Genomic DNA, 241,208 nt, shown 5'->3' on the forward strand with positions numbered 1-241,208 from the left:
TGGATGTGCACTGAAAGGACCCTTCTGGCCACTGCTGTGTGTTTGGGGGAGGCAAACTTAGGGCTGAATCTTCTGCTGAAGCTGTTAAAATCCTCCACTTGGGAATCTCTGATTGTGAACCATTTATCCCTTTATGTGGCTAAGAGCAGAGAGGAAAAACAAATTACCCTAAAGCTCATCACTGAGCTGCTGCCACGGGACAGGAATTAGAATCTGGCATCTGGAGCTCACCTCCTTTTTGGGGATCTCAGGGGTGTTAGTTCCCAGGCATCTCCCTGGGATCCTTCAGCAATCCCTTCTGTCCCCAGGTTCCACAGGCAGCCTGAACTGTCCTTGCACCGTGCCTGCCCCTCACTGGGCAGACCAGAAGTTCATCCCACTGCTGCCTCAGCAGGGAAGCAGAAGAAAACACTAAAATCCCTCACAGGAGGGTGGGAGAGCCAAGCAGATCCCACTTCAACAGAGAAACACCAAGCATGAGGCAGGGGATGGTGGATCCCACTGGTTCCACCTGGAAATAAACAGGGAATAAATTCCTGCCTGGCACAGCCAACCCCTTCATAGGCTTCGGGATTCAAGCAGGGAAAACATTGACAAAAGCCTTAAAAATCTTCCAGGGAAAAAAAAGTGGTTTATTCCTAGGGGGAGAAAATGGGACAACTAAGGGAGAGTGAAGCAGAAGGGTGCCAGGGTGGCAGGAAGGCTTTGGGGACAGGATGGGAGGGGACAGGGACACCACATGGGGCAGTGGCAGGGCTGGACACTGAGCTGGAAGCCACATGTGCTGGTCCCGGCAATGACTGCAGCTGCCAGCCAGGGGAAGGTGGAGCTGCGGCCCTCACTGGGGTCTGGAGTGTTTATTGTCCCCACTCTGCTCCTGCAGGACTGTGTTGGTCACCTGAGCCCTTTAATCCTCCATAATCTGCTCTGGAAGATGGGCTCTGAGGAATGCTTCACCCCATCCACACCTTCCCAGGTGATAGAGGACTGTCTCAGAAAGGTCCCCTTCAATTATTGTCAGGTATTAGATATTCTGCAGCAGGAGCTGAGATGGTCCATGACCTCTGAGACATCTGAGTGAGAAATGATGGTGATGCTCCATTTCAATGAGGCAAATATTCAGCCTGTCTGGAAGCTTCCTGAAAATGAAGTGAGCTGGACAGTTAACAACTTTTAAAGTGTCATAATGATGAAAGGATTAAAAAATCCTGAAGGTGGAAGCAGGTCTTGACCCTTGTCTTGGGTTAATTGTCTTCTGTGGGGGCAGTCCAGGACCTGGTGCTTTTCAAAGGGTTGTTCCAAGGGTTTACATTGGAGCAAAAGGAGGAAAACTTCTGATGTGCCACTTGGACCAGGGCTGGGAGTTCTCTGACAAGCTCTAATTTGAAATCTCTGAAGTCTAGGAGAGAGCAGTCCTTTTAAAGCCTCAAACTGGTGGCAGCTCCAAGCTGGGACATCATGTGCAGACAGGGAATGGAAATTCAGTCATGCAAAACAGCTGAACATAACAACAGCGGAGAGAGAGCCTGCTCTGTGGGGGAAAACAGGGAGGCTCAGCCTAGAAATTCATTCTCTCATGTCCTGCATGGGGATTTTGGAAATTCCCCTTTAAACAAAGCAAAGGTTAACCCCTGGTTGGGAGAATCCCTAAAACCCTGCCCTTCTCCAGGTCTTGCCAATGCCTCTGTGTGGTCAAGGGTTAAATCCTGAAACCCACCTCTCTGTCAAGTGTCTCAACCACCTCTAAATCAGGTGAATTGGACTTGGAATCTGTCTTTGGCTCTTCATCAGACAACAGCTTCCATCTGATTTCAGAGAATTTCTGCTAAAATAAAAAAAAAATTAAGCAGAAAATTTGTATGACTGAAAATCAAATTTGGAAAATTTGTATTACTGAAAATCTGAAAGGATGATTTCCCCCCAGTTTGGCTGACAGAAAATAACAAAATATCATGTGCCCTTGTTACCACACACATAATTGATAGGGTAAACAAGGGAAGTTTATCTCACATCTGACTTACCAGGGGTTGTGGTGACCTACCCACAAGGTTTGTTTGAGCATTTTGCTTTTCACATGTTGTAATTTTGTTTTTTTTTTCCTTGAAAAGCCATATCTACACTTGAGAAAACAAAAGGACAGAGGCACAAATGCGAGTGTACCACAGAACCCGTCAGCAATTTGTGGTTCCCAGCTTCATGGAGATCTTTAAATTCTGCTCATTTTCAGTCCTGCATGGGGTTTCCATGGGGTTTCCCACCTCTCTACAGAGGAAAGGGGAATTTTCCTCCTCATAACAAATATTTGTTATTTTAGCTTCTGGTCACCACAAACATTTATTCAATTTTTTAAAATGAATTTTGAATTTCATTTTTTTTTTTGTGCCAGACCTCCTCATTTCTTTCCCTTGTGCTGATTTTCATGCCTACATATGATTCATTTAATCTTTCCCAAAAGAGTGTAGCAAATTAGATTAACGAGGCAAATTAATAAACCAGTGTAGCTGTGAGACCTCAAACACTTTACTTACCAAGTGCAGCACATCATCCTTCACTCAGAGGCCCAGCACAAGTTATTAATGAACAGATTTTGCCATCCTTGGTGCTGTGTGGCTACTGCTGATGCCTTGGGAATGCTGATGCTGCCCTAGGACAGAGGCTGGACAGAGCTCCAGAATAAAGCAGGGATTTATTCAAAGCATCTCCTCCATGGATCCACCTTGGGCAGCACCAGAGCCCAGCCAGGGCTGCACCCAAGATGAACCAAAATGGCCCCAAAATGCACGGCCGGGCACGGGCTCTGTCCCTGGGATCAGTTCTGCTCCATTTGCACCTTGCAGTTCATTGTCCCATCCCAGCTTTAGCCCCTGCAGTCCCACCCTGCTTGTTTTTCTCTCTCCAGCCCACGGGGTTTGTGCTCTTGGGCTGAGATTTGGATCATTTGTCCTTGGTGCCCAGCTGGAGCAGGAATTGTTTTGTCTCCCTGCTCTGTGCACAGAGCTCAGCATCCCTGATGTGAGCCCAGACCCACACACTAAAGCAGCACAGAATGGGAAAATAGAAAAGCTGAACGTGAGGCATCACTGCCAACCTGGCAATGCCACAGGAATTTGGTGGCTGTGCCCTGGATGCTGATGAGCACTGCCACAGCTGGAACCGAGGTGTGCTGGCTGCTCTGAGTCCCTGCCAAGAAAGGCTCGGTAGAGCTGGAGATTTTATCACAGCCCATTGTAACCCGACAACAATGAAGCCATTAGAGCTTGGACCTGAGCCCACAGCACTTGGAAATGTGATAAACTCACCTTTATGGGGACTAGCAGCACGGTTTGTGGCTTTATCCATCAGCCCCAAAGTGACTGCACCTCCCACAGCCTCGCTGGGCTGAGTTTGGGGCCCTGCGCCCTTCTCTGAGCTTTGAGGTCTTTCCCATCATCAGGCACATGGAGATCTCAGGGTTTTCCCACCTGTTTCCCTGCTGAGGTCAGGAAAAAGCAGCCCAGGCTTTGCAGAGGGTCAGTTTAGGAGCAGTAACTCTCTGTACTCGGCTGGGGAAGGTGGAGAATGACCAGCAGGATCTGCCTCGGGTCCCTGAAGCCCTGAGGGTGCTCAGCCCAGCTGTGGGGGATGCTGTGAGCTCTGGACAAGCTCACGCTCCAAGCCAGGCCTGGAGCTCATGATCCTGATATTGATCTTTGTTTAATACAATATATTAAGCAATTTAAACAGCCAGCACCTGGCAGGGCTCCTTGGCAGGCAGCCCATGCTCTGGGGAGCATCACTGCTGCCTCTGCTCAGCCTCCCCCAGCAGCAGCTTTGGGAGAGACCAGGAGGGCAGGCAGCAGGGACCTGGCTGAGCACAGCCCCAGGCAGCTTTTCTCTGAGCAGAGGGACTGGAAGATTTCTCTTTTCTCTTTCTAGAGACTGGAAGTTTATTTTCTTTAATAATATTGCCTTTTCTGGTGAGTTTTTTCCTGTGGGGTGGCTCAGGGGACACCAGGGAAGGCCACATTCTGACAGGCTGCTTTTGCTGTCCAAGGCAAGGAATGCTGAGAGACAAGGAGGTGCACAAATCCAGATGAGATTTGGCTTTTCTTGCAGAGTGCACCTGTGTCTGTCTGAACAGTTTTAAAAGACACAGTTCCTGAGCACAGGGAGGTGGGACAGAGCAGGGGCTGCTGTGTGCCCTGTTCCAGGTGGTCTCTGCAAACTCAGAGGTGCCCAAGCATGGGAATGATGCTGTCCTGATCCCCCCAGTTCTCTGGATGTGGAGACAGGCTCCTTGGGAACCTGGGGATGCACGGACTGCCATGGAGCACCTGCTGGGAACTGGGGACCTTGCCTTTGGTTTAGTCAGACCCTAAAGCTTCACCCATCCAGGCTGGAGACAGAAACATTTATCTCATCAGGGAGAGTAATTTCTGTCTTTTTCATCCTTTAGTCTGGGAGCACCACCATCATCAGGGAGAATGGATCCAAGCACCCAAAATCATCCTGGAAAGAGACTGGGACACTGTCTGGAGCTCTGGCAGGTTTGGGATGAATGTCTTCCCAAGTTCCTTTATAAGCAGAGTTTCCTACTTGTTTATGTCAATTTTGCCCTGTGTAATCTGTTTGGTTTACCTGGGGGACCAGCAGGACACTAATTAATTAATGATGACAAGAATGACTCACTTTCCTTGTGCCCTCCTGTGGCACCTTGTTTGTCACAGGAGGAAGCAGGAGCACAGATCCTGCCCCAGGCTGCTCTGGCCTGTCTCCTGGGGAAGGAGGGCAGCAAAATATGGATTTGTAGTGACTGTGCAGCATTTGTCTCTTGCCCAGTGTCACCACAGAAGAGCCTGCTCCATGAGCAGCCACTCAGTGCTCCTGAGGGAAGCTGGAAATGTTGGGATTTTAATAGCACTGGGATTAACTGCCTGCTTAAATGAGGAAAGCAATAGCTCTGTAATTAGTGTGACTTCCTGGACAAAAATGGGAATGCTGCTTGCCCTGCTGCTCAGGGAAGGGGCTCAGCCTGGCCCCAGGGCAGGAAAGCTCCTCCTGCAGGGCTGGTACATCCCCACTGCTTCCCCAAAATCCCACAGCCTGTGGCAGCCCCAACGCTTGCACAAAGGCTGCTGCAATCTCCAGCTGGGAATCTGCAAGGGTGGGAAATCTCACCAGGATTAAAATTCTCCCCCACAAGCTGTGGTCTAGTGAGAACACAGAACTAACATAGTGCTTAGGACAAAATAAAACAAACCCAGAACTGACCACCTGTTCTGGAACAGGAGAGAGACAGGAGGCTGGACAGGGGATGGAAGCTGGGAACATCATGTGGGGGGGTCATTTTTATTTGTGAGTGGGCAAAAAGTTCTTTGTTGTGGGCAGGTGCCTTCCCTGAGGCCATCCTGGCTGTCACCAGACAGGGCTGAGTTCTCCATTCCCAAACAAGGCTTGGTCATATCCTCTTATGACAGCTTAGAGTCTGTCATTACTGTTCATTACCAGATTGACAGAGCACAGCCTGTCCTTGCTGCCCTGCCTGCAGCTAAAATCGGGCATGCAGGAGTCAGGAATCCCTGCTGCCATTAGAAATCATTAGAAATCCTAGAGGGAAAAAAAGCCTCTAAACCCCAAACTCGCAATCCCTCAAGGTCACCGTGTTAAAATAAAACATATATACATATATTTGTATTTTTTTAATGGAAGGGAAATATTTCCATGTTAAAGTATTGAAAAGCAGCCTCAGGGGTTGAGGTGGCTGATTGAGCCCCTTAGAGCTCCCCTGTACATTTATTTTTCATGCCACACCATATGAATGTAAGATTGAACATCACACAGCTTCCTTTGGCCCCCGGCCAGACAGAGGTTGGAAAATAATTCCCTTTTTTACAGATGTCTCTATCCATGTAGAATGTATCAGTTTAGACAGGAAGGATGTGAGCACTTCAGAGAAATTGATGTCCAGTAAAAGAAAAGCCCCACAAGGTACTTGCCTCTTTTCCTACGGATATTATGGAGAATCTTCAGGTGAGCTGGAGCCAGCAATGCACTGAGGTGAGAGCTAAACTGGATGTTTACTTTCCTCCCACTTCCATTTGTGATCTGTAGCTAGGAACTGTTCAGTTCCCTATTTATTTAGTGGGAGATGATAGAATATTTCAGGATACAGCAGCCCATGTTCTGCCAATTCATAGGATAAACAGACAAAATGTTTCCTGGGGTTGATTTGTCAGGAACAGCTGTTCTTTAGGACATTGTAGGTATCTTTTCTCTCAGACTAATTTGATCAGGACTTAGGAAGACCTCCACAAAATAAATACTCCACAGTTCAAGCAGACACTGCAGTTGCTCGGTGGGGAAGGTTTAAGCTATGGAAATAGGGAAATTGCTGCTCCACAGGAAGATGGGAGCTAAATATTCCCTCTGGTGTGGGAAGAGTTGTCAGGGCCATGGAAAAAAACAGAGCACCCAAGGGCAATTAGTGACTGGCAGATCAACATCATTTTCCTGTCTAAGCACCTGGTATTAACACTTGAGGACAAACAGGGTCAGGACTCACCTTTAAAATATTTTCTACACAAGGAGAGAGAGAGAATGTGTCCAAACAGCAAAATATCTTCCTTTAACATTGTTTTACCTTTTCTTTCTTCATCTTCTCTTAGCCATCATCATTTTTGTGGCTGAATGTTTTAATTTATCACCAAATACAGGTTTCCCTCCATACCATGTAAGCTCCCTTGTCTGTTCACTTTTAAAAGTGTACAGTGTTTTTGAGACCATTTATTTAAAAAGAGCTTTTAAAATGAAGGTGGTTCATTGCACAGAACCCCTGAGACAACTGCCAGGAGTGCTGCATAAATTACAGCCTCTTCTAGTGACCATTTAAAGCAAGGAAGATGGAAAAAACCAGCATGCAGATGATGATGAAAGGCAAGAGCATTTTTCAAAACTCAAGGTCTTCACGCTAATAATGAAAAATTCCTTGTCTCTGCTGGGGCTGACCTTGTGAAAAGCAGCTTGCATGTGCATCTCAAAACATCAGCACTAAATCAGGTCTCCATAATGTGAGTGCAGTCTGGACGAGGATGTTTGTACTCCCCAGAAGGGTCAGGGTGCCTGGGAGGTAACTCGTTTGGCCTAGTTCAGATGCAGTGAACTGCTCTGGGACGTGCTCAGGTGCGCTGAGCTGCAGGTGCTGCTTTCTCCCTGCCTCCAGAAGAAAGGACAGCTCAGAGCAGCTCCCAGGCAAGGGCTGTTGGAGAGGTGGATGCTGGGTGAGAAGTGAAACTCTTCCTTGCAGATGGGAAATGCTGCTGCCTGCAAGCTTCCAAAACCAGAGAGGCTGTGGTAAATGCTGGTGTGTTGAATCCAGGCTGGTTTGCACGAGCTCAGGAGCTCCAGCAGGATTCTGAGCTACCCCAAAAGCGCTGCCAGGATGACCAGGAGGTGATGGAGCTGATGGAGTGTGTTTCTGGGGACGCTCCCATTTCTGGAGGCACCCCCATCACCTCAGGGTCCACCTCCAGCTTTGCTCCCTGGCTTGGACACCAGAGGCTTTAGGAGATCCCACAGAGCTTTGGAGAGCAAGTTTCAGAGTTCCTGGATAAATTACAAAAGCTCCAAATTCTGTGATAATTTTTGTTTTAAGTAACATTTTTTTCTTTTTCTGGCAAGTTTTCCTTATGTAGTTGTCATTATTTTCATTACCTCTTTTGTAGAATTAAGTATTTTAGAACTTTGAAAATTGAAGCAGGAAAGAAACAGAGGCTTTTAATCAGCTCTAGCTATAAACTTGGACGAGAAATATCAATTAAATGATTTTTTTTCGTGGCCCTTCCAGTATTTGGCTGGCAGAAAAAGAAGCCAAAACTGTTCTTGGTGTTCTAGGTTAATGGTTTGTGTTTCTAATCCATAATCTCTTTTGTTTCACACACTCTCACTACATTTGGGACTTCATGCTCTCCAGTCACATTATCTCTCAAGGAAAACCAGCTCAATTAAACTTCATTTGGGTTTGAAAAGAGGCAGAGTGTGCATGTTTTGAGACAATTAGTGCAAGCTCAGACTGCTTATCAGGAAAAGAATAATCAGTGTCAGTCAGACCCTGGAACAAGGCTCAGAGAAGCCATCAGTGGGATCTCCACCCTTGGAGGGTTCACATCCAAAGGTACAAGGCCCTGATCTGACCAGATTTTGTCTAGACTGCGCTTTGGCCAAGAAAAGCTGGACCAGAGGGTCCTTGAGGTCCCTTCCTGCCTGCTCCTCTGGGATTCTGTGGCATTCTCTGATACACACCTAACTCCAAAGCCCTGTAAATCTGCAGGCAACACCTGCAAGTACAGAAAAATATTGTACAGGAGCTTCTGGGATGGGCTACAGCAGCCAGGAATCCCAGTGCAGTGCCTGAGGGTATGGAAAGAAAAGGATTATGTGGGTATTCTGTTGGATGAGGAAAACCAGCTAAACAGGGCATACCTACCCAAAATGTCAGCCAGAACACAGATGCTAATATTCCTTATTTTTCCTGGAGTGTTTCAGGAAGCCCATGATCAGTATTAGATGTAAGGACTCAGCCTGAGTGAGCTGCTGGTGAGAGCAAATCTACTCATCCCTCTGCACTGAGCTGGGATATTGATCCAGCACTGGATCAACAGAAATGCCTTCTGCACTCTGGAACTGGCAGTCAAAAACTGCAGGGAAAAACCTAACCACCTGGTTTGTTTTGTTCCAAAACACTGGAATTATATTTTTAACTAATGAGTTTGAGGAACTGATATTTGTGGTTCTCTTTTGGTCTCTGCTTTTAGTTTCTGACCCCTTTGTTTACACTTAGTCCATATTTTATGCTTTTCTGTGCTGCACTGAGGATTAGAAATCTACTTTGAAAATAAACCCTCAGATTCTAACTCAACCACTTGACTCTAGAGGCAGAAGGTCTAGGACAGGAAGCAAACATTCCAAGAAAAACATGAAAATACTGACAGCTGACAGAAGTGTGATGTAACAGTGTTTAACTGAGAAGATCTAACAGGACCATATGCTGAGGCAGTCAGCAGCTCTGAGGGGAAGCCAAAGTCCAAGGGACTTTTCTCCAGGGGTTATCAAACCTAAATAAGAAGCAGCTATTTTGATTCTGAGCAACACCAGCGAGGCCTTATTTGGAATATTCTCTGATGTGAGAGGAAGACAGCCAAGAAATGAACACAGCTCAGCTTTGGAGCTGTGTGCTCTGGGGGAAGCCCAGTTCACTTGGCCTCTTCCCTGAGTGCCTGAGGACACTGGGAAAACTCTTGAAGATGGAGCAAATCAGGCAAGGTGTGTGCTTGGAATAAGAGAGTGAAAATTCAAAGCCAGGATGGCAGGATAAGAGAAACAGCAACCAAATGAAATGGCAGAACTTCTGTTTCTTCAGCACAGCGGTTGGAAAGCTCCAATCCAAACAGGTCTGGGCTCCATTTGAGAAAAGAGCTCCCTAATTTGATGCAGGGGATCAGCCCCATTCATCTGGACAGCCTCTGCTTCTGACATGGGTAGCCTGGACTCTCATCTACATCAGGCTGGATGGGGCTTGGAGCATCCTGGTCCAGTGGAAGGTGTCCCTGCCCATGGCAGGGGGGTGGAACAAATGAGCTTTAAAGTGCCTTCCAACCCAAACCATTCTGTGATTCTATGATCAGCTGAGTAATCAATATTCCTGATATAACCAATGTAATGTGATGTTTCTATACCAGTGAAATGTGGCTTGTGGGCAATGGGCCAAATCTGGACTTTCTCCCCAGGCCTTGGGTGCTTGCCCAGGCCTCTTGACTGTAAAAGTTGACTTGGCAGAGGGAGGAACCATGGGAAGACTTGGAGAAACTGGGATATGTGAGAGCCACGTCCAGGAAAAAAGGACATGAATCCCTTCTGGCCAAGGATTTCAAAGATTCCACAGCCAGTGAAGGAATGTGACCTTCCTGAGACCGAGCAGCTTCACCAATTTCCAATTATTCCAGCAGCAGCTCAACATTTTGCATAATTTTGTAAAATTGGTTTTATTGATTAAGCTGAATTGCATTGTGCAAAGCTCAGTCAGTGTGCGGCTGTGGTGTTTGGGCAGCAATGAGATGGACAGAGAATGATTGCACATGGAGCTGGCTGGCTCAGGGCAGCAGTGGTTTGCTCCTCAGGTAAATATCCTCCCAAACTCTCTGACCTCGCTCCTCACTCTGATTTTTGTGGGAGGTCCAAGTCCTTGTGATATTTAGGCAATTTCAGCTGTACACACCCCCAGAGATGCTCTAAATTGTCCTTTGGTGTTAGAGCCCTGTAAATTTACAGCTGTGCCTGGACATGGGCAGCTCCAGAGCTGCTGTCTCATACAAGTGGGAGCTTTTGAAGCTTAAACTTTCTTCAAAGGGCTTAGGCAAGAGAAACGCAGATGCAGCTGAGACATGTGGCTGGAAAACTGAAGCAACACGTTCCTGAAACACAAAATCTGTAATGTCTCAGGGTGGCAAGGATTATTTGGGAGACAGCAAACATACTTTCCATATGAAAGCAGCAATGTGTGCTACAAAAAGCCTGTTTATAATGCAGCTTACCTACCAGACAGCCATGTCAAGCTGTCAATGGAGAGAGGACTGACAACAAGCTAATGACCTCCTGCTGCTCAATAAATGTCTCAGCTTTGCTCCAGCATCTCTTTGTGCAGTGGGAGGGAGACAGGGATGCCAGGCAACATTCTCTTACAATTATTTTATTCTGTTTCTACCCATTCTTTTGACAAAACATACAAGAAAGGCAGGCACAGCAGCTTTTGTGAGGCCTGATACAAGTAAACAATAGTTGCTCAAGCTATAATTACTAATTTTTTTTTTTTTTTACATTTAGGAATAAAAGCAATCAAAGAACTGTCCCTCCAGAAAAGTAATCTGCTTTGAAAATGATTTATTTTTCTGTTCCCCTCATTGTATCTGTAAATAAGGCAAAGCATTATGAGGTACCCTGCTAGACAGCTTTCTGCAAGATTAAATTAGCAATAAGATGGAAAGCTACTTTTTATGCAGTTTTTGAAACTGCCTATTAGTGAAGAAGAAGGCTAAGAGAAGGTACAAATTTTTACAGAACATACCTCTAAAATATATTAAATCACGTTAATGTGATAAGAATTTATGGATCAGGCTAGGTCTAATTTAAATAAAAATCTCATCCAACATTTCACGGTGTTCCAGAAAAAATGTCTTTTCCCCATTTTAATTCCAGACTTGTGTATTCTTTATCTTCCTCAGTTACCATCCAAGGTCTCCACTAATGGCTCTAAAGTATCCCTGATATTCTTTCACCATCCTGCTGAGCCAGTAGTGTGGTAATTGGCACTGCTCTGTTGGAATCTCACTCTTACTGGTTTGTGTTCTGGTTTCAATTTGAGCTGTCTGTGTTTAATCCTAGATTTGCTCATAAAAAGGATAAGTTTCAATAAATAGGTAAGAGAAAGGCTTCTGAGAGCCAGAATGAAAATATCCAGAATCCTTAAGCAGTCTATTGGTGGATTACGTCAACTCAAAGAAAGATTTTGCTCCCTCTGGCTCATCAAATAATCTGATTAGCTGGTGCTGATTATGCTGGGCATGATGCACTGTGTTCTGCAAACCAGACACAGAATGTCCCTTCTCTGCTGCCTCGTGTGCTCCTGGACAGCCTTATTTATGATAAATCCCATTTTCACTTTTGCCAACCTCTAACAGCTTTGGCTCAACTTTGGGCCATGTTAAAGCCACCTGATAACACTGCCTTGCTGCACAGGAGAAGGGCTGGCCTCTCCTAAAGCAGAAAAATGTCTGAGATTCTGCCTCTCAGCTCCACTGCCACTGGGTTTAGCATCTCTGGCTTTTATACAATGTTTGGGGAGGGCTGGTGCCATCAGGGGGCTCACAAAAGCCAGGAGTCAGAGGAGGGGGGTGCCTAACCCAGTATCAAGACCTGTGGCAGCATAATGTGGTATTTTCATCTCCTCCAGCCCCAGCTGGCAGTGTTGGAGGAGTCAGTGTTATGCTGAACCCACACCTCATTTTCTGCTGCCAGAAGCATTTTGGAGGGGTCTGGGGTTTGTGGTAATTAAATGTGTCAGTGGTGATGGTGAGAGAAACAGTGGCCATTGTGCAGAGCCATCCAGGCTCTTTAGGCCTGACATTTCTGTACAGCAGTAAGTTTGTGCATTTCAGTCCATTTTTAAAATGGATTTTTGTCTCAAGTCCTCACAAATGTCTTACATGCCCCTGAAGGGACTCAGCCTGCTGCATCCTTTCAGAGTTGTGACTTGTCACTGCAGTCCCTGATGGCTTTCAGAGCGCATCCAAAGAGCTCTTTGCATTTTCCTGTTCTATTTTTCTTTCCCCTTTCCCACCCTGTCTCACATTTTTCTCGGTCCCTCTCTCTTTTCCTCCTGTGTGTCCTCCCCCTGCATTCCTGAGCTGTGCCAGCCCTGCTGATGGTGCTGGGAGCAGGAGCAGCCACGCTGTGCTCACCATCTGGGCCAGGCAGCTCCTGCAGCCTCCTGGAGTCTCCAGATCCTCCCTGGGGGCTGGAGCACGGCCACCATCCCAGCTTCCCGCTGCTCTCCACGTGAGCTGCCTCTCTGTTGGCCAGACCCCTTCACCTACACAAGGTCTGCCCAGCTGAGGAAAGCTTCCAAGGTTCCTCCATCACAGGGCTCAAAGCATTCAGCTGGACAGCCCCATCCCAATGGATTTACTCCTTCATCCCCTTCCTCTGCTCCACGTGGAACTAGAGAGGAAACAAGAAAAATCTGAGAACGTGGAAGCTTTCAATGTAAGTGCTCACTACTTGGAACATTTTTCTTTTTGCTACTGAAGTACATTTCAGGGTGCAGACTGCAGAGACATTTCTGGCCAGTTTTTCCAAGCTAGGTTTATTTGTTCTCTATCTTTGCTGGCTGTTTTGTCCCTGAAACAATCACCCCCACACTTGGAGAGCTGTGAGGGGCCTCTTGCTGGCTCCATAGAGGTTCTTTCACATCTCTTCCAACCCAAGGCATTCTATGGTTCTGTGATTGAGCCTCCTCTGACTTCATCCTTGCCTGGATAGGGGGGGATCGTGATCTAGCTAGAGTTGAATACTTTTGATTCAAATGGAATTGAGAAAAGCAGCCCAAAGATGGGATTTACTGGATGTAAAGGCTCAGGCTGACTCAGAGGATGGAAAACTGGTAACAAATCAGTGAACCATTGAAAACATCCTGTTCTCAATCCAAAACCTGTGCTTCCTTTGGATTTTTGTGCGTTTCTATTCCTTGCCCTTTATCTAAGTGTTGCTAATCTTCCTTGCTCCTGAAAACACAGGATAAAGCAACAGCAAGAGCAGGATCTGAGGAGCTGGTTGAGTAGGGAGCTCTGCATATCCAAGGTTCAGCTAGTGAGGAATAACAATCTGGTGAGCACGTACTGCTGGAGAAGCTGAGGATGAATCTCCTGATGGGAGCCGGCACCCTGCCTGAGAGCAAGGAGTTACCAGGGTAAAGAGAATTACATAAGAGCAAGATCTGCACTTAGACATCACTAACTAGATGTAATCTTTGCACTCAAGCTGAGGTAATTCTGCTGCAGCACAAAAACACTCCATGCCAGCAGAAAATAATTAGGTTTTTGTCTTTTTTTTTTTTTTTGCTTACCTGAAGCACAATTTTGTGTCGCTGAGGCTCCCCTGCTACTACACGCAACAAATGTGCTCCTGTGGAATGTTTCAAAGCTTGCCTTCTAATTATAGCTTTGGGTATCATTTGCTCTGGTATAAACAGGGTGAATCAGAACAGAAACGTCAGGCAGGGTTGAGGGAAAGGCCTTTTACTAACAGCGAGCATCGGGACTGAAAAAAATCAGGGCATCTTGTAAGGCATAGCTCTCAAAGGGTTTCACGGGAGACAGCGGCAAACTGCAACTCAGGGTTGTGCCAAAAAAAAAATCCTAAATTTATAAATTGTTTGTGGGAAAGGAAGGGAAGTTCCCAGCCATCTGCCTCGCTGGCTGCCTGCAAGGCTCACACCTCGCAGGCACAAAGGGTTCCAGGCTGCTGGGGCAGCTCCAGGCTGGCAAGGATGGCAACCAGCGGGGCTCTGAGCTAGATAATCAGGCAAAATCACAGCATTTGTGCTCACTGCTCGGGTTTTACCAAATCTGTGGGCTCTGACAAGGAGATTTACTACCAGTTCTGGTTCTGGAGGAACAAGGAGAAAGGAGATTGGAGCTAGGATGGCTAAGGAAGGTGGGGAGTTACGAGAACAGGGATTTATGATGTTTGAAAAGTGGGGGAAAGAGAAAGCTGGAACACATATATGTGCAAATGATATTTTCATCTCATGGTTCTGCTGTGGGTTTGTTGTGAGGCACAAGGGGCAGTTGTACAACTCTGTGTGAAGGCACACGAGCTGCAAGGCCTGAGCAAATCCAGCTCTGCAAAGGAAGGTTCCCAAAATAACAGCTTCAGCTGTCAAATGAGTATGACTGTTCCAAATTCCTTCCTAGGGAGTTGAAATTTCTCCTTAAACTGGTGAAAGAAAATGAAAATTTTGGGTGGGATATAGAAAATTAGTACTTGCTTACAACTTCTGCTACCTCTAACAAAAATAGAATTATCTTCCTGACATTTAAAAAAAGAAAAGATGATCAAATACCAAATCTATTGAGGACTGGACTATCAAGTCATGTAGATTTTGATGTGTCTCCAAATTAGAAGTCTGAAAGCTCTTCTTGGATAAATTATATGTGTAAATATCAATGTTCTAAACTGCTGAAAGGTCATTCCTCTTGTATTTTATTGTTTAAGTCTAGAACAAATGGCAAACTCCTGCAAGGTAAACCTGGAAGGAGACACCAGCAGCTTTTTGAGCTAAAGCCAAAGACACGGCCTGACAATAAAGTCACCAGCATCAAAAACCTCAGGTAATTGGGAGATGCAGCCCAGGATTTGTTTTTGCTCTGGTAAATATTTTCAAATTCAATTTGACCACATGTTCTCCTTTGAATATTATCCAGGGACTTCTTTTACAACTCAGAATGCTTCTGTTCTGCAGACCAACTGTGCAGAGATTAAAATCTCCTAGAATCATAGAATTCTTTGAAATTATTCTTTTTTCAGTTGGTCAGAACTTTTTTCCAATCCAAGCCCCTCTGTGAGTCAATAGTTCTAAGATATTTCTTGTATTTTCATATTTTTTATGCAGTCTAAGCTATAAGAATTATTTCTGGAAATTTCCATTGTTGCACATTGGGGGCAGCATTCAGAATTTACCCCAACAGCTCTTCCATCATCTTGCCTAGATGCCAAGAGCAAGGGATACATTTTCATTTTCTGGATTATTTCTAAGCACAGAGATGGTAAAATTCCTTAAGACAAGGAATATTTATTTTACATGACTTATCCAAGTCTTATTAAAAAAAAAAAAAAAGGAAGTTGTCCCCCTTTTTTAAACAGTTTTGAGAAATGCACCAACTTGTTCAGTGTAGTCAGAAAGAGAATTTAGTAAATAATTAGTCTGGGAGAGAGAAATCACATTACCCTCCCCCTGCAAGAGTTCTCAATGTTTATAGGGAACTAATTTAATTGCAAATGAAGACAAATTTCTATTTCAGTCTCCATAAGTAATTACATTTTACTTGTCCTGACTCCAGTCCTGGTTGTTTGCTTGCTGGACAAAGGGATTTTCTCTAGCACTGCTCTGCTGGAACATCTCAGGTGCTTTTCTTTTGTGCTGACTGAGGGAGAAGGGATGGATCCAGCTGGTCCAGGATGAGTTTCTCAATGCAACACCAAGCCTGAGGCATTGTCTAACAGAGTCTGGGAATGGGGAATGAAACCATGGAAATAAGAAAGCGCTAAAACATCTGAGGAAGCCTGAAATAAAAAGTAGTAACTGCAGTGGGGGGAAAAAAATCATGTATCAAATGATGTAAAACCCATGAGGGAAAAGCAAGGATGTGGAGAAATACACATTTTCTGTCAGTGAGCCTACAAGGGCAGCTTAAGGAAGATGCAGTCTCACAATTTTTGAGCGGAAAGCAAAAAAAAATATTGCACAGCCAGCACAAGGACTGAACCCAAGGGCTGGCAGAGCTGTTGTTGCTGGTCTTTTCTTCTCAGAAGATAAATGGGCTTTGCTCTGCGGGGCTGCTGAGTCCTTTTGGGCAGGGTGACACCCTGAACTCCAATCCCACACATTTGCTTCTCCAGTCAGGAACAGCTGGAATCAACATGCAGAGGAAATGTTTAAATTTTATTTCACAGAATCAATTTAGATTGAAAAAAAAACCTTTGAGACCTTTGGGACCTATGACCCAACACCACCATATCAACCTGACCATGACACCTGGTGGATTCTGGATTCCCATTAATTCCTTCAGTTGTTCCATAGCAAAATATTTCCCAAGTGCTGATAAGAAACAGAGGGCAGGGCCTTAAGCTGCAGCCAGGGGAGGTTCAGGTTGGACATTAGGAGGAATTTCTTCACAGAAGGGGTGGTTAGACGTTGAAGGGGCTGCCCAGGGAGGTTTGGAGTGCCCATCCCTGGAGGTGTGCAAGGAAGGGCTGGATGTGGCACTCAGGGCTCTGCGCTGGGGACAAGGCTGGACTGGATGTTCTGAGAGGGCTTTTCCAACCTCAGTGACTCAGTGATCCACAAACCGCTTCTGCCTGGCCATGTGCCATCACAAGGAGGTTTTTTTGAGGGATTACTCCCTCAGGAACCTGCGATGTCCACACACCCCGTACCACGGCGGAGAATGCTCTCGTCTCCACAACGCTCTGCGCGTCACCTCCGGCAATCCAGGCGCATGTTTGGCTCGGGGAAGGTGGCAGAGTGCCGGGGGGCCCGGGAGCCGGGCAGGGACAGCCCGGAATAGCCGGGAACAGCCCGGAACAGCCCCGAGGGTCCCGAGGGTCCCGCCCTGAGGGGCCGGCACGGGAGGCGCCCCCTGGCGTCCGCCCTGCGCGCGGCACCCCGCGGCACCGATGACATCACCGCTCTGCGCAAAGAGCCGCCCGCCGATTGGCGGAAGGCAGGAGCGGGCCCAGCCAATGGGCGACGCGCTGGGCGGCAGGCCGCGCTGACGTGCTGCTCGGCCGTGCGGGGGTTTATTTTGCTTTGGGCCGCTCCGGCCGCCGCCATTAGAGGAGCGCGGGCAGAGCCTCCCCCCCCCCGCCGCGCCGAGTGGGAGCGCCCGCGGCCGCGGCAGCCCCGGCGCCTCGGGAGAGACCATGTCGTGAGCGGGGGGGGAGCGCGGGAGGGGGGGGGGGGCGGCGCGGGGCGCAGGCGGCTCCCAGTGCTCCGAGCGTGTTCCTGAGGGACTGAGGGACGGATCCCGGCGGAGAGGTAAAGCCCCTGTGCTCTCACTGCCCTCCTCGGGCAGCGCTGCAGGACGGGGGGGCGCGGGGGGAACGGGGGCGAGCTGAGCCGGAGCCGAGCGGGGACCCGCTGCGGGGTCGGGGGGGCTGTGAGGAGGCGCCTCTGGCGCGGCCCCGGATCCCGCTGCGGTCGGTGTCCCGCGTGGAACGGCTTGCTGAGGGCAGGCAGGCTGGCACAGCCTCCGTACAAAGGCAGGAAACTCGGATTTTTTTCTCCCGTGGCTGCTGCTCCGGACCCCGGGCTGTGGTGCCTTAGTGTGCCTGGTGAGATCATGCCTGTGCTGCCTCCCTCTCACTTCTTCCCACCCTCCTGCTTTGATTCTGTTGGTGGTCGGATGTGCCTGTGTGGATCTGCACGCGGTGCTGGAGTAGGTGATGGGAGTGATGGGTTGTGTCTGCGGATTTTGGGTAGCAGAACTTCCATGGTATTAGCCTATCCCATCCTTGGAAGTGTCCCAAGACCAGGTTGGACAGGGCTTGGAGCCTGGGATAGTGGAAGGTGTCCCTGCCCATGGCAGGGGGTTGGAACAAGATGATCTTTAAGGGTCCCTTCCAGCCCAGACCACTCCGTGATTCATTCTGTGATCACCTATTGTCGATGCTTTATCAGAAGTAAAGTACAGCGAGAGAAGTATTTCAGAATCGAGCTCGTTCTTTGGGAACTGAAGTCCAAACAAAAATTAGGAAAGTTGGATAAAGGAGTGAGGCAGACCTTGGTAATATCCACGCTGCCAGCGCCTCCCTGTCTGCCTTCACCGTCCCAGACTGCAGCAGCTTCCTGGCAGGATAAGATAAACTTGTCTGCGGAGGTCATGGATGTGTCTGTGAGTCCTTCGGATGTGTCTGTGAGTCCTTCCTTGGGAGTGACGGGATCAGCCTGTCCCCACGGCAGTCTCCGCTCCCTCGGGAGCAGCGGGTGGCAGAAATGATGGGGAAGATGGATCCGGGTGTCCTGCACGGCTGGCACAGCCTGGCTGCTGAGAACTTTCTGCTGCCACGGTGACTTTCAGCCATGGCAATAATGACAACTTTTTCTGGAATTCTTGGGGGTTGGTGTAGTAAACAAACGTTGTTTGACGGGCTTTGTGCTGTGCTTGAACAGTCTCTGCTCACCAGCTGCCTGCGGTGTCACAAGTGGTGGAGCTGGCATGTGAGTTTAGTGCTTTGATGCGTTTGTTGGGGAAAAAATTGAAAGGTGAGATGTCTTCTGTGTAGTAACTCCCTCTTTCTCTTCTTAGAGCTCGCTCTGTTGTGAGCAGAACCTTTTAACAGTAGTTCAGGAGAGATCTGTTGTAATCAGTTTTGTTTTTCCATCTGCTTATCGGTCTCACAGAAGAGGTTTGTGAGGCTTATTTATTTTTCCCCCCCTTTTTCAGTTGTTACTCAGGCAGGGGAGACAGGTGAGGTGTTCAGGAGGTGAACAGCTCAGCAGGAGGTGTTCTGGAACTCTTTTGCTGGCCTCCCTCCGAAGGCCAGGCTGAGTTGGTGTTTCAGCATGTGGAGGCTGGCATGTCATATGTGAAGGATCACCTCTGGTTTAAGTCTGTCACGGCGTTCAAAGAGAATAAAGCCTTGGGATGCGTTGCATTTCGTGGGCTTTGTGAAACTCTAATTATGTGCTGTAGTTCTTTTGAAGGAAAAAGAAATTGCTACCTTTACTTTCCTTCTGCAGCTTAAGCAAGGGCAGGCAGGTGGGGGTGACACTGTCATCTGTTCCTCAGGAGCTGTGTCTATTAGCATTCTCTCAGAAGTATAATTACAAATATTAATGTAATTGGAATGCTGAGTGGCACAAAAGCATCAACGGGGTTCATCACAGGAGCGTGACTTTAATTGGGGACTAATTCCAGCTCAGAATGGGTCAAGGGGACATTTTTAGCTTTGTGTGTGGCCGTTCTCATTGTATGTTGTTTGACCTGTAAATTCCTCGGGGACAGGAGTTCCCACCCATCTTTGCTGCCCTTTGCAAGAAGGATCTGTAAATAAGCCAGAAGTGTAAGTAGGAAATACTTTACTGATTGAATGGGAGGTTATTTTTAATACAGTCAATCAAATAATCAAATGTTCTCTCAGGCTCTTTAAAGTGAGATTTACTGGCTCCTTCATGTGGCCTTAACTTGGGTGTTGATGTTTCTCTTTCCAGCTTCTCTTTGCCATATCAGTTCTAGCACAGATCAATACATTCCTTGTCGTGATGTGCTCTCTGCTAATCACAGCAAAGCATTTAAACTGCTACTGCCAGTTCTCTTCATAATCTCATGCCCTTTCCTCCCCCCAAAATTTGAAGACTGGGTTATTTTGGGCTGTTCAAAATTGATGTCAACAAGTAATCCTCAGTTTAACTAGATGAATTATGATCCACAGTCTCCTGGTACTAAAATGGAACTAAACTTTAGTTTGGCAGCTGAAAATGGCTGGCTTAGCTGTAAGAGAGTTCTTAATTTTTTTTTAAAAATAGTACTGTGTGTGAGGAGGGAAACAAGGCAGAGTTGAAAAGATAATTTTTTTCAACACAGCTGATGGAGAGTTTGCCATTTCCCTTGTCAGATGGAATAGCTTGGTAAAATCAGTTTAGTAACATAGATAATTGTAACTTTGTCATGTCATTTGAATGGAATTTATTACACCTTAAAACTTTTGTCTTCAAATTAAGATTTCAAGCATTTGGGATCCAGACACTTTGCTGGTACTTTTCATAGCATTTCTTGCATAGCTGTCATTGCTTCATCTTGCATGGGATTGTGACTGTGCTAATTTTTACATCATTGGTGGCTGGAGCACAGCTGCTCTGTGTAATTAATTTTTTTTGGAGCTTTCTTGATGTGCAAGATTAATAATTACCACTTTGGGGTCTACCAGTCAGCATGCTTTAAAAGAACAACTGTCATACTAAGAGTGTGTTAATCTATAATAATATTTAGGATTTTGTATTTCCTTCTTTCGTGGCATAGGCAGGTGCTCAGGAGCTCTGTACTCAAACTGGAGTTGTGTCCACCTGGCATTTTTCAAAACAACTTTCTTTCCTCTCCTGACGTCCCATTGATGCAGGAACTCACTTTGGTGTAGACCAGGGAGAGGGGAGGTATGGAGCAGGGAATGAGGGCAGTGAAGTCTGAGGAGGGAACTGTCTTCAAGAGGGGCTGATATGGAGTCCCTGGTTCAAGAAAGCAGAAGGAAGAGTAGATTTTTTTACAAGGAACATGGGCAGGTAATACAGTGGAAGCATTGGTGGTGACTGCTATGTGCAGAGCATCTTGCCTAGGAAGCAGCCACATTTGCAGCCCTTTTGCATTTTCTACTGTACAGGAGATGTACTGAAGTTGGCATTTTTCCCTTTGGTTATTTGGGTTTGTCTTGATGTAATCTGTTCTGCTTGTTCTTAAGACAAGGATACTACTGCGTGGTTTGTTGTTGTTGTTTTTTGTTTGTTTATTTTTTATTATGGTCTTCTAAGTTGGATTTTTTTTTTCTGAGAATGGCTTGCAAATTTTAAATTAAGGACTGTTTTTACTACTAAGAAAAATACTGGAGATGACCCAGGATTTAAGATCTTTTCAGTTCAGAACTGAGCTGAAAATACCTGAAGTGCTGAGAACAAGGCGCAAAGTGAAAATGGACGTGTAACCTGCTGTGCAGGGAAAGTGGGGCTGGAAGGATGGACTTGTGTCTGCTTTGGCACGTGGAAATGGGGCTGTGTAAGTAGGACTTGTGTCTGGAGCTGGGACTGGTGAGCAAGGAGGCTGCAGCCTCCTCTTGGCCTCCCTCCTGCCGTGCCAGGAGCCAAGGCACGGTGCTGTTTTATTTGGGTTCTGTTTGCCGTGACTTTTAAGGTTTCAAAATCCTCCATGTGGTTCTTTGACTTCGGTTTGATTTAGCATCCGGTCCTGAGAAGCTGTTTTTAATAAAACACAGAAAGTTGGGGTTACTGAGGAGTTTGTGGGCATTAAGAAACTTTGGTAAGGTACGTTTGTTTTCTTGGGAACTTCTACATATTCAGGAGTTGGGGTTCCCGAGCTAAAGAAAACTGTTAGAGCCATGATTTCTTTGACTCTGGAAGGAAAAAGAAACTTGAGTGCTGTTTTTTGTTTGTTTGGGTTTTTTTTTTGTGTGTGTGTAGGTTGTTTTCTGTTTTTCAGTGTATTAGAACTGTTTTGATCAGTAATCTTTTTGTGACTTTGAATTTACACACACTTTTATAGGTCCACTCATTTAAAAACTCTGTGGTTCTTGGTGCAGTCAGTTGATTATCTGGAAAGAAAAATGTCTGCCATAAATCTCATAGATGTGTATAATTCCAGCAAAAATAGGAAGTTTGTTTGGTGATGGTTGGTTTATGAGAGGTTCTTTTTTTGTGGTTGTTGGGACTATAAGTGCACTGTGAGAGCTTGACTTGTGGCTAATGGGCTTGAAAGTATTCCTTGAGTCTCCAATCATCTTCCCAGTATCTGAGCAGGGATATGTAGAGACAGCTGGCATGTTTATTCCTTGCTGTTATTTCAGTACTCCCCTGGAACAGCCTCAGTCTACAGGTCCTGGGTTCAAGAAGTGTTGATGATCTACTTTTGGTTTTCCTGGTTCTCAGTGCCCTGGTAAGTCAGGAGTGTTCTGTCCTGGGCTTTGCTTGTCACTGACACCGTCTGACAGATGGGCCAGTGGCTTCAGGTTTTACCTGCAGAGGCTTCCCCTTCCTGGGTGCCTGCTGAGCTCATTTTTGTCTTGCTGAAGGGCTCAGATGGGCTGCTGGACGAGGTACTTTTTTATTTTTGACCTCCCCATTACTATTTAGCTGTGCAGGGATAGAAAGAAATGTCACCTCATGGCTTTTAAAAGGCTTATTTAAAGAAGGTTGTTCAGTGTTGCCTTTAGTAGAAACTTACTCCCACTCCAGAACCTGTTATTACTGTTTTAGAACTGCTACTCTGTGAAACTTTCAAGGAGTGCAGAGTACCCTGCAGTAATTAACTCAGAGATGTAAAACAGGTTACTAATGTAATGTAATGTAAAACAGATTACTAATCATATGGTTAAAAAAAGGTGATTAAAAAAAACCAAACAGCTGATAATCAGTGTCTTTAGAAGGAGTTTGGGTTTGTTTTCCCTGTGGTTTTTAACACTAGTTCTTTGCATTGTGTTAAGCAGCAGCATCCACACCAGTGGACTTTGTGTGCTGTGATAATAGCATTTTTGCTACTATTTTTTTCTTTTTCCCTCTTTCTGATACTTTGCTGCCTCACCAGCATCTTAGGAAGAGCTGGATAAAATGAGTGTAGTTTGTTTGGCTCACTGGAGCTGGGACTTGCCTGAAGTGTATTCCAATAGCAAATGCTTTTAGCAAAGACAGTCCTTGGCTGTGTCTGAATGTGGCTGTCATTAATTAGGAGCCAAGTGCCCCTCGGTGGGTGCTGAGCGTGTGTTTCCATGTTTCCTTTGGAGGCAGGTGGTTTTCCTCCTCCCAATGCTGACTGCCTGTGTAGCCCTGCTGTAATTTATGGTCAGCCAGTAACGAGGAGGTCCAGGGGATAATTACAAGAAAATGTACAAGTCTTGGTGTAGTGTTCCTGCCGTTGGACAGGTTTATGTGTTTCAGGGTTTTGATGTCTGACTGCACAGTGTGTTTTCAGTCAGAGCGTGACATCTGCTTTTCCTTCTTGTGTGTGAGGATGGCTGAGAGCTAAACAAAAATGGGTCTGGTGTTTGAGGCACAGTCTAAACACAGATAAACTGTTTTTGTGTTTGACCTCACTTTTTATAAAGAAACATCTTGTTCAACTTCTGTACTTTGTCCAAGGCTAATGTCTTTTTAAAAAGAAGTTTTAACAGTTCTGTTGTTTTGTTGTGTATGTTTGTGTGTTTTTTACTGTGGATCTTAAGTCAGTATTCATCTGTTGCTGTTCGTGGTCAAATTCATTAAACGCTGCTAGCTGTATTTATGCAAATTTTCTATCACAGCTCATTATTTTAAGTAATTTTGCTTGGGTTTTGATTAGTATTGTGTGGGAGATGCTGTGCATTATGTAACTGTTAAACTGCTTACCCTTGTTTGCCCAAATGGTGTTGGTTTCTAAGCAGTCGTATTTAGTCCATCCTAATGTGTAGTAACATCTCATCTGGACAGTCATTCACTTTTAATTGAGCTTAAAACAAAACAAAAGAACAACCCTGACAAAGAAAGAGAACTGAACTGCAAGCTGCTGCTACTGGGTTTTTATAGGTTGTTTTCAGCAGCTAAGGCTTTCCTGTCTTTTAGTCACCAATGTAATAGAGCTAGATGGAGTTTGACCCATTTGAGATGAGTAATGACTAAAATGCAAACTTGCACCATGCACATTACACAAGAGGGTTAACTGTAGTGGCTAAGAGCACAGAAATGCTTCAAGAGATAAACATTAAAATAAAAATAAAGACAGCAGAAAGAGAAAATGTTTACTATTATCAAATATCTGTTAATTCTGTAATGAGTTTCCAGCTTTTGCAGACATGTCCGTTTACATTAAGTTGTAGACCTAAAGTTCATTGTCAGTCTTGTATTTCAGATGTCTCCAAAGATCAGAAACTTCCCAGATGTTTTCATTCTTGGTGCATGGAGCATTAGCAAAATTGGACATCCTTTTGCATTAAAGCTGCATATAAATTCTTCTGCTTATGAAAAGTCAGCAGTTGGGTTGGAAGTGTGAATAGAATATTGAAAAGAAAGCTGAAGCAAAATCAGCGTAATTTTTCTGAATACCATAAATACCTAATAAAGTAGATTTAAGAAGCTTTGAAATGAGATATGAATCCATAAAGCAGAATGAAAACAATTTTTTATTAATTTTATGTAAATGAAACCCATCTGAATTCAGCCAATGAACAGACTTCTGAATGTGTTCAGAAGTTAATTCTTACTTTCTTGCTTTTTTTGGTTATGAGAACTGTGTTTCGTGCACTTTGTTTCTTTGTGAGTGCTGAAGTCTCCTGGATTTTAACTCATTCCTCACTTATAAAAGTTTTAGGTAGTGAGGCAGGTCATACCTAAAAATCTGCAGTAAAGGAGTATTTTTGGTGATCTGGACTATCAAAACTGAAGAAAATGTTAGAAGTCACTTAACATGCTAGATTGAAAATATTTTCATTGGAACTGTGTGACTATTTACAGTTTTTTTTTTTCTCTCATGCACCATTACTGCTGTAGTTTATAAATTGAGTTGTGATGTGATTGGGTGTTCAATGGAATTCAGATTTGTGCCAGTCTGAGCTGGATGATGCTTCTCTTGAGACAGCAGCCTCACCCCTGCTGCTGCTGGGGTGAGCAGAGGGGATCCAGGTGTGTTTGGAGCAGCCCTGAGGATGGGAGGATGATGCAGGCAGAGCCTCCCAACCCTGCTTGTGTCTGTTTCATGAGAAGGGTTCTGGGTTTCTGCACTCTGGGTCCAGTTCCTGTTGTCGGCCCTGCACAGCCAGCTGCTGTTCTGTAAGGAAATCAGCATTTCCTATGTAAAACCCCACCTCGTAGAGCAGCTTGCAGAAAATTATTCCAGTGCTCTTTTGCTGAGATGAGAGTGTGTTTTCTCCTTTTTGCTGCTCCCTTTGGGACTGAATCGTTGCCTTTTTAAAGAACTGTCCTAACAACCAAAGCAAACTGTGCTTGTTTGTTAAATTCCTTGCTTCAGTGTGTTTGGGCTAATGCAGAAAATGCTTCTATGTTTGTGGCTTCACAATAATCTTTCCATTCTTTGTTATAATACATAGATACTACTGCAAAGCTTCCAGATTAAGTGCTGATCTGATCTGTTTGTTCCATTGACAGGGTCAGGGTTCTTAATTTTATTAAAATTAATTTGAGGAGATGACAATGGAGCTTATTGTTAGTTCCCATCAAACTACAGAAGCCCAGGTTCAAGCTTTCTGCTTTTAATATACTGATCTGTGGAGGGCTATACTGAGTTATTGAGAAAGAAGAGCAAATAGCTGAAGGTAGAGTAAGTTTGGGAAGGTAGGAGAAGAAAGTCAATAAATGTCCACCTTGGAACATAAGGCCAGGATTTGTGAAAGGTTTTACTTCTATACTCCTGAAGTGCTGAATAAATAGATTGAGCGATCCCTTTCTTTCAGAAAAAGGTTCTTCTGCTTATTGTATTCATCTGAAAAGTTGCTTTAGTGTTTTTAAAATAAAGAAACCAGCCTGCCTTTCTTTTTGGAGCAGCCTGTGAGAGGCAGCTGCAGGGGGGGAAGGAGGGTGGTTCTTGATTCGCCTTCCAAGTCTTGCTGAAGGCTGAAGCTGGCACCTTGGGCTCCCTTTTTCCCTGGAAACACAAAGCAGTTTTATTTGAAAATCCATAGACATGAACCAAATGAGTTGGAGGTGGGAGCACTGATTTGATGAGTGTAATTATGTAAGGTTTCAGCCAGCACAGATGCCAGCACCATCCCAGCAAAAATCTGTGGTGTGGACTGGTCTAAATCAGCATCTGGCCTGTTTGCAGGGAGGGCTTGATGGTTTCATGAAGTGGAGCTCCATGATGTTCCTTGTTTGAGCCAAAGGAAAAACAACTTCTGGACACAGTGAATAATTAAATTGAGGGAGCATAATGTATCCTGTCATAAAAATGGTATTTGAGAACTTTGTTTCTTCTCAATTTGTGTGAGCTGTTTGGTGTTTTCCTGTGCACTCATAAAGAAGAATGTTCTTAAAAATTGAAGCAAAGCAAAAAAAAAAAAAAATCTGGTTATTCTAGGTCACCTTTTACAACTGACTTCATGTAGTAAAAGGGTGATCTGATAAGGTTTTGATTTGTTTTTCTGTTCTTTATACAGAACTTAATGTATTTTTCTCTTCAGTGTAGTGAGTTACTCTACAAGTATGTCCAGAAGATACTCAGCACACTGTCTAAACTGATGAGCTGGAATTTGTTTGAAGTTTTGTGGGTTTTAATTTCTTGTCTGCTCGTGCTTTTTGGACGTAAAGGCATGCACCTGCACTTCACAGTCACTGTGTTGCTATTTCTCTGTCAGAGGAGGCGCTCTGTGATTCAGCTTCTCCTCTGTGAGGAATCTAAAATAACAAGTTGACTTGAAAACAGAGTCAAAGAAGTAATTGGGGAAAAAATGTAATAAGCTTCAAACTGCTGTGGCTGGATGGTGATGCTGTATCATCAGTAAATCACAGAGTGGTCTGAGTTGGATGGGACCTTAAAGCTCATCTTGTTCCAATCCCCTGCCATGGCTAGGGACACCTCCCACTATCCCTGTTGCTCCAATCCCCTTGGCCACTTTCAGGGATCCAGGGGCAGCCTGGATTCCACAGATTGCCAGGGCCTCCCCACCCTCACAGGAACAAGTTATTCTTAATACCTAATCTAAACCTGCTCCCTTTCAATGTGGAGCCATTTCCCCTTGTCCTGTCACTGCAGTTCCTGATGTGAACAAATTGGATGGGTCTGGTGTCTGTGACCTCCAGCTCTGCTCCCACCAGACCCATCTATGGGAGCTACTGTGGTGGGTAGAATTGGAGGTCAGATCAAGTAAAAAGCAATAAAAAACCCCCAATGGTGAATTTCCTCCCTGTACTTGGTGTTGGCAGAGCTGTCAAGGAAGAGAAATTGTGTTGCTCTATTGAGCCTTTTTATATTCTTTACTTCATAATAACCTGAGGCCTTGTGTTCAGAGGTGGTGAGCTCATATCTCAGAGGCTTTCAAAGCTGCACATACTCATCCTCTGGAAGAATTATGTCTGAGAGCACCTGCTTTTTAAGTGGCACAGAAGATAATTGCAGCTAAAAAGCTGATCTTGTGATATGTATGAAAGCTTTCCTGTAAGGTGGGATGTCCTGAGCTATTTTGTTTCCTGAGTAGTATCTCAGTACTTGTTTAGATTGTTTTTGCAGCCAGCTGCTTTCCAACTTGAGCTGCAATCTCCTTTCCCAGTCCCAATATCACTAAAACAGATGATGTCTTGTTTTCATGCCCCATCCCAAATGTGGGTTGAGATTTGTCTGCAGTGGGAGCTGCTTTGTTTAAGGCCTTACAAACCAGGGCAGGGAAAGAAACCATGCACAGTTACACATACCCATCACAGACTGTTTATGGATTTGATGGGAAGCATCACCTACTCCAACCAAACCAACTTCTGCCCCAGTAGGAATTATTCTCAAGCACTGGAGTATTGGGACAGCCACTTTTGGTGGTCCTTGGTGGCACAGCCTGTTGGTGGCAGTCGGCAGGTGCCTGGGCAGTGTGCTCCTGCCTTCTCTGTTCTGAAAACCCTGTTCAACCCTATGTTTCTAACTACAAAACATTAATTCCTAAAAAACCTCTACTGTTTCTAGAGAGAAGAAGCTTATTAAGAAAGTAATTAAAAACCTTATTTTGGGAATTGGGAGAAAAGCTTTCACCAAATGGAATAGATAAATCTAGTGTCTAGTGTACTCATATAGGAGGTGCTTTGCAAAGTAGAGAAACTTTTTTTTCCTTAAAATTCCCAAAAAGTCTTCCTTGCAAAGTCACCTTTAGTAAAATCAAATTAACTTTGTATTCTCCTGTATATATGCATTTTTCACTTCTTTGTCACAGATATGAGGCACCTGGTATGATCCAACTCCTTTTTTCCCCATTATAAATGGGCATGGACATCTGTCAGGAATGGTGGAGGGGAAGCAGCAGGAAATGTGATTGCCTTTTCAGCACATTCCTCAGTGTGACACAGTTTTATAATGTAGAGGTGGGAGTGAAGTGCTCTGCAGGCTGTTCAGTACTGTGGAACCCGAGCTTTGAGAGAGCTTTCTGTGTTCCTGATTGCTCCTGAGCTTCCATGCAGCATAAATATGGATTGCTCTGGAGAAGGATCGTGCTGCCCTCTCCTCTGTGCCAGCCATGCGATAGCCCCTCATTCATGCAGCCACCTGATCTGCTGAATAGATCACTTGAGCTCTTGGAAAAAAACCATGTTCAGTGCTGGAGTCCTCAGGAGCAGATAGTAGGAGGAAGGCTGGCAAATTTAAGTAGAAGTTTCAGCTATGCCTTGATAGAGCAAGGTGTGTCTGAAGGTATTCTAGTGGAGAATGTACTAACTCATAAAACACTGGCTAATTGGGGAACAGGTATTAACTAATTTTTGGGTTGATGTGTCTAGTTTTGAATTTAATCCTGTTGTGTAGCTTGTGAGTTTTAGTTTCCTGGGCTCTGAGTGGTTTTGTTAGCTGAGAGAGTAGCAATATGATAAATAAGAAGTGTCAGTCAAGTGATGTGACAAGTTTGTATTTATTCAGTTTTGCCTTGTTAAAAGCAGCACTTTGGTGAGTTTTACACACTGGGTAACTATTCTGGGGTAAGGGAGGAAATGCTGTGTACGTTTGTCTGTTTGTCCTTTATCTACCTGCCTCACCCTTTCCCTCTATTATGCTTTCTACACAAAGCTTTTTCTGCCTTCCCCATCCAAAGTTTCAGATTGCAGTGAGAGTGTTCATGGATGTTTTGGTGTGGACTTGTTGCTTGGATCTACTTCTTTTACTTCAGCAGATTGACCACTAGTGTGGCCACTGGTTTTTTATAAATATTGGTTTATTTTTACCAGTCTCTCGTGGCCTCAACAGGTCATGACTGGGTTTAACTGAGTAAATTGGGATTAGAATAGGTGTGGCATTTAATAATTAACTTTCTGGTTACTCAGGTCCAGTAGGAAACCTGTAATGAGTCTGTTTTCATTTTGTTTACAGGAATAGTTATCTGCTTAGTCTCATCCTTCAAATTCGGCAATCTGAAGAAAAGGTCTGAGCCAGCATGAAGACAGAATCCCCTCTTCATTAGAGAAAAAGTGAGTTGGAATGGGGTTGAAATCTGAATTTGTAGCATGAAAATACGGTCTTAGCCTGCCAACACACACAGCTTGTGCTTGCTTTCAAGTGACATTTTCACCATGTAACCCTATTGATACGGGTGATGTCCAGTCAAGACCTAGTCTTGGTTAAGCACATTTCTAAACTTTTCACATTGAAAGTATTTTATGTAAATTCCACCACCCTCCTTTTCTGAAAGAACTGCTTACTCACTGTGTAACTGCCCACCTGATACACTCTGTCCTTCTGTGAGGTCTGTTACAGGACCTAGACTTTGTGTTCCTTTTCTTGTACTGCTGGATTCATACTGAGTTTTATTTTAATAATTTAATATTTATAACTTGCTTCTGTAGCTGTACTGGTCATTTCTCCAGTATTCTCAGTGCTTAATGGCTATTCTGAATTTGCTGGGAATTGCAAATTTGAAGAGTTTCAGAAATGTAGGACTCATTTTTGCACTAGTAAATTGTGAAATCTGCACGTAAAATGCTGGTAGGTCAAGTCTTACCCTTTTCATAGTGATTTTACTCCCCTTAGATGTTGTAATAATATCAAATAAAAAAGACTGCCTGTTAGGCCAGCCTGATTTTTACATCCACGGGGTTAAATCTCATTCATTTGTTGTTTTGAACAGCTCTTTTACTGGCTCTGTGTACTGATGGTGTGTTCTGACCCCTCAGCTTTCTGCTCGCCGCAGTTCATTTCAAGGAGTGCACGATGACAGAGCGTGGAATTAAATGGGCCTGTGAGTATTGTACATATGAGAATTGGCCTTCTGCAATCAAGTGCACCATGTGTCGTGCCCAGAGACCCAGTGGAACAATTATCACAGAAGATCCTTTCAAAAGTGGCTCCAGTGATATCGGGAGGGACTGGGATCCTACGAGCACTGAAGGAGGGAGCAGTCCTTTGATCTGCCCGGATTCCAGCGCAAGACCAAGGGTTAAATCGTCCTACAGTATGGAAAGTGCAAATAAATGGTCGTGCCACATGTGCACGTACTTGAACTGGCCAAGAGCTATAAGGTGCACCCAGTGCTTGTCTCAGCGCAGGACCAGGAGCCCCACGGAGTCCCCTCAGTCCTCGGGCTCCGGGTCCAGGCCGGTCCCTTTTTCCGTGGATCCGTGTGAGGAATACAATGACAGAAATAAACTGAACACAAGGGCTCAGCACTGGACTTGTTCTGTTTGTACATATGAAAACTGGGCCAAGGCCAGAAAATGTGTTGTGTGTGACCACCCCAGACCCAACAACATTGAAGCAATAGAACTGGCAGACACAGAAGAGGCTTCTTCCATCATAAACGAGCAAGACAGGGCTCGGTGGAGAGGCAGCTCCAGTAGTGGTAATAGCCAAAGAAGATCTCCACCAACAACCAAACGTGAATCTGATGTGAAAATGGACTTCCAAAGAATTGAATTGGCTGGAGCTGTTGGCAGCAAGGAGGAGCTTGAAGTTGACTTCAAAAAACTAAAGCAAATAAAAAATAGAATGAAAAAGACTGACTGGCTGTTCCTAAATGCTTGTGTGGGTAAGTTGTTTACTGCTACCTTCTGCTCTTGTGCTGGCGGTTAAATATTTTGGGAGAATGAAGAATTAAAACAGAAACTTGGCATTTGATTTCAAACCAGCTTTTTTTATCTCTGCATTTCCATTTTAAAAAGTAAGCCAAATGTAGAGGTTCCTGAAATAGCACCTGCTGAGAGAGGCTGTGAAGTTCATCCATAATCTGAACAGGGTTAGAGGTGTCTCAAGTGTACTTGGACTTTTTTGACCTTTTGTCGAAATGGATATTCTTGTAACCAAATCCTGTTGTTCCATGTAATTGTCAAAAGGTGGAAAAATCATAAAGCCAATCTACAGAACACGAGTGCATATAGTACTGTAAAAAATGCCATTAATGGATAATTAAAATTACTTTTCTTTTTGCTATGGCAAGACATGCTCTGTAGAGTCAGCAGCTGCAGCTTGGGAGTATTTGTAAACAGTGTAGAGCTTGCAACAGTACAAGATGCTCTGTCAGATGTTAAAAATAACACCAAAATATGTAGCTCCAAGAAACTGCATGTGTAATACTGACCTTGAAAGTAATAATGTTGTATTAATACACATACTGTGTTGTAAATGTTTACAGGCTTTCTGAAAGTATTTTTGAAGTCAGCTGCTTCGAAAAACATTCAAATACCAATTTTGTTTTGTATTTTAGTGCTTTCCTAAGGAAATGCTGGATAATTCTCGCGGTGCTGTTAAAGAACAGAGCCATGTGAGAGCAGGGTTTTCTTCAGTTATTGACCTTGTGAGTTAACTCCTGTGCTGTAGCTTCCCAGAAGCAGATATCGCGTGCCCCAGCATACGAGCAGGTTCAACACTTGAAATATGCAACTATTTTTAGAGTAAAACACTTCATTTGAAACTCTGGCTCCACTAGTATGTCTCATGCTGTTCCTTAATGTTTCACAAAGTCACTTCATGGTTGTTGTAATCAAAAAGCTAATTAGTGGAGCTGCTTTGTTTAACATATTTGATCAGGTGTAAATGTTTTTGTGGGTATGCCGTGTTTGGTTTCTCTGAGCTAATAAATATTCTAGTTTATTTTTGTGTTGTGTGAGTAGTTAGACATGCACACTTCCTTTTGGAAAGAGATGCCTCAGTATTTCCTGATACCTCCAGTTCCTTACAACCTTTTTTCCTTCTGAAATGAAGCAGCTGAAATTCTGCATGGTATTTTTTAAGTTATTGAGTACCACAGGTCAATTGTTGGAGGTTGTTCCTGTGCCTTACAAGGGTATTTATCTTGGATCCTGATAACTATTGTATTAAATATTTGGCTATTTTTCCCTTTGGTTTTTCAAAAGTGATTTTTTTTTTTTGAGTATTCTAATGTTACTTGAAATATTTCACACCTTCTGATTTAACCTGTGTGGGAAGGGTTGTATTTATATTTAAGAACGTGGGTTTACAAGTATTTAATGTTGTTTGTGACTGTATAGTTGTACATAAAACCCAAAACCATGTTCATGGAAGTTTTGTAATGCAATAATGATTTGGTCTGAAGGGATCTTGGTGAGAAAAGCAGAATGCAGGTGGAGTTGTGTGCTGATTGTTACTGCTGCCTGCTGAAAGCTTTCATGGATTTCTCTCTCTAACTTAAACACCTCCTGTACTCCTGGGGGAGAGAGATGAGGGGGGCACAGGAACCAGCAAACAAAGCTGGTAATTATCTGTCCTTTAGCTCAGAATTTCATTTTATATATTGCAGATATAATTTATTTCCCCAAATACTCCTTGTAATAGGAATAACCTTAGGAAGATTGATGAAAGTTGCATGGATTCTTTTGTGCTTGTCTCTGGTTGTTGTGTAGTGTATCTGTGCTACAAAAGTGCACCAGTTCAGCCAGTAATCATTAAAGCAATAAGCTGAATTTCTGCTTGTGATCTTCGTGTGACATACTTAAACCAGTTTAACTGTCAATTGAATAATTTTGCCTAAAGCATCTGTTTTTACCATTGCAATCAAGTGGGTCACTGTTACTAAGTGAGTTCTGTTTGTTTGCCAGCTGGAACTCTTGGGAAGTTTTAGCTGAGCTGAACATTTGTCAGTCCTTAGCCAAGCAAAATTATAAAATAGGACAAGTTCATGTTAAATACCAAGTAAATTTGTGAACATTGATGACCAAGAATTTGTGTGTTACCCTGCTCCATCTGACAGATGGTGCCTAACAAGGATTGGGGGCTTCAGACTGAAACCTCCAAGTTTAAGATCAGTCAGTTGTGGAGGGTCCATTTGCTTTGAATCCATCTTTTGTAGGAGAGATGTTAAAATGTTAACTTTTAAAGTTAGCCCTGAAGTTAAAAATAACGATTAAAGGAGTAGGAGGAATTCTTGGCAGAATGGTTATTTTCTTTTCTCTTAGAAGATATTATCTGTCAGAAGGTACCAAGGAAAATGTCTGATACTTCAGGACAGCTGTTTGGTTGAACTCCCTCTTCGCATCTCTACTCCAGTACAAAATTCTTTTTACTAGATTTTAAATTTAATGTCAAATTTCATTAAAAACCATGTATCAGACTACTCTTTTCCACATCTGTTCTTTTTAGCTAAAACATGGAAAGATGTGTATAAAGCAGATTTAAGAAGAGGTGTGTGTTAGTATTTTTTTGTTTTGTTTTGTTGGAGGCATCCATTAATGCTTTTCCCACCTCGGTAAGTAAACGTGTCATCAAGGCTTCTGTTCCTTGCAAATCCAGGCTGGACAAAATGTGATGAGTGCAGCTCTTGCCTTTCAGCATGAATAGTTTCCTTGATGGAGGGTATTCCTTCCAAATCACAAGGATTAGTGGTATTCCCCCATTCAAACTCTGCCAGCAAATGTACTGAATGTTGCCTTTTTTTAATTGACTTGTTTTTTTCAGAGTGAGTGTATCTGTTGGGTGATTCTCTCTCAGAAAAATGAGATTTTAAACTGATTCATGTGGTTGAAATGGATTAAAATCCTAGCAGAAACTGGAGTAAGTGTGTCTTGCTGGCTTCCTCCAAATGCCAATTTAAATTACAAATGGTTTCTGCAATGACACCAATGTTTGCTACCACAGTGGCCTAGAACAAGATTAATGTTGAGTCCAAGGTGACTCATTTCTTAGGGGAGGGAACTGATGTGCACTTAAATTAAACTTTATTACCTTTTCTATAACTTATGGTACCTGTGGCAGAGGTTGTCAGGCAGTCCTGGTGGCCTGTGGGAATGACAGAATGTGATGTACAGCCATCAGGAGTTCCTGTGGGGCCTGCTGAAGCTGCTTCCAGCTGGCTGTGGATTCAAGGAGTACAAATGGATGAGGATGGCTGTGCCTGTAAAGCCTCTCTGGCATCCAGAGTTTGCTTGGGTGTTACCCTGGAGCTTCCCATCTCCTGGCACTTCAGGGCTGGGTTGGACAGTGGTGCTGGCAGAGTGTGTTTGCTGCAGGGCACTGCTGGGGATTCTTGAGTTCTGAGTACACTCCTTAGCGTGAGCTGCTAGATTTAAAAGTAAACTGCATTTCTTCCCCTTTTCCTTTCTCCTCCCCCTGCTTGTCACCTGCTGCAAGAGTGTGTTCTTCTCTTGGGTCAGGTCAGTAAGGTGGGTATTGCTGTCAGAGCTCCCTGTGGGGATGGTGCACACATTCTTCTCAGCTCTGTGAAAGAAACCACTAAGAGCGTGTTTCTTAAACAAATCCAAAGTATTTAGAGCAATCTGTGATGAATCTTGTTTTGCAGTACATCCTTAAAAGGACTGTAACTTCATTCCTAGTATTCCTATTTATGTCTGCTTAGTTTTTCCTTTGTCAACTGTTTTATCTCTCCATTAGATTTTTGAATTAGTGCCAGATATGTTACCCAGGCCTTCAGAAACCCTGTGGGCAAGGAGAGTCTCCCTGGCCAGACATTGGTATGGAGTTGGCTGGGCTGTGTCCCACGCTGCCCTGCAGCTCTGGGAGACACAGGGGCACCTCCTGCTCTGTGTCCTGCACAGCCTCTGGCTCTTCTCTGAGTGTTCTAAAGGCAGCTTGAAGGAGCTGACATGAACAAGGTGCTTTCAGCTGGCACTGCCCCCCAGAGTCATCCCAGGTGCCCCTTGCTGTCCTCCTGGCTATTTGAAAAGAAGCTGACTTAAGGGATGTTTTTGTGGGAGATGTGGGGGTTTTGTTTCTCTTTGCTGGTGTAGTGAATTCAGACTGACTTCCTCATCACATCCAGGGTACAGCTGAACCTTGATGCTTCTGTTCATGCTGTGCAGTGGGAGTGGGGAGTGCCTGGGTGGGAACAGGCTGGGCACCTGTCCTTGCTGCTGTCAGTCTGGGCTGGAACTGTTCAGGGAGGTGCAGCATGGATCACTCACTGCCAGGGTGTGCCTGGGGACTCATCCAGTCCCTGGTGGGAGTGGTACAGCCCAGCCTCCTTCCCTGTTCCCCAGGACAGGGGCAAGCATGACTTTGCTGCTGGGCCAGTGATGTAAGATCACAACTCTCACTGGGCTGGGAGAGCTCTGTGTAATGTCATCTGTGCCTTGGACAGCTGTCCTGTCACAAATGCTTTACATTTGTGTGTGTACATCTTTGAGACTGAGGAGAACTCTGCCTGCCTTACTCCCTGGCAGAAAATCATAACTCCTTTTACTTTGGTCTCTTGACTACTTGTCTTAAACACTGTGATATTTTATGCTACAAATAATTGAATAAATGATCAAGTTAAAACCACTTATTTCAATTTCCCTTAGAAGCACTGATGGTTAACTTTAATAATTAACTTTAATGATTTTCCACTGTCCAGCCTCCCTTTGGAGTACAACCCTGCAAGTAACAAGGGGTGTGGATGCCTCTGACAGATTGGAGAGGGATAAGGACATCTTTAAACAGTTGTTCTTACATCTGTGCTGCTTTGTCTTGTAATGATACATTCAAAATGTACTACATGGATTGTGAGTAGGGAGAAGAGCTGTTTGCCTGGAACAAAGAGTAACCAATATTCATGCTCTTCTGCATTGAATGGCTTCAGGTTTTAGGTACATGTCTTCTTGGAACTATTTACTTCTTTTTTTAGCTAATGCAAGGTGCTGAGCTTGAAGAATCAAAAAAACCTTAATATACAGAAGTCTCTGTGTCATTACCTAGAGAGTGACCTGCTGTTGGTTGTGTACTCATACTGACAGAGGAGGCTCTGGAAATCCAAAAAGAGAAGGAACAGAAGGGTGTGTAAAAGGCCCATAAAGGTTTTTCAGACAACCCTTCTTTTTTATAAATTGATGTGTCACATTTGCTTACAAAGCAATCTGTCCTTCAGGACAAATTCTTCCTTGGATGAAATTGTGAGTCAGTTACTATCAATAAAACTTCATTTATGGCCACCTGATGTGCCCCTGGTGGAGCTGGAAGAGCCTGAGGGCTGACTCAGCTCCAGAAAATGCCACAGGTCCTCAGCAGTCTGTGTTAGAGGAGAAGAGATTCTTAACAGGTGTCAGAATTAGGTTTTAGTGGGTCAGTTGATCAGCCTCTCACTTGCTGGCACTTAAACCAATCTTAGGATTAGTCCTTAGATGAGTAAATGAGAGAGAGCATATATGTGACAGACCACTTGCAGTTGTATCTGTGGCAGAAGAGAAGCAGCACAGGGCTCTGTCTCTGATCTCTTTTATCTTACAGCAGGAGCTGTCTCCACTTCTGACTTCTAAAATGTAGAACTTGGTTGTTTGAGCAATTTGCCTTCTCTTGCCAGGCAGTTGAAGGCATTGTCCCACACGGGAGGCCCAGTGACCTCTTTAAGATGAAATGTTTCCTTTTGCAGTCTGCTCAGATGGAAGATGGTTATTGGAGGCATTGCTGCCTTCTTGAACCCCAGAAATCCCTAATCCCAGGTTGTTCTTTGGATACTCACAACTGCAGCAGTCTGCTGAAAGAATTTCATTACTGCATTTGCAGCTTGTGCCAGCCAGTGCCCCACAGCTATCAGAAAGGTACTGAAGTAAATAAAGGCTGTGCTGTGGTATTTTCCTTGGGGATTTTTCTATCTGGCTGTTCTGAAGCCACTGGAAAAGTGCTGTAAGGGAAAAGAGGACTTGGTTTTCTAGAAATGCTTGTAAGCCTATCTTGCATATTTTCCAAGTTTCTATAACTGCACTAAACCCAATAAATATTTACATGTTCTAAAGAATAAACTTAATAGCACCTTAAGCTGAAATAGTTTGGTTTTAGCAGCTAATTCTTATTTAATATGAGGATAATATTGACATCTAATAAAGAAGAGGTTGTAAAAGTTGTAGGAGGATCAAGATGATAAGAGTTATAATTGGGTGATTAATATATATTTAAATTTAGTCTTTTGAAATACCCTTCTTAATTTCTATCATCTAATATATACTAAGATTGCAAATGTCTGATCTGTGCTGTTTTTAAGAGGCAGAGCTTTGCTAGAAGAAGAAAAAAACCTTGGCTCCTGATGCTGTGCAAGTCTTCCAATAAGAGGAAATGCCTGAATTGTAAAACGGGAGCACAGTTCAATCTGTAAATGCACAATTCTGACTTGCACTTGTATTTTCTCATGGCATTCTGTCTTCTCCCTTAGGATGTCAGACCATAGTCAGACATTTTACATTGGGCCAAGCAGAATTTCAGGGGTACACACAAAGACTGGTGCACTCAGGGGCAACAGCACAGGGACATTTCTGGAGTCCCCTTTAAAGGAAAGCTGTGGTTGTGTGGATCAGGAGCAGGCACTGAGTCACTGGGATGTGTTTGCATTTGTGCTGCTCTTGAAGCCAATCAGGGCTGTGCCCTCACAAGGGTTTGAGCTCCTGGAGGCTCCTGGCTGTTCTGGGAACCATCTTAAGGCAAATGCCACTCTTCCTTTTGACATTTTACCAGTCTGGGGAATGCAGTGGGTGTCAGTGGGGAATAATCCAACTGGCACAGGACACAATTCAGGCTGCTTGTGTAAGTAATGAGGCACTTCTGTGTTGTGAAATGCTGGGAATTATAACATCAGTAAATATTTCTGTAGTATTTCTCATAAACAGTGAGGGTTTTGAGCTCTATTTAAATAGACTTAATGAATTGGAGGCTCTGGCTCATCCCACAGAAATCAAAGCCTTTGTAGGAATGTGCCTCCTATTGTCAATACAAGCATATTCAGGTCTCATTTTAGTATGGTGATACTGAATTTCAGAATTGCAGGCGTGGTACATGTAGACAAATTCACCTTATAGTTTTGGGGCAAGATTTGTGTTTTCTGGTTCATGTTTCTAACAGTCAGCCTGTTATCAGTCACTGTTACATTTTGTGTTCACTGCTGCCTTGGGTTGTATGGACTGGCACTGTAAGCAGGGTGCCGTGTGATTTTGGTGCTGTCAGGAATTTTCCCTGTTCTTCTGAAGTGGCTACATGGAGTAGATATTTGGTAGAACAAGTAAAGAAAATGTTAACTTCTTGCTGTGTCTCAGAGGGGCCAAGGAGGCTTGTAATGCCCAAGGAGTATCAGCCCTCTGAGTTGGACTAGACAAACAGAAACTTCCTGATGCTTCCCCCTGCTATAAAGAATAATTTAAACCTGTTTGGATTAAAAAACAGAGGATGACCAGATAGTATCCATGCCCACAGTCACATTGCCATCTCTCCATGAGCTGTAGCTGTGCTGGTTTGTATCATAAAGCACACCAATCCTATACCTAAAATACTACTAAAAATACATATCTTTATTTTTTTTAAATAAGGCCTAGAAAGCATACTCAGTTTGCCTGGTTTGGATGTATTACTTGATCTTGAGCTTAAGCTTCATCAGCAAAGTTTAGAAATGTACTTTTTAACTGACAGCTTATATAACAATTTTAGTAATTCTAGGACATGGGGCTTTGAGGAACGTCAAGTATTGCAAGACGTGGGAATAAACTTCCAGAACTGGCAGTGCTGCATGGAGCACATGTCACTGATCTGGATCCTTATTGCAGCTTGTAGTAGTTGGTGCTTGAAAAAGGCATTGCCAAACCTCATGTGACCACCCCAGCATCAGCCTTGGATCTCAGTTGTTGCTGAGGTTTGATGAAGAGTGGGATGATAATAAGTAGCTGAGGGTGGGGGACTGGAAGAACAATTAAAATGATGAATTTCCCAGTAGTAGGCTGTAGTAAAATGTACTGCTTGACAGGCTGGCTGGAATGTGATTTGGGTCTGATCATCTGTCACCAAAAGATCATTTTAGGGATATTTGTGTGAATTTTGAAATCAGTTGTGGGTATTTGGATTCTCAGAGTGGCCACCTGCCAGTCTTGGGTGGTCTTTGGTGTGTTTGTCTTGGGGAATGTGGTGGGAGGGCAGATGTGGTACCAGGAGTCTCCCCTGTGTAGTAGGAGTAGTTAAAATTCAAAAAGGGCTGATGTGCCTATTGGCCTTTAACAAGGTGCTTCTCCTAAATTAATGTAACAATAAAAAATAAGGATATCATAAGATAGCAGAGAACTCGCTGTTCTATCAAGTTTCTTCTTTCCTCTGATTCTTGGGTTTGCCAGAGCTGTGGTATAACTTGTTTTAAGAGGGCAGGTCATGAGAAATTTGATTTGTTATCTGGATACACATACACGTCTACACACACACACAAAATACCAGTTTGGAGTAGTTGCTTGGAATGATCATTGCAACAGCCATGAGGAATTGCCTTATCAGTGGCAGAAATGTTGCTTGCATGGAAATAAAGTTCTACACTTGGCACTTCTGACTCCTACAGAGCAAGAACTAAAATGGGACAGACAAAACTCATCTGGGGAGAACACACAGGCAGGCACTGAATGAGAGAGTAGTGCTGGAGAGGAACAGGAATGTCTTCTTTACAGGAGACAGACACATGCAGCACAAAACTAAAAAATACTGTCTGTGTGGTTTTCCTTCTGCCCTGGCCTGTTAGGACTTTGGAATGAGCGGGTAGATACTGTATGACTAAAATTTGCAGTTGAATTGTTGTTCTGGAACTTCTCTGCTTCAGACCACTGTTGAATAATCAAACTGTTATCTGTGGAAGCTTACACAGCTCAGCTGATAACTTCGTAGAGAAATGTCTTGCGCTGATAATCCATTTTCCTCGTGTTTCTTCTTCTTTATAATCTCAGCATTCAAAATGATAGTTTTTGGCTGAGCTAAGAATGCTTTTCTAAATCCTGGATTAACCAGCAAGCCAGTGGTTAGTGTGCTTCTCTGCTAGCAGCCATTTCAATTTGTTGTGTTGGAGTTTTTTTAATTTTGGTAGGGGATTTTTACTTGTTTGGGATGAGGGGGTGAGAAGTGTTGTGGTTTTTTCCTTTTTTTATTTTAATTTCATGTCCTGAGTGGGAGTGATTGTCCTGACTGGGTTTGATGACCTTTCCTGTTCATCAGCTTTTCTGTCTTGGTGAGCAAATGAAGTGAAGGATGGAGTTGGGTCTCAGTCTCCAGCCTCCGCTCAGCTGCTGACTCTCAGGAGCTGGGAAGGAGGTTTAGCTGCAGAAAACAGGGCCAGGGTTTTCTCATTTGTCACCTGTGCTCTTCTCTGCTTGAGCTGCTGCAACAAGGGCTGCTTCTCAGGAGTGAGATTCTATTTACTGCTCCAGTAAAGATGGCTTTAGGGACACTGTTCTGTTTCCTCAGTTCAGCACTGCACTGTTCTCTCGTGGACCACGTACCTAAAATAGAATATATTTGAAGGAATTTCTAAATTTAGGAAGTCTTATATTGGAACAGATCCTGTTAGCAGCTCCACATCTTACTGATGGTGTATTCTGATAATTGCAGCTAAAGAATACATTCAGCATCATTGGTCTTGATAGGAAGCATGGTACATAAATCAAGATTTCCAGGGACTTTAGAAGATGTTGGGTCATTTATTGTTCCTCTCATCTTGCTCTAGAAGGTACACACAGTGTATTTAATTTTTCTTTAATTCAGTTTTAATAGAGTATCCTGAGTGAAACTCTCAGGCTCCATTAGTAGCAGAGATGATGAGCTGAAGAGAAAAAATTATGCTTTGTACCATTTGTACTGTTTGGAAAAAAAAAACTTTCAGTCCAAAAACCTTTTAATAGATCCTATTTCTATGATCTGGTAATTGGTGATAAAATAATCAAACTAATCTCTTTACTATGAAAAATTACTTTCTCTCTGGTCAAATGAAATGCTCATGTCTGTGTTACTGCTGGTGTTTCATCATGGATGCACTTCTGAGCTGCCTTTTGATCTCTTACATTTTGTACCTAGTGTGGGTAGTAGAAATGGTCTGAGAGATGAGGTAAGTGTAAATATTTTGTAGCCTTCTGCCTAAAATAATAAAAATTTGGCAAGTTTCTTGCTATGCAGCTGATGATCGTCTGTTTGGCCTATAACAGCACAGCTACAGGTGAGCTGTGAGATGAGGTGGCTTGTTCCAGAATGGCTCCCTGGTGTCTGAAATGGGCCGTGTGTTGTTTCTCTGCCCTCAGGAGTTGTGGAAGGTGATTTGGCTGCTGTGGAAGCCTACAAGTCATCCGGAGGGGACATTGCCCGGCAGCTGACAGCGGACGAGGTGCGGCTGCTGAACCGCCCGTCCGCCTTCGACGTGGGCTACACCCTCGTGCACCTGGCCATCCGCTTCCAGAGGCAGGACATGCTGGCCATCCTCCTCACTGAGGTGAGCTCCCCTGGCCCTGGCAGCCATGGAGCAGCACTGTAGGGAACTGCACCCCTGTGTGCAGCCAGTGGCACGCAGCTCTGCTTTGTGCTGGGGGTGGAATTCACGTGAATTGCTGCCTTGTGCCTTGGATTTCTCCTCAAGGAGTGAGTTTGCTTTAAGAGACTCCCTTGTGATGGTCCTGAGGATGTTCAGTTTTCTCATTAATGAACAGTCTTGGCACGTGTTGGGACTTTACTGGCAGTGGAAGTGAGCTATTGTGAGGCTTCCTGTGCTCTGGGTGAGGGAGAGGAAATGCTCTCAAAGCAAAGCACTGACATCAATGACAGTGCAGTTTAGTCTGAGTTTGTTAATGAGTAAGTCTACCTGGGCTGGCTTTCCTGGCTTTTGTGGCAGCTTCTCTTCCAGAGAGGCAAATTTCTTGCTTTGCAAAATTGCTGCATTTTTTCCTATTCCTTTCCCATTTCCAACCAGACTGACTAGTTCCTCTGTTTTGCTCTTCCATGTTCCATTGTGTCACCTCACTTCTGGTGACCTCTGCTGTTCTCCATCTTTGCCCTGTAAATAATTCTGTTACTTCTTTTGTCTGTTTCCCTAAACTCAGACTTTTGGTTCCTCACCTGATTAAGGCCAGATTTTTATTCTGCCTCCTTCCCTGATGCTTAGTGCAATTCTGAAAGCTGCTGTTTGCCTACAAAGCACATAAAGATGATGGAATGCTCAATGTTGAATAATTAAAAAGAGTAGACGAAGCAAGACAAATGTAGCTAAAGCCTTGAGTATATATTTATATATGACTAATATCAGCAGCTTTGTGCTGCTTACATAACTGTGTGTGGATGGAGTTACATGTTTTAAAACAAGTTAATTTACTGAAATACTGTCTTAGAGATTTTTGTGTTTGGTTTTGTTTCAGTGCCTAGGAATACTGACTCATCTTGTAATTTCTGGAAATGCTTAGTAGTGTTTGAGCCCCAGTGATAATTTCTAGGATATGAATGAGTGAAAATGCAGGTCTTAAAGGTGCTTTTTTTTATATGCATCTGGTGTCATCCCTGTGCCACTTATCCTTCATCATTGATTTGGTTTCTGCTGCCAGTGATGACTAGAACTGGAGAAATTTAACTGTCTTAGCTTCATAGTTTTTGGGAATATTGTAGGAAACTGTCTTGTGCAGTGCTAATAAAGTTTTGTTGAATCTAGACTTGACTCATGCATGAGATTCGAGATTGTGATTATGAGCTCTTACCTATTGTTTTCCTCTTTTTCAGCTGGGAGTGGTCACCTTTTAATTCACTTCTTCAATTTAAAGATGTTTTTAACCAGATCCATGTTATCATTTCCATGACAAATGAGACATTTCATTAAGAGTCACTAAACTTCAGATTTTCCAGGGTGCCAGCTCTCTTGCATTCCTTGCTAACCAAATACTCTCTGCTGGTGGTCATCCCTCCCAAATCTTCATATTGAATGGGATGATCCTGAGTGCAGGAACTATGTTGTTTTACAGGTGTCCCAGCATGCAGCCAAGTGCATTCCTGCCATGGTGTGTCCAGAGGTCACGGAGCAGATCCGCCGTGAAATTGCTGCATCTCTGCATCAGCGCAAGGGAGACTTTGCTTGCTATTTTCTGACTGACCTTGTGACGTTTACCTTGCCTGCAGGTAGCTACAAAACCCTTCTTCCTGCTGGAAGATTTTATTGCTTGGCCACTAGTTGAAAGTTAGGTATCTTGACTTTTTGGAGGTGATGTGTGTGTAGGTTTTATTCATTGAGAGCCTTATTAATTTATTTATTAAGAGTTTTATTTATTAAGACCTATTTTATTAGGTCAGATTTAGCAGTTGAATTTGGTTACTCAGTATTTGCACACTTCAGTCCATACATTGTTCCTGTGAACTGAGCATCCGTTGTCCTACTTAAGACATGAAGAAATAGAAGAAAAGTGGTGTGTTCTAAGAAAAAGCTGTGTTTAAAGTGAAGATTGGAGCCCAGACATTTCTGGTCCATGATGTGACTTTTCACATGGCTATTTTAGCTTCCAGTCCTTGCTGTTGAGGCCCAGAGCTATTCTTTTTACCTAGTTGTAGCAATAGCACTTTTTGAATACTTTTGAGGTGCTCTGAGATCAAGAGAATGTTTACCTATTAACAAGGAGCTATTAGAAGACTTTTAATCTTCAAAAGCTGTTTCCTTTAATAGAAGTGCTACCACTAGTCAGAAAACGTGCAGCTGCAAACTGTGCCAATCAGCAGGTCTGTTTGTCTTTTTTATAAAACATTGCAAGAATTCTATTTGGAACCCCTTTGGTCGAGTGTTACCTCATCTCCTCTACAAAATTCTGGATAATATTTACCGCTTGTGCACCTGACTGAGGTGCTGTATTCAGTTGCACTCTGTGGGTTGTGTGTGAGAGGCACATGAGGTGTCTGGGAGAGTAAAATTTCATTGCTTTTTAGGGGAGAGAGGGGAAAGAGGCAACAAGGATTTCTTAACATGTGAGAAATGTTCTCTCCAGAGCTTAAGAATTTGTTTAGTATTTTCAAGAGAGACATCTTAAAGCACTGTGCAGATTTTTGACTCATGTAATAGCTGGTTAGTAATTAAAAAATAAAGCCGTTCAAAAGCTTTTATGCATCAAGATTTTCCACTTTCCTCACACTTTGCCAACTGCACATCTTTTGCAGTTTGGCTCCAGAGAGCATTTCCAAGCATAGAAATATAAATCACACAATCCTGCTCAAATATTACCTGAACAATGTAGTTTAGGAATCAGTTTCCACTCGACCTTTCAGATTAACAGACTGGATCCTCCTAAAAAGCAAATGCCTGGATATTAGAGAGCCAAGCTTTTACATTGATTACTGGTCACTGCAAGCAGTTTTAGCTTAAAAAGCCCCAATCAATCATTAAAAAAAAAAAAAGACCACCCCACATCACCCTGCCTGCACCAGGCATTAATGTGCTTCAGTAGCAACTCATGTGCCTAAATGTGGGCTTAAAAGCCCTGGGGTTTGGACATCTGAGCAGGACTGGCAGCTCCCACACTGCAATTAAAAGAGATCTTTGTGTCCTTGAAATACCACTTGGGCCCCGGTCCTTATCCCCTAAAGTGCCTAAAGGGATGCTGGATGTTCCTGTTCCTATTTTATTACTCCCTTAACTTTCACATGTTGAAGTTTCATGATTGTGCTGAAACCAGCGAAGTTTCTCTGGTTGCTGCTCTGCCTGGCAACCCTTTCCTGCTTATCCTCTGTTGGAATGCAGGCCAGGAGCAAATATTTACTGTGTGGCACATGCTGAGTTTTAGAATGTGTGACAGTGTTTGTTGCTTCAAATGATACAGCGGTCACAAAACAGTTCTGCCCATGGTACAGTTTTCCACCTTTTTTTTCCCCTTCTTTTTTATGAGGCAGTTGCAAATTCTGTCTGTAATGCTCTTGGAGCAGTTGTCAGTACTGGCATTTTCTATGGCATAGCTCAATAGTTTTCCCATTTCTTGTTTTTTAACTTGCTGCAGACTGTTGAGGTTCTCAGAACTGTTTCATTGAAGCCTGAATGAGATCACAAAGGAGGGGAATGTTCTGGAGAAGAACACATCCCTTGGCAAACTGTACCTGTCCATTGGGATAGACTGCAGAGGAGAAGCCATTCCAGATGGGTGCAAAAGCATTGCTTAGGGTTGAAGCTGTGCTAACATATAATAGGGTTGAAAGTAAAAACACTATTTTGTTAAATTTCTCACCTCAAAGTAGTTCTCCTCTTTCTCCTTCAGAGAAATCCAGTCTTACCCTATGCCTGCTGTGATGATCCTTTCTGCATCAGAGGTGTGACAGTGAGGCTGAGATGCAAACCTGCCTCAGCAGCTCTGCAAAGCCTTGGGTCACACATGACAACAGCTTTCCAGAGGAGGTGTTAGTGCTGATAGGGCTAAAGCTGTTCTGTGAGCTCTCCTGAGCAGCAGCTGCTGATGCCTCTTTTACAGTAACATTTAGTGACTCTTGTATTTGCATTCTATTTTTTCAGATATTGAAGATTTACCGCCCACAGTCCAGGAAAAATTATTTGATGAAGTACTTGACAGAGATGTTCAGAAAGGTAAATGCTCTGAGAACAGCTGGGATCACTCCTGGCTTTTCATTAGAGAATGTGTCTCTTACTAAAAATAGACTACATATGTCTGTATATACGTGGCTCTGTCCATGAACATGTTTTAAATAGAGATTGGATGTTTTCAACTGCATCTGCACCCTGGAATTCATAAAGTCACAGAATGGTTTGGGCTGGAAGGGACCTTGAAGACCTTCTAGACCAGGTTGCTCCAAACCAGCAACTTCCAGAATGGGGCAGCCACAGCTTCTCTGGGCAGCCTGTGCCAGGGCTCACCACTCTCACAGGGAGCAATTTCTTCCCAACATCCCATGTAACCCTGCTCTGTGGTAGTGGGATGCCATCCCCCTTGTCCTGTCACTACATGCCCATGTAAAATTATTTTAATTTTAACATTTCCAGTCTATTTATGAGGCAGAGGGAGAATGGAGTCTGTAGAAATCATGTTTGTAGAGCTTTTAAAAAATCTTTAAAAGTCAGTTTTGAGTCACAAGCTTTTTAAGGAAAACTGAAAAAAATCTTTTCATTTCAGTAACAATTCTCAAACAAATGATGTGGGACCTGTGGTTTGGTTTTGGTTTATTTTATTGACAGTAGAAGAAATTTCCACAGCCAGTGCAGTTGACCTGTTCATGTTGATGCCTTGTGAAGGCTGCCCTAGAACAGAGGCTGGACAGAATTCCAGAATAAAGCAGGGATTTATTCAAAGCATCTCCTCCATGGATCCACCTTGGGCAGCACCAGAGCCCAGCCAGGGCTGCACCCAAGATGAACCAAAATGGCCCCAAAATGCACGGCCGGGCACGGGCTCTGTCCCTGGGATCAGTTCTGCTCCATTTGCACCTTGCAGTTCATTGTCCCATTCCAGCTTTAGCCCCTGCAGTCCCACCCTGCTTGTTTTTCTCTCTCCAGCCCACGGGGTTTGTGCTCTTGGGCTGAGATTTGGATCATTTGTCCTTGGTGCCCAGCTGGAGCAGGAATTGTTTTGTCTCCCTGCTCTGGGCACAAAGCTCACCATCTCGTAATAGGAGGCTCAGAAGCACACTGAAGCAGCACAGAACCTGAAACATAGAAAAGCTAAACCTGAGGCATCAACTGTAGTATGAAGACAGAGTGTAAAACAGAGTTTTATTCATGCAAAGGGGGAGATCATTGAGACTATGCCATTATTGTGCTGTCTGAATTCCCTGAGATAAATAAGAGCTTGTTTAAGAGCTGGCTGTGCCGTTGCAGAGCTGGAGGAGGAGTCTCCCATCATCAACTGGTCCCTGGAGCTGGGGACACGCCTGGACAGCAGGCTGTACGCACTTTGGAACCGCACGGCCGGGGACTGCCTGCTGGACTCTGTGCTCCAGGCCACCTGGGGCATCTACGACAAGGACTCCGTGCTGCGCAAGGCTCTGCACGACAGTTTACACGACTGCTCCCACTGGTGAGTCTGGGCAGCTTCTGCACGTGCTGCAGCAGCACAACCCCACTGCCACCCCTAAACCAGCCTTGGTTTGAAGAGACAGGTGTCTGCTGAGGAAGGAAGGAGCCTCCCCTGAAATGGAAAATGCAAACCCCCTCCCTCTGAATTATTATAATTTTGAAATTAAGGGGCTCTCAGGCAAAGATATTGGAATAGGAATAACAGTTCTTTATTAGGAAAATTAAAAATACAAATGCAAGAGTACAAAAAAAACCAACAAACCACCGAGAGAGTCAGAATAGGAGCTGACCCCCTGTGTGTCAGGGGGGTGGCACAGCCCCATCCCATGGGGGCTCAGCCCTCCTGCAGTGCCAGCTGTGGCTCTGCTGGAGCAGGGATCCTGCACAAGGGGGGAGTTTTCCTCTGCAGCTCCAGGGCTGCTGGAGATGGGCCTGGGCTCCCTCTGGCCATGCAGGGCAGCAGAAGCTGCTCCTCTGGCAATGCACTGGGCAAAGGCTGCTGGGGTGTCCCAAACCTCAGATTGTACCCAGGCAGGAATGCTTGGCTCCTCCCCTGGGTGGAGCATCTCCCCATGGGATGATGGAATTGGATCAGCCAGGCAGGGACACTCATGGATGGGACACTCACTGGCCATGGACAGAAGAGGGAGGATTGGTTGTGGAAGAGACAAAGAAAACTGCCCAATGAACAGAGATAACTGCCCCATCTCTAACAGATGGCAATAGAATACACACCCCCAGCCACATACTGCATTGCAGCCCAAGACGCCTGTGGGTTGTGCTCCTCAAAGCTGTCCAGTCCCCATGGTCCCAGCTGGGATCTTCATCTCATGTTTTAAATAGGAGCACTGGAAATTTGGATGCTGTGAACTCAGGGATGGTGTGTGATGCTCAGCAAATGGCGTTTCAAACACTAAAATGCTTTATACTTGTCAGGCATGCACTAACCACAGATACTGCAGCTGCAGTTTGTGTCCTGGCAATGTAAATCATGCACATGCCATGCCTTGCTGCTTGGTGGGAGCTGTGCAGAAGATTGTTAGTAGGAGATAGCCTTTTATTCTTTATAAACTTTTCAGTGTTTTCATTCCATCTGCTCAGTTACACCTTTACTCAGGATTGCACTTTTTATCCCTCTTCTGTCTTCTAAATAATGCCAGTAAAGCCGAGAGTGTTGACATTTAACTGGTTCTGTCATTTGGCCATAAAATTGATTTATCATTCTGTAAAACAACTTCTCTTGCTTTGCACTGACCTTCTTTAGTTGGATACTGTGGTTGTTTCCTTCTGCTAGAGGGACAATCTTAGTTGTTCTCCCAGTGGTGTCCAGCAGCTCTCCAGGGTATCCTGGACTAAGGGATGAGCTGATAAAGACTCATAATCCAGTCACAGATGATCATTTCTTTGATGTTCTTGTAGTCAAGGACAGGAGAAACACTGTCAGCACATACTGCAGAAAGAGCCTGTCCGTGTCCTCTTGCTGTACAGGAGGTCAACAAGAAGATGAATTTAGGGGTACCTGTAAGTAAATTCTGTGCTGTTGAGGGAGAACTCCCCAAATTAGCATCCAGAGCTGGGTTCCAGAAAGTTGTGCTCCAGAAGCAATTCTCCCAAGAACCAGTGTCTGAGAGGATCTGTCACTGCTTTGGAGTTGTTCAGCACGGAGTGTGCATCTCAACCATGCAGGAATGTCCCTGGCATCACAGGCAGCTCCCATGAGGCCAGAACAGAAATTTAGGATAGGCCAGGTTTTGTTCTTTATGGTAACAAAACTAAACATGGTATCTGAAAAAATGCTGCAAACTACTGAGATTTGGGCCAAATTTCCTAAAATGTTGGTGTTAATTGTGGTTGACTTACTGCTCTATCTTAACATAACTCTCACTTAGAGGCTACTCAATCTTGTTAAGCTTTTTAGTTTATGTCTAGACAGAATTTTCATTTTACTCTGAATTTGTGTAATCCTTATCCTTATTAGAAGTATAATTTTTAACTGATTGATGTGCTCCTTCAAGGGAACAGGTCTTCAGACTAGAAAGAACAAGTCTTCAAGGAACAAGTCATGTTCTTGTTAGGAACAAGTCTTTAGAATAAATCTTTTAGCCAGATTTTGTTGTGAATTGATCATTCTGTACATCCTATAAGTGCTGTATAGATTCCTTTTGAGAAGATACATTTATTTTTGTGGGCTAGGACATGTGGCTGATAGGAAGTGATGTCATCACTGGAACAGGCTTTTAAATGCAATCCCTGCTTAAACTTTTATCTAGTGGAATTATTTTTCAAAGCCTCCACAAAGACACTTAAAAATGGGTATTTTTATAGTCAGACAGAAAACACTCATGTAACTCATTTGACCTCATTTTGTTGTGTTTGTTTAGATGCTGAACAAAGAAAAATCTATTTACCAGAGACAGTCTTGTGTCTGGTACTCAGAAAAACCTCCACAGTGAAGTTCCCAGAGGCTCTGGCCTGTGGAGTCTTTTCCACTCACCTTTCAATAACTCCACTTTTTTAGTTTACACAAAAGTGTGTTTTGAAGTGCTTGTTTTTGTATTCCACCATTAGCTTTTGCTAGAGAATAGGCACATGCCCTAAGTTGACTTTCAGAATTTTATTCTTTAATGGATGCATTCAGTTCTCTTGTGTTAACCTGAAAAGTTTGCTTTAAATGAGATCAAAATCTTGTCTGATCAACTCAGGGAAGAAACTTCTTTAGGAGAACACTTTCACAATCCAGCTTTTAGGGAGTAGTTTGGTGTTCTCCTTTTTTTCTTTTTTCCCTTGAATTTTCTGGGCTTTCTCTCTGATTCTGGTGGTGTGGGAGTTTTTGTTGTTCTTTTTTTTTTCTTCTCTTTCCCCCAGAATTGGATTAAATTTCTTTCAGGAGACCTGGGAATGAATTAATTTAATACAAAGTACTGTTAGAAATTTATGAGAGAAAACAGGCAAAATGTTTATCAGGTTCAAAGGTGGAATTGTTGGTGTGTTTGGATAAAAAGTGGAATACAGATCCAGAAGATTCCCTGTAGATATTACTGTCAATTAGCTCAGACCTATCCAAATATCTTAATAATAGGAATTTAAACCATGCAAAGATTTTAGCTGGACTCAGGAAACCCAGCCGGGCTGGTGGCTGCTGTCCTACACATCAAGATTTTAGGGTGATTCCACCTTCACTGAAAGCATAGGAAAGATCTTATCCACACACACTCACTGCCTGCTGATATTCTCATGTTTTAATTAAATGAGTTCATTTCAGTGACATTTTTAATAAGCTGAAACTTCAGAATGGTTTCTTTGTCTTCACAGTAAAGGCCATTGTTTAAAAATTGGGCTTAGCACTGTTCCCTAAATCCTGGTTCCTAATACGAAGTTATGGCTTTTCCATAGTGTGGTGAGTTGGACAGAGTTAAAAATTTTAAAAAGCAAACACCTTCCTTTTAATGTGTCCTTTTTCTTGGTAAATGGTTAAATAAAATATCATGACTAAACTAAATCCCACTTTGCACATTTGATTCTTATCCACACTGCTTTACAACTCCATATAATGTAGAATTACCACCCCTTTGCTCCAAAATCTGGTATAAAACAGATTCTGCCTCTTAACCATGGGCTGTTGGAAATTGATATGCAAGCACTTTGAAGTTAATTGACTCATGATGTGGTTAAAAATAGAAAATACCTATTTTCTTTTTTTGTGTGAGAAGAATGAGAACTCCTCCTGTATGAAATGGAATGTCTTACTTATGCTCCCTGTATATCAACACTTAAATAAGCCTAAATAAGACTTAAAAAAAACCCACAAACCTGTTGCAAGAAGTATCAAACTAGGCAGGAGCCTGGTAGGAACTTGACTCATGTTTGCTGTAGGCATTGCCTTTTATTTTTAAGTGGTTCTTAAATGAAGATTGATAAATGGAGTCTCCTGAAGATAAAAAAACAAAACAAAATCCAGTTTTCCTGCTACATTCTCTCTTTCTTCCCCCTTCTTGGGATGAAGGTTAAGTACTACTGTCAGGATTATGCTGGTTGAGTAAATATTTTTGCCTTTACCACTGTTTTTCTCTCTCTCTCTCTAACATTTTAGGTTCTACACACGCTGGAAAGAGTGGGAATCGTGGTATTCCCAAAGCTTCGGTTTACATTTCTCCTTGCGAGAGGAACAGTGGCAGGAAGATTGGGCATTCATTCTCTCTCTTGCAAGCCAGGTAACAAAACTCCTTTGTCAGAGGGCTTTTGGAAAAGATAGTTTGATATCTGGAAAGAAGTTTCAGAACTAGAAGAGTTTTTTTGGGAATAAGAATATTCCTGTATGAAGGAAGAATATTCCTCTTAAGACAATGATCTTAAAATCTTACTGGGTAAGCTCTGCTGCTGGTATGGAAAGGTTAATTTGAAATGATAATTTTTGAGCTTCCTGCTAAGCAGTGCAACACAAAAAAAGAATTGTGGTATTAGAGTGAAGTCTGTAGAACAAACTCATAGGCAATCATATGTTTAATATCCAGCTTCTGCTGCACTTTGACCTCCCAAACACACCTCCAAATCTGTCAGCTTACACTGCTCCAACTCCAGCAAGCTGAGATTTTATAACTCCCCTCCAAAATGAGATTTACATTCCTATAAGCTTCCAGCTATGGCAGTATTTTTAGCTCCTCTTTTAAAGTATAAACATGATTTTGGTGCTATTTTTTCAAGATTTGTTTTGTATGTGCCCTTTTCCTATCATCAAAAGGTATTTGCCTTAAAGTGCCCTCAGATGAAGGAATTATTTTTAGACCTAACATTATGTAGAGTTTCACTTCTAAGTGGGGAATGAAATCCATTACATTGAATCTGGGCAATAGGACAGAGAATTATTACTGACAGCTGACAGCTGAAATGTTTTTCCTTATTTCCAATAATTTTCCAGTCTTTTGTTTTTCCTGTCAAAGCTTTATCACTCTTAAAAGCATTTTCTCTCTCAATTTGAAAACTTTTTCAAATTTTAAAGTAGAGGATGGTAAGTTCTGTTTCAAGTGATGTTTTTCTTTGTGTTTGGTTCAGCCTGGAGCGAGTTTGGAGCAGACACACATTTTTGTACTTGCACATATTCTTAGAAGACCAATTATAGTTTATGGAGTAAAATATTACAAGAGTTTTCGGGGAGAAACATTAGGATATACCCGCTTCCAAGGTAAGCCTTTCATTTTTTTAATTCACTTTTCAACAGGGGTGGGCTGTAAATCACTAGGGACATGAAGTGACTGTCTGGAAAAGGAGGGAATACTATTGTAGATAAATTTTCATTTGCTATTAAAAAGAACAAAATAATCCTCTCCAAACCTGAAGTTTTTCATTTTATAGTGTGCATGGTGCCTGTAAAAGTGAATTGCATGATACTTTAAATGGGAATTTAAAAAATTTATCTGTGTTTTAGTGATTCACACTTTACAGCAAGTGTGAATACTGACTAATTTCTCATGAATACTACAATTTTGCATAGGTTGATCAGGTTCTTTCTGAATTTTTTTTTCCTCCTTGGCTTCAGAACAGCCTGACTGTCCTTAAGATAAATATGAAGATGATTCAGTCTAGTTTTGCTTAGACTTAACATCTGTAGATTTCTAAAGATGCATTTTCTGCTTTGCAAGCCAAATCTGTGTTTGGGCAACTTTCCCCTCTGTGACATGCCAATACTTTATTATTCAAATAATAAAACATGAGAGGGAATTGGGAGCATCTGCACAAACTGAGCTGTAAACAGAACCATGGGGAAGGAGCTGTGTGTGTTCCAGGGGGTTGGGACATTTGTTTTGCCCACAGTTCATGTTCCTGGCTTCAAGTACATCTGCTTGGTGATGACCTACTCCTTATTTATAGCTTAGCTGAGGACTTCCCAAAACGTCTTTGTGTTTTGACAGAAAAAAATGTGGTGACTTTGGAAGGAGGCAAGGCCATGATCTGTATAAAACACTAAGGCCATAATGTGTAGAAAACACTAAACAATAATTTATAACTATTTAGAGTCTTGGTTTCTAAGTTTGGGGCAATAACAAAACTTCATGTAGGAAAATTGATTACCTTTTTGAAGAGTCTAAAAGTTTAGTAGTCATTGTAGTTAGATGTTAACTTTTGTTTTGTTTATGAAAGACTGGGAAGGAACAGTTACTTGTGTCACTTAAATCTGACACTCCAGCTTTCTGTTGCTTTTAACTCCCAAGGCTTAAGGTTTGCAAAGGTTTTATTTCCTAGATTGGGCATCAAGGCAGACAAGTGTTACATGGCCTAAATGTGCTGAAATTTTCTTGTTCTGTGAACCAGAAGGAAACTGGTTGCCTGGAACTCTCTTTTACTGCACACAGGTTGTCAGGAATTCAGGCAGCCAAATAGTTCCAGCTTGAGATTTGCTTGCCACAAGCCCCATCCATGCATGCATGGAAACAGCCCTGGGAACAGGTGAACTTGGAGTCCTGTGTCCCAGCAGCTGCAATTGCTCCTCTCCCTGGCCAGCCACATTTTTGTGGTCAATGTGTGCTCATCCAGTGCCATTGGCACAGCTGAAACCCAGCTGATGGCCTGGCATGGGGTGGGCTGCCAGGAGGACTCTCCTGCCCTGGGCCTGTGTGTGGGCTCTGCTCAGCACCTGGAGCTCTGGGGAGTGCTGGGGTGTCCCTGCCTCTGTTTAACATCACATCCACCAGAAAAGTCCCTGGAAGTGTCCAAGGCCAGGTTGGACCGGGCTTGGAACCACCTGGGAAGGTGGAAGGTTGGGCAGGGGGTGGAACTGGATGGGCTTTAAGGTCCCTTCCAACCCAAACCACTCTGTAATGGAAATGGGGAATTGAATTTTTTTAATGCTTGTTCAACATGATGGTTCAGTTTGTAGCACCCTCTTAGCCACCCCTAAAATACTCTCCCTGACAGGAATTTTTTTTTCCCAGGGATTCTTTGTTCCAGCTTGTCATCTTTGCTGTAGCTGCTGTGAATCCCATAATTGCCAGCCTCCTTGTTCCCCAGATTCCAGCTGACTGTTAATTCTTTAAATCTTAAAGCTTCAGTGGTGGAAGATCTGTTTTCTCAAGCCCTAGCTATGACCCTCCTGGTCTAGCCACGTGTATTTAGTGGCACAAATGTACAGCTTTTAAAATTGAACAGGAAAAGCAATGATTGACTGAAGTGATCATCAGGTCAGGCTGCAGAAACTAAATCCTATCTGGGTGGCTTCAGGATAGGTGTCAGCCCATACTCTTTATTTTCTGTGGCTTGTGTTCATGTCAACTGTTGTTACATGACCTTCTGGCTTTATATCAGAGTGACTTTTATAACTCTGAAGAGCACTAGATAGTCTCCCTGGCAATGTTTGAAATTCTTTTCTTGTGGAGCTCATCACGGTGTTGAGGAGGAATGGAAAGTGCAGTGCAGCCTTCTGTCTTGGGGAAATGATTAGTGTGGAATTTTCACCAGGATGAAACAATGGTGAAAGAAGATTTCCAAACACTTGCTGAATTTCAGTGTAGAGATGGAGGCAAACAGATGAGTTTCAGTCCTGAAAGGTGACAAAGCTGTGCTCCCAGGAATTGAGGGACTGTCTTCCTTACATTTGACTGGATGTCATTTCAGTGTAAATTTTAATTTTGAGTGGATGTTTGGTTCTTTCCCTTAATGCAGAGGTTTGAAACTTTCTGGTGAACACTTATCCTGTGTTCTTCACTTTTTGTGTTTAACATTGCTTTAGAGTGAGACTTAATAATGGGGACAAGAAGGAGGGCTAAGAAGGTATTGAAAGGATCTGTCTTTAAATTGAGATGTTGTAAAAACTTGTATGACTCTTAACTTTAAACAAATGGCAAGACTTTCAGGTAGCTCTTGATTGCTAATTCAAAAACAAGGAGGGGAGAAAAAAAGGCACAATAATTTACTGGTAGCCCCCATTTATTTTTACTGCAGTACAAAAAGATGAGCTCAACATTTCAGCAGAGCCTCCAAAGCCAGCCCTGCCTCAGATTCCCATTTTAGCGTTGCCCTTCCCTCTCCATGGCTGTGGAAGAGCTGTTTGCAGCAGCAGCTGTACTAGGAGGGGTTGCTATGCTACATGTGCACTTGAGTTTATGTGGGGCTATTTTTAACCTGTCACAAGGTGAGCTGTGCTTTTGCTTAAGTTGTCTTGCAGCAGTACACACCAAGAATTATTTATGTTCCTGGAAGAAAGGAGTTCCAGTTTTATTTTGAGACCTCGAGCAAATTGCTGTCTTTATTGCTAAAAATGGTGATGAGAAAAAGTGCAGTTCTCAGAAACTGTGACATCAGGTGTTAGTTGTAGCTGAGCAAAGTAGTATCAGCTTTTTGGTGCTTTTTCCTTTTTTTTTTTTTTTTTAATTGATGTGTGTTAATTTAATCTGTGAGTACTGTATATGAGCAGTCCCATTCTCTGGGATGGGTTACATCAGTGCTGAGTAACATTTTGTGCAGTGAGTTCTTTTAATGATAAGTTTTGTGAGCAGATGGTGGAATTTTTGCTCTGGTAAAAATAGACATCTGACTGTAACCTTTATTTCTGTCATGCAGAATCTTTTTTTTCTTCAGTTTTAAGAAGAATTATCAAACATGAAAGGCAGCTTTTCTAATCTTGTTTTTTGTTCATCACTGCACTATAGACCATAAATTTTAGGGCTGTGGTAATGTAGTGGTTGACTGTAATCTCCTGTGTTTAAACTTGTATTGCAAAGATTGACTTGTGTTAATTAACAACAATTAGCTCTACTGCACAGTGTGGCCTGTGTCAGTGCAGACCAAACCATGCAGGTTTTAAATGTGATGTGCTTCTCTTTGGCCCAAACCACAAGGTTTGTATCAAAATCCTTCCTTGTTGAGCAGCGGTTCTGAGCCTTCCCCTGTGCTTTCCTTGCCCACAGGTGTGTATTTGCCTTTGTTATGGGAACAGAGTTTTTGTTGGAAAAGTCCCATAGCTCTGGGCTACACGAGGGGCCATTTCTCCGCCCTGGTTGCCATGGAGAATGACGGCTATGGCAATCGAGGCGCTGGTGCTAATTTGAACACTGACGATGATGTTACTGTTACTTTTCTACCCTTGGTGGACAGCGAGAGGAAATTATTGCACATTCACTTCCTTTCTGCTCAAGAGGTAAGAAAGAAACACCTGGTGTGTGCTGGGGACTTTGTCACAGCTGCTCCCTGAAGCTCAGCAATATTTGTAGCCTCCTGAATTTTTAGTGTCCACAGAATTCCTGGGACTGTGCTATTCTGGTTAATTATTGCTGCTCCCTTCCCCATCATTGCAGGTGATTTTGGAAGGTATTTTCCCACAAATTTGATGCTTATTTACAGCTCAGTGGTCAATCAGCTGTAAATAACTGATTGACCATTGACAACGTAACTTCATTGACCATGTAAATCACAGAATCATAGAATCACAGGATATCCTGAGCTGGAAGGGACCCACAAGGATCATTCAGTCCAACTCCTGGTGCTGCACAGGACACCCCAACAATCCCACCCTGTGCCTGAGAGCACTGAATATCAGCATGCCTAGAAAAGGACACAAAAATAAGGGTTCTGTCACTAAGGCAAGACTGAAATCTGCCTTTTGGGGTTTTTTTTCCTAGAAGATGAAACACAAATATTGGCCTACAGTTGCAGCATTTTCCACCTTCTATTCTAATGAAACTCAACTCATTTTTGCTTTAATAACTATGATAAAAATGTGGAATTACTTCCCTGAAGGGTGTGCATGGGTGAGGGGAGGGCTGGAAAACTGAAGTAATTGCAGAAATTGGGCATTCTGTAAATAAAAGGAGAAAAATACGAGCTTCATGTCTAGAAAGTGATGTTTCCTTAGCAAGCCATGACATTTGTTATATTTTACAAGAGAAAATATTTCATGTTGAGAACTTATAAAAATGTGTTTGTAAAGCCAGAAAGCTCTGTTAGGACTTCCCTCTTTATATATGATGCCTACTTTAGATAAATAGATGCTTAAAAATAACTGAAGGCCGTACTGGAAATAAACATGTGAAAAATGGAGAAAGAAACTAAAATGGAGGAGAAGAGTTGGAGAGTACTTCCAGAGCCTTTGGTTAAAAATGCAGTGGGCATCAGTTTTCCGTTTGTGGGTGTGATGCTTTGGAGTGAGTGCCTAGAAGAGAGGCAAGATTGGGAGAATCCTAGACGAGATTAAGAGGATCCAGCGGGGCGTGCTTGGAGCAGGGCCGGCGCTGGGCGTTTGGGAGAAAGGGATGTTTCCTTAGCAAGCCATGATATTTGTTATATTTTACAAGAGAAAATATTTCATGTTGAGAACTTATAAAAATGTGTTTGTAAAGCCAGAAAGCTCTGTTAGGACTTCCCTCTTTATATATGATGCCTACTGTAGATAAATAGCTGCTTAAAAATAACTGAAGGCCGTACTGGAAATAGACATGTGAAAAATGGAGAAAGAAACTAAAATGGAGGAGAAGAGTTGGAGAGTACTTCCAGAGCCTTTGGTTAAAAATGCAGCGGGCATCAGTTTTCCCTTTGTGGGTGTGATGCTTTGGAGTGAGTGCCTAGAAGAGAGCCGAGATGGGGAGAATCCTAGACAAGATGAGAGGATGCAGTGGGGCGCAAGGGCCGGCGCTGGGCGTTCGGGAAGCCTCACTGCTGGTGTTTTGTGTGCCCCAAAGATAGGCAACGAGGAGCAGCAGGAGAAGCTGCTGCGGGAGTGGCTGGACTGCTGCGTGACCGAGGGAGGCGTCCTGGTGGCCATGCAGAAGAGCTCCCGCCGGCGCAACCACCCGCTGGTCACCCAGATGGTGGAGAAGTGGCTGGACCGCTACCGCCAGATCCGGCCCTGCACGTCCCTGTCCGACGGCGAGGAGGACGAGGATGACGACGATGAGTGAGGGGGAATAAAGTGCAAATGAGCAGCGCAGAGTGTGCGCCCCCGAGTGAGCGTTGTGCTGTAGCAGTTGGGTGTGGAGCGACCCAGGTCTAGGGGATACATGCTGGGAAGGATTCTCCGACGGCACGGGGAGAGGATGGAACGCTCATCCTGCTGCCCGCAGAGAGCCGAGTGGGCTGGACTGCAGTTTGTATAAAAACACGAAAAAGAAACAAAAAACAGCTAATTTTATTATCAAGATGGTAAAAAAAAAAAACAAAACCAAACCAAACCGACCCCATTTTTCTTTCTGACTGTAAATCTGTCTATAAATGTACCGCATGTGGTTGTGTAAGAGGTTGTGTAATAGGAAACGTATACCAGCATCTTAATTATTGCAGAGAAATTCTTCAACTAAGGGCACTTCTGAAAGCACATGTGAGCTGGATGGATATCTCCTCCCTCTGAGATTCTTTTACAGTAAAACCTGGTCTTCTCCATCACCTTTTAGATACTCTGACACATTTCCCTGAAAGGCCTTTTCCTGTGAAATCTCACTAGTGCCCAGGTCAGATTGCGAGAGGTTTTTTTTGTTTGCACAGATATCCACAGCAAGTCATAAGCAAAAATGCGTTCATTATTTTACTAATATTTTAGTTATTGCTGTGCCCACATAATAAAGTCTAAACTCTACGGAACAAACTGGAAGAGAAGCTAAATTTACATTGAGTGAAATGATTTGTTTCCTGAAAAAGCTTTTTTGGGGTTTTTTTTGCCTTTTATTTTTTCTTCTAATAGTTAATAGATTCCTTTCAGTATACATAAGGATATTTATTCAGAGAAGTGACCTAAAAGATTTTATTCCTGTGAGCATACACTAAACAAAATTGTGTGAAATCTGAGAACTTGAACACAATTGAGAATTTAATCTTGTCAAAACTCAGTCTTGCTGTGTTACAAATTACATCATTTTTATCATTTATTCTTTGATCACTCAAACTTTGCTGCAAATGAAAAAACACCTTTTTAAAGGTTACTCCTCGGTCACTGAATCTAGTGAGAATCCACTTGGCAGTTCTAATTAAAAAGAAAGAATCTATGCTCAAGTTGTTTAAAAGCACTGTTATGTATTTCTCAGTATGTAAACCTGGGAATTTCTTGCATGTTGATTGATGTGGCCATACTTAAACTTATGTAAGTTCCTAAGACTGTAAGTTCAGAGTATATTCTCCAGTAGAAATTTTTATTATATTTGATAACTTTAGCCATGTAACCTGTAATGGATAAAGTTTATCTAAAAATCTCACTGAAACACTAAAGGTTAATGCCAGTTTTTACATATACAGTGCAATTCAGGTTGTCTTGAAAAGCACTTTTGTTGGTGTGGTGGTTAAATAAGAAATTTTGCAGTAGATGAAATTGTTTTAATTAGAATTTGGAAAGAAGCCCCATAGCACCTATTTTTTATGTAGTTCAGAGCTATGGAAACCCTGAGGAAGTTGCTGCTTTTTCTTCCAAATGCTGCTTAGATGGTGTTGAAACGTGCACAACTCCTACAGAAACTTGGTGATGACACCAAAAGTAAAGAAATAATGAAGTACTGTATTAATTTTGCAATTCTCCCGTCCCAGATTCCACTGAGGTTTATTATGTCTTCACCTTTTTTGGCCATTAGATTTCCTCTGCTTGGTGCATGCCCAGATTTCCAGGTGAAGGATGAATGCTGCTCTGCCATGTGTGAGTGACCCAAATTCACCACCCAACCCCAGATACTACAGGGGTTCTTCATGAGCACACGGTCCTGCTTCAAGTTCCCTTTCTAAATCAGGGGTTTTTTTAACCTTACCTTGCAGTGAAATCCTTTTATACCTCGTCTAGCTGAGGATGTGAAGCTTTTCTGTCAGGGGAGCTGAATGCAGGGTAAGCTGGGATGAGGATTTCTGTGCCCTGAGCTGGTGTGCAGCCTGTGCTGCAGTGGTTTATGTGTCTGCTGTGACCACGGGGGTCCTAACTCAGCCAGCTTGAGGAGCTCTCAGTGGCCAGACCTGTAACTTCAGATCCCAGCCTGCCCCTGAGCAGCTGCCCTGTGGGCAGAAGGAAAAGCCCCTGATTCCATGGGCTGCTCAAGGATGCTGTGGAGTTTTCACCTCGCACCCACGTTCTTTTGGCAGTGCTGTTTGTTCGGGGAAGCAAAGCTTGTCCCAAGGGGAGAATTACCAATGTGAAAGTCTACCTTGAGCCACAGTGGCCCAGCTGTCCTGCCCTGCTCTCCTGGTGCCCATGGGCAGCCTGCACTGTGCCCCTGTCCCCCAGCCCTCCCCAGGCAGTGGAGTCCCCGTGCTCAGTTCAGCTCTTCTCACACGCATGCACCGACGAATTCCTCACTGCTCCGGCAGGACAGTCCTGGTACTTTGGATCACTTGGATTCCTTGATCATTGTTGTTTTGTTCTGATGTGCTGTTCAATGGTCTGTTCAGGTTCACATGCTTCACAGGCCCTTTGGGAGCTTTTCCAGAATCTTTTCCAGAATCAGAGTAATCCAAACCTCCTGTACTGGTAGATTGAAGAGCTGCAACCCCCGGCTTTGTGCTCGCACTGCAGTCAGTGTATGTCTGTGGCTCCTCAGTCACACACCTGAAAGTTTACAGGCACTGAGGTTAATCTGCACACACTCCCTTGCAGCTTGTCAGCAAGTTCTGCACTTTCAGCCATGAAAATACATACAAAAAATTGGGTTTCTCAATGTTATTTTCCTCATATATTGCTTGCAGCAGCACATGCTTTCCTAGCACAGAACTTAGCTTTTCATTGCTACCTCCTTTACAGCTGGTCAAGATTTTTTTTTTTCTGGTTTTATTTATGACCTCCTCAGTGAAAATCCCTGTATTTCTTTTGTTTTTAATATATTAAAATTTAGTAATTCTGGATTCTTCCAAAGTTCTGCTGCATGGCTTATGGCAAATACCCCTGAGTTGCATTTCCTCCATTACCCAGGGTGGTTTGTGTGTGTGGAGACTTTAATTTCTGCTTTTCCTTTTTCCCCCTTTTATTCAGTAACTTCCCTAATAACTTTTTAAAAGGTTTTATTCAGTGTTTGTCACCTTGGAGCTGCTTGTTTTGACAGCTACTTTGACATCTCTGGAGTTCTCCCTAGAGAAAAAGATGATTATCCTAGGAGAGCCTTCCTGTCTGCTTTCCCTGAGTGGGACAACAGCAGCATGGCTCTGTCAGCCACAAACCTTCAGCAGCAACTGTTCATTTCCAATTTCTTTGCCCAGTAATTTTCCATTTGAGAGCTGCAGCTCCTGGTGCTTTGGCATCTCCCAGCTGTGATGATATCTTCCCCTTCCATGGCTCCAATCTTTGCATGTTTTTCTGGTGTTCTCCCTGCAGGCACTTGTAACCTTTGGGATGGCTTAACCTCTGCTCCTGTTGAGCTTGTGGCACTTCTGACCTTGGTTTTGGCTGAAAGGGAAGTTGGGTGTTGGATGCAAACTCCAGCATTTTGTGAGCTTGGAGTCAGTGCTGGCACACGGATCCTGCGGCGCAGGGAGGGACCAGATTATCGAGAGACAAAGTACCAGGGCTTGTTTATTTTTAAAACAATTCTAAACCTTAACATCAATTCAGTGTTTTCCTCTTGGTTTTGATGGTCATTTTGGTGTCTCCCAAACGCTACCTGTATCTGACCTGTTTTATTTATCCCAGTTTCTCACAGAGGTCACGGATAATTCACTGCTGGGCTGTGCTGAGCACTGACAAGGAGCAATCATTCTGTAACAGGTGACCTCTTGTTTGGATGTTTGAAGCTGGTAACCAAGTTTTCAGTTTAAGCAAACAAAATACAGAGTTTTGTAACTTGGACACTTTGGTTTCAGCTTATTTTAGTCCCCATCTAACTCCATGTGTGTGGCACTTGGACACAGTGGTAAAGAAGGGTGGAAACAAGGACAGACAGGCCTTTTGCCCAGTGAGGCTCAAAGCCAGCAGCACCTCTTGAGCACTTTTTTGGCTTTATTTTCCAATGGTTTGATAATGCTTCAGCTCTTGAGAATGTACAGAAAACGTTGTTTGAGTTGTAGCTGCCTTTGTACTTAGTGGAAACCCACAGTGATCTCTTCATCACAGAATGGTCTGAGTTGGAAGGGACCTTCCCCTCCCACTGGACTGTAAACATGCACCAAGTATGACCAGAATTATGTTTCTGTACCTTATGGTTACCTCTCAGTGTCTCCAAGCCCCAGACTGCAGCGAGAGCTCTTGCCTTTCAGAAATTATAGAAATTTTATCACTTTTTATTGAAAACTGCACTGAACGCTAAATGTCCACCTTTACAATAAACAAATACAGTAACGGTAACACACTAAACCAAAACATACTGATAGCCATTGGTTTCTTTTTTGTCTGTTTGGGACAGCTCAAGATTTCTTTTTTTTTTTTTTTTTTTTGTCACAGAAACAGGAATGTACCCATACAAAGGCTCAAAACAGGCCATCTTTAAAAACAAAAGGCGGTGATTCACAAAAGACTATGAATATAACATGTAACTAGTTGATACAAATCTAATAGGATTTGTTAAAATCAGTCACATCTAATAACACATCTTGAAGTGTTCTTGTATAAAATATCACGTGAAGAAAAGAGGACTTTTATCAATGTCTAAAAAAGTGGATTTTGTTCATAGACAGTCTGACAAGTTACCATAAAAAGTGTTTCCTGAGACATAAGGAAATGCAACATTATTCTTGAACCCTTTCCAGCTCAAGACTTTTTCCACTTGATAAAATAGCTGCAGATTTAAAACTGAGAAAATATATCTGAGTACAAATAGTGTGTGAAACTTAATACTTTCTTCTTTTTTTTTTCCTTTTTTTTTCTTTTTTTTTTCTTTTATTTTTTCTTGCATCATTGCAGGGCGTAGGTGGATGCACAGCTACTTTATTCAGTGTATTGGGCAGAGAAGAGACTGGCAGTTTGGTTTTCCTTAGCCTGGGAGGGCAGTAGTCACTGCCAGGAGCCCTTCCTGCCCTTCCCATCCCACAGATCCCAGCTGGAATGGCTGGAACTTAGACCTGGCAGGAGAAATCCTGTTACACGGCACTGGCCACTGCAAAAAGGAGGAGGAGGAGCATTTTCTTTTTTTTTTCTTCCACTTCTAAGCCAGGACTGCTGCCCCCTGTTAGGAGAGGTCACCAGATGCAAGAGAAAGGAAAGGGCTGAAGCCACACAATGGTTTCTTGTTAGCTCTGTAAAGATGGCTTAATTCAGTGGCCTGGACACAGTGCAGGAGCCCTGTCCTTCCCAAGGAATTGAGGGGGGAAAAGAAATTCATTTTTATTCATGTGATTGATGCACAGATGAAGGAAACTCAACACACAATAACAGAAGTTGCTCATTAATGTATCACATCCTAGTTTTCAGCACTGCAGGGAGCAGGTGACTTCTCCAGGGCTTCTCCCCAGTCTTGGTTGCTGTCACTTTGTTGGGAACACTGGAACATCAATGATGCCTCTGTCCAAAATCAACATTACAAATTTCGTATCAAATTCTTCTCTTTTAGTTCATGTATAACTTCTTTTCCAATGTCTCTTGGTCCTAAGTTTATTGAATGGTTTTTAAATTATCTGCTATTGCTCGTTGGGGTGTTCCCTGTTGTCGCCGTGTTTCGTGGGCTGGTTGGGCGATGGAGCTTGGGAAGGATGTGCCACTGTGGGAAGGTTGTGGGTGACAGGGATGCCTCCGGGAATGATGCCCTCCATAGCTGCTGGGATTCCTCCTGGTGCCACACTGACCATCCCGGGGGGATACCTGGCCCAGGGGACACAGAGAGGCAGGTTTGTCACAGCACAGCTCATCACACGCCCCTCAGCCCACCACCACTGCAGAAAACACAGCAGAGAGATCCCACCTCCCTCCTGCAGCCAGGTTTGCTTTTCCTTTGAAGTTACAAGGGAGAGCTCAGAGTTAAACATCAACTGCTGTGCCTTGGGTAAGTGTCCTCTGCTTCACCACCGGGCCTGCAGCTTGTTCTGTGCCTTCTCACAGCCTCCTGCACCATGGGGAAGCCCTTCTCCTTTGGAAATTTGGGTAAGGAACCCTCTGGAATGTTCTCTGAAAGCCCAGATGCTGGTGTGCTGTCCCCATCATCCCTGTGTGTGGATACCTTGAACACCTACACCTGGTTTGTAAGTTTTCTCTGGAGCTGCATCTTCCTTGTGGAACAGCACAGCTCAAAGATGGGCTCAGATCTAATCTAGCTTTTCCAAGAGCAAGAGGAATTGCACACATTCCAAGAAGCAACAGTGAGTTTGAAAAAGGAGAGTAATATTTCTTCAGCTGTGATGTGGGGGCAATGAGGACAAAACCATGTGGAGCTCTGTGGCCATGTGAGGCCTGAGATGGCTCCCACTTCCCTGCAGCTGCACTGCCTTGAGGCAAGGTGGATTGGGAAGCTGGGAGGGGAAGGGAATTCCACCTGCCTGTGAAGGTGGTGAGCTGAGCCAGCTCACAGGGGCTCCAGGGCTGCAGCTCCCTGCAGAGCCAGGTTAAGCTGGGGAGCCAAGGCCTGTCCTTGGGTGCTGGCACTGCCCACGTGTTTGGGAACAAGAGTGGGAACAGGGGAGGCTTTCTCCAGGTCAGAGGGAGCCTTCCCTGCCTGGGGCCTGCATGGCCCAGGAGCTGCCAGGAGCTGTCTTGGGGCTCTGCTGCTGGGTAACTCTGGCCTGGCTCTGCCTGACATGACCTGATGTGCCCTGCAGGGTATTTTGTAGCTCAGAGTATTTTTGGCAGTGGTGATACCCCGAATGAGCCCATGCTCCAGCTCCTTGAGCCTAATGTCTCGTACCAGCACACTTGGAGCCATCTAAACAGAGCAGTAAGTAGCCCTTAATCTCGGATTAAGTGGAAATTGGGTCACCTGACTACAGCCCTATCTTTGGAGCTTTTCCCCTGGCTCATTAACCTACCTGTGAGCTGGGCCTGGCTCACAGAGGTTGCTCATGGACAGGAGCACCGAGCTGCTGCTGCAGTTCAGAACTCACATCCAGCATCTGGGGGGGTCCTGCCACTTCCAGAGACGCTGCCCAGCGACTCCCAGCCCGCAGGGATGCAGCTCTGGGAAGGGAGGGATCACCCAGCCTTTGGGGTTGGCTCAGCCCCCTCAGGAACCCCTGGGCTGTGAGTGCTGGTCCCCGGGGAGGGGGTGAAGCAGCCGGGGTACCCGGGTGCCCACCCTGGCTGTGCCACTGGCCGCGGGTGCTCCCGGCGTTCCCGGTGTCCCTGTGTGTTCCCGGTGTCCCTGTGTGTTCCCGTTCCCCCGCTCACCTGTACGTGGCACCATTGAGCTCGGGATGAATCGCCTGCTGGTCTATTACTGACCACGGGGCCGTCGTGACAAAGAATTCCTTATTCACGCAGTTCCTTAGGCTCTCCGGGATGCGCCCTGGAGTTGGAGAGAAAGGTGAGTCTGTGTCGGGCAGGGCCCGGCTTCATCACCCTCCAGCGAGCTGCAATGCTTGTAATTCCACTATGTCTGTCAGTGTCAAGGGTGGGAGGAAAAAATATCCACATTCCTTGTTTCAGGAGGGTGTTTGGGCTGTCCTGAGGGGCAGGGTTGGAGACCCACCCTCACTCCCAACACTTGGCTTTCAGAGGAGCTGCTCCCTTGAGGATGACTTTTAGGGGAAGAGAAGCACTCTTCTGCTGGAGTGCTGTGCCCACCACCTTGGGATTTGGTTTTGGAATGCAGTGCTGTGTCTGTGGGTCAGCACCAGGAACAGGAGCAGCTTCCTTATCCTGTTCTCCCCAGTCACAGACACCAGTATCTGCCCATCCATCAAAAAAATAAAACTAACACAAAACCCATCACCCAGTCACAACAAAACAGGGAACTTTGGGTTCTCAGCTCTTTTCCTGGGAAGCAAACTGGGGTTAGATCCCTTTCCCCTGGGCAGGGTGAATCCTGTCTCTGCTCCTCCTGGCTCCTGTTCCAGGCAGCCAGGGAGCCAAGCCCAGCATCCCCAGGGCTGGTACCTGTGATCGCACGTCGGATTTCGGTGGCAGCAGCTTCTCTCATCTCTAGGGACGCCTGCTCACTGTACCAGGCTGTGTGTGGGGTGCAGATCAGGTTGGGAGCATCTTTCAAGGGGCCTTGAGCAAAACTGGGAGCAGAGGAAAACAAACAAACAGATTAATCAATGTTTGAACAAAGAATGAAAGATGAACAGCAAAAGGCTTGTGGCCTGCCCTCTGCATATACAACACTCTTTCCAAGGCCAGCCTGGATGGGGCTTGATGAACCTGCTCTAGTTGAAGATGTCCCTGCCCATGGCAAAGAATTGGAACTAGATGAGTTTTAGGGTGCCTTCCAGCCCAAATCATTCTGTGATTCCCTGGCCTTACAGTCCTGCCAGCCCAAAATGGCCACAGAAGTGCTGGGGAGGAAGCACAGCTTCTGTGCAGGGCTCAGAAAATGCAGCCTTCTGAAAATGCATGAAAAAAGGGCTGAAACACCAACCCATGTGGTGGTTGGGCTAAATGCTCCCATGGGAATAATGTTTGGGGGTGTCTGCAGCAGTGTGGGGATAAAGGGACAGGCTGTGGGTGATCCTAGGATGGGAGGGGTGGACACTGGGGTTCCCCTTGTGTAGGAGCAAACTTTTTGTTCTTTAAATATTTCTGTGGTGAGAAAAACTGCACCCTCAGTTACAATCCAGCCCTTCCCAGGCTGCAGACAAAAATGCCCAGCACTGAGTGCAGTGAATTTGTACTCTAGGGCTAGTGAATGTTTTGGGGTTTTTGCTAAACACAGGCTGGGTTCTTGTCCCAAGCTCCCAGTGTCCCTTTGAGCACACACAGCCCCAGTGCTGGACTAAACTGATGGCTGCTGCAGGGTGACAGCAGCAGGACTGTCCCCTGGGGCTGGGCTGTGTGCCCAGGGGCTCTCAGTGGATGCTGGGTACCCCTGGCCGTGCCAGGACGCACGGTGACACCGATGGCACCCCGCGAGCCGCGGCGTTACCTGAACGGTTCCGACTCGTGCACGTCGAGCGCGGCCCCTCGTATCCGTCCCTCCTTCAGGGCTTGGGTTAAGGCCTTCTCATCCACCAGCCCCCCGCGGGCCGTGTTCACCAGGAACGCCCCCTGCCTCATCTGCCACGGCCCAGACAGGGGTGGGGTCAGCTGGGTGCACCCACCCTCCTGTCCTCACCCCCACCCAGGGATGCTGCCCCAGCTGCAGCAGCATCCTGCTTTTCCTGCTCCAGCCCCAGAGCAACCCCACCCCGCTGCACATGGGTTTTCCATCTCTGGTTGGAGTTGGCAAACAAAACCCACCATTGCCATCACCTCTGCACCAGAGGGATGGGGATCACTTACCTGGCAGGACACTGCTCCCCCTAAGCACCGTGGGGAGACACACCTGGGTGCAAGCAGCTCTTCTGGAGCTGCTGGGGAAGCTGAGGGATCTGTGCCCAGCTCCTGCACTCAGGCCCTGCCACCTCCCAAGCTCTCCTTGGCCATGCACGCACGTGAGGGTGAATTAATTACCTGCTTAATCGTGAAGTCGTTGATCAGGTGGTGGTTGTGCTCGTTGAGGTTGCAGTGCAGGGAGACGCAGTCGCTCTGGTAGAGCAGGTCCTGCAGGGTGTAGACCCGCTGGACGCCCAGGGAGCGCTCGATGCCGTCCTGCAGGTACGGGTCATAGAAGATCACGTTGAAGCCAAAGGCCTTGGCTCGGACCGCCACCGCCTGCGCAGTGCGACCTGTGCCGAAGGGAAGGGACAGGGCGAGTTAACTGAGCCAAATCGCCTGTGTCCATGAGGCTGAGATCCCAGCAGGACCTGAGGATTGTCCCATGGGGGCTGCTGGGCTTCCCAGGCATTCCCTTGCCTCAGTTTCCCCATTTAAACAAGCTTTTGCATTTAATTAGCCGATCCCACCTCTAACGCTGAAACTCTCTACAGCTGTGGCTGAACTTAAGCTCTGTTTTACACAGCCCTGCCACTGTGCAGGCCAGAGCGGCTCAGAAGGCCAGGCTGGTGTAGCTCTGGCTCAGGGATGGGGTATTTTTGGGAGAGGACAGCAGCACTACCTCTGTGGTCCCTCTAAAACCCCACTGTGTTTCACCAGTGCTCCTCCAGGGACTCAACCAGAGCTCACAAACAGCTCCCTCCCCAAAAACCCACGAGATATCCTCCCCATTTCACACCCTCCCACTGTGGTGGCTCTGGGTTTGGAAATGCTCCATTTGGGTCCTTCCCAGGGCTGTGCGGAGCCTCTGAGCCCCTCAGGAGCAGCCCGCCCCCGTGCGTGGCACGCACCGAAGCCGATGAGGCCGAGCGTCTCCCCGCGGATGCGCGCGGCCCCCGAGGCCACCTCGCGGATCTGCTCCACGCTCTGCACGCGCGTGCCCTCGCGCAGCGCCTGGTACAGCCACGTGTTCCGCCGGTACAGGTTCAGCACGTGGCACACCGTGGAGTCGGCCGTCTCCTCCACCGCCGCCGACGGGATGTTGCACACGGCGATCCCTGCGGAGGCCACGCACATCACAGATCACGGATCCCACATCACAGATCACAGATCCCACTCACAGATCACAGATCCCACATCACAGATCATGGATCCCACATCACAGATCCCACTCACAGATCACAGATCCCAGATCCCACATCACAGATCACGGATCCCAGATCCCAGATCACGGATCCCACATCACAGATCACGGATCCCACATCAGAGATCGCAGATCCCACATCGCAGATCCCACATCCCACATACAAATCACAGATCACACATCACAGATCCCACACACCCCACATCACAGATCCCACATCACAGATCCCAGATCATGGATCTCACAGATCCCACATCACAGATCACAGATCCCACACACAGATCACAGATCCCACATCACAGATCCCAAATCACAGATCCCACATCACACCCACACATCACAGATCCCACACACACATCACAGATCACAGCCCTGCCCAATGCCAGCCCTGCCAGCTCCTGTCCCTTGGCTAAGGGACCCATTTGTGGAATGGGGTGACTCCCAGCTGCCCTGCCCACAAGCTCCTTACACTGCTATTTACTCTGTGTCACCATGATATTTTCTGAAAAATCCTCTTTGCCCAGGATTTTCTCCTGGGAAGCTGAGAAGCCTCAGGCTCTTCAAATTGAGAAGCCTCAATTTGAATTCAATAACAATTCAAATTGAATTGTTATTGAAAACAATAACAAAATTATTGTTTTCAGGAATGAAAACAATAATTATCTGATTTGTTTCTCCTGTGTTTTGCTGCTTTGGAATGGGGCTTGGACATTGTTTACCAACAGGTGAATGTTTGATTGGTTCCATGTGAATTGTTTTTAATCAATGACCAATCACAGCCAGCTGTGTCAGACTCTGAGTCAGTCACGAGTTTTTATTATTCATTCTTGTTAAGCCTTCTGATGTACCTCTTTCTTTAGTATAGTTTTAGTATAGCGTAATATAATATAATATAATATAATGTAATGTAATAGTATAGTATATAATAGTATAATATATACAATATAATTTATATTATATTGTATTATATTATATTCAATATAAATAATATAATATAATATAATAATAAATCAGCCTTCTAAGAACATGGAATCAAATTCTCATCTCTCACCTTGTTCTGGGGACCTCACAAACACCACATTCTGTGCCCCTTAAACACCCATGAATGATGGTTCAACCCCATCATCCCAGTCTGGGGGTGCCTTTTAATGGGTTCAAACTGGTGCCCAGCCCAGCCCAGGCCAGGCACCGTTGTTTAGGCACTGGTCATTGATTGACTGCACAGTTTAAAGACCACCTTATGGAAAGCAATACCAATTAAACTTTATGCTACATTTGTGGGGAGTCATTACATTTTCTACTCGGAACCACATCATTTGGCCACCCAATTTGCCAAGTAAAAAAAGAAGGATTATGCTGCAGTATCCCATTACTTTATTCGTTATATCTTTCCTTTCCTGATGTTCAAAGCCTCAGAACGTTGTTATAATGCATAATAACAATAAGAGTTAAAAACATGAAGAAACCATTACACTGAGGAGACACTGTTCTGCTCTTGAAAAAAGAAAACAATTCACTGTATTGAGAATTGCTTTTTTTAGGAATGACTATTTGCGACTCTCTTATCGCAATTATCTCTGTAAAACAGCTCAGGTGGAATGGCTGTTATTCTTCACTTCCCCAGAGATAACCTTTAATACAACACATCCCAAACACCACTGCAGGGCTGCTCCACAGACTGAATCTTGGGATCAGATGAGTAAAGCCTGTTTTAACTCAGCTGCTGAAACCAGGGATACAACTAAGCTCCTGGAGCTGGGGGTGTGCAGCCAAAAGTCCCTGTGACCACCCAAACCAGTTTGGAAACTGGGTGGCCCCAGCACTGTCTTACAACATGACCCTCCCTATTTTTGGCAATCCACACTAAAAGCCCTTCTCAAGTTCCTGAGGCACCTTTGATGAGATGGCAAAGGAGGTGGCAACAACCCAACACACAATTCCTGCTCCACCATCCAACCCAGCGCCTCCCAGCGCAGCGGGCATGACTCAGAGAACCAGCTCAGATCAAGAGACTGATCTTGCTTTTCAAAACATAATAAAACACCCTTCCTCCAATTTTTCTAAAGCTGTATCAACTCTCCTGTGCCAAAAACAGAACAACCATACAAATATCCAGTGGTATGAGGGGTCACCTGGAACTCGGAACAGTGCAGGAATGAGGGATTCAGACAGAGCAAATTTAACATGATATGAACTCAAAAGCTGCCTTCTAAAACTGCACAGTTCTGTTCACTTCATGGTCATGTTTTCTTGTCATAATATTCTCCGTGTGCAAAAAATGTGAACTGCACTTGTAACTTTAGGGGCTGAACGGAGGTTCTGCCTGGAACTGTGCTGTGCCAGCATGGTCCCATGGAAGCAGCAGATCCCTGTGCTGATTTTAAAGGGTTGGAAGGGCAGGGGAAGGAGTCAGGGTGCAGAGCTGGGACCTACCGAGCTCCCCAGCAGCTTTGATGTCGATGTTGTCGTAGCCGCTGCCTATTCGGACAATGACCCGCAAGGCCTTGAACTTCTCCAGGTCCTCCCGGGTCAGGGTGATGGTGTGGTACATCATGGCCCCCACAGCTTCATTCAACACCTGCAACACACACAGCAGTCAGGGCAGGGAGATGGTGTGGTACATCATGGCCCCCACAGCTTCATTCAACACCTGCAACAGAACACAGCAGTCAGGAGCCACCAGCACACCTGGGAAGACACCTGCAGCTCAAGAATCAGGAATGTGACCCAGGGAGTTGGACATTTTCACTGCTGACCTGCTGTTTGAGCCAGGTGTCACCAAACCCTGCAGGGGTGTGACCCACCAACAGCTTTGGGAATGGACTTGGTGAATGTCTGAAAATTATGATGTTACATCTGAGCAGACCAGGCAGATGAAAACCACGTTTGTCTCTCACCTGGACCCTTTTCCAGGTGGTTATCTGCAAACCCCTCTGCTTCCAAGCAGCAGTAATTCTGCTTTTGGAAAGGAATGAGGTGTTGCAGCAGGGTCTGTTGGCTTGAACAGGACTGTGTGACACTCCTGATGCCTCCACCTCCTTGTGCCTGTGAAACCCTGGCCTCACCAGTCCCACCCACCTTCCCTGGCTCTTCTCAAGGGGGCCTGAGAAGCTCTGCAGAGGCTGCACAGTCACACAGGGCTGGGGTTTGAATCCTTCAATGAAGATCCAGACCTTCATCTGTCCTCACCATAACTTACCTCAGAGCTCCAAAAACCCAAAACCCATCCAAACCCCCCAAAGCCTGGCTCACCTATTAATGTCTCACCAAAAACTCCCATTCTCCTTCCCCCAAATTTAGAATCTGCAAAGACCAGCACTGATGCTATTTGTATTCCTCTTTCCCAGATCTTGGAAGTGATTTCTGATCACTTCAAACCTCATTTGAGGTATCTAATATAATCTTTTAACTTTACTTTTAGGGGAAGTATTTACATGCAGTTGAGCTTCCAAGCAGAAACAGTCATGCACACTGCATGGATCTGCCTGAATGATTCCCAAACCTCCTCCACTCCCCCTGGAGAGGGAGGAGCTGCTGGAGGTGCACGAGCACCTGTGAAGTCCCACCAGCTGCAGCTGGGGTGGTGTCAGCAAAGCCACAGCAGCAGCACCACAGGCTTCAAAAAACATGAGAAACGTTAATAACATTGATGTGAAAAACCTGATGCAAAGAGATAACGAGACTTTTTTATTTCCAAAATAACATGTGGCTCCTGAAACAGCCTGAATGAATTTTAATCTGCAGTGGCTTCTGTTGATGTTATCTGCTGATTGACTCAAAGTGCAGCTTTGTACACTTTGTGCTCAAAAATCAAACAATCACAGACTGGTTTGGGTTGGAAGAGAGCTCATTTTTCCAAACCCTTGCTATGGGCAAGGACACCTTCTACTATCCCTGTCCAACCTGGCCTTGGGCACTTCCAGGGATGTAGGGGAAGCAACAGCTTTTCTCTGGGCACCCTGTGCCAGGGCCTGCCCACCCTGCCAGGGAACAATTCCTAATTCCCAATATCCCATCCGGCCCTGCCCTCTGGCAGTGGGAGCCATTCCCTGTGTGCTGTCTCTCCATCCCTTGTCCCATTCCCTCTGCAGCTCTCCTGGAGCCCCTTCAGGCCCTGGAAGGTGCTTCACAGACATGGAAGAGCCCAGCCCCCGGTGCCCCCAGCCCACCCCAGCTGTCCCAGTACCTTCTCGTGGATCTCCTGAGTTGATTGTGCGTCACAGAAGGCCACGGTGGCCAGGTCCTTGAGGATGGGCATCTCCACGGTGCAGTCCCTGCCGTCCAGCAGTGCCACCAGGGGCCGCGGGTGCATGGGGCCGTTCATGATCTGCGGGCGGATACCTGCGGGCACAGAGGCGTTCCAACCTCAGCAGGGGCACTGCCAGGGACTGCAGGGGACCTGGTGACATCCTGGTGACACAGCAGGGGCAGGGGTGACAGCAGCAGGGGCTGAAGCCTGGCCAAGGGACGGGAGCACTCCCTGGGAACGCAGCTGTGGGTTTGCCCCTGGTTTGTTAGGGAATGGCTTTACCATTCTGATCATCACCTCAGAAAAACAAGTCCAGAGAGAATCACTCAAAAAATAGGATTATTGGAAAATCACAGAAGAGCAGGACACTGAAGAGCTCTTTAGCACAGAACGTTATACTCTGATGTATTACCAGCTACCAAAGGCTTCATGGGAACAGCAAAGTTCATCTTTGTAAACCCAACATTCTCCTCTGAGATGAGGAAGGAATTGATCACCAAGGGCCACAGAAGGCTGAATTTTATATCCTATTTATTGCTCTGTTGGAGATTAACTGGTTCATTTTGGGACAAGTTACTTAGAAATCTCTACACCTCCCTTTCAGTAAAGGTGTTTATTATATTAGGACACTATGAAATATCTCAGGTACCTTTCTCAGCTGCCCAGGCAGTTTCTGGGCAGAGCACAGGTGAGGGGACCAGGTGCTCAGGGTACAATGTGATCCTTTATTTCTGCTGCACCATGAGGTGGCTGGAGCTGGAGGGTCTGGGTTTGAGTCCCCAAACCCTCACAGAAGCAGCCCCAGCAGAGCCTCTCCTTACCAAACCCCACATCTGCACAAGAACCTGCCAGGGCTACCAGCCAACACCTCTCTGGCCTTCAAATGCAGTGGTTGTGCTGCGCAGGGGAACAAGCCCAGGGCTTGGCTGAGGGAACTCCAGGGGCTGTTTTGGGGTATTTTGTGGGAGAATCTCCCCCAGCTGATGTGGGTGTTACAGACATGGGCAGTGCTGGCCACAGTGATGAACCCCAGACCTGTGGGCACCAAGAGCATGGTCCCAGGGAGGGACCCTGCACTGCTGCCACACTCACACAGCTACACTCATTTTACATGGGAAAAAATAACTCCATGGAAACAGGCAGGTTAAATGGAGTGGGTTTAGTGGCTTTCCATTCCTTTTCTACTGAATGTGCTTAAAGAAATGAAGAACCAACTAACCCAGCAGACCCGACTGAAGGTTTTCAGCATTACAGGTGGGCGCTTTTGGAACCTGTCCTTCCCTCCCCCTTCCCCACTAGGTCTCCATTAGTGGAAGTAATCCATTATGTTTGCCTGCATTTCATCCAGATGGGAGTGCAAGTGTGTCAGTAGGCAGGGTAGAGTGCCAAGACGATCTGGATAAGGGAAAGAAGCTTGTGATAAGCAGATAAGCAAGAATAAAAACATGGCCAAATCTCCGAGCGCTTACACAATCCCTCTGGGCAGCACTGCACCCCAGCTAGATTATTTTCTCAGGTTAACAAGCAAGTGAATTATAACACTGACTTAAATGCTTTCTAATGTGTATGATCTCCAAGGCTTAGAGCATCACCTGCCAGCCTCACACCACAACTGCAAACTAAAAGGAATCTGGTGCAGGGCCAAGGTGGCTGTGGCTGTCCCAGTGGCCATCAGCCCTGTGCCCAGCTTGGAGCCCAGTGCCCACCAGGGACCAGGACCATCCTCAAGGCAGAGCAGTGGGCACACAGAGGCTGAGTGGCTTCCTGTGAGCATGGCAGGTGGAAGATGAAACCACAGGTTATCTGAAACTTTGACATTTAATCCAAGCCCCAAAATAACAGGTTTATTATGCTGCCCTTACATAAGCTTCTTTGAAAGTCAAACGAAACACAGCTTTTTTTTCTTCCTTTTTTTTTTTTTTGAAGCAGCATCTGTGTCTTTGCTTGGGATTAGGGATGTAATTGTGCATGATGACACAGGCTTCTTAGGCACGTCACCCTTGCCCACACACTCAAGTGCAGTCACTGAGGATGAATGTGGCTGGAACCCGTGAGGTACTCACAGGAACTGCTCTTGTTTCTCCTACCTCAAGAATGAAATTTATTTCAGCGCGACAAGGAAAGTTCTGAAGCAACTCAGTACAGGATGAAGTGCATAATGTATGGAAATTACGTTTAAATGAAAACCATGGGCAGGTTTGTAGCTTAAACCCTGCTCTGTTTCCCTTGCCCACCTCTCCCACTGCCTTTCCACCACCCTGCATCCAGGAACCATCCTAGTTCCCACCTCTGCACAAACACATCCAAACCAACACATTTGGGCTGGCAAAACCAAACCACCCGGCTCATACAGCATGTTTGTTCTGCAGGCGACTGCTTCATTGAGAACGAGGTATGCCAGGGATCAGAAAGTAATTAAACAGCAGCCACTCCTCCCGAAATTGTGCTAAAACATCGCAGCCATTAACCCTTTCACTCTGCCAAACCGAGGGTACAACGCCGTGTAAACCACGAGCATCACCACCCCTGTGGAGCTGGGTACCAGCTCTCCTTGGGGCTGGGGTGGGATCAGCTCTGCCTCCCAGTTTCGGTGCCTCCCAATTTTGGTGCCTCCCAATTTTGGTGCCTCCCACGCCATCTGAAGCTGATTTTTGCTGAGAATCCCCCCAGCTGTTCCTGCAAAGTTGGGGCAAGTATTGTTCAATACGTTTTGGTTTTTTTAAGGCGTTTTCAGCAGCCTGCGGAGCCTGGCCAGCAGTGTGGGGAGAGCTTGGTAAGAAAGAGGGAGAGGAGGAATGGTTTACTGGGGGGAAAAAAAAAAAAAGAAAAAGAAAAAAAAGAAGAGGCAAAAAAAGCAAGGTTTTTCAGCCACAGAGAACTCAAACTCCCCCCCGGCTCACAGGCAGCGCCGCTTGTTGCACGCAGCCCCGCGTATAAAGTGCTTTTGTTTCATTTTTAATACACAAAGCCTGCTTGTCCTTTCCTGCTGCTCCTCCCCTTTGCCACCCACTTGTATCCGATCCCAATGGCACCCCTGCCAAGAGAATTAGGGAGTGCTCCCTGCTAAATGGCAGCCTTTGTGTGACCGCAAGACGGCTGGTACTATCTCACCGAAACAAAAGCAGAAGCCATTTGCCTAATTCTTATTAATCTCAGTTGCCTGCGCCATGCAGCATTAAAATTAAAAAAAAAAAAAGGAAAACAGAAAAAAAGGCTTTAAACATGGTGCCCCTGTAGTATATAAAAGTGCATCAAGAAGCGATCCTGACACTCGCCTGAATTACCCGCTCACAACCAAGTAGCTACAGTTTTACAGTCAACTACACACTTTATTAAACAAACAGAAAAGAAAACAGGAAATTTCCCCTTGCCTGGAAAATGTTGCCTCCACATTCTTCTTCTTATTAAAAACCACACATGGCAGTGGAGGAGTAGGGAGGGAGGAGGAAGGGGGGACCCACACACGATAAAATACTACCACTTCTCAGTGCGTTGCCTCTCCTTTCGTCTACGAGGGGGTATCTTCAAACAAGCGATCCCGCGGCCCACAGCTGCAACATCTCAAGACAAATGTCTCTTTGAACACGCAGGGAAAAGAAAAGGCTTTTGTCCTGAGCCCCAGAAGAATGGTCTGAAATTGCGAGAGGAGTTTCAGTCACCTCTGCGCGGCTCCCAACTCTTCAGAGCACTCCCTCCAGACTTTGCCGAAGCTTTTAACTAATCATAGTTCTTTCCCAGCCCTTGAATAAAATCATGTGAGTGCCAGCCAAAAAATCTTATGCTATGCACACTAAAGGGTTTGTATATGTCACAGTTGCTTTTCCCCCTTCCACTCCCCTCCTCCTATTGACTTGCACATATGACGGGGTTTTTTTTCGAGTTGTCTCAAATGGATTTAATCTGTGCCACACTGCGTTTTATGTTTGTTTGGGGTTTTTTTGTGTGCGTGGCTTTTTTTTTTTTTTTTTCCCCAACTTAAAAATGAAACATGCCTTTCTTTCCATGCAGAGCGTGGCTCCAGAAAAAGGCTGATAGCCTTGAGCAGCAGCACCTCGAAAACAAACACAGAGCACTGAGGAAAGCAAGGGCTGTGCTGATTGATCTCAGCTGCACCCAGAAACCAAGGGCCCAATTCTTTCTTGATGTGTGAATCAACCGAGTTTTCAGCATCAGAAATGACACTCGACTGCTGGCAGGATTCACATCTTCTTGGACATGTCCATCTCCTGGTCCTGCCCAGTTTGTCCCAAACAGGTAAAAGCATCCCCACGTCATTGTTTGAGGGAATGGCTGGAGTGTTGTGAGGGGCACTTAGGTTGGATATCAGGAAAGGTTCTTCCCCCAGAGGGTGCCCAGGCTCCCCAGGGAATGGTGACAGCCCTGAGGCTGCCAGAGCTCCAGGAGTTTGGACAGCACTTCCAGGGATGCCCAGGGTGGGATTGCTGGGGTGTCTGTGCAGGGACAGGAGCTGGACTCAATGATCCCTCTGGGTCCCTTCCAACTCAGGATATTTTATGACTTTATAATTGTCATCCCAATCCCCCACTCTGTCAGGAGTATGTGGGACACTGCTGCTGTGCACTGAGAATGAGGGCAGGCTGTCCCTGTGCAGTGCCCCATCTCCAGAGCATGGCTTGGAGCAGTTGTTGGAGCAGTTGTTTTTCCCTCTTTCCAGTTGCCACTGCCAGCGGCACCATCAGCTACAGACAATCCCCGTCCAAGAAATAACAAAAATATCTGCACCTCAGTCCTTTTCCACACCATCAGCACTGCCTCTCTACAGTGTTACTGTGCCCCCATTTCATCACCATCCTGCTGGTTCCAGCAGCATCATCCTGAGCACACACAGCCCGCTGCAGATGGGTCCTTCCCACCCTGCAGGAGCTTTGGGACCCCCAGGGCAGTCCTAGAACTGGAGGAGGGGCAGGAATAAGGAGAACAAAGGTTCATTACCTGGTACTGACAGTAACACTGACATCAAAAGACCTGTCAGTCTCCCTAAAATCCAGTCTCTGACTACAGGACAAGGGGATTTAGGTACAGCTTTCTCTTGAGCATAAACCATTGCTAAAACACTTGAAGTTCCTAGAAGCTCTGCACATACAGCTGCAAGGACATGAACTGATGTTAATGCAATGAGAGAATAATAGAAGAGTAGTGCATGGCCTCTGCTGTATATCAAAATGTGGGTATTTGGGTTATTCCCACATTGCCAGGTTGGTAAATCCGTGTCTGTGAACACCAAACACCAAGGAGGGACTTCAAGAGGAGCTAAACAGGGTCCAACATCAAACTCCTAATGGTCACACAAGGGGATGGGAGACAAGGGGTGCCTGAGGGATGTGCTGGCCCAAGGGCCATGCAGAGACCCTGAGAGGAGGAGAATGTGTGAGCAGGGCATGGATAGAGGGGATGGCAAATCCAGGGAGGCCGTGGGAGCTGCCAGGGCATGGGAGAGGCAGAGCAGATGGGAGAGGCCATATGGGGTGGGGAGGGAGGGATGCTACCAAGAAAGCTAAAAGAAGCACCTGGGAGAGAAACTGCTTGCTCAGAGCAGCTCCGATTTCTGTATTCTTTTTCTTTGGGGTTTCTTTTTTCTTTTGTTTTCGTTTTTTGTGGGGGTTTTTGTTTTGTTTTTGGTTTGGTTTTTTTGGGTTTTTTGGGGTTTTTTTTGTAAGAGAGGGATGGGAGAAAGAGGAGAAAAGCTCAAGTTAGTGTTTGTTTGGTGGTTATGATTCAGACACCGTACGGACCCTCAAACTGTTCCACTGCCCAGGGCTGAGCTTTGCAGCTTATATTATAAAAAAAGCCATGGAGAAAGTAGCAAAAAACCCCAATAAATTCTCTTTGAGTATGCTCCATTACTAAGCCCAGTGTGGGGAACAAATTGTACTCCTGGTGCTCAGTGGGCAGCTTTCCTGATATTATCCAGCACTCCCTCCTGTGCTGCACTTCAGCTGCAGGATAGATCCTTTATTGTTCAAGGGTGGGATGTTCACCTCTGAGCCACACATTCCAGCCATATGGAATGATGCACCAGGGACAACATCCCATTCCAGCTCTCCTCTGGGTCCCTCCCTGTCCTCTTTATCCATTTACCTTTCTCCCTTCCATCCAAACAGAAACAAACTACAGCAGTAAAAAAACCAATGAGCTGCTCCAGGAAACGAACAGCTTTCATTGTTTTGGTTTTTGGTTGGATTTTTAGTTTTTTGATTGAAAAGATAAAATAAATAAACCCAAGGAGAAGGATGCTGTTGCCAGGGGAGAGCTGCTGATATCGGCCATCTGGGCAGGAGGCTGCTCAAACTTCACATTGCCCCGAGGGATTCAGAGGCTGTAAAGACATTTTGGAATATGAGCTACTGAAATCAAGGCTAACTAAAGATGAGTCTGTCGACTTGCAGTGACAGCCCTGGCATGGGGACAGCCTGAATTCTGCTGCCTGAGACCCCCACCAGGGCAGCAGCCAGGCTGTCCACAACACACCAGCACTGAGGGGTGCAAACCTGCCTTCAGCACAGACTGACCACTGACAGCCCTATGGTTTAGACCAGAAATTCCCTCAAAATAAAGAAAATGTGAAGTATTAAAGCAAGCACTTGGATCCAGTTTTGGGAAGTGGAAAGGATTCAATCCCACCAGCTGTCTGTGTGCCAGCAGCACCTATGGAACTTGTATTTGCACATTGATAATGAGAGATTCTGAGTGGAAAACAAAGAAAAGGCAATACTGAGAGCTAGTTGTAGGAATTAAATGATGCTGCTAACCACTGACATCAGTCCTTCCTACTATGCTGGACAGAAAGTGCTCTTGATCTTTTAAGCAACAGGGCTTCCTCTGAGCATCTCTGTTTTGCTGCTGGAATTCCTGAGATCTGCTGGAGGTTTAGATCCCAGAAGAGGCTTGAGACAGCATGGTAGGAGTTTCTGTCTCTGGAGAGAAGGATGGAAGGATGGAAGGATGCACCAGGGACAACATCTCCAGGCTCCCACCCCAACATATGCTGGGGTGGAAGCCTGGAGAGCCTTTTGGAAGATAAATCCTCACTTCCATGTCCACCTGTAGCTGTTGTCATCTCAAGTCACTCATTTACAGCCAGAAGGGACAACAACCCCCCAAGGATCCAGCCCAGGCTTTACCACACACTTTTTCCATAAGGGCAAAGGGGGACCCTTCAGTGGGAGCCCAGCTTGACTTTAGGAGCCTCCCCAAAGCAATTTCTGGCCAAACCCAGAGTGCTAAGAACAGCTGCAGCTGCCTCAGCTCCTGCTGCACTGCTGTGGATGGGCCAGGGAGCACCTGGGGCAAGGGATGACTCCAACCCTTCAAGGGATGACTCCAACTCTTCAAGGGAAGAGTGCAAACCCCTCAAGGGATGAGTGCAAACCCTTCAAGGGATGAATGAAACCCCTCAAGAGATGAGTGCCACCCTTCAAGGGATGAGTGCAAACCCTTCAAGGGATGAGTGCCACCCTTCAAGGGTTGACTACCACCCTTCAAATCCACCTGCACATCTCCAGCACTTTGCTCAAAGGGTTAAAAACCATGAGCAGGGAGTGCAGTGCCAGGCAGCCAGGGGCACAGAGGCTGTCCCTGTGCCCTGTGAGCCCCACCATGGGCACAGAGGCTGTCCCTGGGCCCTGTGTGCTCCCAGGGGCACATGGACTGTCCCTGGGCTGTCCCTGAGCCCTGTGAGCCACACCAGGGGCACAGAGGCTGTCCCTGAGCCCTGTGTGCTCCCAGGGGCACAGAGGCTGTCCCTGGGCTGTCCCTGGGCCCTGTGAGCCCCACCATGGGCACAGAGGCTGTCCCTGGGCCCTGTGAGCCCCGCCATGGGCACAGAGGCTGTCCCTGGGCCCTGTGAGCCCCGCCATGGGCACAGAGGCTGTCCCTGGGCCCTGTGAGCCCCGCCATGGGCACAGAGGCTGTCCCTGTGCCCTGTGAGCCCCACCATGGGCACAGAGGCTGTCCCTGGGCTGTCCCTGGGCCCTGTGAGCCCCACCATGGGCACAGAGGCTGTCCCTGGGCCCTGTGAGCCCCGCCATGGGCACAGAGGCTGTCCCTGGGCCCTGTGAGCCCCGCCATGGGCACAGAGGCTGTCCCTGTGCCCTGTGAGCCCCACCATGGGCACAGAGGCTGTCCCTGGGCTGTCCCTGGGCCCTGTGAGCCCCACCATGGGCACAGAGGCTGTCCCTGGGCCCTGTGAGCCCCACCATGGGCACAGAGGCTGTCCCTGGGCCCTGTGTGCTCCTCCACAGCTTGCTCCATGATGCCTGCTGGCCCCTGCAGGGAGAGCCCAGAGCTCACTGCAAAGCCACAGGTCCTGCCAAGGCCTTGTCCCTTCTAAGCCCTCCCAAAATAGCTGCTGGGCTCTGGCCAAGAGCACAGGGCCAGCTGGAACCGTGTGTTCAGTGACCCTGCTGCAAGGTCACCCCCAGAGCCAGGGCTCAGCCACAAGGGGAATGCTGCAGCTGAGGCCACCGGACCTTTGGCAACTTTCTCCTGTCTCACATCCCCACCCCTGTTCCATGGCAAAGAGCCAGTGGAGGAGCCCTCAGCACGGCCAGGAAGGCCAAGTATTGCCATGTTCCCACTGCTCCTGCTTTTTTCTGTCCCAGTTTCTTGCTTCGCTTTTTTTTCCCCATTTTTTTCCCCATCCCAGCCTGCACCCACAGCTCCTCTGTGCTCTCCTCTCTTTGAGGGGTTTGAGAGCAGCTCCTCCAAGTGCAGAAAGGATGGTGAAGTATGGAATAACCCTGGGAGGTGCTGAATGGCTGCAAATCCCACTCATTTCCCTGAGATAAACACCCTCACTTCCCTGCAGCACCGGATTACAACCAAGTGAGGAAAACCCCCTAAATACCAACATTCAAAAGCACTTAACTACAACCTACTTGCTGTTAAAGTTGATTTATTTTCACAACAAAAGCTTTATGGGTCTATCACAGGATTTTATCATGGTTGCACTTTAAAAAACAAACAGGGCACACTTTACATTCCTGTTGACACTTAAAGCAGCCCAGAACCATAAAAACAGAGCAAACAAAGCTGGGGCTCAGCAGTGACCACCAAACCCCAGCTGCTGTCCTTTGTATCCCCCAAGCAACAGGGTAAGGGGGAGCCTGATCACCTTGTGGGGCTCAGAGCCACCTGGCCTGGCTGAAGGTGTCCTGCTCATGGCAGGGGATTGACGAAATGATCTTTTTAAAGGTCCCTTCCAGCCCAAACCATTCAGTGATTCCATGAACTCCAGGATTTTCTGGTTCAACTAATATTGAAAATCTCTGGTTGCACCTCAGGCAGGACTTCCCAAGCATGAAGAAGACAGAGCTCTAAGTGTGATACCCTAGAAAAAAATATTGAAGAGAAAATCACTCCTGCTTCACTCCCATGTTCCCTAACTAATATATTTGATTATTTTCAATATTGCTGTAAAGCTGCCTCCCGAGATCCATCAGAAAAATGATGAAGGATCCCACACTGTGCTTGCAGCCACCTTCCCAGAGCAGCATTTTCTGCTGGACAGTTTAACAGGAATGGGGTGACACAGGGTCCAGCAGCATCTCCTGGCCTGACATCTCCTCTCTGAGCTACCTGCAAGGCTGCTCACTCAGCTGGGGAAAAAAAAAACATCCCAACCCCCCCGAGAAACCTCAATCTCTTTATCCAACTTCTCAGAAAAAAAGATTTTAGAGATGCCACACAATACAGCCCTTTTTAGCTATCTGTGCCCTCGAGCCATGCATTAATGCAGCTGAGACTAAGCTGGATTGAGGGAATTTTAAATTGGTCTGCTGGATGATGTAGAAGGCTATCAAAAATTAAAAAAAAAACAAAACAAAAAAAAAAACCAAACCAAAAACCCACTCAAAAATGAAAAAAAGAAAACAACACAAAACTGAATTGTAGGCTGGAGATTTCATGAGGTCAGGGTGAGCACACAAAACCTCTCGCTGGAAAGCTCATTAGTAATAATGTCTTATCTCTTGCAACAGAGAAATTACCTTAATTAATAACAATACACTGATTATTTACAAACTCAGGCATCTTAGAATATTATCATTTAATCAGTTTTTTAGACTGAGGACAAAGAAGTGCTATTCAGAGCAGGGAACTCTGTATATGAAACTCACCCTTCTGACTTTGCAGAGCCCCCCTCATCAATAACTCCTGTGCTGGGGGCACCCTCAAGGTGCCAAGGGCCTTGTGGCCATTTCAGGAAGAAATGAGAGTGTTACCAAGGGTATGGAGATTTTGCACAAAATGAGGTTAAATGCAGAAATTTTCTAGAATTTCATTGAATCATGGAGTCAATTAGGTTAGAAAAGACCCTGAAAATCATCGAGTCCAACATTTCCCAGAACTGCCAAGGCCACCACTAATCCATGTCCCCAAGTGCCACATCCACATGGCTCTTAAACCCCCCCAGGGCTGGGGACTCCACCACTGCCCTTTGGTACACAGATGTCATGTTCCTATGAGTAAAATTCAAGCCAGAAAAAAAAGTCTTTTGTAATTCAGGGCTATTAAATCTTTCTTGAAATGTTCAAATCAAATTAAACCAAAAGAGATTTTTTGTTTTGTAAGTTGCTTTCAAATTCAGTTCTTTCAAATATCTGCTGAACCTGTTGAAAATTAAATTTATTTTATTTTTAATGCAATGTGCAGTTGTGGAGATCTGAGGAAAAGCATGTGATCCCAGAAGCACGTGGGGTTTTTCCTAACTACAGAAGTTGCTCTAATAAAGGATATTATCTCCCCCTGGAAAGCTTCAGTTTTCCAAGCTGAATAAAGATAACAAAAAGTTCAATGATTAACTTTCCCATTCACTACTTTCCCTCTTTATCAGCCTTTTCCTGGCCACTAGCATTCCTGCTTGGCTGCAAAACATGGGCTGCAGCTCTGGACAAGAGCCTGAGGACCCAAAAGGGCTGGAACCGGCCAAAACTCTCCCAAAAATTCTCAAATGGCATCTGGGATGTGATTTCTCTTGGTACAGTAAGGAGTAAGGACCCAGGAGGAAGCTGAGGTGCTTCTGCCACCCCACCTCACCTTCTCAGTGTTCCCAAAGTTTGGGAGGTTGAAGCAAACCCCTCCAGATCTGCCAGCCAGGCTGTCCTGGGATCTGCATGCACTGGCAATGGCTGAGAACATACCAAACATTTTTCCTTCTCCCTGACCCTAAAACGTTCTGTGGATTAGTGATAATCCCCAGCCACACATTTCACATCTTAAATTAAAATGGGGGAACTTGGGCAATGCTGACTGGAAACCGTCACCAACGTTGTGACACCGAAGTGCCCCTTCACCCTGTGACCTTCCCTGTGGCAGCACAAGTGATGCTCACCCCACCAAGGGCTTTCCTCTGCACCCAGGGTGGGCTGGAGTCAAAGCAAGGTTAAACTCTCACCATTTTGTAAATCCTGCCCCTGAAGCTGCTCCATCTCCTCCTCTCCCAGCCCAGCCACAGGGCTCTCAGCCCGGTCAGCTGCACATCACTGCCTTCTGGTTTATGGAAAACCATGCTCAATGTCCAAATATTGCACAGATCCTTGAGTAATAGAGCTTATAACCTCCCTAATTTATCATCAGTGTTTAAAATAGCATCACTAATAAGTCATTGTAGTTGAAACATTTGTCTTAAACCAGAGCTATTTAAACGATGATAATCTAGAAAAATCTTTGCTAATCTGCTCCATCTTTGAGCAAAAGAAACACACACTCCCTGGCTTTCATACTAAAACAAAAATGAGCATTGGCAGAGCAAGCAAAATCATCTACAAACACAAATCAACCTTTTCTCCTTGTGAGCCAGAGTAGCCCAAGGGATAACGGCACGATCACGCTCCTGATGGATTTATACAGCACATTTCATCTTCATTAATCCAGATAACTCACTGGCACATTCTTATTTTTCAATTCCAAAGAATGATGAGCTACTCCTGTGCTACAGCAGCTCAACACCCACCTCTCCCCAAGCACTTGGGGCTGACCACCACCCTCCTGGAGCTCCAGGGGTGTCTCCTGCCCTCCCACTCCCTTGGGAAGTTTGTCCCAGCTCCAGGCTGTGGCCCAGGAGCCCTCAAAGCCCACCACGCTCCTCTAGGCACAGAAAGGGGCTTTAAGGACCTCCTGAAGCAGCCCTGCCCTTGCCCCCATGGCTTTTCTCATGGGGGTAACCTCAGCAACGCATCAAGAGTCAAAGGAGACAGATCAGGATGCTCCACAAAGAATTCCTGCACAGATCAGTATTTTCTCTCTGTTTTTCATGAGCTGGTGTTTTGGCCGACAACATTCATATTTAAGGGGGCTGATTTTCTTGTGCATGCCAAGGATTGCTACAGTGCAGCTCCCACAGCTGCTGGGAGGCATTTCCTGCAGGCATCCTCAGCGCACTGAGAGACAAATAAAATCCAAACTGTAGAGAAACTGACTGCTCTTGAAACCACGTTAACTCTAATGGGCTGAAAATGTCTTCATTTTTATGTCTCTTCACTATCACAGTGCTGATGCAGGTAAGCACAGGATATAGGTTTATCTAATAATGTATACCCAAGACAGTGAAAAATATTTCACATTTGCCTACAGTTATAAAACTGTAAATCACACTGAACAATATCACTGCAGTAAGCTCTTTTCCTCCAACCATTTTCTATATTTTATTGATTCAATAAAACCCATCACCTATCAACCCAAGAGCTGTAGTTATTCACCGTATGGTGAGTCTCAATTAATTTATTCAGTCTTAAAACTGTGCCATGAACCCACCACAGTGAGGTATGGCAAAATGAACTGATCAGGTTTAATTTCTTTGTTGGGAATAAGATTGGGGAAGGTAGGGAAAGGGGTCTTGCACTGAAATTTCAAAAAGTTGACAAAATTTCCTGCCTTTCAGCAGAAGGCAGTTGGCAAAGAAGGATTCTGATGCATCCCACCCCTGTCTAGAAGTTTATACACTTGATTAGATCATACAGATTACAAAACAAACCAAATCAAACTGAGTGTGTTGAGAAAACTCCCGTGATCTTGAAACAAGAGGCTCCTGCAGCAACAACAATCCTGCATTGTGCCTCTGTGTGAGGGGGACCCAAAGCCCCCCCAAGGCTGCCACTGACACACAACCACCCTGCTGGCTGTAATCAACAGGTTCAGGAGACGTGGCAAAGAGGGGAAGTAAGACATGGTGCTCATCAAGACACCCAGCCAAATGAGCATTTTACAGTTTCACACAGTTTGCACCGTTCATTCCACAAATACCCAAGAGATAATTGTACAGCACTCAGTGTAATCTATTCCTCTAATTAATACCTTTGGTAATACAAAGAAAAACCCAGTATTGTGAAAAAACCCCAGAGCACGTGGCCAGCTGACTTTCCCAAGCATACTTAGGAATACAGTGCTGGCCTTTTAATTACCATCAAACCTCTTTCTATTTGGTAGCATTACTTTTAGCAAGGGTTTTCCCACATCTCTCCCTGATTCTCAGCCCAACATGAGTCACCTTCCTTGACCTGCTGTCCTCTCTGCAATCAGGTAACATTTGTCTGCCCGAAGCCCTCATCCTTCGGAAGGAAAAAGGAAGGGGATTCTTGTGCAGAAACTTACTAGAAGTTGCTCTCAACGTAAAATCAGGATTCTAGAATGGTTTAGGTTGGAAGGTCCATCCCCTTAAAGTCCATCTTCCACTGTCCCAGGGGCTCCAAGCCCCAACCTGGCCTTGGGCACTGCCAGGGATCCAGGGGCAGTGGATCTGCTCTGGGCACCTGTGCCAGGGCCTGCCCACCCTCACAGGGAACAATTTCTTCCCAATACCTAATCAAAACTGACTTCACTTCACTTTAAAAACCAACAGAGAGATCCCCCATAAAAAGAGACTTAGATTTGACACAGGGTGTGGAAATGACTCCCTGAGTTTACCAAAATAAGCTATTTTGCTGCTCCTCAGAAGCAGCAGACTTTGAGAGAGGTCCAGCTCCATCTCAGAGCCTTGCTCAAGGTCTTGCCAACTGACATTGAAGGGTTTCATGACTTCTTTTTTGTTTTGTATGTAATGTAGGGGCCACAATCCTTGAAGAACTCCTCTTCCAGCTCTCACAGAATGAACAGGATGGATCAGCACCAAGTGCAGCCATGCTGTCCTCTCTGGGGCCCTGCAGGAGCTGTGGGTGAGGATGCAGCACAGACACCCAGGCAGCAACACATCTCACCCTCCTCTGCCTGATTTCAAGCAATCAACTTGTGCCTGTTCTGCTGTTTCTGCCCCTGTCAGGCACAAAAACAAAATCCCAGTTGCTGCTTCCTTGAGATTCACATGAGGAGTGCCTGGACTCAATGGGTTCAGTGTGGGGATCATTCAAACCAGCTGCAGCCACTAAAAGAATCCACTCTTCATTCCTGTGACCAGGCTTGCTAGAAAGTAGGGAGCAAATGTTCCACCCTAAATACTTTTGGTCTGAGCACAGAGAAGCTATTGGCAACAACAACATTGAGAGAAAGAATGTCTCAGCATCAGGTTCAGATGCCTTGCAAATGTATTTTGTATCCTCTACCCCAAACTGTATTTCTTTCTGCCTGTAACAGACTACAAGCTTTAATCGGCTCTGGCAGATTGCTGAGTGTCTTTATTTTGGCTAGTAGAGAGCTCCCTTCCATAAGGGACCTATCTGGGATGGAAAGCACACTGACTGGGATGGAGAGCCCAACCCCAGCTGAGCACCAGGCCACCGTGGCCTCCACTGTGAAGCCAAGTTGTGCAGGAGCCACAGAATCACAAAATGGCTTGGACTGGAAGGGACTTGATTGCTCATCCAGCTCCAACACCCCGAGGGACACCTTCCTCTAGCTCCAAGCCTTGTCCAGCCTGGCTTTGAACACTTACAAGGATGGAGCAGCCACAACTTCCTCACCATCCTCACAGTAATGAATTTCTCCCCAGTATTTAACCTAAACCCAGCATCTTTCAGTTCAGCAGTTCCCTCTGAGTTACCAACCAGGCCAGATCTGAGCATTTTCTCTGGGCTCACTGGAAAGAGCAGCCCTGACATGGTGCATATGTTCTGAATTTGATGCACTTCACAAACAAAATGAGAAAAGAAGTTATTGTGCTGCACTGTGAAATACCAAAAGCACTGAACTGTGCTGCATTAACGTGGCATTGTCTCCAGGACCCTTGTCCAACTCCAGGCTGACAGGAGGAGCTGGCACACAGACACTGAGAAGTGCCCAAATCCTCTCCTCACACCCCCAGGTAGTTTTGCACAGCACAAGAACACACAGGGATGTGGGCACATGAATCCTCTCCATCCAGTTATCAGCACAGCCTGAACAGGAGACAATGCTCATTAACAAAAGATACAAGGGAGGATAACAACTAGAAGATAAAGATTTGCATTTATTAATGTCACAATATAAAGGAAATGATAAACCCCTGCAAGCCAATTTTCTAATTTGGTCCTAATCCCACTGGGCGTGGCTGTCAGCCCTGGCTGCCTCTCTGTCTGTCCCACTCTCCTTTCCATCAGTCAGGACAAGCCTTTTCCCAAATCACAACAGCTGGCTGGAGCAACCCTCCACATCCTCCTTCTCACTACAACTTTCCCTTGGAGCATGATGACTTTTAAATCCTTTTAGGCTCAAAGCCCAGTAAGCAGTAAAGCCCAGCACAAAGTGATATTTATTTCTTGTAACTATGTTTTTATATATGAATCCAATAGAAAAATAACCCCAGCAGAATTTGTCGTAGTCAGAGGTGGATTTGAAGCTCTTATGAAGTGAACGTGCTGCCCATGAGGCGCTTGATGCCTGGTTCTTACAGAGTTAAGGGGAGGAGCCTGCCCTGAGCCACAACTTCTGACCTCCTCCAGCTGTAGTAAGGAGTGACTTCAAATCTTTTGGGGACCTGGAAACTTTGGTATGGACAAAGAACTCAAATGAACAGCGACAATGGCTGCAGAGTGATTTCCTTAATTAGAAAATTGGCTGTGGTCCTAAGGAGGAGGAAAACAATGCTACAGACTGCCAAGGCAAAGAGCAAGTAAAAACTGTAGCACATGTAGCTCTGGAGGAAACACAAACGGGCTCTATCAGCCCCCCAGATCCTCCAAAACCATTTGTATTTATTAGGCTGAAAATCAAGCACAGTCCTGCTTGAATCAGACCAACACAGGCTTGTGATTATCACTTGGTCTTAATTAATTCATTTTGACACGGCTCAAAACACTCTCCAGGCGATTTAAGACACTGTAAAAAATAAAGAACTGACAGTTTTTGACCTCAAGATGTCAAATACAGAACTGCTGTCTAGTTGTGACGAGCTGTCACTCTATCCCCTGGACATCCCCACTGTGGCTCTGCATTTCACAGGGTGGGCTGCAACCACCCAGCGTGGTCCATGAGAGGACTGGCACGTTCTGAGAGCATCAGGCAGCCCATCCTCAACAGCATCTGAGAATCCCTGTCAGCACAGCAGCAGTGCTGGGTGGTCTCCTCAGCCTCTGCCCTGCTTGGTGATGGAAAAAAATAACCAGGAAGGCTGTGTAGCTTTTTTAAACAGCAGACAAAGCACAACAAACTCTCTAAGAATAGACATTTCAGAGTGTGTGTGTCTCTCAAATCAGGGACAGAAAGACTGCACAGAAAAGGGAAGAAAGCCACAGGTAGAGAAACTGCAGCTTTTCCCCGTGCTGGTCACATGTGATCTGTCAATCTGACCTGTGCACCTGACACCTGTGATCAGAAAGAAGCTGATACCTGTGGTGCTGAGACAACTGAACATCCCTCAATGGAAATTCCAATGCCTGGTGCCAAAGCAGCTCCCGGGGAAGAGGCAGCATCTGGGGAGACTGGGAAGGCAAAGGGAGAAGAAAAGACTCCTTGGCTGCAGCAGGAAACCACCATGCTGATGCCTCTCCTCAGCACAGGACTCTGGCTCAAGTGAGCGTGGGGGGTTTGGGTTTTCCTGCTCCAAACCAGCCACAGAATGAAACAAAACATGAGTGTCAGATGTGAGGAAGGCTGAGGAGCTGCAGAGAGGTGACCACAGAGCAATGGCTGCAGTAAGGATGAGTTTTCTGAGTATGGCTCCAAAAGGAAGCCTCAGCACACCCTCGCTGTGCACTTCCAGGCAGGAAATGAAAAAGAGTCATCCCAAACTTGACAGGAGACTGGATATCACTCCAGGAGAACTCCATAATTGCCTTACACTGACACCCAGGAGCTCCATGTGGCTTAATGCAAAGCATCAAAGCACAGGTCACACAGTGTTAACAAGAAAATGAATCTTAAAGCGAAATCTTGGAATTGAGAGGTTTTTAGAAAAGAATTTTTACTTGCTCGTTTGCCAAATTCTGATTAAAACTCTTTGCTCAGACCCCAAGGGCTCATGACCCACTTACCAAGCATGGCACTGCTGTATTTGGATGGACTTGAATCAGAGTATTTCTAACTCCACAAAGGGTAGGAGCTGGAGGCAAACAAACAAAGCATGTAACCGTGCCAGCTTGAGAGGGGAAGTGTACCAAAAACTTGGATCACAAACATTTTGTGACTGTTACCAGCACCATTCTTCCCAAGCATGGAATACTTTCCTAGAAACTGGCTACCTTTAGGGCACCCTCTGTCCTGCTGCAGTATTTTGGTTGGATTACTGTTGCTGATTCCAGTATTCTCCTCTTTGTTCTCCTCCCCTACCTTCTTCCTTCCCCTCCCACTTCTCCAGAGGTGTTTGTGCTGGAGGAAAGCTGCTCCCCTTGACTCAGTGGGGCAGTTTCCAGCCCTGCCTACTCTCAGCACTGTGTGCAGCCTGGGTTTTCCAGCATCCCTCAGTATGTGCTTCTTCAAAGAGCAGTGGGGCTCCAAGTGCCTTATGAACACATTAAACAAATAGGTAAGAGACATATTAAGCCAGTGTACCTAAGAACTTCCCAGAGTGGAAGTAAAGGAAATGGTCCAGAGTAAGGCCAGGTTCTCCCAGGCAGCATCACATGGAGGAATCCTGTCCTCTTGGCACCTGGCATAGGAGATCAATGATCAAACCAAAACCACCAAAAGCTGGGTGGGAATTGCATTGCTAACTCTGGTCTTCTTGAGTCCAGCTCAGAGCAAAGCTCAGTTTCAGAGCTAAGCACAAGTTACAAGATGTATTTACCACCAACTTTGCAAACTTCCTCCTAGAAGGACAAAGCAGGGTCTGCCCTGGATTTCCCTTACAAACCCCCACAGCTGCAAATCCTTTACAAGGTGATTTTTACTCAGCAAAGCACCTGTTTTTCACCCTGAGCACTGTCTCCCCTCTGACAAATATTTCTGTTTACAGTCTGGAACTTTGTCATATTGAGCTGTGACCAATTTCATTATCTCCACACACTCCTGTTGTGTCAATATTACATGATTGCCATTTCTCTTTCTCCTCCTGAACTGCCACCATGATTAACACTGCTGTTTGTGTTCACAAGTGACCTCCTTTGCTTTACTGTGGCCCACAGTGTCACAAATCCTAAAATTATCCCAAAATACTGACAGACAGGCCAGTTCTGACATCTGCTAGCTCCAAGGATCTTCAAACCCCTCTGTCAAACATCCAGCTTTGCCCTTCCCACAGAACCCCTCTCCAGGGTAGCACCACTGGTCCCTTTCTGCTTTAATCACTTCCAACTCTGAAGCACTTTTGTGTTTCAGAGGCCCTGGGTACTCCTTCCATCCACCTTCCAGCTCTCTGCACACTTTCAGAGTTCCACATCAATGCTCCAGACTTTGTGTAGATCAATCAAGTTTGAAGTCTCACTTTTTGCTACCACTCAGCTGTGCCTGGTGAAGCACTTATGGCAACCATTTAGAATGGCTGAAAAGCCACAATAATTTATCAATTAATTTTGCACCCTCTCTACAGCAAAGCACAATGGGTCCATATCTATGAATAATTTTCATTTCCTGAGTTTGTTTTTTTTTTTTCTTGAGAGCATTGCACTGAGCTAGTTGGGTTAGATGATGAATAGGAGCAAAAGCCAGCCTGACACCAGAGTTTTAGGCTGAACAAACCAAAACTGGGGTAAGCTGCCTAATCAGAATGAGAACAGGGATATGATGGTTTTACATAAAAAATGTCAGAAATTAAGAAAAAACAAACATTCAACATACAAAATGTAGCCTCTTATAAATGGCAAATGGCCAAAGCAGAACAACAGTGGTTAACACACAGCCAGTACTGCACCTCAAAGGCCACACAAAAATAACCCAAAACTGAATAGCCAGCAGCAAACAAAATAGCCAGCATCAGTGATGACTGGTAACACATCCAAAAGCAATTTGAGCTTTAATAATTCAACACAATTTAATTTGCTGGTGGTAGGAAAGGTGGAATTTGCTTTTTTCCGAAGGATGACGTGGATGGATATCCTATCTCTGTAAGGTACACCCCAATTTGTGGTAAGTGCTGGGCATGAGGCCAAACACACAGAACACACACACAGAACACATAGAACACACACACAAAGCCTTGGTGTTCTCTGGATCAGGTCCACAAACCACAGAAACCAAGATCAAACACGAAATTCTCTGACAAATTTAACATTTGAAACCATGCAACATCACCTATATTTATTTTACCCAGAAGACCTGACTAGAATTTTGTTTCAGAAATCCTCAAACTTGCAAGAGTTTGGTGGAATTCCTTTTCATGCCTTGCTTCAGCCTGTTAATATCAGTCCCAGTGCTAATGACTCAACTTGTGAATGTACAGAGGGAAAACAGAGCTTCATGAAATATTGATACACACTTGGAAATTTGACAATTATCTCCAGAGCTCCTTGGTAAAACCTGAAAGCAAATAAATAGCAAACATTTCCTGCACTCATTAAAACACTGAAAAATAGAGGAAGAAACCTACTCATTATCCATTTGACAAATTTACCCTATTATTTTTAATAATGCACAGGCTTCCAATGCATGAAACCTACAGCTTCTCCTGCTTAAGAAACCATTGGGTTTGTAGATCTAATTTTAAGAAATGCAATAAAAGTCAGTGATGTAGAGCTGGCTCCTTTTGCAGGAGAGAGTAAAAATCCTTCTCCTATTGAAATGAATGACAAAATCACAATTTTTCAAGTGAACTTGACTCACTGCCCCGCTTTGGAAACTGCTCCTCCGGAAAGATATTGTACAAAAATTACAAATAATCACTTTGTTGGCATTTTTCATGCAAGCTTCAGGAACAGAAAACTGGAGTGAAAAAGAACTGATGAGCCAGAGCGTGGGGCTGCTGGTCCATGGGATGTACCTCTGTATCTTGCTTATCTCACAGCAGGGAGATGATCCCCTGGCTCTCCCTCTGGCCAGAGCATGGTATGGGAGATGCCACGCTGCTCCAAGGGAGCCTGGGCTTTTAGGGTGAGCAGCAAGTACAGAAAGCACCTTCCCTGCTGAATAAAGATGAGCTCCAAGGGGAAAACTTCCACTGCAGAACATGACAGGTTGTTTGGCACTGCCATGATGTTATTAGTTATTGGTAATCCTGGTTTTGGGACCTTTTAGCCCTGACTGCAGATGAAACAAGATCACATTCTCTGCAGACAAGAACGAAATGGAAATTTAAGACTCTTAAGCCGAATGTTTCAGCTGGTAAGATAACAGGTCCCACTTTTATGCAGGTCTACTCAACACGAGGAAGAATTCAAAGATGCTCAAATAAGAGAGATTACAGGAACTGCTGGCCAGGTGGGATAACTAAAGTGACATTTAAGCATTCTTGATTATTTCAGTGTCCCAGCAGGATGGTCTAGATACTGAGAAGCTCTCTGCTGTCCACACTGAATCCTCTCTTTTATCCTTCACAATATTAATCAAGATTCCTTGCATTGACAAAACAAAATACATGCACCTGCATGAACTACTGTACTTTTTCAATATTCATTTAAACCTTTCTAACAAAACACTCAGAAGATGGCAGAGAACAAAACAAATGTCTGTGACATCTCCATTCCTGGGTATTTTCCCTCTGCAGGTAACAGTGAGAGAATTCAATAAGAGACTGTGCCATCCTAAGAAAAGGCTGATAATCTATAGGGCCAGTAAGGGAATGTGTAGGAGGCAGCTCAGGGATTTGCAGTGTTTAGCACAAGTGTCAGGAAACGTGTTAAGGTTAAGAAGACCAGCAGGGGAGTCAGGTGGGTATTGCCAGGTTCCTGCATCCCACCCCCTACTCCTCCTGATGCTCCCTGGGTGGAGGGAACCCACCTGGAGATACCACCTTCACATCTGGGAAATACATGCCAAATGTTTCCATGACATCTCAGTTCTGATCCTCTTTTTCTGACTTTTTAGATGGAAAGTATATCCTAAATTATTTCTCTTCACTGTGTTTGCTGTCTAAACAAAGTCCTGTCTGCCTGTCTGCTTGCCAGCTAGGAAATAATAAATTGCTTGATAACCAAAACAAGACACTTCTGGCAAATAATGAAGACTGCAGAAGCACTGATCCAAATGGATAATGACTGAGACACTGATTATATTTTTGAGATTTTTTTTCTCCCCATTTTAATATCTATACATATCTCCATACATAAATAAAACATGAGAATGCCATCTTGGCTCTTCACACCAGTATTTACCAAGGATCTCCACCAGCAGATAAGCCCTGCTGGTTTCCTTCTTATTGTGACAAGCTGCTCATGTCTCAGGTTGCAGAGCCTAAACCACCCTTTTCCCAGGGACAGTGATGCTTTTGGGAACTGCAGGAAGAGCCCTGTGGTGTCACTTCTCCCAGCCTCTCCTTGCCTGACACTGCTTTCATTTACAAGATGAGGCAAGAGCCTGTGATCTCCCTTGGCCACACAAGATTTTTTGGATGAGATTCTGGGAGGGAATGCTGCAGGTGGGAAAGGACCAAAATCCTTCACTCCCAACCCCACTGCTGGAGTGGCTGTTCCATTGTGGAGCACAGCTCACGCACCTGGGGGCCATGCTGCAGACAATTAAAAAAAAAAAGAATTTATGCCTGGGAAATGAGTTTAGGTAGGGCTTCCAAACTGCCAAAGAACTGGAGCCAGCAGGCTGGGGGATGAGAGGCAGCAGCCCCAGAGCTGAGGGGGTTCCCTGCTGAGGGCCAGGGCAGGGGCTGTGCCGCACGACCCACGTTAAGCCGATTGCTGGCCGGACACCCCCTGCACCGGGGGAGGAAGGAGAGCTGGGCACTAATCTGCTCCATCTGCTCTGGGGCAGCTAATTGGATTGAGGGTGCAGAAGGCAAGACCCTGGCCACAGCACTGGGCACTCAGAGCCTCCTGTTTCCCTGAACAAAGCTGCTCCAGCACTGCTGCCCAACACCTCTGCCCAAACCCTTCCTCAGGGCTGCCCTGAGTGGGGCATGGCTGCTCCAACACCTCTGCCCAAACCCTTCCTCAGGGCACGGCTGCTCCATCATGTCCCTACCAGAGGAGCTGAACCAGATATTGGACACACAACCCATGTGAATCCCACTCTCAGAAGCAACTCTTCATCTTAAACAAAATCCTACCAACAGCAGACAAAAGAGATTAAAAATTAGGTTTTTTTACCAAAAGGCAGCAGAATGCTGTAAATATCAGGTTTTATTTAGGTGTAAAAGTCAAAAGCTCGCCTGCCACTTGCCATCTATAAACATTACTAATACCAGTCCTACGTCTGCAACATTTATTTTACATCAGGGGCTTAATGATGTTGGTCTTCTGCTTTTCAAGGATTCAGCTCAGCACCTACTTTGCTTTTAAAAATAACAGGCAATTCAGTTGTGCAGCATTTTCATTAAACTGGGCTGCAGTGTGATGATATGAGAATGACAAGGAGAAGAAATATAAAAAATGTTTAATACAATAATAATAAGAAACCTTTAAATTTTTTTTTCCCCTCTGTGAACACGAAGTTTGTAGCTATGGAAACTACTTATGAGAAGGCTAAAAAAATGTCAGCAAATATAGTCAGAGAATGATCTGGATATATGAAAGTCCTAACAATGCTGGAGAACCAGAGACACAGGGTGAAAGAAAAGTGTAAATTGAAGATGACAACACTTGTGCATCTGACAACACGTTCTCCTTCGACAGGCCAAATTCATTTTTATTGCCATGGCACTAAAGTCAATGAATTGCAACTGGAATGAGTTTGACACTTTATATTGCTTTTGATAAAACCATTATAAAAAGCGTATTTCAGCCTTTAAAGAAGTATTTTAAAAGCATACTCCCTGCCACCCATGAAGTGTATGTGCAGATTGGCCAAGACAGTCAGTATTATATCAAGATAGTCAGCAGCACATCTCCTGCACATTCTGTTCCTTAGCCATTCACCCTGCCCAAGGTTTTAAGATCCACACACTCATGTGCTCAGCAGAGGTTGGTGAGGGTCCTTCTGAGCCTTTCAAAGGCTTTCAGAAATTCACTGTGAGTTTTCCAGCTACTCCCCTTATCATTTTGCATATTAGTGTCTTGATGCTGTGACCATGGGGAGAGCAGACATGAGAAAGACCCACCTGCTTATTTCAACCTGTATTTTTGTATGGGAGTCATGATCCCAGTTAAAAACAGTACTCCATGTTTTTGTTAGTGAGGGCAGTGCAGGGTTTACCTGGACTAACACACCGGCTGGGAATGGCTCCAAGGACATGCTATGGTCTGTCAGGTCAATGTGCAAATGAAATCAGATTTATTCAGTGCACGGAGCTTCCCTTGGTGCTGTTTCAGTCCAGATTGTTAATTGAGAGACCTTACATGGATTCCATGCTGAGGTTTGTACAGAAAACACAAGGAAGAAAACCTGAAGTCGATTTCTGAGCTGTCCACTGTACTGGGCGAAGAATAAATCAGCAAATGCTCAGGAAATTTATATTCTGCAGGAAATATCCTGCTAAACTCTGCCCATAGAAAATGGTGGCAATTTAGCTTAAATTAATTAGGTTAAAAGAATTCATAGCTTACAAAAGTGGGCAAATGTCAGTCTTTTAATCATCTTTGATGCGCTGTTTTAACCATCCTTTACCAACCATCAAGGCTCTTGCTCCTCCTTGCTCCTCCCTATGTCCTTCCCTCTTTGGGGGTTGCCCATGTGCAGAGTTTCAGCCTACAACTATGTGTGGTTAACACAGTTTTTATCTGTCACAGGGGGGAAATACCAATAAAAGGCATCACAACGAGGTGTTAAAGAGTACAAGCAGAAGTGAGCTAATCACAGTGAAAGGCATTTCTAGCTGGGCTCTAAGCTGATAAAAGAGAGGATGAGTCCCCTTCACACTGGAGAGAACAACTTGTCCAAGGAGGGCAGCTGTCCTCAGCCTGGCTTTCCCTGCTCAGGAGAAGGTCAGGCTTTCAACCAAATCTTACAGCCAAGTAATTCTGCTCTTGCTCCCTGATGACACCCACCTGACTTTACAGGGCAGCCCTGCTCCTCATCCCTGTGGGAAGCATCTTCCCTTTTCTGATAATTCACTTTCACGTCTTCATGTGCAAATGAGAGCTTGATAAACCACTCAAGACGCATATTTGCAATGAATCACCATTTCTCATTTAAACTCCCTAAGTCCAGCATCAGAAACAGAAATCTGGACTGGCCACTGAAATTCAGGCTAGCTACAAAAATACAAGGCTTCTCATCTGCCAACTGCTTTACTACTAAAAAAATTGGGATTAAAAAAAAGTAATCTAAGAAAAAATCCTAGCAAACATCATCAACTGAAGTTGCACAATTTGGAGGCGGAGCTGCAGCAATGTGATCAGTGACCGTGAGATATTGTTTGCCCTCACCAGCTTTGCTGACCTGGACTATTTATTTCCCTGCCCTCCCTCCCAGCTCAGCACGGGGCTGGCCACAAACCCTCTCTGGCTCAGCTCTCCTACTGACATGTGTCTGTCACCCAGACCTTGCAGGGCTCTCTTGCTGCTCACCACTGAGCTGCCTTGGTGTGCTCACTACTGCTGATCCTCTGATGGCCAGGCTGCAGGAGCACTCCCCCCAGCTATTCCTGACAAGGTCTCAGTGACATGGAGAGCAGCAGCTTTGCCAGAGGAGCTCCTGGCATGGGAAGCTGGCTCATCTCTGGAGACGTCACTCTACCACCACAGCAGAGGGTTCAAGGTGCTCATTCACCACCTCCTCTTCATACAACCCTCCAACTCCCAGGGAGGGCAATTTACCTAACTTATTCCTAATTATTTTAGGAAAAGCAAGCAGTTCCAGCCCTAAATCTCATTGCTCCTTTTCCCTTCTCTGACCACTCCAAACCAAGAGGTGGCACGTGCCTGTATCCTTGCCCAGGACCCTGCCTCTAATACCAGGCAGGAGAAGACACCTCCCTCCGGCAAGCCCTCTGTCCAAACTCCAAAGTGAACAGTGCAGAATGCACTCAGAGTGTCAAACTCAACATAAAATGACAAATGGGGTATTTAGGAACAACTCATTGTAGAAAGACTACAATGCATAGTTCAACAAGACTTTAAAAAAGTTCAAAATGGTCTTGTTGAAGGTATTATCCATAGAACAAGCTTCAAAACATGACTGGGCTGTAATGTGCACTTTATAACCCTCTGCTGGCTGGGCAGACATTAACTTACACTGACAGAAAATATTTGCAGCCATTTGGAGACAGAGTTTAATACTGAATTTCCTTTCACCTTCTAACTCGAATATCCACAGCCAAAGCTACAGCCAAGAGAAGGCTCATCACTCCTGAAAACACATCCTGGCTGGCAAATACAATTTTCCTGGATTTAGTCAAGTTTCTGCCATCCACTCAAAGCTTTACAACATCTTAACATATCTCTAACCTCAGCTTATCCCCTCGTGGGTAAGTGTGAACACTCCTGCTCAACACAGCTCAAACAACTACAAACCATCACACACTTCCCCATTTTTAATCTTTCCATGTGCCATGTGCCTTACCTTGGCTTCTACTTTTAAAATATAGTTTAACAGGAAGAAAACCTCTCAGGCTATATGGAAAGGAAAAAGGGGAAATAAATAAAAATGAAGACAATTTTACAGGTCCTACTTCAGCTAAACCTTTCAGGGCCTTCAATGAGAAGATAATCTTTCTGTGATTATGGCCAAACCCTCTCGTTGCTTGGCAACACATAATTAAGGAATATGTTTTCAGATCTGCTTTGCAAGCTGGCCATTATCAGATGAAATTACTGGAGCAACAAATGTCATCCTCATGCAAATGAGATGGTCGTGGGCAAAAGAAGAAAAAAAAAGAAAAAAAAAAAAGAGGGTTGAGTAGCAAGAAAGAGCTCAACAGCACAGAAATGCTGCTGGCTTCCTCTTGCTGTGTACCAGTAATTCTGGTGAAGAGAAGGGATAATTTCAAGATTTTTAGAGAACGGGGTTTGCAGTTTATAAATGAGAGCCAGGGAAGGAGGGATCTGTTTCCCATGGTGGAGGAGATTGCTCCCAATCCCTGTGCTCTGAAGGTCCTTCAAGCCCAGAGCTGTCGCTGCGTCGGCATCGACCGCTCAATCAGACACAGTGCAAATAAATGAACATATTTGTGTTCCCCACATTATGCCAGTTCGTCTTCTTAGCTGCATTTATTTAAAAATACTGCCTGGATGTACTACTTTAGCATCTGATCCATGTCAACACAGAACATGTTGCCTAATATTGAAGCATTTTTTAGAAATCAATACATTACACCAACTACATAAAGGACTCATAAGCGTGAAAGGACCGGCATTTACTTCCTAGCTGTGTAATTACGGTATGGCAGGGAAAGGGGTGTGCCAAGTGTCTGCATTTTGACAACTTTATCATTTCCACTCACAAAATCATTCTTTATTTAGATTCCTGTGGAATGGCATCACCAGTTTGGCACTGTCTCGATGCCTATAAATGGTCTCCCTCTTATTAAGGCTTTGTGTGTGTGTGCTGGTACGGCAAATTGTTCGGGAATCGTTTGCATGGGAGTTCAGCTGCGCTGCCCAGGGAGGAAACTCCCTGCTCACAGAGTCATTACCAGCAAAAAAACATTACAAGGGGTGTCTTTCCACATTTTTTTTCAAACAGGTCAAGGCACAAATGAATGTATTTGATGAATTGCCTTGTATTTCTCCAGGTGATTTTGGGGGTTAGTTTCTATCAGGCTCTGAGTGCCACATCTCCAAAGTGGAGGAGCAGATCCTGCTAGGATTGTTCAGCTTTTCATCTGAGCAGCCAAGAGCCTGAGCGTTTCTAGAAAAGGAAGGGAAGTCTAGGAGCCACCATTCATTTTTATTGTTCCAGTGCTTAATGACAGGCTTTTAGTTTTAAGCACAGCCCTATTACTTTAACAGCTCCATCGCTTCACTTACAGGCATCTCGAGAAGGAAATCAAGGTGTTTATTTTGTATGCTTGATAAAACAGCAAATTAATAATAAGAAGCAAAGCCTTAGGTAATGACCAAAGGTAAGTCGATTCTCGAATAACACCATTAACTATCTGATGAATTTAGTCAAAACAATGCTAACCATTTCCTCACAGGGACACATTTGTGCCTGATAAGAGCGGTAAAAAGTCAATCTGCAGCAAACCCTGTAGTCCTAATTGCTCAGCCAGCACAGTGTCTAATCTCCTGTTCTCGACAAACAACAGGAACGGCAAGATTAACCCTGGAAGCATTATTTGAGATGCCGCTCATGTTTAACTGAAGTTGGCTAAACAAATAAAATATTTGGAATTTAACCCACTGTGCAAGAATCAGCATCTTTAGCTCTGCACGGCCAGCACAGCCCTGCAAAGAAATCCCCTTCACCTCGTTTTCTACGTAGGACAGTGTCTCATATTTAGGCATGAACCCCCATGACATTTGACTGTGGGTTTTTTGAGGGGTAAAACAAGCAACAACAAGGCGGTTCTAAACTACTCTATGGACTAAGCCCCTTCAGTAATTACTTGGTTCAGGCGACGCCATGGTGGAGACGATGACGGGGGGCCCCGTGCGCCTGCTGAGCTTCGGGTACGGGGAGAGCTGGGCAGGGAAGGTGGGTCCACTGGGTGCCAGGCTGCTGTCCCCTGCTGTCCCCGGCCGGCGGAGGAGCTGGGGGCTGCTGTGGGGGCTGGGTGCCGGTGACGCCACCGCTGTCCGCTCCCTCTTCATCAGCTCCATGGGCACGGTGTAGGTGGTGGGATATGCTGTCTTGGGGCTGGCGTGCGGGTTGGCCGCCGTCATGGGCATGCCAACCGGAGCGGAGTAGGCAGAGGCAGGACGTGGGTGCGTGCTGCAAGGCAGGGGGGTGTTGTATCCTGAACCGGGGAGGAAGTGCGGCCCCTGAGGAGCCCCCGTTGGGGCTGGGTAGGTGGTGGTCTCCAGCAAGTGTTGGGTTGGAGCGCTGGATGGCCGGCGGTGTATCTCTACACCTCTTGGGGACAGCGGCTGCAGTGGTGGCGGGTGCTGCGAGGTGCCAGGGCCATCCACGGTGGGCACCCCGTATTCTGCCGGGAGCTCGCTGCGGTGGCTGAAGCTGTTGGAGCGGGTCCTGGGGCGCAGTGCCCCGCTCCTGCGCTCCTGTCTCTGCAGCTGCATCTCTGCCTTGTAGTTGTGGGCGATGCGGGACAGCACACGGGCCTGCCCCAGGTTGGGTGCCACCGACTTGATGTCGTTCTCCTCCATCATGGCCAGCAGGTTTGGGGAGTCGAAGCCCTGCTGCAGCAGGGCAGCAAAGGTGCTCTCCGAGACGCCCTCCGCACGCAGCAGTGCCACAAACTCGGGGTCAAAGCTCCTCTTGCCCTCTGGCCCAGGAAAGGCGGGGGGCACTGGCGGATGGGAAGGCGTCGCCACCGCCGCCTCGTAGCTGTCGTAGGGACCTTTGGCGCTGGTGCTCTCCCTGCCTGGCCCGTAGCTGCTGCCGGTGCTGGTGGTGGGATCCACCACCAGGCAGGTGGGGACGGCTTGCCTGGCCGCCACTGCCGCCTCAGGAGCCCTCTCTGCCCCGTCGCTGTAGCCTGGCCTGCTGGGGAATGCGGGTGGCTCTGCCGCGTACCGCGGGCCGGGGGGCTCCGTGCCGTACCACGCTGGGGACACATCTCTGCCACGCAGCCGCTGCCCATCCAGGGCCAGCTTGGGGTCTCTGTAGAGGCGGGTGGCATCGGGTGGGGCAGGTGGGCGCACGGTGCTCTGGTCCCAGGACAGCCGGCTGCCAGGCGCCCCATAGCTCGCCAGTGGCCTGCCCGCCACGTGCTCGCGGTAGCAGCGGGGGTCCTTGGGTGACCTCGCCGACAGCGACGGGTCGCTGTAGTAATCCTGGGGCGGCAGAGAGCCCCGGCCCGCCATGGGCGCCGGCCGGTCGCAGTAGGTGAAGTCGGGGACAGAGCCCTTCCTCAGGGGCCCCGGCGCGAAGGTGGCATCCTGGTACGGGTACGCCTCTTGCTTCAGCTCCGCACCGCCCTGCAAGATGATATCATTTGCCCGCGGTGGCTCGTACCAGCCGCCCTCACCGCCATAGGTCAGGGAGCTCCTCCGGCCCGGCGGCCTCTGGTACTCGAAGGCGTTCTCACTCTCCCAGTTCCCCTCATACCAGCCGGCAGCATCCCAGCTCTGCGAGCGGCCAATGTTGGGGTGCTTGCTGGGGATGGGCATCACCACGAGGCCACTTGCTCCCGCAGGCACGGAGAAGAGGAGGTGCCTTCCTTCTCAGCGCTTCTCCGGCACGCATCCAAACCGGGCCGTGCTGCGCCAGAGCCCTCCTGGGCCTTCAGAAACCAGCGGCCAGTGGTTTTGCCTTTCCAAGTGTCACCTGAATTATTAATCCTGGGTAACCTTAGCAGGCAGAGCATGCGGCGGCCGGCGGAGGGGCTGCCCCTGGCCGTGCGCCGCAGCCACAGCGCGGGAGAGCGGCCGCGCTCAGCCCAGATGCTTTATCCTGTGCCGCTGGGGACGGCGAGAGCACATGGACAACTGGCCGAGCACTGTGTGGGGATTAGGAGCTAAATAAAACCACTAAAGCCCTCGCTCCATGTGACATCATTTTAGCCCGATGAAATCTCACGCACTGACCCAGCCAGCAACCTCAATGCAATTTTTCCCCCAGGGAATGATGATTTTTTTTTTTTTTGCTTGTTTGTTTTTAACTTGGTTTTTTTTTTAGCATGTGTTTCCTCTGTTTTGGTTGTCTCCCCCCTCACGTGCTGGGGGGAGGCTGTCCCAGCACCCAGCGGGGATGGGCAGCGGGATCACGGAACGTGCGCGGATCCGCTCGGCCCCACACAGGCGCATGTAAAAATAAAAAAGAAAGCTTCAGTGTCAGCTCAATCTTAATCCAACCTGATGAAATGCTAATCCACTGCACACAGCTAAGGACAAATCAAATGGGAGCCAGCACACAGGCCTAAAAAAGGCCAGTGCAAGATACTTGGGAATACGAGAACGGTCAGAAATTAGGTATCTGTTTAGCACTTTATGAATATTATAATTTGCGTTGGAAATTACTTTTTTTTTTGGTAGTTTCAAATTAGCCATGCTAACTAGGCTCCAGAAAGATTTTTTATAATATTACCATAATACGCAAATCCTTTCATCATCCCAGGGCAGAAAATTGTGGAGGTGTAATCTGGAATGTATAATTTTAAGACCCTAGCACAGGTCATGGAGAAGGAGGGGAGGATGAAAGGATCTAAAGCCTGGTCTAACAAAGCAAAAAAGAATAGTAGAATTTTGCCCATTATCTCCAGCTTTGGAAAAAGTACATGTTTGTGAAATAGGAAAACACTCAGAAACATCACACAAAACTCAATTTGTAGTGAGCAGTATTTCAACATTCATGTGGATTAAGCTTTTTTTACACTTGGAGTAGGCAAAGGGATTTAGATGGAATCACAGCACAGAAAATTGTTATTTGGGAATGTAATAAAAATTTCCATATAGAATCATTGTTTTCAGAGGAGATATTAAAATGGCTCCCCAAAACACATAACCCAGATTATGACAGGCTGCTCATGCTCAAATATTCCTTTTCAAAGAAGGAATAGCTCAACTGCTCCTTATTTTGCTGACCACTGCTACAGAGGCAACATTTTATTTTTTGAATTAGAAAACTCAGATGGAAACAATTTTGCTTTTCTCTGCTACAACAACAGATTTCTTCCCCTCCAATACACCCCCTTCCAGGACAGACCCACTGAAAGGAGGAACAGTCACCTTCCCTGGCCTGTTTGCAAGACAGCTTGAGCATTTTTCCCGGCTAATCCACAATAAATGTTTCGTGCACAAGCCATCACATGATGGACTATTGTGCTATTATGATAGCTAAATCACTAATACAGTCTAATGCTTAAACTTGCCTATCATACTAATACCTCTGGGCTATATTTCTGACCCAAATACTGACAGGATCTTTGAGTAATCCCTAAATTTCTTTATTGCAGTAAATATTACAAATCCTCTTCAAACATTCTCTCCTCCAATTCCATCTTCAAGAATCACGATCTTGAAAATTATGCTGGATATTACACAGACATGTAAAACATGGGGGCTAAAATATTATTTATGCACTTCTCAGAGAATATCTGATTGGCATTATACTGAATTAACTAATAAACTTCAGACACATTGGAAAATTTCTTCTTTTGTGAGAATCAAGATGGGAAGACACATTTGTGGCTTACAAATAAAGCAGAGAGTATTTTAACCAACAAAAACATTTTATTACAACAACATTTTGCTAAAGAATAATATGTATTCCCAACTGGATACAGTGAGACTGGTGCCATTTGTTTCGAAGCAGCAGAAGAAATCTACCAAAAATGTTTATGACAAAATAATGAAATCCTGGTCTATAGATCAAGGGCATCTCGCACCATTGTCTTCAAAGAAATTACTAACAAACAATCACCATGTTAAGCCCTGGTTGACAATGGAAAAAACCATGCCATAGAGAAATGAAATTTTGAAAATGCTGATTTTCAGCAACTGCAAGGGAAGCCAGGAGGGAGCTTGAAGCATTCACTACCTCTGAAAAAACCAAGGGCTTTAACAATAGAAACCTCACCCAAACCAACACATCTGTGACTGGTGGCCGTGCCCTGCCCAGGGCACGCATGGGTGAAAGCAGCACATGGAAAGCCACCTCCAAACCCCCTCCATCCCATGTACAGGAGCACACCTGGGCTCTGGAAGCCCCCCTGGCATCATCCTGCCCTCACAATCTTGGGCAGGAGATGTGCTCTTCTTCCAGCTCTTCACAGGGGCCAGGAAACCCAAACTGGGCCTTGCCACTGGAACACTCATGCATATGCATGGTTCACCCCGTAAGTGCTGACCTCAATGGAACAAACAGATCATTCCTGTGCTCCAAGCCTAGCAGAGGACCAGGGGCTGCAAGATTTGCACATTTCCCTGCAGCCAAGGGCCAGATGTCCTCTTTGGAGGGTTTTTGTTGACCAAGAGTTGCATTCAGTGGGGAAGATGTGGCCATGAGCTATGGAGCTGGGCTGCCTCCTGTGCCACCAGGGCAGCAAAGGAAATGTCACACCCCCCATGAACCAAGGAATGAATAAGAAATTATCAGAATTAAATATTTATGGATGGGCAGGAAGGGTCTTCTCTTTTCCTGTTTTTTGCAGTCTTAAAAACAGCCCCCTTGCAAATTCAAGCAGCATGGGCAGCAGGGCAAGTGAGGTGATTGTCCCCCTCCACTCCACTGGTGAGACCCCACCTGCAGAGCTGTGTCCAGCTCTGGGGACTGAAACATAAGAAGCACATGGAGCTGCTGGAGTGAGCCCAGAGGAGGCTACAAAGATGATTCGAGGGCTGAAGCATCTCTGCTATGGGGAAATGCTGAGAGAATTGGGCTTGTTCACCCTGGAGAAGCTTTGGGATGATCTTATCACAGCCTTTCAGTACCTGCTATGGGGAAATGCTGAGAGAATTGGGCTTGTTCACCCTGGAGAAGCTTTGGGATGATCTTATCACAGCCTTTCAGTACCTGAAGAGGTCCTCCAAGAGAGCTGGAGAGGGATTTTTTAGAAGGGCATGGACTGATAGGACATGGGGGAATGGCTTCCCACTGCCAGAGGACAGGGTTAGATGGATACTGGGAAGGAATTTTTCCCTGTAAGAGTGGTGAGACCCTGGCACAGGTCTCCCAGAGAGGCTGTGGCTTGCCATGGGTCCCTGGAAGTGTCCAAGGCAGGTTGGATGGGGCTTGGAGCAGCCTGGGATAGTGGAAGGCGTCCCTGACCATGGCAGGGGGTGGAACTAAATGAGCTTTTAGGTCCCTCCCAACCCAAACAATTGTGTGAGTCTGTGAAATTCTATGAAATTATTCTGCTCCTATTTCTGCATCCAGACCCAAGCAGGATGGCCAGAGGAAGATCCAGAGGCCCTGGGGGCCAACCTGATGCAACTGATCCCATGGTGTTTCTCAGGAGTGCAGGAGGCACCAGCACCCACATCCTCAGCATGAGGGGGAGACAAGGACTGTGGAACAGGCAGAAAATTTATTCTCCCTTTATCTTTTAATTCTAGAAGTATTTTGGGAAAGGAAAAAAAATCACACACAGAAGGGAAAAAAAAAGCTAATCAAGAGATTAAATGCTCTGGTATTTCAGACCATGTGAAAAATGCAGTGTTTTGAATAATACCCTGATTTTCAGTTTAGCATTGATCTCATACATGGTCACAAATATTCAGTTACAATACAATTTGGCCACAATATTTGGTTACAATACAATGACCACAGAAGTCTGCTCTGAAAAAAAGGTGATGACAGAGCAGAAGAAAGGTGGGCCCATTGTTGAGACACTGCATTCAAAACCAACAGCAAGAAATCTGTGCCTGGAACCCTCTTGCAGTGGATGTGAAACAAGCACTGTTACAAAGTGGTGTTCTCTTCCCATGGGGAAAGTGTTTTACACCTAAAACCCAGGATAGGAAATCAGCATGCTAAATCTGCAACACAACTGTGTAAACAACATTTTTTGGAACTCGTAGCACTGACTCAGGAGAGGTTGGCTGCAAAATTTCATTCATATTGATATAAAACATTTCATTACCTATTCTGAAAGCAAGTTGCTGGAAAAATTATTCCGTGCAGCAAAATAAAACAGATTGGGATTAGTTTTGCTTCTTACTATTGTAAAATATATTTCAATTACAAATTTAAATCCTGTTTATATTAGGGAGAAAATATTTTTAATGTAGATTAAGATGTTGATGTTTTCTCCCCAGTTATTTTCTTCTGGGAGAGAGTGGAACAGAACAGCGTGCCAAATGTAATTTCTGGCAAAAACTATAAGATGCAGCAGTCTGGGAAAGGCTATTTCTCTTTCAAAGGCAAAGGAATCCTAGCCCTGGGAGTGAAAAATCCACTGGAGAACAAATACATCTCTTGTTAATGGAGAGAGCAGGTATTAGGACACCCAGCCTTTATACCTCGCTCTGCCACTGTCAGAGAGTAAATTGCTTAATTTCTTACTTGCTGATTCCCCTTCCATCAAGAGGGATATAATAATATACACCTCTCACACTCAGATGGTGTTAAGATTAATCAGTGTTTGTCATATGTTTTCAGGTGACAAGGTACAAAGCTACTGGGAGGATAAATGCTCCTGCCCTCCCTGCCTGGGCTTTCAAGGACTGCGTGTGATTGTGCCTAATGACCCCCAAAGCCCAGGAAGCCTCTCCTGAACATCCTCCTCCCATGTTCAGCTTGCAGGATGCCAGGGAAGCAGAAATGAGCCACTCTGTACTGTGGTGTACCATGGATGCTGTGGAGAAGAAAAGGAATGGGATGCAGTATGAGTAATGCACACACACACACACACACACACGCATGCACACCAATTGAAAAGAAACAAAATTAAAAAGAAAAATGAGAGAGGAAAAGCAGCAAGAAATGTTCCAAATCCTTTGAAACTACTCCATTTGCTAAAATTTGGCTCTGCAAAATCTCCCTCACAGTGGCAATAAGCACTCTGCCTAGATGGACTTTTTAACAGTCTCCTGAAATTAAGGGAGCACAAAGAGAAAATTAGCAGGATTGTGCTGGAATCATTTTCAATAATCAAAGGAGCAGCACAGCATCTGAAAGCACTCAGAGCTTGAAGCCCTGCCACATGCTTTTACCAATTTCCAAACCAAAAGCATCGATGCTTTGTAACTCCAACAAAACGCTCCCAAACACCAACTTGGTGCCGCACAACAAAACACTCTGAAGACCAGCCGGTTATTAAACAATCACTGCCTCATGAAATTCTGCATTTTGATGACTTTGAAGCAAAAAAACCCAAAAGCTTATGTCCGTTTCTACCCCGCAGAGCTGGGATGGAATGTGCCATCAGCATTGGCGTGATGGGCTCCAGGAATGTGTGAGCACACACGAGCTGCCCCGAAATGTGACGCGCAAACCGCGACTGGCTTTGGTCACCATCCCCAGCAGTGACACACAACTGGGCCCAGGCACATGAAAATAAAAGGTCGATATGGGACCCCAACAAATGCACAGCAAAGAACCTCCCATGCCAAAACCAGCATAGTTCCTGTCCAAGCTGGTGACACCGTATTGCAGTGCCCTTCTGAGTCATTCCTCAAGAACTCCCCCAAAACCGCACAAGCCGAGGTGAGCAGAGAGGGTGTGAGGCCTTTTCCACTCCCACGAGCCAGAGTCGTGCTGAGAAAGAGCATTTCTTGAAAAGAAATGAGTGACCTTTCCCTTTATGCCTGTGGAGCTGCCCCTCCACTGCTGTTCTGTGCTAATCTCTGGAGGGAAAGGGTTGGATGTGGGAGATGTGCTCTTTCCCACCCTCATGACCAGCCAGCCATGCCTCCAATCACTGCCACACAACAACTCTCCATGGATATCCCGTTTCACAGATGGGTGCCTTACCCCAACTTTCCCTATGATAAGAGGGAATGTTGGGGATGTGTCACAGGAGGTTTAGGTTGGCTGTCAGGAAAAGGTTCTTTCCCAGAGGGTGGTAGGCACTGAACAGGGAAGGGTCACAGCCCCAAGGCTGCCAGAGCTCCAGGAGTGTTTGGACAATGCTCTCAGGGATGCCCAGGATGGGTTTGTTGGGGTGTCTGTGCAGGGCCAGGAGCTGGACTCAATGATCCCTGTGGGTCCCTTCCAGCTCAGGACATTCTGTGAATTATCTTCTGTTTATTTCAGAATGAGGAATGTGCCAGAAGCACCCCAGTGGGCATGTGGTAACTCATCACCTCATGTTCTGCTCCCCTGGCAAAGCCTTGGAGGTTGCCCTGAGAAATTGTACATATCCCATCCCTGGAAATGGTCAAGGCCAGGTTGGATTGGGCTGGAGCAACCTGGGATTGTGGAAGGTGCCCAGGCCCATGGCGGGGGATGGAACTAAATGATCTTTAAGGTCCCTTCTAACCTAAAGCATTCCATAATTTGCCATCCAGGAAGAAAATCAAACTTCAGGTAACAAATGCAGGAAGGCAGCAATGATCTAAAACACACTTGCAGCTAAAAAAGAGAAGTGCAGCTGTGAAACACCCTTTGAGCAACTAGAATGAGCCTTACAAGCTCTTCAAACTTCAATCAGAAACCATTTTGCCTTCAAGTATGGGGAAACTCCAATAAAAGTTGGCAGAAACAGCACTGTCACATTCCTGCATCAACAAAGGGGTAATAAAAACATCAGATGTATCCCTACAGCACACAGCTACACAGTCTCAAGGACTGCAAAATAAAAATCAATCTGGGATGCTGAAGGGCGGGTGAAAAGCAGCAGACAAGGTTCATTGGGCACATCCCTCAGCCATTCCGAAGATCTAATCTACGAATGCTCTTAAAAATAATCCTCCAGAAATCACATCAAGCACCTTGTCTCCAAAACTGGGTATTAGACTTTGAGGTCAAATCTCATCATTTTTAATAAGAATTCAGGATCAAGATTTGAACAGCATGTGTAATGGAAAGAGTGGGAATTATATCTGTCCCAGAAAGCAGTAGAGAAATCCACTGTTAAATGAATATATATTGTAAATCTGAACTCTGCCATGCCTGCCTGGGCTTTGCATAGAAAATAATTAATTACTAGACTATAACACGGGCCTGGGGAGATAAACAGGCTGGGGTTCAGGGTGTCTCTGCCTTACTTCCCCTGATGATGCCAAGAGCTTGAAACATGCATTTCCCTTTCACACCCATCACAGATAAAAACAAAAACTAAACAGGAGGAAATACTACTTCAGCTAAAAAAGCATTTATGCCTTGCTTTTTTAAAAGATTGGTCTTCTGTACTATTGTATTGCAACCATCAAAAGTGAGCTATATCTCACTGTGTTGCCTCCCCATCCTTGCTCATGTTCACTTGCTGAGTCAATCAAATATCTGTATCATCAGCAGCAGCAACAGAGTTTTTTCTCAAAAATGGGTGTCAATCTACACTAAGGATATTTTGTGAACTTAATCTGTTTACTACTAAGTTTTGAGGTGCTAGATGGCAGCAGAGAGTGTTTTGTTTAAAATAAAAATTAAAAAGATAATCTAAAAAAAAAGAAGAAAAACCAAATTAATAGTGTTAAGCTAATGGGCTGTATACAAGTGTCACTAAGAAATGATCAATGTCATTCAATTTCAAGAATTGCAAAACCAACTCAAAACTTGCTCTTTGAAGAAAGCTCTCTAATGAAAACCTTCACTGTTTTGGCACTTCGATGCATTACATCTGTTTGTGGAGACCAAAAAATATAAAAGAAAAGTTGTGTAATGTGTTTCCCTGCAGCTTTATTTTAGTACAGCCAGATGTCCTACTCCTGTCAAAATATTTACCAGCAAATATTCAGGAAATCGGGATAAATTTGAAAAGATTGGTCCAGATCCAAACACCATCCATCCCTGAAATAGTGTAATTTGGGAGTCAGATATAAGATTTTTTCCTGGTATTTTGAAGGAAACCCCATCCTGTTCTCATCTGTCCCCGAGGAGTGATCATTTCTCATCACATATTTGGAAGCAGACAACTTCCAACCCCTGGATGCTGGAGGCAGCTTCTGCAGCATTCCAGAGCTCAGGAAGAGGAGCCAGGGCTGCCCCAGGGCCCTGCTCCAACAACCCCTTCCCAGTGAATATTCTGGGAATAATATCACTTTTCTGAGTAATCTCAAAATGCAGGAGAAGGATTTAGAGTAAGGAAGAAAAAACAAAAAAAAAAACCCAGATAGGGTGACAACATGTTAATCCCTAAACCAGTTAATTAAATGGGAAATGTGGTAAGGATGGAAATTAGGTTGATGGTATTGAAGTCATCAGCTGTAATTGTTTCTTAATTAATGACACGAAGTTGTAAAGCGTGTTACATGGAACCTTGTCTGGAGGCTGGGGAAAATGGAAAAATACAAGGCAGAATTAAGAGTTAGACATGTATTAAGTTCCCATCAATGAGGGTTTAAACACAAGGAAAACACAAGAGAAGTGTTTTTTCCCTATTTTGGTGCATCCAGCCCTCAAGTCCAGGGAAAGGGGAGCTCCCCCTCCTCCAACAGCTAGAGCCACACATCCACTGTGATGCACACCAAATTAATGGAATTTTTGTCTGTAACCTTATCTAAATGTGTCTCACTCTTGCCTGGATGCCTGGGGCATTTTGTCAGGCTGGCCTTGGATCTGGCTGGAGTCCTACATCTTGTCATGCACATTTCCCCCACGGAACATCACGGGAGGGAATGTGCAGGAAAAAACATCCACACAGGACTGGAAGCTACTGGAGCAGCCTGTGCATCCATGCAAGGACAACAGCACACCCCTGGATACGAGCTCCATCCCAAAGCACAAAAAGGACTCATACAAGCATACAGAGTTCTTGATTCAGCACAGCAAAAGGGTTGAAAAGCATGGAATAAGGTCAATAAGCTTGAATAATATCCGTAAACCCACTGAGGTTGCTTGAACTTTTCTTCATCCACAGGATACTGTCTGATTGTTAAAAAATTCTTAAAATTTTAACCAAAACTATTAATGACAAGTAATTCCCAAATATGCCATGCTTCTATAAGAGAAGAGATAATTAAGAACATTACTTTGCACTGGTAAAAAGAGGTGTAAAATCCAGCTTTTGTGTGAATTTGAAATGATTTTCTGAAACCTTCATAAAAGCCAAAGACTTAATTTTGGAAAAGCAAAACATCAGGAGCAGCCAGACAGATCTTCAGTTTGCATAAATCAGCACAGGGTGCAGTGGAAGAAGATCTGACAAGCTAATACTGCTTTTTCTCTAGGCTAAATGTGGTAAGCAACCCTTCCTTAAAAGCCTGATAGTTTATGTGCTTTGAGGTGGAAACTTAAAAAAAAAAGTATAAAAAGCTTTATTGTGGGGGGGAAATCCTTGTACTGTGTTTTATATTCATGGAACAAAGAAACTCAAATCCACTAGATAAAAAGGTCTACATTTATTCAAAATAAGTCACTTTTACTCAGGACAAGCAGTTTCTTCCGTGCTTGATATCATCTTTAACTCATTGTTTCTCATCAAATGTCTAGTGGTGATAAGGATTTCCTGAGATAATAAGATTCTATTTCTAAGCAGTAAAAATAAGTATTATCAGATGCTACTTGGTGTGCAAATTTGCAAGAATGGAAGAAAATTTCTCCACCCAAATATCAAATGCCCTCATTTTGGCTGCTGTTACATTATACAAAGCAGCAAGAATTGGAGGCAGCCACTTTCCAGAGCTGTGGTTTTAATGTGTATTTTCCCTTTTGGTTCCAGGAGCAAGGTTCCTCTCTTTTTTAGCATGAGTGGACTGTGGCTATTGAATGAGAACCTGTTCCATAGTCTGCTGTTAGTGGTGTGTGAGCCCAGACCTCAGGGACACATTTTTCAAATACTCCTGAAAAGCCAGAAATATCACAGGTCTTCAGGGGCACTTTTGTTGAGAGTTAGCGTGTTTTGGTTTTTTTTAACAACAAGAAAGTGTACAATAAGCAACAATTATCATTGAGATTATTAAGTCCACTTCTGTGGAGGATAATCTGAAATAAAGAAGTAAAAAGCACCCCTGCCACAGACCCAGGCAGGTACCAGAGTACCTACCATTACATAGTATGTTTATTCAAATATCACTGGACACGGTCCGCACTGACTTCTGCCACAGGGGGAAGAGTGGAATTCAAAATTTCTGTCTACCCTTGAGAAGAATTAACCAGCCTAATGCAGCCACAGCAGAGATAACTTCAGTGGTGTTGAAAGCATCAATTCCTACCCCAAATTCCTTCCTCCATTTCATCGCATCACTGAGGCTGGAAAAGACCTCTGAGACCATAAATCCAAGCTGTGACCAATCCCCAGGATGGGGACTCCCAACCTCCCTGGGCAGCCCCTTCACCCACCCTATAATCCCATCATCCCAGCTGGACACTGTGTCATGGGAAGGTGCCTATTCAAGGTTTCCAAGAAAAATTATTGCATCAAGGACTCAGACTCACCCAAGAGGCTTCAGCAACCATGGTGGGGTCACATTCCCACAGGGAAACAAGGATTTGAGGAGAGTCACGGCCACACGCAGATACTACAGTGGCTGGAAGGTAAAATCCATGAGGAATTCCCACAGGAACTATCACCACAGAAGCCTCAGCTGAAGAGGACACCAGGGTGCCACTCAGAATGTAAGGCAGTAAGTCAAAAAGCCAGAGACTGGTGCATTAAGCACTGAAAAGCATTATGTGACTGTGCTGGCATTTATCAGCCATCAGACATATCAAAGGATCTGAAAGAAAACAAAGAATATGGATGGCTTGTCTGCCCTGCAAACAGCTCTATTTTGCAAAGTACAGACAACTTTGGTGGCACAAACTGACACATAAGGACATGATTTCCCACTGGATAATGGCAAATCCTGGAGCAAAAACTGTCAGAAAATGTCTGGCTCTGCTTGGCCTTGCTATTATTTTTTCACTTTGCTTCTTGCTCATCTCAGGGCTGCCACTTTTGGGGCACGTGTTGAAGGCTGAACTGACTCGTATATGCTAGTGCAAGCTCTGACCTCTAAAGCCAGGCTCTCCCATTCCATGGTGTTGAAGACAGGCTAGCAGAGCTGCAATGGTCTGGGGCAGAGGCAGCACTTGGGATCATCACTCAGTGGTGTTGGGAAAGCCATGTTCTACACACAGACAAGATACTGCCATCCTGCATCCAGGATGTGCCCCCACTGCTGCCTTTTGACACTCAGCAAGGAAATGACACAGTGCCAGAGCACCTTCTCCCCTGCCTGCTCCCAGAGACACAACCAGCAGCTGTGCATGGGCTGCTCTCACTCCCTGCTTACCTCCTGGTGATGTTTAGTATTTGTTTAACCATATTGACAGAAGCACAGGATAAAGATCAGCTGAGCAAGCAGCAAAAATGATGCTGCAAGTTATTTCCTTGCCCAGGAATGCTGTGTGTGAGCAGTGGAGTCCCATGGGAGGGATGGATGTCATGCACCAGGAGTGCCATGGTCTTCTGAGTGTGGGGTTTCTTGGAGGCACTGTCAGACACCTTGTTCTGCCACAGGTAGCAAAGAAAACATTGCATCTAATCTCTCTGTTGTTGTTTCCTAAATGAAAGGCAGGTGAGCTTCTGCCCTGAGGGCTTCTGCTGCCATTTCTCTGAAAGGCTGGAAACTGCACCAGGTTTGGGAAGGAGCCCACTCCTACACACAGCAACTTGGCTGCAAAATTCAGGCCCTTTTATCCCAGGCAGAGCAGGCAGGTCTGGCAGCTGCACATCCGTGGCTGCAGGACTGTGCCTCAGCTTTGTTTCACACACAGCAAAGCCAACATCCCTCCCTCTCCATCTCCCACCCCGACACGGCTCCACAGTTTTTACTGGAACTCTTTTTTTTTTCCTTCATTCACCCTGAGGTAAAAACCAGTCATGGAAAGAAAATTTCAGCTCAAACAAATGTTAAATGTGGCAAAATCACAAGCTCATGGGAACAGGACCCAAAAGAGGGGCTGCTGGACAAGTCTGACTGCTGACAGCACCAGCAGCTCCACCTCTAAAGCATACTTTGACCCACTATGGAATAAGACACAATTCCACAAACAGGAATTATGTAAACCACTCTGCATATATTATTTGCAAAAGCCCCAGCCATTCAATGGGTCCATCCCACCACCCATATGGATCCAATTACAGAAGAGGCACCCAAAGTCTCTGGGACAAGCAGAAGAGAAAGAAATGGGTAAGCCAAGACCACTGTGAGCACAGTCCAACTTCACTTCATTCGGGTGGGCATCAGCAACCCACTTAATTGCTGACAGACTATTCAAAACATCTTTGCTGCAGGCTGCTGCCCTGAAATTCCTATATGCCCCTAGGTCTGGACTTTTATCCCACCCATATGCCTCTACAGATCAAAATCTGTGACCTGGTCAAAAAGCTCACATCTTCAAACTAGCCTGCTCAGAGCAAAAAGTCATGCTGTCACACAAAGATGTCATAAATAAATATTTAAAAAACCAAAACCAGAGGAGCTGGTGAAGCTGAGCCACGCGCTGAGACTGCACAGCTCCTCTCTTTGGAAGACTCATAAACCTGCCTGTAAAGGCTGTGAACTGGCTTTTTAAACTATACCACCTCCTTGTATGGCTTGGATTATTTTTCCACGCCAGATGTACGTTTAACAGAGTAATACAAACACTGCAACTCCTTAATAAACTCTTTTAATGCCCCGACAGTTTGTAAGGCATTTCCCTCAACATGTGTCTGGTTATGGTTTCAGCAAGCCTGCAGGAAGAAGAAGAATCTGTCTGGCAGTTTGGACAGTGATTACAACATGTAGCCCGAGGATATTTCACCTCCAGACCTGCCACCATCCTGCTGCATGGAATAAAGTCCATTCCCAGCAAACTCTGCAAGGCTTTGTGTGGGGAATAGTAAAAGGGATGGTATATGCAACCTCAGGAAAAGCACAGAAATCCACCTCTGTGCTGCCAGACATTTAGTCTTTCATCAGGTAAATGCAGCTTTGTATGCCATTCACATTTAAAGGGAAAAGCTTCTTAAGTGCTTCCACAGAACAGGAAATCGTTAAAAGCAGCTATTTTGGACCACATTGCCCTAAGCTCGATGGAGCAATAGATTCTTCTCACTGAACACAATTCTGTTTGCAAAGACTCCTCCATCTACTGAACTAGTTCCCTAATTTCTCATCATCTTTCACTGATTATTCAATATACCTTTCCAGAAAAATGATAATTTTTTTTCAAAGTGTGTTTTTACAGCAGCTGGGATGGCCCCTTTCAGTGCTTTTCTATGCTATAATCCAAGATTAGGAGCCTATAGTAAAAATAGCCATCAGAGAGGCCAGTAGAGTATTCAGCTGTCCTACAAATCTAGTATTTTGGCAAATCCAAAGCTTTTTGCATTTCTCAAGGTAATTTTTACAATGCTTCTCACACTCAGTCCTTGTCTGTTGCTTCCAAATACAACACAGCAGTGTCTCCCATCATTTCCATCAAATTACAAACCTGGTGGCAAATGACAAAGTATACTTAAAGAAGTTATGTCTCCTGCACATTTACAGATTAGAAAATAATATCTTTTGACCAAGAAAGAAGGGAAAAAAGCTCATATATCAGAGAAAAATAATCTAAACTTCAATCACATCTAAAGCTCCGTTAGCGGGTTTGTCGTACAATCCTTTTGAATTTCTTGTACACTCAGCAACTAGATCTGATGGTAAACATCAAACCAGAAAGGCAGCTTTTGAAAATCCAGGCTCAGCTGATAGAACTCTTTTAAGTCAAGTTCAAAGTAAGTTTTGAAGATGAGATAGTGTGCTACACCTGAGCGTTTATGACATTCAGTAGGAGAAAGAGGCAACTCCACACTGCAGCATACCTGGATACTCCCTCCTAACTCCTCTGCTCTGCTTTGCCTCCCCTTTTCCAAAATCAGCAGAGCAAAATTAAAAGAGCTAAGTAATGATGAGTTTAAAACAGCAGCAGTGTAGAGTAAGCAATAACACAGAAAAGTCAAGGCAAAATCTACCCTCGTCCTGCTGGTCAGCATTTCACACTGAAACTCCACAAAGCCCCACACGTTTTGCTCAAACGGGTGCAGCACAACTCCCCTGTGAGCTCTGTGCTTTCTTCCACCACTAAATCTCGTTGGCATTCAAGTTATACTGCAAATTGTTACCCTGCAGGCCACAATCCATCTCCTTAAGAGCAGCTGAACACTGGAACTCCTGAAGAGATGTGAGATACTCCTCCTAAAATAACACTCTGCTCTGCACTTCTTGCTGATGGCAGAACTTGCATGAGCGTTGGAGAATTATTGGAGTGTACACCAAAAAGTCAGAGCTTGTTTGCCACCACTTGATTTCTGTCATAAGTAACTTAACAGCATGTGAGCTGCAATAGCAAATGTTTCCTAAAAACTTTTTCTGCTGGAAAATTACTCTTGAAGGTAAAAGTCACCTGTGCTGAGACACTCTAAGACACCATGAATGAAGAATTGCAGCAAACCTGCCTGACCCCCACACACTGACCAAATAAAAGCTGCTACAACGATGTGCTCAAAACCATAAGAACAACAACTCCAACATTTTCCATCATTTTCTTACAGGATGACAGTAAATATATTTTAAATTGGGACTGACCAAATTGTTTTAGTAGAAATTAGGATAAGAGGAGGTGACTTGGTAATTAAGCAAAAATCTTAGTCACAGGACTACACATGACTTCCAAGGGAGTAACCAGAGAACTGTGAATGTATTTCGAACCTACAGAGAGGACAGGGAATCCAGCCCTGGATTTGGATCGCTTCATGCCTAAGTACTGAAAGAAACAAGGAAAAATTAGATATCCTATCCTAATCATATATCAAAAAAATGAAAGCACACTCTTACCTTCACAAATTCTGTCCAGTCGCTGCCGCTTGACTTTGTGTTTATCCACAAGTGCCATTCTTGATGGGATTTTGCAACTTTCTGACTCAAACAGCACAGCAGTCCCCCAGGAGCTTAGGAGAACTCACAGGAATCGGCATGCATACCGCCACCGTGGATCTGCAGAGAAAGGAGAGCATTCATAAGGTTTGCTCCCTTCCCATCCCTGGTAGTGCTCAAGGCCTGGGAGGATGGATCTCAAAACCTGGGATAGTGGAGGGTGTCCCTGCCCTCTGCATGGGATGGAACAAATGGGCTTTAAGGCCCCTTCCAGCCCAAACCAATGCCAGATTTCCAGCACACCAGTGAGATCTGCCTGTGCCCAACAGCAGAGCGGGTTTTGGAAAGGACAGCTCTGAGCTTGCCCCCCACAAGTCACACAGCTGGCACCACAAATCAGTCTCTTTGTCCTCCCTGAGATTCAGAAAACCAGCCTCGCACACAAGAACTGCCAAAGCACTGCATGGGCTTCCCAGTTTTATTTATGACTGAAAAATCTATTCCTAGTGGATACAATCCATGAGGTTATTTTGTAGCCTCACAGATGCTGAAAGATTCTTAGAGAGTATATAAAACAGGGGAAGTAGTTCTTGCTCTGCCAGAACTGTCATACACAAAACACTTTCATGTTTAAACCTTGCCCTGTAAAAGTCATCAATGGACCTTGAATTTACAAGAAGACCTTGATGTATATTCCAGCTGTCACCACAGCCTGTCCTTGCCCTCATACTTGAAGGGCCAGCCTTAAACTTCGGGTACTGTTTCTAGTGCACACATTTTCAATGCCAGGGAGATAAAATCATCCATGAAGCCACGTGTGGGGCTGATTGACAAGAAATTCTCTCCAAAGAGACAGCAGCTAAAGGTTTTCTGCATTCAGGTGGCACAGAGGAAGACCCTTAATGGATACTCTGAGGTCTGACACATTTTGCTCCTACAGAGAGCCAAAGGTTTGTTTAATCCCTGAACACTGACCTGATTCAGCTGTGGCTCTGAATGTGCTGTTGAGGTACTTCTACCAGGTTGGATTTTTTGATGTAAAACCCAGGTGAGAGTTTTTCAAAGCAAGTTCCACAACAGCATTCATGAATCAAGACACGGAAGAAGAGACCTCATGCTGACAACTGGATTCCAACAATCCAACATAACACACACTAATATTTTATGCAACTGCTGACTCAAAATCCTCTTTTGTATTTCAAGGTGAAGACAGATGACCCTGGTAGCAGCTACAAACCTTCCCAAGGAGGGATCCTGCTCAAGAAAAAGGCCTTTGCTCCCCCCAGCCATCCACCACTCACTGCAAGGCACCAAAAGAACAGAATTAGTGTAAATCTGTGATTTCTAGAGGCAAAGCAAAGCATCACCACATTTTCAGAAGCTTTGCATGGAGAGGAGAGGAAGAGGAAGGTAGAAATGAGTGCAAGAACAGCAAGAAACCCTCTCCTGAGTGGCCATCTGTATCACCCTGTAGAGTCCCAACCTCTCTGCCTGCATACAGTAGAGTGGTTTAAAAAAATTGAAACAAATTCTGAAAAGCCAGCAGTAACCACAAACTTGGCACCATTCATTCAAACTGAGCCCCAAACAGCTCCTCTCCAGCAGGTGAATTTTCACACTGCAGCATCTGCAAACAAAATTTTTGTGACAAACCAAAAAAAGGTCTGGTTCACGAAATGCAGGACACAAGAGAAGACACCACAGCAGAAAATCCAGGTTGATGTCCAGAAGTTGACCTTGGGCAGCGTTTGTAACCTGGAGTTTTGCTTCCCCTTGTGTAAGAAGCAACACTTAACTCATCCTCTGGAGCACCCTGGCAGGTTCACATAGCCCAGTCAGGCATTTCTACTTTGCACTTTATTCTCCTGCACCAGCACTGGCTCTCCCAAAAACACTCCAGTAACTTCGCAGAAAACCCAGTTAACCAGTGCAGTTGGCTGAGGATGAGAGGGGTAAAGGCTCTAACAAAGCTGCTGCACTCTGGGATGACAATTTCATGGAGATTATTGTTATTATCATAAATGGTTATCAATTATGCATCACATTGATAGTTAATTTCCAAAAGGAAAGGCCTCGTGTCGGTACAGCTGAATTCCAACTAAGGATGATCGGCGATTTCCTGGTAGTTAATGGCCAATTTCCCAGCAGCACAACTGCAGCATAATCACTGAGATTTATAGCAATAATTAATTGATTTTTTTAAAACATAGGGATGCTAAAGAGCACGATTCCCACTCATATTAAAAATTAATGCAACATTCTAGGAGATGCAGAAAACTTCCATTCCGGAGGCAGAAGCTTGGTACAGTCAAAATATTTCATGCAACAAAAATTAAGCTGTTAGTGTAGCTAAAGCCCAAGTTGCTAGTGGCATTTCCATGATCAACATTTACAGGCACACACATGATTTTTTTACCTCTATTACATCCCATTCCACATTCAGGGAGAAATACCAGGTTATAAAAAAAAAAAAACCACATCAGAAGAGAAAGTTTCCATTTTGTTCTGAAAATACTCAAATGGTTCATTGTGTTGGGGCTGCAACTCTTTCCCCTTTTACTTCCCCAAACAAAACCAATTTGCAAAGTGTACTTAATTCTGACAGAGTGCATTTTCTGATGGACAAATGCATCCATTAAAGTTTTTTTTTTCCCCCAGCCATCTCAATTCCCTGCATTACTCCCTGGAGGAAAACTTCCTACAAAAGAAACTAATAACAATCAGAGAAATTACTGCTCATCAGAGTCCTACACAGCTTAATGTAATGCCCATGAATGAGCTCCTTCCTAATGACATGAACTGCCCCATCTTTGTCTGACAGGTGTCCTTGGTGGTACCAACCAGCAATAAAAGCCCAGCTCAGAAGACTTATTGAAAATGTGGCAGGAGCTGCTGAGCAGATTTGGCAGGGATGGATAAAATGGAGAAAAGCAGATGTGTGGGGCACAGAAACAAGAGGATATTCCCCAGCCCTTTCATGAGGCTGTAATTAAGAAAGCAGTTCTTCTATTTGTGGGATGGAAGATGCAATTAGTTGTGCACCCAACTTCAATCTATCCCCAATGGATTCCACAGCCAGCCCAATCTCAAAACAATCCCAGGGCTAAATGTCCCCCACCATAAAATAAACACAATCAGACTTGGCAGAACAAAAATCGTGGTCAGCAATTAAAAGACAAGAAAACCTCATTGTCTAAGGAAATTTGAGAGGAAGAGGCACGCGCACAAAAATTGTACTTCATCCTCAGCAAGATTAGGAAACAAGTGAAGTGATTTACATATAGTAATTGCATGGCCTGTGTTAGCCTCCAACAGTGTCTTTCAAAATGTAAATTTTCTTGAAAACCCTTGGACACGATGATAGCCCATAGCTATTTATTTATTTAAGGCAGGAATTTACTTAAATACAACACTTTAGGAAAAACCTCAATCCTGAAGTAACACATTTAAATAACTTCTAAATACTGCCTGTTAAAGAGCACAATCCACAAGCCAGAAAATAAGAGCAGAGAAAGCTGTATTAGGGCTTTTTTTATCCTGACTTTTGATGGAAAATGGAAAGAAATAAAGGTGATCTTCCAAAATAAGATGCACAATTAGATAAAAGTAAGAGAAAGTGATCTCATGAAGAACATTCTGTCTTCTAAGCTCTTTCTCAACTTACTCTTTTGTATCATCTTTTTATGGCACATGAGGTAGGAGAGGAGCATAAATATCAATCACAGAAGGGTTTGGGTTGGAACAGACCTTAAAGATGAATCAGTGCCACCCCCTGCCATGGGCAGGGACACCTCCCACTAACCCAGGCTGTCCAACCTGGCCTTGGACACTTCCAGGGACGGAGCATCCACAGCTTCTCTGGGCAACCTGTGCCAGGGGGCAACATCTCTTTGAGGGCATCCATCACAGGCCCTGCCACCAAACCACCCAGCACCTGGCAGGGGGTTGAGATAAGCCCTTTCCAGTGCTCCAGACACAACATCTCACACGTTCCCTGTCTGTGCACAGCCTTGGGAAAGCAGGATGGTGTTCCCTACACCCTGTTCTGTGACAAACCAACTGACTACATTTTCTACCCTCTATGAAATAAGCAGCAACAAAATGGAGAGTCTCTACTACAGAAAGCTACCAGCTCCACAAACTGCAAAAGGTCCCATTTCCAAACAGCAAAGGACAAATTCCATCCTTCTTTCCTCACATCTACACTGGGTTTTTACATGTACAATTCCTTACCTCAACAAGTCCAAATGTTTTGATGGTACTGCAGGGTATTTCCTGAGCTCTCAAGAAAAGAGAAGTTTCTGGAGAAGGTTTTGTACTCATGATTACTGCAGAACATCAGTCCTCTCAGCTGGAAGCAGAGCAGGGTGCCCAAGCAGAATTGTTGAAGTCAGTATCTGCTGATACCAGGGGCAGCTCTCCCTGTATCCTCCTCTGTGTAAGGCCCAGTTTTTCACAGCTCAATCACACTTGAATTGAGATCTGAAGGCAAGAACAGCCCTCAGAGGTGTGAACTGCTCCAGCCCTGCCTCAGCATCCCTGGGTATTCACTATCCTGAGCTCTGGCCATTCCCACTGCCCAGTGTGTCAGCTGCCTGGGGAGGCCAGGAGGGGCTGGGAACCAGAGCTCAGTGTAAGAAAGGCAAGGCAGGGAAAAGAAAGCAGGAGCCACGCAGAGATAATGACAGGGGAGGGAAGGGACAAAGGAGACGGCACAATGCAGGAGGAGCACTTGGAGAACATTCTGTCATCCTTCCTCCCAGCCGGCCCTCAGTGCAATGCCCTGCTCAGCCCCCATCACACCTGCCTCTCCCTCCCAGACTGCAGGGGAGGAGGGAAGCACGGAAGGGAAGGGACAGACAGACAGCACGGTCCTTCTGGGGATGGGTTTTTTGGGATATTGTCTCTTAAAGCACAACGAGACAACTCGGGAAGCTCACAGTGTTAAGACACCATTAAACCAAATAGCCCAGTAGGAACCAAAAACAGATTAAACATTTATACAAATAGTGAGAACAAACACGGAATTTCAGTACCCAAAATAGGTTGGGGTTTTTTTTTTAAATAATGCCTCAGAGATATAAACTCACTCACTTGGGAAGAGGAATCACAGAGTTTCTATGGGGCCAGGGTTTGACTTCTCCCATTCCACTAAACACTCAGCCATCATATGTGAAATAGGATGCTAGGGGAAAGAAAAAAAAAGGCTTTTTCTCATTTTTTGGAGAACTACCCTGGCTGTAAATCACACCTTGGGTTTCACTGGGGTAGAGTTAATTTCCTTTGTGGTCCCTGGTGTGGGGTGCTGGTTTGGCTTTGCACTGGAAACAGGGTTCATAATCCAGGGATGTTTTGGTTATTGCTGAGCAGGGCTTACACAGAGTCAAGGCCTCTGCCTCTTGTACTGCCCTACCAGTGAGGGGGCTGGGGGGACACAAGGAGTTGGGAAGGGACTCAGCCAGGACAGCTGATGCCAGCTGACCCAGGGATATCCCAGACCATGAGGTGCCATGCTCAGCATGTAGAGTGGGGAAGAGGAAGGAAGAGGGGGGGATGTCTGGAGTGTTGGTGCTTGTTTTCCCAAGTCACGACTATGCATGATGCAGCCCTGCTATCCTGGGCATGACTGAACACCTGCCTGCCCATGGCAAGTGGGGAGTGAATTCCCTCTTTTGCTTTGCTTGCATGCAGGGCTTTTGCTTTCCCTATTAAAGTGCCTTTATCACAACCCACGAGTTTTCTCACTCTTATGCTTCCGATTCTCTCTCCCATCCCTCGGGAGGGAGTGAGTGACTGCATGGGACTGAGCTGTCAGCTAGGACTAAACCTCAACACCCTCCCAGCAGTCTGCAACCCCCCCAGACCATCATCACCCTCAAAACAGTGAGGGCAGGACTCCTGCTATGAAGCCATTATTAATTAGGTTTAATGTTTTTAGCAGTTATTATGATTTTGCTGCCATGGAACATTGGGTGATGTTCTGCGTTAAGGCTTCTCCGTGGGAATGCCTGGATGCTGCTGGGGGTGGCAGGAAGAATTATTTGTCCAGCTTGTCCTCCAGCTCAGAAACCTAACAACCAAAACCTCACCCTTCAACTGCCTGCCTGGTGCCTTCCCCCAAAACCTGCTGGGGAAGGTGCACTCCCTGGATGCAGGGAAAACAGGGAGGCAGCAGGTTAAACGTGTTCATATAGAGCCAGCACTCCCACATGAGCACCTGCTGGTGGCACACAAAGGACTCTTCCACTCCTCATCACACAGAAAAGGTGAATAACACCCTGTACGAGTCTTGTGCTGAAGAAGTGGTAACAATTTTGAGGAACCTGCAATTATATGAGTGAACAAAATGTACCATAATGGCATATGAGCCTGCACATCTGCTGCTAAATTAAACATGCTACATAATGATGCAGACCACATCTTAAAACACTATGCAGCGAGATAGAGACTCTGCCAAAATAATGAGGCTTCAAAGATGACACAGAGAGCCTGATCCTGCAGCCCTTACAGACCCTGAAAGTCACAGTGATTATTCCTCAGCAGTTCTACTCCATCAAAGTTACCTGTTGACTCAGGAGAAGAAGAGTCACAATTATATACAGGTGCCCTTCAAAGGGAAAAAAGACATATGGGTTTGTAGCATTTTTCTTCCTCTCCATCTTAATGATGCATAAAGCATAGGAAAGGTTTTTGTTTGGAACTGGATTTTTAGAAAAGTTTCTGTAAGAATCGTGTGTCAGGCTACAAATTCCTCTCCAGACTGGGTTCTCAGCAGCCAGACAGATATTATGAAGATCAATTGAAATGACAGTATTCAAGTTGCCTCAATAGCCATGGTACAAATATAAGGGAGTGAGACATCCCTTTTATTTTCAACTTCTTTTACCTATTTCAATTTTCAACATTAGTGATTTGCTCTTGACTTCGAGAAAAGAAGATCCAGACAATGCTCCCTTGTCAAGTAGTAACAGCCCTCCACAGATCTTCTGTGAGCTTTCAAGCAAAACTAGGAAATACCAGAACTGGCACTCCTTTCATTCCTAAAGCTGAAATACAAACAAGCAACCCCAACAGACAGCAAGAAAATTGCTTTAAAGAAAATAACTGTCATCTCTCTTTCTGGCACCAGAAGTGAAGCAGGTCGATGCTCTGCTTACCCTGCACCAACAGCCTTCAGAGGCTGGTGGTGGGCAAAACAATAAACAGGAGCTGAACCCCAATTATCCACTTAGCTTTGAGAGTGCCTAATCTATTTGCTAATTAATCATGGGCCTCCTTCAACCTCTCTTATCTTGTTTTTCTAAGTATCTGATGCTGATAACATGCACACCGATCTTGCTGAAGCATGAAAAGGCTGGAAAAGTACCCGTAAGTTTTCAAATGAAACAAGAGGAAAAGATACATAAATAATTTTACATTCTCCAGGGATCCCTGTCATACTGGAAAATAAAATCTCACTCTACTTTTTACCAAAATTCCTTAAATTACAAATTACTGACTTGCACTAATCACAAAGATCAACGCTGGAGAAAGGCGAATCTTCACTGTTTGCACATCTGGATAAGCAAAAGCTTTTCTCTACTCAAGCCATTAATTGTTCCTGTACCAAAAGCAGCACAGCAGGTTAGAAATCCTGAGAAAAATGAGTATTTGCTGGTTTGTGGGATGAGTTATGCAGTTACTTGTCCATTAGAGGGCATTTTATACTGCGGAGTGAAGTGCCGGCAGCTTGGGAACAGCATCACTAACCCCATCTGGAGCTGCTGGAGAACAGTTTCTGTCGACTCTCATTTAGTAATTGCCACTTTTCAACCTTTCCATATGCTGCATATAGATGAGCAAGCAAGAGCAAGGACAAGAAGAAAATAAGATGAAAAAGCTATGAAAAAAGTCCTGCTTAAAAAAACCCTTTGGTGTGCAGCTATTGTTGCTTCCAAGGTTTGGTTTTGTTCAGCTCACTTCTTCCCCCCCGCCACCCCAGCTACAACACAGCAAACTTCATCTTTTCCCTCTCACAAATAGCACTTTATATTTTAAATTGTGAACATGATTAACAGAGAACAACTGCAAACTGTGCCGTGGCATCATTACCCATCACTGGAGCTAGATGGGAGAGCTCATCCATCTCTGGAGCTGAACAAAGGCAAATCCAGCTTCCTCAGTGCCAAGAGGCAGGACATGGCCACTTACCTTCAGATGTCTCCTTCTGGTGACTACTTATACTGCTAAACGTGAACTGTAAATTGCTTTCAGCTTCTGCTGGCTAGGGAACCACACAAAGCCACCCACTCCCCCACTCCAGTGGTTTTCCTCTCCTCATACAAATGCAAATCAAATTAGGAAAGAGGCAGATATCTCACTATACATCTCCAAATATACGTATGTTTGTAATCAGGGTGGCCAAACTTCCTGAGTATGAGCTGCATACCAAAATCTCCATGGGGCCAAGAGCCACATGTACCAAGAGCCAGCCTCTGTACCCCTTCCTGCCACACACATCCCATGCCCCTGTGAATCCCTGTGTTTCTCCCATCCCCATGACTCTATGCTGCTGATCCCCCAAGCCCACCTCCCTCTGTGATCTTGGGGTTTGTTTGCAGAGGCACCTGAGCAGCACCCAGAGCTCCTGCCTTGCAGGATGTGACTGAACATCTGCATGTAGCAAACACTCCTGCAATACTCACAAGTTACTCCTGAATTCCTCCTCAGTAGAAAGTTCAAAGCAGCAACAAAAATCTGAACCACCCCAGGATCAGCACATTCCCTTGGGAGCCCAAGCCAAAGTACCAAGACTACAACCAGGACCATTTCTCTTTGAGACTCTTGCAAGTCCTTGGCTCTGTATTGCTACTCCTAATTAAAAGAAATAATAAAATAAGGATGAGGATATCCTTACAGGCAAAGCCATGGCATACTCAGTGTCCTGAGTTGTAACCAGGTGCTGCTGCATTGCATTACCTGACAAGGACATGATGGCACCCACATCCCAGCCCTACAGATGTACAGGACGCTCAACTGGAGTGTCTCCAAGTCTGGAATTCTAGCCTTCACTCCTAATTTCTTAATTCTTCCACAATCAGGAGCAGACAATTAAATATTACATGGACACCCACACTGGGAAAAGATCACACCAGCCCCCTTCTTCAAATCCCAGTTGAGGCCCAGAGGAGGAACCTTCAGCCCTGCAGGAGATTCCACCATTCACCCAAAGGAAGAGCAAAGATGAAGCCCCTCCTGCCCCAGCAAACCAGGAGACTCAGCTTTCCTCCAGCACACTGAACTCCACCACACATGGCACAAATTCAATCACTTGGAATCTTTGTCCTGGGATCTCTGCCTGGACTGGGAATAGTGAAAGGCATCAGTGACACTCTTCTGTCTCCAGGAAATCTTTGGAGTTATAGTTTGCCCTTATCTTAGCGCTTATATTTACAAGCCACTCTTACATAAAAAGCACTCATCTGCATTGACTTATTTAGCAACATGAAATAAAATAGCCTGAAGCTATTCATGTTGCTTAACGTACTTATTTTTTTAATGTAGACTATGCTCTGTGTAAAGGAATATTCAAAGGGGAAAACTGTGGTTTGTTTGTAACACTTATTACTATCACTGAAGAAAATATGTTCTAACAAGTCTCAGAAGGGGGAAACACGTGTAATACCTTTAACAGCTAAGCTAATTCATCTTCTGCTGCCCAACTGCTGGCAAAATCTCAAATGGAAACTCTCAGAATGGAAACATGGAAAAACCCCTTTCTCATGGTCTGAGACCTGTTCCCACTATACAATCTCTTTCCACCGGAGTGAGTCCTGTTTGTTTTCAGCACACAGCAGCTTTACTCGACAAAAAAAAAAAAAAGAGAGTTCAAGAGTTCAAGGCTACGTCTCCATTCAGGCGTACACCCACAATGAGAACCGGGCTCTCCGGCCGGCGCTGGAGGCATTCCTCTCCCTCCACCTACCCACAAAAGGGCCTTGTCTGAGGGAAATGAGGAAGGAAGGAAGGGGCAGGATGCAAAGAACAGCAGAGAGGAGAAGAGCCCAACCAGGTGTTGGGGCATCAAGCACCAAGGAGGGCTTGGATCATGAAATGGGTCAGCAATGAGGATGGAGGATGGCTTTTGGAGTAACCAAGGGTCTGGGGAGCCCCCAAGGATCTGCCATGCTCCAGACAATTCTGAGCTCCACGGGGTCAGGCATAGGCACAGGCAGGATGGAAATGTGTGAGTGTTTCCATGAAGTCCCGTGGGAAAGAGCCTGTCGGGATGTGGGGTGGCTGCAGGATGGCTCAACTGAGGAACGCTGCCTCCTCCTGTCCCTCCCATCCCATCCCATCCCTCCATCCCTGCCTCTCCCTGCTGCTTCCAGCATCACTCACACGGAGAACAAGGAGAGGAAGGAGGGAGCCAAGTGAGTGGACAGGTTTAGATAACAGCAATAAATAAGATGAAATAATTCTCCCACAACCAACTTTTAGCCAAGAGTACCCTCTGCAACCACCAGGTTTGCATCATCTACAGATTTTATTCCAAGCCTTGCCAGCTCCCTGTAGCAGGGCAATTTTGGGATTTAACAACACTCAGGTTACTGACCTAAATTCAGACAGGCTCATCTGGAGCCGTAACGGTCCATTGTGTGCCCAGGCCCGCTCAGGACTCCTCAATACACAGATTATTGATGCAATGAACTGTGACGGCTCCTATAGAGCTGTTAGGGTTTATTGTAGCAACACCTACTCGGGGTCCCTTTAATGCGCGGATCGGTGACACAATAGACAGAAACGGCCACGACTTGGGGATGCATTATCCCACGGATCACTGGCGTGACAGCCATGGCTCCAGCCTCCTGCCTCAGAGCAGCCAGCAGCAAACGCGCCCAAACCTCACGTTCCCAAATCCTGGGGAAGATGGGGAGGATGGCAGAGAGGTGCAGGACCTGGCCTTCCTACCTACAGTGCCCCCCTACCCACTCGAACCTCTGAGAGGTGGCATTTGCAGACAGCAATTTGCTACTGAAAATAAGGATTTATAATGAAAGCCCTGGTGGGATCAAACTTTTAGCAAGAACAGCCACAGGCCTGCATTATAGATCAAGGCTAAAAATCCCGTCTGAGAAATACATGGAAATTAGCCAGAAAAAAATCAGCATCCAATTTTCAGCATTAAAAAAAAAAAAAAAAAAAAAAAAAAAAAATTATGTTCCAAGAGAATGCGACGAAAGCAGGCGCAGAAGAAAAGTGCTCAAATATCTGTATTTCTCTCTTCTTTGCTTCTTAAAGAACAAAAATAACCTTATGAGGCTGAGAACTAAGTACTGTTTAAAGAAAGTCACTGGCACAGGGAGACCTGGGGCTGAGGAAAGGAAAATGAAGACATCACCATGAATCAAGTGTTTGCAGCCTCCTCACAAACATCAGCGAACAGTTCAAAAAGCTGCAGCTGGCTTTGCACTATTGCCTGCATCTTCCCCACCATTTACCAGGAGCTTTTTTTAACGTCGGTGACACTTCACATTCAAAACTGCAGTTAAAAATAGACCATTGGTCCTCCCCTTTTAGCCCTGCAAATTCCCTCCCCTCCTCTCTGCCTCCCCACACACTCACTGGTCCCTCCTTCCCCTCCTGCCCTGTTGTCAGCCACGGGGTGATGGAGGGGTGAGGGGGGCCCTGCCCAGCTGCAAGTCCCAGAATCATGGAATCACAGAACAGTTTGGGTTGGAAGGGACCTTACACACTGGATAACTCCAAACGCCTTCCACTAGACCAGCTTGCTCCAAACCCCATCCAACCTGCCTTTGAACACTTTCAGGGTCCTCCCACTGCTGCCCAGGACCTCATCTGACCCTGGGAGCATCCCTTTCTCATTTCATCCCAGAGCTCGTAGCTTTATTTACAGGAATGAAGGCAATGGCTCTATTCTTGGTTTCCCCTCCCACCTGCTTGTGCAGAAGATGCGAGTCTAAGGCTGTAAAAAACAAAGCACCCAACACAATGTTTTCTCCCTGGCCTTAAACCCTGCAATCAGCAGATCAAATGTGAGTGTAGAGAAAGAAATTCCTTTGTTATCCCCAACTACTCAAACACTGAACCTTCAGAACCTCCTCAGGAAACAGGCCTGGGGAATGGCTGCTGCTACTACAAGGAGCCCAGCATAAGAGAGACTAGAAAATCAATATCCTTCACCCAACTTATCAAATTTACCGAGGACACTTATACAGTGTAATTAAATAGAAAAGAGATACAAATACAAAAGAGTATTTGCACGGCACTGAATGGCAATTGCATTATCTCTGGGACAGAGGACACTTTGACAAAAAGGAAGGAAAACACCATATATCAACTGAAGAAGCTGCAAGGAGCACGGGGAAGGTCTCTGCTCTCATAGCTCACAGGGAATGTACAGCACTTAAGTAGAGACAGCCACAAAATATACATCAGCACGTACACCTAAGGCATTTCTGCAGGTCCTGCTCAGTCAGCCAAAACGATGCTGTCAGAATTACACTGGTGATGGATATGGTCCAGTTGCCTCTCAGACTCGTGTAGGGTCTCCAGCACATGTTGGGGCACTTCCCCCTTACTGCCGTGGAAGCAAAGCAGACGCTATTATGTTGCTTTTCAGCATATGAATGTACCAAGTAAAATCAATTTTGCCCAGTAATCCACTTGGTAAGTCAGGGATGCTTTCCACAACCAGCAGCCACCTCTGCAGCCTGGCAAGATAAAATCTCTGCACGGTTAAACCTGGGAAAGGCTGACTGCCAGTGCAGGGCAGACTAAAACACTGTGGAAAAGGCAAACTAGATTATCTGGCTATTTGTTAAACAATTCTTCTCACAAGGCTTGTATTACAGGCTTTTTGTGAGTGCTCCTCGCTTTCAGGTAGAGCCAGCTCTGGCTCCTCACTCCAGGTCCCTCCAGGAAGCACACTGCTGTGGATGGGACACCACTTTTGCCATGGTGACCCTAAAATTCAGAATAGCCCAGTGTGGTGCTGGACACACGCTCAGTGCTGGGGAACAAAAGGCAGGTGCTTTTGTAATTGCAGATCTGCTTCGGCCTCAGCCTCAAAGGTGTCATCTTCAGGTCTGCCTTCAACAATTAGGCATTGCCTAATTACACTGACCAATAAAACACAACAAACAAGATGGGCAGGATCCCTGCACGCTGCTCCCACAACACCAGGTGCCATGAGGAGAATCTCAACCATCCCCTCCCCAATATCCTCATGGGGATGAGTGAGCATCAGGTTAAAGGCTGCTTTGCTGCCTCTCTTGGGTCTTCGTTCTTTAATGTGAATCACACTCCACTCTATTTTGAGCAATCCTTTATTAAAAGTGCCTGTGAGTCATTTTCTCTAAACTTGAAACTCTAAAAATGGTAATGTTTGGGTAGTAGTTAGGAATTTTTAAGAATTTGCATTCTTCTCTTTTTGATTTAACAGGAAAAGGAGGGTAACCTGACTCACAGAGGGTTTGTTTCCCCTTGTCCTGCACAGAAATGCTGCTCTTGGATAGAATCACAACTCATGAAATAAAACTTCTGAACATCTTTCACTAAGTACAAACAAAGAGTAATGAAAAAACAAATAAAAAACAAAATATCTCTTTAGAGAAAGACAAAAAAAACCAGCAAGTGACAACCTGGGAGTATCTACCAACTTCTGTTCAGTATGCTATTAAAAAAGAATCTACACAGGTAAATCTGTGAACTTTGGATTAACATACATCCCTTTCCAGATACATAACACAATAACTGAAAATCATACTGCTAATTATTCATACCTCCAATGTCCCCCACAGGAAAGGTAAAGGCGACCAAAAGGATTATGAGGAATTTTTCCCTGAGAGGGTGGTGAGGCCCTGGCACAGGGTGCCCAGAGAAGCTGTAGCTGCCCCTAGATCCCTGGAAGTGTTCAAGGTTACACAGGGCTTGGAACAGCCTGGGACAGTGGAAGGGGTTGGACTGGATGGGGTTTAAGTTCCCTTCCAAACCAATGCAGCATTCTGGGATTTTCTCTCTGAACTCAGGACAAGTTTTGCACTGCACAGCACAGCAAATAAACTGGCCCACAAGCACCACATGGAGCTTTTTTCATCACAGAGACACCTCATCCTGCTTGATGACATCCCATGAGACACTACTGCCACGTCAGCTTTGGAAACAGGCTCTTCACCAACATGGAAAGGTCTCCAAAGAATGAATGGCACACACACCAGTCAGCCTCCACATTTCTCTCCTCCATTACCTCACTGCAGAGCTTGGTCCCGTGCTCTCCAGGCAGGACTGGCAGAAGAACACAGGCTCTGGCCAGGAAATCCACCAGAGAAATCATGTTTAAATGTCTCCTGGATGAGCTAGGCATCTCTGATGTTCCTGGGCACACAAGTCATGGCCAGACTTGCATGTTCTTTGGCCTGTGTCAGGAATGAGAGCTTAACTGCTCTTCCCACCACAGTTGCATTCCAAATTGCTTCAGCTCCTGCAGAGATCCCCACCCATCACCATCCACAGGTGGTGTGGGAGAGAGGAAGACATCATGGTAAAAAAGCAACACCAATGTGATCTCCAAGCAGAGCAGACCGGGATGGAGCTGAAATCCTCTTGATTCCCTTGGGCAGGACCAAGACCCATGGGGAAGAGAGGAGAAGGCACCAGCAGGTCCTGGGATGGCTCCGCACAGATGAAAGACCAAGCTCCAGCACTGCTATTCTTTTACTTTTTGAGCTTGGAGGTGATTCCAAGATCCCATTCATTCTGCTTAACCACCACAAACAGGGCTAAGGGTGATGGAGTTACTGCTCCAGCCACGGGGTTTCAAATCCAACCTGTGCAAGGAATGCTAGGGAAAATATTATAAAGGGAAACTCACTTCCCCCAGCTGCCTGATAGAGCCCATCACAGGAAACATCTGCCATCCTCCAGTGAGGACAAAAATCAGGAGGAAGTGCTTGGTCCATCCAGAGAAAAGAAAGTCAGAAATACTAAATTTCTAATTAGAAGCACACAGGTCCTGCCCAAGGTAGGAGATCCACTTCTGCAGGCAGGTCTCAACAAAACAGTTTAAATAAGGAGTTTTATAGACTGCCGAGCATGAAAACGGCAGCAGCCCACTTGATGAGGTCAGGGACTGAAGTGGCCTACGGTACTTGTAAGAGAAAACATCTGTTGGTGTTAAAAGGTCAGCAGGAAATGAACACTATTTACTTTGTCCTTACTGGTTGGGCCACTGCTCCTCGAAAGAGAAGCACACATGGCTCAGCTTAGCATTGTCCCCTCGACAGCCACCCCACAGCTGCCCACCTTCCAGTCCCCCTGGTGCACCAGGAACCCCCTGAGCAGCCCCTGTGAAGGGGATGAGGCTGTCCTTCCCCCTGGCAGACCCCAGGGAGCCTCCCTCCCTCCTCATGGGCGGGAAAAGTCCTTCACACCGGCTCAGGAACAAGCCGTTAAAATAAATCCGTCAACATAAAAGCGAAAAAACAAGAAGTTTCTTCTGAAAAACAGGAAGCGTGAGGTACATAGTGGCTTAAAATAGCGCCCGCCCGATTTGTTGACAAAACACGAGTCCCAAGGGGTCATGACTTTCTGTAGGTTTTTATTTTTCCTGCGGGCTGCCAGGAGCACCTCCGTGGCTGCCCGGGGCTCTGCTGCCCTCGGCCAGGGCCTGGCATGGCTCCCTGTGCCCGCCCGGGAGGCCGATGGCCACGGGCCCGGCCGCGCTTCCTGTGCGCGGCTCGGGGCTCCCACAGGAAACCCCGACGGAAAACGGCCCCGCTGCGAACGAGGGCTCGCTCCAACAGGCAGAGACAGTGTTCAAGGCTGGCACACCCCCGATAAAGCTCAGTCTGAAGGTCTAAGGGTGTAGGACTAGTGCTGGTTTCAGACTTTCCCTCGCTTGCTCTTTACACGTAGAAGAGTGCAAGGCCAGCCAGGCAGGACGAGCTGCTGGCACCTCAGGCCAAGCTTAAAATGATAATGGTCTGATCCTGAGTCCTAGAGCCAACAAAAATTCCTAAACCAGGAATTTCAGGATGGAATCTTCTGCAGAACAGAGGGAGGAAATCTTATGCTTCAGCATTCCGCCAAGGTTGTGTGATACTCTCCCATTCCTCAGTAACTCCCCAGTTGGGCTTCTGCCTCTCCTTCCCCACAATCACAAAACTATAGAGGGGTTTGGTTTGAAAGGTCCTTAAAAATAATGCAGTTCCACCCTTCCACACCTTCCGCTATCCAAGGTTGCTTTGAACCCTGTCCAACCTGGCCTAGGACACCTCCAGGGATGGGGCAGACACAGCTTCTCTGGGCACCCTGTGCCAAGGCCTCAGCACCCTCACAGGGAACAATTCCTTCCCAGTATCTAACCTACATCTCCCCTTTTTAGTTTAATACCATTCCCCTTTGTCCTATCCTGATTCAGTCTGCAGAGGTGGAAAGCAGCACCATAGTTTTGGTCTTAATTAAAATAAAATCTCAACCGTATTAAAGCAAGAATAATCCTCTCAGATGATCTAGTGTAGACTAAAAAGACTGTACTGAAAAGCAGGATGAGATACCACCCCTTTCCACATCCCCTGGCCTACAGACCAAGGCTGCCTGTGAGCCCTGCCTGCCTTCTCCTCACACACCACACCAGACACGAAGGGGCCCCAGTCGTGAATAGCTAATTATTGGCCCACATTAAATTATTTCTCAAATTAAGATTTGTGGGTTTTCCCCTCGCCTAACAATACGCCTTTGAGAGCAGCATTGCAAACACACTGGAGCAGGAGCAGCAGTGTAGCTCCATGTGCAATTAGGCCAGCATGTGGATCTTATTGCTCCTAAGGACTCTCATTTGATTTCCCGCACCACCAACTGGTGAGAAGTTTTCAAGTCTATATAGAGAGGAATTAGATCACTCTTTGGGGTGGTCACATCTGGGGTTGGAAAACCAGATGGAGCGCGTTTTCCCGAGCCCTTTGTAATTGAACCAGCACACCAAGTTGCTAGGGAGCAGGAGAACACAATCCCTGCTCTGGGACAGCCCGCAGCAACGCCGCTGCTGCGGCTGCCAACACTCGTAGGCACTGTCTGAAGTGCCAGCAGGTAAAACAGTCACACAGGCTGGGGTTTGTACAATATCAATGTGAACATGGACCTACTGCAGGCAGGGAGGAGCTCTGGAACATAAACATCTGTACCCACAGTCATGGTGTCACCAAAGGAACACAGGAGATTAATTTCTTCAGCTCCCCAAAAATGCAAAGTTCTCAAGAGTAGGCTGAAGCTGGGGAATGAAGAGGACTGTGCAGGAAGGAGCAATATGAAAGCTTCAGCATTTCAAGAGCTGTGTGGGACTTATGAGCCATGAACACTGCCCTTCCTGAGGACCAGGAAGGTGCATCTGATAGAGAACAGGATGGACATAAGACTTTCCTAATTAAAACATGTTTTATTGACCAAAGTGAGAGACAGATGAAGTGGTTTTATCCAAACCTTGACCAGCAGCAATGCACACACACACAGAGCTGCAGCCTAACCACAGACTGGTTTGAGCTGGAAGGGACCTCAAAGCTCATGTCATTCCCACCCCCTGCCATGGGCAGGGACACCTTTCACTATCCCAGGTTGCTCCAAGCCCTGTCCAGTGTGGCCTTGAACACTTCTAGGGATGAAGCAGCTACAGCTCCTCTGGGCTTCAAATGTCTCATCATTCTCACAGGGAAGAATTTCTTACTAATACCTGATCTTATCCTGCCCTCTGTCAGTTTGAAGCCATTGCCCCTTGTCCTGTCATTCTGGGCCCTCACCCAAATCCTCTCTCCAGCTCTCTTGGGAGCACTTTTAGGTACTGGAAGGGACTCCAAGGTCTCCTCAGAGCCTTCTTCTCTTTAAGTTGAACAACACCAGCTCTCTCAGCCTGTCTCCAGAGCAGAGGTGTCCCAAATGGCACAGTCTTTGCCAGGGAATGACTATTTTAGAGACAAAAAAAGCATCTATTTTTCCCAGTGCTTACCCATGTGCCACACTTTAAAACCTGTGAGTTTAAAACCTCCTTATCAGCAGCTAACACGGAGCACGAGTCCCCAACATGCAGGAAGCATAAGGAAACCCTACTCTCCTTTCCTTTCCTGCTATTTATTTTCCTCCCTGGAACTCAGAACATGCAACAACAAAGTCACGAGTTAAACCATAAAAATGAGGCAGAATTTCTCCTTCAAATGCTGAGTCTGCAGCTGGAGGAGCAGGAGCTACCTACAGCTTCCCACGTGGCATCCCTGGGGCAGGGATGGTGAGGGAGGGCTGCTCTTCCTCCCTCCGCCAAATATCCCCAAAGCACAGTGATTTAAAGATGAATTAGCAATTCCAGCCTAAGCAGAACACCTTTCAATGTTTGTTTGGGATTTTTTCAGAAGGGAGCAACAAATACAAAAACAAATATATGTCCAGAGTCAGCACTGCACGACTCAAAAGCTACACAGATGACTCATTTCTCATGAACATGGCCTGCATATAGACACTCACCTTGAAAAATAATCCTGCAACACTGAACCAGGAGAGCAGGAGGGTGGTGGGGACATGACAGAGCTCATGGCAGAAAAAAGAGGGAATGGGTGATGGGGAAGCTGTCAGGAAGAGGGGCCCAACAGAGAAATCCCCCTTGGAAAGCATATGTAAGCATCTGGACAGAAAAATCCCCTTGAAAAGCACTTTCAAGCACCTGGCTCAGCTATTTTATCAGATTTTTGCTTTCCACACAGCCCACAGGTTTTGTGCAAGAAAATAAAGATTTTCCTTTCTGCAAATTATCGGCATTTTGAGTTGGTGTTTGAGGAGGACTCAGCTTTTTAAAGATTATTATTTCATAGGTGTTTTCATCTTAGAAAAAGTAAGATAATATTTTCCTTTGAAGACACTAAGCTGACACCTTTGGTTTTGCATTTTTCACATCCAATTCCACACTGGTTGGACTTTTCCTTCTCAAACCAGTATTATTCTGGCCTTCTTTTCTGTATCCACCTTTCTCCTGTCTAAACATGTGGGAATTTAACACAAGCTACACCAGACCTTTCCAACTGTGACTACAATGAACTCCTCCACGGCCCTGGAGCATCTGGAGCCACTGGGATTTCTGAAATAACACGATGAAATATCTGGGTGACTACACAGCCAACTTTGGGCAGCCAATTTTAAATTTCTGGTTGGTGGTGCACCAAGGGAGTGCAAGGTTCAAGTGCTGGCCATCACACAAAGTGTTTCACAATGAATTCCCACTGTTTTCTAACCCAGCTGCCTTGTTTAAAAACAAGTGCAACTCTCTGATGTACACAAATAATTAATTTCAACCCAAGCTCTAAAGCAACAGCTCCCAAACTTTCTTTCCTGGCTGCGACCTCATTTTACAGACCAGTAGCTCTGTGCAACCCCAAGCAGCAGAATAAATATGGAACAAAATGAAATTTCCATCAGGCTCACGACCTTGTTCATAACTTCCCCAAACCTCATTCTGGAGCCATCACTCCACTCTGGGAACTGCTGTAACACAAATTATGTTGGAAATCCACACCCAGACATGGACAAACCCCTGGTGGCACCCACAGAGCCACCAACGACTCCACGGTCATGGAGGGGAGACCAACACTTGTGGTTCTAGGATAAAACCTTTATTTACCCCATGGTGTCTGTCTGGTTTTTCCCAGAAATGCCCCCAAATCTCTCCAGCCTGTTTCACAAACAGCAAAAGCCCAAAATGTGGATGTTACTTAAAAGCATCCTAAATAAATCCCTTTCAAATTACCTCCCGTGGCATTTTTTATTGCCTAAAGACAGATTTTAGCTTTAGGAAACTCCTGTGCTTGGTGCATACTGCTGAGGATGCAGTCAGGGTCACACACATAAATTATCAAGTCAAATGACTTGCTCCACTATGTACCTCTGGTGGCAGGAGCTGAGATTGGAATTAAGGCTTTCCTGGTTCCCAGATCAGGTCCTACACAATTACAGTTTTGCAGCCAACTGTACAAACGAGATGTTTCCAGGCTGGATATCAGAGACCAGCAAAGGGAAAACAAACAACGGGAATCACTTCAGAAAAACTTGATGTCTTCCTCTCTGACTCCATGATTTTGGCATCATCCCTGATGGTGGTGACTTAAACAATAAAAAAGGCAAACAGCAAGTTCATGCAGTAGAGAGGGGGAAGAGCAACAGAGATTCTGGGAAGGGATTTTTTGGCCATCTGCCCTCTTCCTGACATATTTTAAGAGATGAGAAATCCCCAAAATGGTTTATCCTGAGGGTTGGACCATGAACTGGAGCAGCGTGGCCATAATGGCTCTAAAGTGCCATTCCCTGCACACACACACACACACTGTATCCCAGGGCACCAACCTGAACAGTAAACATGAGGATATTCCCCTACATGTGCAGAAAACCAAGGATAAAAATTCAGTCCTTCGGCTCCCTACTGCCATTAAAATTAATTGCCACATAAAATTGCTGATTCCTACCAAATGAAGCTACACAATTTATCAACTCAAGGATAGAGCAAACTCACTCGTGGTTTAAATACTTTATCTGAGTTATTACAGGATTCTGTACCAGCGACAGTTTTATGGATAATGTAGGTTTTGTAAATTCATTAGTACAGGACGAACTTTCAAAGCAAACAAAGGCATTAAACAAACACCACAATACTGTATTTACACACAAATTAGATTTCTCTTCTCTTTCCAAAGCCATGCTGGGATACTTGAAGGAAAAATAGGAAAGAAGGTCTGCTGTAACACTACATGAAGGGAAAACAGGGCAGTTCATTAGCACCTGAATCAGTGGGGGCTGAACTCAGACCTGTTTCCTGACCTAATACATGAGCAGGTCACTTGTTGGCTTCTGATTCAGCCCCTCCAAGCTCTTAAATTGTTGAAGAAGCATTTCTATACCACAAAAGGAGACTGGACCTGCTCCAGAGCCCGTTGCAGTCCGTGGCATCTTTCCACTGATTTCAGCAGGCTTTAAAACAAGGGCACCATGTCCCTTAATTAAAGGGACCACATCATCTGGAATCTACTCTGTTTCAACCAAAGTTAAAACCAGTTTCAAACCTATTCCTGCGTGAATCCCCCTGCCCTTTTCCTGTTGATTAAATGCTTCTCCTCCCAGCTGAGATAGGAAATAGCTGCCAAGATGACACAGGACATGGGAGAAAGAGAAAAATTGCATCTCTATGACTTGCTGTCAAACCAAAGGACACACCGAAAATAAGAGGAAAAACATTTTTTGGACTTTCTTACAACAAGAGACATGAAAAACAATTTCAGAAGGAAGCACAAATTTTCAGCTGATACTGCTTCTCCTGCAAGAAATCTCATGATGGAAACTGTTTTAACCTGTACTTGCTGGAAGGAATGACTAACATTGCTATAAAAAAAAAAAAAAAAAGAGATTGTAGAAAAAAAGCACTGTTTTTCTCCACTTTTCCATTCTGTTTACTCTGTGCATTTATCACCAGCATGTGTAGAAGCAGCCTCACTCTTTCCCCTGTGCAGGCAGTGAGTTAGTCACACTTTCCCCTGTTGTGTAGCTCCTTTAGTCAGCAGCAGGGAAGTGATAAAGATGAAAAAAACTAAACAAAACCAGGAAAACGCAATTGTGAAAAACACAGAAGTTAGCAGGAGGTCCTTGTAGGCAAATGTAATATTCAAATCGATTTGGCTTGCTTTAATTTAGGAGACTGCAATCTGGAAAGGAGCTCCTGCCTCCTCTTCTGAAGGAAGTGCACGAAGGGTACAGGAGAGGGAGGGCAGGGACACAGGAGAGGCAGCAGAGCTGCAGGAAACCCTGGCGCCAAGTCCAGGCAAGAACATTTCAGCAACTGAGAAACTGCTGCTAGAGAATAGATGTGTACCCCAGAGTCAGTGCCGGCTTCCAAGCCCAGCAGGGCTCTCACTTTTTGCTCACCAGGTGTTAAATAACCCACTCACAGTGGGAACAGCCCAAGTTTTGTGGCCAGGGTAATGTAATTATGCACCACTGCTTCATTCTTGGGGGTCTGCTTATTAAAAATGCATTAAAGAAATAAATCACTGCTGACTGTGTCGTCCCCCTTCCCTTTTTTGCTGGGCTAAGAGTGACTCGTGGTTTAAATAAACCCAGCAAAAGCAGTAACAATAGGAAACTCCCAAACTTTATTTCCAGACTCACAGCAATCGCTTGTTTTCCATTAAATTATTTGCTACAGTAAGGACATGAAGTAGCAAAGACACCAAATCACCCTAATAAACCTATACAAAATTATCACCCTAAACCATCTGGAATCACAGTGTTCTGGTGGGCAGCTTTCCAGTCTTGGGACTTATTCTTGATTATAAAAACCACGGATTGGTCACAGGCAGAGCAGGGGGAGGCTGAGACTTTATATTTATTAGGCACAAATCTGCACCAGCCTGCTTTAACGCAATGTAAAGGCCAGGTAGGATCCTGCTTCCAAGACTCTGAGGTCCAAATCCCACAGACACCTGGTGTGCATGACCAGACCTGGCTCTACCCCTGCAGAGAGGGGCGTGGGATGGACACCAGCCCGATCCACCAAAACCCAGGGAAGAAAGGCTCATTTCCAAGTGCCATCAGTGAACCCATTGGTGCTGCCAGAGTTTCATCAGCAGGTGTGGGTGTGTCTCGGGATGATGGGGTTGATGCTTCAAGGTATCCAGGAGATGGGGAAGGACAAGGGGATGAACCTGTTCTGCCTTCCCTGCACTGCAATTTTGGGGAGCAGCCAGGGTGCAAATCCCATCACTCTAACCCATGTTGCCCACACCATTCTTTCATCTCCCAGTTCAAAACATCCTCCTGGCTCTGTAAGGGCAAAGATTTGGCTTAAACCAGTACCAAAGAGTAGCACACCTCCACTTAAAATCAGCCCCAAATCTGAGATATTCCCAATGCAGAACCCAGTCAGCAGGGATTTGGGAATGGTCCAGCTCACACAACTGTCCCATCCCAACACTTCCCTGACCTGCAGGCTGGTCCAGCCTGGTTTCCTGGCCGTGGCAGGGGGTAGGAACTAGATGGGCTTTAAGGCTCCCTCCAACACAAACCAATCTGACTCTATGATCCCATGATATCCTTCTAGGAAAGCCCCAAGTCACCAGCAAGACAACCTGGAATAAAACCACCTACAAGCTTCTACAGAAAAACACTTCCCAAATAGTTTTTCCCCCCCTCTCTGGTGTTAGTCATCAACCTTCCCAAATATAAAAACGGCTGAATTTAGCCTGGCCAGGCACTTCTGTCAAATATTTAAAGAAAAAATGGCCAGCAAGAGGCTGTGCAATCTCATGTGAACATTTCTGTCCCTGAAACAGATCTTAATTCTCTAAGGATCATCTCACATGCCAATGGGAAGCTCAGTAAGGGATGAGATATTTAATCTAATCTGCTTTCAAAATAATTTTGTTGGCATTGATTGTGCTGAATTATATCTATGGGAAAGAATTTAAAGTAAGAGCAAATACAGACATATATGAGCCAGACAAGTAAGTCTCTGTTACCATTACTGTTGGCTGATAATTACAAAGAACAACAATCTAAATATGAATGTAAGGTAAAACCACCTGGTTTAAGCACCCAGCACACAGCTGTGTTTTTAAAAATTATTCTAACATATGCAATATTATAAAAAATCCTCAAAAATGGTCTGGTATTAAATTCTTTTGCTTGACTCTTCCCTCGTTCCCCCAGAAAACCACCCCTAAAATCTGAGCTGTGTGTAAGCCCAGCTGTTTCCTGGCTTTTCTATGCAAATTGTTCTCCCTGGATTTTATTGTGTGCATGTAGATGTCTCTCAGAACGCACTCAAGTTTGAATTAGGGGCCCTACTTCCATCAAAGGGCATTCTTGTAAAATAAGCTTCACTCTCCCAGTATCTGACACGGAATTATTATCCCATAACTCACGGGTGTCCTAGCAGTTCTGTATTAAACACAGCTCTGGAAAAGCCCCAGAGGGAAAAGCACATGAAGGGACATGGAGAGTCACTCAGATGTAAACCTGTAAAGCCAGGAATTCCATATTTCCCTGCCAACCCACAGAGCTCACACCATGTGCTGGGTGAGGATGTGCCTCCTGCCTTGCTGCTGAATTTTTACCTTTCATGATTAACTAAACACCGATTGCATTATTGTGTAATTAGGTTAAATTAAAACTTAGCTTAAAGCAGGAAACACTTCCTTTTCAATTCCAATCAAAAGCATTTACTTCATTTTCAGTTTGATATTGGCATCTCCCTCTAGCATGACAAATTTAAAATTATTACTGTATGACAGCAGGAAAATCAGAAAGTAAAAGTTACTGTGGTGGCTGGTCTGAAAGCTCACAATTACCAGAAAATGAGGAGATTTCTGCTGCTGCTTTTCACACTTATTCCCTCCCCAGTTTCCCACTGACTTTCTGGCTTTGTTGCAAAAAAGAAACTCAAATGGTAAAAAGTTGCCCAAGTTATTTCCCCCTGACCAGGATTTTTTAACTCACTGCACCTATTACTCACCTTATAAATCAGCATTTCCTATCCACCCCTTTTTGGACAGCCAAGGCTGTAGTGTGTTTCAAAATATACATCAAAAGTGTATCAGCACTGGAAAGGTCCAATTCATCTTATTTATCAAATTCCAGCCTTAGACCAAGGTTTTTTTTATGGTCAACCCCAAAATACCATTAGACTGATAACAACTGCTACCCTCACATCCACCAGTACAGTGCCAGCCTGGAGAGTTTTCTTGTGTGGCTCTGGAATATTTTAGAGGCAGACTTTGCAGGGTGTGCCCCAAATTCTGTCCTCAACGCTGGATATTCACAGAGTCACAAATGTGGGGACACAATCCAAGAGCAGAGTCTGTCCCACGCTTTAGGAACCAAATGATAGTGTGTGGTAATAAAATATTCATTATGCTCTACAACGCTGCAACTGACTGGCTGTACTTCCTCCCCTCTCCATCAGAGAACACTGGAGCCCTCTGCAACTTCTGCTCAAGACTTCTCAGGTTACATATCTTTATTTTTCTTACAGGTTTTCCTATAGGATTGTGTCTCTGCAAGGAGCCATTTGGCAGTTAAGGCAGTTTACCCAGAAACCCAGAGTGCTGTTTGGTTTTCTCTCCTTGTTGCCTCCATTTCTCTGGAATGACACCCCTGGCAGAGTGTCCAGAATCAATTTCCTAAACACAACCATAAGCCCACAAAATGCACTGAATGGAGCAAAAAGCCACACCATACTTTGTTAACCAGCACTGTACCAGTCCTCAAAGGAATCCATCATGCACCAGGAGAAGAAAATAATAAAGCCCTGTGTTAAGATTGCTTAATCCTGCTCCCAGTACAGACCCTGACACGTGATGGTGGGAAGAAATTCTTTACACAGAGGGTGGGAGGCCCTGGCAGAGGTGCCCAGAGCAGCTGGGGCTGCCCCTGGATCCCTGGCAGTGCCCAAGGCCAGGCTGGATGGGGCTTGGAGCAGCCTGGGACAGTGGGAGGTGTCCCTGTCATGGCAGGGGTGGCACTGGATGGGCTTTAAGGTCCTTTCCAACCCAAACCATTCTGGGGTTCCGCAATACCTCCCACCTTCCCCCCACCATGCCACAGTGGCATTCCCACTTCACTGCTCTCAGAAACAGCTCAATAAACTGGGAACCCACCTACAACAGCTGCAATTCCTGCTGCCACCAACAAGGCAATGAAGACACAGCACCAGGGAGATCCTTAATTTGGATTCCCCAAGGGATGTGCATCCAAGAGCTCGCTGTCCCTGCAGAAAACCCTCATCCAGAGGGTGGATGGGGCAGCTTGGGGGGTACAGGGTCTCACCCTGCCTTCCCTCACTGGCCATGTTGCTGTTGGCACCAAAACAGAGAGACCTGCAGGGGATGTAAGGAATTGAAATGGAAAAACCAGGAAATAAAATGTAAAAAGTGTATTGTGAGCAAGTGATTGAAGGAAGTAGCAGAGCCCTTAACAAATTGGTTATTTGTCTGGTTAGCTGATGCAGAAGTGGAACAGGAAATTAATTCAATATGCCCCAGACTTACATTCCGCTATTATTTTCAGAGTTTTTTCTTCTTCTTCTTTTTTTTTATATACATATATAAGCCCAAAAGTAAGGTATTTCTAGGCAAGCCAGCATTTGATGCTGATGAGACTTCAATTAAAAAGATCTAATCATTTTCTGAGCTAGACTACAGACTGGCTTGGAAATGAAAGAATAAAACAAGACCAATTCAGAAGGAAAGACCCCATTCAGAACCCACCTGGCTACCAGCAGGTCTTGATTTGTTGAAAAATATCCCAAACCAGTAGGTAATAGTCACACTCACACTAAACCTTTATGAACAAGTTCCCACTCTCTGTGCCTCACACGATATGGCAGCCTGCCAGTAATTCTGCTTTAAACATGAAAATGGATATCAAATCCAGCTTTTTAGATAAAATAATGGCACAGGAGATTGATGGGCACTGCTACACTGCACAATGACCATTTAAAACGCTTTTGGCTGCAGTTACAAGGCTCCAGTGACCTCCAGAACTAGAGAAACTCCACGCAGCATTAAGAGAAAATAAAATTAGTGATTCACAATGAAGAAATAAAGTGATTCAGTGCTTTTCCAAGAGGTACTGGCTGCAGTTAGCACTTCTGCAATGACACCAGTACTCAGGGTCGTGCCTAGAGAAGGAACAAACACTCTGAATTTCCATAAATGAAATGTCTGCTGCTGAGATGGCACTAAAAATGGTACTGGGGGGTGCCAGGGAACTGAAGTGGAATGGAAATAGGTTTTTCATTATCATTGTGGGGAACATCACTCGCCCACCACGTGGTCATGGCACAGGAGTGGGCAGTAAGAGAATGGCAAAAGGCAGAAAAGAGAGACAAAAGGGAATGAAGCTGGAGCACGAATACAGGGGAGAAACGAGGAGCTGAGACTAAAGCTGAAGGCAGAGTGGATGGAGCAAGAAATGCCAGAGGAAGACAAAGCAGAGGAGGCACCCCCATCACACCTACAGCTGACTCACATTTCGGGTTACTTCCATTATTTCTTTGTATTCCGGCAGCATCTGGCATCTGCTGCTGAGATCAGAGCTGTGTTGTGCCAAGTGTGAATCAAGACCTTTCTGCTCATCAGCTGAAAATCCAAACAGACAAAAGGGAAAACTGAACAAGGAACAAAATCATCCTGCCTGGAGTGACCAGGAGCAGCAGCAGCAACAGAACCCACGCAAACACCACTTTGGTCATCCTGGAAGTACACAGAGAACATAATTTATTTTTTTTTCTATGCCAAGAGCTGATTCTTTCAAGTGGTTTTTAAAGCTCTCAGGATCCATCTGCCCCTCAGTAAGGGTGGGTAAAACGTTTGAGAGAGTCAGGCACTGTCTGCATTTGCTGCTGTAAGCAGCTACAACCCTGCTGTGCTGCCATCAGGAACCAAGTGGGCTCTTCCAAGCATCCAGTACAGTCCACAGACAACATTTAAGCTCATCTGACACCCATCAGGCTCCAGCAATCCTGGGTCTGAAGCTCCCAGGCTCACCCTTGGACTGCCTTGCACCCTCCAGGCTCAGTAGTCTCATTTAACATGTGGAGTAAAAAGTTAGGAGAGCATTCCTCTTGTATTGCGCCAGGGAGCTGTGCAGAATTAATTATTGTGCAAATAGAGCTCTAAATCATTAACAAAAAAAATGATTATAGCATCTGCCATCATTACTTGGCCCATTACTTAAAAAGCTGGATGCAATAAATAGGATGGGGAATGGCTGGTATTACACTGACAGAGCTCAAGAATCCGGGATATCAGAAAATGAGCCCTGCCTGGAACAGTTACACTTGGGCTCTGTCAGTACTTTGTAGTCAGACCAATACAGTAAAGTCCTTCATCCCCAAGCACTTAAAAAACCCAGCAGATAATCATTAAAAGAATGAAAACACTGCGGTATTCCTCCCAGGCCTTTTGTCTTTTCTTCCTGTTCTTTGGAACTTTCAATAAACTTACATTTTTACATTTCCCCATTAGATTTCTTAGATAAATATTTTAACTAAGTCAAAATACCACAGCTTGAAATGAGGATGGCCTTTCTTTATTTGCTTTCTTCCATGCTGGCTGCCAGATCTGAGAGATGTTCCATCCACCAGTGGCTGCTCTGGTGAGGGTGCAAGTGCTCTCTCCTCCGGCAGGCACAGCTGAGTCCCACCACCCCTCAGTCTCCAGAAGAGGCATTTTCAGCAGGATCCCATTTGCCCCATGGCCTTCTCCATGCCAGCTGGGGATGCCTCATCCCGGACAGTGCCCAAGGCCAGGTTGGACAGGGCTTGGAGCAACCTGGCATGGTGGAAGGTGTCCCTGCCCGTGGCTGGGATGGCACTGGGTGCCCTTTAAGGTCCCAAACTTTTCTGTGCCTCTGGAATCTCCAGTGGCAGTTGTAGAGTGCAAAGTCAAGCTTGGAAGGCATCTTCCAAAGAGAACCTCTTTGTGTTGCCCACACAATGACCAAGCAGAGCATCCTGCAGCAGTTTTATTGTTATCAGAACTGAGCACTCAGAAGTTTTATCATCCATCCTGGAAACACGTGCATGTCTCAGGCTTTGGCAGAACTCTGATCTGAAGCCTCTCTGGAATGGCCATGTGCTGGAACAAGTGGCCATCAGGAACTGTCCCCCTTGCTGGCAGAGGATGACACGGGCAGCTCATCCCTGGCCATTGCTGCAGGACCAGGGGCTGGCTCTGCAGCACACACAGATGAGCTCCACCAGGTCCAGCAGGATAATCCAGAGCTCCAGCACACACACTCTGAGTTTACAGCTGAAATATGACAAAGGACCCACTCACCCAAGGCAAATTCCCAATAGCAACCCAGGGCTGGAAGGACTTCACTGACTGACACCTTTGGGCCATGAAGTTTGAGAAATTTTTCTCTTTAAATAAAATACACTTTCTTTTACATTCAGCCTAAATTTCTCAGTGTCATGGTTAGCAGTAGAGGCAGCATCCCCAGCAGGGTCTACCAGATGCTCCGCAGAGGCATTCTTAACACCTCTCTCTGCCAATTCCCACCTGACACACACAACTTTTCTTCATGACTAACTAACCAACACCCTTTTATTAAACATTTCTTGTTTGAATCCCCTCTTCAATTAGCTCTTCCTCTCAGAGCTTTTCTCCAGCCCCATGCCCTCGCTGTGGCCACGTTATCCTTTCCCTTCTTGCCTGATCAGAGGTTCTGTGCTGGCTCCTCTCCAACTCTGCTCTTCAATGCAATCATTTCACTTAAGAGCCTGGCAAGCTGGTATGTTTTTTTTCCCCCCATGTCTGTTTTACACAATTTCAAAGCAATGGAAAAAAAAAAAGAGAAGGCATATTTTCCAGTATGATGAATAACAATCTTACACTGTAGCAGCTCAGCTCACCCATGAATAGGGCACTTTTTAAAAATAATGAACAGCATAGCTGGCATGGTAAAACAGTGCACAGAGGAGGTCTGTGGAAAGGAGAGAGAATGAAGTGCAACTTCCTCACCTGTCTCTTAAGAAAGGTGCCAAAGGAGTCAAAACGGATCAGAAAGAACGAACTTCTCTTAAAGTCTCTTTGATTTTGATACAGAAGCACAAATAAATTAAACCTCCTATCTCTTTTTCTAAACCTTTATCTTCACTATAGGGAAAAAAAAGGGAAAACTAAGGGTAAATGCAGTATAACATCCAAACAGGAGCAGGCAGTGCACTGTTAGCCTGCACTACTGGATACACTGGTCACCTCCAGGGATGCATCCTCAAAACCAACAAAAATAAGGACTAACAGAGGTCACCTTTGTGCTGATTAAACTGTTTTACAGAAAATGACCAGACCCCTCTGCAATTGCAAAGCTCAGAGAGACTCATTGCTGAGGTACCACTGGTACAACAAGGGCCATGCCCACGGGTGCCATCAGGTCCCTGTGACCAAGCTGGGCACGGCCACCCCCTGCCCAGTGCCACCAGTCCTGAGCTGTGAGTCAGCTCACCCAGCAGCACTCCTCTTCCTACCGCTGGCAGAGCCATTAAAAAGGTTTTTTCCTGCGGTTAGTTTATATGCTGCAGCTCATTAACATCTCCTAATACCAGAACTTGAGGCTAATTAGGCATGGCAATCCTAAGGAACATATTCTCTGTTCATCTTCCCAAAGCAGGATGCTCCTTGGCGGCCCAGCTGTAGCTCCACATGCTACCATGAGGGTATCACCCTGGAAATAAAAATACTCCAGGATCCCACACATTACACAGCAGGGATCCCATACTTGTTAGTTGATGGCACAATTTACAGGCTGTTTTGCTTAAAAATTGGAAGCATCTCTGTCATCAAGGCAGATTCCTGCTCAGCAGCCTCAGGGAATTTCCCCAATAGTTATCAATACGCCATGGCTTTCACAATAAAAACTACTGACTTGAAAACAAAGAGACAAAGTGATTAGAAAACTTAGGAGACTTAAACAAAGAGCACTTGACAGAACAACGCTAGCGGGAATTTTCTCCCTATGGCTACAAACACACAGGAATAAACAGGCTGAGGGCTCTGAGACAGGCTTCATGCACATGGAAAACTCCTAGGAGCAGGCTGTCCATGTACACATCACCTAGGAGTAACACCCACTGCAGCAACACGTACCCAAAGGACACCAACAGATGTGCAACGGGAGCTATGCTCAACACCAAGCCCTTCTTTGACCACAGGAGCTCCTGAAACCTGGTTTCCTACATGCCTTCTGGACCACAAAAATGCTGACCAAAGCCTGTCCACAACTGGGACATTTTAAAGCTCCCTTTGCCCACTGGATGTTCATGTTGTAGTTTTTTCTTCAGTGCAAGCTGGGGTTGCTTCTTCTGCCTGTTTTCAAAGATCATCCCTTCCAATGCCTTAGGTCTACTAAAAATTACTCTGAGGGTTTACTAGCTGTGAACAAAGAAGGCACTGGCTAAACCTGTCTGGTCTCTAAATTCCCACAGATTTCCTTTCAGCATCTGCATTTTATACCTAAAACCTGCAAAACTGAAAAAGCAACCTTTGAATAACTAAAGCAAAAGATCCACATAGTTACTGTATTTTCCTCCTCAAGGACCCCACGATTGCTCACAGAACTCTTCCCGTGGCCCTTCACTGGAGAATGGGAGCCTCTGAGGAATAAAAATGCAACTACAGACAGCAGGAAGGATGGTTTCATGCCTTTCTGCTCTTGTAAAAACATCGAAGCATTTTTACAGATGATGAGAAGAGCCAAGGGAGGAGCTGTGTCCATGGGCAAGGATACAGCGTGCCACCGAGAGAGCAGAGCAAGAGTGATGGAACAGCAGCATCCCCGTCTGAATCACCTGCAGCAATTCCTCTGTTGTGGGGTTTTTTCCTTCTCCTTTTAAAATCCTTCTTCTGGGAACTGAGTGGGAACACTGGAAGCGTGAGCCAAATTCACTGCCCGAGGCAGCAGAGACCTGCCTTCAGCTGCCCTCTTATTTGCATTTTTCGAATGGATTAATTTCGAAAAGCTTTTACAAACCTGGCCCACAGATTACAAATTGGAAACAGGAAAAAATCCTGGACAGAGATGAAGAGACCACCTAAACCCTAATTTAAAGGCTGTCTACGTGCAAACTTTCCCTCATTAGACACCTCAATATAAAAACGTTTATCTACTCTTCCTCTGGAATCATTTCACATCACCAACGTGCCACTCCAGCCAGCTACAGAGTTTCATGTGGGGACAATGTGCCCAAAACTCCAGGAGGAAAAAGAAAGCAAGGATTTTCATTTTGGGCCAGCTCAATCCAAACTGGAATTTTGTTTGCTTTGAGCTGTCCAAGCCATTGACGTGTCGGAGTCCAGCGAAGCATTAACCCGTTTCACTAAGCAAGCACCACATCCACCCTCTGGGCACAAAAGCTTTGGGTTTGGCACCAAGATGAGGGCTGCAGCTCCAGAGCCTGGCTCTGCACACAGCCCAGGAGCTATGGAGTGGGTCCCCACAGCTCCACAGGCTGGCCAGCCTGCTCCCAAGGAGAACCAGTGCTTCCAAAGGAGCAGAAAAAGCAAGGCAGGCTGGCACTGCAGAGGTGCCAGGGTTTTGTTTGCCTGCGAGCAAACCTGGCAGCGCGGGCCAAGCTCACTCCTGCGCTCCGTGTTGGGGCGGCTGATCCTTGGCAAGGAGGTGTGCCTGCAGCGTAAGCCACGGAAAACAGAGCGGGAATTTCACGGCGATCCAGGGTTCGTATCGATTCCCTGTGCCCAAGGAGGAGCCGTGCGAGCGGCGCTGTTTTGTTCCCGTGCTCTCACAGGGGATTAGCTCTTGGCAGAGCGGTGCTGCCGGCAGGAGACTCCACCATCCGAGCTGTTCCTGGCACCGAGCTGGCTTGGCTGGAGCTGCTCCTGACTCCTAGCAGAAGTAGGGTTTCTAAAATCATTTCTGAATCCTTTTAATGGTCTCAGCAACGGCCAGCAGCGCTCGTGTCCCACCATCTTCCCTGCCAGGCACAAAGCCCAGAGCAGTGTCCTGCTCCGTGGTGAGGGCTCGTTAACACGCAATTAGTGCCCAGCAGGATGGGGACCTTCCTTTGTCTCTTCTGGCCAGATGTGCACTCACTAGCCCAGGACACAGGGAAGAGCTGTGGCCATGAGATGTGACCCACCTGGGACAGCACTCACTCTTATTCCACCACCAGTGTCCCAAACAAAGCCCATCAGAGAGCTCTGCTTTCGCAGATTTTAAACAGATTAGATGATTAATCCCTTAGGGTTGAGTCCCCATCCTTGGACATGTTCAAAGCCAGGTTGGATGGGGTTCTGAGTAACCTGGTCTAGTGGAAGGTGTCTCTGCCAGCAGGGGGTTGAAACTGGATGGTCCTTAAGGTTCCTTCCAACCCAAACCATTCTGTGATTCTAACACAGAGCCACTGAAGCTGTCCCTGCAGAGACAGCCACCTTCGAGGGACACACCCCAGGGACAGGGCTGCTCGCTGCCATCTGCAAGCTCACATTTGGGGCAGCACTGCCAGGGCTTTAACTGAGCAGGCATTCCTCTCCATCTCCACTTTGAACAATATTGTGCTGTTCCAGTATTGTACCAGTGAACTCACAGTGACCCTGTCAAATAAATATTTTTCCCGAGTAACACTGTTTTAAATATATTCATTTAGTATCCTTATTTGAAAACACTGGACAAATTAAACGACTGTAAAATTTGACTTTCCAGTATTTTGTGTTCAGATAAACTCCTACAGCACCCTCATCCATGGCAGCCAGCCCATATTTCCAAGTAACTACAGTTTTAAAAAGCCAACTATGTTTTTCAGTATCTATGCATTAATCATCCCTGCCAGTTCAAGAATTATTCTTGAGTTCAAAGGAAAAAGTATCAGGAAGAGGAATGTGTGTGGAGCTCCCCTCCACAAAATCTGCAGCCAAACCATCCTGTATCCCAGCCCTTACCACGTACCCCATCCCCAGCCAGGGACCCCCCACAGGATCTATGAGTTTCCCTATTGCTTCCATCAAGACTGGAGAGTAAGAAGCATTTCTGTCTGACAAAGGCAACGCTGAAGCTGCTGAAAACACCGCTGAGAGAAGTCCTGTGCTCCCAAAGAAGTCACGTTAATTGAATGTGGCTTCAAAATATTTCAGATTCTCAGCAAGGATTTGGTAGCAGAGGAGAACACGCTGTGACCGACCGTATTTCTAACGCAGTATGAAAAGCAGTTTCAGTACACGCTGCCAAAAAGTGCCAAACAGGCTAAAATATGCTTGTCCACAGAGAAGGGGAAACTTCCAAAGGCAGGAGGAAACAGGTCAGGCTGAGGGGCAGTGTGGGGCTGCCCAACATTCCCAGTGTTTCAGCAGGCACTGGGGGGAAACATCAATTGCAGAGTGCCCAGTGCACGCCCCTGGTTTTATTGGATTTTCCTTTGCTCTCGTATTTTGAGAAAGGTTAAATATGTCAAACATTAGTCTACAAAACCTCTCACACAAATCCTCTTACTCACATGATCTTTCTAAACAGCCCCAATCTCTTCAACTACGCAGACATGGCTACAAGCTGTGACTATTGACAGGACAAGGGTGAATGGCTTTGAGCTCAAAGAGAGGAGGTTTAGATGGGATATTGGGAAGAAATTCTTCCCTGTGAGGGGGGTGAGGCCCTGGCACAGATTGCCCAGAAAAGCTGTGGCTGCCCCATCCCTGGAAGTGATCAAGGCCAAGGTGGACAGGGTTTGGAGCAATCTAGTCTAGTGGAAGGAGGGGTGGAAATGGTCGTTAAGGTCCCTTCCAACCCAACCATTCTATAATTGTGTGATTCTATTCCAGCCATCACCTCCCAAGAACCACCTGAGCTTCAGAGTGAGGGGGGACTCACTGGGACACTCTGAGCACCCTCATTACAGCATTATCACATTTTCTGTATCTTCTCATCCATTCTTCCCATGGTCTCACACCTTGCTTGCTCTTTTGTGACTGGCTGCACACTGAGATGTCTTCATCAAGCTGTCTGCAGCGACCCTTAGGTCTTTTTCCCCAGTGGTTCCAGTTCATTGAAAGCACAGCAATGTGTGCGAGGAGCTGGGAATGCTCCTTCCTGGACACCAAGCCTTGGGTTTGGTAGTGCTGGCTTTCATCTGACTGTGTGATCCTCCTTAATTTCAGCTCTGCCTCCTTCTGCACAGGGCTGTCTCCCACCAGAATCCCTCATGGAATCCCTCATGGCCTCAGTGCCACCAAGTCCCTGTCCACCCCTTTTTTCCACATTATTGATTAATATACTCAGACACACAGTCATGATGCAAATACTTAGAGCAGTCCAGTATTCACCTATTCCCTGACAAAAAGCTGATGCTTTACTTGTTTTCTGTTCTCATCCAAGCAAGACACTTGCTTTAACAGAGGCTCTTTGAAAATCACAAAGCCTGGTTCTCAGAGATCTACCACTTCGCTGGTTTGTGGTTTTTGTTTTTTTATCTGATCTTTATCATGTACCTATCTTTAACTGTGCTTTTTTGGTGTAGTACTCAGATGAGGCACACAACTGTTCTCCATTCCTTTTTCCTTAAAAAGAACTCCAAGCAGGTGAATCTTGTGTACAGAGCCAGGCAGGCAAGACCTTGGTTAACTGCATGTACTGAAGACAGAAAATCCAAGAAAAGGAGGTGTCATAGAATCAAGGAATTGTCTGGCTTAAAAAGGGAGCTTGAAGATGATCTAGTTCCAGCCCCCAAATCAGCATGACCCTGAAACTCAGCAGAGCAAAGTGGATTCTCCAACAGAGCTCCTGCACATCCACGTGTGTGTGTCCAGACGACGACCCACATGGGTGGCAAAGGACAGAGAGAGCCACATCAGCAGCACCCTGAGAGCAACTGCCAAGGCCACAAAATGCAGAAAAACTAAAGATCTCTTACTTTTTAAAACTGCAGTCCATTATTTTAAAGATTTAGCACATTTCTGCACGTGTTTCTAGAGAAGGTTTATGAACATGCCACGGTCTCCAGAAGTTTCTGTGGCCCAGGAGCAGGACACCAGCACCTCAGCAGGGAAAATGCTGAGCCATGGAGCTGCCATGCTCCCCTGTACCTGTCACTGCTCATCACTGCCCACGTCCCACTCGCTCCTCTCCAGCACGGCCATCAGGAAGCAGCTGAGCTGGGCGAGGCATTAACTGGGTCTAGGCTGGGGAAAACGCTGACACAGAACCTGCACGTCCTGTCTCCTCTGTCTCCAGCCTCACTCTGTTAACCCCAGAGTTCATCCAGCACACAGACTTCCCACAAACTCTCTTCCACCACATCCTCATCCTTCCCATTTCACTGCAGGTTTTACCAGCCCACCTCCTGCCTCCACAGTTTCCATTTTCTGGAGATCAATACCTTTGGTTTCACCAATTTTCAGCTGTTTTACCTGCCCATGAGCAATGCCAACCTGCTCTCCCTGGCACCTCCCAACCCATCCCATCACGGCCAGCAAAGCAACACCAAAGATGAGAAAGAGCTGGAAATGCCCTGGTGCTAAGATCCACTTAATAAGTTGTCAGCCAGGTCCTGTGTATCTATTCTTGCGGGCATAAAGATCTCTGTCAGCAGTCAAAACACGGATTTACACCCCCAGCACAATTCCGAGCAGCATTTAAAGATTTTTAACGACCATCCCTTTGTCCCAGGGAGTTAAGCGCTGATCGAATGTCACAACGTGACACATGAATGCACAACAAGACGGAGCTTTGACAGGCAGCAACATTGTAATATGATAATTCCTCTTTGTCCCTTAATCGCCTCTGTTTTTTGCAGACTTGATTCACTTACCAACATGTGATCAATCACTGCCTTTTTCAGTGAGATAATTTTTTGCCCTCTATCTAAATGGCTCCTGTCAAAGGGAATCCAGTGCTAAATTAAAGCTGATATGCCTGTCTCTGCCCTTTTGTTTGTAGACTTCTTCTCGCACACAATTGATTTTAAATAGATTTTTTTAATGGGTTCCAACACTGTTTGAGTGTATGTATTTTTAAAAGTCCGTCTCCTTGAAATTAACACATTTAGAAATGGTCTGGAGAATATAATTTAATGGAGAGGAATAAATACCAGAGTACATGATGGCACGTGTAACAACTTCCCACTAGAGTAAGTTGCCTATTTAGATCTTCCCACATGCTCTATTTAAAATGGGAAGAAGAACAATCTCAAGATTTGTGACAATAACAAGAAAGAGGATGGTGTCATTTAAGATGAAAGGAAGCAATGCCAAGATCACCACTTGTTCTGAGTCTCGAAGAACTGCCTCCTTCGCTGAAGGCCACTGCAGAGCTCCTCAGACATCTCTCACTGGTGTTTGCAAACCCAGATGAGCATCTCCCTAACAGCAGGTAAGAGGTCTCTAGTGGCACAAGCACCAAGGAGAAGAGAATCTACCCTTGGGTATAAAGCAGAGGGGTATTTCTGCAGCTCTCAGGTGACCATCACATGTGCCCCAGAGAACTCTGCACCACCTCCAGGCCAGAGGCAAAGTGGCTGCATCTCCCCAGGTCCCTCCAATCAGAGCCACTTACACACCAACCACCCAAACCCTCTGCCCTGCTGTCTGCTCTTCCCTCAGCTTCCTCAAGCACATCCATGCCACATTCGAAACACCCAAATTTCACATTCTGTCCCTTCCCTCCAGCTCCTCTTTCCCACATGGCCTCTTCCAAGTTGGGTCTTCCACACTTTGCCCCGAATCACCACCTCAGCCTGGCCCTCCAGAAGCCAAGAGCACATCATCTGTGGATCCAACAAAAGCAGGAATCTGCTCTCAGGTTGTGGCTTCTCCACCCCATCTGGCAAGGAATCTTCAGGAATCCCCAGGTGCATCCTCACCCTCCCAGCCCAGTCTGTGCAGCACCTCCCAGCTGCTGCCCTTCCTCATCACTGTAAATGAAATCTGCAATAATGAAATGGGTGATTTCAAAGCTTGGTAAGATGACGCTTATTTAATTCACTGATTGAATGACAGTAAATTTTTGGCTGTGACGTTCATTATAAATTATTCTACACAGTTTCACCACTTGTCCTGGTTATGCACATAAGGCACTAAAGATTTTGCCAAGATATCTAATAGACACATCATAATTAGCCCTATAAAAAAATCACCTCCTTTGATGCACATTTTTTCTTCTATTTTTGAGATAAGCACCTCAACAAAATGCTGAATTCACAGCTCTTTCAAAGATGGGACAGAAGGAAAAAAAACACAAATTAATGTTTTCATCTTACGGTTCTATCAGGTTTTTCCTTCCTTTTCCTATGCATAGGAAAAAGTGAAATAAAACAGCTCTGCAATGGAGGCATCACCCCTGGGCAAGCAGCATTCCAGCGAGGACACATCCATCCACAAAGAGCAGTGGGAGCCAAGGCATAAATGAGTCTGGGGGAGGACTAGTTCCAGAAAAAAAAAAAAAAAACAACAACAAAAAAAGCTCATTTTTCAAAACACGCTATTATGTCCCAAAACATATTTTAAGGTATTTTCAGCAAGGCACCGAATCCCCCCAGTATCCGCTTTGTGCCTCTTGGCAGCTCAAGAATGCCAGGGTGCCCCGTCCTCGGGGTGCCAGAACCAATCTGTTGTCAAGAGACACAAAACTGATATCACTGGTGAGTAAAGCTGTCTTTGGGAACGTAGGAAACAGCCATCGACCTCATGTTCGGGGTTTGACTTAGTCAGCAAGACGTCAAGGAAGAAAAATTAACCTTTTGTTATAAGGTTTAAAGCTGACCGTTCGTATCCACCTCCGAGGGAGAATCAGCCTGCCTGAGGCAGAGGCACACTCGTGTCTGCTGCTGCTCTGCATTCAAACTACGTGGTTTGGGGAGTTTAATGGTTATTTTTGTTTTGTGAGGAAAAACATGGAAAAATCCTGAGAGCTGGGGTGCTTGGGGAGGCTCTGGCTTGGGGCATCTGGGCAGGTGAAGCGTCTTCTGAGGAAACCCGAATGCTGGAGCTGGACCTCCCCACGAGCACTCAGAGAATTCCAGAATGGTTTGGTTGGAAGGGACCTGAAAGCTCACCTAGTTCCACCCCCTGCCATGGGCAGGGACACCTTCCACTAGACCAGGTTCCTTCAAGCCCCATCTATGCTCATCTTAGACACTTCCAGGTGTTAAATGTGTGCGTACACACTGATGTGACCCAGCTGAGAGGAATTTTGAGACTCCAACTGCAAACATCCTAAAGGTTTTCACATTTAAAAATCCAGCCACCAGCAAGCTCTTCAAATACTTATTACTTCAACTGATGAGTAACCTGAATATTTCTCTGCATTTGGTTCTTGCACCTCTCTCTCCCTCTCCAACCTGCTACACGGATGCAAACCCTTTCAAAAAGGAGTAATTTTCCCCTCAGAATTTTTCTGCCACAAGTATAAACACAGATCGCTGCCCTTCCCATTATGGCAATAAAATTCAGTGCCTTCAGGATTTCTTCAAAATACAAAAATACAAAAACAACACGACTGCTTTCAGCTCTTCAGACTACTTCTCTCAGGCTCTCTCTGGACTGCTGCTTTTCCATTTGTTTCACTGAAGTTAAATAGTTGGAAATTAAGAATCTAATTAAGAAATACAGTAATTAACTGTAATTAAGAGTTACAGCAAGATTTGGAGGGTTTTTTTCCCCTAATCTGGAGCATAAATTTTTGCATGTTAAATTAAAAACTCCATTTAGGAATCAAAATGTTAGAAGGTGGTGAAGCAACTAGATATCAGTTTGATTTTATCCAGGAAAGGTCAAATTTAAATTATAGGACATGTTTAAAACATTAAGTTGTTGGTGTAGCTTGCAGCTTTTGCATTTCAACTAATATACAGATATAAGAGCATATAGATATATAGAGGTATACATATCACAGGTGTTCCCTACCAAACTACCTTCAGAGATGGAAAATTCAGCATTCCACACTAAATAATTAGGATTTCCAGGTGCTTTTTGTCCCAAGGACTCAGAAGCACAACAAGCCTTCACCAGGATTGAAGAGCAAGGATTCCTGATAGATGGAAGCCTTAGTGCAAACAACCAAAAGTCGGTTGATGGAAACAGGTTGTGTGTTTTGGGGGGGATTTGTTTAGACTAGAAAATAAAATGTCTTGATATTATGACAAGAGAAAATATCCCCCAGTTGTGGGAAGGGAGCTGAGCTGTGCCAGACCAGCATGTGGGCAGAGAGACACAGGGGGGTTGGGAGGGGGTGAGGAGAGTTAAAATTCCTACCACAAAACAGAAAATGAGATTAAAGGAGACATTTTGGCCACAAGGCCTTCTTTCGGCTGGAGAAGGCCTCAAAGCCAAAGTGTCTCTTCTAATCCTATTTTCTATTTCGAGAGTGCATTTTAATAACCCCTTTGTATATGGTACAATGACTTTAGCAAGTCCTATTTTGAGCAGATTTTCCACACTAGAAGGCGAAATGGGTTAAAATAATTGCCCCGTACACCTCGCACGCGTGACACTTTGTTTAATCCCATGTTGGACACTGGGGATGCACAATGCAGAACAAGGTCCATGGATAAAAGTGCCTTTCAGGATCAACAGCCCAAGGCATGCAATGGGGGAACCAGGCCGAGAAACACGGCTCTCTCCCATCCATGTCTCACCTTCCCACCTGAATAGGGACTTGGCTGATGTTACTACACCCCAAAATTCCTCCCTCTTTGGGTAGCAGGAGGCACTGGCCATGTTCTACCGGGTGGGAAGTTGGTGTGAGCACTGGGCCTCAAAGCAGAGCCCATCCACAGCTCCATTGTGGTGTCCCCCAAAGGAGAAACCATCCACAGCTCCACTGTGGTGTCCCCAAAGGAGAAACCATCCACAGCTCCACTGTGGTGTCCCCAAAGGAGAAACCATCCACAGCTCCACTGTGGTGTCCCCCAAAGGGGAGATCACCCACAGCTCCACTGTGGTGTCCCCAAAGGAGAAACCATCCACAGCTCCACTGTGGTGTCCCCAAAGGAGAAACCATCCACAGCTCCACTGTGGTGTCCCCTAAGGAGAAACCATCTACAGCTCCACTGTGGTGTCCCCACAGCCACCGTCTCACTGGCCAAGCTCACCTCTGTCTTGCTAAATTTGCAAAACCTGCACCTGGGTGATGTTTCCTTCTTCACCACACCCACAAAACCCCACGAAATTGGGCATCTAGAGCGCGAGGTTAGAAGTTTCTCTTGTTTGCAACAAAACTCAGGCTTTTTTGAACAGATCAGGTGAAATCCTGTTCCTCAGAAGCACAACAGCCCAAGGGAGTGCCACCTGTGCTGGGCAGCCCATGCCTTCACCTCCCTGCCCTAGGTCATGTTGTGGGAGCTGGATCTCCCCCATCAGTGACTCTTGGCTCTCCATCCCCCTGCCCTTTTACAGTCCAAGTGGTGGAGTCATCATCCCTGGAAACATTAAAAAACTGTCTGGGGGAGGCACTTGAGGATGTGGTTTAGAGGTGAATGGGCAGGAGGCACCTCCATCAGGGGAATGTGTTCTGGAATCCCACGAAAAAGGGAATTTCCATGCCTAGCAGAACCCGAGTAGGACCCTTGGCTTCTACCAAGGGAGGCTGTATGATGACGTCTCCATGTGAAGATCATGGAATCATAGAATTGTGTAAGTTGGAAAAGCCCTCTAAGATCATAAAGTCCAACAGTTAATCCAACACTACCAATTCACCATTAAACCATATTCCTAAGTGCCCCATCTTGACCTTTTTTGAACACTTCCAGGGATGGTGACTCCAGCACTGCCATGGGCAGATGTTGCAAAATACCAGAAATATCAAACTACACACATGAAACTGCAAATATCAAAGTGACAGAAGGGGAATGGACATGCAAGAGTGAGTGGGATGGCAGCAAACAGGGGAAAGGCAAGGCTGATGGGAGAACTACCCATCTCTGATGATGAAAATTGGGCTGGAACAACAGAAACAAATCCAAGTTAGCAGAGAAACTCCTGAAACAAGGAATATGCAAAAGAAAAAAAAACCAATTTTGTCCTCTCTACGCAGCATCAACCAGCAGTACCCAACCTCTAGGCAGCACACAGAAGACCAGCAGTCACACTGAATTAAGGAGGAGGTTCAGCTATGCCTGGATGGCACAGGCAGCAGAGAGCTTCAACCCCTCACCAGATGGATCAGCTGGGAAATACAGGAGAAAGCACCAACAGGCCTAAACATCACTGGGTGAGTTGCAGAAAAAAAAAATTAATTATCCTAAGGACAGGTTAAGTACAACTGAAATTTTTCTGAATCCCAGCAGTGCTTTGCACTAGCCAATGCTCTGGGCCAATGGAATAAAACAAAGCAGGTGAGAAATACAAAAATCTATGTAGCATGAAATATCTCTAAGAGACTTGTTTAGTGAAATTAACTAGTAGTTTAATAGAAAAAAAGCTTGATGTATGAGAGTGCTCCAATTTCTTCATAGAAATTAACATTTCAATCCTGTTTTTATCTAGAAGTCATTAAACTGTGCAACATGAATTATTGGAACTGTAGCAGAGAATTAACTCTATTCATCAAGTAAGTCCAAACAGTTTAGAGTGCATCTGTAATGAAAAAATAGCTCCACATTTCTATCTCTTCTCATTAAAGTAAACCAGTTTTCCCTCTCTCAGTATATAAAACTGTCTTCTCCTCATGTAATTTATATTACCATAAGCCAGCTCACATTCTAAACTATTACACGCCTCCAATTAATTTTTGCAGCTTTTGCCTGAAAATTTAATGAGATAGTAGTGTATGAACCTGCTGACTCCAGATTACATGTGTGCTTCCAATATTAATGTTGGCATAAAATAATCTGATACATACTTGATGAGAGCTTTCCACTATTGTGAGAGTAGTTAAGGCAATATGTAAACCAATTCCACTGATTTTCCTTCTCCTCCCACCACGTCTGCCATAAAAAATACCCCCAAAACCAGCTAAAATTATCAGTCTGAAATTGCAGAGCCTTGATTAAGCACTCACAGGACAGGTAACATAACCAGTGCTTCCCTGGATGTTTTAAATTTATTTCTCACCTATTAAGTGTAGTCTTAAAATAAATGTTATTTCTAAATGCTTTTATTTTTGAACGCTGAAGGAGGAGAGGGACACCAAGGCCACACTGGCTGGGGTTTGGCGCAACCTGGTCTAGTGGAAGGTGTCCCTGCCCATGGCAGAGGCTGAGTGGAACAAGATGAGCTTCAAGGTCTCTTTCAGCCCAAACCATTCTGTGATTCTGTGTTGGGATTTATTTCTCCCCCAAAAGAAGGGCATATTTTAAATCCCCCTCAATGCCACCCTAACACTCACAATGCTTGAAAAATCAAGAGTTTGCACTGGTGCTGGAAAACCAAGGGGGATTTGCTTCCCAGGAGTTTCCTTGGTTGCTTTCTCTTTGCAGCTCATTTTATGGGGATAACTCTTAGTTAATTTTATGAACTGTTCTCCAGCATATTAGACAAATAACCTTTTCTTCAGAAGGACACATTCTTTGAGACTAACATTAAAGGGGAAAAATTGTAATATTCCTTTCCACTGCGACTTCAATTTACAACCACATATTGGGCATAATATGATTTTAATATCTACGTGCCCAAGAGAAAAATTGGCAAATGCGATGCCCTGCGAGATCAAATACTTTTATATATAGACTTAAAAACACTCATTTGGCACTCTTTGGTACAGCCCTGAATTTATATTTACAGGAAACTATAAACTGCTCGTGGTGAGTCACAGAGTCCCTGAAAACATGGATTTTGCACCGAACTGGCAGGAGCAGGGAAGCTGTGCCCAAGGAGCTGGCACAGCCTGGAAGCGGGAGCCCAGTGGCTTTTACTCTCAGCCCCACTGCAGTCCAGTACCTATCCCAATTAAACCATCCCCTTGCACCATTAACACCAGCATTATCTCCGTGTTTCAAGCACAGCAGAGAAGCTGCTGGATGCAGGGAAGAATTCTGGCTCTAGGAGATGACGTTTTGGGGCACAGCCACAGCAAAGCCAGAATGTTCCAGCACTTGTCAGGAGAAGAAGCCTCACGCCCTCTATGTGATGCACAGAGCCCCAAAACTCAGGTTTCTCTGAGACAGGAGGAACAAACCAGTCAGATAAAAGATTGGGAGAAGGGATGGATGGAAGTGGACGGCAGGAGAAATAATATTCAGCAAGCGTGGAGGCCAACAACTGCACACTTTTAACAGCTCCCGGTGGCTTCAAATCAATTTACATTTAAAATAAATGAATTAAATCTGATAATCTCTGATACCACTCAACCTATTTGCTCCAGGGCACTGAAATTCAAATATTCTCCAGTTCTGAAAATAGGAGACACCCACACGACAGACAAATGAAGACAAAGAGTCCTCAGCCCAAACACCACCTCCCTGGTTTTCACACCATCAAATGGCAAAATTCATGGTGTTCCATAGTGTTCAAGGCATTTTACTACTATGCCTTTTGCCCCTTGCAGTCCATCTCCTGCATTTCTAAGGTAGCTCTAAAAAGAAATATTTTGGTTTTAATTCTAGAAAATCGCAGCCCTCCAGATGACACCAAGCAAACAAAAAAAAGGACATCCACCCCTGGCTCATGAGAACCCTTCAACCTGCACCCTGCTGCCACACTGGATGGGGCCACACCAAAAAAAAGGGATTATTGCACTGATTTTGGCTAAAAACAATATTTCTGGTTTAGCAGGCAGCTATTTTCAACTGGGATCTGATTTTCAGCAGTGCTGTCCTGACACAGTCACGACGCTGGGAACCAGTGGTCCAGCCTGTAACACACACGTGATGATGAATATTTACATATTTATATCCACAAGAACTCACTGGACTCTCTGCTGAGGCTGAGATTACCTTTTCTTTTACAGATCTTAAAAAATCAACCACGCACTTGTTTTTTCTTTTTTACACACAGGCATGTCCTTACACTTAACAACTGCTCACACCTTCGTGCGTCAAAAGAAACATGTAATTAAATTAAGAGATGCACACACTCTTCCTTTTCTCCTGTCTCTTCTCCTTGAATGCCACACCAGATAGCAAATCAAAATCTGCATTTAAATAGAATATTTTTAATGTATGAAAGTGGGCGGCCTGAGGGTAAAGAGGTATTGCATTCACTCACCATATGCACAAAATTGCATTTAAAATGTGATACTACGCTTTAAAAATTTATTGAATTTTTTTCCTCATTTCAGTACCTTTGTTTTATTATAACAAAATCTTCTGCTCTACAGAGAATTTTGTATCAAAGCCTGCTAATAAAAATAATGTGATATTACATCATTTTATCAATTTAATCTCGAGAAAAGGGATGATATTCAATCACATCTCATAAGTCACTATCTCTGGTAATTCCGGCCATTATTCAGTGCGAAATCCAAGCAGTCGGAATTCATTAACACAGGGCTGCTACAAATCTGCATTTTCCAGACTTTGTCAGAAAAGGCAGCAGCCCGAACTCAGTGACCTGGATCTAACATCCTTTCAGGGCTGCCCAAGCCTGCTCCCTTCCTGTGCTGGGACAAAGCCACCGACCAGGTCACGGGGGCTTGGGGAGCCCTCCTTGCCAGAGCAGCATCCCAGCTCTGGGGGGGGATCCTGGGCTGGCTCCCCCCAAAACGAGGGGGATCCTGGGGGGGCTCTCCCCTCCCGGGGTGCCAGCCCCAGTGACATCTGTCAGGGCTGAAGTGTCACATCCCATCGGGCAGCCCGTGGGGTGATGGCCACGCAGCGGTTTGGGCGCTGCGTTATCAGGTCAGCACCTTCAGGGGGAAAAAAATGATTACAAGAGTGGATTTTGAGGTAGCTGCAGTGAGAGGCTGCTAAAAATCACAGAGAGGTTTGTGGGTGTGGTGGAACCCCAACCTTGCTGTGCCGCAGGGGACAACAGCAAAGCCCTGCCAAGCTCACTGGTGCAAAATCCAGTCAGTTTAGCAAAGCCCTTGCTGTGAGGATGCTCAGTGTGTCAGCAGGTTTCCATATCCCACCCACCTCCCAGAGCCCCTTTTGTGGCTGAGAGATGCTCTCCATCCTTTGTTGCCCACACGAGCTTTTCCACCCAGCCAGGAGCAGCCTCCCATCAAAACACTCCCAAACCCAGGAACCCGAAAAGTCCCAAGCAGGAACATCCTGTCTTCCAAGAATTTTCCATTGATCTCATCCATAAAATCATAATAAAAGTAACAATTTAATTCTAATTAGACCATATTTTGCTGACCAATAACTTCACCTCTTCACCATACAAGCAAGCTGAGGCAAGTTCATAGCAGTGCTTGTGTTTATTGCTGTACAAAGGGTATAGCTCCTGTACAGGAACAGAATCCCAGCCTGGGATCAGTGGCATCAGTCCTGGTTACCAGAGAAGATCTCATTATGCTACCACATTTCTCAGTATCTGTAAAAATTGCAGTGATTTCCACTCCATGGCTCGGGTGGGGTTTGAAGCAACCACAGAGCTGTGCTCCAGAGGCACCTTCAACACCCCACAGATCACAGGCTGACAGAATGGTTTGGCTTGGAAATGACATTTTAAAGACCATCGGATCAAAGCCCAAGGCTGCAGAGTGTTTCCGTCACCCACAGGTCCTACTCTACTCTCACCAAAGCCTTTAGCATTGAAAAACCACTTTGGCTGGATAAATTTATATTAATTTCCCCATAGAAATAAGGCGTTTCAGCATGGACTCAGGGAATGGTTTGGGTTGGAAGGGACCTCAAAGCTCATTTAGTTCCACCCCCTGCTATGGCAGGGACACCTTCCACTGTCCCAGGTTGCTCCAAGCCCCATCCAGCCTGGCCTTGGGCACTGCCAGGGATCCAGGGGCAGCCACAGCAGCTCTGGGCACCCTGGGCCAGGGCCTTACACCCTCACAACCAAGATTATCCTCCTAATATCTCATCTAAATCTACCTTCCTGCAGCTTGAAGCCGCCCCTCTTGTCCCTTCCACGGCTGTACCTGCTACTGAAAACAGGCTGAAGGGAAATCACTGCACCCAGGGAACGCCTCTGTATCAGCATCATTTTGTACAGGCTTGGCTTGTTCTACACAATTCACACTTCAAACAGAGATCCTTTTCCATTTCCTTCCTCCTTTGGTAGATACCAGTGAAATATCCACCACTGACAGCAGCCACACTGGATTACTCTAATGCAAGTCAGATCCACATTGCCCAAGACCCTGCCTAGGAGAAAAGCATCTCCTAAGTGAGCAGCTTAAACCCACAGAGCAGCAAAACCCCACCCACAACCACCACCAACCCACTGCTGCTCTCGTTTGAAAAATATTACAGTGCACTGCCAGTCACACAGACACAAATCTGCAGCAAAACTCCGAGCCCAGAAAGGTGAAAGTGATTATTTGTGAGAGCAGATGAGGCTGTTGCAATTCCAGAATAAAATGGTAATGTGCTGTTGGTAGCGAGCAGTACATTGTTTTAACGTGTTGTGATATTTATAAATATATGAAGTTTAAATAATCAGATGACAGAGAGTTCCTTTTCATCTCCTGAATGTTTATTATTCTTCACACATTAGCACTTTTTCCCCCAAATGTTATATCTTCTGCCATTTATAATTAATTTTAACAGCTTCTGCAACTTATCCCACAGGTTGTTGCTGTTTCTTTTAAACAGCGTGCTGCTGAGAAATTGATTTGTTTGCTCTGTGTGCCTACAGAAATCACATTATGAAATATGCATAAATGTCATTTCTTGGGCTGCTTCTGAGGATTAGCAGAGAAGAAAAGCTTGCTGAGAAAAAGGAAGAGACAAACAATAACAAAGCCCAACTTAACACTTAAAATCAGCCACATTCCCGGCTCCTGAATATGGGAAACTCCACTGACTACACTGCATTTACCATTCTGATGGTGTTGTTTTGATACATACACATTATTTATGGATTTTTCCAACAGCCAGCCCTTCATACACATGTAATCAGAGCAGACTCTTATCCCCAGCAGTTTCCCATGCATGGGCTCAAACAGGTTTTTTCTTTCCAGCCCAAGAAACCACAGCTTGAAGCCCCCATTTGATGCCTCAGGTTTGGCTTTTCTATTTTTCACATTCTGTGCTGCTTTGGGTGGGTCTGAGCTTCATATTATGGGATGCTGAGCTCTGTGCACAGAGCAGGGAGACAAAACAATTCCTGCTCCAGCTGGGCACCAAGGACAAATGATCCAAATCTCAGCCCAAGAGCACAAACCCCGTGGGCTGGAGAGAGAAAAACAAGCAGGGTGGGACTGCAGGGGCTAAAGCTGGAATGGGACAATGAACTGCAAGATGCAAATGGAGCAGAACTGATCCCAGGGACAGAGCCCGTGCCCGGCCGTGCATTTTGGGGCCATTTTGGTTCATCTTGGGTGCAGCCCTGGCTGGGCTCTGGTGCTGCCCAAGGTGGATCCATGGAGGAGATGCTTTGAATAAATCCCTGCTTTATTCTGGAGCTCTGTCCAGCCTCTGCTCTAGGGCAGCCTTCACAAGGCATCACACTGTCCACAGGGTCAGCACAGAGCCTGCAGATGGCACCTGAGATGGTCATGCTCTCAAAAGGTTTTATGACAAAACAAAACCACACATCACAGCTGTGCAGTCCAACATCACAGAATCTGAGCTGGAAGAGATCCACAGGGATCATCCAGTCCAGCTCCTGGCCCTGCACAGGACAGCCCCAAGAACCACAGCATACGCTGGGATTCCAAACCAACGAAACACGGCAGCACTCACAGATTCAGATAAAAACAACTTTTCCCCAAAGTCTGGAGCAGGACCTGCCCAGTGGAGGCAGAGGCAGCTTCCAGGGATTGCATGGGATGCAAGGCAGGTCTGCCATGCTCTCCCCCACTGCAGAGCACGCTGAATGACACGTTCTGAAATGCAAACCAGGTATTTTTCTCGGAGACTTCGTTAGACACATCACTCTCCTATATTATTACAGAGAGCTGTCAAAACAGCCTGGTGGGAAAGCTCTTCCCCAGACACGTACAAGTATAAATTGTCATCGTATAAAGTAAATTCCATTAACGGCAACACAGTCATTATTTTGCATAATAAAAGTAAAGGCTCTTTGCTTGTGATCTATGTATTTACGACCATGGAACCAACTAGCACTTTCTCTTTTCTGATGCCTTTGTTAAAATTACAAGATAATTGGTTGCTGTTGCAGATATTAATGTCTGATAACAAAGTGCCTAAGGCAGGAAAGCTGAAGTGGTAGTGAAACAGCACCAGTGACAAACCTCAAATTCCTGTTCTCCGAGGAGTAACCAAACCAACTGAAAGAAAATAGTAATTTTTAATTTGTATCATCACAGGCATTAGTTGAATGATGCATATTGCAAATTCAGAGCAAAACTTCTTGAAAATAGACTCTTAAAATGCACATTTCTTAATTCTGGCTATGAAACCCTCCAAAAAACCCAACTGAGATATTTCAAGGACTCTTCAGAGTTCAGAATACCCCAGCATTCTGAGGGATATCCAAGAATCAGTCTAAGTCCTAAAATAAGCTGGGCAGCCTCTCTGCTCTAGAAACAAATGTATTTCCACCCACAAGGTAAAAAAATACCTTTTGAAATACCTGAGTTCTCAGTGATTAGTGCCACTGCATTCCCAGTTTTTGGGAATTGCAGAGCATGTCCATTCCGGTTGGAAGCAGGAGCGATGATACACAGGAATACTCAGCCCTCCCTGAGTTTACACACACGTTGTGTTTATGAATAAAATTGCAGCTTCAAGTCTCAGCCATGATGAGCAATTGGGAGCCTGGCTGTTATAAATACCATGCCAATTGCAGCAAGCTGGGCTGGGGATAGTGTATATTATTTATTACAATTCAGTCTGTCATGGAATTAAGCACATTGAGCCAATTTCAATATGAGCACAGGGGGAAGAAGAGATTACATTCAAATGAATAAAGTTGCTTTGAAAACAAAACAATGTCATCATGGTAGCTTTTTTTTTCCCCCCATGAACTGGCTCATTAATAGGAAAAAAATAACCTGCAGTTACTCACTCTGCACCTTCTCTGTCCCCTGTCCCTTCCTGTTGTGAAACCAGGGACATTTCTGGCACCTCCTCTGGGAAACTTCATGGCAATTGCTCAAAAGCTCAAGGATGGCAAGACCCCAAGGTGTAAATAAGAAAAACAAACATCTGCATCTGCTGTTACAAAGGATTCCTCACTAAAAGTCATTCACTTTTAGTTTTTTAATTATTCTTCTGTGATGGACACGATACCATTAATTTAATTTCAACTTGCATTTCCTATTAGTACAATCTACTGAGTTATCTCCACAGCAGTAGCAAAATCACTTTACGGTGAGCTATATCACTTCAGAGTTAATTACATGTATTTTAGGTTTGATAAATGAAAATAGGGTCTGTGATTAATTGAAGGACAATCAATATGATCCAGCTATTAGACAGCTTGATGAGGTATCCAGTGTATGAATATAATCTATAGTAATCAGCTAATTGAAGACTGTGGACTAAAAAGATTTTAGGAAATCCGAGCATCAATCTGAAAAATATCCCAATAAAATGGATGAAGGAAGAATGCTCACAAAACCTAGGAAGGTTTCAGACCCGTTTCTATTTTGGTTGGTTTTAAGCAAAAAGAAATTGCTTTACTGACTTAAAAAAAAAAAACTGCTTACTGTGATAAAACACAGAAAACAAGATGGATTTTGCAAGTGAATCATAAGAGTATTTCTTATTTACCTCCCCCAAACTCCTTGAATCATATTTTACTAATGCCTTGCGATTCCTGGAGCTGACAGAGATGGTTAAATAGTTTCATTAAACACACTCTGTCTTGGTGTAGCCACATCCTCCATCAAATTAAACAGTCAAATAGTTGAACAAATGAACCTTTTTCATCTCTTTTGACAAGAAACCAAGTGTGCAAAACAGGCATACACCGATGTGGGTTAGGTTTGTGACTCCAAAGGAGAGCTCAGGAAGGCAGAAAATAATCAATAGGAGCAAAGCTGGAGTGTTCCACGTTCAGAAAAATATGGAATTGGCGAGTGCAATCCGTCCAGCATCAGCATAAATGCTGACAACTGTTAATCTACTGTAACCCTGATTAATGGTTGCAGTTGTCCATTAATACCAGGCGTTTTAACTTACTACTAAAATTGATTAGTCAGTTAAGAATTCAATCCTAATGCTCAATAAAACTGCACTTTCTCTGCAAAGAGGGGAGGAGGTGGTGCAGCCAGCAGCACTGCCATGCCTGAGGAGGGGCAGGGTGCCATTCCCAGTGCCACTCCTGGCTGGCACATCCACCTCCATGCTCCTCTCTGCAGATCTGGTGTCTGGGGTGGAAATACAGGAGTTCAGTATTTTGGGGAAACCCATCTGGGCAGCACCTTGGGCTGGGATGTGCCCCTGGGAAGGACAACCCCCCCAGGCTGGGTACTGCAGATGGGGTCTCCATCAACAGAGGGGTCTGACAGGGTCTTCCCAACTCCTCCTGCTCCCCCTCAACACCACCCTGTGTTTTTCCACCTTTTCCAAGCCACAATTTCCATCCTTATTATTATTATTTTCCCACCCCGTTTGCCTTCCCAGCACCAGCCACGCTTCAGTGTGTACAGAAGGGACTCAGCAAACACCAAGGGGGGAAATGTCAGTTTGCTGCATCACTTGTTTTTCCCCAAATGTCATGTGGGGGTACAGGATTGCACACCACGATGCAGCAGCAGCGCCATGGCTACGGAGCTCTCCCAGCTCCTGCTGCAAACCTTTCCTTCCAGGGGGCCCTTTGCCATGGATATTCAGACACCTGATGCAAGGATTTTAGCATCCAAAAAATCAGGTTGGGGGCTGCACCTGGAGCCTGGCAGCTAGCGGGGATGCTGGAGAAGGAAACCGAGGAGGCAGCATCAGTGCGGAAGGGAAGAACGCTCGGTGCCAAGAAAATCATTTGTCATGAGAGAAATACCTTTTAAAAGCTGTCTTCAGATTCAGCTCAGATGAAGGAAGCTGTTTTCTGAACAGGTAAAGGCAGGAAAGCAATTCTGAGGTTCTCTTTGCCAAGGGAGATATGCTTTAGAAGCAAAATTAACCCTTTCCTTTAGGTCAGCCTAAAAATCATAGAAACACAAAATCACAGATTGGCTTGGGTTGGAAGGGACCTTAGAGATCATTTACCTACAGCCCCCTGCCATGGGCAGGGACACCTTCCATCACACCAGGCTGCTCCAAGCCCTGTCCAAGGACAGTCCTGGTGCTCACAAACTCCCCAGGGATCCAGGGACAGCCACAGCTGTGCCAGGGCCTCACCCCCCTCACAGGGAACAATTCCTTCCCAATATCTCATCTAAATCTACCCTCATCCAGCTTGAAGCCATTCCCCCTTGTCCTATCACTACATGCCCTTGTGGAAAGTCCCTGAGGAGAGCAACAAATGACAGCTAAAAAATAACCCTGGAAGCAACAGAAAGAATCTGCTTTGGGCACTGGCAGCACCAACTCACAGCTGCAGATCCAGAGATCCCAGTTTGACCTCTTCCCATGATTATGGAGCTGAATTACTGTAAAGGTTCTCTGAGCACACCCTCCTGCAGCATCCCTGTACAGGCAGCAGCCCCTGGGGACAGGAGCAGTAATTTGGAGCACTCAGGGAGTGCAGAAGTGGAGCCTGGGGTAAAGATGCACAGATGCTGTTTTCAATTAACATTTTCTAAGTGCTGTTGAAAGCAGACTGAAGAGGTGCTGAAGTGACCAAGCCATGGTCCTGTTCCAGCCAGATGCAGCCAAAATCTTCTGAAGCTGACTCCAGAAAGGTGGGAAGAGCATCAAGACTGCATTTAGGTGCATTTAGGATTCCTGTCCATTGGGACTCCCAAGGAAGCTCAAGTCCGATGCATCAGTGCCACAAGAGCTCCCACTAAGAGAAGGAATTAGATCACCACCACCTCACCCAGAGCCAAACCCATGGTGGGACCAGCCCTGTGCAGGCTGCAGCCCAGCTCTCCCATGGATTCACTGCCTGTGGTTTGCCAGGATGCTCAGGCTTTCTTCACTTTCACAAATCACCCTTTCCATGGGCCCAGAGCTGCCAAGGGCACTCTGAGCACTGCAGACACTGCAGGCACACAGCACAGATGATGGGAATGCCAGCAGCCTCCAGAGAGGCTCTGGGGACCAGACACTCTGCTCACTGCCCCTGTTACATTAAACATTTCAGAGGGACAGTAAAACTTGTTAACATACTGTCAGAAATAAAAAAAAAATACCAGGAGAAAGAGGAAACTCCACACAACAAAATACCTGGGACTTTGGAATAAATCCACAGCTGATTCATAAGGACAACCCAGGACACAGCCTGGATTTTTTTTTTTTTCATTATTTACCTGACCAGCAGCCTGGAAAACAGTGCTTCTGCCCTGGCAGCACCCGAGGACATGAGCTGATTTCTCGTGATCTGCCAGGCTGCAGGACCAGATGCTGTGGCTGCTTCTTCCTGGAAACATCCAAGGTCAGGCTGGACAGGGCTCTGAGCAACCTGACCCACTGCAAGGAGTCTGTGCTCGTGGCAGGGGGTTGTGAGTAAATCATCTTTAAGGTCCCTTCCAACCTAAACCCCCCTGCGATGCTGTGAGAGCCCCTGGTGCTCCCAACCTGCACATCCCACACTTGTCATGATTACAGCAGCAGCAGAAATGATGCAGTGGCCTCCTCTGCAAAGCCCTTTAATAACATTAATGTCTGTCAGGCCAGACTTTAAGTATTAACATATGGGGAGAAAAGCCAAATAACTTAATATTATTGTGTGTGCTTCTGAAATAACACTCCACAAGGCCTCTTATACTGAACATTAAACCTGCTTAAAAGAAGACATTTGAGCAGAATCAATTATTTTGCAGTAATTCTTCACATTGAATGAGGCATTTTAAGTATATGTTGTCACAGCAGAACTCTTCAGATATTTAAAAGCATGTTTTCCATGAAATTTAGTTACAAAAACAATAATATGAATGTGAAATTATCCTTTATGCAGCAAAAGGCTTGAGAGCAAATCCTTCCCATGTCTGTAGACAGGAATATTCACAACATTATACCAAAGGTCCTACCAACACTTCATTATAAATTTCTCCCCTTATATTCAGGGAATTAGAAAAGTTTCTGCCTAGAGGGGATTGTTTTCATAAACTCGGTGCACAGAGGTCTCAGTACAGGCAGGAATGTTTATGGAAAATCTGAGATTAGAACATTGCAAACTGACTGGTTTCAAGTTGCACACATGTAAATCTATAAATAGCACGTGTGTATGAAAAGGGAAGAAATAACACATTGTGCAAAAAACCCCAAGTTTGTCATTACAATGGAAAACAAACTTTTTTTTTTTTCCTATTTGACTAAAAATCTAATTTACTACCAAGCCATTCCATTTTGCTGCTGGATTGCCACAAGTGTTATCTCCAGGAGCTTTTAATACCAGCTCGTGCTTGCAGCCCTCAGCAGGTTCTCTGCAGCAGGGTGGGTTTAACCCTGCCACTGCCTCCCCAGGAGCAGAGCTGGGACACTTCTCCTTGCTTTGGGACCACACCTTGGCACACCAACAGCAGCTCCAGTGCAGCCCAGCAACTGCAAAGCACATGGAAACAGCAAAACCCAGGTGGTAAAATGCTGTGCAGCACCCTGAGGTTCAGGCAGGAACACCACAGTGCTGGGTTTGATCCTAAAATCCCAGGAATGGGCACTGGGAAGGGGTGACACTCTGGGGACATGGCCATAGGACACACACAGCTCCTAAAATCCCAGAAATGGCACTGGGAGAGGGTGACACTCTGGGACATGGCCATAGGACACACACAGCTCCTAAAGTCCCAGAAATGGGCACTGGGAGAGGGTGACACTCTGGGGACATGGCCATAGGACACACACAGCTCCTAAAATCCCAGGAATGGCACTGGGAGGGGGTGACACTCTGGGGACATGGCCATAGGACACACACAGCTCCTAAAATCCCAGGAATGGCACTGGGAGGGAGTGACACTCTGGGGACATGGCCATAGGACACACACAGCTCCTAAAGTCCCAGAAATGGGCACTGGGAGGAGGTGACACTCTGGGGACATGGCCATAGGACACACACAGCTCCTAAAATCCCAGAAATGGCACTGGGAGGGAGTGACACTCTGGGGACATGGCCATAGGACACACACAGCTCCTAAAATCCCAGAAATAACTTAATATGATTGTGTGTGCTTCTAAAATAACACTCCACAAGGCCTCGACTCTGGGATGCAACATCCCAGAAATGGCACTGGCAGGGGGTGACACTCTGGGGACATGGCCATAGGACACACACAGCTCCTAAAATCCCAGAAATGGCACTGGGAGGGGGTGACACTCTGGGGACATGGCCATAGGACACACACAGCTCCTAAAATCCCAGAAATGGCACTGGGAGGGGGTGACACCTGAGTACAGCAACTGCAAGACCTGCCCTGACAAGGGACAAAAGAGCATTTTGATGACCACAGGGTTATCAAAAGCTTGAAAGACAGCAATTACATCAGATGGATAAAATATATACTGCGACATCAAAATGAAACTAAAAATTAAATTAAAATTATTTTAATTTAGCTGACTCAGTTGGGATAATCCTACCCTCTACAGCATTAGGGCTTTGGCCAGTGAGGCACTGCAATCTCCTGAAATCTTATTAACTCAGCTAACTGCACTTTGCCTCCACTTTCTTCTAATTTTAGACTGAAACTCTCTACAGCAGAGCCCATGCAGGGCGAAAACAAATTTTAAACATTACACTTTGCTGAAATGTACTGCAAGTATATTTTCTTTTGAAAGAGGCAGGGTGGATCATTTGACTGAAGTTCTCAGGATGTTAATATTTGAGGGCAAGCTCTGCTTTTGCAGTTCCAAGGGAAGGGGACAGCGAGGGAAGGCAGCACTGCTGGTACCACAGAGCTCCTCAGAAATTCCTGCTGACACAGCTTCCTCTTCATCTCTGTCTCATATCAAGTTAGTAGTCAATGTGTTATTTTAACAGCATGACAACAACTATACAGAATGTCAAATAGTTACCTTTTATCTGGAATTTTATTCCTGCCATATATTTCAATGGAAATATACAACTTAATGTTGCAACATATTTCATGGTGAAATGGGTAATAAAAAAACTATAGACTGTGCACTTCCCTTACAACATAGAGGAGGGATACACTGAAAATCTCTACTGCTTGCTACTCTTTATTCTCCAAAACCTCCACACCAATCTACTGTGTCTGAACTATAAACATCGCTATTTTCAAGGCTTTTATTTTTATCTTTTTAATGAAGCAAAATATAAATACAAAATATGCTCTGAATCCATCTGGCCAGCCTCAGTTTCAGTTCCAGAGTGATGTAAGGACAGAGACAGAGGACAAACCCCACAGACCACACTCTGACCCCAGGCTGGTGTCCCTCACCCTGGAGGGAGGTGCTTTCAGAACCCCAGGGAAGGACAAAATCAGCATCAGGAAATTTTACACCAGCAGGTGCAAAGCAAAACCCCTCTCTCATCTCCTGCACCATTCTGGTATAATATATAAAATATATATTGTGCTGGGGGTGCACTCAGGAGCAGCTTCTGGAATCTCAAAAAACGCACACAGAATCACAGCAGAGTTTGGGCTGGAAGGGATCTTTAAATGCTGTTTAGTCCAGCCCATCCTGCAGTGAGCAGGGACATCTTCAACCAGACCAAGCTGCTCCCTGCCCACCCATCCTGGCCTTGGACACCTGGAGGGATGAGGTGTCAAATGTCTCCCCCTGTCTGACATGTTTTTAGTAATGCTTTCAGTAAACTGAAAGTTCCCCTGTATCTTCAGAGAGATAAATTTTCCCTTCTAAGTGAACTACAGACCAGGAAAGAAATATTCCCTGTCATTTTCCATACAGATGACAGCTGGCTAATTAGTGAAATTATAGCTTTGTCAATATCACTTCATTTGCTCAACCCCTCTTGCTATTAAAGAAAAAAAAAAAAAAAAAAAGAGAGAGATCTGAAAGATGCAAACTCTTTCACATATTTGTGTTTACCCAAGAAAAGTGTCCCTTCTCAAGGGAGGCCTGCTGGGCAGAGCTGTGACAGCCACAACAGCCACATGGAGCAGTCTCCAGGACTCATTTACAACTCTCATTTATGGTCCCCTGGCTTGGCCATGTCCTACATGAATAATTACAGACAAATACACTGCTGGAGCACGAGGAGGACACTGAAGTTTTAGGTGTTGAGAACATGAGGTATCTTAGGTGAATGATGCTCAGCAATTTTTCCTGCTGGAGGATGGATTTACCTGCGGACCATCAGGCTTCTGAGCTTTCCCCTCCAGCACCTATGCTGAGTGTACTTGTTCTGCCCTGTGCACCTTCCAGAGTACACAGGAATGTACCAAATAAACCACCAGACTCTGCCTTCTGGTGTATCCCAAGGTTTTATGTCAGTCTAGGTCTGCCCTCCAGCAGGGCCTGCCTGGCAGTGGTGCACAGCCTGAGAGCTGCAATAACTCCCAGGGCTGTGACTTTTCCCTGACCAGTGAACAGTTAAACCAGAATCACTACCTGTAGTTCTTGATGAGGTCAAAAAATGAAAAAATGGAAGAGGATGGTACCACTGGAGCTGTATAAACCCAGACAAGTGCTCCCATGTCCCAGCAAAGCGCTCCCCTGCCAGCTCAGGACTCGGCAGAGGAGCCTGCAGGACCTGCTCTGACCCCCACCAGAGGAGGTTCCCAAACACATGACTACACTCTGAGCTCCCTCTGGGCTTTCAGAACCTGCACAGCAGCCTCCAGCTCACCCAGGGGCTGCCTGGGCACAGCAGCAACACAACAGGGCATCCTCAAAGGATTGCCAAGCCCTGCTCTAGTCACACCAGGAACAACCTCACAGTCCCATCCTTTTCTGGGCCAGGCACGAGCTCAGCATCTGTACTTGCCCAGCAAACCCATGCAGCCTGCAGACATGAAACAGGAACAAAGCAAAATCCCTGAATTCCCTGGTTTTGTTTGTTGACACTGATTCCTCTTCAACTGCTTCCTCTGCCAGCAGGAAAGCCCAAGGCACTGGATGCCCATCCATCCTGAGCTGGGTGACACACAGCTGGTGACAGCAGGCTGGGACAACAGTCCCCTTTTGTTTTGTTTTTGCCCAGGATTTGTGGTCCAGGTCCCTCCTTGAGAAGCAGCCCTGGAAGCACCAGGATGCTCCCCCAGCCCAGGGGGCTCTGCTGGCAGGGGCAGAGATGAGCAGGGTATTGAATTTGCAGGGTCGCCAGACAAAGGAAGGAATGATGAATCTGACTCCACGTTCTTGGGAGGCAAATTTATTATTTTATGATGCTATACTACATAAAAGAATATTAAACTAAACTATACTAAAGAATACAGAAATGATACTTACAGAAGTAGAAGGACACACACCTACCATCCCAAAAATGGGCATTGGGAGGGGGTGACATTCTGGGGACATGCCCATAGGAGGGGACACACTCCTCCTACAGCAGGCTAAAAAGATAATAGTGAAAACTCATGACTCTTTCCAGAGCCTTGACACAGCTTGGCACTGATTGGCCAAAGGGTGAAAACAACTCACATGAAACCAATGAAACAATCACCTGTGGGTAAACAATGTCCAAACACATTCCACACAAGCAGAACACAGGAGAAGCAAAGCAGATAATTATTGTTTTCCTTTTTCTCTGAGGCTTCTCAGCTTCCCAGGAGAGAAATACTGGGCGAAGGGATTTTGCCAGAAAATATGACAGTGACAGCAGGGAGCAGCTCCAGAGATCTCCAGCACAGCCTGCTCCTCACCCTGCTCCTGCCAGCAGCCAGAGCCCCTCATCTCCTGGAGACCTACTTCAAGATCTGCCCTTGACACAGATGCTGTGAAAGCTGGAGTGCAGAGAGCACCGCATCCCACAGCTCCTCCTTTTCCCCGGGAGAAGCTTTGGCCCAGCAGCTTCATCACTTTGGCTCACCACAATAACCATGGACAAGAGGACACAAGAGGACATCACCAGCAGCACTCCCACCACACCAGCTCCTCTGTGGGAGCTGCTCCCTACACCCTGGAAAAACCCATCCAAGCCCTCAGCTCTGCTAATCAGGGCAGAATGGCAACCCCAGCTGGATGTGGCAGAGCCAACAAGAAGCCAAAGGCTATTTTGGAAGGCTCTGAAAAACTGCTGAGTGGTGATTTATTCAAGAGATTCATCAGTTCACCAACTTTCCGAGGCTTCGGAGATGGTATAAATGTAACAAGTGAGTCTCTTGCATGAATAAAAAATTACGTTTTACATAAATTAAATATATAATTTGATTAAACATGTTTATGTCTCGGCAGTGACATTTAGAATAGGAAGTATTCATTTTCTGTTTTGAAAGGAAAAAACTCTTTCAAATGTAATTTGAAGCTGTCAAACCAATCTTCTTTACAGATCTTTTAAATGTCACATACCTTCGAAAGGGGATGGCAGATTCCTTTTAAATATGCAATTGCAAACAGTCCAAGGAAAATCAAGAATTTATTAAAATGTGCTACTGACATTTATACTGATTAGGTATAGCCCTTTCCTCACTCCCTTTCGATAGACTCCCCTACAAAAGATGTGTCACAACAGCTCCCATTAACTCTGTGCTTGCTCTAATTCCCCAGCACACAACCAGCCCTTCCCAACCAGCAAAATCCAGCTGCAGGAGAAGAACCTCCTCTTCTCTAGGGGCAATAATATGGATTTGTGCTCCCTCTACATGAAGAGTTGTACTTTTTGATGATTTCTTACCAGCATGCCTGAAATTTATAACCAAAAATATTAACTGCACTTACTTTAAATCAAGTGCAGCACTACCCCTAATGGCTTTAAATGGGAGAGTGTGTTAATCACACACATAAAGAAAACCCACTGCAACTCATTTCCAACAACTTTACAGGAGCAACCTGTATGTTTTGTTTTATAGTCACAATATCTATCCTTATATTATTCATTATTTACCCCACCTAGAATGCATTTCTGGACTGGTTTTCCTTTCCCTTTTCTACCAGTGAATGACCAAGTGCAGCAATGATGGCAGCTCCCATTCCCAGTTGCTCCCCACTGACGTATTGGACGTTTTAGGGTCATTTTATTTTTTTTTTTTAAAGACAAAGAATTTAATGATTATTTCTTCCCCTCTGTCATCAGGTCAGTGAAGTGCACAGGCATAACTCTCATTAGCATTAATGGAAATCTCCACTGTAAATTCTCCCCCATGAAGCAACATTAAAAGCAAGGCCATCCTGACCAAGCACATTCAAACTGGAAAATAAAATATACCTCCCATTTCTTGCTACCTCCAAAGGGAAAATGTAATGGAGAGCAGGAGATTAAGCTACAATTCCTGTATCAAATCTTCCTTGTACTCTCTAATTTCTCAACACAACATACACAATAGTTACTCCTTAATGACCAGAATTTGTTGCAGGTTATTGAAAGATTTTATTTTAATGTTCCCTCAACTTTCTGGTGCATAACACAGACAATTACAGCACAGCCACTGTGACATAAATCACAATCACCACCAAAGCTGGCTGTCTTCAAGCTTATACCCAGTACTTAAAAATCCTTCAATACCTACCCATCCACCATGGAAAAAACCACACTGGTGGGTTCAGCTTGTGAGGGGGAACAAAGTCACCTTCCACCAGTGCCCTTCCTTCCCTCCACCAGCCACTGCAAAGGGTGACCAAGATTTCTGGGGATTCCCAAAGATGAGCTGTGGAACTAGTGACATAAATATCAATACCCAATCCCTCGGTGAGCAGCTGCTCTCTGCTTCATGGCTCTGTCAATACCTTCTGCTGACACAACACTGATGATCAGTGTCAGAAACACTCCTTAAACACAGCCAGGGAAAGCTGAACACTGTAGGAAAGCACATCCATTTTCATGGGTTTCTCAACTGTGAGAAGCTGCCCCTCAGAGCTCCTCCATGGCTCCCCTAAACCACATCTCCTGCAGAACCCAGGAGAGCTGGGCCACCAGAGGAGATCCTGCCTGACCCCGGCCACCTGGACAAACTCACACCCCATGGGGAAGCTCATTTCGGCACTGAGCCCCTTGAGGGACACAGCATCACTTCCCAGGTGAGGGCACTCAGCAGCTTCTATATCCCATCCAAATCATTTTTCCTGCCCCCACAAAAAACCAAGGAGTCTTTTGGCTAGCTGAGGCAGTGTTATTCCCATTCCTTGCACTTGGCAAGTGGTCCTTGACCAACACTCATCCGCAGGGTAGCCACAGCAAGGAATTTGTGCTGTGTCTGCTTCTCAGCATACCCAGCTGCTTTTATTCATGGTAACACACAAACACAAGAACAACCAAACAGCTGAGGTGTAAATGGGACCAGCTCAGCATTGGTTGTGTCCATCCCCCTTGGTTTGTGGAGTCCAGTCCCACCAATCCCTTTGGATTGCTGGGGACCACAAGAGTTAAGCTTTCTTAATGCTTAAATCAACTTCAGCCACTCCACACCACTTTCCAAACCTCCATAAAGTCTTCCTATAGGTTTTGTCCATAAAAATGACTTGTCTGGTCTTCAGGCAGGACTCCCTTCCTTTTCCAAGGAATGAGTGGAGGGACCAACCACCAAACCCTGTACATGCAGCATTTGCAGGCAGGCCATTCCCCTGAGGAGAGCACCTTCAGTCCCTGAAGGTTTAACACTCATGACTGGCAGCCTTGGGAGATGCCAGCAGGCTGCTTTCTGTCTGTTATTTCTGTCTGTTATTTTCCCCAAGCTCTGCCAGTGCAGGACATGTGCCACTTTTCCAGTGCCGCCTGGAAAAGGCAGGAGATCTGCCCAGTGGGCTTCCCAAATGCACAGCCAGTTTGATCCACGTCTGAGCTACTCTGGAGCAGTTTTGGAGCCTGCCAGCAGCTGGTGTAGATCAGCATCAGCCCAGCAGCGTGGCAGGGAGCTGAGCCTGGCCTCCCATCCCTGCAGGAGCATCCCTGATTTCCTCTGACAGAATCAGCACACTCGTCACCAGCCTTCTCCTGAGCCAGAGCAGGAGGTTGGCCTTTATTTCCACTTTACTGCACCCTGCTGACCCAGGACACCACTTAAAAACACCAAGGATGGAGTGACAAGATTTAACAGTCAAGTGATAACCACACTGGGTGCTAAAAGCCTCCTTGGGAAGGCTCTGCTCTGCCATGAGAGCAACAGACACATCTCGGGAGAGCAGCCCATAGAGGGGCCAGACCAACCCCATGCCTGCTGTGACAGCAGCAGGAGACCCACTGACCTCTCTCAGGCTGCCTTCTGGGAATTCCCAGCAGGAGCTTTCCAATGACAACTGCAAAGCCCCCTCTGCAGGAGTCGGTCCTGTCCACACCTGTGCCCACTTCCAAGCAGCTCCTTCACTCCTTGAGGGTTTCCTAAGCCAGCAGACCCACAGAATCACAGAATAATGAGGTTGGGAGAGACCTCTAAGATCATCAAGTCCAACCACAGCGAATAGCACCAGCAGCTCTCAGTATTGGGTGTCCAGCACAGACACCATTCCTCCCTCCTGCATCATGCTGCTTGCTTGATCTGTGGAAGCAGGAATGGGAGAAGCAGCCAGGGAAGGAATAACACCTTAAGATAGTTATGGAAGGAATTACAGAACCATAACATAAGGAATAACACCTTAAGATAGTTATGGAAGGAATTACAGAACCATAACATAAGGAATAACACCTTAAGATAGTTATGGAAGAAATTACAGAACCACAACACAAACTCCATCCAGAGTGTGTGAGTACACAAGCATTTCTCCTGCCACATTGTAATTAATGCAAAACATGCTAGGATTTCATTCTTCTGATGCAACATAGGCATTATTTTTGTTGATTTGTCCAGCTGGGTTTTTGAAAGCCATGGCTTCCTGCATTCCACAACAGAAACTTTACACCCACCAAACCTGGTACCATTTCATTTTATTCTTCCTGTCTTTATTCTATTTATTTATTCAGCTAGGCAATGTGAGAGGCCATAAATCGCACTGCTACTTAAGTCACAAGGGGAATTCCTTAAAACATAAGTAAAAACTCATAAATAACTTCCTGCAGTCAACAATGCATTCATTTTCTTCTCTGCCTTCCGACTAATCTTCCAGCTAACAAATCAAATCAAGTGCCCAAACGTAATTATTCTGTTGTGATAATCATCTCCTTGTACTCAGAGCACACCTTGGCTTATTTCTTCTCAAATTAGAACTATCAGAGAGGCTTGGGATGGTGGGAGAGAGGAGGAAAGGTTATGAGCCATTGATAAACCCAAGGTACAACAAGGAAACTCAACTTGACCAAAGGACCAAAGTCCTGCATCTTGAGCAGAAGGTTGGGCTTTTTGTGCTAGGTTGGTAAAAAAAAAAAAGTGATGCCAAATCCAATTTAGATTCACTTTTTATTAGTATGACTCATAGTACAGTTTTCGAGGCAATGAAGTGCATGCTATAAAAAAAAAAAAAAGATGATTTTAGAAGCGGGACAATTCCCCTAAACTTGCTGGAAGCAATGTAGCTACAAATAAATCCAGGAATTAATCTGTGAGTCAGTAGAAAGGCAAGAAACCTTCACAAAACGTAACCACACAGGACAACGTGGGGTGAACATTTATTTAACCTTCCACGAAATTTGCAGTTTGCCCTGTGACTAGCCCTCAGCCCTTCCCAAACCTCAGCCCTTCCCAAACCTCAGCACGTGCCCACCCCTCCTGCCTGCTGTGGGCAGTGACAGAGCCTGGTGGTCATTCCCACTGGGATGGAGGCCAGGGATGATGCTCCAAGGGAACAATGCCACCCACAGCCACGGCCCCACTGCATCACCACTGGATCACAGAGTGATGGCCAGCACCAAGAGCAGGGCCAGCAGCATCAGGCTAAAAATAAACCCCCAGAAATGAACTGCCAGCCTCCTGAGGATGCAAAGGCACAGGAGCAACAACAGCCCTGACACCATCCGTGTGTATCCAGCACGGGGAAGGGACAGGGTCAGAGGGGAGGGGGTAAGGGACCCAGCACAGCAGTGGAAATGCAGTGGGAGTGGGAAGAGAATCCCAGCAGGTGAGGGGCAGCCTGCCCAAGCACATCCTCATCCTCCCCAGAGCACAGCTGGGGAAGGCAGAAGCTGCCACAACCCATATGGGGATGTGATGCTGCCAGGCAGGGTCCAGGAAAGCAGAGCTGGAGGGCAGCTGGTAACCCTGCTCTACATCATTTTCTTTTATTTCACTGCTTTATTGTGCCATCTTTAAACAAAACCCCCATGACAAGTTCTCCCATGCAAACACCTTTGGTAAGCCTTTGAAAATGTGCAGGTTTGGAACACAGAAACCATCAGCCAGGCCAGTCAGGCTGAGCCATTCCCAGTCAGGACATGAGCATTTCAGAGGACACCCAGGTGATTCCAAAGGCTGCAGGTGTGGGAGCCAGGGGTGCTGAGCAGGGCCCTCTCACACAGCTCCAGCAGCACCCCCTGTGCCTCACCAACACAGCCACACCTCAAAAACAAACACCTGGATTCCCTCATCTGACCTACAGGACTGCTTGTGTGGTACAGAGGGCAGGAAGGAGCAGCAGAGCCACTTGGAAAGTGTTTGTTTGGTTTTTTTTTTAAATTAGCAAGTTTGGGGAAAGATGCACACAACACAGGAGACAACGCTCTGGCTGGTTAAACCCTTCAGGTAAAATACTGCAAACACGGATGTATCCTTCAAGCAGGACCACCACTGAGCTGCTGACAGATGATTCCCCTACACAGCACCTTTGTAAGGTGAGGAAACCCTTGCAAGCCCAGGCTGCTTGTGTGTGCTGGTGCAGGGAGGCGGGAGCAGCACAGATCCCAGAGCCTGACCCATCCCATGGGTTTCAGTGAGGGAGGGATGGTCACCAGGGCACCAGCCACAGCTCAGGAAGGGTCTGCAGCACTTCCCTCCCAGCAGACCTCACCTGAGTTTTCTGAGGGTTGTTTTCTTACTTTGATATACTTGTTTGATGCATTTCGAGTGATATATTCCTAATTGTGTATGATGGAAAGTGATTTTTGTAGAAAAAGCTGTGATTCCCAGATGAAAATGTTCATTTAGTGGTTCAGAGGAAAAAAAAAAACCACAAGAGATTTTACACAAGCAGAGGCTCCCAGAGCTGAGGGGGACCAAGAACCACAGGACTCTCATCCATTTTAGACACGCAGCACAGAATTACAGAATGGTTTGGGTTGGGAGGGGTCTAAAGATCATCTTCCAACCCCCTCCCAGGGTCAGGGACACCTTCCACTAGACCAGGTTGTTCCAAGCCCCATCCAAGCTGACCATAGTCTCGGCCAGCTCATTTAACCTGATCCTCTTCAAAATGTTCTGAAACCCTCAAATAAAGAGCTCTTAGTGCAATAAAAAAAAATCTTCTATCATTTCTATCAGCAGCTTTAACTCCCTAACACTCCCTTGCACAAAGTTTACATTAGGAAAAATAATTAAACAGCTATTGGACTGATTCTGTGCTTGCTCAGCAAGTATCAGTACCTTGGTAACTTCCTTATGACTTTACAGAGTTTCCTGCAATTCCCAGAGAATTACCAGAGTTTCTGGGTACCCTTTCATGCAGGTTATTTCAGGGGTTTGGGACTTAGCTTGTGGCACATAAGCATGGCATCACTCACACGAGCCAACACCTGCATGACTCCCTAGAGCAGATATGAAGTGCTGAGGCTGAGATTCCAAGGGATGGCCACTGAATTCACAGAAAAACACCAATTTGTGAGGGAAATGCTGTTCCAAGCGCCCTTTCCTTCTGCACCAGCCAACAGGGAAAGACACGGTGTACCAGGGAAACCCACAGCAGGGTTAGGTGGGATTGGGAAGAGACAAAGCAGAACACAAAAGGCCTTCAGGCTCTGGGGCTGGGAGCTTTTGGGGCTGCTGAGCTCTGACCCCAGCACTGGTGGAGATGGGGGTGATGATGAGACATTTGGATGGGATATTTGGGAGGAACTGTTCCCTGGGAGAGTGGGCAGGCCCTGGCACAGGTGCCCAGAGCAGCTGGGGCTGCCCCTGGATCCCTGGCAGTGCCCAAGGCCAGGCTGGACACTGGGGCTGGGAGCAGCTGGGACAGTGGGAGGTGTCCCTGCCCATTGCAGGGATGATCTTTGAGCTCCCTTCCCTCCCAAACCATTCTGGGATTCCCTGAGCCTGTGAAGCAGCAGTGACCCTGCAGTGGCCATGAGCTGTGGGGTGGCTGCCCCAGAAAATGTTCATTTAGCGGCTCAGAGGAAAAAACCACCAGAGATCTTACACAAACAGAGCCTCACAGAGCTGATGGGTAGCAAGAGCCACAGGGCTCTGGTCCATTTTAGACACAGAACACAGAATTACAGAATGGTTTGGGCTGGGAGAGGTCTTGGGGAGCACAGACCTGACCTGGGGTGCCTGCCCAGCTGGCACCACACTCCTGCTGTGGGGCAGGGGTGCCTGGCAGGAGCTCAGCAGGAGAGAGGATGGAGGTCAGGACCCACTGAACACCTCAGCTTTACATGGTGTGTATCTAGCCCAACAAGAAATGTATTTTTCATGCCTTATTTTCTTCTTCTATCTGCTATTTTCAAGTCCCAAAAAAGCTACTGGACACAGAGCATCATTATGCACACCACAACCTGAACACAGCAGGAAATTTTAACATTTCAGCTGCATGCACAAAACCCTCTAACACATGTATATTTTATTTGATTTACTGCAATACTTTTCTTCCATCTCTTGAAAGTAATTTTTCTCTAAAGCATAACTGCTTAATTGGCAAGTGTACAAAATATAATTACACTGCATACAAGTTACAATATTGCTTATGGGACTAACACTGTTGATGCATTCTGCTTTATTTTGTGTTTAATCTCTATTAAGAGATCTGTGTGAAAATAGCAAGGTACTCTTGATCTTAAAAACATGACATGTAGTTCAGTCATTTCCTAACCAAAGCCCAAACAAATCCAATTGAAAGACAACAGAAACTTCCTGGCCTAGCTTGGCACATCCTAGCTAATAAAATTCTTACATTCTCCTCTAAAGAAAGTGCAGTCCACAGGACACTGAAAAAGAAAATCCCCAGCGTCTCCAGGCTGAGGTTTGTCACATCCATTAGAGCCTGAGAGCGATGGAAGGACGTGGCACACAGGAAAACATGGCTGTGTGTGACAGCATCAGGGGGCTTCATTACAGCCCCACAAGGGCCTTTGCAATCCCATCTCTTACAATGAAAGGATGAAGAAGAATCACAGTGCCTGACTCATGCCATCAGTGCCTGGTGCTTGGCAGCAGAGCCTCTCACCTTCTGTGCCCCTGGCTCTGCCAGCCAGGCCAGTGCCATTCCCAAACTGGAGGATTTGCCATTCCCAAACTGGAGGATTTGCCACTCCCAAAGTGCAGGAGGATTTACCACTCCCAAAGTGCAGGAGGATGTGTTGGGAGAGGTTTGGGTTGGTATCAGGAGAGGGTTCATTCCCCAGAGGGTGGTGGGCACTGAACAGGCTCCCCAGGGAACAAGCACTGCCCCAGGGCTGTGCTTGGATTGTTGGGCTGTCTGCAGGGCTGGAGCTGGACTGATGATCCATCCCTGTGGGTCCAGCTCAGGAGCAGCTGTGGGGCCCTTCCAGCAGCCCATGCTGTGAGCACTTACACCCAGGAGTAAGTTACTCTCAGGAGGAGATGCCCCGTGCAGAAATGGGTCTCACTGCTCTGACAGACACCTACCATCGGCACGGTTTAAGTGCCTTAAAGGTTTATTTCATTTGCTTGAGTAATGGGATTAATGTTTGTTTGTTTAAGCTAAATCATACAAAGGCAAACATCTAAATGTCCTTAATTCACAGCATTAGCCCAGGCTGTGTTACCACATGAGCCCATCTCGCTGTCCTGCTTTTAATTGCACCAACAAATTCCTGCTTTGCTCCAGCTCCTCTCCCAGAGATCACACAGCACAGGGACACCTCAAGAAGCCAAATAAACCAATCAACATTGTCATTTGACATTTTTCCACTCCTTGTTTTCTTTGCCACTGTTTTTCTACATATTTGACTTCTAGACCTAAAAAACCCAGTGTAAACCCAGCAGATATATCCCTCTGTATATATATTTTTAAATTGAGATAGACATGATAGACCTCTGTGCATAGATACAGGGGTAGATATACAGGTATACAAGTGGATATATATAGATATACACACATATTGAGGGGAAAACAATGTTCCACAACAGCCACAACAGCTCCTGCACACTCAAGAACCACACAGACCAGAGCCCAGCAATCTCACAGACCCCATCCATGAATGATGGATGAGATGGGCAGACCCACCTGCAAACTCACTTAAAAAGCAGAGTAAACCTGCAAACATCCAGCTGGATATTCCCACTTCAAAATAAAAGCAAACATGCACACAAACACATTGCTTTCGTTCCTACCACTACCCCAGCAATGTACAATTCGTGCTTAAATCTGAACTTGATCTGTTTTGATCAGTTTTCACTCTTCTGCTCATAGGTTTCTCACCAGGGACAGAGTTATTTCTGATGTACCATGGTCACCAAGAGCTGGCTGGGAGCTTGACTAAATTCTGCACAATTAGATACAGCAAATGACTATCAGAAAAAGGAATCCTGCACCTAAATTAACTCTCAGCTGAGCCAGGCATTAGCCACAAAATGGACCAATACTGTCCCTATGAACTTCACACCCCATGTCAAGTTCCTGGTGCTGGCCCAGAGGTAAATCATCCCTGTGACAGATCCAAGGCATTTTTTAAGGAAATGGTGGGAAATAACCCACGATCTTTCCTGAGTGCTCAAGGTCCCACCCTGCAATCTCCCTCTCCAGACAGAGGTGTCCTCTCTGCAAGTCACCCTCTGGAAGAAAATCTGTCATGCTGATGCTTGGGATCTGCGAATCCCTAGATGCTCTCATTTAAAGATGGGCTTTCATGGATTCTGAGGTCAAAAGAGACCCCTGTGATTTTCCAGCCTGACATGCTGCACACTGACTTACCTAAATCAATCCCTGCTTGAGCCTCCCTCACTCCAATGAGCACACATGCCTGAACTTGGCATTTCCAGAGGTGGAGGAATCACCAGCACCTTCAGCAGCCTCTTCCACCATCATCGGTGCTGAAACCACAGATCTCAGCTCTATTCTTCTCCTGGCTTCACCTTCCAGCTTTCAGCTCTTGTTAAAACTCTGCCTGCCAGACCCAAGAACTCTTTATTACTCAATTTATTTTCCCTGTGACAACACTAATCCCCTTAATTAATTTACCTTCCAACATTCTCCTGGATAAGCCAGGCAGACAGAGGTCCTGGCCCCTTCCCCTGCACCCCTTCCTGGCTCCTTTGGCATTCCCACAGCCCCTCCTGGACAGGCAGCAGGGACAGGGTGGCTGCCACGTCCCTCCCCAGCCTGGCAGCCACCTGCCAGCTCAGACAAGGAGCACACAGGACCTTTGGCCATGATATCATCTCAGTGCTGCTGGCTCGTGCCCCCGCGCTGCCCCACCAGGACATGATTTCTGCAGACAGCATCCTGGAGCTACAGCCCGGCTTGTTTGCTCTGAGATAGAGGAATTTACAGTTGGCCATCTGAGAAATATTACCTGCCTGTAGCCAAGCAATACAAATTGCTGTCACCAGCAGCAGTCACTCCTGTTTGTTATTTACCACTCTGCCAGCCCCGGTGACATTTCAAGCTCCAGCTGCGGTGACTCTCTGCCTTATCACAGCTTGCTCAAACATTAAGCAGTGTGAGGACAAAAATGAGTGTTCAGGGAGGCTTCTGGAAAGAGTTGTTTGGGAATTATTCCTGGTTTTACCACCGGATTTTGAGAGCTCAGCCAGTTGTCCTGCACATCCCCAGTCCAAAGAGTGCTGCTGTACCAAGCTGCATTTCTTGCTGAATTTTAAGGAAACAAACCCTCCTCAGTTACTTTTATCAATCCCATTCACAAGCTCTTAAAGTGAAAAAAGAAAAGTTGGTCCTCAAGGATGTGCTGCCCCTAAACCCATGACAAAGGGAGCTGAGTGCATCACCATCCTGCCTCCATCCTCAAATAAATCCTCAGGATGCTTGCCCAGGACTCACGTGGAGCTGACAGGTCTGCGGCGTCCAGCCTGGCCCATTTCCTGCTTTTCTACAGTAACACAAGGTGAGCATTGCCACAGTTCACAAGAACTCTTGAGTAGTTCAAGACTCAGTAAAAAATACACATTACTGGCTCAGTTAGCTCTGTAAACCTCTTCAGTGAGAGGCACCAGGGCTGGGGCACAAAGGTCTGACTACAGCAGTGACTGCTCAATGTTCATTTCTACCACAACATTCACAGGGACTAAACATATCATTACTTTTCCCCATCAAAAAGTGTAGAATTTATGATTTTTCTACCCAGTTTTATTTCTAATATCTTACAGAACTGTTTGTTGCTCTCATCAGTACCAGCCACAGTTTCTCTCTGCATCCCTTTCCCTCAAGCTCTGATTTCTGTTTTTTGCTACTGATTCCCCTCTCAGGCACCTGGATGTGCAGATGTGGACTGAGCTGGAGCATCCCAATTTGGCAGCCAGCACCTTAAAAACCCCAGAGCCCCAGCTGGGATGGGAATGGGTGAAGGTGGAACAGACAAGCAGAGACACCTGACCAGATTCTCCCTCCTGCCACATCATTCAACAGAGTTTTTTCAGAAACAACCACAACAAAAAGCAGCGGCCACAACCTCACTGCCTGTGGCTAGACCAGAATGAGAGCTCACCCCAGCACAGGGTGAAGCTAAAGTTGGCACAGGTATTCCAGTTTTAAGCTTTGGGACACCCTAATTCCAGGTTTGATGTTTAACTGTACCATTTTTTTGTATGAAAAAAGGGAAGAGTTCAAACAAATGGCGAGTGAAAAATCTACATGAGCTTGTGCTACAGGATCATGAAACTTCTGAGAACCATGAGAACATGAAAACTAATGAAAAAAAAAGGGTTTTTTCCACATATTGAGTTGAAATCAATTTCATCCACAACTAATCACAGCAAAGCTTAAGGCTCTCAACTTTTAAATGTAACATCTACTATTTAGCTTAATTGCTTTGCTTAATTTACTGGCTCCTTCCAACATCCCCTCTCACGGAAAACCTGGTTTTCAACATCAAAATGACAAAAAACCTGACACTGTCTGACAACTCTACAGGTACCACCAGCACCTCTTATATTTGGCCTCACCTATCTTTTAAAAGGGAATTTATTTGCAGGGTTTTCTGTCCACTAACACCAACAAAGGACATTTCCCACACCCCAGGGTGTGACACCCACTGCCTGCACAGGGACTCATTGCTGGTTTTGCTGATTTCCTACCCCAACAATGATGTTACCAGCTCCAGCACTGTGCCAGCTGCACAGAAACCACAGGGTTTACAGATTTCCATCTCTTCCCTCTGCCTCTTTTGGGGCCAATCCTGCACTCCTTGTGCACCTGTTACTATCCCAAAGGCCATCAGCATCTCAGAGGGGCTCATCCATGCTCCCAGCCAGGGTCACTCACACCTTGCAGAGCCACACATTTATAGTCATTCCAGTAAAAACCAAAAGCCAGGCTAATTTTGGAATATCCCACAATTTTGTGCCAACAAAAATTCAGCACACAAGCTCCTCTTTCTTCAGTGTGAATGGATCACAAAAAAAAAAGAAAAAGAAGATAGACAGCATCCATTACATATCTGTTATATTTAGCAACAGAGAATCCATCTGCATTATTCCTGGTCTCATTAAAGACTTGGCTCCTTGTAAATATTGTGTCTGTAATCCCCACGTTTTCCCTCTGAGCCTGCTTCAGGGGTCTATTTCTGTAATAATTGGTGTGTGTTGTTGCACAGAAACAGTGGCTGAGTGTCTGTCAACACTGCACAAGTGAATGTACACAGGAGCAACTGCAGCACAACTCCTGTGGAAATCAGCTCCACCAGGTCCCTACAGCACCTCCTCAAAAAACTCCCAGCCAAGGAACCTGAACTCCACACCTGGGCCCAAAAAATGGTGGGATTTGGTCAACCTTGGTGAGGCCACCACAAAGATCCTTCCTCATCCCACACTGCTCCAGCTGCTGGGTGAAGCAGAGCCCAAAATTCAATAACCAGGCAGGTTTATTTAAACGATATAAAACCTAATTCCATCAGTAGGGATGAAAAGGAGCCCAGGGCAGTTACTTTCAGCAGGATCACTGTTTTTTATTGGCTTAAAGGAGACATGAAATCACTGCCAGATACGGCTAGAGGAGCAAATCATTAATAATTAAAATCTACAACTGATGCATTCAAGTAACTCAGGTTTTATTTGAATCTTTACATAAAGTCTCAGAACAGATGGGACTTTATGGATGCCTATCAAGATGCCTACCCTGATCCACCCTGGAAGACCATGTATGTGAAAAATAAGGCTGAATTATCCAAAATAACCCTGGCATGCATGGACACACAGCTCCTGCCAGCTGGGGACCCCAAAAGGGATTCCAGGGACTGCCCTCCCCTGGGAAAAACCCCAGAGCAGGGATGAGCATCCAGGATCCCCCAGAGCATGCTCTGCTCCTGGCTGGGATTTCAGGATGGGCAAAAAATCCCATAAAAACTCCCAGAATTGGCAACCCCACCAGGCAGCAGCACTGATGACCTCAGGGAAAGGTTGGTGGCTCCATCAAAGCTGGTTCCAACCACACTGAGCCCGGCTGCAGGGGTCTGACAGCAACACCCCAGGAGCTACACTCGTCTCCCCGCTGGATAAAACACGAGAAACACCCAGAATCACACCATCAGTGGGAACAGAGGCAGTGACACACACACACAGCCCTTTGGGGCATCCTCTGCAGCAGCACAGCTTTGATGTTCTCCCCCAAAACACGGCCCTTGCTCTTCACCACGCTCCTCCTACATCTGAATTACAGACCTCAGACCAGGCAAAGCAAAGCCCATCCCACCCACACTGACTTTCACATCATGCAGGTGCAAAACTCTGCTTCCACCACGTGTTTTTCCCCTCAACTAGAGCTGCAGTTCTTTCTGATAATCCCATGGAAGTTCCAAATCATATAATCAGGCTCCAATAAATCACAGCACATCCCAGGGAGAGTTTAAGGCAAAGCTGGGCGGAGCTTTGAGCTACCTGGTGTAAAGGAAAGTGTCTCTGTCCACGGCAGAGGGGTTGGAATTGGATGAGTTTTAAGGTCCCTTCCAAATCAAACCATTCTGTGATTCTATAAAAACATTACAGAGGAAAAAAAAACCCCAAGCTTTGGCAGGAGGGCCCCCATGACCTTCCCACACAGCATCACCATGTTCCCCCCTCACCCAGATCAAGTCCAACAAAAAGCACACTCCAGTGTTCCACCTGCATTATCACCTCAGAGAGGAGAAACAAAAACTAAAAAGCTCCAGATGTTTATTGCTGGTTCTTAAAAAAATCTCTGGTGCAAGAAAGGGGAGAGCACACTTATAAAGCACCATTGTAGAACTGAACAAGTGACACTGATTCTTCTGTGCTCTGCCACCAAAACTCCTGCTGACTTCACACAGAATGTTATGTGGTGACTCCCTGGTAAAATGCCAAAATCCCAGACTCCTCACCACGATGGGGCAGAGCAGAAGCAGAAGCAGAAAACACGTGGGTGGTACAATGAGGAGATTTGGTTTCCAAGACCTTGTTGCTGCAGAGGATGGTTGTGACATTTTTCATCCTTTCACCTAAATCTTATCTTGTTTCCTTTGGCAAAGGAGAGGAGGGAAAAAACTCCAACTATGGGAATGTGGCATAAGGAATGGGAGGTGGCCCAGGCATATCTGACCATGACAGACTGCATTCTAGAATTACATCCTCATACTGGGTGTGACAAACTGCATTTGAAGTTACATCTTCCAGCACCACAAACAGCAATGGAGAAAACACCAATTCCTGCCTAAAACAATTCTGTTATCCCAGTAACCAGAGCAAAACCAGCAGTGACTTGCCAAAACCTCCCCTCCAAAGTTTCAGCACTCCCCAAAACCTCCCCTCCAAAGTTTCAGCACTCCCTGCAAGAGGGGACCCCAAAAATCATCTTGCACCCCCTCCACCTGGTCTTTAATTCAGCTGTGAGACCTGACCATTTCTCCTTTCAGAGTTCATAATCTAAATATCCTTACAGCTGGACAGAGGGATCTGAAAAAAACCCCAATTTCTAGGGCAGGTGTAAGTCATCAGCTCAAATTGAATTGCTCACCAGAAGCTCCACTCTTTACTTCTTTAACTTACTACAACCAAAATACAAAGCAAAGACAGGAACCCTCACTAGATCTATGTGAGGAGTAAATGTGACACCCATCAGGTTTATGAGACAGCACCATCCACCAGATCTTAACAAAACACTTGTCAACTGCCAGCGCTGTGTTCCCAGCAGCTTTTCCATTTCTTCTGCTTTAAACATGAAGCCTCTTTCAATTTCCACAGCTAGTAAACACCCAGGGAAAATTAACCTACCTTTTCCAAATGGTTGGGCAAACCCAGATTAAGGGGTTTTTTTTATTACTATATTTCATTCTTGCCAGAGTCAGCCGAACTGAAGAAGTTTTATTTGAACTGCAGCCAGCCTGATGGATAAATCAACTTTTCTGGCCAAAGGCTTCAATGTGTTAGTTCCAGCTCATGCCTGGGACCTCATACTTTGAGGCTGATGTTTTTTCTGATACAAGGAATATTATCACCAGACCCAGTGACAAATCTGTGTACTGAAATGCCAGAGTTAAGGATGACAGTTTGTGCTACAGTTCTTGCTGTGGGGAGATTCCTGTGAGTGTTTTCCATCCAGGAAAAGCAGGAGAGGAAAAAGGGCACAAGTTTGCCCTTGGAGGAGTGGGGGGATGAGAGGGAGCTGTCAGCAAAGGGGCTCTGGGGTGGCAGCTCCACCGGGCAGCCAAACCCCCAGATCCACATGGGCTGGAAAACTGCCTTAAAAAGAGGGAAAGCTGACAGCAAGAAAACATCATCTGTGATTTGTACGCTACAAAATTGACAATAAAACCCTGGACCAGGGAAGCATCTCAGTCTGAAATTCTAGGAGAGAAAGGAAAAGCCAAGTGCTCCTGCAATCCGTGCTCCTAAACACGGGAGAGTGCCACCTCTCTGACTGAACTACCTTATTTTCTGTTCAGCTTCAGAAACACTTGGTTGTAACTTTGAAAAGGAAAGATATTTTGATTGCCCATGACTGGAGACAGCTTGGATCAAGTGAGGAACAGCCCTGAGCCCCCAGGTTTGCTAAGGATGAAAGCCAACCTCCGTCCCCCCTAATGGCTAACAGGTGGGTTTCACAAAACGTCTCCAAAAATAAAAAGCTCCTTTCTAAAAATACCCCCCCTGCATTCACAACGCCAGAATTTCCAGAAAAAAATACTGACGATAGCTGACGTTTCCCAAACAATCGCTTTTATGGGAACTTGGGGCTGCCCCTGCAGCAGAAAGTTTTGCCAGGCAAAGAACAGAAATCCTTGTTTAAGATTTTGAGCCCCGTGGACGGACCCATTCCCTCAGCCAGCTCCGGAGCTGGAGCACAAATCAGCTTTATGGAAGTAACAGATTACAGAACACATCGCTACAAATTTTTTTTTTTTTTTTTTTTTACTAGAGGATGCGTAATTGAAATGTCTGAGATCCAACAATCACCTCGGAATTCATAAATACCTCATAGTATTCCAAACACACTCTCCTATAATGAGACCGTCTTCAATTTTCCTTGGTAAAAGAGAGACCTTTAAAGAATGCTAAAGCAGGTCGGCGCCCTTATGCACTGATGGAAACAGGAACAAAAGCATTTTGTCACCAGGCATCTCGTCTATCATTATTTCCCTCACTCTGCTTAAACAAACCTAAAAGTACGTGCCTCTTCTTCCTCCCCCCGTCCCCAAATACCGGCAAAAAGCGGGATTTCATCCCGAAAGAAAGCCACCATCTGTATGGGAACAAGGGACCGTTACACCGAGCCGGCAGCGCCGATCGCTTTTTCCTCCTGCTCCGCTAATGTTTTTTAAAACACAGGATTAAAATGTCATCCCACCCCTCCCGTTCGAGGGAGCCGTGTGTATTCCTCTCCTCCGGTCACGGTGTACTTAATCAAGTGTGAATGATTAAAGTACTTCAATTAGAGCTACGTACATTCATTGCAGGCAATTCAAAGGCAGCGGAGAAGTGCAGCTGAAAGAAGAAATTACTTCTACTACTTTGAGATCTCCATCTCCTACTTTCCTCCTCCCCAGCACAGCCAGAGCCCTGGGACCCGGAGAAGTACCAGGCGCTAAGCTCCAGCCAGGATTTACCTTGGGGGCACGTCCCTCGGCAGGACAAAAGCCTATTCTTTCCCCCTCAGCAAGTCCTGCAAGTTTGGGGGGGGGGGGAAAATGTTATTTATTTTTTTTTTTATGGTGGAACGGAGGGGTGCGAAAAGAACAATCTCAGCGCCTAAATCCACGCACCCCCTCTGATTTTCCATTCTAGGGATACCAGGGAAAGGCTTAAAACGTCCAGATGGAGGGGGGAAAATATAGGTGATAAATAAATAGTGGGGAAATGATTCTGATTTCTGGCGGAGGGGTAAAAGGTGGGAGGGAAGGAGCGAGGCGCGGCCCCGCGGACACCGCGCACCTCCGCGGGTTAGAAGCGTGCAGAGTTGCTAAGTGACTGAGGGGCGAGCGCGGTTATTCAGCAGCAATAAAAATATTTTTTAAAAATTAAAATTAAAAAAAAATTAAAATGCTAAACCAATTTTTTTTCCTCCCGTAATCTACCTAAAATTAAGATTAAAAAAAAAAAAGCCAATAACTAAATACACTATTCCCCCCCCCCGCCAAAAAAAAAATAAATTATAAAGGCAGCGCAAGGCGGCGGCTGCTCCGCGTCCCCCGGAGCATTGGCCGCGCCGCACCGCGGGGTTCCCCCCTTGCCCAAACTTTCCTGCCGCCGCCGCCCCGTTAATCCCCCGGCAGATGTTGTCGGCGGCTCTCGGCACTAAGTAAACAATGCGGGGCCCGGCACAACAAAAGATTTCCCACTTCACCCCGCCGCTCCGCGCCCACCCGCGCAACTTGCGCGGCCGCCTCCCACCACCATCACATTTCCACCTACCCTCCCCTCCTCGGGTTTGTTTTTTTTTTTTGCCTCCTCTGTCCCCCTCGCCGGTGAGGTTGGCTAAAGCAAAGATGTCCTCGCTTTTCCCTTGTCCTTCTCGCCGGGAAGCGCAGCCGCCGCCGCCGCTCCCTTACCTGCTCCCGGCCGCCGCCAGCCCCGCGCCGCTCTTCACCGCCGCATCCCTTCCCGCATCCACCGCCGGGCTCTGCTTGCCGGCGATCCACCTTAAAAACGCCACCCGCTCGCACACCGCACAAAAAAAAAAAAAAAAAAAAACCAACTTAATCCTTCCCCCCCACCCCCCCTTTCCCCGCTCTCCTGCTCCGCCCGCCGCCGCGCCGGGAGCGGACGGGGGCACCGGAGCCCCGCAGCAGCAGCGGAGAGGATGCTAATTGCAACTTGGGGGGGAGGGCCGCTCTTCCCCCCCCCCCCCCCTTTCCTGCTTCCCCTTTTTTTTTTCCTGCTTTTTTTTTTTTTCTTTTTTGTTTGGGTTTTTTTTGTTGTTTTTTTCTTTTTTTTTTTTTTTAAGCCAGAAAGTGCCCGGGCGGCGTTGGGCGGAGCGGCCGCTCCCCCTCGCCACGCTGGGTGAGCGGAGAGCGAGGAGAGGTAGAGGCTCTCACTGCCTCGCTTTTTTTTTTTTTTTTTTTCCTTCTTCTTTTTCTCTCTCTCTCTCTTTTTTTTTTTCTTTTTTTTTTTTTTTTTTTGGCAATAGGCGGGGTCTCTCCTTGCAAACCAATGACACAAACCCACATGGACCAGCCTCGCCCCCTATAGATACTCTTCACTACAAATAGGCTCTCTCGGGGGATTAGTGGATCAGCTAAAGTACAAACAGACGCAGCGAGGAAGGGGCGGGGGGGGGGCGGCGGGAGGCGCCGGGGGTGGGGACCGGCACCGGGACCGTGCGGGGCAGGGCAGGGCCGGGGCTCCGGGGGCGGGCAGGGGGCTTCGCGGGGCGCGGCGCCTGTTGCGCTCGGCGGCGGCCGGCGGAGGGGCGGGGAGGGCGAGCAGGCAGGAGCGGCCGCCGCCGCCGCCGCCTTTGTTCGGCCACCCGCGCTCAGCGCGCCCGGCCCGGCCCCGCAGCAGCGCGGGCACCGCCAGCGGCCCCGGGGGACGCCCGGCCCGGCCCCCGCGCCGCGCTCGCATCCCGGATCCAACCCGGCTCCATCCCGGCCCCATCCCGGCATCCCGGCCCCGCAGCGAGGCCAGCGGGGATAGGGGCCAGCGGGGATGCGCGGCCCGCGCCGTTGTTGGCATCCCCGAGGCCGAGGGGCTGCGCGGACCCCGGCTCGCTGCGAGCGCGGTGTGATCGCGGCCGGGCGTTCGGCTGGGTGCGAGATAACGAGAGCGCGCTCGGCGCGCATCTGTTTGTATTTGTATGCCGTATTACCCCCCTAGATTTGGGAATTAGTGTTTTGACAGACGTTCTTCATCGGCTTATCACAAGAATGTGGGCAGGTGGTGATCCCATCTTTTTGGTGTATAATCATCGAGCCTCCTGCATTATATATATATCCCGTGCTTCGCAATCAGCCTGGGAAACAGTACATTCCTTTTCTACTCAAAGCCCTTGAACCAGCTCAATTGTCCATCACAATAAATAAGAGAGCTTGGGTTTTTGTGGGTGGAATTACACGGTGAAGGGCCTAAAGATCGTGATTCTTAGGAGCACGTTGTACGTCCTCAGTGGATGTTTCCACCACGTCCATCATTTGTCCTCCCAGCACCTGCTGCCGGAGGCTGCTGCTGCTGTCCCGCAGAAGCTGGAGCCTCCCGTGGCCTCGGCTCACCAGGATTGCCCGTGGTGTCCCTGCAGAGATGGCCACAGCTGTGGCCACCCCGTGACACCCAGGCTCTGCACGGTGTGGGTACAGCCAGGCACTTCCACGCAGATTTTAGCAAAATTCAGCAGCTTTCAGCTGGAAGAGGCATCTAATTCTGCACTTTTCCCTTTGGCAAAAGTCCCTCCAAAGGGAAAACTCTGCTTGCCTAGAGGAAACCTCAACATGGAAATCACAATTTCCGTATACTGGGACTTTTTGGAATTTCCTTCATCGGTAGCACTGCTGTCAAAATATTGTGGGCAGCTCCTTCGCACGTGGGACGTGGGCTGCAGTGGATGGAGGGATTTGCACTGACCCAGGCCTTGCTCCTGGCATTGCAGTGGGGATTTTTTTTACACCACGACTCCGCTCTCTCTTTGCTTTACCCAGATTGCTGTGTTAAACATTCCACACACAATGTAGGGGGGTGCCAGGCAGGAATACAGCAATTGCTTCCAATAAATAACCTTGGGTTCATGATGTAAACAAAGGCAGTGACATAAGTTGAGGCCAAAGACACAAATAATTATTTCATTACCAGAGCAATTAGGTTACAGGTTGTAAAGGAGAAAGCTCTTAAGCTACACATCTTCGAGTTTAGCAGGGGGCAATCCTCAGGCATGTGGATTTTTCTTCAAACTATTTGGATTGCGATCGAACATTCATCAAGTGTGAAATAGCCTTTGTAATGAGATGCTCGGAAAGAAGATACACAGTGGGTTCAGTGGGAGGCCTGGAACGACGGGGGGGTTTAACTTCAAATTGCAGCTTTTAAAACTTCCATTCAGCTGCTGTCCAACCTTGAAGGAGTTTCAGCTCCTCCAGTGCCTCACTGGTTTATATAAAATTTAGAGTGCGCTGAGAGTGGGGTGTTTTGGCTTCCCAGAGCTTGGGAGCAGCAGTTTTGGGACAAGTGGAAGAATTACCAGGCCAAGAGGAGGATTGTTCTGCTGTGTGCAGGCACACACCAGACCTCTCCTCTGGCCTCTTTCCTGCAGGTTGTTTCTAGATTTCACCCAACTTCTGGGCAGATGTTCCAGGCAGTATGTTGTTACTGAAAAGGAAGGCTGCACACATCTCTGAGGCACCCAAGCTTATGGACTAACTGGAGGTGGCTGTGCTGATAATCCCTGCTAGGACAAAAACAGTCCTGAAAATGTGGCTGCTGAGGGGTGCCTGCAAAGCAAATCCAAGCTGTTCCTCAATTCTATTTATTTTAATTTATCAGTAGCTGTACTTAAAAGTTCCTGCTAACAATTAGCAACCAAGCTCTTCCAGCATAATTTTTCATGAAATCAAACAAAACCTTAAAAATGCACTTCCTACAATTCCCTCCCGTATGAGAACTGGGTCTTTGGGGTGCAGGATTTGCCCCTTTTCCCTGCCAGCCAGGGCTCACCTCCCTTGCTGGAACAATGATGCTCGTCCAGTGTTGCACCTAAAACATAACAAAAGTTTGCAGCTCCTGTGTCTGTACTGCTTCTGTTTAATGAATTTGATTTTTTTTTTTTTTAGTAAAGGGTGACATGCTTCTCTTGTGGATGACTTGTTTTCCCTGAGCAGGGGATTCAGGGGAGTGGTGATGTTGGGATATTGTCTCCTGGGCAATATCCTGGACCCATGTACTGGCTCTGAGCAGCTGAGCACTCATCGCATGAGCAGCACAATCACACTTTGCCTCTACGCTTCAGCCTGGGAGCAGCACCTCCTGCTGCACTGCTACGGCTCAAGGAACTAAAATAATCATAATAATAAATAAAATTTACAGCCTGCTTTTCATAAAAGGGTTGATTTGCAGATGCAAATGTGGGCCTTGATCCTGCAAAGACAACACTCCTGCGTCGCTTTTATGCAGCGCGAGGAGTCGCGGTGACTTCAGCTGGATGACTCTCAGTGCATAAATTTCATCTCTCTCCCTGCAGATTTAGAGTATCTGTTGACTAGAATAGACCAGTTATTTTACTGCTCCAAGTGTTTGTGCAACTTAGTTCCTTGGTGCTAGGCAGGAACAGGCAGACACAAATCCTGCCGGGATCCTTCTGAGCCGCATTTGATCATTGGAAATGAGATTTGGACGTGAGGAACGCCAAGTATCCAGCACCAATGTCAATACCCCATTTATTTTTTACCAGTTTTTAAAAGGGAACTGGTTTGGAGCAGATATGCTGGCTAGGTTATAATGGATAATCATTGCAATGATTGAGAAGGTGCTCATGGTTTTTTTAAAGGTGGGTGGCAGGAAACACTTGTTTTCTAGAAATGTAAGTCAAGAGTTGGGTTCATCTGGCTGTAATACAACTCCAATAAGCAGGAATATGAATACAGTAAGGCATTTTCCTTAAAGGCTTTTGTGGGTGTAAATTTGGAGAAATGGAGAAATGGGCTGATTTATTTTCCCACATACTCCACTTTTAATATCAGCACCCTATTTTAACTTGAAAATGCATTGAAAGAAGCATATCCTTCATTTCACTCCTGTGATTGATGCAAACCAAGAGATGGATTAGTTCCAAAACATATTTGGTAAACTGTTCTGGGCCTGAGAATTCAGAAGCAGTGTTGTTTTTCTCATAGTTTTGATCTCACACCAGACTGACACAAGTGAATAAGCACCATCAAGAACAATTACTTCTAGTGGGCAGCCAAAATTCCAGCATTTGGTATCAGTCTTGTGAAAGCAAGTTCATTAGGAGGATGGTTCACATCACTTTTTATATTATTTACTGCAAGGATGTCATCCAGTGTGAGGGATTGCGCCAGTAGAAAAAAATTGCTCTTAAAGGCAGTGTATTATCTTAGATCAGCAGCTTCCCTCTCCATTTTAGGATCAATTTTTAGAATTTAATTACTGCAACACTATTTTTTACACGTTTAAAAGGTTTTCAACCCAGACTTGGAGTTTCATACCATAACAGTAACTTAATACAAGTGGAAAGAACTCATTCATGCCACAAGCTCTGGGTGGGAGCCCAGGAAAAGAGGGTAGATGCATTTATCTTTTTTTTTGCTTTCTGCTTTTAAAGCAGAAAAGTGAATCTTGCTTGTCATCATAAAAAAGAAACCACCAAGGCAGGTTTCAATGTGGAAGTTGCCCGGAATAACAGTTCTCAGTATTCCATGGGAGTACCTCAAGTGGATTCCTTATGGGAGATGACCCTCATTTGTACTCTTGCTGCCTTGGTGCTTGAGGTGCTGGGCTCCCCATTTGTGATCCCACACTGCTGTGGGTGGTCAGTGTGCTCCATAAGGGTCCTGAGACCCCAAATCTTCCTCAGTCCTGCCCTTCCTGCCCTCTGCCTCTGGGAGCAGGACTTGCACATCCCTGGTGACGTCCTGCCGCGGGGACCAGGACTTTGAGCTCCTGCTTGGAAAAGTGTGGGTTATTTGCAGCCTGGGCAGAAACTCTCTCAGCTCCCCCTAATTTTGAAAGAAAACCAAGCCCACTAAAAAAAAAAAAATTAAAAAAAAAAGCAGCAGTTTGTGCTCAGCTGCTGCTGCAAGTGCCTCCAGGAGCAGTTGGCTCCTCTGGGCCCCGGCCACGCGCTCCCACCCTCCCTGCTCCTCCTGCTGCCAGCACCAGCATTTGTGCAGCTGCAAGGTGAAGTGGATCAGGGAATGGATCCAGCTGAACACTAATCCTGGGAAAGAGGGGGGGAGTGAGGGAAAAAAAGCTTATTTTCAGCTGGATGTGTTGCCCAGGCTGGTTCTGCCTTCAGCCTCGTGGGACACGCCAGGAGAGGCTGCGGTGGGAGGAAGGAGCAGGGCTGGGTTTGAGGCAGCACTGAGGAGCATTTGTCAGGCTGTGACCTCGTGTTAATGTATTACTGTGCCCATGCCCCGTGCAGGGGAGGTGACAGAAGCATGACACTGCATTCTGCAGGATCTGGGGAGAAAAGGCTCCCATGGAGTTCGTGTTTCTCCTTTAAATGCGGGGATGTGGTTGTGGTGGGGAGACAAGCGTGTTTTGGCTTCCCAGAGCTTGGGAGCAGCAGTTTTGGGGCAAGTGGAAGAATTACCAGGCCAAGAGGAGGATTGTTCTGCTGTGTGCAGGCACAGACCAGACCTCTCCTCTGGCCTCTTTCCTGCAGGTTGTTTCTAGATTTCACCCAGCTTCTGGGCAGATGTTCCAGGCAGTAGGCTGTTACTGAAAAGGAAGGCTGCACACATCTCTGAGGCACCCAAGCTTATGGACTAACTGGGGGTGGCTGTGCTGATAATCCCTGCTAGGACAAAAACAGTCCTGAAAATGTGGCTGCTGAGGGGTGCCTGCAAAGCAAATCCAAGCTGTTCCTCAATTCTATTTATTTTAATTTATCAGTAGCTGTACTTAAAAGTTCCTGCTAACAATTAGCGACCCAACAAGCGTGGGTTGGCAGGGAATGGGGTACCCACACATCATATCAGAATTTATTAATCCTTTCCTAGCTACAACTGCAGCAACAAGTGGGCTGTAAGACCAGCAAAACACCTGGGATCCCTAATACAATATATAAAACAATTTAGTTCAGCACTACATTGATCGTAATAGTAGCAGTGGTGTTGTAATCTGGGCTCGGCATCGTGCTTTCCTCACATCAAATTAAATATAGATTTTGACTGATTCCCACAAAGTCGCACAAATTTAGGGGCTGGGTGATGTTTTATATAATATGTTGGTGATATCCCTTCTTGGAAAATTTATTCCCATTGAGAAAGAGTTCCATGCTGAGAACTCTTGAATTGAATCGATGACTAGAACGAGGCAATACATATTACTTCTGCCCTGCTACAGCCACTGAATTCAAATCGGTGGGAAATTCTCAAATCCATTTCCCTTTGCAAACATGAGCAAAAGGATGCCAACATACAATAAAATTCTCTTTTCATAATCCTGTTGTGGGGGTTTTTTTTTACCCCTGCATGTGTATGAAATCATTATGCAGAACTGTTGGGGTATTTTTATTCCCATTTTCTTCCGCTTATATTCTTAAGCGAGGAATTACAAGGCTGGAGAAAAGCCTCGCAGAGTGCATGCACATTTGTACACCCCTTCCATAAAACATCTTAATGTCATCACTGCATGAGCAGAATTGTTCTGCTGATAGAACACAGGGCTGATGTTTAATCTTTCCAGGAAAGTTTAATGAAAGGTGCTTGAATCAATCTGTCTGGTTTAAAGTTTGAAGGGCACTTGGATGCCCTAATTTGATGTATGTGCCAGGTGTTTCTAAACAAATAGTTATCAGATAAAGACACTTCCTGCTCCCTCTCCCTTATCATGGACTTCCTCAACCTTTACCTTCCATAAACTCCAGCTTCTTTCAATGGCCTCTGTTTCCAGCATCCTGTAATATCTTAATGGGGAACTCTACAGCACCCAGCCTCTAATTCTATACTTGTTATTGTTTTGTAAATCAGTTATAGGTTGATTTAACATTTTAATGTCGACAGAAAAGAGTCTGGTTTCAAAACTAAAGGGTGGATCGGGCATTCCAGACACTGGGAATGCTCCTGCATGGGCAGTGCTGGTGTTTGGAGTGAGTGAAACATGGGCTCATGTTCCTCAGCCCTGATTCACAGAGCCTTATTCTATCTGTCACTCACTGTTTGAATTACAGTCACGCCTGGGGCATCATCTGAGATCTGTCTGCAAAAGAGCTGGCCAAAGGGGCTATGACAGATGTCTGAAACCCTCAAGGGTGTGGGAGAGGGAATAGGGAACGAGGATGGATTCTTATAACACAGGAATATATCAATTTACCATTACATATCACCTTTTCTATCTGAGCGTCTTTTCTCGTGGTACAAAATTAAATAGTGCACCCAAAATGCTGTGGACCCAAATCAGCTCATGGGGGTGAAATAATCTTGTATACAGGTCCATCAGGGGTTACTGCCCAGGGCTACCCAGGCACAGTCTCTGGGTTCATGCTGCTGGGAGCTGGAAGGGGTATTTCTGTTTCTCAGACTTTGCCCTGGGGCAGAGACAAGGGCTGGGGCAAGGCTGAGCAAAGCTGGCCCAGCCAGCAGCTCTGACCTTGTCCTCCTTGTGCTGGCTGTCCTTGGGAAGATCATCCCAGTCCCACAGCACCTGCAGGCTGGTGGGTCAGAGAGGTACCTGGGGAGCAGAGATGAAATGCAGAGTCCCTGGGCAGGGCAGGAGGAGCTGCTTCCCGGCCAGCATCCTCCTCAGCAGAGCCTGCAGCCTCCTATGCTAATTAGGAACTTACTGGCATAAAACTGAAGCAGTGCAGCCCTGCACGAGGCCCTCCAAGGATTTGAGTGCCTGGAAGGCATAAGTTGCATTTCATTGATAGTACAATTGTGTCTTAAATCTCTGTGGTCACCAGAGATGTAGCGAGCGTGGTGTGAGCGAGGGAGCGAGCGAGGGAAATGCAGATAAGGCAGGGTTGGTACACAAGTACAAAGGGGGCTGAGCTGGGTGAGCCTTGTACCCTCCAAACTGGCCTTGTACATCCCTGTTTGGATGGCCTTGTACTGCCATCCAAACAAGCCAGGGCCACCCAGCACAGGCACCATCACCAGGTGGGACTGGCACTGGATCTGGCTGGGAATTTTAAAAAGGAACATTGTTCCAGAGGTCACTGGGGTGTTTGGGAGTGATTCTGCACGGGCAGCAAAGCTACCTGCGCTCAGCCTTCCAGTTCTGCACTTGGACTGAAGGGTTTCTTATGGGGAAACAAAGCCCTGTAGCCAAATCTCAGGCAGCCCTGCCAAAAGCTGCTCATCACCAGGTTAATTCAGAGCCACAGAATCACAGAGCAGCCTGAGCTGTTGTGAGTGTTGAAGCAAAGGACAATCCACCTGAAAACAGCAACTGTCACCACAGTGACTGCTACAGAGAGGGTTTTTGGGTTTTTAAACTGAAGCATTTACACATTGGAAGTCCTATTTTGATATTACACTGGTGTAAACATGTCCTGTACCATCTTGCCTGTTTTCCTTTCCAAACTGGAAGAAGCTGCACTGGTGTCTGCATTTCTTTTAGCAACTGAATTGTGTCCCCAGGAGGATTTTTGCTGCTTTAACAGCAGCATTATCAAAGCAACAGACTTTCATGGTGAAGACCAGTCCTTGGTTTCTAAGTAAGCATTCTCACTTCTTACTTGGCAGTAAACAAGCTGTAGGAATTGGATTCTTTAAAGAGAAAGATAAAAGGCACAGAAGATCTGGTGTCTTACATTACTATTTCCTGAATAAACTTTAGAACACGGCAGCCAGAGAAATCAGACAGTGATTAAAGTTTGAAAAGACTTCTAAGATGCCTTCAATCTTTGCCATTAAATCCTCAGGAAACCTCAATTCCCAGGATCTGTGGTCACAAAAAAAAATCTCCAAAACACAGAGACAGGATGGATGCTCCTGTTTGTTCCAGCATCTTTGTGAAATGCCCACAATGCAACCAACTTTCTGCTGCCTTTTAGTACATAACATCTTCTCCCATGGTCTGGGAGAGATTCCAGGATGAGAAGTTTCTGATCCTGTTCTGAGAAGCACTATGTATTCCATGGTGACAGATAATATAATATAATATAATATAATATAATATAATATAATATAATATAATACAATGTAATATAATATGATATATAATATATAATATAATGTAATATAATACATATATTGCATTATATATATTATACATTATATATAATACATAATATATAAAATATATTAATATAGGTAATAGATATTAACATATTAACATTTATATCTATTCATACTAATATATAAATAATATATTCATATAAATAAATAGTATAAATATATTATATTCCTATATAATATATAATATGTATTAATATATATTCATATATATTCATATATAATATAATATAATATAATATAATATAATATAATATAATATAATATAATATAATATATAATACATATATTGCATTATATATATATAAATATAATTGCAATATAATATATATAATGCAATATATTGAAGGTACCACAATTTATATTAATTCTATTCTATTCTATTAATAGAAAATATTAACTATTTTTATGATATATATAATATATTATATACTTTATATATATATATATAATGCAATATATTGCAGGTACCACAATTTATATTAATTCTATTCTATTCTATTAATAGAAAATATTAGCTATTTTAATGATATATATAATATATTATATACTTTATGTATACATATATAATGCAATATATTGCAGGTACCAGCTCTGTGTGTAGACTGTTCTAGTTTGGGGTTTTTCCTTGTCTGGAACACACCTTTCTTTTCCTCCTGCTTCCCTGTTTGAGCTCTGCTCAATCCCTTTGTATTTCCAAGGTTTTTGATGGGCGCATCCAGCACCACGAGGAAGAGCCCTGGGAGGTGCAGCAGTGCTTGGGTGGGAATCTGAGCTGCAGGCAGATCTCCCAGACCAGAATTCCATGCAGTGCTCTCTCCAAACACACATTTTGGTGTGACCATTTCCACAAACAGGCAGCAGTGGGGACAGCTGCTCTCCTTGGGAAAGCAAGCAGAAGCCTGCACTAGCCAGGCTCAAAAAATCTGAAATACTTTGACAAGTGAAGAGGATTTTCCAATTGCCATTAATGCCGTTTTCTAAGGAAATTCTAGTTCACGGAATGAGGAATCTCATGGAAAAGTCAGGTGCCTAAAGGGGCTGAGTCTGGAGGGGTTCTTGTTGAGAAGCTGGGGAGCAGCAGCAGCAGCAGCAATGCCCCTGAGCTGCTGTGGCTCTCAGCAGTGTGAGCAAACAGGACTTTTATAAAGCACAAATGCAGTGTGATTTCCAGAATAAACTTTCCTCTGTGCCTCTGAGAAGTCTGTTGGGTATGGATCCTGAGCTAAGCAGTTGCTCATTACTGGAATTAACTCATCCTGCCTTTATTGCTGTGCAGCAGCAAGTATGGGAATAACTCCTGTGAACAGCTCAGCCTAAACTAAAATCCTGGGAAATGGTTTTGGGTAGGGCCAAGGTTTTGTTTAAACAAATAAACAGAAAGTACAAAAAGGAAAGAACTACTCAGAGCCGCCCCCAAAGGGATTGTGTCGTGCAAACCAACGTTGGCATTCATCCTCTGCAGGTTTTTATCTAATTTAGATAAATATCTAAATCAAATTTCATTTGCAAAACAAAAAGAGGCACTTAATCTAGAAAATATCAAACTGGGAAACCGGGAAACTTTTTCATTTGGGGCTTTTATTCTACAGGAGGCTATTTCCTGAAATTGTGATGAATTTGCAAATAGTTTCAGCTGTCCCAAAATTACACTTTTCAGCAAACAGCTACTTGTCTGATGAAAATCACTCAGCTGTTACCAAGGTCTTGGCTAGCTCTGGCTGTTACATTTCCAATGGGATTTTGCTACAACAGTTAAGCAGGAGCAGCTTGGGAGTTTAAATATGGATAATTCCCCCCCCCCCCCCATCCTGTTGCAACCTCTGCAGCTTCAGCTTTTCCCTGGCTCCAGCGTGCTGGGGATGTGCACAGGGATAGCAGCAACTGCTCCTGGAGCATCCTTCAGGAGGCAGCAAGGACGAGGTGCAGCATTTGGGATCAATTCCAAAGGAGTTTCAAAGTGTAATTTGGAGAGGGAGGGCAGGATGGAGAGCCCAGGTGGAGCTGGGCAGGGCTGGAGGATCTCTGTGGGAAGAGCAGAATCCTGGCAGCTCCTGGCTGCCAGATATCAAATATAAATGTTATCTGGTGAGGGAGGCTGGGGGAAAAAAAAAAGCTTTAAAATCTAGTATTACACACATTGTGTTTTGAGTAAATATTATTTTAGCTATCTAAAGTATTCAAACTAATCATGGCAGTTTCCTTTAATGCCTGCCATTCCAGGCACAAGGTTTATTTACTGTAATGTAATACATCTTGAGGGAATGTCGTATGCAGATATTAGCAATTAACTCATTAATCTAAAAATCACAATTCTTGCAATTAATAGAGCACTGCACAGTCACTCTAATTACAAATTCTGCATAAAAGGCCAGTCTCACAGGGAACATGTAGCCTCCTAATTAGCCAAGATTTCAAAGGCAGACAGAAAATTGAGATGTTGAGGGTCAGGGAGGGAAAAATGTGACTACAGTGCACTGTGAGCATGTGTGACAAGCAGAGCATGGAGAGTTTCTGTGTGGGGTGCCACTCACCTGCCCAGCACAGGATTTTGGATTTTTGGGGAGGCACCACAAGGTCCTGTGGCTCCTCCAGCCAGGCACTTCCCAAACTTTTGCAGGGCACTGGGACAGAGAAGGCTGAGAAAGGCACTGCTTTATGTGCTGGGCACCCAGGGCCACGCTGGGGCTCGGGGGCTCAGCATCCCTGGGGACGCTGGAATGGGGCTCAGCATCCCTGGGGACGCTGGAATGGGGCTCAGCATCCCTGGGGATGATGGAATGGGGCTCAACATCCCTGGGGACGCTGGGATGGGGCTCAGCATCTCTTGGGATGCTGGAATAGGGCTCAGAGTCCCTGGGGACGCTGGAATGGGGCTCAGCGTCCATGGGGACGCTGGAATGGGGCTAAACATCCCCAGGGATGCTGGAATGGGGTGCTCAGCATCCCTGGGGACACTGGAATGGGGCTCAGCATTTCCTCCCCAGCTTCCACAGCACGGAGCCTCCTGGCTCCAGGCCAGCAAAGCACTTCTGTGTGGCTCTGCTGTAATCAGGAATAATCCTGATGATTTCCTTGGGGCTGCTCTCACCCTTAAGGACTGGTGGAGTTGGGAAAAGGGCTCAGCATGAAGCAGGAGCAAGAACTCCATGGCTGGGCATGACCTTGCACTCTTTCAGCATTGTGAGGAATTATGGAGAAATTTTAAATAAACTAAAAACAGGTCTTCTAAATTACTTTAAATTATATGATTTTTTTTTTATCTTCTACATAAGTAAAAAGAGTGAGTTCACCTTATATCTTCACCAAATAATTCAAAAGGTCACAAGGCCTCTAATTGAAAACTTTTTAGGGATTTATTGACTAATAAAACACAATCAACAAAGATACTTATGTTTTTAACCCAATCCTTAAGTATTTCATCTTATGGACTCATATTACGATATAAGCTTTCTTAACCAATGATGTTATAGTACACAAACTTACAGTACTACATTCAAAACTTCTTGTTTACCTTTATAACTACTTTTATTGTTTCTAGATCTTAAACTCTAAAACTCTAAACTTTCATCTTCTTAATGTGTTTCTACTTTAAACTATAAATCCACATTCTCACTTCTATTACCTAAGTTTAAAAACCTTTTCCAAGATCTCAGATCAAATCCTGTGCTTAATTCTAAGCTTTGACTTGAGACCCAAAGTTCTAAGAATTCAAATTCCAACATTTCGAATTCCAACATTTCAAATTCCAACACAGCATCTCTGGTTTTTCCCAGCTATAAATGGCAGCAACAAGACACAGTTCCCTTGGTGCTCCTGTGCCAGCCAGTGTGGCGACAGAGCCCTGCAGCCATCACCTGTCCCTGGGGTCACCCACCTGTCCCTGGAGTCACCCACTGTCCCCTGGAGTCCTCTCCTGTCCCTGGGATCACCCACCTGCCCTTGGAGTCACTCATCTGCCCCTGGAGTCACCCACTTGTCCCTGGAGTCAGCCACCCACCTCTGGAGTCACTCACCTGTCTCTGGAGTCACCCACTGTCCCTGTGGTCACCCAGCTGCCCCTTGGGTCCCCCACCTGCCCCTAGAGTCACCCACCTCTCTGGGGAGTCACCTGCCTGTCCCTGGAGTCCCCTCCTGTCCCTGGAGTCACCCACCTGCCCCTGGGGTCACCCATCTGCCCCACCTACCATGGAGTCCCCTCCTACCCCTGGAGTCTCCTCCTGCTCCTAGGGTCACTCACGTACCTGGGGAGTCACCTCCCTGCCCCTGTGGTCCCCCACCTGTCCCTGGAGTGCCCTCCTGTCCCTGTGGTCACCCAGCTGCCCCCAGACAGGCTCTGCCCTCCCCAGAGCCAGGAGAGCTCTGTGCCCATCCCAGCAGCAGCAGCAGCAGCACCTGGGCACTGCAGGAATCCCTGGAGGGCTGCAGAGACATCCCCAGGGATGCTGTGGGAAGGGTTCCCTTGTCCAGGGCTGCAGAGACATCCCCAGGGAGGCTGTGGGAAGGGTTCTCTTGTCCAGGGCTGCAGAGACATCCCCAGGGATGCTGTGGGAAGGGTTCCCTTGTCCAGGGCTGCAGAGACATCCCCAGGGATGCTGTGGGAAGGGTTCCCTTGTCCAGGGCTGCAGAGACATCCCCAGGGATGCTGTGGGAAGGGTTCCCTTGTCCAGGGCTGCAGAGGACATCCCCAGGGATGCTGTGGGAAGGGTTTCCTTGTCCAGGGCTGCAGAGACATCCCCAGGGATGCTGTGGGAAGGGTTCCCTTGTCCAGGGCTGCAGAGGACATCCCCAGGGATGCTGTGGGAAGGGTTTCCTTGTCCAGGGCTGCAGAGGACATCCCCAGGGATGCTGTGGGAAGGGTTCCCTTGTCCAGGGCTGCAGAGGACATCCCCAGGGATGCTGTGGGAAGGGTTTCCTTGTCCAGGGCTGCAGAGGACATCCCCAGGGATGCTGTGGGAAGGGTTTCCTTGTCCAGGGCTGCAGAGACATCCCCAGGGATGCTGTGGGAAGGATTTCCTTGTCCAGGGCTGCAGAGACATCCCCAGGGATGCTGTGGGAAGGGTTTCCTTGTCCAGGGCTGCAGAGACATCCCCAGGGATGCTGTGGGAAGGGTTTCCTCAGCCAGGCCCCCACCCAGATGCCATTGTAATCTTTATCTGCAAGCAAGAGACAGGGAGGCTGCCAGGACATGCTGGTGTTGCTGGAAACTGTTGTCATAAGCTGCCTCAGGGTGGAAAAAGGCTGGGTAAGACAAAGCCTGTTTGACTCACACAGCAGAACCACGACTGACTTCTCTTCCCTTGGGTTGTGTCCCTGGGCTCCAGCCTCCTGAGCAGTCTGGAAGCTTGTGGGTTTAGTCCCAAAGAGAGTATTTTTTTCATCATGGATTTTTTACTGATCATGTCCCAGAGATAAATCCCTGTGTGGGCAGCAATCTTTTTAGGCAGCACCAATTTTTCCAGGGAGCACATCCCATTATCCTGTGTTGCTCACAGGACCCTTTCAACTCAAAACAAACCATCACTGGCTACAATAACACCCTTGAAGGATGCTGAAAGACACAGATAAAAAAATGTCTGAGATCTTTTGGGGATTAAGAATACTTAAAATGTGTTTGGGAGAGAACTGAAGCAGGTGGAATTTCATCCTAAGGAAAAACACTGTCTACCTGCCACTGATGATATAGAACTGCAGAGAGGGGTGGGATCTTGGAGGTGGAAGTTGGCCCAAAATCCCACAGAGAGAGGAGGGCTCAGAAGTGATGCCAGAGATTTTTTTGTCACTTACTGGGCCATGGCAGTAGCTGCTGGTGCTGCAGTGGGACAGGAGCTAAGCACCATGGTCACCCCTGGAGAGCACTTGAAAAGTGGTCATAAAAGTGGTTAGAGGGGGAAGAAATGTTCATTTCTCTGCAAAGGTGGATAAAAAGGCCTAAAAAAAAGCTGGGAACAGAGTGATTCTGATGTATTTTTTAATAACAAAGGACGTGGGGATGAGCACGAGTTATTAATATATCCTTGCAGGATGCCCTGGCTGGGAGTGGGGTGAAGCTGCAAAGATCTCCAGGGCTCTTTTCTTGTCTTTGCCCTTTCCCTCCTTGTCTTTCACCCAATTTTGCCCCACCTGGCTGTGCTGCAGCCGGGCACTGTGACCCGACCTATGGCCTGGGCTGTTGGGAAACTCTGATTAATTCATGCTTGTAAAGCTTTGCTGGGGCTGGGCAGGAAAGGCACATGGAGTACAGGGAAGGAGCACAATGATGTGATGTTTATGTACAGGAGAACTTGAAAGTCAAGTTTTCTTTTTTTTTTAACATATAAATTTCACATACATAATTGCAATTGTAGAGGGTTTTGTTGCAACCTAAGGACTGTTATTCAAGGGGCAGAAAATCAGTGTAAATCTTAAACTCTCTCCGTGGCTGTCACATAATTAATTACATGTTTTACCAAGATTATCTCCCCAAATGAATGATGAGAATAATATGTTTTCAATACTGTTCATTTGGTAATTAATCATTGCAGGGAAGAGACTTCATTTCAAGTGCTAGTAAAGTGTATGTAAATTATTAATCAGAAGGTTGAACTAACAACAGATCACTGGATGCCATCCAGGACAGATGAGATGTGACCACTTCCATGCACTTCTTAAAAGCAGGAATTTTATCCAGCCATTTCAAACCTGTCAGGAAAGCCAGTAAGTTACACATGTGCTGAGGGAAATCATGCTCAGAGTTAAGGATTCACTATTGCACCACACACTGTAGAAAAAAAATGAAGACAAATAAAGTATAAAATATTTCTTGAAGTTCAAATGCAGCAGTCTGTCTTGGAAGACAAAAAAGATGATAAAAAAAGAATTGGAAAGTCCAAGCTGGCAGTTATTAGAATAGTAAAAACATAGTGCTTATGTACATAAGGGTTTAACTTAGATTAAAAACCATAACTTATCTGGAAACCCTCTTTTTAGTGCATCGGGGGTTAAATATGGTTCACAGCAGGTCTCACAATTAAATTGTTTTCCCCTTGCTTCAATAAACTATATTAAAAATCATTTCCTGAAAAGTTAGAAAAGATCATTATTTTGCTTGCAAACCAACCCCGTGTTACTCCTTTAGAGGGAAGCCACGAGGAGCTCCAGCAGCAGGATCACAGAGCCCCACTCCTCTCCTGGTGTTTCACAGAACCATGGAATCCTGGAGGCTGGAAAAGCCCCCTAGGACCATCCATTCCAACTTGATGGGATGGGTCTGAGGTTTACAGTCACCTCCTCCCTCTGGCTATTTGTGTTTGGATGGGACAGCTTTGAAACGTTTCCAAGGATGAGAGTGCCATGCGGCATCTCCAAATGACTGCAGCTCATGTGCTCACCACGAGAGCAGCTATAAATGTTGAAAAGCAGGAAAAGGCATCAACCTGTCACCAGCAGCCAGGTGGGCTCCCCAGGCCACGTGCTGCATCGTGGCACTGTCCTCCCCCTGTTTACCATCCACCCTCTCCCCTCCCCAGGCTTTCTGTCGGTATTTGCACGGGAATTTCCACCTCAGTACGTGAGGGTGATGCTCCTCTTCCTTCAGCACTGGAGCAGAGCTGCTCGGGAAGCACTGGGCTCTCTCCAGTGGTTCCTGAGGCACTCCCTGACAAGGTGCATCCCCAAAGGACATTGACAGCTTTTCATGGGTCGCAGGGGCACACAGGGTGGCCCTAAGTGGCACCGAGAATTCCCATTTCCATCCCCTGCACTGAGAGCTGGGTGGCTCCATCATGGGGGTGACAAGGTTAAAAAAAGATGGGGAAGAAATTGAATTATTCCTCCAGGCTTCATTGTGGGTGTAAAGGGCCATTGAGGAATTAAAATATGAAGATGGAAACTGTCATCTATTTTTGGAAATGTTTTCCTCTCAGGGACTAACTCCAAGGCTATTAATCAGCATAACAAGGAGAGGAAGAGACTCTCAAAGATCAATTGCTCCTCACTGGAGAAGTAGTTCAAAATAATTGTGTATGTGTTGGGGCTCTTTTTGGTGTAATTGAATGGTACCAAAAGAGTCAAGAATATTTAAGGGATAATCTCTCCTGTGCTGTAGTGAACAAAGCAATAAATGCCTATTGAGATTGATTAATCACTGAGGAGGTGCCAAGGAGTTTAATCCATCCCAGAAGTCTTTCATGACAAGGATCCTGCAAAGTGGTGGGGATTATTATTCTTCATGAAAACTGATAGAAAACAAAAATATCCCTTGTCTTTGAAACATCAAATATTATGTTTCTGCAACTACCTGCAGAAAACCTTCACCCCAGAGGCTGGATAAGGATCTGCTGGTAAAACTGCCTGTGGACAGGAAAGGTCTGTGCAGTGTAATTCCTAGAAAGCTCTCCCGTCACCTCCCTCCTTCTGGTGGAGATAAGGAGAGGAAAAGCATGGAATAAGACTCTTCCGATAAAAGAACCTTCAACAGCCAGACCTTTTAGTCTTACAAAGCAGCAGAAGAGCAGTCATTCGAGCACACAGAAGTGCTCCAAGAGCCCAAGAGTTTCTCCAGGATCTCTCTGGCTGCACCTCCATCACCCAGTGGCACAGCCAGGAGCTGTCCCATTTATTTGGGAATACTTGGTGGATGCAGTCATACATCCCTAAAGTATATTTTGGGAAGGATCTTCTTTTGCATCCCAGCTTCAGCTCAGAATTCCAGGGACTGCTAACGTGCTTTATGATAAACAGCAGCTGAAATGCAGCCTTTATGAGCTGCCATAAAATCTGGAGTGAAAGCAAGGGCTTCTTTCTGCTCATGGAGGTGTAGAGGTGCATTGATCTGGAGCAAAGGTGAGGCTGCAAACCTGAGCTGGATGTGGCCACCGCTGGTTCAAACCCACAAAGGGCTCTGTGCTGGGAGTGCATTCTCGCTGACATTGTGCAGAATCAAATGAAAGACATGACCAGCATGAAAGCACCTCAGGGCTTGACTGTTGGCCCTTCCATTCAGCAGGACTTTCTCCATCAGCTTTAAAAAGTGTGGAGTCAGAGCCCAAAGGAGAGCCACAGCTGCTGTCACCTTAGCAGGGGCTGCTACAGCTGCCTTGACTTTGCTTGCACAGGATGTGGTAAGAGTGTTTTCTGGTTAAGGAACTGGGTGGGACCCAAGAGATTGGATTTCAGGGTTTATTTCTGCCCTAGACTTCCCCTGCGACCTTGGGAACATCCCTTAATTGTGGGTGTCTGTCCCCAGTCACACTCCAGCACCAGCATTTCATTTCTGGTCCCAAACTGGACTTTTAGCAAGGGGGGATGGAGGATGTCTTGCCCCATGTACTTTGCACAACGTGGCCCCAGCACTGCCTGACACCTCTGTGGTGGAAAAGCACTGGAATTTTGGAGCAGAACACATTTTTCACATGGTATAAAAACCTTATTTTACCTACCTGGTTGGATAATGTTCAGAGCTGTAACTACTCAGGAATGAACCGTCCCTAACTCTTCTGAGAATATTTGTCTTGATTAATCTAATATGAACAAAAAATATTAGTACGAGAAAAGTCTGAAAATTGCTCTTTATTATTACTTGTACGTAACAGATGAGTTTAAAATAAAATTCATATTCCCTTCACCTTCTCCTGAACAGTAGCTGGGATTTGATATCAAGAGAATTTTTCCTATTAAATTAATCAGAACTTGTCAAGTTCTAGGTAACGTCAAGGGGTTTTTTTTTGGTTTTTTTTTTTGGGGGGGGGAGGGCTAACTTCAGAATGAATACCAGTGAGTTTGAAAAGGGTATACATTTTTCATTATGTCAGATGAAAAGAACATCCTTCCTATTTGTATGATAGTGCAATAAAAGACATCACCAGTGACTTCAGCTCCTGGGTAATTTTTCACTTGTCTATCTGGTTCATTTTTCTTTGATCAAACAAAGACTAAAAATACTGTGGCATTTTACTACTTCAAAACCCAGGCATACGTAGACTTTATCTTTCCAAGGGAATATTGGAAACTACTGAATATTTGAATTGCCTGAACTCGGTGGTTTTCAGATGAGGACCAATTTCACCAAGCGTATCAGAGCTGCAGGATTGCTTCTCACAGAGCTCACTGCAACCCACCCCAGGCACAAGGGGGGCTGAATCAAGCTGGGGGGACTTGGAATGCCTCACTTTTATTGCCCAGATATTTGAAAGTCATCTTAATTTCTTTTTTTTCCCACCAGAGGAGAAAAACAACAATGTCAGACGTGGCTCAGGCTGCTTGGTTGCGTCCCCTCCAGTTGCCTGACCCTGATTAATTCTTGCCCTGTGCTGCCCGCTTGCCTTTGTCTTTTGCTTTCTACCTTCTTGCCATGCTTATCTTTGAGCACTTCCCCTAATCCCACTCACTTCTCTATCATTTATTTTCCTCCTTTGTCCCCAGAATCAATGGCAAAGTTCTTAACTCTTGCTGCCTGAACTTCCTTTCCTTTATCTCGCTTCCCCTCCTCCCTGCAGCAGTGTGTTCCTACTTCTCCTGTCTCCACCACACATTCATTCAGCATTTTCTGAAATGCTTTTCTCCATCACTGGCTCTCCACCTTTCCCTGAGCTCTCCTTGCTCCTGCAGCTTTCCCAGCTCTCCAGGATCTCCAACCCTCTGCTCATCCTTTCTGCTGAGGGAAAGACAGCCCATGTCCTGAAGGGCCTTTATTGAATATCTGCTGTGGAGCCCCTCTGCAGTTTTCTCACCAGATGTGCCCACATCTGCATCTGCCCCTACAAAACACTTTTGCCTCAATCTTCAACTTCAATCTTCCATCCTGGCCTTACAACCACCTGGATTTCCACGAAGAAGCTTTCCTTTCTCCCTGCAACCCATCCTCTTTCTTCTCACCATTAATAATCCCTGCTCCCTCCCTCATCTAAACTGCTCCATGTCTCTTGCCTTTTTTAGCCCGTGAGTGCTTTGGGACAGGCAACATGGATCATCTGTGTTTATAGAGTGACTGGTAAATTCTGTGACACTGTATAAATATTTCCTTTATTAATTACAGCCTCCAGCATGAGACCTTTCTTCAAAAAAGGTCTGCAGAAAGGAAATACATATTTTGGCAGCATCTCCCTGAGCGTGCTGACCTTGGTGTACGATTTCCCTGGCAGCACAGGGAAGCAGCGATCGCGATCGGCGCGGCAGGCGCGCAGCCCTCCTCCCTCATGCAGGAGATAAAGACCTACCTGTTAACCTCCTGTTTGTCTCCACATCATCACAGACCCGGCACCTGATAGCATTTTAAGTGAGAGTGACACTTGCTGCACCTCAGCTCCTACAATTAGACGTGAGTGTCAGAGAACATGGTGTCGGTGCAGGTGACGAGAAGGGAGGCATTAATCTTCCCTGGCGGCCCCGGTGCCAGCTGTTTGTCAGGGCTGGAGAAACATTTCACTTCATTCCCCCACTCTGACACCAGCCTTTCTGTGGTGTTCAAGCCTTCCCTGGCAGTGGGCACTGGCTGAGGAGTTCATTGTGTGGGTGTTTTCTCAGCCAACTCGTGTGCTTCCCCCTCGCAGGGCAGCTTATGGTGCTGCTGAGCTGCAGAAAAACCCTTCTGGTGCCTGGGCTGGGTGGGGGGCACAGAGGAGCCTTGGCAAGTGAGTGTCCCACAGTGTGGGTTAGCTGTGTGTGATAGGGAGAGCAAAAAGATTGAGCAGAAGGGAAAATCCTGGGAGGAAATATATGCCCTTGCCAAAAAGACTATAAATAAATCCTGCCACAGGCAGCCCAGCCTGGTCTCAATAATGCCCAGGCTCTTCTTTCAAACTTTTCCCCCGCTCTGCAGAGCTGCATCTGTACAGCCACACAGACACAGCAACAGAAGTGTCTTTACTCTCACATATTTACAATCACTTTTAATTTTTATAGGGAGGCAGATTAAATTTTGTTCATAAAAGACATTTTTATCATTATGGCTGTTCCCACATTAGGAATTGTATCAGTTACAACCGAGTATCTAAATATATTTTAAAGAATCAGCTGCTTTACCCAAATAGATGAATATGAAATGTGTAGAGACCTCACTCTAGTCCTTCATCAGCTCTCTCATAAATGAGTCTTAATGAAATATTGACTTAGTGCTGGCACTGTTTCAAGAGCTTGCTTGCACCTTACCCCAACCAGTGTAATATCAAAAGCCTAATCACAGCATAAATCATCACAAACAAACAAACAATCAAACAAACATGTTTGATTGCTCTGCAATGTGAGAGTTTAACAAGGCTTTCCCAACTGGGATCCTGGAGGTGAGGTAAGCCCAAATTGACAGCTGCACTGCTGGAAACTGTAATGATCAGCACCCAGCAGGAAAAAAGTCTGTGGGAACCAGGATTTTAAAGGGCCAACGTGGCCTCAATAAAAACTCTTATGTTGGAGAGATTGTTCATTCTGAATAGCTATTGAGCCCATCAATACCTGTGCCCTACTGCAGAAGAAAAACAGAATATTTCTACCCCTGCGTTTTATTCACCTCCTTTTACAAATTTCCTCCAGAAAACAAAGGAATAATGAAATGATGTTACAAAATGGTGCAAAAGGCAAAGGCAAAGCCGTCAGAGAGCTGCAGAGGGTCCCATGGTGCCAAAGGACTCTGTGGCAAAACAGCAGATGGGATTCAATTCTGCCAAGCTCAAAGGAAGCCCCCAGCCTTGTCTCTGTGTACTCACTGATGAGCTCCTCTTCAGCTCTCTCCACTTAGAAGAGAGATCTGAGAGCCACTGCTGATAGTTTGAAGAAACATCAGTCAAAGCTCCTAGGCAGCCAAAAAGCCAACTAGAATCTATAGGCATGTGTGCCTGAAAGCTCATTTAACTTTTCCAGCTGTATAGTTGGTGCAATAAAAGGTGCTACATCTGTCCATGAGCTCTGATCCATCTGTATCCTTCCACCATCACAACTGCAGCAAAACACCTCTAAACCAGAGAGCATCATCATTGGCACTAGATAAATTCCTGTGTGCTCACCTCTTGAATATTGTGTGCTGTTCCCCTGAATCCCCTGAGCCTGGAAAATGAGATGTTTGAAGGACAAATGTGATAAAGATCTGTAACAGCCTGAGTGGCATGGAGGAGGTGTAATGGGAGCCATTATGTGGCACTCAATTTGAGAATAAGTGTTTGCCACATGAAACTTCTGAGCAGTTAAAGCAAATAGCAGGAACTCCTTTTTTTTTCCCCCCACATAAAACCTACTTAAATGGTGTAATTAATTTGCCTTGGTATGTCAAGTCTATAAAAAATATTAATGGATTTTAAAGGGATAAGACAAATTTACACGGGAAAAGTCCAAAGGATGGATTGTGGCTCTTTCTTCCTCTTGCCACTCCTCTGTTTATACTGAGCTGTGCTGACTTGTTCCTCCTTAGAGTGGTCTCACACCTCCTTCAGTGTCCACATCTGCTGATTGCTCTGGGCTCTTTAATTACTGTGCAGCTTCTGCTTTATGTGGCTTCCTGTTGTGGCTAAAGAATATGATCAAATATGGAGAATATATCAAAATATGGCCTTAGCTCCTCATCGGGAGCCAGGCATAAGGAAGGGAAAGTGTGGACCAGGACATATTTGGTGTCCCAAAATGATAGTTTTCCCATAACTACACAGAATCATGCCGAGTCATTGAGGATGGAAAATATTTCCAAGATCACTGAGTACAACCTGTCACTGATCACCACCTTGTCACCCCGACCAGAGCTCTGAGTGCCACATCCACCCATTCCTTGGGCACCTCCAGGGATGGAGACTCCATCACCTCTTTGTGGTTACAAAGATAAAGGTGGTTATGAAGCCCAAGCTGCAACCTGGAGCCATCACTACCAGGGAAACAATATTTATCTATCTAATGGCTTTTACCTGAAATAAATGGCTTTTTGTATCTAATGGCTTCAAACTGCCAGAGGGAAGGATTAGGTGGGATGTTGGGAAGGAATTGTTCTCTGTGAGGGTGGGCAGGCCCTGGTACAGGGTGCCCAGAGCAGCTGTGGCTGCCCCTTGGTCCCTTGAAGTCCAAGACCAGGTTGGATGGAGTTTGGAGCAGGCTGGGACAGTGGAAGGTGTCCCTGCCATGGCACTGGATGGGCTTCAAGGTCCCTTCCAACCCAGACCATTCCATGTTTCTGTGATTATATTTGTATTTATTAACTTTGCCCTGTGCTGGAGCCAGGGACCTGGCAGTGTCCCTGCTCCCTGGTTGGGAATGGCTTTAGCTGGAGCAAACCTCTGCCTGTGCAGCTGCTGTAACCTCAGCTGAGAAAGGAGTCACTGCAGAGCATGGGCAGCACAGTCCTTGTGCTCAGCCTCTGCACAGCTGCTGCCCTCATCAGCACCTCCTGTCTAAGGCTTCACACAGTGTGGGATAAGCAGCTTTCAGTGTCTGCATGCCTCCACAAACAGGGAGTGTTCAAGTCAGGATTAAGGCTGGGGTCTCCTTGGCTTCACTTCCTTGGCCCACAGTTCATGAGTAGACAGGGACAGAAATGCTGGCCTGGACCTAGGATTTATTCCAGTGTCCTGGAGCACAGGATTACAAATCTCTTCCAAAATTATTCCTCATTAGCCTCTAAAGTTATTCAGAATATTTTCATATCCACAGGTGCCTGTTGCCATCAGAGGGCACAATCACCCACACACACACACAACACACACACACAGATAAACCTCTTTTCCTCCCCAGAACAGCTTTTCCTCATTTGGGGCTACACTGTACAACTCCTGTTCCTGCCAGTGGGAGTTGTGTGTGCGCCTAAGAAACGATTTGGCTGCAGAACAGTATTTTAACTACTATATTTAACATATTGTATTATGACATTTACAATATTTCCCCCAAAGCTCTTCTCAGATTGAAGAGAAGCGACTCTCTGCGTTGTGCTGGCCCTTTTTCCTCGCTGATTGACAGGGAAATTAGATCAGTTCATTGCTTGGATGTTGTACATTACTAATTGTGCTCAGCATGGGTGAGCAATAGCTCACTGTGTGAGCCACCCCATGGACTTCCCCAGAGCCTCCCTTGTGAGGGAGGGCTCCTGAACCAGGCTGGGGCTCTGCCTCTGCATCTCAGTGAAGGTCTTTGTCACCAGAGAAAGTTTGGGGGCTGGTTTTATTTTGGGGGAGGTTGTCTGGGTTTCTCTGGGTGCATTCAGCTGTTTGAATGCAGTTCTGTAAAACTGGGTTGGAATAGCATTTATAGCAAAAATCTGTTTCATTTGATGTTAATTATTTAATATAAATTCAGTTATTATGCCATGCCCCAGTAGCACACAAACTGTTCAACCATAAACAGATGAAAGACTACTTCAGGGGCAAGCCAGTAATGTCTGGAGACATGAGTCAGATAACAGAGCCATGGAGAGGAGGAGGAGGAGGAGGAGGAATCTATATCCAAGAGTAACTGAACACAGCCCTTTTAATCTAGAAATAGGACTATAAATTCCAGGAGATAAATTAGTCTTCTGAAATGTTTGGTTCTGTGGGCCTCAGAAGTATAAAGCAGTGTGCACAATTTTGTGGAGAGGGAATAGCTCATTCAGACCAAAAAAAAAAAAAAAATTTAACTTCAAAACAAAAGCATAGGAGTGCATTAATTTCCCTGGAGTCCTTTGGAACAGTTTGGATCATTTCTAGTGTTATTTATACAGCCTTTTAGAGCAAACTATTACAAGAGGAAACTTCCCTATACCCAAAGCCCAAGCTGTGTCTTAAGTGTACAAGCAGAGGCAGATCAAAATTCATCAGAGAGCTCCCCAGTGCCCTCAGAAAGACACATGATGGTCAGAACTTCTGCTCTGAACGCTGGAAAGCTGCTTCTGATGGAAACATGGAGCATTCCTCCTGTTCTAGTCAGGTTTCGGCTGGATTTGAGGATTGCACCTCAGATTTGTGTTGATTCGGACCTGGAGCAGGCAACTTCCCATGTCCCTGATGCAAGAACCTTCATCCCTGGAAACTCAGGCTCACTGCAGTGATCCCCAATTTGCCAACATTTAATGGCACTGCATCTAGGGTCCATTACATGCTTTGGGATCTACTTGAGAGCATCCTGAGCATGGATGGTGCCTTGCATGAAGCCACGCAGGGCTGTGTCAATACATGGCCCAAGCCCATCTGCCAGCAGTGGCTGCTGATTTCAAAAGCTGAGTGCCATTCTGGAAGGTAATTTGAGCACTTCAGAATGTATATCTGATTGAAAGTCAGTGACATGGAAGGGGCAATTCATCTTATCTCCCTTAGCTGTCCAAAAGTCAGACCAGGCTGCCTGGGGTTCCTCCCAAGCAGAGCTCCCAAGGTTGCTGAGGCTGGTGATGGGTGTAGGTGACATGGTCTACCCTGTGGAGGCTCTGAGCTTCCTCCACTGGCACAGAGAGAGCCCAGGCATCCATGTGGGACAGATATCCAACTTGTAAACTATTAGAGATACATAAATTAGGGGTTTAAGCATTCTAGAATGCAATGCAGGGCACAGATACTGACAAAAACACATTAGATGGTGTGTGACTCCCTGCTGATGTGACTTCAGAGTTTCCAGGGCCCAGGAAAAACTCTTTTATAGGTCTTTGCTATGCTTGAATCTCAGATTTCCATTTTCCATGCAGCTGAGATGCCACTGTCAGGCTCACAGCACAGGGGGTAAATGTGCAACCTCTGCACAATTAGGAATCCAAGTAACTCCAGGGATTTCAATTCACACTTGAAACAGCACAGGGTTGGCTTTTTCTTGGTTTCCCCTCTGTGCTTTGTACTCCCACCTGCAGAATGCTCATCCCCCAGAGGTTTAAGAGTAAGTTGTGTTTCAGGAACAGCATTTTTCAGCCCTGGGAGATTAAGAACTTTGAGGCAGACCCAGCCTTTAACCAAGCCTTTTTGGGAGCTGCCAACCCCAAAGCCCAGCAGACACCTCAGGCACCAGGGAGGCTGAAGGAGCTCTTACAGTGCCTGTCCCTGTAAAGTCTGTCACTGCAGTTCACAAGAGACAACTAATCAATAACCGTGGAACCAAATAGGCAAATAAAAATAAAATCCATTAAGATGGCAGAGGTATTTACTTGCTGTATTTACACCATGGAGAGCTGCACTGTCACTCAGTGCTTCCCCTACACAAGATAGAAGCAATTTGTGCAGACTGATCCCAGTTTTCTCATTAATATGTAAATGAGGCATGCCAGTTGTTAGGTTAGAAGAAAGCTGTCATGTTTATTGTGACAGATTTAATGGATGTGTTTGGATTGTGCATTCAATGTGTTTTCAAGAGCATGTCTTATCTTTGTTTAGGCAGTAAATCAAACATGTAAACAACAATTCATTAGCATCTGTCAGAAGCTCAAAGCTACATTGTTATAGCTGAAAATCTCCCCAGAGGTGAAAAAAAGTATATCTGACTTATTCCAGATTAGTTGGAATATTTTCTTTCTGTTTGCCAACTTGTAAGTGATGATTGAGCTGCTGCATAGGTGCACTCAGGTAGCACTAGGGGTCACACAGAAACACCCAGACCAGGGATCCACATCCCCTGGCCAGAGGGGGATGGCAGCCACCCACCTGTGCCACCACTGGGACACAGCACTGCCATGCCCAGGGCTGGGCTGGGGGCTGCAGGACACTGTTTGGTGCCTGGGAAGGAGCTGCAGCCCCTGGATCACCACCAGCAGCTCAAGCCCAACACCACCAAGAGGGAAATTTTGGTGTTGGGTGGGTGGGGTACATGGAAAAATAGCTAAATGTAGAGATCTGGCTATGAGAGGTCTCTCGGAAGGTCAAGATTGGATTTGTTGGAGTAAAAAGGGCTGGACCTTGAGAACCCCTGGTGATTCATCTCCCCCACATCCCTGTCTGTGTCCTGCTTGGAGCAGCCTGAAGGTGAACACTGGGCAGGATGTCTCCTCTCAGAGATCTCAGTGTGCTTTGCAAACATCAGCCAAACCTTATCACAGAGCCGGGACAGAAGAACTGAATCCATTGAACTGATGGCTCCGAGCAAGGACAGAGATCAAATCATTTGCTCAAAGACATGATGGTGCAGCCAGGTGGAGTAAAGGGGAGCATAAAATCAAAGCAGGACCCCGACCTTTATTGTCATGGGAATTACTTTTGTTTTCAGTTTCTACTAGTTCATATCATCACAGGATGATTTAGGTTGGAAATGACCTTAAAGACCATCTAGCCCAGCCTTATTCTGCTTTGTTTGCAGTGGTCTAGAGACAGGTAGGTGTGAAGAAACAAAAGACAAGTTCACTTATGACCTTCCCTAAACCCAGATCTGCAGTGATGAAGTGTTTTTGCATTAACTCACTCTTCCATCCCAAGTTTCTATGCATTTAATAGAAATAATAATTTGGAAAATGATACTTAAGAACTAGTAATTACAGTACATCAAATATTTATGATTTGCAATCAACCTGAAAATGTACTTATCTACACAGCAAAGTGTGATCTCTTCCAGTGAAGACACAAATTATCTTTCTTAAAGATGCAATGGGCTTCACGTATCAACAGCTTCCTTGGGATGGTCCAGCTGCACCCACAATTTGGGGTTTAACTCCACTCTTGCAGCTGAAACAAGAGATGTCCATTAAATAGGAATGGCGAGTCTGACTTGGCCATGGCAGCTGAGCAGCTCTGCCAAGTCCTTGAATCACAAAATCACAGGGCTGGAAGTGACCTTTAGAGGCCATCTAGTCCAACATCCCTGCACTGATCAGGGACATCTTCACAGAAATAGGGAATGCCTCAGGAGTCAGGTGCTCCTGCCACTGTTCACTCAGAGGAACTGGGAAAATCTGATTGCATTGTAGTTGTGGGAAGATTTAGACCTTGAACAAGGCTGGGATTTGTGCCCAGGTACTTTGAGCAGAAATTGGGCAGTTTGGTTTGAGGCAGGGATGGATCTGGACCAAGAGAGCTGGGGAAGGTCCCTGTGGCTGATGATTTTTCTTCCTTTCCCCTGCGTGCAAAAGGATGAGGATTCCTGCACGGTGAGGATAACACAGAGAAAAGATGGGGAGCAGAATCCTCCGTGCCTGTTTGTGGACGCAGAGCCCAAGGTGGCTGCCCCATGGGCACATCCTGCCCCAGTGAGGGATGAGGGATGCTCACCAGCCATACCCAGCATCTCTTTAAACCCAGCTGGGCTATTAGACACAGCCCTCCCTGGCCTTCTGCCCTGTCCCCTCAGGTTCATGATGGATCTGACCTTCAGAGACCTTGTGGGGCAGAGGGAAGCTGTGTGTCACTGCTGACCCCTCGGCTCCTGCGAGCCCATCGACGCTCACTGGGCCACGTTCTCATTTGTTCAACTTCCTTCCTCCAAAGGAACTGGCAATTTCATCAGAACTTCTTAATAGTACATGAATTCTAAATTGCAGTCATTTGTTGCCACTAGCCGCAGGCTTTTCTGTCTGTTGGAAATATCTATGTTATTTCTTTCTTTTAGAGTTTACGTAAATAAAATAAAATAAACTTTTACAAATAATGTTTGCCACTTAATGATCTCAGCCAAAGTGTCTATCTGAGGAAATAGAAATCCTTCCTTACAATTCATCTTAAGGATGTAGTTTCGGTTTCTTATAAAGTAATAATGAATGTACTACAGATAATGTTCCAATAGTGCAAATGAGAGGAGCATATAATCAAAATGATAATAGCGGGTGTTGTATGGCTGGTATAATAAAATCTATCCCACTATGAAAATCATATCTCAAGGCAACGTTCTGTCTGATTTTTGTAATAATTGAACAAGAGAGAGCAGGGCAGCAGGCAGCCAGGGAAACAAAGGTGCCGCGGTGGTTCATTAACCAGGCGTGCCCCGACAGCCCATCCTGCCCGGTCAAGGGTCTCTGCTGGGCTTTGAGAGAGGATTCAACCGCTCAGAAAGGAATAAAAATCCATACTGGAGCCAGTCCACACCTCCAGAGCAGGCAGGAGGCAGAGTGAGGCACACAAAGGGCACAGTTTGTGTTTAACAGCCCCATCGCTGGGGGAGATGGGCTTTCCTCTGGCAGAGCCAGTCCTCACAGAGCCACATACCATGGAATGGTTTGGGCTGGAAGGGGCCCTAAAGATCCCTGGTTCCCCCCCCACGCCACCCCTGGTTCCACTCCCTCTGGAAGCCTTGTAAAGCTCCATTTGGCTTTTGTTCCTTCATCACAGCCAGACTTTTCCAAGTGACTCTCCTCACGCTGGGACAGCCTGTGGCTGCTCCCCAGTCTGAGGTTTCTCTCCTCACAGGTGAACCTTGCATTCCTCACATGTTTATTTAATTTCAATCTGCTCTGCAGCGCTCTGGGGTGGTGCCTGTGTTTCTGACTGTTTGGGGCCCATTAGGAACATTTGTGTACATCCATAGCTACTGAGCTTTAAGCCACAAACAAGTGCCTCTGGGGCCAAGAGGCACAGCAGATACAATCTGTCATGTCAACTCTCATTCACTTCATGGTAATGTTTTTTCTTATAGAAGATGGCCATGCCAAAACTATTCTCAGGGTATCAACAGCATCAAAGCTGCCTCTCCAGCCAGCAGAACCAATTCAACAGGAGAGGCAATGCTCTGGGTGAAATGAGTGGAGACAGGCATTTTTTCTACCCTGGTCTAGCTTTTCATTATTTGTCATCTTTGATGCCTTAAGCATTTTGCTGGGGTGCTGCCCAGCACTGGTATTCCCAGTGTGCTGCTTCATCCCACTGTGATCCCAGGGGAAAGGGGCACAGGGCAGGCACCAGGGCAGAGCTCATCCCCAGCAGGGTATGGAAGATGCCACATGGAGAGCATCACATGGCTGTCAGATTTCAGGAGCCTGAAGTTATTTGCAAGATTAGGATCTTAATCTGGAAAGTGGATCCAATCTGGCCCTCGCATTGCTGCCCCCCGTGGCTGCAGTGGGGTTTGTGTTTGTGTTCAAGTGTCATGGATTAGTGAATGGCACGGATGTGTATTTACATGTGTGTGTGCCCTTAAGTGAGGAATCATCTCCATTCTGTTCCCTGCATGCTTTTCTACTCTGTCAAACGCGTATTCCTGTTTTGATCACACTCCAGAGCTGATTGCCGAGCTGTGGTAGGGCACTGTTACAATGCTCCACAGCGCTCGGATGGGAAGAACCATCAGCATCTGCTTATGGCACTCTGCACATGGGGATCCACCTTTCCCAAGGAACCCCCATGCCAGGCGGGGCTGGGGCAGGGCTGCAGCACCTTCCCTGGGCCAGCTGCAGCAGCTGGGGCAGGGCAGGAACATCCCAGGCACGCTCCAGCTGCTCTGGGGCTGTGGGCATCAGGATGCCCCTGAAGGTTTATTTATTACACGTGAGCTGGAAACCAAGTGCCAGCTCCAGAAATGAAGATGCCACTTCACTAAGAAGGAATTGCCACTCAGAAACAATGGCACAAATAGGGAGTAGGACCTTGACACCATTGAAAATTGAGTGTGGCACTACAACAAGTATGGAAATGTGATCTTACACCTCCAACTCTGTGCAAACCACATTGCATTTGTTGTTCACATGGTGGAAGGGCATCCCAGGCATGGACAGAGACTGGACTGGGAGAAGGAAAAGCATCTGGGCTCACCCACTGCTCTCATATAAAGACAGAGAAGTGTAGAAAAAGCCATCAGAGCTTTTGAAAAGTTCTCACACAGCCAAGTGGCTTCTGCTAACCCCCTTCAATGTTGTATTTGTACATTTGGTCTGTTAGAAAGGCAGGTTTTACAGTCCAGAAAACAACTGAGGGCTAAATCTTAAATATGTAAGAGTTTTGTCAGAATAATGATAACTTACAAACTTATTATAGTTATGCTCAAGTACCTCTTCCTTTATGATGGAAAATCCTAATCCCACAGCCACAGGAGAAAGCATTCCTGGCTTAAAGCTTGATTTGAAAGAGAAAAAGAAGATGTTTCTGAATCTATGAGAAAATTAAAAACCACCACAAAAGTAAAATATTATAAATCAGGAAGTTATGGATGCTAAGTAAAGCAAAGTTAAAGAAAAGGTCCAAAAACAAAACGATGGTCAACAGAGAAAAGAAAAATGATAATTCCTTTAAAGCATATTAGCAGAAAACCAAAATAAATTCCTAAGAATGGTGTTGACCTTGCTAAAGGTCATCAAATTCATCTGTTGGAAGGTGAAGATTGCATTGCAACTTATAACTGACCATCAAATCACCAGTAATGGTGCAGAAAGTCAAAGCTTTGAACAGCTTTCCCCTCTGTACTCAGAGAACCATCCAGACCACGTGCTTATAGCAGCTGCATGAAACTTTTCTTTCCACCAGCACTCATTGAACACTGCAAGGAGACACTTTAAAACTGGCAGATAAATCTGTGGGTTTGCACTTTAAAACAGCCAGGTAAGGTGTATTCTAGAACGTGATTTTTTTTTTCCCCTGTCAGCTCTTGGCTCCTTCCTCTGTCCTCCCTGCAGAGCTCCCTGGCACAGGGCTTTTCCCAAGAGCCTGGAACACAGCAGGGAGGAGTTTTCTGCTTGCCCAGGGCTGCATCTGCCCTTTGATTTCCCAGGGATGCACACACTGACCCCACAGTCCTTCCCCTGGAGTCCTCAGAGCCTCTAAGGGCTGCTAAGGGAATCCCTCTGTTTTCCCACAGGGTTTGGAGATGTGTTTCCATGCCTGGTGCTGCTCCATCAGCTCAGCACACAGCTGTCCTTCCCTGCTCCTGCCTCACACCACAGCTGCAGGGACAGCACATCTGCACTCTCACACCTCACAGCTCCCCTGGTTCTTAACTTCTGCCTAATTCAGAAACAAAAGCTGAATTAGGGTTGGTAAAGAGATGACAAGCGAGTGCTGGCAGCAAAAGCCACAAAATCAGAAGTATAAAAGGAGAATTAAGTTGTTAATCAGATTGAATAATTTCAAACAGAGTGGGGAGAATTTTCCAATGAAAAAGATGACTCCAGCATATAAATTAATCTTTTGTATAGGAAGAAATGAAAGTCATTAAATGTCATTGTCTTATTTTAAAAGCAGCAATATCCTGTCTGATTGCAAGTACTTAAAGTGGGATGATTAAACAGAAACCTTATCTTCAGTGTTCCAAGGAGAAAATTGGAGAAGTTATCCAATTATGGATAATAAAGAACAGGGAAATATTGGAGCAGAGGGAAACTTGGTTACGTAAGTTATGGAAGAGCACTTGGCAATCAATCCCACCCAATATCCCAGGCACAAACAAAAGGGAATCTCTCCCTCATCACACCAAATGTCACAGCTCTGAGGGGCCTTTGAACTGCACACTTGCTTGTGATTTTCCAGTTCTGTAAGCCCTCTTCAGACCTGTATAAAACAACAGCCTGAGGCCCTTGTAAATACTAATATTCTGTTAAAACATCTGGTTACTGTAAAATGGGATTGTCTTTATTTCCAAACAGGAGTTTACAAGCAGATTATCAGCTGCTGGCTGGCTGTTACTTTATACTCTCCAGCAATCCTCCATGCACAGGCATCTTGCTCTGCCTGAATGGCATTTTCCTGGATTGCCAGTGAAATTTTAAGTAGAAACAGTAGTTCACAAGGCAGAGGGAATCCTCTGGTCGGGGTCTTCCCTCTCTGCTGCAGATCTCCAGATGTCCATGAGCTCCGAGTGCCTCGTGCCCCCAGTGCTGCTATTCCTGCACAGCCTGTGTGAGCTGGCACAGAGGACTGTCCCCATTCCCTGCACAGAGGGAATGTGAATGGGGACAATATGAAACAACCTCTCACAATGCAGCACCAACGGTCGAGGTTCAGATCTTTGGCCAAGAATGAAGCTTTGCATTCCTAATTCAAGAGAAAGGTTTCCTTTGCTCTGCCAAGGGGAAGAGCTCTTTGTCTGGACAGGACCTCCTGTTGCTGCCAGGAGATGCAGGAAGCTCCAAGCAGAGTGTGGAAAACTATAAGGAGCTAAAACTCAGACTTTTCAGGTGGTCTTGATGTTTCTGGGGAACACAACCTCAGTGAAAGGATGTTCCACTGCCTACCAAGGGTCTGCTACCAGAATCTCTGATTAGGGTCAGCACAAAGCCTTTAACCTTGGCACGTTTCTTAATTTAGCCTTTAAAGGATGGAGTTTCTACTCTCATTTTTTTCTGTCCTTTCCCTGCTTGGGCAGCTTGGGCTAAATAGAGCCTGCAGCACCAGGGGAGCCCCTGGAGGGGAAGGCAGCCCCAGCACACCCCCAGTGGGGCACATCCTCTTTCCCATCCCCTGCCCACAGTTCCACAGCCACCTGCTGGGATGGGAGAAAGAGGAAGGGTAATTTGTGTATTTTTATGTCTGTGTGGCTGATCCCAGGCTCTGTGTCTGATGCATTTGGCAAGTAAATAGCTAGACATGAAAGTGGAACAATGTACCTGTCAGGGGGGTTGGTGTCTATGGGAAACTTGCTTTTCAGTTTATAAAGGGAAAATGACTCTTAATGAATTCAAAGATGCTTCAAAACAACCCCCTAAAAAAAGAAATCAGTCTTTAAAGTGCACTTAGTTACGTATAATTGATGTCATTAAAGGGATCTTTTGCAGAATTGTTATTTATGTAAAGAAATTACCAGCTGTAGGACTTGGTGTTTCTATCTTTCCAGCCAGCAATCAGGTAAAAAATACCTTCAGAGCTGCAACTTGCAGTCAGAGGCAACCTGAAGCTCAGCCCTGGCAGCCTGACCGTCTGCAGATATTCTGGCAGAGTAGAGGATAACACTTCATAATCTGGTATGACTTAAATCTCCTCAGTGCCAGATAAGATAGCGAAGGGAGAAAATCAAATCAGGTTTCAGGGAGAGTTATCACACTTCTTTGTACAAATTTGTCTCTAAATCTGCAAGCTGAGGAGTGTGTTGGGAACCTCTTAAGCAGGATGGATGGGAGGGAAGCAGCCTGGCTGCTCCAAACCCAGGATCCCACATTATCCATGGAGTCTCTCCCTGCCTGGCTGTCACAGCCTCAGATTTAAGGGCCACTCTCTTGCACATCCTCCTGCTTGGATTGGTGTCATACAGAGCTTCTCCCACCCTTCTTTTCCCAACAGCCACTTTCCTCACTGGGCACCCCTTTTGTTTTCCAGACTCAGAGACATCCCTAATGGATAGGAACCACTCACAGATCTTGGGACATCTGTTCTTTAGCCCTGCTTGCTGACTGTGGATGTGCTTTTGTGATGGAAACGATTCCATTTCCATTTGCTGGCTGTCACGCCCAGTGGTGCCGGGGTATTTGCTGGAATAGCACTGCCTTGATTTTTATGACGGAGAGGAAATATCCTACAGGAGCAGGGATGTATTCCTTCCCCCAAGAGCTGAAGAGCAAGCTTTCATCTTGAGCCGTCCTCCTTCTCTTCCGGACCCTCAGCCGAGCCCTCTGCTCAGCTGGAGAACAAACAGATGTTCCTCAGAATGGTGTTTAATCCCATGGCTGGAACAGCCTGCAACTGTCAGCTTTGGAAGCTGTTTTGCCCTGCATGTGTAAGGAAATGCAGCTGATAATAATGTTAAGGCTTTACAGCAACGCTGGCTTAATGCCCTTCGGGGTTGGATTCTGAAATTTTGCATAGGAAAGTAAAAGGAAAACATGGTACACAAATTTTAGACATAGAGCTGGGAAGACTGGGATCTGCTACAAGATTATGGTTTCAGATGTGTAAATCACCCCATATATTCCTCACAGTGATCTGTGCATGGAACAACTCTAATTTGGCCACTGAAATATTCAGGATCAATTCACAAGCTTCAAAGTCCACATGACCTGAATGAAATCTGGCTGTGATCAGTAGTGCAGAAGCAAATCCCTGGTCCAGACTGGGATGGGACTTGTGGTGCCCATGTCCTGTGCAGTGTGTGGCTCTGGGAAGAGGGGAGCTCTTGGAGGAAGGGGCCATGGTCAGCCTGAGGAGGTTGAGCATCCACAGGACATGCAGCTCACAGAATATCCATAGAATTCACAGAATCACTGGGTTGGAAGAGACCTTCAAGATCATCGAGTCCAGCCCATCCCCAACAGCTCAACTCAACCCTGGCACCCAGTGCCACATCCAGGCTTTGTTAAACACACCCAGGGATGGGGACTCCAGCACCTCCCTGGGCAGCCATTCCAGAACTTTATCACCCTTTCTGTGAAAAACTTTTTCCTGATATCCAGCCTGTATTTCCCTTGAGGCTGAGTGCTCTGGTTGTGTCAGTGCTGCTGGAGAAAGAGCCCAGCCCCAGCTGAGCACAGGCACCTTTCAGGAGCTGTGAGAGCGATGAGGGCAGCCCTGAGTCTCCTTTCCTCCAGGCTGAGCAGCCCCAGCTCCCTCTCTGCCTCAGGTGAGGAGGGCTCAGCTGCTGCCTGCACTGCCTCAGGAGAAGGTGCTGCCCAGAGCTGTCCTCAGGCACAACCATGGCACTCACTGTGGCCCTAATCACCCACTGGCACAGGGGAGCAATGTCACTGACTCCACACTCACACCCAGGGGAGACATTGGAGGCTTGCCTAAACACTGTATCAGGACAATAATTTGCTTTTCTGTGATTTTTCTCCAGAGCAAATTAACATATGTAACAAATGCAGAGCTGGCTCTCAATAGGAAATGAAACCCAGCTCAGTTTTGAAAGGAAACCCTACAACATGAGGCACAATGAGGATCTCTGCACAGGGTTTGTAACCCTCCTGCAGCAAAACAAATGATGTGTTCCTGACAGAATGGAAAGGTCCCTGGGAAGCTCCCAGGAGTGCTTGGGGGGCTGGTGAGGCCCTTTGAGACCTCAGCCCACCTGGCACTGGTACCCTGCATGGTGTCCCTGCCTCAGCAATGCTCCCTACAGCCAGCATCCTTCCCCTTGGGTCCCTCTCAGCCTGCTCCCCACTGCACTGGTCACTTAAACCACCAACTCTCCCTGCTGTTGGTTGCCTGTTTGGGATGGGAGTTAGGATTTTAGGGTGCAGAGCTCCCTTCTTGCCATCCCTGGACGCTGCTTTGGAAAGACCCTGGCTCCCTCCACGCCCTGCATGGCAGCCCATCACCCAGAGCCTGGCTGCTCTCTCCTAGCAGCAGGCAGGGCCACCAGTACCACACCACCCTTTAGCAGTAGCCCCACACGCTGGTCCCGCTAAAATCAATTTATTGCCGGGAGTATTTGGCTCATAAAAGGGTAGTTTCCTTGGTTTTGTTTTTTTTTCCCCTTTTACCTTCATAACCAAGGTTTTCTGCTCAAGAATGTAGAGAGTAAATGAGGTGGTTCAGCTTATGGTTACAAATAGATCTTGCTTTTTTGACTTGCAAAATGAATTCCACTGTGACTTCGATAAAACTTAAGTATGCTAATGTTCAGTCAACCAGTTGTCTATTTATTTCTGTTTATGCCAGCATACCCATTAGCAACTTTTTCTTGTTTTCTTTTAGAATATTAAATGGTTCAAACATATTCTAAAAATTAGTTGATTAGCTTGTTAGGGCACATTTCCACTGCTAGTTCCTTCTGTAGCAAAAGAGAAAATGAAGGTAATTTTGTTTGCAAGGAACGTATGATTGGAAGCTGACTGTTGAAAGATGTGCCATGTCAATGTAATGAGGGAGTGTAATATCTTAGTTTGCATCAATATGGAAATAACTGTGCAGTTTGACAGACCTGATGCTAAAGGCAGCACCAGAGCACTCATTATGCATTCAGCCTCTGATTATGAAAAATAGTGTGTTTTCCTTTAAAGAGGAATACACATTATCAATCAAAACCATGCCAATTATTTCCAAAAGGGATCACAGCTAAACAGGCGTGGGGTCTCTTCAAATATAACTGCACCTGAGAAAACAGACAGATATCAAAGTACATGATAGTTTAATTTCCTGACAGTTGAATTAATTAGGCAATATAAGCCCTGCTTCCTGATTGGCCTGAGCTTTGCTAGGCAGGCACCACGAGTTGTGATGACTTTCTTCACTAAGTTGCATCCCTGGTTAGGGGTTTGTTGTCCCTGGACCTGCTCAGGTGCTCCTGAGCATGGGAATCAAAATGAACTGAGGTCACAGAGCGGCTCTGCAGGACAGGAGCACACGTCACTTTTTCTGGCACAGTTTTTTTCTTGTTAACACTTTTCCTCCTGTGCTGTTTGAAGCAATATTTGGTCTTTTGAACTCCATGAGATTCAGCTGGGAGAATGTCATGATATCTTCACAGGAAGTTAAAGCCACTGCTCCAGTCCTTTTGCCATCACCCATTACCTCTGCCCCTACTCTTCATTTGGGCTCTTTAGCTTGTCTCAGAGCCCAAAGCTTTATTTTAACCCATGGCCTGCAGGGGTTTCTGTCTCAGTTGGATCTCCCTTGTGTTATTTTTCAGCAAATGACTTATTTAAAATGCAGAATCAGGCTGCATTCAACCACCTTAACAGAATGGTCACAGGGCTGTTATTAAGTGTAAAAAGAAAGATAAGAGGATAATTGCAAAGTCACCAAACAACATATATGAACACAGATAGTTATCTGGAATAAACAGTACCAGCAAGGAGTGGAAGCACTGCTAAGGTCTTTTTCTTATTTAACTGCTGAATAAGGTCTTTTTCTATTTAAGGTCTTTTTCTCATTTAACTGCTGCCTTTCTGTGCTTTGTGCAGGGGGAGTTCAGAGAGCAGAGCTCGGGGATGTGCCACTGACACTCACACTGCAAGGCAGAGGCACAGCCAGACTGCAGAGGGATAAGTGTGGAGCAAGCAGCTCCTCACAAATCAGAAGCTTCCCCGGCTTTTCTCCCCGTTCCATTTCCATTCCATCAATTTGTCCCCAAAGAGATGTCTAAATGAAAGCTGTGTTGTTGTAAATAGGGGAAGTCAGTTGATCATGTAGGATTTCAGTCTGCTTTTGCATTTGAAGGTCTCTAATGTCAAGTTGTCTGTAATTTGTACTGAACCAGAAGCAAAATACTGCTGTGCTGTCACTGGAGTGTCAATGACTTCTCTGCAAAACTGAATCTCTGTGACATTTACACATCCTAAGGACCTGTCTGAGCTTTGCATTCCACTGAGATGATGCAGGAATAACAGTTTCTTCAGGCTTCAAATTGAAGCTCTTCTGGCATTTTGCAGCTATAGCAAGGGGGAAAAAAATGGTAACTTGTACCTGACCTTCTGCTCTGCTCTTTGAGAACAGCACAGGCTTCAGAGGGATGTATGGGACTCAAAGCACTGCAGTTGTACTGGAGGTATATAAATTGCTGCAGAATTAAAGCCTAACTGGCTCTGGTGGCTGTATTTTCACCAATCATTTGAAGGGAATATGGGTGTAGAAATGCAAAGCTCGGTGCTGGTTTTCTCAGCCACAGGAAACCAAGCAGATGTACTATTTCTTTGTTAGCAAGGTACAAATAAACACAAACTTAAGGAATCAGGAATGTAAATCCTGACTCTCCATAGGAAATTTCACTGAGAAAGGCCAGTAAAATTAGCCCAGAACTGGACTACACAGATTTGTTTAAAGAAAACAAAGAGTTCCTGGTTTATATGTCTCATAGGAAAGAATACACAAAATAAACAAAAAGGTTCAATAAATGCCATTCTATGATTTTTTTGGCCTGAAAATGAATGTTGCCCTTTTTTGGATTTTTGGTTGAGAGACTGAACGACTCTACTCATCATCAGCTGCTGTCCACAGATGTACCTGTTTTAAGTGTTCCCCCATCACAGTCCATCTTGATCCCTTGCCATTCAACCAAGTTGCAGTCATTTAGAGTACTTATGTATTGCAATAGTTTCTATGACAACAGATGATGGTGATGTTAAGAGTAAAGAATTTTAAGTTGGGTCTATGAATAGGGAGATAAAGGCACTGAACTGCAGAGGGAAAGCTTTGCTTCCAAACATTCAACTTAAATATCTCCGCTATTAATATTTACCAGCAAATAAGGACGATTGTACGCATTGCACGAAGTTTTAGGCGAGGAAATGTTTTCCTAAGAATTGTTATTCCGTGGATTTGGTGAGTTGTGAGCAGCCCAGGTTTTTGGGGAAGAGGATTCACCCCGGCAGCCACTGGCCCGTTCTGTTCCATTGAGAGGAAGGTGTGAATGCTCCGAGCCTGCATCTCACCCTGCGTGGGACTCAGCAGCTGAGCATTGCTGCCAAGCCCTCTCAAACACAAAAATACTACACTGCTTAGTGATGATAGCTCCAAAACCCGGGGATTAGAGCTCCTTCACTTGCAGAAAAACTTCCTACCAACACCTGGGAAGACAACACTTCTCCCCCAGTTATTCTGCAGAGCCCACTCGCTCCGTGGTTTTCAGACCCACGCTCCTGCCATTAATCCAGGTTTCCTCCTGGCTGGTTTATCTCCAAAGCTGCACTTCAGCTTGCTGGGGTCAGGACAGGCTCTTCATCTTTGGGCAGTGCTGAGCAGAAAAGAGCTTTGCCTTTCAGCTGGGGGCCAATATCTGATCACGGGATGCAAAGAACTCGCCAGGAAAAGCCTTCCCTGGTGGTTAGTAAATGTCAGGATACCATCGGATATCTACTGCGCTAGTTTAGCTTGCATAATTAATTCAGTATTATTTGGACATGGATAATAAAACCTGCTTACCTACAGTGGTCCAAAAAGGCCATTAGGAGCCCACAGTTAAGAAAGCTTAAAGTTCCTGCCAATCCCAATGGCAGCTGCAGGGAGAGAGCGAGGAGCAGATCACGGTTTTGTGGCCAAATTTGCTGTAATTAGGAACCAGCAGCATCACATCCTGCCAGGCCTAATGATGGGAGGTGCTCAGCTCCCCTGGCCCAAATCCTGCTGGGAGCAGAGCTAATGCACTGCCCTGGTGGGGGGAAAGGGGCGTGGGACAGCAGAGATGACACAGGGAATGATGCTCTGTCCTGCAGAGGGGACAGTGCTCCCATCCTTGCCCCCAAATCTGTTCCCCCTCGGTGCAAAACCAGGAAGGCACCACTGATTTACCCACCAGGCTTACTGCTGAAGCCAACCCCAGCCTCTTTTATCAATTCTGGCCTGTGTGTAACAGAATATATCCAAACCCTTATTTTCAACAGCTGTTGAGTACTGTTGCTGTTCTAGCCTCCTACTCTGCTCACAAGCAGAAAAATAAAAATTATGGACAGAAGGATTTCTTTGAAAGCAAAACTAGACGAGTCCAGCTCTGTTATGGGCTAATCTGGGCAAAAGCATGTGCCAGCTCTTGTAACCTTCTCAAGCCTGCACTTTGTTTTCCACTAAATGTCAGCTCTGATAGACTAGCCTGCTCATCTGAAAGGGCAGGTTTTTGCTACAATAAAAACAAACCTAGTTAAAAAGATAGACAGTACCTCAATAAAAAAATACCACGGACGCATGAAATGTTCAGGCTTAATTGGTATGGCTACACTGCACCGTTTCCTTGCTGGCATATGCTAGCAGAGTGTGTTTGTTGTCAGGGGATTTTCAAGGTTATAAAGCATCTTAAAGGTGTTGGGGAGTGTGTAAATTAAGCTGCTACAGGTAGGTAATGTTCCCATGATGTCAGGACTAAATATGCTGGTGCCTCCAGGTAAGAATTTACCACGGTCTGGAGTACATGCAGGGGGCCGGATCCTCAGTTAATGTAAATCCTGCTGGCTCCCCTGCTTTTCCTGCAGCCACTCACACTCCCTGCAGCTTGGATCCAGACATCCAGCCTTGCCACCTAATGTGGCAAGAGAGCACTCCAAGGCACAGAAAAGTTAGAAATTTAAAACCTCGCCCTTGGTAGCTGAGAGTTTTGGCTGGATGCTGCTTCTCTGGAGGGATGTGATGCCTCGCTGGGTGCCAGCTCATTTCCTTGGAGCTGGGCAGAGAGGGATTTTGGCAGCACAGGCTGCACCAGCACAGCCCCACCTGGGAGGCAGGCAGCCAAATTAACAGCGTTTCTGTGGCAGTAAATTGTCATCAAGGGGAAGGCGGACATTTAAGTGGCACATTATTTACTGGGCTGGGGGATGAGGAAGCTGGAGGAAAGAGAAGCCTTATTCAGTCATTTTGGAAGGGATAAATGAAATGGCAGGAGCCTTCCATTTTTTCGCTGGAGGTGTAAAGGAAGGAAAACACATGCAGCTCCACACTGCAAGTGGTGTCCCTCCCTGGAAGGGTGGCACCTTGCTGAGCTCTTTTCTTGCTGGTGAAGTCTCAAGCATCTGCCCCTTCCCTGTCCCCTCCCCATGTCTGCAGGGATCCTGTGAGCTGATGTGTCACTGTCCCCTTGAATCAGAATTAGAATTAGAATCAGAATCAATCAGAATCAGAATTAGAATTAGAATCAGAATCCGAATCAGCATCAGAATCAGCATCAGAATCAGAATCAGAATCAGAATCAGAATCAGAATCAGCATCAGAATCAGAATCAGAATCAGAATCAGCATCAGAATCAGCATCAGAATCAATCAGAATCAGAATCAGAATCAGCATCAGCATCAGCATCAGAATCAATCAGAATCAGAATCAAAATCAGAATCAGAATCAGCATCAGAATCAATCAGAATCAGAATCTGAATCTGAATCTGAATCTGAATCAGAATCAAAATCAGAATCAGAATCAGAATCAGAATCAGAATCAGAATCAGAATCAGAATCAGAATCAATCAGAATCAGAATTAGAATCCGAATCTGAATCAGAATCCAAATCAGAATCAGAATCAGAATCTTAATCAGAATCCAAATCAGAATCAGAATCAGCATCAGAATCAATCAGAATCAATCAGAATCTGAATCAGAATCAGGATCAGAATCAGAATCAGAATCAGGATCAGAATCAATCAGAATCAGAATCCCCTTGAAGTGCCTCTCCCCTGCCCCAGACCAGCCTGAGCTGGAGCATGGGGCCCCCCAGAGCCCCCCACCCTCTGGGGGTGCAGGTGAGGGGCTCCAAAGGGGCTGGAGCAGCAAGGATCCCACGGGGAGGGGCAGGGCAGGAGCAGCACTCCTGGTTCCAGCTCTCTCATTCCCTCCGGGCTCCCTCTGGAAGAAGAGCTTCCGGACAAGTATTTAGGGAAATCTTGTAAGCATTAGCAGCATGATGGAGCTCTGCAGCCCTCGTGTAAATGTTATTCTGGGTTAAAAGCTTTGGACGAGTGTGTTATAAACATAAGTGGGTCTGTGGGGATTGTTAACTCTCCCTTTGCCAAGGTAACCTCCCTGTTCCTGAGCCAGGGAAGGCTGTGGAGGGAAGTTCAGCCATGCTGGTGTGCTGATTTAAACCATGGGGGATGACAGCACACAGGAGCTGGTCAGGTATGTGCCCTTCCCACCTCAGCAGCCGCTGTTCCAGCATGGTGTTAACCCCAGCAGCAGCCCTGGTGAATCCCAGGCCAGCAGCACCTTGGTGGAGGTGCCAAGATGTGTCCAGAGTGCCCAGACAGCCCCTCCAAACCCCTCTGCTGCCCTGTCCATCGTGTATCATGCCATGCTTCCCACCAACAGCCTCTGGTGGCAGTGAGAAGCTCCCCCCAGCCCCAACACTGAGCATCCTCCCTCATGGAGAGCCCAGAGTCACTGACCCCAGAGCTCTGGGCCAGGGACAGTGACCCAAACCAGGCTGGATTTTAGGGTGTACCAGATCTCCCCAGAACAGGGCACACTGTCAGTGCAGAGCCACGCTGGGCACTGCTCTCCTGGAACACAGGCTGGAGCTGGGGGTGTCCAGCCTGCAGATGAGAAGGCTCCAGGGAGACTCTTCCAGGGCCTGAAGGGGCTCCAGGAGAGCTGGAGAGGGACTGGGGACAAGGATGGAGGGACAGGACAAAGGGAATGGCTCCCAGTGCCAGAGGGCAGGGATGGATGGGATACTGGGAAGGAATTGTTCCCTGTGAGGGTGTAAGGCCCTGGCACAGGTGCCCAGAGCAGCTGTGGCTGCCCCTGGATCCCTGGCAGTGCCCAAGGCCAGGCTGGACACTGGGGCTTGGAGCACCCTGGGATGATGGAAGGTGTCCCTGCCATGGCTGGGGTGGAACTGGATGATCTTTATGGCCCCTTCCAACCCAGACTGTTCTGTGAACCTGATACAAAAATGGACACCTGAAAATAGCACAAGGGGGAAATACAAACACAAATACAAATACCAAAGAAGAAGAAGAAGAGCATCCAAACTCTTCCAGGTTGCACCTGGCTGCTGTTCATGCCTATTTGGAGGACTTACCCTATGGGGCTGATCTGGGCCAGGAGGGATGCAACCACCTGGAATTCCTCCCTAGGGATGGGGGCCCAGGCAAGCCTGGCTCAGCTGCTCCTCTGGGGAGGTTTGGAGGGCACTGAGCAGCACAGAATGAATTCCCCTCCTCTGGTGTGGCAGCCTGGGGCAGGGGGACGGTCACCAGGAGAGCATCCCATGGCCACAGTGCTGGGGCCAGCAGGGACAGCAGCCTTTGGAGGGGGCTGCAGTGGCTCCTGTGCTGCTGCCACGTCTTCTTCCCGCTCGGGGGAACAAATTACCCTCATCCTTCCAACATTAGCAGCCATTTCCATAAGCAATTAACCTCTGCGTTACACCATCAAGCATCTGAAAAAGGTGTTGTGACACAGTTATTAAAGGATGGAAGGGCTGGGTGCCTGGCATACAAAATAAAGGGTGGCCTTGCTTTCCAACTCTAATTTCTGATCAGGGGCAGAATAAGTGAAAACTTTACCAAACAGAAATATCTCACACTGTTTTGGGAAGGATTTGTTCTAGGTTTGTCACTCAAGTTTTGGGGTTTGTTCATTTGATTTGAAAGAAAGACTTATTGTTCAGCAAAGCAAATGACTACAGAAATTGTTTTCCATATTTGTCACATTTTAAAAAAGAAAGTTTAATTTAATTTAATTTAATTTAATTTAATTTTATTTTTTTATTATTTTTTAATATTTTATTTTATTTTTAATTTTTTAATTTTTTATTTTATTTTAATTTTTATATTTTATTTTTAATTTTTTGTTTTATTTTATATTTTATATTTTATTTTATATTATACTTTATTTATTTTGTATTTTATTTACTTTTTATTTTATTTTATTTTTATTTTTACTTTTATTTTTTTAATTTTCCCCCCATTCAACTGATGAGTCCTGGTTGGGACTGAACAGTCCTGGATTCACTGCTGCCCACTGGAGATGTGTGAACCTCACTGAGATCCTCAGCCCTGCTAAACCTTCCTTGGCTATTCTGGCCTCCCAGGGCCTCCCAGCAGTGCCACAACACAGGGGAGGTTTAAGAGAAGACTGCAGGTTAATCACTTTCCTGGTAATATGAGCAAGAGGAGACCATTCAGCTGGAAAACAGGGGGAAAAAGAGGCCATTTCTTTGTAAAGGACTATGCAGCTTTCCTTCATATGCTGCTTTTTGTCCTCAGCCAAGAGGTTTCAGCCCTTCTGGGCTGGGGAAAGCCTGTGAAATCCCCAAACTGTAACACCTTGTAAAATGCAAATAGTGTCCATAGATGTATATTTGTCTAATGCTTATTTTTACAATCTATATTTTATAATGCATATTTTTATGGATTAATGTTTAAACCTGTTAGGGATTTCACATGCAGTTGGAATCCCAGAATCCCAGACTGGTTTGGGCCTTTAAAGCTCATTCCATGGGCAGGGACACCTTCCACTGTCCCAGGTTGCTCCAAGCCCCATCCAGCCTGGCCTGGGACACTGCTGGGGCTGGGGCAGGGTTTGTGTGCCTGCTCTACAGACAATTTCCTCTCTCCAAACCCCATTGCTTCATCCATGCACGTGGAAGTTTTCCCTCCAAACCCCTGTGGAGCAGAAAGCACCAAGGCTGCCCCCAGCCAGGCTGCCTGAAGTGCCTCTGCTCTTGCAGCACTACTGGGACTGGCTCTGTAGGAATCAAAATCTTCCACCAATATCTGGTTTTATGGCAAAAAAAAATTAGAAATATTCAGTGGAGTGAATAGTAGAAGAGGGAGCTTTTCCCAAATAGCTCTACAGGGTTTTTTTCCCCTTCCTGATTTCCCTTTTTGTACCACAATGAGCCTGTAAGGTTTTTATGTCCCATTTTTGCAGTGAGGGTGACTTGACAAAGAATGGTTAGGCCAACAACAGCCATATCTTTTTTTTTTTATTTTTTAATTTTTTATTTAGGAAACAACACTGACACTTTTTATTTAAAGATCAAAGCAAGGCAAACACCATGACTCCAAACCTCTTCCCTTTTTTTCCCCCATAAAAGAATGCTATGGAGTTTACTAGTGGTGCCCCTAATGAGGTAACTTCAGCCCCAATTTCACATTATTAGCACTCTGTCTAGGAGAAGCTGATGATCTTTGGCCACTGTAAAACATGATTCCCAGGCCAGGTGTTGGGCTCTCAGCCAAAATGCTCTGTTTTTCCCAACACTGCACTACAAAGGGCCTCAATGATGATAGGAAAGATATACTTCCTTTAGGGATCAGAGATAATTAACTCTTTATAGTTGCTCTTTTATTATTACTGAACCCATGCCAAACTTTTGCATTGCTTTACCTAATAAAAGTACCTCCTGTACTGCTGGTAGTATCCAAATTACTTTTTTCATTTGTTAACAGTCAGGCCTTTAACTGCTTTTTGAACTTCTTTGTTGTAAAAAACTCTCCAAATTAGTCATTCCTGAGCATTTACACTGCATGCTTCTTCACAGTTTCCAAACTTTGTAACATAATTGTTCTTACCAAAAGGGAGGAATTTAGAAAATAGACAAAGAAGTCAAAATAACAACAGCATGTGTTTCATACAGCCACCTAAGGACTGTATTTAAGGTACTGTGTGCTATTGTGCTGCCACAGCACTGAATTATTGGATTTACAGGTCCATTAATAATAATATCACTGCTCATTTGCAAATCTCCAGGAGCAGCATGAAACAGGGCAGTATCATCCCCACCCCAGCTTTGCAGATGGGGAAGAGAGAGGGCAGAAATGACATTCCTGGTGCTAGAGGAGCAGCACTGGAATGGCTGCCCAGGGAGGTGTGGAGTCCCCATCCCTGGAGGTGTTTGAGGAATGACTCTGGGGTGCTTGACAAGGTGGGGATTGGGCACAGCTTGGACTGGATGATCCCAGAGGTGTTTTCCAACCTGGAATGGTTCTGTGATTCTGTGAATTTACTCATCCCCGGGACTGGGACTGTGCCTCAGGGCCAATCTCATGGGCTAAATCTGCTCATTCCCACACTAGAGACTGACAGGGCTGCCACCTCTCTCCCCACCCCATGACAGAGACATTTGGGGCTGGGAATTGTAAGGAGAACCATGCATAAGATATCAATTAGTCTGTGAGAGCTCCTGGGGTTCCTTGTGCTGAGCTGCAATGGAACAACCATGCCCTGGACAGCCCCAGGGCTGGGGTTCTGCCTTTCCTCCCAGCCCTGCAGAGGCAGGGCACATCCCTCACCCTGTGCAGGAGTACCTGCCATGGGGACAGCATCCCTGCTGCTGGAAATACCTGCTCTCCTCAGGAAGGGAAAGGAATGTGTTCTGAGGAACGCTGTGCGTTGGATCAATACCCATTCTGCTCCTCAAGCTGGTATTTCCAGGGGGTTATTTATCTACAGCCTCAGAGCTCTCAGCTGAAGAGCAGATTGCTCAGTTTATACCCTGCAACCAGGTGAATGAAGATTTGCAGATTTGCCACTCAATCTGAATACACTTGGAAATGAAGAGAGAGGGAAAGAGATAAGTA

General features: G+C 45.7%; 2 protein-coding genes across 5 annotated transcripts; one reads left to right on the top strand and one right to left on the bottom strand.

The window, feature by feature from the left end:
- The first annotated feature begins 17,264 nt into the window (after positions 1-17,264).
- Positions 17,265-62,118, top strand: ZRANB1 (zinc finger RANBP2-type containing 1). The gene is made up of 11 exons (XM_066554994.1): positions 17,265-17,344; positions 29,067-29,164; positions 29,867-30,717; positions 41,153-41,340; positions 42,851-43,004; positions 45,367-45,438; positions 46,684-46,882; positions 50,972-51,092; positions 51,931-52,060; positions 55,779-56,008; positions 57,546-62,118. The coding sequence occupies exons 3-11, from the start codon at positions 29,904-29,906 to the stop codon at positions 57,762-57,764; spliced, it is 2,127 nt and encodes a 708-aa protein (XP_066411091.1). The 5' UTR covers positions 17,265-17,344; positions 29,067-29,164; positions 29,867-29,903; the 3' UTR covers positions 57,765-62,118.
- Positions 62,017-194,422, bottom strand: CTBP2 (C-terminal binding protein 2). 4 transcript variants are annotated; one of them, XM_066554992.1, is made up of 10 exons: positions 194,309-194,422; positions 117,396-117,554; positions 72,541-72,695; positions 70,788-70,932; positions 68,062-68,268; positions 67,289-67,503; positions 66,762-66,892; positions 65,774-65,901; positions 65,066-65,183; positions 62,017-63,550 (listed from the first exon to the last, which is right to left on the bottom strand). In XM_066554992.1, the coding sequence occupies exons 2-10, from the start codon at positions 117,451-117,453 to the stop codon at positions 63,370-63,372; spliced, it is 1,338 nt and encodes a 445-aa protein (XP_066411089.1). In that variant the 5' UTR covers positions 117,454-117,554; positions 194,309-194,422; the 3' UTR covers positions 62,017-63,369. The 4 variants fall into 4 exon arrangements, with proteins under 4 accessions (XP_066411089.1, XP_066411090.1, XP_066411088.1 ...); XM_066554993.1 differs by having other exon boundaries at positions 194,172-194,393; XM_066554991.1 differs by lacking the exons at positions 117,396-117,554; positions 194,309-194,422 and adding exons at positions 100,493-100,991; positions 101,025-102,176.
- Positions 194,423-241,208: the final 46,786 nt, after the last annotated feature.

The sequence above is a fragment of the Molothrus aeneus genome, chromosome 8 (genome assembly GCF_037042795.1).
Source record: "Molothrus aeneus isolate 106 chromosome 8, BPBGC_Maene_1.0, whole genome shotgun sequence".
Taxonomy (NCBI): Eukaryota; Metazoa; Chordata; class Aves; order Passeriformes; family Icteridae; genus Molothrus; species Molothrus aeneus.

Excerpts from the sequence above, each read along its gene's own strand:
- ZRANB1 (XM_066554994.1), top strand. The coding sequence starts at position 29,904 with ATGACAGAGCGTGGAATTAAATGGGCCTGTGAGTATTGTACATATGAG. Across the intron at positions 41,341-42,850 it reads TGGCCATCCTCCTCACTGAG|GTGTCCCAGCATGCAGCCAA; the intron begins GTGAGCTCCCCT and ends GTTGTTTTACAG. Across the intron at positions 56,009-57,545 it reads ACTTCCTTTCTGCTCAAGAG|ATAGGCAACGAGGAGCAGCA; the intron begins GTAAGAAAGAAA and ends TGTGCCCCAAAG.
- CTBP2 (XM_066554990.1), bottom strand. The coding sequence starts at position 102,176 with ATGCCCATCCCCAGCAAGCACCCCAACATTGGCCGCTCGCAGAGCTGG. Across the intron at positions 68,269-70,787 it reads CAAAGCTGCTGGGGAGCTCG|GGATCGCCGTGTGCAACATC; the intron begins GTAGGTCCCAGC and ends TGGCCTCCGCAG. Across the intron at positions 65,184-65,773 it reads AATCCGACGTGCGATCACAG|GGCGCATCCCGGAGAGCCTA; the intron begins GTACCAGCCCTG and ends CTCCAACTCCAG.